General features: G+C 44.5%; 3 protein-coding genes across 3 annotated transcripts in view; 1 reads left to right on the forward strand and 2 right to left on the reverse strand.

Moving 5' to 3' along the window:
- Window positions 1-882: 882 nt before the first annotated feature.
- TTC23L (tetratricopeptide repeat domain 23 like) lies at window positions 883-144,585 on the forward strand. Its single transcript, XM_086962930.1, has 12 exons — window positions 883-1,014; window positions 14,438-14,509; window positions 29,914-30,103; window positions 35,002-35,125; window positions 86,961-87,117; window positions 91,392-91,517; window positions 95,445-95,622; window positions 98,771-98,879; window positions 108,754-108,881; window positions 110,964-111,113; window positions 131,619-131,701; window positions 143,361-144,585. Exons 2-12 carry the CDS (start codon window positions 14,445-14,447, stop codon window positions 143,398-143,400), a joined length of 1,350 nt encoding a protein of 449 aa, XP_086819056.1. The 5' UTR covers window positions 883-1,014; window positions 14,438-14,444; the 3' UTR covers window positions 143,401-144,585.
- Window positions 144,586-155,075: 10,490 nt separating this feature from the next.
- Window positions 155,076-203,582, reverse strand: part of BRIX1 (biogenesis of ribosomes BRX1) — a 75,772-nt gene continuing 27,265 nt past the window's right edge. Inside the window, exons 4-11 of the mRNA XM_086960514.1 lie at window positions 194,043-194,113; window positions 181,346-181,395; window positions 181,126-181,199; window positions 180,931-180,981; window positions 174,658-174,759; window positions 157,516-157,644; window positions 155,358-156,086; window positions 155,076-155,213 (exon numbers count right to left, since the gene is read on the reverse strand). Coding sequence (XP_086816640.1) covers window positions 155,829-156,086; window positions 157,516-157,644; window positions 174,658-174,759; window positions 180,931-180,981; window positions 181,126-181,199; window positions 181,346-181,395; window positions 194,043-194,113 — 735 coding nt within the window. The 3' untranslated portion in view covers window positions 155,076-155,213; window positions 155,358-155,828. The remainder of the gene's footprint in view (window positions 155,214-155,357; window positions 156,087-157,515; window positions 157,645-174,657; window positions 174,760-180,930; window positions 180,982-181,125; window positions 181,200-181,345; window positions 181,396-194,042; window positions 194,114-203,582) is intronic.
- LOC147726387 (uncharacterized) lies at window positions 158,466-162,459 on the reverse strand. The gene is made up of 2 exons (XM_086962931.1): window positions 160,535-162,459; window positions 158,466-159,939 (listed from the first exon to the last, which is right to left on the reverse strand). Exon 1 carries the CDS (start codon window positions 162,324-162,326, stop codon window positions 161,538-161,540), a length of 789 nt encoding a protein of 262 aa, XP_086819057.1. The 5' UTR covers window positions 162,327-162,459; the 3' UTR covers window positions 158,466-159,939; window positions 160,535-161,537.

A 203,582-nucleotide genomic window follows, 5' to 3' on the forward strand; every position in this document is an offset into this window, starting at 1 on the left:
CATAGAAAATGCTCAAAGGAAAAAGAGACTTGAGGGTTGAGGACAACCTTTAAATGAAAGAGGTGGCTGGATCTTTTACCATATAGCTTGCTATATGTTCTCAACCCAAACTTTCAAAGTTAAAAGAGAAATTTCAAGTTCCAGAAGGCAACTTGGTGTTAGTCAATAGGGGATTAAGAGTTGTCAATCGATTTACAGTAACTTGGTAACTTTGTGAGCTTTTTTTAGGCGTTGGGGAATTTAAATTACGCCGGCATAATTTTCATAATTACAGAAATTTAATCATTATGATTGCTAGACCAAATTCCTGAAAATGTCTCCACTTCGTGATATTAGACGCCAACTGTACTGCAAAATACACAATTTGCAGTAAAAATATAATTAATAAAAATGCCCACCATCAATTTAATGCGAGCGGCTGTTGTTTGCAGTGCTTTGTTTAAATGCTTCCTTGAACCAGAAATAGGACGCATTTTCCTCAACAAATATAGCACCTAGTAACTTAGTTGCTTTTCGCGTAGGTACATGCAATCATGCAAAAGCGCCTTCCCGAATTTCGCGCACCCTTACTTAAAATGCACAACTGTTGCCCTTCCTGTGTCATTATTTACTCGCTTCAGCACCCTGCAGTTCACATCCTCTTTATCTCAAGGGAGATACTGCATGTTTCAGCTGATTTACGCAGTCTCAGCTGAGGGGCACCTACAATGTAACTGTTCGATGAAATCCAGCAGCACAGGCAGTTAAGGGGCTGGTGGGCTTTTAACGCGTAAAATATGCTTGGAGATAGAGAAAGCGCTTCTCCCCAGGGACCCACTGGGTTTTTTTAGAAAACACTTGGCACTCACTGGAGGGCGTGGTCTATGGTCGTCATGGCTACGAGGACGCTTGAAAGAGCTTTCCGGAGTCCCGTATGTGATCTGCATTTCTGAGCATGGAGGGAATGAAATAGGAGGTGGCGGAGTTCGCTAAATGCCCCCGGACACGCGCACATATATCACCATCTACCTAAAGGTAAGCGGCGCGAGGATGTTACTGGGACGAGAGACATGTTTAACCGGAGTCTACTTAGTTTGCGATAAATTTGCCCGCGCGCATGCTCAGAAGTCTTTTTCCTCTCCGATATCGTCTTGAAAGCAGTTTATCAGTGAGGTTAGGAGGAAACCGAAGGGCCCACGGCTGAACGTTTGCATTGCGAAGGAAGGGTAGCTTTATAGATGCATCGTGGCTGAGCCGACGGTGTCTTGCTGCTGCTCTTCAGCGATGCCAGGCGCGGGGGATTCACTTTCTTGGCAGTGCCTCGCTGCGCTCATTCACATGCATGCCTCTCAACCCACTGAGCCGCAGTCAGCCATGGGTTGGGGGTCCAAGGGGAGGCAGAGGCTACTGGGCCACAGCCATGGGAGATGGGGTACTTCGCCTCTAGTGTCCCGGGGTCCTTCTTACCATGGCACAGCCGACCAGGCCAGGGCACAAGTCCTAAAAAAGAAGTAGGGGGACTAACCTAGTTCACCAGTATGCAAGTGGCATCGCAGCGTGTGACATCACAGGAAGTGGCATCACAAGAAATGCTATCAGATCTTAAGCCCTCACATATAGGTTTAGCAGGTGTATCATGAGTACATTTGAGCACATTTCGAGTATACTCGAAAACCCTCCTGATTTAGGCAGAAGATTCACACTTTTGTACGCTACATATAAAACAATGTTACCTATTGTCAGCATTAAGCTTTCTATAGCCATAGTGCCTTAAAAGAAATAGTGACATTTAAATTATTACTACGCCTCCTCAAGGGTATTACGTGTATATAAATGCAATTTATTTTGTGCAAATACTGGGAAAGATCAACACATCTGACGTTCTACCTGTATGCAAATCTCCTAAACAGAGCCTGAACAAAGTGAAAAAGCTGCCTCCCCTAAGTATGTGTGAAGTGCTAACAAGGTGCAAGCCTTTGTTTCCCCTCTGCTGCATTTACAGCAGGTGTGAGGCTCCTGGCCGCCGCCAGCCAGGAAACTCCAACAGAAGGAGAATTGATGACCCCTGAGACTGAGCCTCTGATATGGCCGAGTATCCCAGCAGAAGTCAGAAATAAGAGAGCCCCGTCCCCGCCAACAGGTTGTGATCGAAAGCAGACAACGTACAGGCGCTGCTGATGTGTCCCAGTGTTTGGAAATGACACCGGGACGAATTCAGCATCTTTTTTAGTAGGGCCCAACTGCTTGGCAGGGTGGACAACATCCACCCTGTGAAAGAAGTGCTGGGACGCCGTCCACCCGGGTGGACCCCCGTCCACCCGGGTGGACCCCCGACTCGTGCCCTGGTCTGGGCCAAGCACAACCATCTCAGCTCTTGACTCTCAGTGGTAATTATGGCGACCAGTCACTGGCTTCTCAGTGGGGTGACCAACCGTCCCTAAATTTCACAGACCGTCCGTAATTTGGATCTCACGTCCGGTTTCCATGACAATACCTTTTACGGACGCCTTTTGTCTGTAATTTGGGCATTGGGGAACATTACTGTTCCCCTGCTAGAAGCCTCAGCTCCCTGATGGGGCCCCCTCGCACTCGTGCTCTGAGGACAAGAGCAGCCCCATCCCGCCCATTGTCATTCTGTATGGGCCTGATTGCCACATACAGAATGACAATGTGCTCTTACTGCATATGGTGGGCCTCCTGCAGCCCAGGTCTAGGGCAGGGCATCCAGTCAGAAGGCTGCGAAACGAGTTAAAAAAAAGGGGTATGGGTCTTTCGCTGTTTCATCATTTTAAAACGGAGGCAATTTTCAATGTTATATTCAACAAAGCCATGGCTGCTGCTTTTTTATTTTATGCAACTGACAACCATTGACAACGCCAATAGTTCTGGTTTGTAGGTGTAACACTACTTGTTGTGTTATATATCTGGATGCAATGAAAGAAGCAGCATGTTACCAGTCGGGCGGCACACTATGCTAAGCACAGATTTTTAGCTTAGGTATTTAAAGCCATGCCCTTAATTACATTTGAACACCCCCTTTGGTGTGACCCCCAGTTTTTTCATCCCCCTTGAAGCCCTGGAAAAAACACCATGTCACAGTGGCACTGTGCATCATGCATGACTTCCACGTTTTCTGATTTCCTATGCACAGGGTCATAGTGAGCCCTCCCCCACCACATCCCTTGCTTTAGGAACTATAGCATTGGTGGAGTTCTTAATGGGCCTCTTCTGTCCGCAACTCTGCAGACAAAGGCTCAGCTCATAGTTGATGTGAAAAAGTGAGTAAGTGAAGGGATGGCTGGATGGATTAGTGAAAGGGTGAGTGGATGAATGAAAGGGTGAATGGATGGATAATGGGAGAAAGGATGGGCGGATGAGTGAGTTGAAGGATGGAGGAGAGAAAAGGTAAATACATGGATGTATGGGTGGAGGGTAGATGGAAGGGTAGATGGATGGATGAGTGGATGGATGTGTGAAAGGGTGGATGATAGGAGAGTGAATGGGTGGATGGATCAATGAACTGATGGGTGGATTGATGAATTGATAAGTGAAAGGATGAACGGATGATGGATGAGTGAAAGGGTGGATGTAAGGCTGGGCGAGTGAGTGAAAGGGAGGGTAGATGGACAAAAGGGTAGATAGATGAGTGAAGGACTAAAAGGGTGGATTGATGAGAGAAAGGATGGATGAATGAGTGAAGGAGTGAAAGGGTGGATGGATGAGAGAAAGGATGGATGGATGAGTGAAAGGATGGATGCGTGATATGGTCAATGGATGGATTCATGAGTGGATGAGTAGATGGATGGGGGATGGAAGGATGGATGGCTAAGTGGAAGGGGGTCGGAGGGAGAAAGGGAGGATGGATGGATGACTGAATGGGAGAATGGGTAGAAGGATGAGTGACTGGGTTGATGAATGAGTAAGTGAAAGAATGGCTGGATGGGTGAAAGGGTAAATGGCTGGATGGATGAGTGAATGGACGGGTGAGTAGAAGAGTGGATAGATGAGTGCACAGATGGATAGGGTGAAAGGAGGGATGGATGAGTGAAAGGGTGGATGGAAGGACAGATGAGTGGAATGATAGATGGGTGGAAGGATAGATGACGGATAGGTTTGCAAATGGTTGAATAGTGATATGGATGAGCCCTCAGATGGAAGGACAGAATGAATGGTGAAAGACTGAATGATGGCTGAAAGAATGATTACACCTTGTAACCCCCATTAACTTACATACCAATTCCTATACATTGACTTTCACATTTATATAAGTCATTGTCTCTATATAATATGTGTGTGATTTAACACACTCAGACACCCTGTCCTACTTACTTGGGATGAGTAGCACTATCAAAGAATTTAAATACACATGAGAGAGGGTCTATGTGAAGATGAGGGGCACTATTGGAGGGTGGTAGTATGGCAGAACTGGGCTTCGGGGGTTTCCCTGGGAAGCTGGAAAGGTGGGGTGGGGGCGGTTTTGTTACCATAAAAAGCCATGCACATTTGCTCAAAGCTGTGCACATATTGAAAAACCATGAAGTGCACAACTGTCTCAACCTAATATAAACTTATTTTCACTTGTTCTTAAGTGGTTGTCTATTTACTTACATATATACTATTGAACAACCTCCTCTGATGTGTCTGTAAAACTTTCCTTTGTCCTGAATTTTGACCTCTTGTCCTGAATTTTTGTCCTGAATTTTTAACTCACTGTCCTAAATTTGCACCCCAGACCGGTTGGTCACCCTACTTCTCAGGGATGGTAGTGTGGGGAACACAGCTTCAGCACTTAACACAATAACGTGCATACCCAGTGGCGTAACGAAAGTTGAAAGGGCCCCGCTGAAAGGTACACAGAGGTGCCCCCACTCCGGATTGAATCCGGAGCTCTTAGCCCTGAGTACTGTGCTGAGGGGGCCCCCTGCAGCTCAAAGGCCCCCGCACCACAGGGGCTGCGGGGACCTGAGATACGCTCCTGTGCATACCCACTACTCTGGTACGAGTCTCTTGTGCTTCAGGGTGGGCGACTTCTAGGCAGTCAACTCGGACTACCCCTTTCCTCCAGCCACTCTATGGGCTGGGGTTTTGCAGGTGTAGTCTCTAGCTCACGAGCAGTGCTCACTCGCTTTTCTTAGCACATAGTCCTGTTGCAGGCTAAAAAGCCCACATAGTCTCTCACCATTCTTTTCCCTTTAGGCTTTGAGTCGCGATAGGCCTCCTGCAGGCACGTGGAGTGCTGGTGCTGCTCAGTACCAACTTGTGTCAGTCCTGCTTTGAGGAGTTGGTGTAGGCCCCTGGTGAGAATTCAGTGGGTGGTGGGAGGAGTGGTGATTTCTGGTGTTGTCTATTTTCTAGGCTCCAGCGGTCTCTCTGTGCTGAAGGGCTTTGTGGGCCTGCCAGGCTGAATCTTCTGGTGAGTGCATTTTCAGTTGCTCTGGGGAGTCCTGGGGTAGAGGCGGTTTATAAGTCTTCTTCTTCAGATGCGGACTCTAATAACAACCATTTTCCTCTAGGTGCAGTTGAGAGAATAATTGCAGCAGTTCAATCAGGCTCTGGCATCTTCAGCGTCTTGGTTCCCAGGCACTATTTCAGCAGATAGTGCCTTGAGGCTGTGGCCTTGATCTTTAGAGCAGTGTAGTCGATTCAGAGCCAAGCTAGGCACACACTGGGGAGAACCCTGGGTAGGCACCTTAAATTTGCAGTTGTCACTTTTGTTGCAGCTGGAGCCACACAGTGGCAGTGTCGTGACCAAGCCGTTTGGGGTTGCAGGCACACAGAGAGTGCCATCAAGATAGGCAACTTCTGATCCCCGCTTCAGTTGGGCCAACCAGTCAGGCAAACTTCCTCAAGTGCCACAACAACGCTGGAAGGGATGACACAGGAAGGCCGATGGGAACACTTCAGAAGCACTGTGATAATCCAAGGATCTCTAGGACTGGACCTCTGCCAATGAGTCTCTGAATTGATGGGCCCTTGCACCAGGGCCAGCTGCTTCTAGCCCTTTCCAGCTGCACCTAGCCCTTTCCAGCTGCACTGTCTGCTCATTCCTTTCTCTTCCCCCAGGCAAAGTTACTTCAGTTCCGAGGACAAGACAGGCAGTTCTTCCTCCAATTCAGACTCCAGGTGAAGTCCCCTCACCTATGAGAAGCGGCTGTTAGGCAGACTCCAGCCCTGGGTGTCATCTGGATACTTTACAGAGCACCCTCTCCTTGGTCAGAGAGAACTTGGAACTGGAACAACAAGTGGGTCAGCATCTCCTACTTTTATATGGAGTTAGCAGACAACAATGTGGGTTCTCTGTCTTTGCAGAACCGGTTTGAGTCTGTTCCCTTTTCATATGTTCTTCTCAGGCTGCCCCCAAGCCTCCGCCTGTGTCCTGAGTGATTCTGTTCACAGCATTGTTGTCTCCAGGTTACAGCACCCACATGAGGGGCACAAAGAGGTGTAAGTACTCTCCACCTGGCTAGCAACGTCTGATGGTGATTAGAAAGAGAGACAAAGGGATTCTCTCCTGAAACAGAAACTACGGCCTCACCCCTCTCTTCTGTCATCCACCAAATAACAGGTTCAGGAAGACATAAGCAGCAGCCCTCTGTACCAGATGGAATTTCAGAGGGGAAGCCTGTTTCCTCTTTCCCCACATGACTGACTGAGTTCCCTTCTTTTAAGCTAAGGAATGTCAGAAATAGGGTCCCACTTTCTGACAAAGCAAACTCACTTCCTTCTACTAGACCAGGGGCTTCCAAAATTGTACCAAAATGCCTGTGTCACTCTGGTTCACTCAGGCATTCATGCAATGTATACCAAACCACAGTAGCATATATGCAGATGTATGGGATCTTGGCGCAAGTAGTTCAAGTTCATCATTAGCAGCGAAACTGTACCTAAATGGGTTACTACGCTTCAACTTACAAAGCATAGGTAAAAAGGCCTTGTATTGCAACATGGTCTGCTGCCACCTCTGCGCTAAATGTGTGAACCCATGACAAGGCCAGTAGTCCTTTTGACATTACAGAGGGTTTGCTTGGTGTCTCCCTTTAGGTCCAGGACCACTCATAAATCAAGGGCTGCACTAACCCATCGTGTGTATGCTGATTAGCTTCAAGCTAGAACCAAACACCTGAAAGCCATGACACCAGATACTTGCAGTTGGGTATGCAAGGTTGGGGTCACAACTGTACTCCATGCAGGGAACATTCCCGTCCCAATAGATGCCCCTCGTTGATCAAACTGCCAAGAACCTTACTTTATTGTTGGAGAGATTGAGTAGTCAGATCTGTAAAACTGAAGGAAAGTCCATCTTCATTCCAGTTGTTCTTTCTGCCTTTGTGCTTCACTACGAAATCTAGGCCTTACAACCAGATTGACCATTTCACCAGTTTGGGATTCTCACGCTTCAATGCCATCAACCTCTTGAGTGGTTTATGATCTCTTCGGACCACAAACCTAGCAAAAAAACAGATTCAAATGGAACCTTCTCAAAGCCCACACTACGGCAAAGCACTCATTCTCAATCACTGCACAGCTACTATCCCTGGGTAGTAAGGGCCACGGGATACTCTCACCCCTTTTCATCATGTTTAAGCAGTTCAGCTTCAACTTCCTTGTCTGAGACATCTGTACAATGAATGGGTGACTGCACCTAGGGGCATTGCTGAGTGCTCTCTTCAGTTCCTCAAATACCCTTTGACATCCCTCAGTTCAGATCAACTTCTTAGGCTGTTACTTGGATCTCAAGGCTATCAAAGGCGCCACTGCAGTTACATAATTATCTACAAAGTTCCTGTAGTACCTGTAACCAGTTCATCCTCAAAAGGCTCTCTCTTCCATCTGAGTAGTGGGCACCTCCCACTACCTTTGCATACAACATTGCTTACAACAAGCAAATCTTCATAATCCTTATCTTATTCCCAAGGTAGACTACAGTGGACTGCCCCACACTGTACATTATTGCCTTAATAGTCAGTTGTGTCCCCTGTATCCTGACCAACACCTGTTCTAGATGTTTCAGGCGGTCCTCACATGAATTGCTAAACACCACAATATAATTTTGGTCGGATACACATAATTCATTCAGCTAAGCTAGAACATGGTTCACCAGGTGCTGAAAAGCGGCATGAGCAATTTTCAACCCAAAGGGCATTAAACTGGAGTTACCTCTCTAGTGTAGAAAATACAGGCTTCTCGTTGCCATTAGGCGCTAACACTACCGGCCAGTATCCTCTGGTCAGATCAAGGGTGCTAAAGTATCTTGCAGCAGCCAGCCTGTCCACAAGCTTGTCAGCTCTGCGGCTCAAATAAGCATATGTCTTGGTTGAGGCCACAGCGGTCTACATAAAAGTGCAAGTCATTAGAACCTTACTTAGACACCAACACAACTGGGATGGCGCAAGGGCTCCCCGAATGCTCATCACCCCCCAAGTCCAACATCTTGGTCACTTCGGCCTTAATGTATTACTGGACTCTGTGAGACATGCAGGAAGTCTTAATTTTCAAAAAACTATCAGCCTGATTCATCAAGCCGAAATCGGCTCGCAAAGGGCCAGATTCTGAGAATCTGGCCCTTTGCGAGCTCTATTTTTGCATTTGGGATTCATCATCCCAAATGCAAAAATCGGTAATAGCGATGTCACAATTTTGCGAGGAATTACATTTAAGGAATCTCTATTTGAGATTCCTTAAATGCAGTTCATCATCCATTAAAAAATTGCGAATTCGCAATTTCGGCCCGCTATTTACCGCGAGGTCAAACCTCGTGGTAAATAGCGAAAACTTAGAAAAATGCTTTTAAAAGCATTTTTCTAAGTTGCATGTTGCACACACACATGTCCTTTGGACATGTGTGTGCGCAACACCTGTTTCAATTTGCATTTAAAGGGTGCTACAGGGTGTCCTTTGGACACCCCTGGCACCCTTTAAATCGCTATCTTATTTGCGATTAGCAAATTGCTAATCGCAAATAAGGAATACTCCCCATTCATTCCTATGGGCCTTTTGGCCCATAGGAATGAATGGGGAGTTATTCCTTATTTGCGATTAGCAATTTGCTAATCGCAAAAAAGGATTGTGTAGGAATCGCAAATCTTTTTGCGATTCCTACATGAATCCCGTTTTGCGAGTCTGTAATAGCGATTCCTTATGAATCGCCATTATAGACTCGCAAAACGGGTCTATGATGAATCAGGCTGTATATCCTGTGTCAAGCTCATGGACACAGGTTGGTGTCAAGCCAAGAGTTAGTGAGAAATGGTGGGAAAAACGTACCAAAACTGCTCTACATTCTCTCTGTTGTTCATGTGCCAACTCAGGGGCCAGCTGTAGCCCTTCCACAGACCCTTCCCTGAAGTCACTATACAAGAAGTCAGAAAGAAGCTCACAGTATTTTTCAATTTCCTCTGGCACAGCACAGATTTTTGTGAAAGGAAGCATACGCTTGGGAAAGATCATAGAAGTCTAATGTATATTTAATGCAAAAATAGCCAGCAATCAACAAAAATATTCTAAGTGCAGATTCCAATTCCAACTGACCAGTTGGAGCTCATAATGCTTAAATCTATACACTTCCACTCTACATGTATGCACATTTTGTCAATGCAACTAGCTGCAGACAGAACATGTATTCAAATAGAAGTTTCTGATAGACACTAATGAGCAGGTGCTTAGTTCTTCTCGAAGGAAGAATGTGCAAAGACCTTGAACAAAGATACATCAAGCTACTGAAAAGGCTGACTTTACTAACTCTGCAGTTTCTCACTTGGTTACGCCCAATTCAGTGCGAAGGTACGCTTATTTGGAAAGTCAGACAACATGTGTAACATACAACACGGGATAACAAAATGGCAGAACATTAAAAATGTGTGTTAATGTGCAACCGGGCATAAGACTCTGGTGGTACAATAAACAGATATCAAAACAAATTCACAAATGTTATTACAGACAGCTGGGTACTCATCTGTAAAAATATATACTCTCAGTCCCGCCTATTTCACCATAAGGTGAAAACGCACAACAACTGTTTTCCAGCGGGTTTGTATTGAAACCTTTAGTTTTTTGGCCTCCTGTTTTGGACCCTGTTTTTGTTGGTTTTATGACTCTGGGCACTTTACCACTGCTGATCAGTGCTAAAGGGCATATGCTCTCCCTGTAAATTGTATTTATGGATTGGTGACTCTATGATCGGCATATACGATTTACTGGTAAGTCTCTAGAACAGTGCACTGGATGTGCCCAGGACCTGTAAATCAAATGCTGCTAGTGAGCCTTTATGACTGATAGGAGCGATTGAGCCCACCAGTATCCGAAGATGTTTGACTCTGAACAACACGGAAATATTATCCATTAAGAAGTTCGGGACTTCCATATGACGGTTCCCCGCCAAGTTAGAATTACTCCCTCTGTTGGTTATAACTACCACCAACACGCTCTCACCGCTGTGACGATTCCCCACCGAGCCCGTGCTTTCAAATACGCTTACACGTCACTCTACATAGACGCTACACCGATCCTTTCTGAGTGCGGACATCTGCCTCCCTCCGAGAAGAAGCACGGTGCCCATGTACCGCCGAGACCTTCATTCTCCTTCTACACGTTGAACAGCAACGCAGTGCGTTCGTGTGTGACCTCCTACCTTAGCCCAATGGGCTTACAACTCAGGCAATGGTATTTGTAGTCCTGATGATGATCCCTTATTTTGTGTAGGATCGAAACGCCGTCGACTGTTTATGTAGTGACACACTAAGTTTCCACTGTGTTACACAACTGTGTTATCTACATGAGTTTTAGCTAGGATAGTGTATTATTTTTCACTAGCGGCTCTATACTCAATTGCCTGTTAATTCCTTCCCTTACTGTTTGGTCCTTGTCCCTTGTGTCGTATGTACTGTATACAGGATTGTATCCCACTGTATAATTGTTTGTCTTATATTTTTTTGTCATTTCTGCAATCAATTAAATCAGTGTCCGGATGGACACCTCCCTCATTATAGAACAGATTCTTGTCTATAATTTATTAATTGTTTTTGTTTATCTTGCTTAATCAAGGACCCTTGTTACTTGATAAAATTGTTACCCTTGGTCCTTGACTACCTATAGGGTTCACTTGTTCTTTTGAAATCGCTAGTGGGCCTGCAGCACTGATTGTGCCATCCACTTGAGCAGCCTATATTTGTAACTCAGATATGCCACTGTAGTGTTTGTGCGCAGTATGGTACTGCCATGTCGACCTGGTAAGTACACCCACTTGCCCGGCCCTAACCTTCCCTTTTCATACATTTGATTCACCCCTCAGGTAGGCCCAAGTTATCCCTGGAGGCAGGGTGCAGTGTATGTGAAAGGTATGACATGCCCTGATGTGTGTGGCATGTCCTGATAGTGAAGTCCTGGCAATTTAGTTTTTCACTATTGAAAGGCTATGTATCCCATATGATAGAATGGGAGTTTATTTATATATTCTTAAAAAATATAACTTCCCATTGGGACAAGATAGAAAGAGAGAGATTATTATGCCTGAGCTCAGAATATAAAAATGTATCATTTAGTAAAGATGATTTTTATATTGTGTGTTTGAAAATACCCCTTGTAGAAAGTGGGTATTTTCTTGCTTAGCCATCCTGTGTGCCTCTGCTGGTTTGTGGTTTGACTGTCTGGCTCTGGAGTGACAGGGGTTGGGGATGTGCATTCTCTCAGACAGCCACTGTGGGGCGGGGGGTTGATGTGTGTCCTGCCTTTCCGAAATGAGTCAGGGCTGGGCTGAATATACTTGGGCTGCATTTAGAGTAGGGGAGGAGATATTTTTCACACCTGAATGGGCCTGGTCTGCCTTGGACAATGCTGTCTCCACCTCCTGCCAGGAAGCTGCACCGGAGAGGCCAGAACTGGTTTTGGCTGGGAAAAGAGCTTCTCTACAACCAGAGAACAAAGGATTTTGTGCTTTAAAAAGTGGGGCCCAGACTCCAGACTTTTAGATTACTGCTGAACTAAGGAACCTGCCAAGAAGGAGAGCCGGGAAAGCTGAGGAGACTTGGAAAAGTAACGCAACAAAGAGAAGCACGACACATCCGCACCTGTTTCCGATGCATCGCCGAAGAAACCGATGCAGCGCCTGCCTGCGGTGGGAGAAATCGCTGATCTACGAAGTCAGAGATTACCACATCAATCTCGACGCAGGCCCTCGTGTGTGGCTGCAAGAACCAATTTAAACAAACAACAATGGTACCAAGCACAAGAAAGATAGTAACATGCAATGAATATAGACACAATGGACACTATATTGTAAAATGACTTGTCCAGCCGGACAGAGGCCCAATTTTTACTATAAATAATGAATATTCTGAAGGAATACCTTCAACATTTCATAGAGAGGGGCACAAGCCTGTACCCAAACATGTACAATTTGACATAAAAAGGAAGATAGTCAGAGAGTAGGACAGAATTCTTAGGCAAAAGCTGTTATTTTCTGCAAGTATCTCAATGACAGAAATTCCATTAAACACCATTACTTGCCAGACATGGCATTCCATACATTTTTACAGTATATGGTGTTTTTAAAGTCGACGGCGTTTCGATCTCAATTACTAAATCACAGAGATCATCATCAGGACAAGATATTGCCAAATATTTACAAGCCATGATAGCCGGTGGGTGGCCACAAAGGATGTGGGCCAAGTACGTGTGGACAACGATAAGGGTCCAAAGCTGGAACTGAATAGGAGTAGAGTTCCGTTAGTTGAATTGTGCGGGGAAATGTCTCGCGGGGCAGCCAGTAATGATTTAAGCAGCGCGCCAGCTGGATGCTCGGTCGCGTAGGGGAAGGGAGCCTTCTCAATCGACTCAAATTACTTCCCGGGCCGTCTCGGCTCCCTTCCCCTATCTGGAATAGACATGAGATTTGTATCTGGTGCAGTATTACACATAATACATCCGGTTCGCTTACTACATTCAATGATAGTTGTGCAACTTGATATTGATGTACATGCTCTCAAATGGTATGGGCAACCCGAAACTACCAGACCCCTCACGCCTCCTCAGAGAGAAGTGTTGAGGCGTGCTCAACTCCATTTTGGGTTCTCCAGACTGTGGATACTGTTCAGGCTTGGAATCCGCTGGTTCAATATTACCACAATTTGTTAATCTTTTCTTCACAAATGTTGTGGTTTTCAAGTAGCGAGGGCATGGTCCTGAAGAATGTCCATGACACCTCATTTGAGTGCAGTTAGAAGGGCAGAAACATGCTAACCTTCCACATGGTCCGAGCTGTTCACCTGATTTATAACCCTACCCCCTGGGAGGACCATAAATCCTTTGGTCCAGGAGATTTGTTTCCCCCTCTGCCTTTATCCTATCAACCCACAGGATTGTAGGCCACACTGATAGCAAACGGGTTCATGTGAGTACTTTCACATACATACTAGCTGTACCAAACCCCACTCCTCTACATCGTACCACTTTCAGATCTTTCCAGTTACTGGGATCCCTAATCTGGTACACCTCTGGAACCAGGTAAGAGTTGATTCTCCTTTACTGACTTTTACTAGGAGTATAAAGCTCATTTGTAGCTAACTCAATAGCTCTGTCACTTGATGACAGCCTCAAATTTTCACTTATTCTCCAATAACTCATCTCACCACCTGTACTCTTATGCCAGGTGGTGGTCGCCAATCACTGCTCTAAAAATACCTTGTGGAACCATCCACCTGACTACATGACCCTTGTTCTGGTATCCCACTGCCTGAGAGTTGCACAGACGCAGCAAGTGATCTGGCCAACAGGGCCATGGTGATTCTTGCAAAAAGGTCTTTTAAATAAGGAGAGGAAGTCCACTGCCTTCTTAGCAGCCTTCACATACTCAGATTGACTCACTTTGTTGTAATTTACGCCATTTGTTTATTAGGTCTGCAGTGTCATATACATTTGTTTTACTATACCTTCCCTCCGTTGAACTTGGAAATTCTTAAATAATTTCCATTTGGCCAATGGAATCACAGTCAATACTTCTTGGTCTGGAAGCTGCATCTTCCTGTTGGTTGCACCTTTGCTGCTTCTAAGTAGAGTAGACCTCATTGTCTTTTCAGTTACCTGTAAACCTCATAGACTGTAGTTTCACTCATCAATTTTTGGAAGCTCCATGTTCCTGGGGAATGCTCTTCCTCACCTCTAGATGGTCACATAGTCCATAGGTCACCCAGAGGTTGGAGGATTTTTCCTCCAGGAGGCCCTACCAGTTAATTGCTAATACAATGCTGGTAACTACTAACCTACATCACCCCAGCATGCTCCCCGTCCACTGTACACTACCTCTTCCTGGTCTCACTACTGCCACAACTTACCTACTACCTATTTACTATAATCAACAACTCCACCGTCCTTAACTTAACTTCTAATTTGCCCTTTTTTAATCTTTCACTCTTCTTCAATCTCCTTAGCTAGATAATAAGATGTATTTTATTTCTCTTTCTATCAGGGGAAAGATGCAGGCCCATCCAATTTATATCCCCACGGAGGCAATGAACTTGGAAGCAGACTCGCAGACCATGTAAGTTTTCAGCCAGCTATACGTTGTGGGGATGGCTAAATATCAACTGAATGTCTCTGTTTTTTATCTATGTCTTTGCATATTTACACGATGATGATGATGATGAGTGATTTATAAATCACACCAAATACCCTGAGGTGTTTAGGCGCTACCTTTGGTATATGTTACTCGGGGCAGACACCGAGGTACAGTTAATCTGAGAACAACCACGTTTTATAGCCTTTCCTGAATTTGAGAAGACTGGGCTTTTTTTTCAGTGGGTGGAGAGTTCCATAGGCTGGCAGTTGTAGTCGTAAAGCTCTTGCCGCCCCATCTGGCCCTGCTTACTCTAGGAACAAGTAGATTTCCCAGGTTGGGGGATCTGAGGGCTCTAGTAGGTGTATAGGGTTTTAAAAATGTTGCCGGATGGGTTGGCCTCTTGTTATTGAGGGATTTAAATGCAATGCACAAAGATTTAAATTGAATCCTCTGAGCTACAGGTAACCAGTGGAGTCGGGCCAAGGACGAGGAGATTGAATCAAATTTGGAGATGCCCAGCAATAATCTAGCTGCCACATTCTGTACCGTCTGTAGCTTATTAATGCTACGCTTTGGGGCGCTGGATAAAAGGGCATTAAAGTAGTCCAGTCTTGAAGCTATAAGCACTGTTACCACTGTCATTCTCAAGTTTAAGGGTATTACCGGAAGTATTTTCCTCTGCATTATCAAGATGAAAAAGCATGCTGAGGTGGTCGAATTGATTTGTGCCTCAAATACCAGCTTGGTGTCAAAACTTACTCCAAGATTTTTGGCTTTAAGCACTGTTTTGGGCAGTGTGCCAACTTGAACTGGCCACCAGCTATCTGTCGAGAAAGTTCGATTGTTCCCCAGCAACAAGACCTCAGTATTAGCTGAGTTTAAGTTCCGGCCATTATCTGACATCCAGTTGGCGATGTGGCTCATACAATTGTGGAACCTAGTGACTGCTTGACTGGCTGGGCTGCTTACCGAGACGATGATCTGAGTGTCGTCTGCATATGACACATGGGTAAATCAATAGCTTCTTACTACTCTGGCCAAAGGGGTGACATAAAGATTAAAAAGGGTTAGGCTCAGAGAAGAGCCCAGTGGGACTCCGCGGGGCAGTGTAAAGGGAACTGATACAATGTTACCCAGGCCCACCTCCTGGGAACGTTCTGACAGCAAGGAGCCCAACAGGGACAGCGCTTTTCCCTTGATCCCAATGGAAGTGATTCGCTCCCGCAGCCCATGATTAACCATATCAAAGGCTGCTAACAGGTCCAGAAGGATCAGAGCTGCGTTCCCCCCACCATCTAGTATCAGCCTGAGTTCCTCCGTGCAGTTATGAGGGCCAGCTCAGTACTATGCTGGGCACGAAAGCCAAACTGAGAGGAATCAAGAATGCTGTTATCATTGATAAAGACCAAAGGTTCGGTGTTCATCGCCTTTTCAATCACTTTTGTAGGGAACGGGAGTCTAGATATCGACTAGTAATTAAGAGTCTCCTTGGTGTCCAGGTTCGATTTCTTTAAAAGAAGAATAGAGGCTATCTTCCATTCTGCGGGAAATTTACCAGTTAAGAACTTTGAATGAAAAATCGCTGTTAGTGGGATGGCGATGATTTCAGGTGATATGTGCATGATTTTAGGAGGGCATGGGTCTAATGGGGAGCCCGATTTGGTCATCGCGATGTGTTTAGCGGTTTGTTCCACAGTTAACGTAGAGAAGGAGTAAATAGTCAGGGTGACTGATTTAAGGGAGTTTTGTGTTAAGTCCTGATGGACTGCTTGCATTTTTGTTAAGCTGGGCCAATGTCTGGGCTGACTTATTGTCCTGTTGTGCAAACAAGTCGAAGACAAACTTAACTTTATTCTGAAAGGAATCTGCTAGTGAGTTGCAGAATTCTTGACTGATATTGATGTCTGGCGTATTCGGCAACTTTGCAAGTTTTTTTACAGTGCTGAACAGCGCTTTTGGGCAGTTATTAGCCTCTGGGATTTCCTCCGCGAAGTATGCAGCCATTTCCCTGCGAATGAGTTTCTTATAGTTTTGGAGGGAGGTTTTATATTCCATTCTGGTCTTTGTATTATTTTCAAGTCTCCACTTCCTCTCTGAATTGCGACAGAGTTGTTTGTGGGATTTCAATGTGTCATTATTAAACCAGGGTTCTAATGGTAACCTCCTGGATCGGAGACATTGTTTGGGGGGCGCTAGTTGTATCATGGCCGAGTCAAGCCATGTGTGATATTGAACTGTGGCCTGGTCGGGGTCAGAGGACAGGTCAGGTAAGATTTCTGAAAGAGTAGGGTTAAGGGAGTTAGCTACAACTTTCTTCCAAGGGCGATTGACACAGGGTTCTCTAAGAGTTTTGAGGTAATTTTTGAGCGGCAATGAAATGTCAAATAGGACTACTTTATGGTCTGACCAGACAAAGGGCAACACTCCAGTCCAATTTAGAGAAGGATTATCTGAAAAGACATCATCTAAAGAGTACCCAGCTCTGTGAGTTGGTCCTTTAACCAATTGGCGCAATTCTGCACTGTCCATATGGTCTAAGAGTGCTTTTGTCTCAGTGTCGGCAATTTTTTCCAAATAGAAGTTAAAATCCCCTAGCACTGTGAAGTTCTGGTGCTCTGCTTTATGTGCCAGCAAGGTGCCTAAGTTGTCAAGAAAAATGGCTTTGGTTTAGGGCGGTCGATAAAGTCAAATCCCGCTAACAGAGTGTTGGCCATTCAATTCAATTTTAAAATTAAACGATTCACAGTCCTTAATGTCCAAATTTGTTTTAATAGAAGACTTAAAAACTGGACTTAAGAATGAAACACACAGTCACAGAACCACACAGTCACTGGATGATGTCATCAGTGATGTCAAATGAGATGTCATCAGTGATGTCATCAGTGATGTCATTTGAGATGTCATCAGTGATGTCATCAGTGATGTCACTGACCATGTCATGAATGATGTAATATGTGACATCATTAGCAGTGGATTGCGGGTGCGCGAAATATAGTTAGTACAACTAACAATATAGGAGCAATTTCAATGTATTTTTAAATGCTAATTCCTAACTATATAAGGCCTGAAACCTATGGTTTTTTAAGTGAATTTGCAAGGTTTTTTAAATGCTAATTCCTAACTATATAACGCTTGAAACCTATGGTTTTTTAAGTGAATTTGCAAGTTTTTTTAAATGCTAATTCCTAACTATGTCAGGCGTGAAACCTATATTTTTTTTCAATAAATTACAAAGGTTTTGTAAATGCTAATTCTATTAGCGGATAACGTTTATATATGTTATTATCCTTCTGGGACCACCTGAGCAGCCATCTTGTTTCTTAGGAGAAGTGAGGCACAAGAGAGCACAAAACAAGAGTGGAAAACGCGAAAAGGGGGCAGAGTTGAGACCCCTCACCCCCTAGCCCTTCTCAGGGGGTCCCAGAAGGAACACCAAGTGCAAAAAATGTTTTATTTTTATTTTTAATCGTGGGGTACGCGCACGGTACGCGTACCCTACGCGTACGGTGTGCAAACCCCACAATTTTTTTTTTTGCCCTGGGGGTCATTTTGGGACCCCCTGAGAAGGGCTAGAGGGTTGGGGGGTCTCTACCCTGCCCCTTTTTCGGGTTTTCCACTCTTGTTTTGGGCTCTCTTGTGCCTCAGTTCTCCTGAAAAACAAGATGGTGGCCAACACTTCCTGGTTTGGACAGTTTGGAATGTTGACAGTCGACTGCCAGCCAATCAGTAACTCGCTCTCGTATGTAAGGGTACGTGCATGTACGCGTACCGTACGTGTACGGTGCGCGTACAGTGAGCGCATATAGATATATAATTTGATCAAATTCAATTTTCTCAACAACTACTGGAGGGATTTTCACCAAATATAGAAAAGGCATGCTGCATACCTGTCCCTACCATTTTGCCAAGTTTGGTGTAATTCCGTTCAGCCGTTCGGGCTGTAGCCGTGTCTAAAGGTCCCATAGAAAATGCCATTTGAAAAATTTCAAATTCAATTTTCTCAAGAACTACTGGAGGGATTTTTACCAAACATAGCAAAGGCACATCTGCATACCAGGCCCTACCATTTTGCCAAGTTTGATGTAATTCCATTCAGCCGTTCGGGCTGTAGCCGTGCCTAAAGGTCCCTATGGAAATTAACATGGGGAAAACACGTTTTGGGACCCCCCTTTCGGCCCCCGCTTGACGAATCCCCCCGAAACTTTCAGGGAAGGAGCGGAGCGGAGCTGGCCAAAATTCTGGAAAATTACACACAGATTCCTCAATCGGCGCCAAAGTTATTCCCAATAGAATGTTGAGCGCATATAGATATATAATTTCCTCAAATTCATTTTCTCAACAACTACTGGAGGGATTTTCACCAAATATAGAAAAGGCACTACTGTATACCTGTCCCTACCATTTTGTCAAGTTTGGTGTAATTTCGTTCAGCCGTTCGGTCTGTAGCTGTGTCTAAAGGTCCCATAGAAAATGCCATTTGAAAAATTTCAAATTCAATTTTCTCAAGAACTACTGGAGGGATTTACACCAAACATACAAAAGGCACTGCTGCATACCAGTCCCTACCATTTTGCCAAATCTGGTATAATTCCGTTCAGCCGTTCGAGCTGTAGCCTTGTCAGAATGTCCCTATGGAAATTAACATGGGGAAAACATGTTTTGGGACCCCCCTTTTTTCTCAGCCCCCGCTTGACAAATCCCCCCGAAACTTTCAGGGAAGGAGCGGAGCGCAGCGAGGCAAATTTAAGGAAAATTACAGGCAGATCCCTCAATCGGCGCCAAAGTTATTCCCAATAGAATGTTCGAAATTTCCTATGGTAACTAGGTCCTAACTATATATACCTACTGTATATATATATATATATATATATATATATATATATATATATATATAATATATATATATATACACCCACACGCACACACACACACACACCCCACACACCCCTGGCATCCAACTACCAGTGAGAGGTCACCAGTAGTATCATGCAACCTGGAGCAGTATATCTATGCCAATTATTCAACTTCTGACAGTCTCGCAGAAACGCATTCAGCAGCAGTTTATTTACAAATATAGCCTACCTGTTTTCTGTGACATATCACCTGACTTAGCTTCTGCACTCCTCAGTAGATCACCTACCGACATTCGTCAATTCAGGAGCAGGCTTTCAACCTCCCAACAGCTCGCCATTCACTTATTTTGCCTTCCATCCATTTCCTCACAACTCTGAGCCAAGTTATGCAGCCTGGGACTGTATGTACCTCTTCCAACCCATCAATATGTTTCTTTTTGCAAGAACTATGGCCGACTATACAAAGAGGACACACCCCTAAATTACTTTGGGCTTGGCATCAGAACCATTTGGCATATCAATGGGTCCACAGACACTATTTCCCTTATAATATACACAATTTATCAAATGACCTGCGGCAAAAGGTTTAAATATCTGTGCATGTGGTAAAAGTCTGCCTGGAAGTAATGGGCCAATACCTCAGGAAACATTTACATGATGCGCTTTGGTGGCAGGTAACTATGATGTATGTAGTTTATTTGTGTAATTTTGATTTTTAGTGACAGTCTTTGGATAAGCTACACTATTGCCCCATTCAATAACGGCAAGAATATTTTCTAAATAATACAAATATGCCTTTGATAGGTTATCAGCCAGGGTTCATGTCCCTCTGAGACACAGAGTCTGTCATTCAAGAAGATGAGAAATTGCTGTTGGAGCTCTGGTAAAAGGAGGACAGCAGGATTGATTCTTTTGAACCTTTCAGCAAATCTTTTCAAACACATTTCCACAACACTGATCAAGTAACTCAAGAATGATAATGCTTTGCAATCTTGACTATTTCGTATTCTTCTTAAACAAGGATAAATTATATTTATTGGATTGTTTCAAATTGACATTATGTACAATGAAAGAAAATGTGTGATTCATCTGAGTGCTAGGTAATATTATATTGATTCTGGAAATCCAGAATATATTTCCAGGTAGGGGGTGTAGCGTGCCTGGTTTTCCGTACTCGTGCACTCTCTTTCAATTGGTCTGATCGTATCCCTGTTTTCAGACTGTTAAGGTGTAGCGATAGGTGTCTTTTTTTCTGTTGCCTCAGTCACCAATGGTGGATCACATTTCCACAAGTTCATCTAGAATAATTTATTTCGGATCATCAGCCCATAAGATGTGGCATTCTTCAGGATTCAGCCTTATCCCTCCTCTTATCTAATGCCCATGTGATTGCTCAGGCGAGAATTCTGGTGACTCGTAGTCTATCCTTTCAGGTACACGGCGAGTTGCTATCCTCTTCCCAGTGTCTGCCAGTAGTTAAGGTGTTTCAAGTCCACATGTACAATCTCTCTAAGATCGTCCCATTACTGGGCATTTCAACAAACAACAAAGCGATGGAAGGAATGTTTGAATCATTCTCAGCTACTTGCGATTAATCAGGCCACATTCCAGTCCATCATTTTTTACCCACTGGGCTATTCTAGACAGAGATCAGCCATATGCGAATTATTCTTTGTCCTGCTCTAATAGAAGAATCCAGCCTGAACTGCATGGTCAAGCCATGCCACCTCTAGTTGACAGTCCAAGCAACCCCAAACTGCTTTTGGCCTATATGGGCCACATCATTGAGGTGTAGCTGGAGACCTACGGCACAGTGAGCGCTGGGCTCACGTCTGGGACAAGTTGCCTCTCTTACATGATATGTCTGGCTGAGAAATCTCAACAAAGCATGGAAAACGGTGGCTTGCAACGATTTGGCTACAGCTAAACTATGCATCTTACGCCATTGGAAGAAACCAGTGGTGCCCAGTGGAACTGACTGGCTCTTTGAACTGCCTACAATTACGGAATGCAAACGCATTATCTACAAGATGAACCGCCACATGAATGGATATACCCAGGTTCTACGCACGCAGAAAAAAAGGGGACAGCTGGCAGAACCTTGCACGTCCGCTTTACATCAGTGCACATGGTGTGCCTCAGGTGCAGTTGCGGTTCCTCTGTATGGGCGTTGGGGCGTCGCCCCACTGATTATTTTGCACCCCGCCGTCCACCAGGTTCACCAGCAGCAGCACATAATAAAAAAATATCAGCCCGTGGCACGAAGCAGTCAGCTGTATCTGACTCTGCCGCGGGCATGCCACGTGATGTCACTGGGGGGTGGGGTAGGGGCTAGGAGCAGCAGTAGTTGAGGCAGTCCTTCCCTGGGGCCAGTGCAGCAAAATGCTTATGTCAGGTTGGCCAGGTGCCTTTCCCTGGTTCCCTGGCCAGCCCGACATGCGCAGTCTTGAGGGTCTTGCACTCTCGCCTATGCAAAATGAGGAGGAGGGCATGGGTAGAAGCCGCAGCCCCACAGCTTCCTAGGGAGCGGTGAGGTCTCCTGCCCCAGGCCAATAGCGCTACTTTAGCAGTGCCTGGATTGGCTGCTTGTCTCTAGGCAGTCAGAGGGGGCATGTCCAGGAGCATGGGGCATTTTGACCAATCACTGCATGGCTTTATTATAAAGCAGTGCAGTGATTGGTCATGGTCATCATTTGCTGCCTGCCACCTGCCTGCCCTCAAGCTCACTCAGCCCCGCTCTGCTGCTCTCTCTGCTCCGGGTGCTCCCCCCTCCCCTCTGTGCATGCGTGCCAGCCACAAGCAGAACAGGGAGTGGCTGAGTGAGAGAGAGTCAGGACTAGATCACTTCCATTGAGTCAGTCAAGCTCCGCTGCCCTGACCGCTACCCTGGCCTCGTTGCCCCTGGACTCGGAACAAAGCGTCCAGTCCCTCTCGTAGTAGTTTCTCTGAGCTGAGCAGAGCTGCCTGCCAATGCCATGGACATCGAGTCAGTAGTCGTTGGTCTAACTCGTGGAAAAAACAAAAAGGATCGACACGCAGTGAGCTAGTCCTACTACTACTGTCTATATTAGCTGCTTTTATTATTGTTGACTGTGAGTGGGTTGGTGGTGTTGCATTCAGCCTCAGTTATTCACTGCATGTGACTAGATTGACCAGCAGGCAGGCAGTCACTGAAACCTGTTGTGGCCCACGCCCGGCCCCCAGGCCCAGCCATGTCTTTGACGTGACCGACCAGAACTGTACCAAACTGTGTGGCCAGCCAGAGCAGAACACAGCAATCAGGAGCTGTTGGCTTGGCTGCTGTGCTGTGCTCACTTTCTTTAGTTGGGAACTTGGGACTCGGGAGACGCAACGCGAGAGTCAAGACTGCTGCGTCACGTCACTGGAGCTGGTTGAGGCCCTGGTCTGGGCCTGCTGCATAATTCGTCGACGGCGTGGCTGAGACGGTCCACCCCTGTGCCAGACAGTGCCAAATTAGCATCAAATGACCGCGGTCTCATCCGCGCCCTTAACCTTCAACGAATTATGCAGGCCCATGCCAGGGCCTCAACCACTGCCAGTGAGGTGCCGCAGCAGACGGCAGATCATCAGGCATTGCCAGCCAGGACCTGGGTGCCGTGCTACTATCAGTATCATCGTACAGTGTGATGCCTGCCTTGTTCTAATTGTTTGTAGTTTCCATTTTTATTGCGACAGTGTTTTGCGCGTTTTCCTGAGCCGTTATGGATGCGGCCCTGGTTCTCTTCTGCTGCTTCATCAAGCAGAAATAAAAGAAATGCTGTGTGCCTTGGCATCACATGTGTGAAATACATTTTGGATGTGCAAACCCCCTGGCTGCTGCTTGTTGTGGCCCCCGCGTACCCGTGGAGACGCGAGACTCGAGAGTGCTGCATCACGTCACTGTGACTGGTTGAAGTCCTGGCCTGGGCCTGCTTGCCACGGAGCTCACCCACAAAGTTTACGTCTCACCACTTTCAAATATCACCAGCCACCACTGCTCAAGTGAACTGGAATTCACATAGAGGGGGCCCCCAGTCACCCTCTCACGCCATGATGGAGAATGGCGTCACTAACTCTTAATGGGATCAACCCATACTACAGCACACCTCACAGTCGATATCCCACATAATAGGTGACAGCCTTGACTTGCCCTCGCTTAATTGGGATGCCCTACATTGTGTTATTGCATTATTGGATTTGCTTTTGGCTTTTCAGATCCAGTGCATGATGCTTTGCAATATGCGTCTGCTGAATTGTGTGCTCTATTTTTATTGTTCATTGTATAATATACAAGGCACATGGCGCAATTGAAATACCAAATAAAGGGTGATTACATTTTTTTTTTAAACTCGCTTCTGGGCATACCCATCAGTTATGGCTTTCCTCACTGTGCCACATGACTCAAGCTAGACCTCAGTGACAGGGGTAACTAGGCCACAGCCGGTCTGGGGATGCATGGGTCCTTTTTAGAGGGCACCTAACCTGGCTGAGCATGGTAGACTGTTCCCATGGAGCAGGGCTAAGGCTTATTTGCATGTGGTGCTTTGCTTCTCAGGTGGCATGGTGGACAAATTAATGATGGCATAGGACACGGGTACTCAAAGTACGGCCTATGGGCCTCCAGCGGCCCGGCAAGCCTTCCTTGGTGGCCGGCGGACCGTGCAGACACATTGTACCTGTGTTTAAAAAACTAAATTAAATGGTGTCAGCAAACACTGCCTTTTGCAGCAGCACGGACTCTCAGAGACTCTGCTCTGTGGGGGCCGGGGGAGCAGTGATTGTCAGTGTGGAGATGCAGTGACGCTAAGAGGTGAAATATAACAAAGCTTCATTAACACGTAAATGGTCTTTTAAAGAACTGTGAAGTGCTCGGGTGCTGCTATGAGTGCACACAGGGGAAGCTGTCTCAGCTCGGGCCTTAGGGCTGACACACGTGAACACACAGGGCAGTTTCCGGGAGGTTTTCTTCTGTGGCTGTGGGGCGGCCGGGCTTTGCTCTGCCGCAATCCATCGACCTGCACTTCCTGACTGGCCGGGCTTGGCTCCGCCGGTCGGGACAACAAGGGAACTACAGCCCCCAGCAGCCTCGACGCCAGGACGCCTCCCCCCTCATCACACAGCGCCAGGAGGTGCATAAAGCTACGCCCACTTCCTCGTCCCGCGTGGACGCACGCGGGACGCGCCGGGCGAAGCCCGGGCAAAGGGCGGGCCCTCTGAGGCCCTCAGAGACCGAAAGAGACTGGGCTGGGCCACCCCCCTTGGCAGTCCCTTCACACCATCCCTGGGACCTACATCAGGTCAGTGATAAAGTATATTTTATCGACTAAATAACAGTTTAGAATCATGGGGAAAAGGACACCGGCAGTATCCAGGCCAAAAGACGTGCATAAACTGGCTCACCCAACAACTATTACCACCCCGCGGCCAACACTGACCGCCATTGACAAAATGCTCCAGAAGACAATTGATGTTGTTGCCACTGCCAATCAGAATACTGAAAGGCGCTTTTCACTCCCATCCAGCCTGCCCCCCCTTCTTTTGAACCAAGATAATTCAGAGGACTCTTTACTTGTTGCTTCCTACGCAGGACTTCCAGGCATAGACTCTAATGAGAACTGCATAATCGTAGACACGGCCCCATTGGCACAATTCACCCCAGGCAGTAGGTTATCATCAACACCCACCCTGCTCAGGCCTGACATGAATATCAGTCAAGATTCCTGCGCACTATTGGTAAATGACCATCACACTTAGATGGTAACGATTCATATGTGGATCCTGATATATCAAATACTGAGGGGGACAAAAGCGACAGCATTCCTGCGAGAACCCGGGGCCAAAGAGCTAAAAGAAAACTGAAGCACCTAGACACTGAGTCACCACTAAAACACATAGAACTAAGGGAGGGCGCAAGCGAAATCGGAGGGCTCCTGCCCCCGCAGAGCGGGAAAAGGACAAGGGAGAATACGAAGTAATGGCAACCAAAACCCCCCTCATAGAAGCTAGCGTAGCATCGGGGAATGAAGCATTCTGGGGGAGGATGGAGACACTATTGTCCACCCTCTTAGGACCAATTAACCAACAAATCCTAAACCTGGATAAGAGGTTGAGAGCGTTGGATGATCATGTATTAAAATTGGGCACAGGGCAGACTCTAACAAATAAACCTAATGTTGGGACACTAGGTTGCACTAAGGCTAAAAACAGTGGTCCTAACACAAATTCAAAAATAGTTGACCATAATAAATCAACTCCAACCATGTCCGTACCTAGCACAAGTAAAACCCAACCCCTAGCTAAACACGTTCCCAATTTAAATACGACTAAGGCAGCCAGTGTGGCAAGGATGGATCCCAACGCTGATAAAAGTAAAAAGGCCCCAACCCATCAACCTAAGAATGATCCCCAAAATCGCCTTATAGTCCAATCTGAATTTAGTACGGTAACCAATACGAAGAAGATCCCTACCCGAATCAATCTCCCGCCTGAATGCGGGGCATACGTGTTGATTTTGGTCAATGTGCCTAAACTAAAGAACGACCAAGAGGAAAATCACACAACTCTCAATAACAGGATCCTCCACTGGTTATCCACTAATTGCAATTTCCCAATGGAAGGAGCAAGGGAGATCATTCAAACACAAAGAGTCGGGTGGGTGGGCCCACTGAGAAAAAAGTTTGAGGGAGACTGCGTAGTCATAAACTTCAGGTCCCCTCAATGGGCTCGAAAAACCCTTGCTAATGCGCCACTACCCTCACCCTGGGAATTCAATACGGCTTTGCTTCCCCTGGGTTACTTTTATAGACACCTAGCCCCAACTCCTAATCCCATGTCTTACCCGGCCGCGCAACTTCAGGAGCGAAATCTTGGAATCAGGGATTTATATCCATCTCACCAACTGAACCAAGATTTCAACCTCATGAACGGCCAGCCCAGCACTATCAGGCTAAATTCATGGGACACTCTACGCCATACCCACACTTCCCCATCATGCCCCTGCACAATTACAGTGAGAGGCCACACTTCAGTCCCAATGTAAATTCAAATTTTGGTCATAATGAGTTGAGGCCTATATACAACATTCCAACCTTTAATCGGTTCGAATATGCCTTCTCAAATCTAGAAGATCAGGACTGACTGGAGATAAAGGGAAGTAGTGGTGAATGCCGAGATGAAAGCGTTGATATTGAAGGAATATTTACCCTCGGTGTCAACTATTTCAACTCGGGAAATATCGGTACAAAGCCATATTATTACACCTGCAATTACACAAGAGGTTGTACTTCCTACATCAATTAACCCCATGCAGAGTACAGTTAAGAATGTCAGAAGTAAACCAATTAGACATAGCAATCATTGTGATCTATCCATTCTTAGCTGGAATGTGGCAGGGCTAGAGTCAAGATTATCAAACCCAGAATGGTCTCAGTTACTGGATGGTAAAGACATTATTATGTTCCAGGAGACTTGGGCTGTGGAGAACCTACATATTGAAGGGTACCATTGCTTCAGCATGACAGCACCCAAGCCTGACTCAGGACGTGCAGTGGGAGGCTTGTTTATTAGCATTAAGACACTGGCCGGTGGCACAATCACAGACCTTTCAAGAGGAAACTCGAATATACAGATTTTAGAGTTCAAGCGAAAGACCCGGATTTATTTAACTAATTTTTATAACAATGATTTTTGTTCTGTACCTAACAAAAAATTTGAAGCACTCTCTAAGACTTTACGGAACCTTGAAACCAGTGCTGAAATTGGGGAGGAAACAGGAATTCTAATCGGGGGGATTTTAACGCAAAAATTGTTAAGAATCGTAGAACTGAGGATAGAAATCACTCAGATCAGGCTGAACGAAGGGGTATTGAACTAGCTAATATATTAACTGAGCATACTCTCAATAACGCTATGAATATAAGCCACACTCCTAGCGAATTCCACGCTCCTACGTTCAGAGGGCGGGACTGTTCTTCCACAATTGATTTTATTTTTATGTCTCCCCATTTATCAAATTGTGTGACAAAATCTACAGTGGTAGAAACCTCGTTTGGTGATCATAACCCCCTCACTGTAACGTTAAAATTAGGCCCTAACAAGGTATATGCTAACTTAAACGGGGCAAGAGATATTACACCCACAGGCGACGGTTTGCGCCTGAAATGGAGGGGAGTCGACAGCGGGGCTATACTAGAGAGTGTAAACAGGGAACACCCTAACCTATTAATTCTTGCTTAACTACGGATGGGAAATGCCACAGGATAATCGATGATTTCGGTAAACTGTGTTCAGCAATAAAAGCTTCTTCGTCAGTTCCATTACCAAAAGAGCGGAAAGAACCCAGGTGGTTTGACTCTGCCTGCTCACTAGCAAATAGGGAACTGCGCAGGGCATTAACCACTAAACCAAGGTGCCTGGTAGAGGTTCAGGCAGCCAGGAAATGTTAAAAATTTAAGATAGCCGAAAGGAAGGCTGCATTACTAACAGAACAATGGGAGTCGCTGGTTGGGAGCGCTAACCTGAAAAATAGCGGCCTCTTTTGGTCCGCTGTCAGAAAAACGCGCGAAATGGGCAAACAACTAACCCCAATTAGTTGCAATATAACCAGCAACTCTTGGGAGGGCTGGACTGTTCTCATGAGGCACAGGGTCAGACTGATTTGCATATGGCCATGTCTGAACTGGGGTGGCTGAGTGAGCTAAAGAATGGTGATGGATTAAACCCAGATCAGTTGACTGGGGGTGAGTGTTTGATTTGCTCAAACCCTCCATCCATCATCCCCTTTTGTTTCGCTTTGTTCGCCGTAAGTTGGCAGGGTATGCTCAGGCGTGAGTCCCTTGCTCACTTGGCCACTGGATTCAAGATGGCCTGGCTGGTGAGGATTATGAATCCGAAACCGGTCCCAGGATGCTTGTTTCCGGTCCAGGGAAGACATGGCTTGGCAGTTCGGGCTGGACTGTTCCCATGAGGCACAGGGTCAGACTGATTTGCATATGGCCATGTCTGAACTGGGGTGGCAGAGTGAGCTAAAGAATGGTGATGTATTAAACCCAGATCAGTTGACTGGGGGTGAGTGTTTGATTTGCTCAAGCGCTCTATCCATCATCCCCTTTTGTTTCGCTTTCTTAGCTTAGTCCAGCAGCGTGCTCTGCACCGTCAACTCTGCATAGACAAATGCATGCCACAGCCAAGAAGAGACACACGACGTCTGTTATGCTTGATAGAAAACACTCGAATAAAACCAATCAAGTAAACGTGTTTAACCAGGTGGAAAGTGTGATTTGAGGATGGGCGTGGACACTGCAACCCTGGGGACAAACTGTGAACACACTGGTGTGAGTAAGAACAGGCAAGCACTTGAGAGCACCGGTGCATACAACTTCATGTCATCAGCACAGTCACTCTTTTACTGCTGCTCACTTCACGCTAGAGAATCTGCTCACACTGCTGCTGCTTGTTCTGCCCTATTAAAACCAGCAACAGGCAAGGATTGGCTGCCTAATGGCACGCCCTCTGTCCATGTCTATCAGATGGTTTAGTGGGTTTCTTTTGAAACACGCAGAATCATGTAATCCTCTTTCCAGGCACACCTATGCAAAATATGTAAAATACAAAATGCAGTGGGTGCTCTCAAAATGTGACGGACAACTCAGCAAGCCAATCACATAAAGGGGGTGCACCCAAACCATCTAATGGCTAGCAGGGACTGACACAAAGCCCCTTTCAGTGTGTGATGTTGAGTGTTGTGCTGACATTAGCTCTGGCAAAGAGCAGAATAGCAACCCTGACCTAAAAAGATCTACACACCAAGAAAGGATATCATATCTTCAATTCACTTTGGAAAAGTCACACCTCATTGGTTCTCCATTTTTAAATAACATAATGTCTTAGAATTGATCCTCTAATTAAGGAGTGTAGCTTCCTTAAAGAAAAGCAGCTCAGAAGTTGTTATGCAAATGTATCCAACCTCTATATGTTAGCTGTTTAAGAGTAGACACAGGAGTGTGCTACCGCCAGAACATTTTCTCAGTATTTTTGAGGTACTTGAATTAGCCATAGAAGTTTGGCCAGAGGTCTAATGAATTTCCAGGGGACCTATGAAAATGTACAGTTCCTGTCTAACCTTAGAGAGTGCTCACATGATTTTCTGAAATTCTGTGATCTGTTAGCAAGAGAAAGACTTCCATGCTTCAGGAGAGTTCTGTAAAATAATTTTTAGTCATTTGTGAATTATCCTCCTGCATCTAAGCTCTGAATGAAGTATACAAATATTCCACAAACTGTTACATGGTATGACCACTACGGGCAGACCTTCGCGCAATGGGGCTACTTTCTTATTTTCATTATATGGTACCTTTATAATGTATAGTGATCATCTTATGCTCAACAGTGATTTCCATGCCAAGTTTAAGAGTCTGAAAGCTATGTGCCCCTCATGTGTCTGTATTTATTAATAAACACCAGATGCCCTAATCTCTCTATCATCAGACGCGTGTAGGAAAGACCCAGCCAACCAATATGTGTCTGTTTTTTTAGGTTGCAGCGTGTAAATACATTTTCCACTGAAAATCTGAATGAATCTGTGGATGGTAGTACATCAAGAGAAAGTTGGCGCGAGACCAAACAATCAAGCAGAAGAAAACAGTATATCGATGGTGATTCTGGACCAGAAGAAAAATTAGCTCATGCACTTTCAATGGTGGAAGAGTTTGTTAAAGAAAAAGAGGTATATACTGTGTTTGAAGTATATTCCCTACATCTGTTACATTTACTCTCCTTCCTGCCTGCTGGATTTGCAATAGAAGTAAAGTGCATGAAGGCCATTTTTCACATGGCTAGGCACAAGATGTACACCAAATGGCATAATGGTAGCAAAATGTATAGCTCACCGCTCCATTATAGGCCTCCCCACCCCCCAGAAGTGGTTGTTTAACTCACTCTGCAGGGCAGTGTCACTATTCCCACTTGTCTGTAAACCCAGACTGGAGATATTTGTTTTATTGAAATTCTCATGTTATGTTTTTCTTGGCAGCTCATTGGTGTTTAATGATTTAAAGGACCATGGATGATGCAAAGTGTTACAACGCTATCTTCAGCTCTTTGTTGTCCAGTTGACATCTGAAAGCTATGGTCTCTTTATCAAGTCTCCTTATAACGTCCACTACTACCCTGGGCTCTTTGTAGCTCTCTCAGACCTCCTCCAGCCATGCACTTCTGAGATCATGCTTACTCCTACTTTCCATGTTGCAGCACTCTTTCAGGGCTGCAGCCCTTGGATTCAGGGCTGAGTGGGTACCAGAAGCATCTCTGGAAAAACCTTTCATACAAAGATTGCACTGAGCAAGTAAATTAAGCAACTCTGATGCTGTCCTGGCGGATGGCAGAAGGTCCTCCTACCACACCCAATACTATTTTTCATTGACCTATAGCTGTCTCAACAGCCCCCAAAAAATCGTCACAAAAATGCACATATCTTTTGACCACATATTTAGGTATATATATAGATCGCATCACCCCATCCAGATGGGACTCCATTGGCTCCTTTACTAGTCCGCGCCATATTTAATACTAGCTGCATTACTTAGAAAGCCACCATGACCAGCACACACCCGCCCCGTTTTATTCCAGACAAACTCACCACATCTGTGCACACACAGCCAGGACACCATCAGGCTGCAGATTAGGAAGTGTAAAACAAAAACAAGGCATGTGTGTACCTAGGATCTGGAACAATATTGCGATATCCATCAAGACTTTCCCAATTCTGCTTGAATTTAGGAAAGAATTGAAGACTTGACTCTTTAAAACACACTACATCACAATGCATTAACCATCAAAAACTCAGCTTCCTCCCCAAAGTTCTTGCTGTTGAGCATGTACAGAGCTCTGCTGCCTTTTAGATAGGTTTGCGCTATGGAACAGATGGATAGATATATAAATGGATAGATGGATAGATAGATAGATAGATAGATAGATAGATAGATAGATAGATAGATAGATAGATAGATAGATAGATAGATATTAGAGGGCTTCTTGGTGAGCTCTCTTCATCAATTGGCTTGCTGAAGTGTTGTTTCTCTTTTCCTTCAGCCCACCAGAGCATGCAGGCTGGGGTAGTGTATCAGCTGACTTCACCATTGGCTCTCTTCACTGTGAGTGACTACAATTGTAAACATTGGGCAATAAGATGGATGTAAGGACGGTCAGATGAACATTGGGGGACAGTGATGGTTGAGACCGTGTTTCGTTGTCTTGATTGTTCTTCTCTTGAATGTCAAGTTAAGGATGTTCGTAAAATAGGGGCTTAAGTGATGAGTTTCATACATGTTGTGTAAAGTTCTTTTGTCTCCTGAAAATATTTTTCTAGTGCTGTCATCACTTCTCCTGCTCTGGCTGGCTCACTTGTTGTCTAAGAGCTCTTTAGTGTATCGGGACTTAGAGCATGAAAAGGGTGGATCACCTGCAGTCCCAGCATGAATTTAAAGCTGTGTGGTTTCTGTGGATGGTTAGCGGTAGCTGTCATGGTGATCAGATTCTACTAGGTTTCAGTGGGATGGTGAAATGGCCATTCAAATCCCAGTCTAAAGGCAGGTGGCAGGGTTTACATGGTTGAGTAATGGCGGCCTGAGTGTTGCCTTTGAGATAATACCATGTCGTGAGATGTTAGTGTTCTCTTGCTGGTCTAGGTTTTTTCCTTCATGGACCTGGCGGTGATGTTTCCTGAGAATGTGAAGTCAACAGGCAAGATGTTAAGTAGTTGGAGGATGCTGTACTTATTATATGCTTAAAAGAGACATAGTTTGCCCTGGTATGACATCTGGTCGAAGATGCTGTGTGAGATCTGTAATAATAGAATTATGGTTTAAGCCTATTGCAGCTTCTCAATACCTGCCAGCATGACCAGGGAGAGGACATATTAGGACACATTAGGTCCTACCATAGTGACTGCTGATGCTTGTCAGGCTTCTCATGGCTTTATGGCAGAGGTCCTGGTTGTATCTTGGTGAAGTATCCAATGGTGGCAGCCAAGTGATGTCACGGGGCTGGGGCACCTGACCTCCTTCCATAATGGCTGCTAGAAGATTTCTGCATAACAGCCTATTATCAACAATATAATATACCTTCCTAGACCTCTACTGCTCAACTTTATCTTCCTTTCTTCTTGAGGACCCTGTAATCCTCTTCTCCAGTAGGTGCTGTTTCTCAAGTGGAACCTGTTTTGTTTTACAGTTTTCCACTGTTGTGCTGCTAACACATGCCGCAGTCATAATTTCCCCCTTGCTATCTTCCAATAAAAGCACATCTGAGATGGATCTAATATTAGAGTTCATCAATTATAATTATTTCTGATGTTCAATGAAATTCACCCTCCTCGAAATACACCCGCCCAGCAGCAGAGGGAGTTAGGATGTGTCTACCAGATGTGGACATAAAATATGCTTCTCCAATCATCAGCATTCATAGTGCATATTTTATAAGTGTGATAAATGGATGTGGCAGGGGGGTCTTGGGAGGATCAGCATGTTTATTCAGAATTTCCTCAATGTAAAATTGTACATGCCCTTCCCTTTGCTAGAAGAGGCCAACCAAATTTCCAATCCGTTGATTCAAGCATCAACTGATTTATCGAATTTGTTTCTCAGCTTTCAGGGCCATTGTATCTGACCTCATATTATATCTTGTTATAACATTCTTTCCCCTCTTCAACGGAAGATTTGTGACTATTTGAAATATGGACTGATCTACTGCATGACAACAACTGTGATCATGTGTCCCTCTAATCCATTTGGGCGATAGAAGAACATCAACACAAAGTAACTATGAATGGCACTTCTGGACAGCTCACTATGTTTAAAAAAAATGTATGTAGGATTTAGATGATGCTTGAGTGGTTTAAAGATGCCATTAGGCCATGGTTTTCAGGAAGGAAAAGGGGAGCTTCTGATCATCGCATGCAGTGTGGGACTTGGGGAGATGTGGGCAAAGGGGACTAGATAAGGGAATATTGAAGAAGAATTGGTAAAAAGGTACTTTTTCAGTTTCTAGTACAGAGGCATGGAAAATGGCTTTGATGGTCATGTTGTAGCAGGATGTCCTTGGAGTGGTATGTTGGCTTGCAATGTATTCCCCTACCCGCTCTAGTAAACTCTACTTAGACCGTAAGTTTCTTTCTGAGACCTGTTTGTGGAATATTTTTTGAAGTTAGTTGGATATTCTTTATACAAATTTGCAGTTGAAGGGTAGGATATTTAATTAGATATGTTGCTTTGTAATGATCTTCTGGGGAACTTTGGGGCAGGACACATGTAGTAAGATCAGCAACAAAAAAGCATTGTTGCTGAAATGAGATACAGTTATAACTTGTTAAATAGAGTGTGTGAGATCAGTAGTGCCTCCAGGATACCATGCAGAAGTTGGTTACTGACACATTTAGCAGTTGTTAGATTTTTTTCAGTGAGTAGAGCTTGAATGTGCTGGTTGTTGTGTAAACATTGTGTACATGAGGGATGACTGAGACATGTTAGTCCTATATCATTTGAAGATTGTGATTATGAACCAGGGGTTGGATAAGCTCATGGTGACCCTTCAGCTTCTGTCCAGTCCTCAAGCTCCCATCTTAATTGTGCACAGTGGCTCTTTAGTACCACTATGTGGCATATATTACATTGGGTTTAGCCGGAGAGGGGTAAAGTGTTCTGCCTTCATTCATGAGTGCGCCCATGCACAGTGCATAGTGGTGTGAGCGTGGCACATGATCATCTTCTATGTCAATGGAGGTGATCCCCTTATCTTTGGCTGTAGAATTTAAGGAGAGGCTTTGTGAAAGGCCCACTCACATGGCCACTAATCCTCCTGCCAAAACCAAACCTGTTTGAATCAGTAGCTAGGTAAGCTGTTTTAAACCCCAAGCAGAAGAGTGAAACTGCAGCTCAGGAAGCTAGACTGTAAAGTGCAGAGCTATGTAGAATATCTATAGGAGCCAAACACCATGGGCTAGATGTAGGTAATCCAAAAATACCGATTCTAAAATACCGAATTTTACCAAGTCGGTATTTTAGAATCAGTATTTGGGATGTAGGCAAAAATTCTGTAATTTTTACTGATTCGGTAAAATTCGGTATCTGTCATTTGGTATTTACCGATTCAGTACTTACAGATTCGGTATTTCCCATTCAATCCAATGGGCCTTTTGGCCCATAGGAATGAATGGAAAATACAGAATCGGTAAATTCCGATTCGGTAAATTCCGATTCGGTAAATTACCGACTCGTATTTACTGAATCGGTCTTTTTTGGGCCCCTACATCTTAATATCCAAATACCGGTCGGTAACGGCCGAAATTCGGTATTTGTGGGCCGTTACCGACCGGTATTTGGTTACCTACATCTGGCCCCAAGCTACCTTAAAACATGCAGAGCAAGTGTGGGCTCATGAGTTGGCTTGGTGATGTCATTTGCTAAAAGCAGGGATAGGGGAGGGGTCACATTGCCTCTTTCCAGCTCCTGAAAGTATATAAGTTCACATTTACTTGAAGACCACATATTTTTCATCTCAAGCCTTTATATTCCTAGTGAGATTTGTTTCTGAAGATGCCTCATAACTTTCTTCTGACTTTATCTTTAGATCTATGAAGCAAACAAAGAATTGATCCGATGCCTAGCTCTCACTAGAATAATCCACGGAGATGGACACTGGAGGCTCGCCCAGGCCTTTGCCAATCTGGCCTTTGGCTACCTGACTCTCAGAGGTACTTCCAATACAACAATGTAAACCACTTTCAGTGATGACAAGCCTTTTTTATCTGCTGCCAAAATTGTTAACGTGCTTTGGAGTTTTCCTCAATGTTTCCACAGGAGATTCTTTTTTTCATCTTGTCTCTATTACATTTAATGTCGTGAAATTTAAAGAGATTGAGGGTGACAGTGATACCCCGGGCTCAAAAGGTAAATGTGAAGGCGTATGGTGGGACTGTGCACGGCTTTATGTTGAAACACTATTTGATTTGACAAGAATGAAGGGATTACAGTCACGGTGAGACGCGGCCACTGATATATTGATATTTGTAAAACCCAAAAAAATGTTTAATACTATGTACTGAAATTGAGGTTGACGCTTAGCGCATGCATGTAAACAAACTGTTTAGTCTCATTGTCAGGTTCACAGTCTTTCTTCTTCCCTTTCTCGAAATATTTTTCTTTTTTTCATTAAAATGACAGCATTTATATCCAGTTCTGGACTTTTTCTTCTTTTACGCATCCATCCATTTCTGGTTTTTAACTCCTCATCGGATTCTTACTAGATTGCTCTACTTATATCACCACTACTAAGTCATTAGGACGGCTGCTCTTTCAGAGCGGTCTTGAATGGTGACAGAAAGGTTACAGCCCATGTGTCGATGAAAAGAGATGTGCAGTATAAGGGCCCCAGCAACAACACAGACCAAAATCTGCATAAGGCGTTTAATGGTTTAGGGAGGTCGGGCTACGTTTTATGCTATTTAACCATTGATTGGTTAGTATTTTGCATCCGGTTGGGCAAATACAAATACTACAATCTAGTCGAAGTGGAATTCTTTTCTGTGTCCCGTAGAAACAGGTACAAACGTTCTAAGAATTCATCCCGGTGGGAGACTGGCTCGTGTAGGAAGAATGTTGTGAGACACATCTCCTCAAACCAGTCTCCTCATGGCATTTTGCAACTTTGAACACAAGGTATAACATTGTGTTGAGTTTTCACTTGATGTAGCAGTAAGTGTTTTTTCAGAACTGTAACACAATCTTGGGTCATTTTCTTGAAATTATGTGAACAAATAATGATTTTGCACATAGGAGTGTGCAGGTACTTTGGCATGCCTTATAAAACTGGTTGATGTGTATCTCTATTTTGTTGCTATACTTTTGTCAGAGTATACAGAATGCTGTTTTTGCACTTATATGATCTGCCAATGAAGGATGTATGGCCACTGGGGGATGTGCTAGCACTGTGAGGTTACTACATGGAGGATTTACTGTTGAGGTGTGGCATAAAAATAAGCTCTAAACATGGAAATGTTTTTTAGAATTTTATTGGCACAAGTGCAGAGATAGCGGACCACACAACTTTCAACACCATCTCCAGCCCAAAACTGTCCCAACTCCACGTTTCCATGATTGAAGTCACCAATAAACGTAATGCCCTCCCCTCCATAATGTTTATGCTATTGCTGTTCCTTTACCATGGTATAGAGCAGTCGCAGCCGGCATAACTTGATGGGTGGGTGGGCGGGCGTGGGAGTGGGTGAGTCGCACTAGGCAGGGGTTTTACGGAGGGGTAATAAAAAAATGAATACTAAACTTACCTTGAGGCCGGGTACCGCGTCTTCTCGGCTCCTGCTGTGCCTCCGGCTGTAACAGGAAGCAGGCAGCCAGGCTCCCTCCCCTAATTCAATCACAACGCTGCAGCATTGTGATTGGTCAGGACGGTGCCCAGCCAGGGGCTTATGGGGTGGACATGTTCTCCATGCAGGCTGCATTGAAGCCTGCATGGAGAAAGTCAAAGTGCGAATGACTGGTTTGGGCGGCCCGAAAGGGCCGACCAAACAGTCTTTGTGCACCCAGGAGTGAGCACATCACTCCTGCCGTGTTCGGAGAGCAGAGCAGCCCCGCCCACCTGCCCGCCCGCAACGCAAGCATAAAATTGTAATAACTAAAAGTTATTACTATTTTATGTTTTTGCTTCTCGCACTGCGAGAAAGCAGTGGAGTGACACTCCTCCACCATAGGTAGGGAGGATAGGGAGGATCTCAATCCATCAAAACACTCAATGTCACTCCACCAATGACCAAAGCATCTTAGGTATTATCAAACTACCCTCATCAATCAAACAGTCCTCCAACACAGTTAACCCCACTGTACCATCAAGTTCTATGTTTTCGTCCACAGCACTCACATTTACTCCCCTACACACCCTAGCATAATGGTCATTTCCCCACTATTCTTCCAGTAGGCATTTCTGATAAAACACTTGGGACTATTAGAAAGATGTGCAGCACCTGCAGCATTTGAATTATTTGTTCTCTGTACCAGTTTGAGCAGGCTTTGAATTAGACTTAGCCCGGGACCCCTTTACAGTCATCTCACTTTTCTTCCCTACAGCCGAGCTGGCTCCATCAATTGCACTAATGTGCTCATCCACTTGTGTCCCTCGCAATTCCCGAACCCAGGTCGAAGCATTCTCCACAGTCCACACCATGGCTAAAGCCTCCTTGAGATCTGAATCCTTAGCTACCAATTTCTTCTGCACCCTCCGATCATTAGTTCCATCCCACCAACTGGTCTCTTATTAATGAGTCTGTTAATTTCCCAAAGTCACATGTATGAGATTGTGTACTTAAAGAGGCTACATAGTTCCCCACTCTCTCAGTTTTCCCCTGAGCTCTTAAAAAAACATATGTCTTTCAAGAACAACATTAATCCTACTACCAAAATGATTCTCCAGCATCATTATGGGCAATTCAAACTGATCCCTAGTGTAGTGTAGTTCCTAGTTTCCCACTAGGCCCTGCGCATTGGAATAACATAAACAGTAGTATCGACGTGGAACTGCGGATATTCCAGGCCTCCACTGACTATGCTAAACTTAATTGGGTGTGTTACCAACTAGCTCAGAGGTCACTGGAAACTTTCTTCTCTGCATAGGAAGTGATCAGCTTCCTTGGCACAGACAAGAAGGGATTCAGCTTTCCAACAACCGTGCAACATGACAACTTTGCTCCTCAGATCAAGAGTCAATCTCTAGGGTCGTGTGAAACAATAGACAGGTATTTCACTCAGTCAGTTTAGTGCAGATTACTTTCACGAGATGTAGAGAATGGAGAGACGGGCGTTTGTCAATAAAGGGTTAACATTTATTGAACAGTCTTTCTTCTCGTACAAGAGAAATGTATTGCCACAATTGCAAGACTTGTTATTATACAAAGTACGTACAGTAAGATAAGGATTGCGAAATAGAACTGTAAAAGCATTGATATGGTTTCTTAGCCATACAATGGTTTAAAAGTAATAAAACATATATACAGTCATATATACATTAGGCTAAAATACTCAACTGGTGCTTCTAACTAAGCCTACACCAGTGTGCCTGACCTAAGCCTAACACGTGGAAGGGGAGTAAGTAAGTAGCTTTAAGTTAAGTTGGTTTTGCCAAGGTTTGCTTCAGGAATTCTCATCTAAGGGTTTAGTCAACACCATACCTCTGAATAGAATGATGGAAGTCTGGTATTTCCTTCAGGGGGCACTCGATATCCCAGTCACCCGCGAGGGCAGACCAGAAACGCTGGAGCTGGATTTCTCTGCAGGAGAAAGGCAGCGGCTCTCTTCTCAGCGCGTCGAGGAGGAGGAGGCGGGGGACAGCGTCCGCGGGCAGCTGGAATCTGCTGGATGTCTTCGCAGGGGGACGGCTGTTCAGCTCCTAAGCGTACTGCACCATCGTTCGCGCTTTAGCAGCGATAATGGTATCAGTAGCTTCACCACCAAGGGGACAGCAGTCTGCAGCGACAGGGTGCTAGCTTCACCAACACGGGGTCTTGCAGACAGCTAACAACAGGCAACGAGCAACGAGCTATTGCTTAAGGCAACGTTGGTAATATTTATACCTGACAGGTGCCGGGTTTGACGCAAGTTTGCTGGACATAAGACGTCAATTAAAGATGTCACTAGGAAGTGATAGTTATCAGTTGCTCATTAGAGTTCCATTACTAATCAAAACACAGCAAGCGGGGATTTCCAGGTTTGCTGAGTTTTTATCTTGTTGAAGAACTCGGAGTGTTAATCTAGGAATCTCAGATAGTGACTCCTGCCCTGTCATTGCACTAATTGGTCGCAAAGGAAGTGGCAGAGAGCTATGCTGGAATGTGGCTCTGTTCGTGTGAGGCCAGAGATGACTTTTCTGAAAATCGCACTTGAACGGTTATGCCAATATAGGGAATAAATGGATTTATAGCCGAATAGGGGCATAAGGTCACAGTATCGATCAGGAGCCTAGATAAACACGCAACACCCACTCCACGTATTCATGTCCATCAAATTACTAAAACTAGAGCAATAGGATGCATGTGTAACATTGCCCACCCCAAAATACATATATGCATTCGAAATAGGCGTATTTGTCATACGTGAAATTCTAGGTACTGTACGTTTTTGAAGCATAGAAATCATTCAAAAATTATTGCATATGAAATCAATGAACGATTATGCAAAAAGAATTACACATGAAGTATCTCTGACAGAAGAAGGGCGAGATAAATCATCACATATAAATGCATTGCAATAACATGTGCTAGAGGCTGATGTAATGTTGTTATGTCTCTAGATGTGTTTAGAAATAGAAGTTTTGAAGCTTCTGTTCTCTAAGAATAGTTTTTACGTTAAGCAAAGAATTGTTCGTGCCAAAAAAAAGGTCAATATTAAAAATATCCAATTCAAAAAGAATTAATGCTTGAACGGGGAAATAGAGTTCCAACACTTTCTGCAGTTTTTGTTGATCAAAACTGAAGGCAGAATTCAGAGTTCATGGGAACGCTGTGAGTCGGAAAGCTTCTCAAAAGTTATTGTTTCTGTACTGGTGAGAACATCGTATCAGACAGGCTCTCAAAGAATTGGTCTACAAAATCAGGTGACAGTTCAACCAAATTTGATAGTGCTGTAACTTGGCAGGTGTGAGAATGATTGCTGTCATCATAGTCGGGTTCAGCAATGCTCACAGAAGGCCGTACCTGGGTGATATTGCTTTTGTCACTTGCTCCACTGTTACCACCTAGTCCTAGTACAGGAGTCTCAACGAATGCTGTCATCAGGATTGGTAGCCGCTGGGGACAACACAATGCATGAGCCGTTATTGTACTGAGCAAAGTATCGACGTCCGTTGGTACTGCTGATGGAAGTGAAAGACAGATGTCCAACACGCATTCATCTCCGCATAGCATACATCTTAGTACCGGTAAGATACAGTTCTGCCATATAGGTCTGAATGAAAGGAACCAGGTCATGTTTAGATCTCTCAGCCTAGCCAATCCAAGGACGTTAGTTATCCTGTCCCGGTAGCGCATTGCTAGGATTGTCTCTTCCATTCCCATGGGAGCTATGTCTGAGTTTCGGCTTGCCATAACGAAGCAGGAGGGTCAAAAATAAAATCCCTGCGACGAGTCCCAAAAATAATGGTATGCCGCCAAAAACAGAGTGTACAAAATTAGGAACGATTCCCAAAATTGCCTGGAAGGGTGTAAGAAGTCCCGTAAAGACTGTTTTAAATATGCCTGGGATGCTTGTGGCACTAGACATGTTAAGGAGTTGGCTCAACATTTCTACGAAATGCACGGGGCAATTTGTTGATAAAAGGTCATGAACTTCAGTAGCTGTCCTTGCAACTAGAAGATCATACGTCTCTTTTGATGACGTTATAGGCACTGTTGTCTGTAAAAGTACAGATTTCATTTTGCTTAATGTATCAATTCGTATAGAATAGAGATTCAGACGAGGCCAGATGGGAGTCACTGTGTCTGCAGGCCCACTTGGAAACAATGCTTGCATACAGCATTTGACCATGGATGTTACTTTTACTAGATAACTTTTCCCTGGCACGAGGCCACAGCATCTGTGATCCGTTCTAAGAATGTAACTCCCGTTTGCGAGTTGCATAAAGAAGGGCTCTATCTGAGTTGCAGGTGTGACTAGCTGGTGGCATGAAAGGTTGTTAGAATTTCCATCACATGCTCCGTGTAAATTAATACCCTGACACAAAAGTATACCGCTTAGTGAATGTTTACAGTTCTCACCACTAAGAAATACATTTTTGTCGCTGTCACTATAGCAAGAATGTGTGTATGGTAATTTCCATTCAGATTTTACATATCCTTTACCCAATTGTTCATACTGGCCAGCAGGTATGTACTCAAGGCACTTTTTAAATCGGAAAGTTGTTATCGGAATGGTGATAATTCCGTGTATGATCCATTCAATGACAGGACTCTCTGACATTGTCAATGGTAATCTCTCGAGTTTTTCGATGCTCAGGATTGTATAGTCTGCTCCTTTCTGTGCCAAACTGATCTGTTTATCAGTAAGGTTAAAAATGGAAAATAATGACGTTGTGTTGATTAAACGCCAAGGCACATAGCCTGAACGAAGATTTTGCAGCGTCCAGCCTAATTCTATAATAGAGCGCAATTGCGACTGGCCATGTTGTAACATTAGCAAGTCTCTGTCTATCACATCAAAGGCAGATGATACAATATTGTCCAACGAATATATTCTGGAAGACAGAGTCATTAACCCATTGTCTACTACAGAAAGTGATTTCTCCAAATTAATACGATCAATTTCTCGTATTTTTTCAGCAGTTTCAATTTGTTTGACTTTCCAAGCCTCGTTGTAAGCAGCATAGATACTGGTCGCTATGAAACGCTTTTGACGCTGTTTGCGTGGTCCAAGAATGAAATCGCGCAAATCAGCACCATCTTTTAGTAAAGACAAGTGTTGCTTAATTTCAGCCAGTGTGGATGTTGTTAGCCATTCAAGGCAGAGTTTCCCTACACTGTATGTTGTTATAATCCCTGGATGTTGTCTCTGGGAGTATCTCGAGTCTAATCTGGTCATTTTTAACCCCTGTGTTTTATTCAGGAATCTATCTTGACAGCTGTTTGTGTCAGTAGGCCAGATTAACCACTTTTTCCAATCAGGATGTGTTCTGTTCAAATGTAAAATTTGTGATACGTCTAACTCAATATCTGCAGTTGCATTCTCAGGTATTGGCTTTGGTATAGACGGTGTTTTAAGGTCTTTGATCTTAGCTAGGCCAAGACAAGATGTTTGGTGTATTGTGTCATTTAAAAATAACATTTGTTTTGGTATCATGCAGGTTCTAAATAGTGCTTCAATGCCTTGCACCTGCCAATCTTTTGTACCCCAAATTGTTTTCGTTTCAATATTATTTTTCCTATAATCAAAACCAAATGTCATCATTTTGTCATAAAATGCTTCTGAATATATCAATTTAGAATTTGTCAGCATTGTTTTCATTCCTGTTTTATCTAACAGTTTGTAATAAAAAGTTTCTGCATTACTGGTGTTGAACCCTGAGAAGTATTTGAATTTCTCAAAGAATGCTTTAGAACTGCTTTTAGGTGGTGTAGCACAATGTTCCCATTGATTATACATAAAAACATTTCTAGGCTGTGCAGATTTATGCAAGTAGTGATCACCATAGTGTGTGTAACAGAATAACTGCTCATAACTAGATGAACCTTGTAAATAATCATGATCTGTGAATCTAGCTGACATTACTAAATCAGACATCATGTCATTAATACTGTTAAAGTCCCAATCATCAGAGAATGTACTCGGTTTTACAAAGTCACTTAAGGAAACCTTCAGTTGATGAGGATACTTCAGGATTTCGACCGGACCATATATCTCATAGTCTGTTTTCTCCCATACTACCCCACCAGGTATTGGAATTGCTGTGACATTTACTGTTGACAGTTCTCTTTTCTTCACGTGGGATGATCTGTGTGGTTTCAGGACTAGGTTGATGTTCTGACTTGCTGTGTCCATTGTAATATATTTTCCCTCAATGAATTTCCCCAAACACAGTACCATGATGAGCCAAAGCAGGAGGAAAAATACACCTAGACCGAACCAGAACTCTAGCCAAGGGGAAACAAGGTAGATTTTCTTCAATTGATGAAAGAGTTCCGTTGCTTTTTCTTTAAAAGTCTTTTTTGTTTCTGGCATCACTTCGGGGTCGTTTTGATCTTCAGAGAAGTTGTCGAAGTTGATGAAATAACCAGAGGCAGTTCTGTCAATTGATGGGATTGTTCTTTCAATCTGTCTCTCGGTAGCACTTTCTGATGCCACATTAGTGTAGACTGGTGTTGTTTCTTGACGAACTGTTTCAATCTGTGTCTCAAGAGGCATGAGTTCCATGGCATTATTGCATAGTCCTTCATTGTGCACTGCAGGCTGATCGAATGTGATTAGTCTTTCAGTTTGAACCTCTTGGATTGTTGCAAGTTTGGGTATTCTGTTGTTTCTTGGGAGTCCACTGGGCCTACTGTTGATTATAGGCCACATGTTGTGGTTTTACCAGATCGATGGACACGACTCTGTTCTCCTTTTTACCAGCAAGGGGCGGTAGCACAACTGATCTTGTTCCGGTGACTGCCAAGACAGGTACTGCTTTTCTGTAAGAAGGCCCAAATTCCTTCTTAACCGCGATCTTTTCTCTGACTAGATCCCCAATCTTTGGAATCCAGACAGGCCTTGCTGGGGCTGTTGCTGGTGGTGCCTCGTCAGTGGTACTTGGCTGTTGCTTTAACTTTATGTTGCTTAAGGATTTTCTTGTTTCGTTCAGTTCCTGTAAAACAGCCAAACGATCCTTTATATCAAAGTGCGTTGTTTCTTCTTGTACCACTGACATCTGACTATCGAGGTCCTGAATACGCATTCTAATTCCGAACAATAGTTCGTATGGGCTGAAACCTTTTAGAGAATTTCTTGGCATGTTATTAAGACTAGTTTGGACACTTATTAAATGTTTGACCCACCCAGCGCCTGAACCTAATACCTTCGCTGTTATAGATTGCTTTATGTCCCGGTTTTTTCTTTCTACCACACTGTTCCCTTCGGGGTGCGACGGACAAGAATACCGCAACCCAATTCCCATGCTAGCCATGGCCTCCTTATAAGCTCGAGAGCTGAAAGCAGGACCCTGATCAGAATGGAACGTGGTAATTGCGTACGTGCCGATAAAGACTCGCAAATCTTTTATAACCGTTCTAGCGTCAGCCGAGCGCTGGAGGCCTCATTTTTTAAGTGTGTTTAGCCTTAACTGATTAATAGGACGCAGGTTGGGGTGCAGGCAGCGTTACGCTGTTTCTGATCGGTAGCCGGTAGCATTGTTCACTACTGCGATCCCTATTGCAGTTTTCACAGTTGTTTGCATATATTTGGTGTTCTACACTCATTCCCGGCCACCAGTATACTGATTGTAATTCAGTCAGAGAGTCCCTGATTGTTTGGTGTCTCAGACCCAATCCCATGTGTGCGTCTGCTATTAAAAATATTCTCCTGTTCATGTTTGGAATTACTCTGTCCCCCACTCCAGGGATTCAAGCAAAAGGAACGGAGTTTGCATCGATTATGTATGCATAATTGAGTGGATAGTTTACGGGTAGTGCTGCACAGTCGCCTTTTACGGTCGTTTTTACTGCCAGCATGGTTTCCCCGTCTATGTATTTTTCTGTACGCTTTTTTGTGGCTACGGAAGCCGGTTTAGTTGCTTCCGCTGTGGCTGTATTAGCCAATGAATTCCCTGCAACGTGAACGCCATCACGTTGAAGACTGTGCGTGAATCACGTGAGTCTTTCGTAGTTCTTTGTGTAAAAGAGCTACTTGTTTCCAGAGCATTTTATGCTTTATTGTGGCACCTGTGTCATCTTTGTAGTCGTTTTCAATCCAACTCTGCAGTTTGTTATTGTAAGAGTTGACGCAAAAATGAGAATCGCACACGATAAGTGTCGGGAATTCACGTTCTGCATTTTCGAGCGCCATCTTTAAAGATCTGATTTCAGTTCTCTGAACCGAACAGTTTCTTACAGATTCAGTTTTTGTTACTTTCGGTCTGAATTTACCGCACAGCCAACGACCTTTAATGATCGCACATGCTGCATCGTAGGATTTTCTCTCTACGTTGAAATGCTGTATTAAGCTATCTGTATAGATTATACAGGCGTATTGTGGGAGAGGCAGAATTTCGATTGGCAGAGGATATTCTTCTTCATATTCTAAATCATTCAGTTCTTCAAATTGCGGGGCGAAATAGTATTTCACGTCTTCCGCTCCTAGAGAATCTATGCACTGTATCCATTTCGGATCCAGTGACACTGTAGGCAGGTTTACTGGGCTGAATAGCGCTTCGAAGGCGGATTCCGCTGTAAGGATATTAATCCGTTTGCCCTGTGCTAGTTCTCGTTCATTTGCTAATGCGATTTGCACTGCTTTCACAGTTCTTTCTGTGTGACTGAATGTTTTTTCTGCTTGTGTGTACAAGTGTGATTTAATTGAAATTGGTACCTTTTCTCCCTCATTAGAGGTTAGGTATGTGAATCCGCATCTTCCTGGGATGACTCGGATTACAAGATCGATCGTGTTGTCACGTGTATCTAATTTAGTTTTTGCTAACATGTCTGTTTGCAGTGATCTCAAAATTTCTGTGTGTTTTTGAGTCCAATTGATTTGTTTAAAATCGGGTTTAATTAGTTCGTAGAGAGTCCTAACCCTCTCTGCGTAATTTAGGATGTAAGTTCTTCCGAAATTCAGAAAACCTAGAATGGATTGTAAATTCTTCAGCGTTTTTGGAGCTTGGAGTACAGCGCACTTCTCTAAGAAGTTGTCCGCTAGGCTTTTTCCTTCACTTGATAATTCGTACCCTAAAAATAGTACTGTCAGATGGGCAATCCGGGACTTTTTAAAGTTGAATTTGTAACCCTCTGCTGCGAACCCAAGTATAATGGTGTTCACCCTTTTCAAGTGAGTATCCAAGTCATCGTCTGTGAGATAGATATCATCTACGTAAGATAATGCCTCATCATCATAGATTTGTAGTAACTCTGTTACCCTAGCTGAGAATAGTCCTGGGCTGTTCTTGAACCCCTGTGGGAGTCGACAGAATTTTTTCTGCGACCCAAATGCGGAGAAAGCGGTCAAATATCTGCTTTCCGGTGCAATGTTTTGACAAAAGAACCCATTAGATATGTCTAATGTCGTTTTGTATTTTTTCCTAACTATGTTATTCATTAGGGCTGCACTATGCGAGTTTTGTACTGCAAAAGTTTTACAACATGTATTAAGGTGTCTGTAGTCCAAAACTAGACGATATGAATTGTCTGGCTTGGAGACAGGAAACAAAGGATTGTTCATTTGAGAGGTGCATGTTTCAATCACCCCCTGGTATTCAAGTTGATCTAAGATCTCCCTGACCTGTTTTTTAGCTTCTTGCTTTATGGGATACTGCCGTTGGGCAGTTGGTTCACTTTTCAATTGGATTTTGTGAGGAGGTGAATCCTCATCCCATCCTACATGATTTTTATATAATGCAGGTGCCTGGGCTACTGCCCATTTCCTTGCATATGTATATTTTTTATGAATCGGAATGTGATTCGAGAAGGCAGGCATAATCACTTCTTCGCCACGAGGGCACTCCCTGACAAACTCTGGGGGCCAATCTTTTTCAGCTAACAGAATATCATAGCCTTTTGAGAGCTTATCCCAAAATAGACCCTTAATTTTCCTAGTCTTATCACCCTCTATACGCAATGTTATTTCGTATATTTTATGGGGCTCGCTAAGCCTGGTGTCGGCAGTTTCAACCTGAATGTATTCATTCGTGTCCACTGTCTCCAGATGACTCATCAAGATCTTGCGCGCTATACTGATTTCTGCTGCACTGTCCAACATTGTCAATGCCCACTCCCCGTTTTTCAACTGTGTCCTCAGTATTCTCGGCATGGTTGATTACTCTAATACTGGCTACCTTCTTTTTCTGAAATTGAGATTTTTTACTCTGAGCAGGTTCCTTGTCTTTGGACTTGGTGTGCTCTCCTGGGTCTGACCGTCCTCTTCTTTCCGAATTCTGTGGAAAAGATCGAGAGGGACGTGTATCAATACTTTGATATCTATCAGGTTTTTTCAGATTATCCCTATTTCTAAGGTTATATATTTTCTCAGAGGGCTCCCTCTGGGGAGACTGGCGTTCTCGAGTCGGAGTTCTTTCCCTCCGTCGAGGAGACCTTCCTCTGGTCTGGAAAACTTTTTCCTTGGGAGTGGATTGTTTATTTCCCTCCCAGTTCTTTTTAGGAGTGTTTAAATTATTTTTAATAAATAATTTTTCTGGATTTTCGAGCAGTTGGGGCTTTACTGGTTTCCCACCCAAGCTGTCTCTACCTAATTCTTCATAGCATTTTTCTATGATTTTTGCAAGCTCAACAGGATCTTTTATATCTGTTTCCCTCAACTTCTGGCGAATCGCCACAGATGCTGCTTCTCCTTTTATGTTGGCTAATAATATAGCCGAGACCTGCTTGAAGTCCTTCAGTAATTTCATACCTAGATTTAAAGCGGGCTCTGGACCGAATTCATTTTGAATCTGTTTTAGCACTTCTGGTATTACCGCCATAGACGGAACACCGTGTGTTTTCGTGTAAATGGAAGCAAAGACTGTACCCCAAGTGTCGCATTCCTCTATGTGTGGTGCGATTCCCATAGGAAGGCAGATGGTCAAGATTCTGTGTTTCTCTATAGGGGTAGTATCAGGAAATACTGCCTCTATTTGAGTGATTTTCTGTGCTAACCAGAAAGGAATTTGTTCCCGTTTTACGGGTGTTTTACCAAGACATGACTGTATGTTCTGTGGTGTGATTTTATTAGTGTTCCCCTGATGAGGGGTCAGCTGTGGTACATTAACAGCTGGCTGGACTGTTGCAGTCCGCATAACATATTGGACTAATTGCCTATGTATTTTTATTAGTGTTTTTAGCTGTACTAACAGCTCTTCTCTAGACATTTTTACAATGTCAGGATGTGGTGTGTAGCTGGCTAGAACCGGCCACGTTGCTCCTGGTCTACCTAGTGGACCGAGCCTAGTTAGATGATCAGTATGTTTTAGGGCGCCATTAAACCAGAGCAGGTGCTCTTGAAATTTAAGTGGAATTTCAATCTCCTCGAAAGGAGCGTACTCTTCCGGAGGTTTCTCTATTTTGTAATAGTGAAACTCTTTTGTTATAGCGTTTACCGCTGGAAAGTTTATCCATGAATAGAATACCTCTGTCTGCCGATACTCGTGAGCCTCTATCACGAAAATTACTGTACCACCTTGTGGTGTCAGTCCGTTTTCTATAAGTTTTAATGTTATAGATTTTCTTAAGTGTGCCGGGATGATTATTGCACCCCGTACCATATCGTCGGAATCCTGCTGAGTTGCATTTACTGCGGCCCCAGTGGTTCCGTTATTTTCTACCGACATTTGTTAAAATGCAAGGTTTGCAGAGTAGGTCTCCAAGGAGACAAAGATTAGGTGCACAATATTTTGGAACACTGTATCCTTCAACGTTGAATAAACCAGAGCTTTACATAGGAATCTCTTCCTACTAAGGTCGGGCGGATTTTAACCTTTCACCCACTCCAGACGTCTATTGGAGTATTTACGGGAGAAAGGGGTCTGTGTGAAATATGCACGACTGAGTTACTCTAACGTCTTGCGTTAGTTTATCGCCTTACCAAACGTTTGGGCGCCATGTAGTGTAGTTCCTAGTTTCCCACTAGGCCCTGCGCATTGGAATAACATAAACAGTAGTATCGACGTGGAACTGCGGATATTCCAGGCCTCCACTGACTATGCTAAACTTAATTGGGTGTGTTACCAACTAGCTCAGAGGTCACTGGAAACTTTCTTCTCTGCATAGGAAGTGATCAGCTTCCTTGGCACAGACAAGAAGGGATTCAGCTTTCCAACAACCGTGCAACATGACAACTTTGCTCCTCAGATCAAGAGTCAATCTCTAGGGTCGTGTGAAACAATAGACAGGTATTTCACTCAGTCAGTTTAGTGCAGATTACTTTCACGAGATGTAGAGAATGGAGAGACGGGCGTTTGTCAATAAAGGGTTAACATTTATTGAACAGTCTTTCTTCTCGTACAAGAGAAATGTATTGCCACAATTGCAAGACTTGTTATTATAAAAAGTACGTACAGTAAGATAAGGATTGCGAAATAGAACTGTAAAAGCATTGATATGGTTTCTTAGCCATACAATGGTTTAAAAGTAATAAAACATATATACAGCCATATATACATTAGGCTAAAATACTCAACTGGTGCTTCTAACTAAGCCTACCCCAGTGTGCCTGACCTAAGCCTAACACGTGGAAGGGGAGTAAGTAAGTAGCTTTAAGTTAAGTTGGTTTTGCCAAGGTTTGATTCAGGAATTCTCATCTAAGGGTTTAGTCAACACCATACCTCTGAATAGAATGATGGAAGTCTGGTATTTCCTTCAGGATATCCCAGTCACCCGCGAGGGCAGACCAGAAACGCTGGAGCTGGATTTCTCTGCAGGAGAAAGGCAGCGGCTCTCTTCTCAGCGCGTCGAGGAGGAGGAGGCGGGGGACAGCGTCCGCGGGCAGCTGGAATCTGCTGGATGTCTTCGCAGAGGGACGGCTGTTCAGCTCCTAAGCGTACTGCACCATCGTTCGCGCTTTATCAGCGATAATGGTATCAGTCGCTTCACCACCAAGGGGACAGCAGTCTGCAGCGACAGGGTGCTAGCTTCACCAATACGGGGTCTTGCAGACAGCTAACAACAGGCTATTGCTTAAGGCAACGTTGGTAATATTTATACCTGACAGGTGCCGGGTTTGACGCAAGTTTGCTGGACATAAGACGTCAATTAAAGATGTCACTAGGAATTGATAGTTATCAGTTGCTCATTAGAGTTCCATTACTAATCAAAACACAGCAAGCGGGGATTTCCAGGTTTGCTGAGTTTTTATCTTGTTGAAGAACTCGGAGTGTTAATCTAGGAATCTAGGAATCTCAGATAGTGACTCCTGCCCTGTCATTGCACTAATTGGTCGCAAAAGAAGTGGCAGAGAGCTATGCTGGAATGTGGCTCTGTTCGTGTGAGGCCAGAGATGACTTTTCTGAAAATCGCACTTGAACGGTTATGCCAATATAGGGAATAAATGGATTTATAGCCGAATAGGGGCATAAGGTCACAGTATCGATCAGGAGCCTAGATAAACACGCAACACCCACTCCACGTATTCATGTCCATCAAATTACTAAAACTAGAGCAATAGGATGCATGTGTAACATTGCCCACCCCAAAATACATATATGCATTCGAAATAGGCGTATTTGTCATACGTGAAATTTTAGGTACTGTACGTTTTTGAAGCATAGAAATCATTCAAAAATTATTGCATATGAAATCAATGAACGATTATGCAAAAAGAATTACACATGAAGTATCTCTGACAGAAGAAGGGCGAGATAAATCATCACATATAAATGCATTGCAATAACATGTGCTAGAGGCTGATGTAATGTTGTTATGTCTCTAGATAAACACGCAACACTAGGGTCTCCATCTCCACATCCCACTGGTATTTCCTCTAGGTCCTCATAAATGTTTCTTTCTTCTAGAACAATGTTATACAACAATATAGCGTGCTTCCTAGATATGGAGAACCGTTCTTTATCTATAGCAACCAGGTAGGAGTCAAATAACTTCCTCCATTGCTTCCAAGGCTCTCCCTTCTTTGATAGAAATGCTGTTGGCTGGGAGATATTGGAGGTCGTGGCAACAGTGAGGAGACAAAAACAAGAAAAAGAACAACAACTTCTCAAAATGGAAGAACCAACCTGGTCAAAGTCCTGAAACAAATTGACTTTCATTGCGAGCCCAACACATATACTGCGTGCCCAGTCACCACTTCCTGAAAGGCAACGATGAGTATAAATTATTAGGTGTGTGGATCACCAATTCCTCCAACAATTCAAAAACAATGAGAAGATTGTGACATGCGTAAAGAAAAAAAGGTGCGCGTTTCACTGATCCTTCCAATGACTCAATTATGAGGAAATTGTGACACACATTGAAAAACAAGGTGTGTGTGTCACCGATCTTCCAAACCACTCAAGTATGAAGAAGTTGTGAGACTCATGTAAGGAACAATGTGTGATTGCCACCGCAAGCTAAGATCAACAACGTGCATTGCAAAACTCTCCCCTGACAAATAAGCTTGATCAATGTGCGTAACAGCTAGCAAAAGCCCAATCAAAGATGGCCGACCACATGCACATCCACGTACGTGAGCAAGCCTTCAATTGCCGGTACAGAGAATAGGCAGGCGTCACTGACCATGCTCGAGCCACCAGACATCATCAAATTCTGCACGAGACCGCAGTAGGCACAGTTTGAAGACCGCAAAAAAGAGTAACTCTTATTCTCTACCAGTTATCTTTTAAAGTATGCAGCCACAGTTAACAGTGCTAATCCACCCAGAACACCGTAAATGCACTTCAGTGCTTACACACCCACACCGCAGCGCTGAACTCCAGGACAGAGGTTTTGGAAAACTCTGTTGGAGAAATTAAAGAAGACCTAGGAGTCGCTAGGACAGAAATTACACTCCTTAAGAGAGAAGAAATATTGCTTCGAGGCAGGCTCGAGATGTTAGAAAACAACTCATGGAGGAACAACTTGCGCCTCTGAAATGTCCCAGAGGGGAGTGAAGGGGAGGATATTAAGTCCTATATTGCCACTCTCATAAAAGAGTCTATCCAGATTGAGGAATCGGTTGAGTACTTGAAGAAAGACATACAGAGGATCCACAGCGACCCTTACCGGAAACACCCCAATCAGACAAAAGTGAGGAAAATTCTTATAAACTTCCTTACGTTCTCTTTAAAAGAGAAGATCCTCAATTGTGCCCTAAAGCAAAGGTCTTTGAAATCCAGAGATTTTGCTTATGAAATCTGCTCGGATTTGGCGCGAACAACCCTGGATAGACAATGGGAGCCGGTAAAAGGATTGACGACTTCAAGAGATTGAGTGCGGTCGCTCAGCTGAAATTCCCTGCTCTTCTGAAAGTCATGGATAACAACAAGATGTACAATCTTAAGACAGTGCAGGAGACAGAGGAGCTTCTTGAAAGTTTAGGTAGAACCACCACCACTAAATAGCTGAGGGAAGTCCTTTTAAGAGATTCTCACATATATCAGTTTCTCTCACGTTAGTTAGAGTTTGGGGAGGAGGAAAAGGGGAAATCAAAAAAAATGGGGGAGAATAAAATACATGTGTAATGTAATGCTCAATATACTATTCCTCCAAATATATTTTGGTTTAAGACAAGGGAGACATTTCTTCTTTAGCACACTTTTTAGGTGATTAGTAATGGAGTGTTCTCTCTTCAGGGCCTCCACTCTTGTTTCAGTACTCTTTATCTTGTGTAATGAAGGATCAGTGTAGGTTGCCCCAGCAGGCAAAAGCTGGACTAGTAGTCCAGGTAAATGGGGTAGGGTTCTCCAGCAGAGTTCACCTTTTAGGTCAGTTCATGTATTGTCGCTCTGTTTGGCCCGAGATTGGTACTCCGGCATGTTCAAAGCTCCGCTGCTTAAACCGCCATGACCTTGATACAGCTTATAACTTGGAATGTCAATGGGCTGGACTTAAAAGCAGGAGGGCAAATATTTTGCAATATCTGAGATACTCTCTGGCACAAGTTATCATCTTGCAGGAAACACACCTCCTAAAGGTGGAGATGGCTGGAATTTTTTAGCAAATTGAAGTGGGTAGAACATTTTATTGGAAGAAATCAGAGTGCTAACATTAGAGGTGTTGTTATCCTGGTTAAAAAAAAGCCAATGCATGCGTTCTAAAAACAATGGTAAACCCGGGTGGTATGTGGGTTATTGCTAGTTTGACTAGTCAGGGTTTTGTCATAACAGTGGTTGGTTATTACGGTCTGAATCAAGATGACCCTTCTGCCTTGAATTCTATCTTCTCAAACTTGCTCGAATTTCCAAAGCCAATCATCCTGGCTGGGGATTTTAATATAGTGTTAGATCCTTTACTTGACAAATCCCCAAGTAGTAGAGAAAATGTCTAAATCGCGGGTGTATCTGCAAACAATGATGGTACTTCGGGATTGTGCAACGTTTGAAGGGAAAGGTCGGGTGCTCAGTTAAGTGTTTCCTTTTACAATAACAAATACAGGCATAGGTTGAGGATTGATTATTTCTTAGTGAGCCATGACCTAAGGGGTAGTATCAAGGACATCGGATATCTGACTCCTCACTTGTCAGACCATGCGGTTGTTTGGATGGATTTGGTTTTAATGGAGAAAGATCAATCAAGGGTATGGACGTTCGATCGTTCACTACTTCTAGACGACCTTGAGGTAAAGCAACTATTCTCAGAAACAGTATGCTTTTTAACCCCTTCCATGCTCATGACGTGCTCAGCTCGTCATGAGGCACAGTTGAGCTGTGCTGATGACGAGCTGAGCTCGTCATGAACAATGGTAAATCTGGGAATGCAGCGCAGAAGGAAAATATCGCTAGCAGCCAAGGTGTTAAACACTAATATTGGCATGGCTAGAACCTCAGAAGTGTGGGATGCTTGGGATGCTTGCTTAAGAGACTGGGCCACAAGTAGAGTATGTTCTAAGAACATACAAAATGCGGAAGAGGTGGCCCAGAGGGAGTCTAAGATGAAGGAAGTCAAGCTGAGCCTGAACAGAGAGATCCTCCCTGAAAAACAGCAAGAGTATTTTGCAGAATTAAAAACCCTGAAAGATCAGTTAGATACCACCATCCAGCTGAGGATCCCTAAAAAATGGGAGGCTAGCAAAATGGCTCATTTTGAATATGGAGCAAACTCTTAGCTTGGAAAGCCAAGTCCGACAGGATGCGGAATATAATAAAACGTATAGACCATGAGGATAACACTTCATCAGTATCCACAGATGAGGAGATTGGAGAAGCTTTCCTCTCCTTCTACCAGGAATTATATGAAGAAGACAGAGAAGTAGACAGAGTCCGAGCTGTGGATTGGCTTGACGGAAAATTGTCTGCTTCATTAAGTACCCTTCAGCGAGAAAATTTGGAAATGGATATATCCGAGCATGAGGTCAGGAAGGCCATCTCTGCTTGTAAGGGGGTAGAGCCGCAGGGTCCAATGGGCTTCCTGCGGACTTGTATAGATCTTTGGAAGAGGCCATAATTCCGTTTATGACTGTAGTTTTCAATAATATATTATCGGAAGGGGCTAGTCCTCCTGCGTCATGGGGGAAGCTACTATTTCATTAATTTTGAAAGCTGGAAAGAATATGGCTAACTGTGGGTCTTACAGGCCCATTTCCCTCCTAAACACAGACTATAAAGTTTTTACGAGGATTCTCGTGGATAGGTTGGGCACAGTGGTAGGCTGACTCCTGCATTCAGACCAAAAAGGCTTCATAAGAGGTAGAAATCTATTCAACCTCACACACGATTTTATTTGAGCTATAGATGTAGCATCCACTTTTTCTCTACTGTTGGCAGCGATGACATTGGATGCCACCAAGGCTTTCGATAGGGTAAACTGGACATATCTCTCTGCAGTAATGGGAAAGTTTAATCTGGGACCCAAATTTTGCCGTACTATACAACTCATATACCGAGACCCGCAAGCAAGACTGCTAGTAAACAGGAAACTGACCAATGCTTTTAAGATTACCAGAGGTACTAGATAGGGCTGCCCACTCTCTCCCCATCTCTTTGATCTATACATTGAGCCTTTTGCTCAGTCTTTAAGGGATGAGCCGAGTATTACGTCATTCAGGTTTGGAAGGTGGGAGAAGAAGGTATCCCTGTACGCGGATGACGTTCTGATTTTGTCATCTGACCTAGAGACGTCTTTCCCTCAGGTTATCAGACTCGCACAAGATTTTGGTTGGGTTTCTGGTTACAAGATAAATGCAGAAAAGACTGAGATTTTGGTGTAGAATCTGCTGAAGTGCCAACACCAGACGACGAGCGAGATGAGATATTTGGGATTCAGGATAGTACAGAACATAGACAAGCTTGCTGGGACCAATCTTATTAACATCTCTAGAGATTGCCAGAAACCTATGAAGTCCTGGGCCCATCTTCCATTGACCACCCTTGGCCGGATTAACTCAATTAAAATGATTATACTACAGAAAATTACATTTCTCTTTAACACTATTCCCCTACATTTTGAGAAACAAGCGATTGACCAGCTACAACAAGCAAATTTTTTCATTTGCTTTGGCATACAAGGTCATGAGAATAGCATGGAAGAAGCTCCAGCGTAGAAGGGAGAAAGGGGGTCTCACCCTCCCGGATCTTCAGTACTATGCCAGGGCCTTTCAATTATCACATTCTAGGATGCTCTTGAAATGCCCAGATAACACAGATAGGGGAGCTATGTTTTTTTCTATGATTGAGGGGGGGATTGCCACTGGAGGGGTTCCTTTTTTGGTCTCGCCTAGCGATTCAGCGCCATGCATTGCTCGCGTAAGCGAGTTCTATTGTTGCCGCTTTGCTTAGCGATGCGGGACAGGATAGGTGCACGCGCGTGAGACATCAGCTGTGCACACGTACGGCTCGGCTCGCGGCGTTATCCCAACGCCTGCTTACACCATACGCGTGCACAGCTCACGGCATCTCTTTCAGACAGTCGATGTGCACGCTAATGGCGTGTCCTTTAGCGTGCGCCTTACAGACAAGGCATCAACACCAATACCACCAGAATTGGTGGACTGGAATAGGCACCTAAAAACGGAGTACGCAGCAGGGGAAAGAAACGTGTACAGCAGCTGACTGCAAGGCACATATGTAACCCCTATGGAACCTTAACATTTATTCCATTATGCGTATTGTGCATACGACCCAGTTATTGGGTATTGTGCAATACCCAATTAGGGATATAGAACTTAAATGGACCCATTGTTTTTCCTAGCTAGTCCCAAAGAATCTCACAGGCACCAGGTAACACTGTATCCAAGCAGTGATCAAGAATAGTGACTGTGTTCTTATCCGTTTAATCCCTAGCAATTTAGACTTGGTTATTCTTGCAACAGCAAACCATGTGGGAGATTACAGAGATATAGTATGACAGTAAATAGAAGCTAATGAATGTACTATGCTAGTTGTAAGACTTTCCCTGTAATAGGAATGAGTAGCTAACCAAGGATCATCCAATTGTAGAGTATCAACCCAGTATGATAACTGTGATCATTAATTTGGGAAAATGGAAGATTAATTGTATGTATATCTATTGTAGGGGAATTGTACAGACCCTGAAACAAGACAGACATCGAACCTTAGTCTTGATAAAGGTGGAACATATTCGCTTCAGAACCACCGAAACGCGTCAACGCCAAACTCCTGTACAATTCAAGTCCTCTCCTCCCTTGTTGATTTACAAATTTGTGGCCATAAAACTAGGGAGTGATGAAATTGTAGTATTGAATGTACCACTTGTATTTTACAATTTTTTATGTTTTACAACAAATTTTTGTCTGTCTGTTGCATTGTGCAGGTCACAATAGATTGTATTATTAGTTGAAATTTTAATTGTTTCTTCGTAATTGTATGATGTATAAATGTAAACTGTTTTTATTTCTGTTACTTTAATAAATTGATGTGTACCTTATGTTTAGAATTGTATTAGTTCATGATTTTATCGTTGGTTGCTTTAAAGCTAAGTTTTAGCTTATCCTGTATATGTCTCAAGGGAACTAGTCTAATTTCTGGGTCCAACACCCCACTTCCCTTGACTAACTCAAGGGGTTCCTCTCTTTTCTTACAATATTGTGCATACGACCACATGCTCCGGAGCATGTGCAGCACCCATGGGGTGCTAAAAGTAGACGACTCAAAGACCATGTATGAATAGCAAAACTTGGGCACTGGGCAAAATAATGGCGACCCCTACCGTGCCTTCATGCTCTGGCGAGCTGTTGCGCACCACGATGCTGCGACGCTGACACCTTACAGTTTTCCTCACTCATTACCCTTGTGCTTACAAAGGCATTCGTCTCGACACGTGAAGGATACCTTTTGTGTTTAGGTTACAAGGGAGAGGCATATTTAATTATTAATCGCATTGAGCCAGGCTCATAGAATACATTATGCATAGAAGAGGGCAGCACAAGGACGGATTATGCTCCTGCACCCGTTTAATTAAATTCCAGTTCTTCTTCTACTAATTCATACTGTTCTACGTCTTGATCATCACTTACTTTTGTGCCTGATTCAATCATATATTTATTTTAATTTCCGCCTGTGTCCTCTGGTGTTATTGTTCATTAGCGTGCTTTCTTTCTGTTCCAACAGGCAGCCCCCTCAATTCCCTGCCTAGAACCACTGAAAGCCGAAAACTAACCACAGAAAGTTGCGGAGCACATAAAGCAACGGAAACTGAAACAAAAACAATTATAACATCTCAAAATTCGAAGGCAACCAGAACACAAAAATTTAAAGTGATGGAGACGTGTTTTTTTTTTGTTCCAACTCGTCCACGTGCTACATTCAGGAGTGTCAGGCAATGGTGTGAACTTGAGCGAGTGGCATGGGTCCGCTAACACAATGGGCGCCGGCAATGCACCCATCCAACCTCTCACTCACCAGCTCACGCTGCGTGGCTCTCCTCACCACTCAGGAGCCCCTGCAGTCTGCCTCGCATGGCGTCGGACCTGTTCACACTGTGCGGGGCTCTCCTCACCACTCGGGAGCCCCTGCAGTCTGCCTCGCATAGCGTCTGACCGTCTCACGCCACAGGGCTCTTGTCACCAGTCGGGAGCCCTGTCTTGCCTCTGGAGCCATATAGTCTGCATCACTGTTCACCCGGTCCCTCTAATGAGGCCGGGACTTCAGCATAGAGCCTGCAGAGTTCTGGCGTCCTCGCCCAGACAGCCAATGTGCACGTTTAGGGCTCCTGGCGACATTTCTGCAGAACGTGAGCATGGCGTGCTTTCCCTTTCTTTACTCCCTGCTAATGCTTTCTGCGCATGCGCCAAATAGGTAACCCCCCTTATCACCCGCCCCAGACCAGCTAATACGAAGCAGTAATCTAATCAGCTATAGTGATGCCAAAGTAGAATAGAATACGCACTTATATAGTGCATGGCTACCCAAGGGCATCCCAGCGCTTCATGTGACACCATTCTGTCCCCACTAATTACGGAAAGAGGAAAGTCTTCAACTGCTTCCTGAATCTGAAATGATTTGGTTCAAGACGAATGAAATCTGGAAGCTGATTCCAAAACTTAGCTGCATTATAGGAAAACAGACGACCTCCAGACCGGACACGTTTGCTCCTGGGGACTACAAGCAGTCACTTATCATTAGATCTTAATTGTCGCCTGGCGCAATAAGGTTGCACCATAGGCTGAATCAAAAAGGGGCCCTTACCCTAGATGGACTTATGGACAATGCACATGGCTTTGAACCCAATTCTTTCTTGACCAAGGAGCCAGTGCAACAGACCAAGCGCCAACTTTACAGACTTCCGTTTAGGGATGTTCAGCACGAGACGGGCTGCACAGTTCTGGGCAATCTGTAATCTCTTAATGGTTCCCTGTGGTGCTCCCAAGTTAACTGCATTTGCATAATCCAACTGAGACATGACAAAGGCCTGGACCAACATCCACCTCGCATCAAATGGGAGCAGAGGAAGGACCTTACGTATCCATCTAAGAAGACCAAAACATGTCCCTGACACTTCACATGCTTGGGCAGAGAGGTTCAGATTGCAATCTAGCCAAATGCCCAAGATCTTAATTTGTTTCTTTGGGGCAGGCAAAGCACCCAGACAGCTTGGCCACATGAGGTCCAGGTTACTCAGAGATGCATGGCCCAAGATCATAATTTCTGCCTTTGCGCCATTCAGCTTAAGAAAGGATAGGTCCATCCATTCAGATACCTTAGTCAGGCAGGCAGCGAAACCCGGCACAACTTTATCTTGCTGACTGAGGTACACAACTAATTGGGTGTCATCAGCATAAGTCACAGCATGGATTCCCCAGGGAAGTACCACCCGGCCAAAGGTCTCATGTAAATATTAAACATGGTAGGGCTAAGTGATGAACCCTGGGGAACACCATACTGCAAAGGTCTTTCCTTAGAAAGGGCTCCTTCCTCAAAGACGGTAAAAAATCTGTCTGTCAGAAAGGACTGTAGCCATTCCAAGCCAATACACCTCCCTGAGTCTTTGAATCAAGATTTGATGGTTCACGGTATCGAAGGCCGCGCTAAGATCTAATAAAATAATAGCAGCATAGCCTCCCTCGTCCAAAATCTTTCTAGATTCTTCGACCACAGCAAGAAGGGCCGTCTCCGTGCCCTGGTAGCGCCTAAATCCCGTCTGAGTTGTGTGAAGATAGTCATTCTCCTCAAGATGAGCTGCCAAAGCAGAGTTCATATGTTTTTCTGTTAATTTACTAATTGCAGGAAGTAACGAAATGGGGCGATAATTGGCCCAATCCTCCGGATCCAAATTGCTCTTTTTTAAGAGGGCCCTGACTCTCGCTTGCTTCCAAAGACCGGGCACTTGACCCGTCAAAAGAGAGGCATGTATTACATCCAGCATAACTGGGCAAATCATCTCAGAAACCAAATTTAAAATGGCCGGAGGGGCAGGGTCGGCAGGAGATCCAGATTTCAGCCGCTTCAGAAGATCCTGCAATCCACGCAAGGATAGCAAAGGAAACTCTTCCAGCATAACCTGCTTTGAAACCAGCGACATAACAGTCAGACATAGCCGCAAACGAGGAGGTGATTTTGCTGTATTTCATACCATTAATTCATTGACTTTCTTTTAAAAGTAATCTTTGAACATGCAGTTTAGATAACATTCATAGGATGGTGTTATAAATGGAAAAACCTACAGTGGGTCTAAGGGCTTGTTACCAATAAGTGGCGCTCTTACACCAGCTGTAATTCATCTGCACGGGGCTGTCTACCAATGTTCCCTGAGTCAGATTACACTTTATGTAACACGGGACGGCGGAGCTTCCCTACCGGCACGCGCATATATCTACTCACATTGCAAAATCTCCCACCACGTGTTGCGATTGTGTTTAACATAAGCTTAGTGCCTACAAAGGGAGTTTACCAGAGCATCGTGGTGAATTTTAGGTATAGGTAATTGATTAATCTGACGCGGACAAGCCGTCCTTTTTTAGGTTTTGCCCTAGCCAATGCGTACGAAGTACGCATGTGCTAGGAAAAAACCTAATGAGATATAGTATAAGGGGCTTGGAATCCGCCCCGTCTTCCATTGGCTAGCTCCATAAATGGAGGCTAGCCATTGGAAGACTGGCCTGTCCGTCAATGCCGGACCAGATTCGGGGGCGTTCCCGAGAATTTTTGGCTTTTGGCGACGTCAGCCGAAAGCCAGTTCTCGGGAACGCCCCGAGTCTGTTCCTGCATTGATGGCACCCGCCTTCCTGCTCTCGTGGGCGTGCTCACCTTTCCCGCCCCCTCTCCCGCCCCTCTTCCATGCCGATCCGATCCGTAGCAGCCCACTCCTCCAGGGTATGCGACCTGGCATTTTTTGGTTGTAAATTGCTCTCCTCGCCAGCCTTACTGCCCGTGACGAGCAAAGCAATAGTTCGGGAGAGCAAGAGCTGTCCCGGTGTGTCAGCCATAACAACACCAGAAAGAACCTCGGGAGGCGGCGAAAGCTGCACCTCTCCCTCCACTTCCCTCGGGTCTGGAAAGACCCGAGGGCTTCAGTGCACACAGGAGGCTGGCCCTATGTGTGACGTCACAGTCATTTCCGTCCAGCACAGCACCCCGCGGGAGTCAGCGCACAGGGGACGCAGGCTATGTGTGCCGTCACAGCACTTTCGTCCTGCACAGGGGATGAAGGCCCTATGTGTGACGTCACAGTCACTTCCGCCCTGCACAGCCCGCGGGAGTCAACAGATAGTGCTGTCCCGAGCAGAGACAGGTTTGCTGAAGGCTGCCACACTGCCAAAGCGCTACAGATGTAAGAGGCGCTTTCAGAGGCTTGACAAGATAACGATGCTGCCGAGAGGCAGGAGGCAGTGAAGTGACAGGCGCTTCAATCAGAGAGGAAAGGCTGCAGGCCAGGGGCTAACCAGGGATGATGTGGGGTAGCGGGGTGGAGGGAGGAAGTGCCTTAGTTCGGCCCTCTGCATTAACCATCGAGCTCCCACCGGGGGCTCGCTGCTCGCTGCTCCACAAAGCACTGCGTGACTTGGCGGGACCAATTAAAGGTGTCAGACAAGACAATATTTACCCGTTTTTAATGCAAAGATGAGGCTGGCCAGAGCGTCCCAGGATCAGCGTCAGCCACTTCAACTAAGCGCCTATTAGCGGGCCTCGTGGAACCTTCTCTCGTGCAGGCCAAGGGCTGCTGGGGGCGCAGGCAGGGGCTGGAGACAAGGCGTAGGTAGTATGCTACAGCAAACAGACTGGGAGCGATCTTAAGAGCACGCGCGAGACTAGCGCTTAGAAACAGTCAGGTCAGGACGCTGTGCACAGAACGCAGTAAGTACAACAGAGTGGCTCTTGGGTATGGACGAGGGCGTGTTGCCCACCCAAGATGATCGCCTGTGAAGCGTCCTCTGTGAGTCTCCTTATTTCGGTCTGAACTCTAGAGGGGCTTCAGGGAGCTACATGAGCCCTCTACCCTTGCAGGCCTTGCTCGTCTCGGCGTGTTGCCCACCCAAGATGATCGCCGGTGAAGCGTCCTCTGTGAGTCTCCTTATTTCGGTCTGAACTCTAGATGGGCTTCAGGGAGCTACATGAGCCCTCTACCCTTGCAGGCCTTGCTCGTCTCTTCGTGTACCGAGCGTTTCGTACAGGAAAGGATTTAAGTGATTGCTCTACAGAGCATCGAGAGGCGGACTCCTCAGAGTGACGCATAAGTCGAGACTTGCAAAAACTCGACTGAAGTGTTCTTTAAGATAGTTAAACAACTTGCAAATGTCCTTGAAAATAAGAATGCACATTTAAATCAATCCTTTTGTAATATATGCAGTCTCGTATTTTCAATTCGGGGGCGTTCCCGAATGCAATTAACATTGCAACACGTGCCTGTGTGTGCCGACCGCCGCCGCCGGAGGAAGTCCAGGTGATTGTTCCCACCCTCCCTCCCGCTGTCTGTGTGTCCGTTCCCGCCCCCGCACCCCTCCCGCTCTTCGTAATACTGGTAGCTTGTTTCTCGTGCGCCTAGAGGCCATCCATTGTTTGTTATTGCTTGGCTTATTGTCACGCCCATTTGCTTGTTATTGGTCAGCGGTTTAGGCTTTCTTCTGCTTCGTGTCTCCATCCCTCCCCTGGAGTATGGCTGCATTACGTGTCAGGCCTCTTTACTTTGCCAATGCTTTTTATATTAATAAACGCAGGCCTTTCCTGTTCACTGGTGGATTTATTGACTTAAGCTCGTGAAGTAAATAATTGTTGATATGCACACGATGTAGGCGACTGTGGGCATGATGAATGACCATGGGTAGGAGGATCGCTCGGTTCGGTCATAGTTGAGGCATGTCTGTTTGAACAAAGGGCTCCAGCTGTGCTTTATTTAAATGCCTAAGATGGATGCACCGTGGCTCCTGCCGCCGCCTGTACCGTGCTGCACCTCTGTCCGGTTCAAACATAGCACGCTTGATTAGAAATGTCTGGCGGAATATATGGAACACGGATATTTAAGCACTCAGTTTCTATAGCTCCCCCCCCTAATTGATCATAAGCAGTCCTCATTCTAGGAAAGGCTGGAGGGCTAGACACCTGTTTTACTGCGGTGTTGAAGTAGTGTAAACAGCACGACCGCCTAGTCTAGAGTACTCGTGTTCAATGGATAGATGCGCCTAGAAGCAGCTTACGTTTCAAATGACTGAGCTTATCCATAGCTACGGTTTGGCCTTCAGTGCAGTATCTTGTTTTCCAGAGGGAAGAGAGACACATTCAGGTCTGGGGAAACCACTGCAGTGCAGAAGGGGCCTGCCTGATGTTTGTGTGTCTTTACCAAACTGAGTAAGGGCAGCTTTGGGGCGTCTTATAGATTCTGTACATGACGTGCAGAGCGCTCTCTTTGCCGCTTCGTGGTATAGACGCGTTTTAGGTCTGGCTTGAGAGCCACAGCTGCTGCTGGACATCGTGTTCTCAACAATGAGTTTTCGGAATTACTGTTAGCGAGAGGATTTGCTTTTGCCCACATGTTGCTTCCTTCGAGGACAGCCGTGATTGGGCCGGATTTGGTTGCTTCCACGGAAAGTGCTTGTATTCTAGTTTTTGCCTGATGGGAATACTTGTTCTTAATTCAAGTGGATGTGGTGGCAAGGCAGAGATTAATTCTTTAGATGCCTGGTCTATTTATTGTATAAAGTTACAATAAAGGCAGAAGGCCTGCCATATTTATTCTGAACATCGTACATTAAAGAGGGAAGGCATCAGATGTTGGATTGTTTTAACTGTATTGCCTTTCAAAAGTAGTATATTACTTTGAAGTTCAGCGTACCCAATAGACCAGAGCTCCGGGACCTGTTGGCATATCTGAACAATTTATAATCTTTTTTGTAATTTTATATACATTTGGAATTTTATAACTGAATGCCAGTAGTTGCCTTGTGGGAAACATTAGGCAGAGCAGCAGTACTGTAGGCCTGAGTTGGTTATTGAGACATTCAGTAAGAAAGGCTATAAGACTGATTGTTGTGCTGGGAAAGTTATGGCCGATGCCATAGGTCTGATCTGTTTATTATGAAAAGTTAAGACCAAGGCAGTAGGCCTGGCTGCTTCATTGTAGACAAAATTAAGTATAGCCAACAGGCATTTCATGGTTGATGTTTATTACAGTTTGTAGACCTGTTCCGTTACATTAAATTACATCTATTTGTAGGAGGCAAGTTGGTTGGTGTTGGGCTGCCCCTTTCGCAAACCATGGGGGCACAACATTTTATTTGTGATGATCCTTGGTATGCCTTTTTGAGAGAGGCAATGTATTGTTTTTGTTTGCAAACTGCAGTACTTTAGATATTTGGAATTTCCAACTGTATGCCGAATGGCTGCAAGTTTATGTAACATTCTGAAAGCATACGTTGATGATAAGCCATGGTAAAGGCTTAATGGTTCATGGGGGAACTTAAGTCTGATTCTACATTGTGTATGGGTGGATGCATGGATGGGTTGTTGGTTGGATGGGTTGGTGGATTCCATAAATTGTTGAGGGATTGGCTGTATATATGCATCTATCCATCCACCCATCCATGCATCTATCCATACACCCATCCATACACCCATCCATGCATGCACCCATCCATGCATCCACCAACTCATCCATGCAAGCATTACAACAAGAGCCCGCAGCTCTCCTTCGTCTCGCCTCGCCCCCCCTTCCCTGTGCCCTGCCCTGCTATTGTAAATGACAATGCCATTTATTTATGTTTAAAAAAAAACATAAATAAAAATAATGTCAAGAGCAATGCCAATAGCTCTAACTTTAACAAAGGCAAAACCATTGCATTGTAAATGCTTGTTTGACATTCAGGCCGTAGACGCCGCGTGGCTCCTGCCTGGTCTTGTATATTCCTCGATTACTCAGTCCAACCCTTCAGAGCGGCATAAAACGAGGAGTGAGATATGATTAGATTAAATGTACATTAGGCCTATTCTCAACGCCAGTTATTACAGTTGGTACAGAACATTAAAAACAGGATTACGGCTGTCTCTCTCGACGGAGGGTGGCGGGCCGAATATCCTGTATATGACCTGGGCTCGCGCTGAAAAATTCGCTTATCATCGGTCTTACCACAGGTGTTGTACAAAATAACATCTCTTCACGCCGCATAAATGCAGTGATTAAGGGAATGCGAGCTGCAGAGGGAGGATCAGTAGGCGAGTGAGTGCACCTGCAGGTACGGGGGCAGCATACAGCTTTCCGGGCAGCGGGGTGGAAGCTGGTCCGGCGTTACTGCGGTGTCCGCGGGTCTGCGGTGATATAAGCGTATGGAAGCAGCAACACGACCTACAGTGATGTCATTGTCTTCAGAGACACGGATGCCTGCAGTGTTTGTGGCAGTATCAATGTCTGCTGTGACAGCGTTCATATGACAGCTTGTCCTGTAGAGACATCACTGCCTTAAGTGACATAACTCTACATTTTGTTTAGTATCTGTGGTGACATAAGGGTATGCCGAGACACTATTACCTACAGTTTTGGCACCGCTTTCTGCAGTACCTTCAGTATGAACAGAGATATAAGTGTATGTAGCGTCATTACAGTCTATAGTGGCGTCACTTTCGGGGTCATCGTCGCCTGCAGTGTCTGTAGCAGTATCATGAGCGTTTATTAGGACACTTTACCTGTAGCCATCACTTTACGTCTTCAGTGACTTCCTAGTACGCAGCGACGATCTTGCCTGTAGTGGCATCACTTCCTGTAGTAGCATAACTCTCTTCAGTGACGTAATCGCCTACAGTAATGTTATTACCTGTAGGGTGCTATCACTGACCGCAATGGTACAGATGTCTCTCACAGAGTTAATATGTTCAGAGGCACCCTTTGGTCGCGACATTATCGTCAACAATGGCATCACTGTCTGCTCTGACATCTCTGATGACCATGAAATCACTGTATTGCACGAGGGCACCTGTTCGTTGTAACATGGCAGTGGTATCACAAGCTATAGTGACATCATGGCCGCCAGTGTCCTCACAGCCTTCGAATGTGGGCCAGAATAAAGCAATGCATGGGCTTGAACTGCTTTTCAAGTTTAGCCCCTTTATGGGACTCCACAGGGGCTCCAGAATGTCTGAAAGATAAGTTAGCCACATCACTCAGAACAGGTGGGCTCACTGTGTGGGGACATTTGACTTCTGAAGGGTCACTTTTACCATGGGTATCTTTACATAATAAGCTGGAGGAGGGCACTGTCTAGGTTTAAATACCTTCAGCTGCAGAGTTGGGCACAGAATCTTAAAAAGCCGATAGGCATAGGGAACACCCTTGAGGAACAATTGGTGTTAGACCTGGGAAAAGAAAGGAGGTTTCCTTCTTCTACTGGTCCATAGAGGAAGCCATAGATGGAGATTTTAATTTGCCAGAAGATCTGTAGAAAACTCATATGCCAGACGAAATCTGGGAAGACGTGTGGCAGACTTCCTTCCAAACTCTGTTTGTCATTGTAAAACCTGCCTGGCTTAGGAGGAACCACTATTTCAACACTCACAGAGCCTATTTATCTCCAGCAAGACTTGCCAAAATAACTAACGGTCCCCCATTAATCCGTAAGAAATGCGGTCTAGCAAACGCTTCCGATATACATATGTTCAAAGACTGAATTTTGGGAGAGGGAAGGGGCAACTTTGGCTGATATTATGGGTACTCCAGTCCAGATCTCCCTCGTTTTGATCATTTTTGGAATAAGCACCGAAGTTACAGGTCCCATAAGGGGTTTTCTATTCTATGCAATTTTGTTGGCAAGGAGAGAAATCTGCAGGAGATGGGTAGAGGCCTCACCTCCCATGCACTCAGAACGGCTGTCCTCTTTACATAAGACTTATAGGATAGATTTGGGCCTAAGACCTCTAAGATAGATTTGGGCAGATTTCAGAATAGAAAGGATAAAGCAAAATGGGACTGCTTGCTCAACAGGGCTCTGCGTTAGTCTGATTTGGGGTGGGTGAACTATAGGGTCTTAAAACTGTTTAAAATTGTGTTTTATATAATCAACCTATTCTCTGGGTCCCATGATTATGCTTCTTTGGAAACTCTCAGGCTTGATCGGGGTTCGCTTGTTTTGTCCGGTTTCCATCATCTGCAAGCCCGTACCAACAGCCTTCGGTACAATCCACCTGAAGAGAGTGAGATCTTCTCCCCCTCTACAAAGGGGGCCAGCGGCATTTGGGGAGTTACGACATACCAGAAGGCGGGCAGCGCCCAAGTTTCCAACGCGAATGCCTACGTCTCCTTGAAACCGAGAAATGGTATGGACAACCCACCTACGGTCGACTGTGATCTGAGGCGATTCAGGACAAAAATAATAATTACAAAAAACAGTGGATTTCGTAGACTATCCCAATAATATAGTGACTATTCGCTTTATTATTTTAAGTAATATTTGAAGGATGATATGTTGGTTTTCACATGGGCATCTATCTACATTCTCTTGGGAATTATAACTTCAAAAGTTTTAACTTTTTTAGGCTGGATCTTTACAGACCCTACTGTAAAGCGAGAGCAATTTAATTTTGTCTCTTATTATGATTGCTCAATCCAAAATATGAGCCTCATTGAGGCTGAGTCAGTGCCTATTCCTATTTGAGTCTGTGTAGATATTTCTTCAACATTGTTTAATTCTTTATTGACTACCTTAGACAACCAGATAACTACCCTTGGTGTCATCTGCATAATTATGGAACAACACCTCGTGGATGTGAACAGATCTTGGATGGTGTGGATTACCTTCAAAAAGTGGAGTCGTCAGGAAACTGCATTAGGAGGCACACAAGGAAGAGCCAATGAAACACCCAACAGAGACCTTATGATTGCAAGCTCAGGGTTTACATCCTGTTTCTATTAGTGGTGCCACTAAATTCTGTAATATCTCGAGTCAAAATCCGCTATCTTCGCTTCCTCGACTACATCTTTTCCCTAACACTACAAAACTAATTCTAAATGAATAAGTGAAATCAGAAAGTCATCTGCCCTTTTTACATTTTTCATGTTTACTCTCAGCAAACGAGCTTTTTCATGTCCTATGAGGTTTCCAGTATAGAGCTGTTATGTCTAGCCCAGGGGTGGTCTTCTCAGTGAGTGGGCTGCATCCTGGGTGGGTGCTAGTAGAATGGCAATGTTTATCATTTGTTGTGGTACGACCTGGGCACAACATGCTGGTCCCTCCTCAGTTTCCTTTGACTGAGCTGCCGTGCTTTTGTTTTGCTTGTCTATTTATTATTCTTCCCATGTGTGACAGCACTCACTGTTAGTTTTACGTGATCAGGGTGGAGGTACTGCTATGATAGTTGCTCTGCCTGGGTTCTGGGTCCTATTCTTTCTCATCATCAGAGTTCTGCATCTCTCAGTCCTGGTTCAGATCACTTGCTCATCCTCCCTCTGAAGTGCTTGCCTCCAAGGGTGGTTCACCCTCAAGTAAAAGAACTGTGGCGAGAAGGAGAGACAATTTGATAATGCCTTGATTACTTGCTGTATTTCCTCATAGTCCAGCATCCCTCCTGCCCACCCTATTGGAGTGGATAACCTGATCATCTCTATTTCCTAACTTCATGGCATACCACTGGTTTGTTGGAAAGTGCTCCGTCTTTATTCCCTTCCCCCTCCCCATGGCCTAGAGAAAACTTTTGTAATTTTAAGCAAAGTGCCTGTATATAGTTATGGATCAGGCTAAAGTATAAAGATTGTCAAGAAGAAGGAGGCCTCGATAGTGCGTTGCACTGTAAATTTACAGGCATATCAACAATGCCATTGTTGTTGTGTGAGTTTTAAATGGCATGTTCGATGGGTACAGCGGTGTGGGATTGCTTTTGCAAAAGCTAGTTAAGTTTGTTCAGGCTTTCAGAACTTGCAATAAAACGCAATGGTGGTGACACAGCCTTTTGTTGCTAGTGAAAGGAAGTTTGGCTGACAATGTGTAAAATTGGATAACGAAGATGGATTTGCTTTGAAAATCCTACGCATGAAGATGGCCTCCGGTGAGTCAAAAGCCCAACAGCAGTGCAAACCCCGAAGGGGATACTACCACTCCATGCTTCGATTTGCTCAATGTTTCTGCTCTAGGTATTACTGGGTGTGAGGACACTGGGCCTGGTTTTATCGAGTATGTCTCTACATGTGGTAAAACGAAGGCAGCTCATGGCATGTGCTGAGGCAGCCCGCCCCCCCCCCCCCCTCACCCGACCACCTGCAGCACCACTGCAGAGGGAGAACACAACACTTCATCCAACATTACACGAGCCCGCCCTGTCCCCTGATGCCTTTCCCGCTCCACACACCGTGGCCCTCATTGTTCCAGTAAAAGGAATGGAAAGAGCCTATTATTGGGCCCCATAATTGGGATCGGCATACATAAAAGGGCCCAGTAACACCAGGTCTGCATGTCATTCCCCATTCAGGTCTAAACAAAAGTGTAAAACTCAGAGTTTTGATGGGAGAAAGTGTCTGAAAATTATAATTCCATTCCTGTTATATCCACTTTCAATCTTGGGCATCTCTTAATGAGGCCCTTCGAGTCTGTATTTCTGCATAGGGACAGGAATGGGGTGTTAAGCAGCCACACACATTCTTACCAATACCAACCAGGTTCATTCTCATCTCACTAATGTTTTACATTATAAAAAGACAAATCTATTTCTCATATGTATTTGGTGAGGAGTCTTTAATCTCCCAACTAGAACAATGAGGCGATGAGACTTCCAAGACGGTCTGAAAAAATAGATGCATGTATTTCATTTGAAAACAAGCAACCATTAGCAGCATGGAACACAAAAAAATTTGTCAGTGTCCAAATAAAAATGTAAACCCTTTTATTCCAGCTCAATAGGTAAAGTTAAGTGGGGATGCAGACGGCACTAGTGGTTAAATTAGATACATCACATACACTTTGGACAGATAACTCATAATACATTAGAAAATAACTAGTCAAAATTAGTAGGGAAGAATGCATCCGGTTTTATTTTGTTGTAATGTATGCAGTACTATTTCTAGATGAAGTAGTTCTAGTCTGCTGGAGTGGCAGCTGTAGGGTGCCCCCAGCCCGGGGGCTCACCAATGACTACGCGACACACATAGCTTAGTACAACATGTCTTTATTCTCTGCATGGAACTGCGAACTCAACATTCTAAATTAGCCCTGATTGCATTCTGCTCTAACACTTACGTCACAGCTCTACGGAGTCCATCAGGAGACAAAAGTGTTCCTTTATTTCTAACTCGCACGACATTACATCTCCCCCTCTGTTAAATGAAAAACTAAAAGTGTTACAATATATATATATATATTTATATTTACATATATATGTACACTCAAATCTCTTCAATCAATCTACTTGGCACTTTAATCATTGGACCTGATCTTGTCTTTGGATACTGAGAAATTTCACCATCAATGTCCAGGATCGGAGAGGCAACAGCAGTCACTGGTGCCTCAGAACCAGTCTCTCCTTCAACATGTAGATCTGATGAACGAGGAATTAAATGCTAAAAGTGAAAAGAGTCTCTGGTAATAGACTTCCCAGGGCGTTGGCTGTCACCACGTGTCCCTTGGTAGACACCACTTGAAAAGGTTCTCCATCAAATGGAGCATCACATTTTCTTTTCGCATCTAGCGTGCAAGCACCCGAACTTACATTGTTTGATGAGTGTGTTGAGCCTTTCCACAAATTCATTGATGGTTTCCCCAACTTTCTGTCGTTCTTGACTGAAATGTATCTTTCATAATCTACATTGAGGTTTGGATTTAACTTGAAATTCAAAGTCTCTTTAATCTGACAATAAGTGATTTCTTTATCAGTTCGCATCATCTTCTTTATGACTTCCTTTACCCCATCACCAGCAAGATTTTTGAGGTATTTTATAATCTTTTTGCTATCAGTCTCCTCAGTCTCCTCAGGTGCATCAATGAAATCTTCAAATGTCTCTATCCAACAATCAGCAATATTTTGCAGTTTCGAAAGGTGATGGTGGTTTCAGGAATGCAGTGGCATTGTAGATCAGTGTGTAACTTAATGACCCTGCTTGTGGATCATTGTGACATGGTTTATGCAACTCATCTGTGAGGCCTTGCAATGTGCTGGCCTCTAGATCATGTTTAATGATAGGTGAAAATGTGACTTTGAAGACCTGTGTAATCGTTCTGAGCCCCACCCGGCAATTTTGGTGGCTGGCTACTTCGGGTATGGACGGCTCGGGAAGCACAACCTTGGGCACAGCTCCTTGAGCCACTTCACCAAGTGCAGCAGTACATTGTCTTTCTTCAATGGTTTTGGTAAGCTAATTATTTCTTCTTTTCTTAATATCACGTTGCACTTTCTAACACCAGATTTATTTTCGTTTAGCCACGTTTCTGTTTGCAGCGTTATTTTGTCATTTTCGATTATCAATGACTGTCCTTTGAAAACCTAGTTGTATCTGCCTTCAGCGATAACACTCCATATAATGTATAACTTTATCTTGCATGGCAGCGGGGTACCTTTATGTATGACGTGGCCAGCAAGTTCTCACCCAACGATGTGTAGAATCTCTGCAATACTTTCATTATCTTCAACTGCTTCACAGCAGCTGGAGCTGCATTTTTACTCCACATACATTAAGTGTCCGTTCCATACTTCGACGATGGCACACGTGGCAATTATGAGCAGTTTAATTGGACCACGACAAACTCTCTGGGAGAGCACTGTCCATCTTCGAGGTGCTCATGCCCAATTGTAGCGTCCTCCTTGCCCGGGTACTCGCCAATGACTAAGTCACATACATAACTTAGTATAACACGTCTTTATTCTTCTGCAAGTAACTGCAAACTCCATGTTCTAAATCAGATCTCACTCCATTCCCCTTTAACACTTGCATCATAATCCAAAATATAAATGGCAGCCCTCCTATTGAGACACAGATAGAGGCACGATTATGTTGTTCAGCATAATATGCTTTTTTTTAGATTAAATCATATTAATGAAGCCAGAGCACTTTCAAAAGGCTGTGAAAGAAAGAGATGTGACTGAAGTGAACAAGAAACGTGCTTAGTAAAAAACACATAATAAATAAATTATTAACTGCCTGACACCTACTGCGTCCGATACTCAACTTTACAGTCCATTTTTGAGTTCTCAGCTGACAGACTGGTTTAGTTGCTGTTGGCCTTTTGAGGAATATTTATGAAGGTTGTGCATCGTCCGTGCACCACGCAATGGGGTGCACGGGCGTCGCAGCCCCTAAGTCCGTTTTATCAAGCCATGCAAGGCCAGCTTGCCTGGCCCTGCATGACTTGATAAATCCAGAAGAATGCACTGCACTGATCAGAGGAAGTCCGGTCCAGGTCTTCGACCACATTCGACCAGCAACCAGCAGCAAGCAGCAGGAGCAGAGCAGATCAGGAAGAGGCACGCACCGAGGCCGAAAATCATGGCCGAAATCACAGCCAAAAGTCTCCAAAAACACCAGCTTGGGAGCTCGGGAATCAAAGCTGCGTGGAAGGAGGGGGGTTGCGGAGCCCGGGTGAGTGCGCATGGACATCGTGTGTGGCGGTAACAGCAGCAGGCAAAATTTGACACCCGTAGCCATCACGGCAAAACGCAAGTAGCCTGCAAATTGCCCGCCGCTCACCACTATCACCGCCGTCCCCTCGCCCTCCTCCTCCCCCCCCCCCTTCCCGGCTCCCCCACCGGCTCTGCCCGCTAGCTCGCTCCACCTCACTCGCTCTACCTCATTCAAAAAAAATTGCTAAAACTGTCAGTCAAGATAGCACCGCCGGTCTTGGAGAGGCAAAAAACTGGGAAAACCGTGGGCTTTGTGCACTTGACCCTTGGACCTTGGGCTTTGGACTTTGGGAAAAAATCTCCTGCTGGAAAGGGAACTGGAAAATTGTAAAAATTGGGGAAAGACCAGTCGGCGACTGTGTCTATTGGAGGCAAGCGCGGCTGCCCTTTTAGCAGGCGGCCGCAGCAAGGGGTCCACAGAGCATATTGCCAGACACGTTTAGATCCTTTAAAGCCATTCTTCCCCCAGCATAGCAGCAACTCCATTTGTACCTACTAGGGAGCGTTCTCTCAGCCCGGCAAGATCTGTAAGTGAGCAGATACACAGCAGGAGGAGCTATTCCAGTGCTCCACCTAGACATGGGACCCAAAAGAAAATGACGAGTGCACATGACTCCAGAGGAATCTCTCAATACTTACTTCCAAAAAAAGGGGTCTACGAGGACCACAAGGAGTAAATCACTTACAGACGGCCGAAAGGAATCACCGCAAGATGCTGCACAAAAGGGCTCGAGAAGGCACTTTCTGAGGAAAAAGGATACCTCCAACACTAACCATGACCAGGGGGAAACCCCTGGCGCTCTACCCCATGGCCTAAGTATGGCACAAGACAGCAGTCTCAAAGAGTTCCGTAGATCACCCCCCTGAGCATACTAGCGGAGAGGGACTTTTCCTGTGCAATGAACCCAGTGGACAGAAGGAAAGGGTGGGTGCGGCCTGAGGCCTCCCCAACCTAACACAGCCCAAAGGTCTGACCATGTGCCCAACTTCTCCCCAAACCTCAGCCAGGGGGGGAGACGTTACACCCACCATACCACATGAATCAGTTCCACTTAAGGACGTACCAACTTTAACAACGAAAGCGCAAATTCATCGGGCCACAGCCTACGGTCCACACTCCCAGAGCATGGAACCTGAAGCAAACCGTACAAGCACATGGCCACACTCAGTCATCGAGGAACCAGACTCCCCTGTGGGAGGGGATCTAACAGCCTCATTTCTCCACAATCTGGGCCAGAAGATTGATAGAACCCGTGAACTAACCCCAAACCTGCTGATGCCTTTGACACCCCCAGGAGGCGTCAATGTAAAAACTGGCAACAAATCCTGCAAAGTAAATATGGAAGCGGACTGGGAGAAATCTCCCCCGACAGAGATGAGCTATACCACTAACAAAGCCCTGCTATGGCATCCAAAATGGAAGTTCAAAAAGACCTCCTTCAAGCCATAGCAGCCCGGCTAGTCAACATGATTTCCAGAGTGGATGAACTAGATAACAAGCTCCACCAGTACATGACTTCTAGTCGGGGCGACTGCACCTGCTGTTGCTCAACCCACATGGAGAAATGGCCTCCCTCCCTGAGATCCTAACGAATACAGTAGAAACAGTCAAATTATGCCGGGAGACATTTAGTACCTCCACCACAGATGGTATGGTGCTAACAAACTGCAACCATCTGGAGGCAAGACAACAAGTAGGATGGCCACCGGTCCCGGATTCAAAGACTCCAGATGATCAGGGCAGCTCCAAATGGGCCAAAGGGACATCCAGTGTAATCAAGGGGCACAGCGGAGGGGACGAGGCTCCGGCACTAGACTTGCAGGAACACATCCCCAGTTCAGTGGAAGCACAAGATACCACTCTATCGAGGCGAGCAAAAAAGAAGCTGAGGAAACAATGCAAAAAACGTAGACAAGATGGAGACAACAACAGTTGATTAAGAGCACAACCCAGACCCCGCAAGGGAATATCAATCCACCTCAGCCTTACCCTATTTTCATTGCCAAGAACTGGAGCAAAAAGGAGTCCCAGGCCTGTCATCTTCTGGTGAAAGAGCAAATACAACCGACTGCCCCAACCTCCCGAACTGAGACGGCCCAAAAACCCTTAACAAGGCCTGACCAGCCCAGCGGCTACGATTCAGCAGTCAGACTAAGCTCTGCAGTACGTGGGGCAAGCCCCAAAGCAGAGACGCCCACAATAGCGCTAGAACAGATGGATACATCCCCACTTCAAGCAGAATCTGGACAAGAATCTGACACCGGGGTCAACCAAGGCCATAACAAGTCGTCCCAAGCAAGACAGCCTAGGATCAAATTAGGAAGGCAAAGCACAGGTTCAAGGCCGGCAGAGCCCCTACCTCACATGGGCAAAGCGGCCCCAATCCGCGGGCCACCAAACAGTGGTCCATGAGGTACTCCTCATCCCAAGGTATCACAGCACTGGACAGCATGACATCTTGAACAGGAGCAATTTACTCCGCCTCCTTAAACACCTGGCCACCCTAGAAATACAAACAGGCGACATAGAATGGGTGAACACACATGGCGACTCATCAGTGGTGGGATTAAACCACATAAAAATACAACAAACCATCGTGAATAACTCCACACAACTTGCAGAGTGGGACATTGATGTTCAGATGGTGCCATATCCAAAATACCCGTACGTCCTGGCACCAGACAACAGGAAAAAGGCCCCTTGGTCGATCCTGCATGGGACAAATAGTTCGGGTTGCTCGGGCATTACTCACACTGCCCGAAGGATCCAAATGGATATCAGGATTTCATGCCAAAACAGTTATGGGGTCATTAGTGCAGGACCCTTTTCTCCAATTCCTTCAGGAATTCCAAATGGGGGGCACCAGCATCCCTAATGGCAGAGAATTCCAGTTAGCCAGGAGAGCGACAAAGCGAAGAGTAGCCCACAAACAGCAACTAACCATAATATCCTGGAACATAGCAGGGATAAGTAAAGTCACTGCAATGAAACTTTGAAGCAGTTTCTGGAATCAGGCGATATACTCTGCTTTCAAGAGACGTGGGTCTCGTCCAGCACTCAATTCAATTCAATTCAAGAATTCTTTATTCGATGATTAAAAATCACCATAAAAGCACATACATATATACATGAGTAAAAAATCATTAAATCATTTTCAGAATCTCGATTGTAACAATTAATATTAACATGATACAAAAAAAGGGGGAGAAGGGAATATGACACATTAAAAAGATTAATAACAGTTTTTAAACATCATTCTTCTCCCCTGGTTACCCTTAAACGGACCGCCACTTTAATAAAGTTCATTATACAGCACAATGTTAAGGGGTCAGACGCCTTTTGTAGGTAGATTAGTGCCTCTTTAGCATGTTCCAAATTGGCATGTTTTAAAATTTCCACTAAGAATTTGCACCTAGGCATAGTAAAAAGAGGGCAGAGCAGTACAAAGTGAAGGGAATCCTGCGGAGACCTATTGTCGCAGCCGCAGGATCCCTTCTGCTCGATTGTTGTTGAGAACCCTACTGGTGATGCCAGTAAATATGGGAGTAAATTAAGCCTAAAGCGGCACATCAAAAATCTATCCTGGGCGTTGTGCATGAGGTACAAATATGGCTCCATACCCTCCACGCTCTTGACCAGGTTATGAGCCCTCACTGTCTTTTTAAGCCCTTCAGCCTCAGCTCTCTGTTGAGCTTTTTGCTCTAAAAAGGCTTTCTTTACTAACATCTTGTGCCGGGCTTCAATTGTTACAGGGTTAGTGAAAAGGTTCCTATAACCTAGTTCCTCTAAAGTGCTCTTTACATAATTGAGCCATGGTATTCTCATGCATTTGTCCCTTTCTACGCAATCGCTTAAAATTTCTCTGCTTAGAGACGCATCAGGGTTTGCCCATAATTTTAACCAGGCCACAATTGGCCTTAGTTTTACCAGATCTTCTAGGTAGGGCCTCCCTAGTTCCCTGTGTACTATAAAACTCGCAGTACTTTGGGGTACCCTCAGGACGGTTCTTAGATATTTATTTTCCTCCCGTTGGATTTTTGCGATATTAACAAAGCCCCATACCTCTGCCCCATAGATCACTTTGGAGCAGCATATGGAGCTATACAGGTTCATCACCTGTTCAGGGCTCCATCTACCTAACCTCCTACCATAGCTTGCTATTGCCCCATTAGTGGCGATCATTTTACTGCAGCGCTCCTCAACCAGGGGGTTGAATTGTAAACCACCGTCAAAAGTTACACCTAGATAGGAGAATGTTTTAACCTCTTCTATTATGTGGTTTCCTATCGTATACGTAAATTTAGTACAGGGTTTTTTACCAGCCAGAAGCACATAAGATTTGCCCAAATTAACAAAAAGGTCTAGGGAGCCCATAAATTTAACAAATCCGTCAATCAGAGTCTGTAAGCTCCTAGGTGTGCATGCAAGCAGGACCGCGTCATCTGCGTAAAGCAGAACAGGGATATGACGCGACCCCACCTTTGGGCAATCTGTCTTAAGATTTTGCAAAGACTGCTCCAAATTATTTATATATAGAGAAAACAAGAAAGGGGCAAGAATACAACCTTGCCGAACTCCACTATTACAGGAAAATGAGTCGTTCAGCCCCCCCTCCCTGTTAAAACGGACCTTAGCCGAAGTGTCGCTGTGAAGTTCCCTTAGGATGTTAATTAGGCCCCCCTCTATCCCCATGAGAGACATCATACCCCAAAGTTTATCCCTATTAACATGGTCGAATGCCGCTGCCAAATCCATGAACCCCATATAGATGGATGCGTCACTGGCCATGGTGTATTTGGCTGTCAGCATATAGAGGTTCAGGCATTGATCACTGGTGGACCTCCCCGTCCTGAATCCGTATTGAGTGTCCGAGAAGATGTTATTTTCTTCGGTCCACTCGGACAGTCTATTAAGGATCGCCCGTACCAGGAGTTTGGCAGATACATTGATCAGGGAGATAGGACGATAACACTTAGGGTCGTCCCTGTTGCCCTTCTTGAAAATAGGGACGATTATGGCCTTAGACCAGGACGGGGGCAGGCCACAAGAGATGGCAGTATTTATGACCCTGGTCATTATGGGGGCCCAGAGTTCTACACAGCTCAAGAACAGGTCAGGGGGGATTCCGTCAGGGCCGGGGGCTTTATTTTTTGTCAATCCCTCTATTCCAGCCGTGATCTCCTTGATGGTAAATACTACTGTAGAGGCCTGATGTGAAATCTCAGGGTACTCTTCAGTAATTCCGGGCTCATAGTTGTACAGACCCCTGTAATGAGAGACCCACTGTTCTGGGAGGATGTTAGACCCTATCTCCGGGGTGTTGTTTTCCTGGAAAGTAGGTTGATTAATGATTCTCCAGAAGCCGGACATATCCCTTTTTTCCCCTGCTTCTCTTAGATCTGCCCACGCTTCTCCCTGTAGAGCAAATTTCCTCCTCTTGATCTCCCTCTTATAATTCTTCCTACACTCCGTGATTTGTTGGATATCCCTGGGTTTGTTTTTAAGGCTGCTTTTGAGCTCCCTCAAAGCCTTTGAACAGTCTCTATCAAACCATCGTGGGTTGGAGTGGTTCCTTGTGGTCGTGCTGGTTTTTAATAAGCCTTCTATAAGGCCCGCAATCTGACCAAATGCTTCAAGTAACCTCAGGCCTTGAACATCCATATTTAAGCAGTCATGGATGGCGGGTTTGCCAGAGTCCATCAGGGACTTATAAAAGGTTTCCCCATTTATTTTGGACCACCTTAATCTCCTACCCTGGTATGTTACCTTCTCCGTGTTTATACCTTGGTGTCTGCTATTTAAGCCCACCCGATACATCAGCCCCAAAACGAGGGGGTTGTGATCGCTAAAACTACTCCATTCAATCCCTACACTAATAATTCTATTTAATAGTAGTCTAGAAACCAAGATGTAATCTATAATAGATGAGCAACCTCTGCCCTTAAATGTAGGTGGGAGGGTACCATCCCTCTGCACACCCATCATGTTGATAGTGTGCTCTAAGTCGTAATTAAGCCGGAGCTTACTAAGAGCTGACCCTTCCGGCGTATGGGAGAAATGCGGCCCCTTCTCTACAGGACAATGAGACCATTCTGCATCTATTGGGGCCAGTGCCGGACATAGATGGCAGTTAAAGTCTCCCATGACCAGCAGGGCATGTACCTGCCCCTTATTGTGAGCTGTAATTTCCTGACCCAATCTGTCTTCCAACTCTCCTACAAATGAGGTGTAGTCTCCCCCAGCCCCTTTGTTGTAAATATTAAAAACAGTGAGTCTTAGCCCTTTCCCGATGAGACGTGCTGCTTGTATGGCATGGGAGTTCCAGTCTGGGATAGACCCACTGCCCGGGAGATCTAGATCTACATAAATGGAAAGTCCTCCCATGGCTCTCCCTGATCTAGTTTTTTGCGCCGGGACAAAAAAGCATTTATACCCCTGCATATGGAAGTTGCTGTTGTCAAGGGCCCATGTCTCCTGTAGACTGATTACATGGAATTTACTAATGTAATCACGCCACTCTTTATTATTAAATTTGGCTGCCAAACCTGCTATATTCCAGGAGATAATTCTCAGTGCCTCATTGGCCTGCACTAATCCCCCGTGTCGCTCAGTATGCACCACAGTCTCCACCCTTCCCATTTCCAGCCCGTTTCTTCCCCCTGTGGGTTCATTGGCTGTGATCGTGGGCTTGTCTGCCACGGACTTCCTAACCCTGCTAGGTGAGGTTTGTTGTACATAGGGGCTTTGCTGCTCCACCTCCCGTATAGAGTCCCCTATTTTTCCATCTCCTAGAGATGCAGTTCCCATTGAGTTAGTAAATCTGCCCGTGTGTCAATCAACCCCCTCAAGTCCGTTCAGGCAATTAAATCGATTAAAGCTGTGAAAGGGTAACTCCGGTCTATTAAATAGTGGCCGGGTGTTAAAATCGTGATGTCTTCCCTTCCGAACGACCCTCGTCCAGTTGTCATGGGTTTGATTAGGGTGCATTGGGATAGGGGGGAAAAAGAAAGACACATGGAGGGTTTGAATTGTTGATTCCAGTGATCTATTCTTCCCTCGACATATATGCATAACAGTCCCCACATCTCTAAAACTCACCAGTATGCAATCCCCTATTATAGATTTATTTGTTTTACCCACCCAGGGAACCCTTCTCACCATTATGATTTCGTTATTGAGATGTACCGGGAGGGGTCTGTTCACATTCAACCACTTGATTACCTTACTTTTCAATGAGCAAAAGTTCTCAACTTCGCCAGCTTCAAGTGGGGGAGCACCAGCCATGACTACCATATAATCGTTTGCCTCTGGGGGAAGATTGGGCCTACGTGGCCTAGGGGGAGGCTTCATTAGAGGTGGGGGAGCAGTACTATCACTGGTTTGTAACGAGGGAGCTGGACCCACAGGAGGAGGTGACCTGATAGAATAAGTTGGGTGGGCCGGGACAGAGTTAGTCTTGGGAGGTTGTGGGGGGGCAGCATCAGTGGCGGGCTGGGAGGGGCTAAACTAGCTTCCCTGTTGGAGGGCATCTGAGGCGCCGAAGAAGTGGGAATAGTCACTGAGGGTCTGCCCTGGAGGCCAGCCGAGGTTTTCATGCTATTTAGTGTAGCTTCCAAAATGGTGAGTCTGATCTCAACCTTTTTGATACTCTCGCTAATTGGCAATAGTAGGGACCTGAGCAAAAATTCAAAATTTCCTAGCGGGGCAACAGTAAGGGGGACGTTGGTGACATTGTTTTCCGTGTCATTTGTCAAGACGGAGGCAGAGGTAGCCTGTTCAGTAGGTGTTGAGTGTACCTCTTCCACTAGCCTCTTAGTAGGTGGAATGGGTTTTGTCGTCCTCCCGAACTCTGAGTGGGGAATTTTTATTTTACTTTTGCCCTGACCACCCCTCGACTTCCTCCTACGTTTGTTCGGTGGAGGCCCATATACTCCTTGTACAGAGGTCGGCTTGGGTTTGGCTTTCCTGGCTTTAGTAGCCGGTGGGGGCTGGGAGATTAGATCAATGGGCACACTGCTTGGGCTATTAGCGGGGGTTAAACTGATAGGTTGGTCCGATAGGTTATTAATACAGTCCCTCAGCAGAAGGGGAACATCATCCATTGAAGTTGGCTCCTCACTGAGTGAAGTCGAGTTTCCACCGAGGGGCCTATGTTTTAAATTTTCTATCGAGCGTCTACGCTCCGCCCTGATCTTAATGAGGGTGCTTTCCTTATCCCCTTCTCCCGCAGCCCGAGGGAAGTAATTATCTAAGGTCCTATTTTTTGGCCCCACCTGCTTCATAGGAGTACCCTCCCGTGCCGGTGAAGGCATTACTAACCCTGATGGGTACAGGACTAAAGATAACTATAACAGGGATGTAAACCAGAGATAAAATGTCTAACAAAAGAGGGTAGGCCCAGCCCAGCCTAGTCCGGCCTATGACGGCCTTAGACGGTCCCACCCTTGTCCCAGGCTTCTCCCGGCGCGCTCCCGCGGAGCGGTAGCACTGGTCACTTTTAAACACTGAAGCAGCGGGCTCATAGGCTGATAGGCGGGTGGGCGTGGCCAGCGGGAAGAGCAGCCCAGGTGTCTGCAATTGGGCGCGCTGGGACTCCTGGACACTGGAGTCCCGGCCTTTAAGCTCGCAGCCCCGCTGACGCTGTCACCTGCCCCGCGCTCTTTTCCACTGGTTCCAATCCAGTCAGCAGTTCCACAGGCAAGACGCTGCGGGACCCGCGAAGCGGGTCCTGCGAGGCGCTGTGAAGATCCCCAGATACAGAGCCCGCGGGGTCACAGGAGAGCGATCCCAGTCCAGGTAGGGCGTGCACACAGCTTCCAGCTTCCACGAGGGTCCAGCACTCCACTGGTAGGGTAATACAAACACTAATTCCAGCCATAAAAAAGAATCTATTTTGCCAACCAGCTGGCGGTCTATCAGTTTTGATAAAGCACGAAAGCACCCTGGAAGCTACGACAATTGACTTAAACACACCTGGACTGCAAGCCTTACACATCAGAGGCCTGTACCTCATATCCAATGCCTCTGTTACATCAACTATGCACAGCCTACCATGAAAGAGAAGCTGGAGGGACTGCTGGGGAAACTTGAAGACATCCTGTGCAAATACAAAACACACCAGGTTATCCTAGCTGGGGATTCCAACCTGAGAGATCTGGACACAAACAAACCCCCTACCCTGAGATCCGGTAAGGCAGACACCCTGTCCAATTTTATCAGCAACCATAAACTGACCTCAACTCACGCACTGAAAAAGGCCCACGTGAACACATGGGATCCTCTCCCCACCTTCAGATACATCTCCAGAATTGACTACATCATGGTCAGTGAGGCACTGGCGGCCAGACTAGATGACTTTGAAGTAGAAGATAGGTCGGAAAGCGACCACAGGCCATTGAGACGGTGTTCCAGATGACAGTTCCATCTGCTCTCTATCATCAAACCATTGGAGCATCAAGAGGGGATGAAAAATACAGCGCTCTTAGGAGGATCAAATGGTCGGGCAATACAGGCAACACGCTACAAACTTGGCTCTGGCGCTTTCACCCATAAAGGCCTGGGAAGATATCATGGAGGACCTACAAGCTAAGCTTGGGAATTCCCAGTTTCATCCCCCCAGGCTTAATGGGCAACCAAGAAGGGGCAGCATAGGGCTAAACAAAGACATACAGGACAGCAAACGGCTCCTGCGCAAGGCCCTCGCAAATAAGAAAAGAGGGGGCGGCTTACGGGAGGTTGCCTCATTGAGGGCAGCACGAAGGAAGAAAATATGGGAACATAAAAACGCCACCAGGAAAGGGGAATGGCTCAAAGTTTTCTCCCTGCGAAAACAGAAGAATCCAGCGCATCTGTGGAAACACATAAACCAACTGAGCAGCAGAGGAATCTCAAGAGAAAACGGAGTAGCAGAAAAGTACTGGCTGATCTATGTCAAACAGCTTTACACAACTACCCCTACATACGTTCCTGGTCTTTCCCATTCACGCAGCACTGCAAGGTGGGATGCTGTGCTGTGTTGCGTGAAAGCTCCTTTGTCTCCAATTTACTTGGAGTGGACTTTGGGTCAACCTGTTGCTCATGATTGGATGGCTTTGTTGTCTCCTCTTGATTCAATTAGTATCCTTTATCCTCTTTATTCAATTACTATGTACTATATTCTTGTATTTGCTCTGCCCAGGAGCAATTTTGGTATCATTTTTCTGATTTGGCTGACTTGTATCCTTCTACTGCTGATGTTGCTTGCATTCAGAGAACTACGGGGCATATTATCAAGCCTGTGCGCTAAAATTATCGCCGCTTTATCGGCCGAAAACGGCCGATAAAGCGGCGATAATGGACTTGATAATATGCTCTGTGGAATTCCAATCGAAGCCCATGTTAGATGTCTTCACATCTAACATGTGCTTCGATTGGAATTCCATAGAGCATATTATCAAGCCCATTATCGCCGCTTTATCGGCCGTTTTCGGACGATAAAGCGGCGATAATTTTAGCGCACAGGCTTGATAATATGCCCCTACTTTTTTATTTCCTTCTGAGCACTGCATGGAAGGAGTCCACATTTACTTTCTTCCCCATTACTTTACCCTGACCACTCGCACTCTGTGTTGCTTCCGTCCATCTCCAGGTCTTCCGATGCTTCCTCACCTCCCTCACCTCCCCCCTGCCCATCCCGATTATTTTTTTAACCATCCCCATCAACCCAGTTCCTCAGTGCCTCTCTCTCACTTCACTTGTCTTTTTTTTAAATTTGTATCCGCTGCACAATCTGCAGGTTTCCATCCCATTTCAAGATTGCCGCCAATGAGTGCATATTCAGCAAAAATAGGTTTTATATTTTTTTAACAAACGTGTTCTCTTATGGCTGTTGTGTATTCTCATGCATCCACTGCGGCCATATTTGATGGGTATGTTAAATAAGACAAATTCATTGGAACATCGCTGACATGGATGCACACATAAAAAGAGTATTGCAAAGCCATTAGTTGTTACTGCTGAGACCTGCTGGCTGTACCAATGCTTGTTTAATGCTCGATGTTGCAATTGAAATAGATTTGTCAGGAAGGGTGCTAAATCAACACATGTCTCAAAACTAGGAAGTTGATTTATGCTGCTATGGAGTGGATATTTCTAATTGTTTTGCGAACACAAGCATATATTTGGATACATTGGCTCTAATAACAGATAGGGGTTATTGTTCAAATTCCAAATTTTGTAATAAACTCCGCACTGCTGCAATTTCCCCCTGATGGATTTTGTCAGGTCAAACGTTCCAAAATTTACTGGGAGAAAAATGATATTGGATTCAGATATATGCAAAATTCCTTGGAGAAAACACAAATTTTGCTGGTAGTTCCTCATTCTCCAGAGGAAAACTCGGAATAGACGCCATTTACCACACCAGTGGTATCAATATGTCCTGAATGTGGTAAATACCTCACCAGTTAATCAGTCAAAAAGATTGTTTATTTAGACCTTAGGTCCTTAAACATGTACAAACATAGCGATCTTTGATTTAAAAACCAACTTGAGATAAAAACTATATTATCCCCGTATAAATCTAAGAATCCATAAAAAATCTTATAAAAGTAGAATATTCTATAACAAATATTTAGATTCCAAGAATCATTAATAAAGACTGGAGTACAGTTAATCAAATAAATGCTGATAATAAAACATCCGTCTACACATTTGTAAACACTTTTTAACTTCAAGCATAAATTTCCCTGTTGCACATGCTACATCTAATTAGTGCATATCAGTTAATAAGTCTACTGGCTGTGCACGATTCCTAACCTCATATTTTAGGAAGATTGGTCGTAGCTACTGTTTTTGTGCATCAAGAACCTTTAGATAATCTAATAAAATCTGCAAAGTATTGTATTTGTTCCTGGATTACAGGTACACTTCCCTAGTTGTCAATCTTGGCCCTCATAATATTATCATTCTCATAACATGGATTAATCCCAATCCTTATTTTTAATAATTCCCTCCTTAACCAACGAATGGGAAGAATATCCGCATATGGGAACTTTTGACCGTTTTGGCAAGATTTCATCATAAAACATACAGATCTTTTTCCTTCCAAGTATTGCCTATCCTGGACCCAAAATATTTCTTTCCCTACTGTCCTAAATTCCTTATTACATATAAGGATGAAAATTCTGCTGTTATACGTCAAATCTCAATTCCCTACACATCATAAAAATTGTTTCTCTGACCCCTTTGCCCACTTCATTTCACTCTGTAGGATCTCACATTTGCACCAAAAGGAAACCTTTTGCTCCTCTTCACAGCCCAGGCGTTGCCAGAATCTTATGAGTGCCATTCTTGCCATTTTCTTCCATGAAACAATTCCGGTTTCTAATCCTATTGCCTAGATCATGGAGAATCTGGGTAAGGTCAGTAATTTTTTACACATTTCCCTTCTTCAACATCCCACTTCCTCTTACCACTTAAGAAGAGCAACTCTGCACCATATAAGAACTGAGGAGGTACCATAGCTATGTAAGCTTCAGAACTGGTCTATCCGTCTTTTCACCATAGATGTTATTATATTTCATTAGGCCACTAACTGAGGAGAGGGCCCAAATTCTTAATGCATCCAGGTGTAATTTCCACTTCATAGATTTCTCAAACCAGATTCCTAGGGGCATATTATCAAGGGGGTTTATCTCTGCTTTTTTGGCTTTAAAAGCCATGAAAGCGGAGATAAAATTATCTCCCTATTACCTAGCTGTCGCTAACACCAGTTAGTGACAGCTAGTAGAAGATAGCGACCATCTTAGGCCCCGCTTTGCATGTCAGTGAAATTTATCACTAATGATATGCAAAGTGGGCGTGCCAAAATGTTAGCGACTGGAAACAGTCGCTAACATCGCTATCTCCTATTACCAACTTTTGGAGATATTCGCGCTAAACGCGAATATCTCCAAAAGCTAACACCTGCCCCTGAGCAGTTCTTAGCCACGTTATCCAATGGGAGGTGGATAACATGGCTAAGAGCATTAGCTCGGCAATGCATGAATATCGCTGACTTTTCAGCGATATTCATGCATTTCGGCCGATTTTTATCGCTTAGGAGATAAACCTTGATAATAGCAAGGTTCCTAAGCGATAAAAATCGCCGCAGCTCGGCGATAAAAATATTGCCGCTAAGCCAACATAGCGATATTTATCGCTAGTTGTTGGAAATATGCCCCCTAGGTATTTGTATTCCTTAACTATCTCCAAATTTGTGGTGCCTAGGACCCAGTTCAAGATCTTCTTTTTGTTAAGGCATAGAATCTTTGTTTTTTTCAAGTTTATTGTTAATTTCTTATGACACAATCACCAAGTCGTCTGCATATAGTAAGCATGCAATATGTTTCCAATAGATTTGTGGGCTGGCACCCCGTACGGTTCTCAAAATGGTGGGCAGATTTGCTATAAATAAGCAGAAGAGCAACGGGGCCAAGACACATTCCTGTCTTAACCCAATTTCAATTAAAATCTTCTGTGACAGTGTACTCTCTGTTTCCTGAATAACCTGGGCTTAATTCTGAGTATGTAATGTTTGTATTATAGACAGAAGGCCCTTGGGGTATCCAAATCACCTAGCATTTCACATAGCCATTCTCGGTCTACCAGGTCAAATACGGCCCGAAAGTCTATGAAACAGCAGAACAGACTTACCCCCCTGTTCTATCAACTTCTGAGCCATTGCCCATAATGCAAAACGGTGATCAATTGTGAAGTGGTCCTCCCTGAAGCTATCCTGTTCTGGAGGCGCCATTTAGTTGTCCTCAGCCCACTCCTTAAGTTTTTCCAAAATTAATTAAGAAAATAACTTTTCACTGATATCGAAGCGATTGATTAACCTGTATTTTTTGGGCATCGATATATCTCCTCGTTTGTGGATAGGTCTAATAATTGCCCCTCTCTAGTTTACTGCCATTTTCCCAGGATCAAGGATGCTATTTTGTTGAAAGAAATCTGCCCACCAGTCTGGTCTAGTTCGAATGATTACAGCCGGAAGATTATCTGGACCCCCAGCAAGGGTTAGTGTTAACTTAGATATAATTTGTCTTACATTGGGTACTGTGAAGAGAGACCTAATATCTTGTTCCACCTCTATCCTTGATCTATCTTTCTGTCTTTCTTGACCAACCCCTTTCCCATACAATTCTCCCAGGTAATTCTCCCAGGCGTCTTCATTCACCACACAGTTCATAGCTCCCTGTTTCTTACCAGAGTCTTCTTGGACTAATTTCCAGAACATTTTAACATTTCTTGTTTCTATAGCTTCCAGTAGTCTTCCCCAGCACTTCTCTTTATATGTTCTTTTGTGTTTTCTAATAGAGTTTTTATATTTTTTATATTGTTTCCTTAGATTCTGTATGCTATTGAACGTGTATAGATCATACTTCGATCTTAGATGTCTTTCCTTTTATTCATATTCAATTTTAGCGTCCTACATTCCTCATTGAACCAGTTCTTATTTTTGCACTGAGTTCCCCCCATTTTATCGTCCCTACGGCTATTTCTTTTTAGACGATATTTACCACACCAGTGGTATCAATATGTCCTGAATGTAGTAAATACCTCACCATTTATCAACCATCTCATGAGAAGGTCCATTGAAAGACAGCACCTTCTTTACAAATGTTCATGTTTTTGCAAAACGGACAATACACATGTGCACGTATCCTTTATCAATTTTACACCCAGATTTGATTTTGTTACCTTATTTTCATTGCAGCACTTCCCGTTCAGGCTTTGCAGCATGCGGAATCTGCTAAAGAAATTCTGCTGAATGGGCTTGACATGTCGAAATCGGAGGAAGAAAAGAGAGAGATATTGGGAACCCTTGTGACTATCTACTACACTTTAGGAGCAGCCCACCTGATGCAAAACAAATATCCTTTCATATTTCATATATTTACATACACTTTACAAGTGCAAATGTCTCAAGTTAGTGCGTGTGTCTGTGTGCGTGTCTCTCTGGGCAACCGCTGGCACAAGCAAGCACAACGCTGCTTATAAATCATGCCACACAACTATTATAATTAAAGAAACAGTGGTCCCTAAGCAGTAGATTAGAGTATTTTCTGGAAAAATATTAATTCCCAATAAATATTTCAATGACTATACAATTCCAATTTATTTTCAAAGTTAAAACCAATAAAGCAAATTTAAGGAATGTGCCACCACCGGGGTAAATCCAAAGCAGGTGTTAAAAACAGTAAAATTAGACCACATACAGGCAAAAGGCAAGGTGTGACCAAAAATCATATACAAAAATTGGGTCACTTTTTTAGAAAACAGTTTACTTCTCCACCCAAAAAGGAAGTTTATACATGATCTAGCCGGTCAGAGTGTGTGTCAACGGCGTTTCGAACCCATATCAATATAGGATCATCATTCGTCAGAGTGTGTGTCAACGGTGTTTCGAATGCATATCAATATGGGATCATCATTAGGACACCTAATCATACGCCTGAGACAGAACTAAACAGTACAATGATACATTGAAAACCTGAAATGAAAAGAAGAAAGGAAAAGAAAAGGGACATTTATTTACTGAAGATTCTCCGTCCAGGAGAATTATCAATTAGGGCAGTATGCGGTACATGCATGGACTAGAAGATCATGGAGAGGGTTTATGTGAACGTTTTAATATCGATTTTAAGTGAGAGGCGTGAGCTGAATCTGTCAAGTGGCAGGTCAGTGAGACGTGGGGGCCAGATATATTAACGTGAGCTACGCATGGTGATTTTACGTGTACCAACCTAGTGAGTATTTGTGAAACATGATCTTCTAGCATGTGTTAATATAAGGTTGGCATTAATGGACAGACCAGGAAAATATTAATTGACACACACACGCACACACACACTACTTTGCCATTTCTACAGTACAGCCTTCAAGCATAGAATTAGCTCAGTGCCATCCACTGAGCTAAAAATGCCAAAAACCTTCACCACTCTAGGCACAGTGTTATAGCTTTGGATTGGTAAAATACCATCCCAGCCATCCTGGAATGAATAAAAGCAACATCTGACACAAGTTACACTATCATTATAGCTCTTTAGAGAGGTTCGGCTTTGTCCAGACCTAAGGGAGTATAAGTCAAAACAATACCCTTTCAGGCTTAGAGTGCTTCATAAATTATGCAAAAAAGAAGCAAAGAACTCTGGATAGTTCCCAGGTTTAGGTGGAGAGAAGCTTCTCTATAGAGCACCCTACAAAACCAGCAACCCTGAATCTGCTCACATGAAATGTTTGTTTTTTCTAGCAAAGTTTTTAAGCATAGGATTAGCGCAGTGCCATTCACACCGAGCTGGAAAGGGACAAAGTATTTTGCCATTTCTACAGCAAAGTCTTTAAGCATAGAATTAGCACAGTGCCATGCATGCAAGCTGTAAAATTACAAAAGCCTTGCATCACTCTAGGCACAGTATTACAGCTTTGGATTGGTGAAATACTATCCAAGCCAAACTGGAATGGATAGAAGCAACCCCTGGCATGTGTTTTGCTATCATTATAACTATTCAGAGAGGTTTAGCTTTGTTCAGACACAAGGGAGAACCCAGTATAAGTCAAAATAATAACCTTTCAGGCTTAGAGTACTGCATGCATTTTCAAAAAAGAAGCAGACAACTCTAAGTAGTTACTGAGTTTAGGTGGAGAGCAGCTCCTCTATAGAGCAACCTACAACACAAGCGATATTCTGAATCTGCTCACCTCAAAAGTCTTTTTTCCTACCAAAGTTTTTAAACATAGTATTAGCACAGTGCCATCTATGTCGAGCTAGAAAGGAACAAAGAATTTTGCCAATTCTACACCAAAGTCTTTAAACATATGATTAGCACAGTGCCACCCACACTGAGCTGCAAAATGATAAAAGTATTTTACCAGTCCAGGCACAGTATTACAGCTTTGAATTGGTAACATACCATCCAAGCCAACCTGAAATTAATAAAAGCAATCCCTGACACATTTTTGCTATCATTTTAGCTCTTTGAAGGTGTTTAGCTTTGTACAGTCCCAAGGTAGCACCCAGTATACCTCAAACCAATACCCTTTTGATATATATATTGGAGATGTAGTTGGGGTCTGGTGGCTAAAGTAGCCTGTTACTGTATCATAATGTAGTGCTCTTTGAAGAAATGCATATTCAGCTCTTTTCTAAATTGGAGCAAAGATGGGATGCCCCTGGAATATTTAGGGACGTTGTTTCAGATCCTATGTGCATAGATGGCAAAGGCATCTTACCTTGTATTTTTGTTGTTCCCAGTCTGATGGTATCCTACCTGCGGGTAAGTTGAGACACATATGAGATGGTGAGCTTGACATCCAGAAAACTGTGTGCTGGCTGCGACACTTCTGAAGGCACTTTCTGGGAGTAAGAATTTCACTTTCATCAGAAGAGAGAGTTGGTCCAGGCTGTCTTTCTTTTCTTGCCAGTGTATTCCTTTAAGGTGAAGTTGTTATCCAGGGTGAATCCATGTGACTAATATAGCACATGGTCAAGAAAGTGGTAATGTGCTAATAACTGAAACAGCAGTGCTAGAGAAAGGCTTGTAATACCATATCTGCCACCTAGCATGGGCATTAAGCAGAGATAGCAAATTGTAGTAACTGATACCATAGGCTTGCCCTGAAAGTGCGCTTGCTACCCCTGTTCTCGTAGGGCACGTAGGAAAACAAAAGAGGAAAAAGTAAACAGTATAGTAAGAGCCATTCCCGTTCTGTTGTCTCTTCTCTGTGGAATACCCTAAACCGACATAAAAAAATAGGAGTCTCTTTGTCAAACGGTGTTTGCTGTCACTTCCACTGCCCCTAGCATTTGGTGAATCAACATCCAAGCCACTTAGACAAGTACAGCAATGCTAATCAATGTGACATGCTGATATGGAAAAAGCATTGATGAACACAGGAACACAAATATTGCCACGAGCAGTCTGGCAATGCCAGTGAATCTGAAGTGCAGATACTAATATGGGTACCAATAACGAGACCAGGAAAACACCATTGAATTCTCAGAACAATATAGCAAGGCCACGGAATGTGGTATATGCTGATATTGTTACAGCATTGACATAGAGACCAGGAAAACTCTGATTGCCGATACTAGTATATGAAAGCCAACTGGTCAGATTGGTGCTAACGCTAAATATATCAGAAAAACATAATCGATTGTTAAAGCCAGTATGTTAAGATGTCAAGGAATCTGGTATTTTTTAACACTGATATTAGCAATGGTGGAAAGAGACCAGGAAACACATTAGATTGCACACAGGGGTATAGAAAAGCCAAAAAGTGTGCAGAAAATGAGAATAGACTGTAATAGAACATACAGCTAGATTCATCATAGTCCCGTTTTGCGAGTCCTTAATAGCGATTATTAAGGAATCGCTATTAAGGACTTGCAAAACGGGATTCATGTAGGAATCGCTAAATAAATTGCGATTCCTACACATTCCTTATTTGCGATTAGCAAATTGCTAATCGCAAATAAGGAATAACTCCCCATTCATTCCTATGGGCCTTAGGCCCATAGGAATGAATGGGGAGTTATTCCTTATTTGCGATTAGCAATTTGCTAATCGCAAATAAGGATGCGATTTCAAGGGTGCCAGGGGTGTCCAAAGGACACCCTGTAGCACCCCTGAAATGTAATGTACAATGGTGTTGCGCACACACATGTCCAAAGGACATGTCTGTGTGTGTAACATGCAACTTAGAAAAATGCATTTAAATGCATTTTTCTAAGTTTTCGCTATTTACCACGAGGTTTGACCTCGAGGTAAATAGCGGCCCAAAATTGCGATTTCGCAATTTTTAAATGGTTCATGAATTGCATTTAAGGAATCTCAAATAGAGATTCCTTAAATGCAATTCCTTGCAAATATGCGATTTCGCAATTACCGATTTTTGCATTTGGGATGATGAATCTCAAATGCAAAAATTGCGCTTGCAAAGGGCCAGATTCGCAGAATCTGGCCCTTTGCGAGACGATTTTTCTTTGATAAATCTACCTGTAAATTACCATTCCATCATCCTTATTTATAGTGATAACATACTAAACATTTGAAGATTCAAATGAGTGATGTTTCTCATTTTCAAAAGAGACATTATCTATTTTATGTTTTCTGTCTACAACCTGTCTTTTCTTTGACTGCCAAACTGGAAGGGAATCGCTTTACAACCTGCAGAAGGTGGAGAAAATCCTGGAGGAGCTGCAGGCATTGGAGGGACAAAAAGCCAAAGGATTGAAAGTCACAGAGATAGATCTTGCTCTTTCACTTGGGAGGTAAGGCTGGTTTGTGATATTTCATTACTGTTCTGATTGCACCAATACATGTAGGAGGTGACACCCTACTTCATTATGTTGAAGGTAGTGTGTCCACCATCTCAAATCTTTGTAAAGGGGAGCTTGGAGTAAATAAAAATGAATGCCAAACGGAGTAGTTGAATTGTTATAGTCCAAAGGATGATCCATTTTTCTGAGCCTGTGTCAGCTGATCTTATTGAGTTGAATAATTGCCCATTTATACTTGTTGGTAGATTCAGTGAAATTATGAATCCTCTATTAAGAAGTGTTGCTGTGTTTCCATCTGACCAGCATAAGAGTCAGGAGGTCTTATGTAATCTAGAAAGTATATTTTGGCCCTTGGATATTTTTGTTATCTTTTGCCCCAAAGAACTAACTAGTTTCATAAATCTTATTCTCCAATTGAACAACAACTGGCTTCCAGTTATTTGCTTTTCCTCTATTCATTATTTTGTGACATCATTTAGGTTTCCATGTTTGGTCTCTTTCTGCTTTTATCAGTACAGATTTCTAACCATGTTATGATTTGTTGCTACTTATTTATTTCTGACCTAAAGTTCCCTTACTCACAAAGTTAGATGGATACAGTGATCGCTCTGTTCCTGGATAAAAGGAATTTATTTCAGTTTTTTTTACCTTAGAATCTATAAACGTGGATGCAATTCGTGCCAAAGAAGAGTGGTCAATTCTACTATGCATTAATAATGAAATTATGCAGTTTGGGAATGCCACCTCATAACCTAGCACAATATATATCTCATTCATGAACAAATCTTATATAATGATACTAACATGTAACTTTATCCTTTAGTTGTAGTGCTGAATATATTCCTGTTATTAAGAAATCAGTTAGGCTTGTGGAAATGATTAATTCTGGGAGAGTGCTTGGTTCAGAAAATGCCTTGTGCAGGGTCCAGTGCAGGTTCACATGAGCCTGGGCACCTTGTCATTCAGGAAAAGGTGTTTTTACAACTCACTGACCCATGGAGTTCACTTCTTTGTCCTGGGTATAGGAGGGTGCAAATCCAATCCTTCAGAGCTCCTCTCAGGTTACAGAACGCAGGGTAAATCCTCTTCTGATTTCCTGCAGGTCCAGAAAGGTTTTTCAAGAGGGTGCCTTGGGTGCCACATTTAAGGGATTGCTCTAGCTAGGGGTTGGGTGGTGAATACTGACTCCTCCATAACCAATGGGGTAAAAATTCCTAAGGGCATCCCTCCCCACTTATGCAGCAGTTCTTGTTTATTCTACTGCAGAGAATCCAACTGTGCCTTTTAATCCTTCAACCTAGGATGGAGAATCCCTTTCTCCTTTGGGCCCATTCTGAAGTGTGCTTGTGGAAATGAGTAGCTTCCTCCTTCGTGGTCACTCAGAACTGGTTCTGGGGTAGTATCCCTCCCACTGGCATTAGAGTCTGCTGGTTGGGGAACAAAGATTTGCCTTCCCCAGGTCTCACTTTACATTTAGTTTTGAAAGAGCAGTCCATTTATAAATCAATAACGTTTCTTGGTCCACCCTAAGTGGGCTTCCTCCAAGGGGAAGAAAAACACCTCCTCACAAAGCAGTCTGTAAATCATTACTTCTTTGGTGTGTTTATCAGTGGTTGTACAGCCTCTAAAACTCACACAGGCTTATAGATGAGAAATATATTGAATAATGTGGAATAAAATGTATTCAGTCCTTGGGATGAAAATCAAAAGAAGTATCGCAAACTCATATATCTCATAAACATAAAACTTTATGCCTATACAATAAAATGTACTGTGCAAGACTACTAGATAGATAAATGTTGGAAATTAAATTCATGTGAGAAGCCCATTGTCTCTTATTTGTTTATGAAAAATGTGAGTGAGTTCTGGAATAGTGACTTGAAGAAATGTGTAATATTTTTCCAGTTAAGAATTTGAATTAGAAAATTCTGGATTTTTTCAGGCCAGAAAAAGACAAACACATCCACAAGGTAATGGAACCATTAATGTGAAAACTTACAGTGCATTGTGTAAACCTAAATTCTAGATGTGAAACCTAAGAAGTATGCTTAAAATGTCTGATGTCAGTTTCTCCCCTGAATCCTTCCAGTGACGCGGGTTGGCTCGTTGAGTCTGTATTTTTTCTGGCTTAGAGTAAAAGGGGTACCTTCCTGCACAAAAACAATTCTACGAGCCGTTTTCCTCTTTCTAGGTTTGTTGCAAAATGCAGTACGCATAGAAAGAGGAAAAATGTGGCGTACGGATTTGACACCTCCCGAGGTTTACATCGCTTTGTAAATCTAGAGTAGCTGTAATTTCCATGGGTGTTGCATGGGAAAACCCACTGTGATGCCCATAGAGCGCCTCCTGGGCGCAAAGTTTCTTATTTTATTTATTTTTACTTTAAAAGTTTTATATAGCGCTGGCTAGACCCAGTGGAATCAGAGCGCTTTACATGAGTAAGATGATAAAAAGCAAACATGGCATACAAGTAGATAAAAGATAATGAAACAACATGCGAAATATACCAATTAAAAATAGATAAACAGGTGCAAGAGCTATACACTTCAAGTAATTAGGCAGGTGATGTTAAGTAAATGGACAAATAATTGGACAAATATAACATGGTAATGTGGGATCAAGTGCAGGTCACAGGTTAGGACCCCCAATAATAATTGGGCCAACATGGCATACAAGTACATAAGTATTAATGAAGACAACATGCGGTATAGACAGATCAAATAGGTAAACAGGGACAGAAGCTAAACATTTCAGGTAATTAGGTAAATAATGTTCAGAAAATGGACAGGTTTCACTGGCCAAATATAACATGATGATTGGAGATCAAGTGCAAGTCACAGGTTAGGATCCCCAATAATAATTGAGGAGGTGGATTTTGAGGTCTTTTTTGAAACGGGAATAGGAGGGGATACAGCGCAGTGTAAGGCAAAGCAGCAAGTTGCGCTGCCTCACCTTTCTCATGATTTATGAGGCCACTCAAAGCCATGCAGGGTGGGTTTGTGTGGCTTCATAAATCTTTATGCGAGTCCTGCGTCACGCATGTACCACTTTACATGATGCGAAAGTGACGCTGGGGTCTCATAAATAAGTCCCTAATTATCCAATGATATCTAATAACAGCAAATTGTGTCAAATATTGAAGCATGACTTTTTATGACTCACTTTTAAAAAAAGCCTGGCTCTCTGAGAGCATTTATGTAAAGATTTAGGCCCTCGTTTACTAAATGTTTTTCCTTAGGCAGCTCAGCAAGCCTTCCTGCTGCTCTGACCTACGTCAACAGAAAAGGCCAGGAATGTGCCTTATCTATGAGACACGGCGCACCCCGCTCATCTTTTACTACGCTGGTACTCCATTGTTGTAGGGATGATTGTTTATGTGCAAAAAGGGACATTTTCCTGCACAAAAACAATAAATGGATGCAAATTCCTCTTTTTTGTGTGCTGCTGAATGCAGCACACACAGAAAGAGGAAAAAATAAAGAGAAATTACATCATTTCACCTCGTTGCACCTCCCCTACGCCTCCCCTGGGGAGGCAGAGGCTGCTGACACATTCTCAGGTGTACAGCATGTTGTAAATCAGGGAATGTGCTAAAAGCCATGGGTGTTGCGTGGGAACACCTACCACAACGCCCATTGCATGCTTCCCCGAAGCAGTGTGAGGCAATCCAGCGGCTTGCGCTGTGTTGCCTTACACTGAAGCTAGGGGGCCATGAAAAACCACATAGGGGGCTTTCCATGTCTTTGTAGAAATGTCTAATCCCTGTGCACCACTGGAACTTCCAAAAAAGTGACGTTCCAGCGGCACACATGGCTTGTAAATACGCCTCTTGATATCCTCTGTTGGATGAGGACTAGCAGGGGCCTTGGCATAGCGGTACACTTCTTTGCTACAAACAGGCTTGTCTTTTTCTATTAGGGCCTGTGTGCTGCAGAACAAACTGAGCTTGGCTGCTGGCTATTTTGAGAATGCTGTTGATTGTGTGAACATGACTGAAGGAGATCGAGTGCCTCAGCTAATAAGCATTTATCAGGAGATGGCTAAAGCGGAACAGCTGCGGGGCAAGCATGACCGTGCCATTGAGCACCTGCTGCAGGTAAGCTTAATGGGACTGCATATCTCTATTGATGGTTGCTTTGGTGATACAGTCACTGAAATCTTTGCAAATGAATTAGTATTACAAATTTCTTCTGTTTATGAGCATCTGGCTAATATACATGTAATTCAATTAAATTGCATTTACGTTATGTAAATAATATTAGATATATACATATTTCCATTTAATTTATAATTCCTTTTAATTCTCCTAAGGGGTAGTAGACTCTTAACAGGGGCTAGCTAAATTGTGGCCAAACCAATAAAATGTTTATGAAAGCAGAAAAACATGCATCCTGATGAGCAAAGTTTAAAATATACCATTCAGGTCAAATGTATTTAAGCGCTTTGTTCTTAGACTCGAAGAATGCATAAGCCCATGGCTAGAAATGTAAAAGTAGAAGTGGAAATGTATACTCCCACTTGAATTACTTTAATTCTTTTCCAATTCACAAGCAATTTAGTATTAGGCCTGTAAAGCTGCTCGAATCACAGGATTCCAGGCAAATCTATGTGACTTTTTTAGTCTTTGCCATTTGCCCGATATGGAATTTTACAAACAATACAATTCATCATTGATGTTATAGTGCAAATGCAATTTCACAAGCTCACAGGCTAAATAGTCCTTTCAAGGGGAATAGGTGAGCTACCTTTTGTTAAGGTCCTTTAAGATAAGGTCCTTTCTGTAATAACATTCAAGTGGATCCTGTGTGGTGGTTTGGTTGTCTTGGGTAGCTCTGGACCTAAACGCCAATCTTATGAGTGAACTATTTCCAGAAAAACTTTCAGTTGAGACGTTATAGCAACCTGCTAAAATTTAAAACCCTCAGATTCCCCCAACAGTGCCCATACACTGTCCTTAAGCTAACACAACATCACAAATGGCCTCAGTATTAACATTGTACGAGAAAGTCATCCTTTCTGTCCTGATCACCCCCATTATTTTGACTAATACTTGTGGTACCTGACTCTGACTGCGCCCTAGGCCCTGCTAACCAGGCCCAAGGCCAGCCGCTAACCAGGCCCAGGGTCAGTGCTCTGATTTTAAAGGTATATGGTAATTAGGTGTAATTACAACCTACCTGTAAGTCCCTAGAATATGGTAGGGTTTTGGGTGTTGAGGCACAGGTGCCTAGAGGCACCTAAGTGTGCACTACTGTGTTGCCTGCTGACATTTTAAAAGTTAGCACTGCTTTGCAAGCTGCTTTCAAATTGAAATGACATGCACATTAGACTTTGCATTTAAAGGTACTTCCAAAGTATTAAACTACCTTAGTTTTATATATAAGTCATCCCTAAAGTCTACGCTAAGTGCCCCCAGGGTAGGGTGCGATTTAAAAATAAGCAGGGCCATTTTAAAAGTTGTTTTATACGCCCTGGTGAGGGGAAAAACTACCAATCTCGTTTTTCCCCATTGTATCGATTTAGCTCCATAGGCTAACATGGAGATACTGTAATGCAGTGTAACTGTTGATAGGAATGAGCTAAAATAATATTTCAAGAACCTCAAAGATTGGTAATTATAAATCCAACAACTCGTTACCGTTGAATTTATCATAAATAATACAGAAGAGAAGTTATAGAACTTTCATTTCTGTGAGCCAAAATCTAGGCTTCTGGCAGCTTCTCCTGATTGGCCTACCTTAACAGACTTAGCCCAACTGTTTCGATAAGGTGATAAGTGGCCTGCATAGAGGCAGAGGTTATCTGATGGGGGGAGCTTTGCAACTGCAGAGAACAGGCCAGGATGCAGGCCTGGTAAAACAAATTGGGCTTCCAAGAGAGCAGAACAGCAAGGAATGCCAACCATGCTTACCCCTCTTCATTTAACCCCCAGCCAGATGGAAGCCCTAGTAATTGAATTTTCAGGTGGTGTGGAAAGGGAGTGCTAAGAGAAATGAGCCACACCAGTGGGTTGGTTAAACCAGCTCTTACTCCCAAGGAGTGAAAATCTCCATCTTGAATTTTGAAGTGCAGTGCTTTGTGGGACAAGAGTATGTTACACTTTGGAGAAATCGGTCATGCTTTTGGGTGGCACTCTGTACCACATTGTCCAGGGTTGACAGCCTGCATGTCGCGCCTGAACATTGGATATATATGTAAGAGCTGCATAGCAACTCAGATCTGCTGCCTGAAACTATAAGTAGAAGAAGATCTGCCAGGGTGGAACCCTGGCCTGCATCAAGAGGACTGTGCTCTAAATGACGCCTGTTGCACACTAAGGAACGACAGCCCCAAGGACTTCAGCTTGCTTCAAAAAGAGGAGTAGACTCCCTGAAAGCAATAGGTTAAAAGAGCTCCACCTGCATCATCATTAGCAAAAAGAACTGACCACCTTTAGCTGGACTTTAAAGGATTTGGCCTGGTGCACTGTGGGAACTGTAGTCCCAATTTCCGAGGCGCAACTCAGAGACTCTGGAACTTTAGAATTGTGTTTGGGATACTTTGAATCCTGAAGAGGAACTTTGGGAAGAATTTTCAGAAGTTTGGAACAACTTTTGGAAAAAGCTCCATAAGGTTACCGACCTACATCGAGAGTTAAGCCGACTACCTCACAGCACGACCCAGCCTAGATTTCCGGTTCATCGCGCTGAAAGCTGCGGAGCTCAAGACTTTCAGGAGTTGACAGGGGATTCCCCCTGAACTAATCAGAAGAAGCGGCTGCGAGTTCTGCCTGTTGTAGAGGCCCGCTCGACGTCAAGAGAAAACATGCACATGATGCCCAAAAATGGAGCAGATTGATTTCTTCTACTAGTACAAACTTGTTTTGATAGTCCCGCTCCCACAGCTTTCAACCTTTTCATCCTCACTTCTCCTTTACCAGCAGCCATGTATTTATAGAGCACAATCCAGATTGTGCAGTGATTTCTTATTCGAGATAAGCAGTCTGTCAGTTAAACTAGACTGGTTCCTATTTTGTTTTGGAGCTATCTATATTAACTATTCAATGTTAACGTCATATGTGCTTGGATTATATTACTATTGCATATTCTTTCAGTGATGGTACCAAAAATGTTTGCAAAACATATTTTACGGTAATTATTTTACAGTGAAATTAAGACTACGGTCTGTGAACGACATTTTAGGAGTGTGTCTATAACCAAACACTGTTTTTTGTGATTGTAAATTGTCACTTTCTGTTACTCCAGGCACATTCAATTTCCAAAGCACTTTATAATAAAGGCAGCATTGAAGCAGCTGAGACAGCGTTACTACTAGCAAAAGCATACGCCAGTTCTGGAAACTTCCAATCTGCAGGTAGGTAAGGATGATGAACTAGGACTCTTGCTCACATACAAAAGTATTTGGAAATATCAAGATAGTGTTTGCATTTTTAGCAATGGACTTTATATGAGAATTTAAGATGTTGTGTAGCTTTAAATCCTTGTCTCAGACACACAAGTCTACCTCGAAGGCACCTGTTGAACCTCTGCACTCCTCAAGCACTGCAATCTCTGTGAATCATCATAGACTTTCACCATGCCACTTATACCTATTTTACAAAGACAGTGTTGTATTCGATGAATCGTGCCAGTTCCCTGTTGACTGTTTTCTCAGCAACTTTGGCCGTGAAGGGGAGGAGCAAGATGGGCCGGTAGATCTTGAGGTTGGTGGGGTCAGCTGTGGGCTTTTTGAGCAGGGGCCTGACTTCTGCGTGCTTCCAGTCGTCTGGGAAGGTTCCTGTTTTGAAGGTGGTGTTGATGGTGCGTTGTAGTTCTTGCCAGGGGGGAGGGCCGCAGGGGCAAACATGACCAGGTTCGGGGCAGCCATCAGGTAGTTAGACATCTCGACTTGCCAGTATCCACTACATACCTTATAGTGGCTGTCCTGCGGTTTGTAGGAGTACCTCTGCTCATGAAGGGGTACCCACACACTTAGCACCCTGCCCATGAACTGAAGGGCCTCCCTTAGGAGTAACTTATAGGTTTTAAGTGCAGTGACCGGGATATAAGGGAATCCTTATGTCTGAAGTGAGGGTGCATGCATCCTGTCACGCAGACTGCACTGGCAGCTCTGCAGACACAGTTTGCATGGGCTCCCAGGGGTAGCATAATACATGCTTCAATCCATAGGGGACCAATGCCATGGGTACCCCAGTACCATATACTAGGGGCTTACAATGGTACCCAAGTAAGCAAATTGTGAGGTGCACAACGTACTTATCAGCAAGTTTAGAGGAAAGAAGACAGTCACTGGGTCCTGATTAGCAGCATCCCAGTGAACTACAGTCAAAAACACTGACACCAGGCAAAAAGTGGGGGTATCCATGCCAGAAATATCCTACAAAATTAAAGAAGATAACACTAAACTTGCCCAGTTGAGTCTTCATCTTATAAGTGAAAATATCTGTAAAGTCCACCTGCGTTGGCATGGTTACTCCCAAATCCATGGCGCACTGAAAAGTCCATATATTTGTAGGGAAATGGACCACCTCAAAAGTTTGGGCTTTTTACCCTTCATCTGTTTTAGCCATACGAGGGGCTTATGGTCTGTCTGAACAATTAAGTGAGTTCCAAACAGGTATGGCTTCAGCTACTTCAAGGCCCAGACCACAGCAAAGTCCTCCCTCTCAAAAGCTGACCAACGTTTCCCTCTGGGGGTCAACGTATCGCTAATAAAAGCTACAGGTTGATCCGGGCCCTCTTCATTAAGTTTTGATAACACTGCTCCTATTCCTATCTCAGAGGTATCTGTTGGTACAATACATTGTTTGGAATAGTCAGGACTTTGCAGAATGGGAGCCAAGCACATGGCCTTCTTCAGGATAGCAAAGGCCTCTTGACAGCTAGCTGTCCAATTCACCTTCTTCGGTATCTTCTTAGAGGTGAGGTTATTAAGGGGAGTCAACAAATATTCAGTCAGGCCGAGAAAAGCTCTTACTTGAGCCTGGGTAGTGGGAGCAACCCAATCCACAATGGTTTGGATTTTACTCTCCAATGGCCGATCTTGGCCTCCACCTACTAGGTGGCCTAAGTACACAACCTTTGTCTACCCTATCTGGCATTTACTAGCCTTGATAGTGAGGCATGCCTTCTGCAGGGCCTAAAGTACATTTCTAAGGTGGACCAGGTGATCCCCGCAGGTAGAGCTAAATACAGCTAAATCATCAAGATGGGCTGCACTAAAATCTTCCAGACCTGAGAGAACTGTATTCACTAGCCTCTGAAATGTGGCTGGTGCATTCGTCAAACCCCAAAGGGCATTATAGTAAACTGAAAATGCCCTTCAGGGTCTGAGAATGCTGTCTTTGCACTCAGGTCAAAGGTGCTGATATACTTAGCCTAAGTCAAAGTATCTATCAGTTCATCTGCCCTGGGAATGGGATGAACATCAATCTTCGTGACTGCATTGAGGCCTCTGCAGTCACCACAAAACCTCATCTTTCTCTTTCCACCCTGGGAATGAGGGATTAGCACAAGGACTACTGGATTATCCCAAGGGCTGTCTGAAGGCTCAATTACCCCCAACTCCAGCATCTTCTGGACCTCTGTCCTGATGCAATCCCTGACATGGGCAAGCTGCCTGTTGATGTTATTCTTGACAGGCAGGCTGTCACCTGTGTTCACCTCTTGTGCACAACAGGTAGTCTGACTGGGTGTCAAGTAGAAGAGTTCAGACAATTGACTGAGAACCTGTCTGCAGCCAATTTGTTGTTGTTCAGAGAGTATGTCTGCCAAGACTACTCCTTCAACTGAACTATCAGCAGAATTTAGTGAGAGGAGATCAGGGAGAGGGTCACTTTCTTTCTCCTGTCCCTCATCAGTAGCCATGACCAAGTTCATGTCAGCCCTGTCAATGTAAGGCTTTAGGCGGTTCACATGAAGCACCCCGTGGGGGCTTCTAGGAGTACCCCGGTCCACCACGTAGGTGACCTTACCTTTTTTTCCAAGGATGGTATGGGGGCCACTCCACCTCTCTTGGAGGGTTCTTTGGCAACAGACTCCAAGACCTACACTTTCTTTCCTGGCTGGTAAACATTCAGAGCAGCCTTTTGGTCATGCTATAACCTCTAAAGTTCTTTGCTGGCCTCCACGTTTTTGCTGGCCTTCTTCAAATATTCACCCATGCTTGAACGCAGGCCAAGCACATAATCCACAATGTCTTGCTTAGGAGGTTTGATAGGCTGCTCCCAGTCCTCATTCACTAGAGTAATGGGGACCCCTAACTGGATGTCCAAACAAAAGTTCAAAGGGACTGTACTCAACTCCCATTTGTGGAACTTCCCGGTAGGCAAATAGAGAGCAAGGTAATAAAGCATCCCATCTTCTCCTAAGCTTGTCAGATAGTCCTATTCATGCTTTTTAGGGCTTTGTTGAACCTTCCAACTAACCCATTGCATTGTGGATGGTAAGGTGTGGTACATTTGTAATTTACTCCACACTCTTTCCACATAGCTGTCAGATATCCAGACATGAAGTTTGCACCTCTGTCTGACACCCTCTCCCTGGGAAAGCCCACTCTCGTAATTATTCCCAGGAGGGCCATGGCCACTGCAGGAGTTGTAGTGGACCGAAGGGGAATAGCTTCTGGGTATCTGGTGGCATGGTCCACCACCACCAGGATATAACTGTTCCCAGATGCTGCTAGAGGGTCTAAGGGACCATCAATACCCCTTTCAAAGGGAACCCCAGCCACTAGTAGTGGGATTAAGGGGGCCTTTGTAGTGGCACCTCTTTTACCACTGGCTTGACAGGTGACACAGGAGCGACAAAATTCCTTTGCGTCTTCAGACACATGGGGCCAGTGAAAGTGTGAGACAAGCCTGTCTTAAGTCTTACTTTGCCTAAAATGCCCTTCAAAGGATATGTCATGTGCAAGGGTCAAGAGGACCTACCTCCTGGTGGTACCAGGCTTGGGGTCCTTAGCCTCATAATAGAGGAACCCATCCTCCCAATAGACCTTGTGGGTACCATTGATATCCAATGCCTCTGCAGAAGCTTGCTACCTAAGGCTCTCAAGACAGAACCAGGATTTCTGCTTCCGAATTCCTCCCAGGAGAGTCCCCCTCATCCCAGTATCTCTGCCAGGTGAGGCCCTAGCTCCTCTGGGGCAGTTTCCTAACAAGGGGCAAGATCATCTTCCTTAGAAGACTGATCCTCGCATGAAACCTGGCGGAAGGATAAAGTCTTACCCTTCTTCCCTCTATTGTTGGTAGCAGTCTGGGCCATTATTCCAGGCTCCACTACTCCTTGAATTCCTTGCTTCTTGGCCTGTGCTCGGGGCATCATAAACATTGCCTCAGAGATCCCAAGTATGGCTGCCTGAGTCCTCAATTCAACTTCAGCCTATGCTGATGTTTCCATTACATTCCAACAAACTCTATTTCGGTCGATGTGGACCATAAAAAGTAGATCATTAAAACCGTTGCAATAAAAACAGATAACAACAAGCATTGGAAATGCAATAGGTCTCGCATTAGAAAAGTTGGAGCTATTGGTCTTGTAAATGACAAATATTTTATTTATTTGTTGGTTTTTAAAATAGCTAAATTGATAGCTTTGTCATTTACAACGCCAATAGTTATAACTTTCGCGAATGTGACACCTATAGCATTTGGAATGCAACATGTTTTGTATTTACGTGACATAGATGGCAGCTCTGGTCGTTAGGCCACATCTCTAGAGAGCAGGAGAGTGCAGCAGGGGAGAGAAGCACAGCAATGCAATAGGTCTCGCATTAGGAAAGTTTGAGCTATTGGTATTGTAAAGGACACATTTTTCATTTATGTGCTTGTTTTGAAAATTGCGAAATTAATAGCTTTGTTATTTACAATGCCAATAGTTTTATCTTTCGCAAATGTGACACCTATTGCAACACAATATGTGTTGTAGCACTGAGTGGTGTGAGGGTGAGTGGGTGTGTGAGGGTGTGAGGGTGAGTGAGGGTGAGGGTGTGTGAGGGTGAGGGTGTGGGTGTGTGAGGGTGAGTGAGGGTGTTTGAGGGTGTGTGAGGGTGAGTGAGGGTGTGTGAGGTGGTGAGGGTGAGGGTTAGGGGGTGTGAGGGTGAGGGTGAGAGGGTGACAGAGTGTGTGTAAGGGTGAGGGGATGAGGGTAAGGGTGTGTGAGGGAGAGGGGGTGATGGTGAGAGGGTGCGAGGGTGAGGGTGGGTGAGGGTGTGTGAGGGTGTGTAAGGGTGAGGGGGTGTGAGGCTGAGTGAGGGTGAGAGGGTTGTGAGGGGTGTGAGGGTGAGTGAGGGTGTGTGAGGATGAGGGGGTGAGGATGTGAAGGCGCATTTGGCAGTGTATGTTTTAACGCTCGGAATATCATAATTAAACGTACGTAGCGTCACCAGAACTCATTTTGTTTAAAACAAAAAAAAAAGTAATAAAAAATTCGCAGTCTGTTGCTGTCCTTGCAAATCAGAGAAACACTGCACGGTAACAATTATTCACCTTCCTTTAAGTAGAGTACCTCGTCGGCCATCTTGGATCGGTTATTGATACCGAGGTCCAAACCATGTAGTTGGGGAATCTTACTAAGCCCTCTTTTTTATATCTACGGGGCACGGTAAGCAGCCAGTTCTAAGATGGCAGCTCCTGCGCGTGGGCCGTGTGTGGGCTTGGACTCTGACAGCAGCGAGGACCTGCAACGTTTTCGAGAAGCGACGTGGGTGGTGGCACCGGTGCGAGGTATCGTGGGGAGAAAAGGGGTGCATAGAAAATGTGGATGTGTTTGTACGGCGCTCAAGCGTTGACTGAGAAAGGACCAGAGTTGCAGGCAGAGATACAGAGGGTTAATCTATGTCAACCGACTGCGACTGGTTGCGTCTTATTGTGGGAAATAATGGAAGCGACCAGGCTGGAATGGACTGCTTATCAGACGACCGTTTTGGAGTTTCATGAATTACGTCAAGGGGGTGTGACCGTGATGTGTTAATGAGCGTAATAAGCGGTGCAAAATATTGCTTACGGCCGCAGAACAGTGGTGGTCGTAATTCAAAAAGTTGAATGTTAACAGGTGTTTACGTGCTTGGAGTGGAGAAGAATGGTAATTAACTACATGCATACCTTGTAGTTCGTTTTACTATACTTTTTAAAATGTCCACGTCCTGCTAATACAAGATGGACAGCTCTGTCAACAAGAGAATGCTGTGCTTATAGCTGGTGTAGTTGATGTAAGAGAGCAATCTGTTCTGGGTTACCTAGCGGCCATCTTGGAGTGATGCAAAGTCACAGATAATGTTTAGGAAGGTGTGGACTTTGTGATCGTTGAATGAGTTACGTGATGAACGATCAGATTTTTTGGGGACAAAACATGTTGCAAAAGAAACGTGTAGGAACTTTGAATGAACCCTTACCTTTGTTTGCACAAAGGTTTATGTTCTCTACAGGATGCGAGTACAAGTAGGGAAGGCAGAGAAGGGGAGGGGGGAGGAGAAATGCGACACAAACAAGACGGAGGGAAGGCAGATAAGGGGAGGGGGGAGGAGAAATGCGACACGGCGGGCAGGGGAGGGGGTGAGGGGGGAGGAGAAATGCGACACAAACAAGACGGAGGGAAGGCAGATAAGGGGAGGGGGGAGGAGAAATGCGACACGGCGGGCAGGGGAGGGGGCAAGGGGGGAGGAGAAATGCGACGTGCGGATGAGGGAACTGATGTGCACGCGCTTTTAAGCTCAATGCGCATGCGCATTGAGCTTAAAAGTCACGGGCACTGCAAGGAATCGCCACGATTCCTTGCAAGTTAGTTAAAGAGTGGTTAAGCCCCCATAGTCTCGCAAGCTCGATGCGCATGCGCATCGACAGGCGAGACCTAAAAACCAAGACATTACAGATAAGGTAAAAACACAAGTTGCATATTTAACAGCATTAAAGTACATCACAGGGTGGGAGGTCCGTGGGATTCGAAGCACTTTCTCGACCAACTACCAAGTCAAATACCCTGTATAAAGCCACAACAATCATAAAAAATGTACACATATCATTTTGATGTAATCAAATTTCAGTTCATCATTAATGTTGATTGTTAAAATATGGAAGAGGTAAAAATAAGTTAAAAGGGTTCAAATGTATCAATGTATGCACTATGGGAGTTTTTTAATTGCGATGGCGGGTTTAACAGCACCCTATTACTATGCAACATGGATTTTAAAAATCGGGATACGGCAAAAACAATGGGTGGGTAAGTATCAGATTCCACGATTCTAAATGCTTCCATAAAGTGCATACACCCCAAATTACTGTAAAGTGGGACCTGCCAGCGCTGTCTGCCTATTTTATAACCGGTACAAAAGAAGAAAACATGAAGCTCTAATTCATCCTCACAATTGCAAGTGGGGCACCCAAGGGGAGTGGCTTTTAGCCATTTGTTGGTGAAGGCACGGAGCGGCAAGGTCCCTATTCTGAACTGGAAATATAATTTCCTTGCCATGGTGGGTTGGATGTCATCCAGAACTGGCTCAATCAAATACTCTGCTTTGATACTTAAAAAACCTGCCGTTGGGTGACCAAGTCCAGATTTCCCCTGGATGTCTGCTGGTTTGAGCGACCTTTAGGCTCTTACTAGTTCTGAGCGTGAGGTTGCCGAGCACGCTTCGTCAGGGTTGCTCCATAACCTTGGATTGCCCAACCTACAGCATACATGCCTTATATATGAAAGCCATGGTAATTTACCCAGACCCGGGAGACCCAGTAACTCCTTTAGCTCTGACTGGTAGACTGCTAGTTTCGGGGTCACCCACAGTCTGCGCTAAAAGGTTAGTGCTCTAAGCCCAATCTCCTCCGCAATAAGTCTGATTCCCAAGCCCAGGCATAGAGGGATGAGGTGGTACTTGGCAGAAGACCTAGGGGCAGATTTATGTTAACTGGCGCATCCCCAGGGATGCGCCAGTTAACGTGCGCCACAGTGCGCCACAGCTCCGCCACCCATGGTGCGCTGCATTTATAATGCGGCGCACCATGGTGCAAAAAATGGCACAGATGCGTGACGCATCTGTGCCGGAAATGTTGCGCATTGCTGGAGTTGCGTCGCAAGCGCGACGCAGCTCCAGCAAGGCTCGGGGGTACACCATCTGCACAATGCTGTGTCAAGACCTACGCCTGCTTCAAGCAGGCGCAGGGTTTTGACGCAGCATTGCCCTGAAAGTGACTGAGTGAAATCTCATAGATTTCACTCAGCCACTTTCAGGAGGCGTTCCTGCACAGGAACGCCCCCCCGCGCAGGAACGCCTCCTTATGGCGCAGTGCTTTACAACGTGACGCATCTCCTAGATGCGTCACGTTGTAAATAGGGTGCATTGTTTGCGCCACAGTTGCATCAAATAAAGTGACGCAATTGCGGCGCAAAGAGGCGCAACGGCCTCATAAATCTGCCCCCTAATATCTGTCTCATAAAATTATTCTCTGTTTTAGTCAATCTGCTAGAGGGATGATGGCCCCATAGTTCGGCCCCATACATTGCGGCTCCCCTAGCTTGCACTTTGTAGATCTCAGCTACCGGGCCGGCCGGTTTGTGGGCGGAGTTCCTGTATATTTTTTGCAATTCCCCCCACAGTTTGTGCTAGCTTGAGACTTGCTTTGGCTAGTTGCGGGTCCCACTGGAACGTTTCGGACAGCGTAACGACTGAATAGTCAAAGACAGTCACCCTCTTGAGCAAGGTACCATTAAGGGAGGGATTTGGGCTGGATGTGTTGGCTGGATTAAAGACCATGAATTTGGTCTTGAATGAGTTGATCTTCAGCCCCCTGTTTTCACAGAATGTAGCAAAGCTATCAAGAACCCTCTGGATGCCCATGGGCGATGTAGATGGTAGAAAAGTGTCGCCCACGAACATCATTGCTGGCACCTTGCTACGCACCAGCTTTGGGGTGTCGGTTTCCTTTACCTCGTTTAGGTGGGCAACCAGAGCGTTGTTGAAAAGGAAAAACAGGGTAGGGGCACAAGTGTTTCCTTGTTGGAATCTAGCTGGTTTCTTAAGAGAGGAGAAAAGAACATGTGTGAAATGTGCAAAGATTAGGGGGCTTATTTATGAGCCCCTTGCAACACTTTTGCGCCACCGTTGAGTCACCTTCTTGACGCAGCGCGGCGTAAATAATGCCCCACTTTGCGCCATATTTGCAAAGTGCTGCATCTAAGCAGATACGTCACTTTGTAAACCCCGGTGCCACATTATACCTGCGCCAGTTATAATGCATGCAGGGTGGGCGTTCCCCCTCAAGAAAGCCTCGTAGAAGTGGCGCATTGAAATCTATTACATTTCACTGCGCTACTTCTAGGACACCACTGCATCAAATCCTTATGCCTGCCTCAGAGCAGGCGTAAGTGTAATAGTTATAGGCCTACCCATGCATTGCTGGAGTTGCATCATGCTTACCACACAACTCATGCAATGTGTGAGTTTTGTGCTGACTAATGTGTCAGGATTCCTGACGTATCTGTAAATCTTTAGTAAATACGGCGCATCCATGGTGTCGTAAGGAGGACGCAGTGAAAAGTGTTGCATCTTTGTTTTATCGCAAAACTTAAGTTCTTACTGAGAAAGTGAAGGACCAGCAGATGGCTTGTAAGACTTGGTGGCAGACAAGTTTAAAAGCTTTTATGTGTGCTGCACAGTGCAGCACGCATGCAAAGTGAGAAAAGAAAGTAGAAATAAAAACATTTTCCTGTTAGCGCCTCCTTTTAAGCGGTGTTAACTTTTGGCGCTAAACCCTGTCTACAATTCTTTGCAGATAGGGTTTTGCGTCAAAAGGCATTGGGAGTTGCATAGTAACACCCATGTAATGCCCTCTTGGTGCTTAGTATCGCAAAGCAGTGCTTTGTGCTACTTTTAGGTTACTTTCCAACGCAAAACAAGTTTTGCGCTGGAAAGTCATTTTCCCAAAAACATTTTGTGCTGATTAGCATCACTTTTGAGATGCTAACCCAGAGCAAAATGTTTGAAAATCTACCCATTTTTATGGTAGTTTCCGTGGTATCATAGATACTGCTTTGGGACACATCGTCAGGGTCACATTGCCAGAAGGGACAAGGAATGTTTGGACCAAAAGAAGTTACTGTGCAACTGAAAAACCTATTAAGCTGTTGGTGTGGTGGATAGTGGAAGGAAGAACAAAGATTTAGATGTAATTTTGCATATTAAAGTAAACAAATTGTATTAGACTACTGAAAAACATTGTTTCCGTTTCTTATTTTAGATGTTGCGGAAAAGTACTTTGCGGAAAGTCTGAATGCATACCAGACAGCTCTGGGTCCTGATGATTCTCAGACTCTCAGGATTTTAGTAGAATACAGCAAGTGGCTTGTGAAAATTGGAAGAAATCAGGTAAGATGCTGCTAACACTAACTGACCTGTCTTTATTGAGGTTTTGTTGCTGTGAGTAAATGTTCCTTTTCCTTGCCTGGTTCATTTAGGCTTCCCTTTTGCCTTCTGTGAAGGGCATATTAAAAAAACAATCTTCAAAGGCAGCAAAATGCTAGTATATGCCTCATGAATGCAGCCATGAACAGAGAGACCAGGCATCTAAATGCTAAGCCTGGTGCATGGACTCCAGAAGAGACACCATGCATCTACGTCACCATGCTCCCTCCACTAGCTGCCTGTTAAAGCCATAATATATTCATGTGCTTCAATCTGATTTTACTCTAACTATCGAAAGTCACAAAATGTGTCACCCCTTCTTACCTGGCTTGTTTTTCAATGCCAAGTGAACGTTAGGAAAAGCTGATGAGAGGAAATAAACTACTTTTTGGGGTGGATGCTTATATATATTTAGTGCATTATCTGAACCAGACAATGGTGAAGCTGGCAAGGTCACAAAGCTCTGAGGCAGCTCAAGGGTTCGTTGCATCGAAGAAATCTAAATTAGCTTCCAGAGTTCAGGGTGCCTAGCAGCATACTGGTAATTGCCACTCTTTTGAGGGGTCTAATGTTTTCCTGTGCATGTTTGCAGACGTTCGTCATGAACATTTGTGAGGCCAGTTAATATTGCACAGTTTGAATTGCCAGATACGGGAGAATGTATGACATGCGAGAAATCCTACACTGTTTAGGTGCTGGATGTAGCCAAAAGGACAATTTGGTTATTGGTGGATGTAAAGTGGCTGTAGTGGTGAGAAATTTACAAGTAGTAGATCACAAGAGAAAGTCATGCAGGGGAAGAATTAAAACAAACCCATGACTTTGTGGCATTGTTGACTGAGAAAGGGACATTTTCCCTGCCTTTGCAGAAATTCCAGTAAACCAAGGGGCTTATTTACGAGAGGCTTGCGCCGCTGAAGCGTCACTTTTTCTGATGCTCGAGTGGCGCAAACCTCTCAACCATAGCTATGAGGCCACACAAAGCCGCGTTGCCTGGCTTTGCATGGCCTCAGAGATATGGAGTAAGGCAGGGCAGCGCAATGAGCTGGGTTGCCTCACTCTACGCCAGGCGTTCCCTGGGTGTTGCGGTGGGTTGTCCCACGGATCACCCATGGATTTTGACGCTGTCCTAGATTTAGTTAATCATGTAAACCTGGGGCAGCTGCAAAATGTTTTACTGCCCCAGAGCAGACGTAACAAAGAGGAATAATTGTATTTCTCCTCGTTTTTTCCTAACGCCTCTCAGGATTGTTTCTGTGCAGGAAGGGTCCCCTTCCTGCACAGAACACTCCTCCATACAGCAGACACAGGGTGCCTGCATTGGGGCTAAGTAGCAAATTGTGCACAAGCGCAGGGGGAAAGTACAGGAATGCACCGTATTTCATAAATACAGTGCATTCCTGCCATTTCACATTGGTGTAGGGCAGTGCAGCAACAAGACTTGAGGTGCTGACCTACCCCAGTTCCCCATAAACGAGGCCCGCAATATGAGTGTGTGGAGCACAGTGAATGAGATAATGATGGCATTAGTGCTGCCGTGCAAGTCCTTATTGATGTGGCGAGGAAAGGATCACAGAATATCATGGTAAAGTTTTGGATCCTGAGTATGGGGTGCTAATAGACTGGATTTGGGAGACATTATAAGAGGATTCTGGGCAATCTTACACTAAACCTCCTATCAAAGAAGCATAAGTTGAAGAATTTGTTTGTATCCAATGCACTTACATGTGTATTTTGAAGTACGCCCACGGCCTTAGTAGAGTATTATTTGTCTAGTATCTGTGATTTATGTCTAAAAAATGAATTCCATTTCCAGTAATCAGCTCATGTTAGCATATTTAAATTTCACTATCTTTAAATATAATATTATTTGCATGTCTCTACCAGCTAAAACTGGTTTTCCATACATCTATTGTTTGTGGTTTTGCTGCTGAAGCATGTTGGAGACATGTCTTGTTGAATTTCCTCATATGCACCAAATAGGTACCATTTAAAAGAATTTTCAACATGTAAATATTTATAATTTTTGCTTGTCGTTTTCCCTAGGAAGCTTACAAGCTGCTGAATAGCACATGCGGATCTCAGCTGAAGACCTCTGGAGATTTTAGTGAGACAGTGGCTGAAGTGCTGAATCTTATGGGAGCAATCTGTGTGGCAGAGGGCAAAATGCAAAAAGCCCTTAAGATTCTGAGCAGGGTAAGTGTGTTGAATCTGCTTTCAACCCATTTCATAAAAATTGCACATCGACCGGTTTTGGTCTTAGTCATTAAATATTCATCATGTGCTTTCCTTGTGCAGCGTGATTTTATAGTTTCAGAAGAAAAAGTATAATGATCTAAATCAGATTCCCTTGTTAGTGCCCTGCAGTGGCTCCTCCGCACTGGCGAAGGAGCATCCCCCCCCCTCCTTGCTGGTCAGCTAAGGGAAATGAAAAATAATGATAATAAAACAGTATTATTATCCTTTTATTTTTTCCTTTGGGCGGAGCCGAGTCTTTGGGGGCGGCGCCATAATATGACAGGCACAGAAGGAGAGTGGTGGAGAGCACTGCTGTCACTGCGCATTACGGTTTTGCTCTCCGTCTTCGGCCGGCCAAACCGTCATGCGTATTGACATCTCCTCAACCCGAGCTGCATTGCTGACGCGAGAGAACCGCAGGTGTAGGCTCCCAGTCCCCTTGGAGCGGAAAGCAAGCCTGCTCAGTCCAATTCCAGCACTTCTCCCATACTGGCCAGCATAAGAGAAGCGCTGGGATTGGCCTTGGGGAGTCTAAGAGCCTCCGGGTGTACACAGCAGAAAGGAGAAGAGCGGCAATTGGCGATGCGCAAGCAAGTTATTTTCTTTTTTTTTGTATATTTTGTCATCCCTCCGCCGCCACTCTGCCAGAGACCAGTTGCTACTGTTTGTGTCATACATGGGCCACTGCTTTGTGGACACAGATTAAAGAATGTGCAGCACTACTCTTAGTTCTTGGCTTGGTTTTCAATTTAGGGCAACTCTGACTCCTAATGGCGGGCCTGGAAACCTCCTTCTGGCAGGCCTGAAAACTGCTTCAATGGACAGCGTGTTGGTTTGCCCATGTAGCATATGCATGTGGCAACAGTGTGTTGGTATTCCCATGTGGCATATGCATGTGTAAGTCGGACACATTATAGCTCTATCCATTCATGACAGTTCACAATCGCAAGATCCCTTCTTTCTGCTTCTTTTGCATCATCTCATTCGTCCTTCGGATATGATAGCGATGAAGAAAGGCTCTGGGTTTATACCACGCGCATTGCACCATTGGCTCTGTGCCATAGCTTACTTGCATAAACTCTGTGTTTTGTACTTGGGAAGCAGTCACCTGGTGATCACCTGTTCTGCGTGAGCTTCCATTGGTATGAGGTCTTTTTGTAGCTGCCTGACATGAATGCAGGACAGTGAGACACTGATCCCAAAATAGACATTGGTTATAATCACCAAAGTCAAGCGGTACGTACAGGATCTCACCCATCAGGCATCCCCCCTCTCTGCAGTTGAAGCCCTGAACAAACCATAATGGACAGGCAAAAACCTGTATTCCATCTAGGAGCTGAGTCTCATGCATATATAGAAAGACATGGCTCTCAATGGAGGCACTTGTTTATTGTGGCCGTTACTGAGATAGTGAGGCACACTCCCAGGGACGCTTCCCCTCCAACTGGAGGTCAACCTTGCTGGCCGTAATCCACTAATTCATGGGATGGTGGAAGTACCAGGTCACAAAATCGATACCTGACAACTTGTTTCTGCTGGACTCTCTTGTCACAGTCCTGTTGTACGTCAACTGCTCCGGTGACTACAGTCTCTGTTTTTCGGTTCAGTGCTGCAAACCAGTTGCATTGAGAGGCAGAGGCCATCTCCAGACCTTGGCATGAGTCCTGGGCCGAAGACGCCTGCTGCTCCAGTTACTCCAGAGGTTTGCACCAGAGAGCCGCGTCCATCTCTTCTGCTTGCAATCTGTAGCAGTCTTAGTGGATAGTCCTTTTCTGATTCTCAGTGGTTGATTCTGCTTCTGTGCTGGTCATGTGATTGTTGAGAGCCATCACCAGTCAGACACCTTGTGGTGAGCCTAAGTAGGAGAATACGACCCCTAAGCCCCTGTGCTTAGTTGCACCAACAGTCCACACAAGGCCCAGGAGGGCACAACAGGAAGTGGATGCATTGCCCCTTGCTAAGGTTTGTCCACTGGCAGTCCCTCTCCCACGATTGTGGGAGTCACCTTGGCTATCGAGCCTCTGTGTGCACAGGTGCATGTGACTCTGCCACCCACTTTGCCATTTTGCGACTTTGAGGAGCATTACTTGCCACTAGGTTCTCTGGTGAAGCTGCTGTGTTGTAAGGGGTCTGTCTTACTATCAGTGGCCAATCTCTTCGTGACAAAGCCCCCAGTAGCAGTTCCTGTTTCAGAAGCAGTTGACACAATTGTGGATGATGAGCCTGATTACATGAGGTAAAAGAGGCACAGAAACACATTTTTTGTTGCAGAGCCATCTTCCATATCTAACAAGTGGATCTTTTGACATGAAGAATTGTATGAAATCTAGAATATCATCTCCTTAGGTTAAGTATCCACTAAAGCTGGGTCAATGGTTAAACTTGTATATGATTCTCCAGATTAGTGTGCCGCCATGCTGTGCTGCTGTAGCAGATGAAATAATTGTGTTTTTGTTTATAGTCTTCTTTGTCACTCAGGCGTCACCTGGGCTAGGTACAAAGGTACCCTGGGTAATCGATTCTATGTTCATCCTTACCAATGAACCAGACATACCAATTTTGACTGAAACATGGCTAAATGAATCGTCTACACCCATTCTAGACCTACTGGTACCCCCAAACTATGGCATCACTAGACTAGACAGAAAGGACAGGCCAGGTGGTGGTATTGATGGTATACATCGAAGCAATCTAACAGTGAACCGATCCCACTCCCCGTCATTATTATCTTCCTGCGAATACCTATACCTAGGTATCACTAGTAATACCAAGCCAATATGCTAACTACATACATTCTACCACCCTCCAGGAGATAACCTCACTTTCAGCGAACACCTAATGGATATCCTAGGTACAAATGTTGAACTTCATAATACTCAAAAATTCCTGGGAGACTTCACTCTCCATTGGGATGATCTGAATGACCCAGGGCTCAATAGCCTCCAAGCTTTCCTGACAGACCTTAACCTCACCCAAATCTGCACCAGTCCCACACACAATAAAGGTAAAATCCTCGATCTGGTAATTTCCAAAGATGACTCCACTGTGCTAGAATCGATCCTCCTGTGCGACTGGTATGACCACCTCATCATTACATTCAAATCAATGAACCAACTAAAGTACCCACTACACAACCCACAAGAACGAAAATTTGGAAGCAGGATATGAAAAACATCAGTTCCAACGTACTCTCAAGCTCATCCCTAACAGCTTGCTCCCCCCTGAAGGATCATCCGATGTTCATAGTCTTACCAATCACTACTTCCACTCCATGAACAGGTTACTAGACAAATTAGCTTCGCTTCAACTGAAAAGAGGCCCCAATAAAGACTCAAACCCTGGTATGATAGCAGGTTAAATGAAGACAGAAGATCCCTCAGATTAATCGAACAACGTTGGAGATCTATCCCATCCTCTGACCACCTCAAAACTCTAAGAACCACGAGAAATGCCTATTTCAGAAAGGTCATACGATCTACAACTGACTTCTTCAGCACTCAATGAAACCTAGCCAAGACCTGGCCCAAAAAACTATTTGAATTAATCAAGGTGCAAACTAAGGGTGCCAACCCCCCCCCCCCCCCCCTCCCCCCCCCCCCAGGATAATCCAGACATTAGACTCAATTGCGAGGATTTTGCTGCATTCTTTACTAGGAAGACGGAAAGCATAAAGACGGACCTGCTCAGCGACTTAATAACCCTCACGGACACTCTCTCCAATTACCGCACTACTAGCCCCACCCCTCAGCTCTTCAAAATTGGACCTCAAAAACAACACATCATGGTCCTCCTTCAACTTTTACAGTGAAGAATCTATACAAAATATTCTGATGGCCTTGAATCCATCCAACCACTTCACAGACCTCTCCCCGCAAACTACCTAAAAGACTTAATATCACTTGTACTACCTCTGTGGACCAAGATCATAAACACATCCCTCAGTCAGGGAACCTTCCCAGATATCCTCAAAGCAGGACAGGTATCCCCTATCTTAAAGAAGCCATTGGCAGACCCATCGGACTTAAACAAGTATCGCCAAATATCCAACATTCCCACTCTGGCCAAACTCCTAGAAAAATGGGTTCATACACAGTTGGGCAACCACATAGTCTATTTCAACCTGCTCAACCAATACCAATCTGGCTTTCGGGCAGGTCACAGCACAGAATCAGCCATGACACTCATAATAGACGGCACACTAAAAATCCTTGACCAAAATTAAACCTGTTTACTAATCTTGCTTGACCTATCTTCGGCCAGGACACAGTCAAACATGACAACTTGCTAGACCTCCTGAAGCACAGAATGGGTTTATCCGGCTCTGCACTTACTTGATTCATCTCCTTCCTTTAAAACAGATCACAAAGATTCAAGGTCAACAATTCCTTATCCAATCCTGTCCCAGTCACTCTAGGAGTACCGCAAGGATCATGCCTCTGACCCACGCTTTTCAACCTCTATATGGAACCACTCACCAATCTTCTCGGCGCTTCTAAGGTCCACTATCACATGTACGCTGATGATACGTAACTCTACATAAAGATCCATTCACTTGAGGACATCAAATCTCTCAACTCAATGCTGCAAAAACTCAATCGTGGCTGGCCGAAAACCATCTGAAACTAAACACCCTCAAAACTGAATTCCTCCTAATCGCTCCCCCAAAACCATTCTCTCATCATTCACGAATGGTTGAAACACTTAACAGAACTCAAAGGTCAACCACTCATTGTCGATTCAGCAAAACCACTGGGAATAATGGTGGACAGAAACCTAAACATGCAGAAACATATCAGTGCCCCTACAAAGAGAGCAAATTTTCAAATAAACACCATGAGAAAACATACACTTTTTGCCCGCAAATGACTTCAAATAGGCAGTGCAAACCTTAGTAATCGCAAGAGTAGAATAATGGTGTGTCGCCCTTTGCGGTCTTCCCAGATCAACGACGGCCCCGCTAAGAGCCACATTCAACACAGCGGCTAGACTAATCACAGGCTCCAAAAAAAACTGTCATATCTCCCCGGACCTTAGAGCTCTCAACTGGCTACCCTTCGAGGTGGGAATTCATCTGAAAATCGCTTGTATGACGCTGAAATAACATACGAAGTGCCAGCCGAATAAGGTATGGTTTGGTGTTTATTTTACGAGCAGCAAGAGGATAAGTCTCCATCTGAAGCTTGGGTCATAACTGTCATGACTGGAATCCAGAACACGGTGATGTTCTCAATTACAGACATGACAAGACCACACCATACATTTCCCTTCGTAAAAACAATAACACAATTATGAAAGCCCAGATCCTGGGGGTGACAGGCACCTGCTTCGGCCTTTTAAAAATGTTGCAGAGGTTTCTGCCCCTCCTGTCTGAGGAGCACAGGAGGCTGACTGTGCAGGCTCTGATAGGCTCCAGGTTGGATTATGCCAACATTCTTTACCTGGGCCTGCCAGAGTACCTGCTGCAGAGACTTCAAGTTGCGCAGAACGCGGCGGCCAGGGCCATCTTTGGCCTAAGTAGACGCGCCAGCGTCTCTGGGTTGTTGGTGACGTTACACTGGCTACCCATCCGCAAACGGATCGCCTTTAAGGCTCTGACTTTGGCCTACAAGGCGCTCCATGCCGTGGGAGCAAAACATCTCCAAAAGAGACTGACCTTTTACCATCCGGCGCGCTCGCTGAGGTCAGAAACTCTACTTTTGGCGGTTGTTCCGCGTGTGAAGAGGGCTCGCCTTGGGGGCCGCTCTTTCAGTCTGTTGGCCCCACAGATGTGGAATTCATTACCGCTCCCACTGCGGGGGGCGACTACGCTCCTTGATTTTAGAAGAGGTCTCAAAACTTGGCTGTTCTCCCAATAGGTTTGCTAGTAGTTCCTCTTTTTTGTTCTGTTTGCCTTTTAACCTCTTTTAACTGTGTTGTGTTATCTTGAAATCTGTTCTCCTTACCTAAAGCGCCGGGACACTCTTGTTGAGTAACCGTTGCGCTATACAAAAAAAATAAATAACAAAAAAAAAATAAAAAAAAAAAAAAATAACATAACAATTAACAAAGAAAAACAATGCACTTATCATAAAAATAAAAAGGTTACATGTTATAAAATATCAAGGGATTTCACGTGAGATATATAAACAATATAAACAGGAGCAACTAAAAAGGCTTACAATTTGACATCTACATGAATTACAGAAATCACATTCGGACTTGTATAAAGCAATTTATTAACTAAATTGGTAGTCCTTGTACCATACAGGATCCTGACGTTTCCTTTGAACACGATGGTTAATTGAAGAATCAAAACTGTTATCAAAGGAATTCATGAGCTTCCTCTTGTCTAAATTGTCATCAGAAGAATCGGTAAATTTCCTTCAATTACCCGCACTATTGGCAGATTTAAAGCGTGACAAAACACCTAACTCATGTGTTTCTCCTTTTTGCCCAACACCTGAGTTATGTGATTCTCCCTTTGGCCACAACCACCTGGGAATCATAATTACTTTGGACATACTCCACACATTCCCATCAGAAAGCTCAACAACCTGTCTACCCACACGTTTAACCTTTAATGGACAAGAATAACGAGATTCGCCAGATTTGACAAATCTACCTTTTTTGACCCGGACCCAATCATTGACACACAGTTGGGTAGTGTTAATCCTCTGACCATTCTTACCAAAATCCTTATGAGATCCAACCGTTCTCATCCATGTTTGACTCATATTTGAAACACACTTCCTTCCTCTCATCTTTTCAAAAGGAGACAGATCACCCACGCTCCTAGGAGTGTTCCTATAGCACCACAAAACCTCAGTAATAGTTTGCTTACAATCCTTGCCATTCAGTAAAGCTAGCCAAAGACCCTCTTTAAACACCTTAATCCATCTCTCAACAATATCATTACTTTGGGGGTAGTAAACAGATACACGTTTATGTCTTATACCATGACGCTCCATAAACTCTTTCATCTCAACGGACACAAATTGTACTCCATTATCTGTTGTTATTGATTCTGGAAAACTTTCCTCTTCAAAAATTTCATTCAAGAACTTTATTACCCCACCTGAAGTTACACTCAATACGATTTTCACCTCGGGCCATTGAGACAGTTGATCTATCAAAATAATGGCAAACACCCCATTCTTATTGTAAGACAAAGGCCTAGCAATATCTAACGAAACACTCTTCCAAACACGTGTGGGTCTAGAAATGGGCAATCGATCATAAGAAATATGTTTTTGAGACTTATCGCTCAAACAACATTCCATGCAGTCTCTGACTTTTCGCTCAATGGCCTTATCCATCCCTGGCCACCAAAACTCACTTCTAACTCTCCTCTTCATGGATGTCATACCGGGATGTCCCTCATGAGCCATTTCTAAAACACATTCTTGTAACTCACATGGTACAACCAATTGCAAACCTCTGAACAACACACCATCATTCACAGATAACTCTTTGGTAATCTGGAAATAAGGAAGAACCTTTTCAGACAATAAAACTTTGCGAGGCCACCAAGACTTAATAAATGCAGAAACTTCACACAAAACTGTATCTTTTTCACAAGCTGTTCTCCAATCATCCTCTTGAATACAACCCTTTGATATTTCACGTATGGAGACAACTTTTTCCAAATCATTATCTTACTCTACTAAATTGTCATCAGGTGCAGGCAACCTTGACAAGCAATCAGCTAACACATTTCTTACACCTGGGATATACTCCACTTTAAAATGAAAATCTTGCAACTTGTATTGCCACCTTGCAATTCTTGAAGTTGCTTTGCCGCACCCTTTTGTAGTAAACAAATCAATTAAAGGTCGATGGTCTGACCTGACTTTAAAAACAGTTCCATAGACATATTTACGAAAATATTCGATTCCCCACCAACAAGCGAGGGTTTCCTTCTCCAAAGTGGAATATTTACTTTCAGCACCCCTCAAAGGTCTGGATGCAAAACCTATGGTAACCATCTGACCCCTCTGACATTGCATTAAAACTGCTCCTCTACCCACATCAGTGACTATAATGGATCTATAAGCTGTGTCAAAAGTTGACAAAGCAGGAGCAGACGCAATGCTTTTCTTCAACAATTTAAATTCTCTTGCACAATTTTCATCCCACAAAAACGATACATTTTTTTTCATTAACAATCTCATGTTTACAGTTTTATCAGAGAACATAGGAATAAATTTGGCATAATATTCGGCAAGCCCCAAGAAGGATCTGAGCTGATCCTTATTCTCAGGATCAGGAGCTAACTCAATGGCCCTGACCAAATTTAGTTTTGGAGAAATGCCCTCCTTACTTATTGAATGACCCAAGTAATCGACTGATGAGACACCAAATTTACATTTTTCTTTAGTGAGTGTGAGCCCACTATCTTGCAAAACACACAACACCTTATGTAGTATGTCTGTATGTTCCGACGGATTGGATGCAAAAAATCAAAATGTCGTCCTGAAAATACAGAACCTTATCAAAATCTTTAAATAGATTATGCATCACCCTCTGAAAGACAGAGGATGCAGATATAAGCCCAAAAGGCATTCTTTTGTATCTGAATGCGCCCTCAGAAGTGATGAAGGACATGTAATGTCTACTATCCTCGTGCAGAACTATCTAGTGGTATGCATTAGACAAATCTAATGTAGAAAATATGGATGCCCCCTTCAACTTTGTAAACATCTCATTGATATTAGGCAATGGATGCCTATCCACCCACATGCTGCCGTTGAGATCTCTTAAATCGACACAAAGTCTCACCTTGCCATTGGGCTTGTGTGCGACAACAAAAGGGGACAACCACACCGAGGATTCTATTTCCTCAATTACCCAACTTTGACGCAGAAAAAACTCAAGGAAATGTATTTTCCCATTCGGTACCAGGATCAGGTTCAATATTCAGAACTAAATCTGAATAGCCAAGAACTTGCTCCGGGTGATTAGGATCTAAAATTATCATTAAATCCCTCTGTTGAGCCTAACCCAAAAGACAAGACCCATCTTTCGCTACATAAACCTTAGATGTAATAGTTTTACCTTTAAAACTTATGGTCGTGGTGTAAAAACCAAGAACATCAATGGGTTTCCTCCCATACCTGTGAGAAAGTGGTTCTTCAGCAATTGGAGAGTTTTGTTGAAACCTCCAATGCCCTTCATCCAGCCCAATCGGGTTTCAGGGCGACCTATAGCACCGAGACTGCGCTGGTGGAGATGACGGAGTCTATCCAGGAATGTCTGGACGGAGGCGGCAGAGCAGTCCTGATTTTATTGGACCTCTCTGCTGCGTTCGATACCGTCCCTTACGAGCTCCTCCTCGCCAGGCTGTCTGCTATTGGTATTGGTGGGGTTGTTCTGGCCTGGTTGCCCTCTTTTCTATCGGATAGGACACAGCAGGTCTGGATGCCGCCCCACGCCTCAGAGCCTAAACCACTCCTCACGGGGGTCCCTCAGGGATCCACTCTTAGTCCCCTACTGTTCAACATTTACATCACCCCCTTGGTTTATTTAGCGGAACAGTATGGGGCTAAGATTATAGGGTATGCAGATGATACTCAGCTGCTGTTCACCTGGCCAGACGACAATCTGGATACTTCTGCAGTCCTTTTGTGTCTGTCCTCAGTATTTCGCTGGTTAACCTTGGCCCAGCTGAAATGCAATGAGGACAAATCCGAGGTGCTCTTTTACAGTTCCTTCCCCCCCTCGTTCAGGAATACGCTGTGGCCCCCGAACATACCCAGCCCCAAATAGATGGGGGGCCCCGCGAAAAACCTTGGCATCTGGTTTGGGGAGGACCTTAGATTCGAGGACCATATAAAGAAGCTCACGGGAACCTGTTTGCCACGTTGAGAATGCTTCGCAAATTCTTCCCTTTGCTCCCTATGGATGCCAAGGAGACTGTTGCTCGGGCTCTCATACTGGCAAGGTTGGACTACGCGAATGCACTGTTCAGTGGCATTCCGGTCTACCTGGTTAAACGCCTGCAAATTATCCAGAATGCTGCTGTCCGTCTCCTATTCAACGTCCCAAGATGGAAGAGTGTGCGTTCTGATTTGCGCACTCTTCATTGGCTCCCCGTATCACAGCGCATCCTGTTTAAATCCTTGGTGCTCGCGTTTAGAGCAATCCACGATCAAGGCCCTGCATATTTGAGAAAGAGATTTGCCTTCTATGCCCCCGTCCGTACCCTCAGATCATCTACTCCAGGGGTCTCCAACCTTTTCTGTAGTGAGAGCTACTTCTGATCAGTGAAAATCGTCGTGAGCTACTAAAGGCCAAGCAACTCGCGCATTTTTCGGATACCCCTCCCACGCCCTACTTCATTGTCTTTAAGTCTAATTTCTTTGTGGCCCATACTGTGGTTTGAACAAAATACAACTATAGAGCTGTTCAAAGCTGTCAGCAGACTGAAAATCATAATATAGTAAACTGTATATCTGTCTCACACCTCATTCACCACACTGCTATGCAATGCGTCCAATAACATGATAACTGCAACTTGGTGTTACCAGGCAAGACAAGGAAGCACATCCAAAATAGGATCAAAAACCAAAGAAAACACTTTTAACCACCTACCCTACACATGCCATAGCCTGCTAACCATGTAGGTAAGTGCAGCACATTAGTAAGCGCTTTTAAAATGCTTCAATAGAAGGCACCCCCTTTCTTATCAAAAAAAGTAAAACACAGCAAGAACCATGCTAAATAAAGACAGAACATCAATGGGATCAGAGTGCATGGGTAAAATCACTGCCTTAAGGACTTATGAGCCTTGCTTAGAAAATTGCATCATCTCGGCCACTAAAATTGTAAACTGCCTCTATTAAAGTCAAACCAGTAGAAGTACTTACAAAACAATGTGTTTTGCGCATCTGTTGTGCAGCAAAACACAGCTCATTGTCACACGAGCTGCCATGGCACAAAGGAAGAGTGTGGGAGACAGAGACTGGGAGCGACAGGACAGAGGTGAAGGGCCTGTTTTGGGAGTATTGGGTCAGTACATGTAAAGCGCTTTGATTTAAACATCGCTGCCACAGCACTTTAAATTTGAAAGAAGATATAATAAAGCACTTTGTCAGCTGATGTTAAAATCAAAGAGCCTTGCATGCACTGAGCCGCTTTAATTGACTACCACGCAAAGGCAAATTTATAGCGTGCTGTAGTAGTAAGTGAAAGTGGCTCTTGCAGACAAGAATCTTTGATTTTAACATTGTCTGCCACCGCAGTTGCTGCCCAGTGCCTGCAAGGACCTTGGACTTTAACCTCGGCTGCCACCGTGCTTTGTTACTGAAGTCAGATATAAAGCACGGTTGCAGCCGATGTTAAAAAAGCTCCTTGCATGCACTAATCATGAGTCACTGATGGCTACGGGTATGTATAGGTCAGGAAATATATCATATTAATTAAAAATGCAGACTGCGCAGCTTCTGAGCGGTGGTCTTTTGATAAGGTTCTTCAGGGGGTGTGACCCAGGAAGGTTGAATGTCACAGGGAAGGAATTCTGTCAACGGTAAGGACAGTCAATAAAGGAGACTCTCACAACTCGAGTACTGAGCAGCCAGCTGGATTGCAATAGCTGTCGCCAACTGACGCTGAAATCCAACACTTTTAGTAGATTAAGGACCAGCTTCCAAGTCCAAAATATGTCCCCTCTCATCCAAGGCTTCCATGTTTGAAGAGCACAACATCTTCAGACTACCCTTGTGAGACGAGACGCCATTTAACATAAGAGGAACGGCAGCTGGCCTGCTCACATTCATCTGCCCGGAGACATCACTAGCACCGAACTGTAAAGCTGCTTTCACTGACTTCCACACGAAGGCAAATTTAAAGCGTGCTGTAGTCAGTGAAAGCTGCTCAGTGAATGCAAAGATCCTGCAGGCACTGAGCTGCTACAATAGCGGAAGCCTATGTTAAAAATCAAAAGTCCTTGCCTGCCTTGAACGGCTTTCACTGACTTGGAGAAGTGTGGCTCAGGGGTTAGAGGCGGCAGACCTGGAGCTTGAGTTCGGCCCTGGACCAGGGTTCAATTCCCCACCTCGGCGGGTCTTGGGCTCAATAATTCCACGGACTCGATAATTCTCGCTCCGGTGCCTTCTCGACTCACGGGTTCACACTCTGCGACTCTGGGCAATAGCTTGCTTAATCTCCACATCGGCCCCTCGCGGTGGGAGGCCTGGCTTTCACCTTGTGGATACCCTGCCAGGGCTATCTCACAGGGGAATACCAGGACGGGTTCCCTAAGCAAGCGCGGAGATGCCCCAGGGTAAGTCATGCGCTATATAAGCTTCATACATTACATTTACATTTACTTCAACACGCTTTAAATTTGCCTTTGCGTAGTAGTCAGTGAAAGTAGTTGGTGCAGGCAAGGACTTTGGATTTTTAAATCAGCTGTGAGCGCGGTAGCTGCTCACTGCCTGCAGAATCTTGATTTTAATATCGGCTGCCACCGCGCTTTGTTACTGAAGGCAGATGTAAAGCACGGTGGCAGCCGATATTAAAATCAAAGGCCTAACAATGCACGTAGACAGTTTTACCAACAATACTTCTAATAATCAGGGGGGAACACTTACCAGTCCTGCGCAGCTTCCCAGCGCAGCTTCCCAGAAGGATGAGATTGGCCAGATTGCAATTGTAAACTGCGCCACGGAGCGCGACTTTAGGAAGAACGTCACGTTCTTTGGCCCGCCCCGCCCCAGCTAAGCTCATTCAGCTAATCAGAGCAGCTGGTTTGTGAGAGGGCGGGCAAGGTCTTAAAGCTAGAAAAGACAATGAAAGGATAAAAAATAGAATATTTAAATGACCTCTCTATAATTAGAAAGTAGCGCGAGCTACTCCCAGAGGGTCGGCGAGCTACCGGTAGCTCGCGATCGACCGGTTGGAGACCCGTGATCTACTCTGTTTAAATTGTCTCTTCCCCGCTTTAAGCGAGCCAGACTTGGCGGTCAGTCGATTGCCGTGGTCGCGGCTCGGGCCTGGAACGCTCTCCCTCTCCATTTACGCTCCATGCAATCTGTGGCTCAATTCAAGAAAAACCTGAAAACCCATCTGTTCAGGAGTGTAACCTAAGTTGTCTTCTTGCTGCTCTTTTCTCCGCCTCTCCCAATTCGCACCAGGATACTCCCAAGTAACGGAGCGCGTTACAAAACGGTTTATACATACATACATACATATACATACCCTACTAGCCTTATATCAGGAGGAGACAACTTCAAATTCTGAAACTCTTTTACCCATTCTTCACCAATAAGAGTATGCCTTGCGCCAGAGTCTGCCATTATACTTACATCTTTACCCCCAATCACAACTGTACAATATGGTGAATCTTTAACACATAGAAAAACCAAAGGTGATGATGGACGGGCTTGCTTGACTCCAGTGGCAAAGTGAGCAAGGGACTCACGTCTGAGCATACCCTGCCAACTTAGGGCGAACAAAGAAAAACCAAAGGTGATGATGGACGGGGCGTTGACAATACAAACACTCCCCCCCAGTCAACTGATCTGGGTTTATCCATCACCGTTCTTTAGCTCACTCCGCCACCCCAGTTCAGACATGGCATATGCAAACCAGTCTGACCCTGTGCCTCATGGGAACAGTCCAGCCCAAACTGCCAAGCCATGTCTTCCCTGGACCGGAATCAAGCTTCCCAGGACCGGTTTCTGGCATTACAGCCGTCTTCAGCCGGGCTTGCTTGACTCCAGTGGCAAAGTGCGCAAGGGACTCACGTTTGAGCATACCCTGCCAACTTAGGGCGAACAAAGAAAAACCAAAGGTGATGATGGACGGAGCGTTGACAATACAAACACTCACCCCCAGTCAACTGATCTGGGTTTAATCCATCACCGTTCTTTAGCTCACTCCGCCACCCCAGTTCAGACATGGCCATATGCAAATCAGTCTGACCCTGTGCCTCATGGGAACAGTCCAGCCCAAACTGCCAAGCCATGTCTTCCCTGGACCGGAATCAAGCTTCCCAGGACCGGTTTCTGGCAATACAGCCGTCTTCAGCCGGGCTTGCTTGACTCCAGTGGCAAAGTGAGCAAGGGACTCACGTCTGAGCATACCCTGCCAACTTAGGGCGAACAAAGAAAAACCAAAGGTGATGATGGACGGAGCGTTGATAATACAAACACTCACCCCCAGTCAACTGATCTGGGTTTAATCCATCACTGTTCTTTAGCTCACTCCGCCGCCCCAGTTCAGACATGGCCACATGCAAATCAGTCTGACCCTGTGCCTCATGGGAACAGTCCAGCCCAAACTGCCAAGCCATGTCTTCCCTGGACCGGAATCAAGCTTCCCAGGACCGGTTTCTGGCATTACAGCTGTCTTCAGCCGGGCTTGCTTGACTCCAGTGGCAAAGTGAGCAAGGGACTCACGTCTGAGCATACCCTGCCAACTTAGGGCGAACAAAGAAAAACCATAGGTGATGATGGACGGAGCGTTGACAATACAAACACTCACCCCCATCTTTAGCACATGACATAGACAGCAAAAAGAAATTCTTCATCATTACTGTCATCGTTAACCTCATTAACACGTTCATCAGAATCTTTTTTCCGATCAAAACCTTTGCTCTTTTATATTTGTTCCTATTTTTACACATTTTTGTAAAGTGACCTTTCAATTTACAATATCTACATACTTGCTCTATAGCAGGACACTTTCTATCATTTGCCAAATGACCTGGAATACCCCATTTGAAACATATGTATTCTTTCTTATCTTGAAACAATTGATTCCTGTTTTTAACCTTGTTGGAACTAAATTTCTTCAAAATTATTCTTTTTGATGGCATTGACCTCAGAGACTTTTTGCTCAGAAAGTTCCTTTATACCAAGCTTCATGTCTTCAAAACTATGAGCAATATCTAGGGCTTTATCCAAGGTAAGATCCTCTGTGTCCAACAACTTTCCTTGCAGCATGACGTCAGCAACCTTGTGTACCATTTGATCACGCAACATCTGATCCTGAAAAGTTGAATAATTGCATTTGGATGCTAAAAATCTCAAGTCATTCATAAAAGAGTCAATAGATTCGTTGGACAATTGACCTCTACTGAGAAATTTGTGATGAGAAACCACTTCATTGATCTTCTTTATATACTGCTTATCTAATTGTTTGACAGCTTCGTCAAAAACATCTACTCCCTCTTCAGATGATGACACAGTATTTGTACTGGGAGGCAGATGACTCAACACATGCCTACCCTCTGCGCCCAAAAAGTGCTTCAAAATAGCCAATTTCCGTTTATCAGTATAGTCTTCACCACCAATTGCCTCAATGTAGGCTTGAAAACCTTCTTTCCACCTTTTCCATTCAAGAATGGGTTCCCCAGGCGAAGGCAGAAATGGTGCAGGAGCAGAAAAACTTTCCTTTTTTTTTTTTTAAATTAAATAAAGTAAAACAAGAGTAAAACAACAATTGACGTGGTATGTATAACCACTCAGTATGTAAAATGAGTTTATTATTCGTGCACCGCTTGTAATTAACTTTCTATGCATGTATTCCACGTTACAGTCAATTGCTGTCAGCATATACCAATGGAGATAAACCAACTTGTCGATTTGTATCCACAGTGCATGTGAACACTTTCCCCTTATATTTATGGAAGAGCAAATAAAAGAAATCTTCAATCTTCAATTAACGAGGCCACTTAAGATAAATAAAGGCACTAATAAAGAAGCGTGCGCATCACTGTTTGTGCTGTGTGCTTTTAAAATTGATCAATGCAATGAGCCACGCGTTGCTGGGCAACCGTACAACAATGCCCCAGTGCTTCTTTACACGCACAGGAATTGTGTGATGACGTAGAGAACAGTCTCGAGCCAAATCTCAGGCCGCTGTCACGAGCGCCTCGCAGCGTTAGCTTGCTCAATTTTAAAAATGTAAAAAGCTTCAAAATTGTCGAAAACACTCACTGAGTGTCACAGGAGCCCGCGGTTTTCAGAAAACACCGCCAGGACCAATATTCTCACACCAGATGAACTGCTCAAGGCATCAGCAGTAACCTCTCCCGGACAGCAACGTAATCTGCAATAGAGCAGGACTCCAGGCTTCCTTTGTTCGCCTGATCGTCGCCAGTGAAATAACATACGAAGTGCCAGCCGAATAAGGTATGGTTTGGTGTTTATTTTACGAGCAGCAAGAGGATAAGTCTACATCTGAAGCCTGGGTCATAACTGTCATGACTGGAATCCAGAACACGGTGATATTCTCAATTCCATACATGACAAGACAACACCACAGACGCACTAGGCCCCACACCACAATACCCCAAGTTATCTAACACAAAATCTTTCACTCTCATGTGGTAACAGATCCACCAGGAGCTCCAAGAATCTTCTTTTGAAACTGCAAAGATTCGCCATATAACCAATCCTTCTCAGGAATGGCCCCCAGGATCTGGAATGCCCTACTCCCAGAAACGAGACCAAACCCCTATACTGCTTTTTTTTTAAAAGAAGTGAAATCAATTCTCATGTCTAAGTTTACGTGAAATATTTTATATCCAAATTTTTTGTGACTACCTTGTATTGGACCTCTCGCAACAATATTTGAACTATATTCTCAGGGATGGTATGTTTCTAAAAAGTATATATATAACCTTGTAATGTATATGTTTTCTATTGTTAACTACTTCTGTGTACTAGACTCAATCATATATTTTTCTACTATATTTGTATCTGCTCCTTACATCTTGCTTGTAAAGCGCTCTGATACCTGCAAGGTTCTGTTCTCGCTATATAAAACCCCTAAAATAAAAAATAAAAAAATTAAAATTTGTTTCTTATTTCAAAGTTTCATTCTTTAAATGGGAATCAGACTCTCTGGGTTTTTACCTACATTGTCGAAGTGGACATTTTTGGATTTACATTCACAATGATCAATGAAATCCTCATGTGTTATTGACTGCAGGTGATTTATCTGTCACTATGGACAGTGGTTATGTATTTTCAGACCCTTTTCACTCATTTTAAAAGCCGGGTGCAATGGCAAGGATAAAGGTAGTGATAGAGCCATCTAAAGCCTATATAACCTATGAACTATAGCAGCAATGGTTTATGTCTTAATTTCAGGCATAAAGTGTAGTGCCTCTTTGTGAACAGGGTGAATTGCCTTATGACACATCTACAATTCCAACATATAACCGTCTCTAATGTCCCTATTGCAGGCAACTTGTGATGCATCTGGTCTCCTATTATAAAGAAGTACTTATCTGCTCAAATGTAATAAGTTATTACTGTTGAGGTCTGATATCACAAAGCCTGCTGCCAGCAGGTCACGGAGGATAATTACACGAAGGTCATGGCGGATAATTGCAGCTGCGTTTTAACAAAGAAACAGTAACATGCCTGTTCCTTCTTATATGTTTTTCTAAACTTAAAAGCTATCAGAAGGAAGGAGGTTTTTGAGTCAACATGACCTGAAAAAGGACCTTAAAAGGCCTTCTGCCTCTTGAGTATAGATATATGATCCTGAAACTCCATGGTGACGTTGAATATCCTTATAATATCCGATATGGCTACCTAATTCCATACAATAGGTAAACAGGATTCCCAAAAATACGGATTGTTCATAATCTTAGCTGAAGGAAATTGCCACACTGAATACCACTGTCCACTGAGTGTGATGAATAAGGAAAGGAAGAACCATACGTTTGCGCTTCTAATGATAAAAGTGATTGAAAGATGCAGGATCATTATGGTATAATAAATAAAAGATAAATAAATATTCCTAATGAAATGCCCCCCCACACTAGTATTTCTACCAATCTGCTTGGGTCAACTGAGACAAGGAACCTCCAAGATAGAAGTACACACATTCCACGCTTGAAGCTTATAATACATAGTTTATGATAAATAAAATAAATAGCTATTAACTATGCACAGCCACCAACATACTCCTACTCCATTCAGATATTGTGGACAGCTTCCAACACCTGAGCATGGATGACAAATTTCTCCTGATCTAAGACATACCTGGTTGCCCTGAATAAGTCATTGGAGGTGTCCTGATAACATGCGTAATATCACTGTTGGCTCACTTGAGGCTGCCCTTCACCTTTTTCTCCACCATAACGTCCAAATAAGGCCACCAATAATAAGTTGAGGTAGACCTAAGTCTTGGTCAGGATTTGCTCCGAAAGGACAGATTCATCATCTACTGTAAAGGTCTAGGGAGAGATGGGCTGCTCAGCCTTTGCCAGAAAGTAATTCTTGAATTGTAACTTGTTTTTTATAACTAAGTATGATCTAGCCTTATTTCCTTCAGCGAACTCGCTCTAAGATATGTAATATCTTCATTATAGTCTCTACTTTAAGCACCTCACCCACTCTTCTGTCACACCTCCTTCCATAGAAAACATCTGTTTCAATTTCTCTTCTGCTCCTTAGTTCACTGCCCTAATAGATAAAAAGTGGGAAATCAGTGCTTTATAATTTGTCATGTTTGGTGAATAGTCAGTCCTCGACCTATGCTCCTGCAGATGTGCCATCTATCTGAAAATGCAACTGAAATGGCTGTCCCACCCCTTCAAAAAACTGTAATGGCTCCTTGTGAATGAGGCGAAAGAGCAGAATGCCGTCACTCGCAGCAAAATTAGCCAATGGCTGAAGTGGGCTGAGCCACTGCCTCCCTCCTCCATACGCCCACCCCTATGCTGTAGTGAGCAGAAGACCAACGGATGAAGAGGACTGGCTGAAAGCCTTTATATGAAAGTATATTATAGGTAATTTTAATAAGATTAAACTGTCTTGGCCTAAAAATGGAAGGCTTCTTTAGGCGTCAGGTAGCAACTTATCATCTTTCAATGAGAGAAAAGTGAATACAGGTTCCTGGATCCTCAGTTCTCTTCTTGAAGACTCTCAAGATCTATAACTTCACATGTGTACTGTTGCTTAGTGCACATGTGAATAAGGTCATTTATCTAAATTGCTGCAATGGCTGCTGAGGGACCTACAGATTCTCTGGGAAGTGATAACATTCCATGAGAGATCCTCGTGCACCAGGAGATCAGGATGCTGCATAGGTAGATGGTAAACAAAGCTATTGTATCAGCTAGAAGTTCAGTCACAAGTTGGCAACTTTAAACATTATTCAAGGAAACAACTCTTCTAACTACATGAACATCATCGTATACCATGTCTTAAAAGGCTCCAAGGCACACAAAGAACCTGAACATTACTCAAACCCTATGGAAGGAATGGATCCCAGTGCAGGCACTTACCATATAATCCCCCAGAACATAGAGTAAGCACGACTCTGAGATTCCCAGTGGAAAGGTCTTGATGGAAATGCATTTCTTGCTGTATTGCTCAGTGTTAAGCCTGACTTTGGAAAACAAAATCTCATGAGAGTAAAATTACAACTCATTAATGTTCAGAAAGGCAGAACAGTCCACAACCATGAATCAATTAAAGCACCTGTATGACCCACATTGGCATCACCAGCATCAGATTTGTTCACTGACATCCTGCATTGTGGGTATCCTCTGGAAAAATATGGCTAGTAGAAACACATAATTGAGCTTACCTTCCAGTACAGCAGAGGTGATTCAGTAATGCCGCCTCTGGTTGTGGCCCCAGGCGAATAATGTTGGAAAATGCATATTCAGTCTTCAAGCAAAGAAACTAGGAAATTACCCACTGAAGCAAAACTCGCCCCCCGGGTGCATTCATTAGTGATGAAATGTCTACATCCACGTATAATTTAGGATTACATTCTGCATCATGATTTACACATCCATGACTGATGAAAATGTTATTTCGTAATTGAGTTTATGAATATGGAAAGCCTGGCACTGTTGTTTTTTTCCCAGTATTTGTAAATGCAATAGCATGAATGCTGGGATTGTGGGTGTCAAGGTGACATTCAAAATTGCACATAACAGATACTTACGTGTACATTCATTGATATTCATGGTCAATGTGAAAGTAGCTCTTTAGCCTGGAAATGCATGCAGAAAAACTATTTAAAGATGGGAGTTAGTACTTCTTCATAGCAATAAAGAAACAAGATCATGCCCTTATTTGATACAGGTGTAGGTGGAAGGATTCCTCCATAGAGGAAAAATAAATTATGCAAATGTTTCCGTTATTTATTTCTACACAATCTTCAACCTGGTGGAAATCCCACATTGAGTCTGTTTTCAACTCACATAGATTTTAAAGCGTTCTTGTGAGTCTCATAAAAGTCAGATTAATCTTCGCAGTAAGGCTTACTCAGTGTGGGATTATCTATCTGTAGCAAACATACCTTTGCTTACTGCCAAATGTACAAGTAAAAGCAAGAATGCTTGTTAAAAAGAAGCAAAAACATGAAGTCTTCATAAATAAGCTGTTGTGTTCATTAATTGCAGGTCCGATCATCTAGGCGCCCCTATCAGACTTACATATTTAACATTTTTCTGCACTGAGCTACATAACCAGATTAATTTTCCTCTTTTGTTTGCTACCACTCTAGTGTTTGGAAATCCAGACTGCAGTCTATGGCTCTCAGCACAAGAAGCCCAAGCAGACACAAGAGCTGTTGAACATGTTACAGAAGTAAGTTATGTTTGAAGTATGTCTTCATGGTGCTGCCATATTGCTCTTTCAGAGCCTCAGTTATGGAAATCACCACAATCTGCTGCAATTCAAATGTAACTTCCACTAGTCTCTCAACTGATACCCTTCCGCACCATACAATTGCATTGATGATACATGCAGCCCCTTGTATTTTCCTCCACTACTAACTCATCTCACCACATCCCTCAATCACTGCACCCTTCAACTCCGGACCCAGCCATCCATCCTCCCGATATCTTTTTTGCTGACCTCAAACGTCCAGTGAAGGAAGAACCAGTTATTTAATGGACAGGCATTGAGTGGATGTATGGGTCTGTGAGTGGGTGCATGAGTCTGTGAGAGAGTGCATGAGTGTCTCAATGGGTTTGTGAATGGCTGTATGGGTCTGTGATTGTGTGCATGAGTGTTTGAGTGAGTGTGGGAGCAGCGGAGTGTGTGAGAGAGTGTCTGTATGAGTAACTCGGCTTCAAAGGATCCGCACCTGCCCTTGTATCCAACAAGAGTCCTCTTGTGTACATATTTGTGCAAAACTGTGAAGTCCTTTCTACCGGTAATAACTAAGTGCTACCTCCTTGGGTAAATGTCCAGTACGTATTCTACACTACAGCTTCATAATGGAGCAGGAGTAAGTGTCACCAGTGACCTTATGTGCGTTTTGGCAATGTGTTTGTTCCTGGTGCATCTTTATCCAGAAATATGTGATAATATAAAACAATCCTCCTATAGAGAAGACAACAAGAGTACAAAAAGGTAAATCTCCACAAAACAAGGGGCCTTCCTCTTAACTGTATGAGGCAAGTGCTTTTTTGCTTGGTGAAGATGTCCTCATACTCCTCAGCATCAAGAACTCCTCACCAAAATCAGCAGGAAACGCACTGGGGGTAGTTGTTAAGCTGCCCATCATTCTCGCAAAAGGCAGGAAGACCTTTGGATACTACTCTCCCACGAGCTGAGTGGTCGCTCCCAGTGTCCCTGCAGACAGCTGGTATCGTAGCGCTGAATTGTTGAGTTAATTGCCTTCTATTTTCACGTGCTGTATGCTGGCTTAGCGCTTTGCTGAAGTAGCGCTTTGTGTATTCAATCTGTGCTGTTTTAAATTGTTTCAGCGCGTTTGCCGCTAGCGCTCCGCTGTGCTCCCCCCTCCGCCTCCATTTTGTTTGTTGTGGTAGTCCTCGTGTGCCCGCCCCGCCTCCCAGCTGAGCCGCCCTCCCACTGTCCTGAAATAGCGCTCCTCTCCCTGCAGGCGCCGTGACTCGCTCCTCTCCCACGAGCTGAGTGGTCGCTCCCAGTGTCCCTGCAGACAGCTGGTATCGTAGCGCTGAATTGTTGAGTTAATTGCCTTCTATTTTCACGTGCTGTATGCTGGCTTAGCGCTTTGCTGAAGTAGCGCTTTGTGTATTCAATCTGTGCTGTTTTAAATTGTTTCAGCGCGTTTGCCGCTAGCGCTCCGCTAGCGCTCCGCTGTGCTCCCCCCTCCGCCTCCATTTTGTTTGTTGTGGTAGTCCTCGTGTGCCCGCCCCGCCTCCCAGCTGAGCCGCCCTCGCCCCTCCCCCTCCACTATCCATATATGACAGGAGCTCCCGCGTGCAGCGTTTACGCGCAGCGTTCGCGCCGAAGGTGCGCCAAAGTTAAGCCCGTCTACGCCCGTCCGCGCCTGGACCGCGCCCAGCGCCAGACCCCCTGCCCCTCGCGCTTCCCAGCCCTCTCGCATTGCCTACGATGCCGCCTCCCTCCTAGCCCTTAACCCCGGTCGCGCCCCCAACTGCGTCCAAGCCGCTCCTGGACACACCCATGGACCTTTCTCCTGCTACTCCTGCAAATTCAGCGGCACCGACAACATCTCCGCTACGACCACACCACAGACTCTCGACCCCAACCACCTACAATGCATCCTTCTCAACACCCGATCAGTCCACAGACATGCCATTGACCTATGGAATCTACTAGACACCATCTCTCCAGACGTCGCCTTCCTAACAGAAACATGGATGAACGCTTCTTCCGCCCCAGACATCACCATTGCCATCCCTGAAGATTATAAGATCACACGCAAGGACCGTACCGGCCACACAGGAGGAGGAATCGCTATCGTCCATAAAAAATCAATCCACATCTCAACCAGCTCTGACGTCAACCTCGCCAACTCTGAACACCTTCACTTCCAGATCCACATCGACCCCAAGACCACACTCAGAGGCACCCTCCTCTACAGGCCACCAGGACCCCGCGCAAAATTCAGTGAAGACATCACGGACTTCATCACTCCACACGCGCTCCCCTCCAAAGATTACATCCTTCTGGGAGACCTCAACTTTCACCTTGAAAAGAACAACGATCGCAACACCACCAACCTCTTGGACAACCTCGCCAACCTCGGACTTAAACAACTGGTCACCTCCCCCACCCACATCGCAGGCCACACACTCGACCCCATCTTCACCTCCAGCAACCATGTTTCATTCAGCCACACTACGGATCTCCTCTGGACTGACCACAGCTGCGTTCACTTCACCTACAACAAGCCGAAACCCACCAATCACCTCCAACCAACTCTGCAAAGAAACTGGAACAAAATCACCATCGACCAGATCTCCTCATCGCTTCTTCTAAACACCCCAGCCCACTCTTCTAACCCAGACCAAGCCGCCGCCAACTTCACCCTATGGTTATCCAACACCGCCGACATCCTAGCACCACTGAAAAAACGTCAAAGCAAACCTGGCAGCAAGAAGGCCTCATGGTTCAACGATGATCTTAAGAAGTCCAAGAAACTCTGCCGCTCCCTTGAGAAGGCCTGGAAAAAAGACCCAACCACTAGCACCAAGGACGCCTTCAAAAAACGCCACCCGCACACACCACCAACTAATCCGAAAAGCCAAGAAAACAGCTTTCAAGGATCGACTAGACAACAACGCCCACAACAGCAAGGAACTTTTCAACATCGTCAAGGAATTTACCAACCCCCTCGGCCAACTCCAACTACATCACCCCCTCTCAAGCCCTCTGCGACTCCCTGGCTTTATTCTTCCACAACAAAATTGCAGACATCCACAACAGCTTCGACAACGAACCCAGAGACCAACCCACCCAACCATATACTGGACATTCTCCCCCCTTGAACACTCTCAACGACTGGAACCCTATCTCCACTGAGGACACAATCCGCCTGATGAACTCCATCCACTCAGGATCCCCCACAGACCCATGTCCTCACCACATCTTCAACAAAGCAGACTCCGTCATAGCACCGCACCTCCGAGACGTCATCAACTGCTCCTTCAACTCCGCCACCTTCCCGGAGAGCTGGAAACACGCTGAACTCACCGCCCTTCTGAAAAAACCCACAGCGGACCCCACCGAACTCAAAAATTACCGCCCCATATCGCTCCTTCCTTTCCCGGCCAAAGTCATCGAGAAAGCTGTCAACAACCAACTCGCCGCTTTCCTCGAAGCCAACAAATCCCTCGACTCCTCACAATCTGGCTTCCGAGCAAAACACAGCACTGAGACCGCCCTCATCGCAGCAACAGACGACATTCGAACTCTACTGGACAATGGAGACACAGTCGCCCTCATCCTCCTCGACCTCTCTGCAGCCTTCGACACAGTCTGCCACAGCACCCTTTTACAACGCCTCAGAAACATCGGAATACAAGGAAAAGAACTTGAATGGATCACCTCGTTCCTCACCGGAAGAACCCAGAGAGTCCGCCTTCCACCATTCAAGTCCGAGGCCACCGAAGTCATCTGTGGCGTACCACAAGGATCCTCACTCAGTCCCACCCTCTTCAACGTATACATGAGCCCCCTTGCGGCCATCGCTCGCCAACACAATCTCAACATCATCTCCTACGCGGATGACACTCAACTGATCCTTTCTCTCACCAATGACCCCAGCACCGCCAAAACCAACCTACACGAAGGAATGAAAGAAGTTGCCGAATGGATGAAACACAGCCGTCTTAAGCTGAACTCAGAAAAAACAGAAGTCCTCATCTTAGGTACATCCCCCTCTGCATGGGACGACTCTTGGTGGCCAGAAGCCCTTGGAAAAGCACCCATACCGACAGACCACGCACGGAACCTAGGCGTTATCCTGGATTCTTCACTCTCAATGAACAGACAAGTCAGTGCCGTATCTTCATCCTGCTTCAACATTCTTCGCATGCTCAAAAAAACATTTCCCTGGATCCCCACCGAAACCAGAAAAACAGTCACCCATGCTCTGGTCACGAGCCGACTGGACTACGGAAACACCCTCTACGCAGGTACTACCGCTAAAATCCAGAAGAAACTCCAACGAATCCAAAACGCCTCAGCCAGGATCATACTAGACATCCCGCGTAACGAACACATCTCTGGCCACCTGAAAGACCTCCACTGGCTGCCCGTCGATAAGAGGATCACTTTCCGACTGCTGACCCACACACACAAATCACTCTACGACATCGGACCAGAATGCCTCAACTCTCGACTGTCCTTCTACACCCCCTCCCGCCAACTACGCTCTTCCAGCCAAGCCCTCGCCACTGTACCCCGCATCAACAAGACCACTATGGGAGGAAGATCCTTCTCATACCTGGCAGCTAAAACATGGAACTCACTCCCCACTTACCTTCGCCTTACCCAGAACCACCTAGCATTCAGAAAGCAACTTAAAACGTGGATATTTGACAAGTAATCCTCCTCCCTTCCCTAAGCGCCTTGAGACCCTCTGGGTATGTAGTGCGCTATATAAATTCTTTGACTTGACTTGACTTGACTTGACTACTAAGGTGGGCAGGGCCAAACTGGGAAGCATCCAAGTGAATTCCACATTAGCGAACTTGTAGCAATTTAAAGGGAGAACCATGGACTTTGCTGTCACCAGGAGAGGACAAGAAAGAACCCACTCATCACAGTCACTCGCTATGCTTATATGTGTAAGTACTTATAGCTGAGGTTTAATTTTTATACAATGAGCATCAGGGCCAGAATGGCCCAGGGAACCCCATCCCTGTGGGCCTGCCACCACTTAATAGGGCAGCAGGGCTGCACTGCCCCACTCCCTGGGCCAATTTAGGATCCTATCCCCCAGGGTTCAGCCTTAATTGAATGGGGAAGGTGGGATTTCAGCCACTGGGACCCAATTCCCCAGGGCCTAACCTTCAATGACTGTGTGCCCTGAAGCTCAACGAGGGCCCGCAGTGGAGGGATCCTGAATGCCTCTGCTGACTCTCCGCCCCCTGTGGGAGCCAGCATTGCTTTTAAACACAGAGAGCTGCTAAACATGCATCTCCCTGTGTGTGAGGCAATCCTTTCATCTGTTTTCCTGTCCGCTTGACAGCGGGCAGGTAAACAGAAGAACGCTCTACTCTCAGCAAGTGGGAGTGGTTTCCCAGCTCTCGCATGCTGGGAGCGGGGTTCATGTTTACTCTGACTTGACGTGAGCTGTCAAATTTCTCACTAAGTTAAAGCAAACAGCTATGTTCTGGGGCTGGGCACCTTGGTACATAGCAAGAGCTGGCCCAGAGGGGGTCCATAGGACATATATGGCTCCTGGAGGGGGGGGCGCGTGGCCTGCCTCCTCCTCTGTTGATGGGCTGGCCCGTGAAGGTGATAGTCCCTGAGGTCATATAAGGCCTGGGAGGAGGGCTGTGTGGCCCCTCTTTTTTGGCCCTGGCGAGGTGGTGGTCCCCAGGGCCGAGGGGGGGGGGGCGGGTCTGTGTGGTCCCCCACAACTTAATTGATTGCTCCAGGAAGGTGATGGTCCCCAGGGCTTCTAGTAAGCCTAGGAGGAGGATCCACGCTGCCACCTTCATAATTAATAGGATAGACCCAAGGAGGATTTGGTCCATAGGCTACTAGAAAGCCCAGGAGGACATGTTTAATTATTTTCCCCGCAAATGTGGCAAGAGTTTAAAAAAAATACTTTTTTTGACCTGGCCCCACGAACAAGGCTAAGTTCTTCCTACCCTGACCCTTTTTCTTTTTATCACATTTTTTGGGGGACAGGGCTGCAGCTTTGATATTCTTCACATCTCTCCAAAAATGCATTAATCTTCACTGTTATCTTGTCTTGATTACTGCAGTAGAACCTGTAGGGCCACTCCTACTCAATTTCTAAATTACAAAGAGACCAAAAACATGCTGTTCGCTTCTTTTTAGGCCTGAAACTACAAGACCATATAACACCTTCTATGAAATCCCTCCAGTGACTCCCAGTAATTAAAAGAGCAAAAATAAAATCCCAATTTTTCATCTACTAAGGTTTATATAGCAGTGCACTGGATTACCTGACCAAATTGTGCATACCACATCTTCCACCAAGATGATTAAGGTTTTTCAATCGTAAGTTATTGTCCAGTCAGCTAAGGAGCTCTAAGAACATTTGAGGAAAGCCATGTCATGTGCACGGGTCCTCTCTTTGAAATTCCACTTGAAACTGACTCTCTTAAATTAGTAAGTAAGTATAGTAAGTAATAGCTTATAAAGCACACAATTGCCAAGGCGTCTTGGCGCTGATGGAGGCACGAAAGTCAGGAAGAGCTAGATCACTGTTTGTGAGGGAAGAGCCAGGTTTTAATCTGACTCCTAAACTGAGACCTGGATGATATGTGCCTAATATTTACTGGAAGTTCGTTCCAGAGCTTAGAAGCCAAAAAAGAGAAACATCTGCCTCCCCATCTGGCCTTCCTGACTCTGGGCACGCAAAGCAGAGCTTTATTATCAGATCTCAACTTCCAGCGCGGCATGCCATTGAAATCATTTGCGGAAGTCGTTAGTTGCCCCTCCATACACAGCTTTATGAGCAAGGCATAGTGCCTTGAACTCAATATGCTGCTCAACTGGAAGCCAATGCAGATTTCTAATGGCATCCTAGATGTGACTATATTTTGGAATATTAGGCAGGGTACCTGCCGCCGCATTCTGCAAGGATTGGAGTTGGACATCTGACGTTTGTTGACACCTAGATACTGAGCGTTGCAGTAGTCTAGGCGAGAAAGAATGAGGGCTACCACCACTGTTTTCCTCAACGGCATAGATAGGAAGGGTAGGATTTTTCGAAGTATTTGTAAGAGGAAGTAGCAGGCATACGTCAGTTGGTTGATGTGCCCTGAGAAATTGAGCTGGGCATAAAAAAAATCCCAAGGTTCCTGACTATGGTGGCTGGAACAGGACAGGCTCCTGCCTCTGCAGGCCACCATGACAGGGTTCAAATAGGAGGCCCATTTCCAAATTGTAGTTTTTGTGCATCCAGTTCATAATGTGGTCAAGACAGCTATGGAATCTGTCTGCGATTGGATCTGCCATTGATGAGTTGGAAAATTTGATTTGAGTATCATCTGCATACGATACAAGTGAAAATCCATGGTCCCTGATCAGTTTGGCTAGTGGGGAGACATAAATGTTAAACAACGTTGGGGAGAGTGCTGACCCTTGTGGCACTGCCCCTGGAAGGTAAAAATTGCCAGATTCCAAGTTGTCCCAGCGCACCCTTTGTTCTCTGGCAGAGAGGAAAGAGGTGAGAGGGAGGTTGCTGAAAACCCACCTCTCTAAGTAGATATATGGTAAGCACACTCCATTGTGCATGCATCCTAGTCCCCTTCTTTCAAAGAGACCTTGCCAGTTAGACGTCTAAACCTAGCTACTGCTCATGTTCTTGGGTCACCTTTGTCTCTGAGACTTTGACACTTTGAGGGGCCCAGGCTCCACACCTACCTGGACTGGTCCTCCGACCAGTCCAGGTGCAATCAGTGTGTACACTTTGTCTTTTGTTCTGTTCTTGTTTGCCTTTTTGCTTTCGTTTCCGTCGCTCTCCCTTTTGCCTTCTGTTTGCCTTTTGCTGTCGATTTTCAGTTAGTTTTCCTTATGTTGCCTTTCGCTCTAGTATTTCTCTCATTCTTGCTCTACCTTTGGTTGCCTTTTGCTCTAGTATTTCTCTCATTCTTGCTCTACCTTTAGTTGCCTTTTGCTCTAGTATTTCTCTCATTCTTGCTCTACCTTTGGTTGCCTTTTGCTCTTGTATTTCTCTCACTCTCACTTTGACTCTGGTTTGCCTTTTGCGCTCGTATGTCTCACTTTTCCTTTGGTTTGACATTTGCTGCCTTCTGTTTCTCTCACTCGATCTGCCTCAATTGCCTGTATTTTCACCTGGCCGCCCCCAGCACGCTTCCCACTTTTCTCCCTTCCACCTACCCCCACTCATTACCTGCTCTCTTGTGTGCTTCTCTGGCCTCTTCTTCCTACCTCTCCTAACCCCATCCACCTCACCCACACACCCCTCCCACCTCCCAAGACCTACTTAGTGGCAGCCTCAGCACAGACACGCAGTGGGAGTGCCACTGGCAAGCCCATCTGTGCCTGTCTGTATCTGGACCACGCCCAGCACAGGAAACCCTGGTTCTACTCCACTCCACACCGACTCTGCCACTGATCTCCGAGCATTAAACACAGGACACACTAACAAACGTTGCTGACCTGCCTCCGCCCGCTCCACAGTAGGCCCTTTCTCCTCCAACAACTCCCCACACATCTTGAGCAAAACCATCTTCTTGGCTCCTCGCAGTTGAATTCCGCAGCAACCACAGCACCAAGACTGCTCTCATCACACCTGTAGGCGATGGCCCACATTCTGAACACTGTCATGCAATGTAGGGCATCCTCTTAAGAGGCTGTGCTGTGTTGTGTGACAGGGAGAGAGCAAAGAGAGCACCATGTTCACAAAGAAATGGCACTCTCCTCCCCTCTTCCTAGTGCCGGTGCTGATATCAGCTGCTGGGCGCTAGGATGCGTGCCTGAGTCTAGCATAGGTTTCCCTTCCTTTACAAAATACTTTGCTTACACATGTCCAGAAGAATTTCCTACTTTGTATGTGTACTGCACAGTGCAGCACGTATGCAAATTCAGAAAGGCACAGAGAAATGTAAACATGTCTCAGTTTAAAACCTGTTTTTCAGTTGTGCTACTTTTTGGCGCTAAACCTTTTCCGCTAATGTTCGTGAATTGGGTTTAACCTCAAAAAGCATTGGTGGCTGCATGGAAACACGCGTGTAACCCTGTCTTAACGGAAAGTAATGCAAAGCAGCATTTTGTGCTGCTTTGGGTTACTTTTCCATACAAACCAAAGCAAATATTTCTTTGAGTTGGTTTGTGAATCCCAAAATGGGTAAAAAAGTAACACTAACCCACGCTAAACTTTTCAGAATTTGGCCCGACTTCCGAGCCCTCCTGAACCTCTCAGCAGCGTGCGACACAGTATCCCACCATACTCTGATCACCAGGCTACAAAACATCGGGAACGCCCTCAGATGGATTGCGTCATTTCTCACCGGAAGAACCCAAAATGTCAGCCTACCTCCATTCTCCTCCGAACCCAAGGAAATCATCCGTGGGGTCCCTCAGTGCTTGTCCCTCAGCTCCAACCTCTTTAACATCTACATAACACCCTTGGCCAGCATCATCAGATTCGATAGGCTTAACATAATCTCATGTGTCGACAACACTCAATTTATTCTCTCCCTCGCTAAGGACTCACCACCACCATAGCGGGATTCTACAGGTGCATGACGTGCGCAGCCAACAGGATGAGAGAGAACTGCCTTAAGCCTGCTTTCTTCACTGTGCGCATGCTCCAAAAGATCTTCAAGTGGCTTCTCACAAACACTAGATGCACCATCACACAAGCCCTTATCATGAGCAGACTGGACTACAGCCATACTACTGGATCTCTAAACACCTTCAGAGGCTACAAGCCATCCAGAACGCTGCAGCCAGACTCATCCATTACCTCCCCGGATGAACCGACACCACCCTCACTTCGAGGAACTTTAGTGGCTCCCAGTACAGAAGAGATGCCAATTCAAGCTACTGACCCATGCTTACAAAGTCCTTCACAACATAGGACCACCATACATCAATCACTGCCTGAACTTCCACCAACATGCCAGACAACTATGCTTCACCTCCCTAGCTCTTGCCCACACTCACCACATCAACAGAGGCTCGAGCGGAGGACGCTCCTTCCCCTACCTCGCAGCGAAAGTCTGACACAACCTCCATCTGCAGCTACGTACCTCCCAATCTCTACCAGAATTCCGAAAATCCCTCAAGAAGTGGCTATTCGACTGATTCCATCATATCCTGGATACCCTCTCAGGTGATTTGCCGCGCAGTACAAATTGAGCTAGTAATTGATTAATTGTTCTCTAAGGCTGTACTGTCCACGGCTCAGTTACCTTGTTACACCACACAATAATGCAAAAGCTAGGAAATATCAATGGCTCCCTCCTGGCCATTCCCAGAATTAAAGGAGGCGGAGGCAGATCATATTGTTATCTAGTGTCTAAGCACTGAAAGTCTCTGCCTAGTCACCTCAGAGCCACCAGCAATATGTTTAGTTTCAGAACGCAACTGAAGACACACCTTTTCCCCTAAAGCAATGCACTTCATAATCATGATTCCTGTTAGCACTGAGAAGCCCGTCTCTGGGCAGCTATGAGCTCTACAAGACTCTGTAACAGAACATCTTTTTAATCAGTATGCATGGACATGTACCTAGTATTAGCATACTATCCACTCTGTTGACTGACTGCTTGTAATCAATCTAACTCCAAGATTTTGCCTATTGGCTAGAGCTCTGTACTTTGGAACTTACAGACCAATGTTCCTCGGCGCTTGGCTCTACATCATGTGATTCTGGGCAAAGCACTTAATCTCCCTGTGCCTAAAAATGTGAAATATATTTGTGTAGTCCCAGCTTGGTGCACACTATCTTATAGATCATCTCCAACCTTCCTTGTAATGTACAGCACTCCATTGTTGCCTAGCTAGGCTGGTGCTATAGAAATACCAATACAAAAATGCATTCTCCCACGTCCATGTATCTGATCCCAAAAGTGTTCTGAGTCTACAGTAATGTGGATCGGAGGACTTTACTACAGCTGCAAATGAATAAAGATTAGTTCTTTGGGTGGAGAGAGAAATGTTCTTTTGTTCTTCCATATCTTGATTTCACTTGTGCATGATTCAGTATTTTAGTCTGTTTAATGTCCAATTATTTTGATCAGTCATTTTGCAAAACCACACAGATTACTAACAGACTCTAAAAAGTGTGAATGATTAAATTCCATCTTTAAATCAGTTTTAAGGAGTTTCGGGATCAGAAAACTGATCATTGGGTCCTTCTGCTGTATAGAATGATCCAATGATTGAAATAGAAGTTGCCCCCTCAAGGAGGTGTATAGCCTTGCATACTCAGTCACCAAGACTGTGCCTTCAGTACTACCATCCATCACATTTCATGATTCAGTATTGTGACTGTGCCTTGGGATTTCTTACTTTACCCACTTTTATGTCCTCATATATTCTTCTACTAGGCAGACGTGGCTGTTCCCAATATATATATAGGTCATGTCAAGCAACTCACTGCAGTTGGTGTTGTATTAGCAACATGAGATTCCCACTGAACACTAACACACACTGGCAGGCTTGACTTCGCCTTCATATTGGATCATCTCAGGGACGCGAGATCTCTGTACCTCACCAAGCATTCTGCCTGCATTTCATATATTGTTTGTCGAGAGTCGATCATAACTGAAGTAAAGCCACGTGTGTACTGTAAAGATTCAAGCCAGAGGTTGTGATTTGTTTCTTGTAGGTCTGCAGGCACCGGCGGCGAAGGCAACAAAACCAGGTAGAAGAGGCAAGAGGAGCATCATCACAAAGGAGCATCATCACAAGGGACCATGACCAGGGCGCAAAATACCCAATGATTTGTGCTGGTGCTAGGGCAATGCAAATTGGCAGCAGTGATGTACCTTCCAGTGCAACATGTTTTGCGTTGGAAAGGAGCCAAAAACACTTTGCACTGCTTTGTATCAAGGGGCAGTACTCAGCGCAAGCATCTATACATTTTGACACGAATCCCAATCTACCTACTCATACTAACCTGAATGGCCTTTGCATCAAAAATTAACACCTAATGGAATCATGCTGAAACAAGGGTAAATGCAATCAATTACCACAGTAACCGACACATTGCATGGCTGCAGCAGTGCGCAGCACACGTTCAACGCGCCCGACCCTTCTGTAGAGGTCTCTGCTTAGGAATCCATATTGGATGAGTATGCCTCCAGTACCAGTCCTACCCTGGACGATGCACCTTCGCTGATGGGCCCTGGTACAAGTCTGTGGAAGCTAGCCTGTTTGGGTGACGTCAGTAGCAGGCTACTCCTTGCAGATTGGTCTATGTTCAGCATCTTCCCCTTGGCGCAATGCTGCGCAAGAAATTTAGGTGCTGCGCTTCCTGAACAAATTATAAATTTGGGCCAAGAACTTGAACAACAACGAGCAGAACCCGCTTTTTTTCAAGAGCACCAATTTTTTTTTTTGGGGACTGTATTTATATTAATGATGGGTTTTGAACTTTTAAAAACGAGCCAATGATTGTTGAATATAAATGACGGGATCTCATTTACAATGCAGAACTTGCAGATGTAAAATTATTTTCTTTCAGTTTTATCTTGAGTATGAAGTGCGATATATACCAGAATGGAAAACAGACGGTAAGGTTTCAATAGTCATTGCGTTATTTATTATAATGGAATTAAGTAGGCAGCATTCAATTCTTGTATTTGTGAAGCTCTGTAAACAAATCTTTTAGGAGTATACACCATTGGAGGATATTTTCGATGTACCATTCTTGTTTATCTGGGAATGTGGGTAAAGGGTTGAAACCTTAGTTAAGCAGATTTACTTAAACTAAAACACAAATACCATTGCTGGCCCAGAGACTTCAAATTTCCGAGAAACTGCATTAAAACTTTTTACACAGACTTCAGTTACAATGTACTGTATAGTAACAACGTCTCTGGTGAGACCAAACCACAGGGCGGCATAGCAAGGCTAAAGCTTTGGAGGGGGGAAGGGGGCGCGGGGGGACGGGGAGGGAAATTCGTGGATGTTGTGAAGCACCATCCAGTAATGTAAGGAGAAGTGTTCCTCACTCTTCTGTTGTAGGACCTAAAGTAAGTATATTCTATCTGGAAGCACGTAAGGCTATTTATCTTGTCATGCAGTTGTGAAAAGTCACAGAAGTCAGAAGGAAGTAAGGCCAACACCGTGGGACTTGGGAATGACCTGGTCAAGCTCATACCTGCAATAAAGAAAGTGAACAAGTCACTTTCCAAAGTTAGCATGTGGACTCACCCCAAAAACCAACCATAATGCAGCATAACAAAAAAAGGCATTATATAGAGCGTACATTCACAGTTGAAGGGTCTCATTGTGTTAATGACAAATGTACATGTTCTCACGTTTCTCATTTTATTGCTTAAAGACGAATGAAAGCCTGAGTGGACTTGCTGAGATTTGAACCTTTGACTCAGAGGAAACATACCATACAAAAGGTGCATTGGTCCACGAAGCAACTAGGCTTGGCTTGACTGGCTATAGACAAAAGGCCTCTCCAATTTGTACACTGACACTTGGCACCATGTTAAAGGTGCATGCTCATTGGGGCTCAAGTCGGTGGGAATGATCTACAATCTGAAGGACTTCCTGTTTGTAGGCAAACGTGCCACTCCATGGTTGGCTCCTTGCACCCAACAGGGCTGGACTGGACAGCCCTGGCAATTTTATCAGAGCAGGCCCCTGCCTGGCCCCAGGAGGATGGAAACATTTGCTTACTTCTTTTATCACTGGGGGCTCATATTGCAGCAGCCGTGCAAAACCAGAGCTCACCTTTCCAGTCTCTCAGGGAAACACCTGATGTCAGTTATGGGCGTCCGGCTCGGCAGCTATCTTCACCAACAGAGCTTAGCGGTCCCCTAATCCACACTCAATCAAAGATACATTCACATGGTTCACATCAAAGGGTGGTCTTTACTCATCAAAAGGGAAGGTCTTTACTATTTTGGAGACCTAAATTGCTTCTTGACCAAAGATAAATTTACACTTAAGGGCAACCATAAACAAATTAACATAACTTTCCGACCTGTATTATGGCCTCTTTAAGGGTGACTGAAGGAGACTGGCTTTCTTGTCAACAGGGCTGGTGTGAGTGTAAAAGAGGAGTTGCGAATGTGGCCAGGACTGTTGTAGGCAAATTGGCCACCAAACCAGCAGCCACACAGTTTTACTGGGGCAGCCAATAGGAAGGGGTTCAGAGCCCTTCTTGTTGTGCTTAGTGGTACCTCATGTTGATGCAAGCTCCAGAGCATTGAACATCTGGATCCTGAAGGTTTTCCCATTAGAGTGCTTCTTTCTCTTTAACTCGACCAGTTTAACCTGAAAGTGGTGATTTGGTCAGAAAATATGGCATCTTGGATTATGTACTGGTAATCTTCATTACTACGTGTCATAGCCTTCCTCATTACACTCCTTGAACTTCAGTCTTTTCTATGTACAGAATTTACCCATATACAGGTTTTTTTTTTTTGCCCCTACCAATATGGCAGTACTCAGAAAATCCTTTAATGTGATCTATAAAGGCAGGGCTAACCATACACATATCCAGCTACCCAAACAAACTAAAACAAATTGAAGTTTATTCTTAATAATATCCAAAGTGTATATACATAGTACGTTAACGCCTTAACCCGGTGCAAGCGTTCTTAAGGGTGGGCGGGCTGCGTCGGCCGTTGGCCGACGGCAGCACTAGGGAGGTAGTGGATGCCGTCGGCCACGGAACAGGTTAAAAGTATGGAGGGAAATCAGGACTCTAATGAGGAAGACTTACTCAGATTATTTAAGATTGCTGGTACATTATACGATCATTACCATCCTCATCCGTCTTTCTCATTCTAGTCCTCATTGTAGGAGTGTACATCAAAACAAGTAAAAACAGCAGTTACAAAAAACATAGCTCCAATATAGATCGTAACACAATGTGTCAGTTTATTTACCAACAGTAGTGTCGCTCCACCACTATGGTACTGCATATCAACAGATGAAGAAATTACCTCTTGTCCATCTACTTAAAGTGGAAGCACAAGGCTGGTGACCTTTGTTTGCTATCCCAAATGTAACAAACAATGACTCCATCTGCCGCCAAAAGAAAGGTTAGTGTGCCACATAACTCCCTGATCAGTCACAAGAAGGGATAACAAAGGGCCTGGTGTACTGTTTTGCCATCTGCAAAAGTGGTTGCAAACTGTGCTCTGAATTCTTTTTGAATGGAATAGTATTTTGTACACTCACTCATATACTACTGGGTTGATTCACAAAATACCAAATCGCAGGAACTCACAGAATAACCTGCCTGATTAGGCCATTAGGTAGGTCGCTATTCGCAACCTTGTTTGGCTGCAATCACAAGGATGGTAGCCTACAAAGAGAACAGACCAATTCTCAGATGATGATCGCAATCCTAAAGGAAACATTATTGAATAAAAAGAAAGTAGCTTATATTTCTTGAAGGAACCAAAGCGTTCCACTTTGCAAAACTTCAGGGGGCACAGGCTGCGGTCCCAAGAGCTACTGGCTTCTCCTTCGGGGGCTTCCAACATAATTCCCAAAGGGAAAGCAGCAACAAAAATACTTTTTCCCCTTTGCGAATCAATTAGCACAACTCTGGGCCATAACTTATCACTGGTTTACAATAGTAATTGCTGTCCTAAACCTTTGATAAATTCCTTTCTGAATCAGAAATAGAAGGTGGACGCCCCTCCTATTTGCAGTTTGGTACGGATCGTAACAGGGCTTTTGTACATAAATCAAAGCCTTTCTTGGTTGTAAAGTTTGTGATTGTGTTACCTACAATTGCAAAAGGGCTTCGTACTTGAGGGCCTAAGTCCTGTGTAAAGACAAGACCACTTTAAACACAAAATACGGGTAAGGTCTGAACACCACCTTTTCAAACAATCTAAAGAAATGTTAATGAGAAAGTAGTCCCTATTTCCCTCCAATCTATGACCGAAGAATTGGCCACTAGAAGGATGTAATAAATAACAAGGGCCCTGAAATCTGAAGTTAAAAAGGATGCTCTTGTGACACATTAAGCACTAGAGCCAATTCCAATGAAGGGACCGGAGTACATACATTAAGGCTTGTTATACTAGATCCTCTGAGGCAGCCCATTGGCTACACAACATAGACAGTGCAAGCTGAATAACCCTGGACTTTTATTTATTTATTATTAGATTTGTACAGCGCAACAGCTACCCGTAGGTTTCCCAGCGCTAGGGATCGCAAAAGAACTAGGAAACAGAGAACTGGAGAACATAGATAAAACCGAATAAAAGTTTCTGGTTGAACAACCATGTTTTTACATCTTTACGGAATTTGAGGTAGTGTTGTTCGATGCGCAAGTGATAGGGAAGCACGTTCCAGAGCGAGGGGGCTAAACAGGAAAAGGAGTTTCCACCCATTCTGACTAGTCTGATCCTGGGGAATTTGAATTGATGCTGATTGGAGGATCGAAGTGTGCGGGAAGGACAATATTGATGGACCAAGGACTTAAGGTACTGAGGGGCGTTGCCGGACTTGATCTTGTGCATATAGCACAGAGCCTTGAATTTAGCACGATTTTTAATCCGAAGCCAGTGAAGATCGCGCAGTGGGGCTGAGATCAGGGCTCTGACTTTATGTAAGGGCTTTGAGAAAGCTCACCACACGTTCGTGCGTGTGCTTTTGGTTTTGTCTCAGCCTATTGGCCTTTGCGTGAGTTTTTTTTACAAAGACAGCATGCAATTGGCCAAAGGCTCTTTTTGTCCCACCCATGTTCACATCCATGGCCTAATGCTTGCGGTTACACGAAGCAGCAACTTCCGCTATAGCTGCCCTGTCCCGATTCGCTTTCCCGATGTCATTTACACACCCATGCGGTCGCTAGCTTCTACTTCACCATCCTCACCCGTGTCCACCACTCCTCCCCTTCTTAGTCATTTCTTGTTTGGTTGAGGTGAGTGAACGAGTCTGCCATGTGATGTGTTATGCACTCTCGAGGGCGTGGAGCAGGGTTTGAGGGTCCCTTTCCAATGAGGAGTTTTTCAGCCAAGGGAGGCTGGCAAGCACAGGCAGGTGTCCCCACAAGGCAGCCATTGATTTGCCTGTCATGGGGATGGGTACCTTTTTTATTTGTGGTATAAATTGCACTGCTGTGCTCGATTGGCTGCAGCAGCAGTTCTGCTTGTGTGTATCTAACAGCCAGGTCCCCAGGGGTGCACGCATACTGTGCAGCCTCCATGCCTGTTGCAACCCAGCACTGTGTTTACACTTCTTGTTATCCTAGAGCATGACTTTAAAGCTCCTCACACGTTACAATCCCATTGATCCATAGTGCCGGGCACCTCGATCTAACAGTTCCACTAAAATGAAAGGACGCCGAATGTGTTACAACTACTATAAAAATGAATTTATTGCTTTTCACATTTATTTACATCAATAACAATTAACAAATGCCTAACTTCGGTGTCAGTATAGAAACATCTGGTCTAGCGTGTATATCTATAAACGTGGATTATTTAATACACACATTATTCTGTACATGATATACATAGAAGCATATAAAGCTGCAGAGAAACCCTGCTGTTCCTGTTCATGCTGGGATGTGTCAGGTAGGCATATTAGAACAGTAGACTGTTATTTTCAGATCTCTAGATCTTTTGAAGCTTTTCATACATCCTTGTCCTTTTCATTCAGATTTCTTCCTCTGGCGTTCATGCACTGACATCTGTAATCCACTCTTCCAATTTGGGAACGTTAGGGCTTAACCAATTTCTCACTGTGCACCTCCTAACTAGCAAAAGTGTAAATTGCACAAACTTTTTCTTAATTAACTTTTGCAACGGATAACCCCTATGCCTAAAAAGGACTTCCCTGCGAATGCATGCCTGTGTATGTATGTGTGCAGTGCATATGTATTCAGTGTCATCTTGAGGGTTTTGGGAGCTCTAGATGTATTGGGGGGTGTGCGGGCCTGTACGGAACAACTTTTAAGTGTATGACCCATCTCTAGAAGTAGGCGAGCCCCTAAAGGCCCGTGCCTAGCTGGCTCTGGCTCAACCCTAGGACGCTTAGGCCAAAAACTGAGCCGCGCTTTGCTGTGATTACCTCGGCTTTTCACCCCATCCCCCGCATGTTTTTGTGTTGGGCTGCAAGCTCCTTAGGTTTAGCAAAAGAGAGGCAGGCTACTTGCATCTTGGTTACCAATTATCAAAATGTGAAAATCAGTTGAGCTGTGATAGCTTCCTCTACTACTGCACCCAAGGGGGACGCAGAGTTGGCGGGCTTTTTTTACACATTGATAGTGGAGATCATCAACATAAAAACAAGCATTGGCATAGCCAATAGGTCTCGCCTTTGGGACCTTATAAGTGATTAGTTATCCAGCACAATACCCTTGGTGCAACAACATCAACTATTGCATGGCTAAACACTTAGAAGGTCCCAACTGCGATACCTATTGGCTATGCCAATGCTTGTTAATACAGCTGGTAACTGCTACGTTTTGTAGGTTTCACCAACAGACAATTTTCGCTTTGCGTAGCAACAGACCAATTATATCCAATATAGACTTGAAGTAGGTTTTGTATGTGCTCCATGCTCATAATTTTAATAGTTTTCCTCCCTATTCTTGTATTTGTCCCACCCAAGGTGCATTTCAGTCTGAATGCGTTGTCTGGATGAATTATATTCTACCACGGCCCTTAGGCCTTATGCTGCAGTGCTTCCACAACTTCTTTTCCACAAAATTAGGCACTTCCCCATAAATATCCAGTTGCCTCCCTAGTCCACTCATTCTTAGACTTTCACACTTTATCGACAGACAGCCATCTTTAAATGGTTTTATCCCCTTCCAAATTGGCCACCCAGGACATAGTAGCTATCCTGGAATGTATTTTTTTTATGATTTAAGAAAAGATTATTACAAAAGGAGCAGCACGTGCATGTATGCAAACTGGCCATCTTGGAATGAGATTCCTAAAACAACAAGCACTGGCGTTGCCAATAGGTTTCGCATTTGGAAAGTTGGAGCTATTGGTTTTGTAAATTACATTTTATATTTATATATCGTTATTGGCATTGTCAATAACAATATATAAATATAAAATGTCATTTACAAAACCAATAGCTCCAACTTTCCAAATGCGAAACCTATTGGCAACGTCAGTGCTTGTTATTGCAACTATTACTTTTGTGAGGGAGGAGGAACTGACATGGTGACATTTGCTTTTGCAAGAGCGGCGGTGTCAAATTCCCTCTTACAGGCTGCATCAATCCATTCTGGCTGCCTTCCGCAGACTCTAGCTACAGGGCTCGTATTCAAAGGCGCCTCCCCTCCTCCGCTTCCTGTCACGCTCATTCACTCGTGTGCACACACATGAGTACATCGTTCTTATCTGATTCTTAGAGATAGAAGGATACTGAAGAGGTCATGGGAACCCAGCACTGCACAAAAACGATATATGTCTTAACGGTTAGATTGGATGGATATCATACACAACTAGGCTAGGGCCAAGAAGCAGCAGAACGCTTTCAAAGAGAATAATGTTTATGGGAGCCGAAGCCTCTCTAGCTCACTTAAAGGCGGATAATGGGGGCATCTGGTTGATGTTAAGCATCAAACTAATTTAGGTAAATGGCGTGCATTGCGCCCTTCTTTGTCAAATACACGTTAGATGTGTGTACTCGTGAGTCTCGCGCTCCCCTGAAAGAGACATTCCATTGTCTGCCTAAACTGTAACGGCGGGGAGGGGGTGACTGAAGACTGGCTATTTGTTACATCTCTGTGACGGGAACGTACACAGAATAGATATATTAAGGGAATCACCCCGTGCTGGTCGAAATTAGAGAATTCCTTTTACACAAAAAATCTTGACAATTCAGCTTTCTTGGTGCAGGGTGAGGGGAGGAGGTAAAATGTTTGTCTTATTGTTTATTGGTTTGCTCTATCTGTATGACTTTTATGTGCTTTTGGGAGCAGTTACTCACCGAAGGCTCCTGCAATGAAAGAAAGACACCGAGGCGTTTTTCTTCACTTACCACATTTTGGATATTCATAAAATGGAGATGAATTGGTCTTGGAGGCTGCTGTGTTTTGATATGAACCGGAAGAATCTAGTTGAAACAAGCATGGCTGACGTGTAAGCAATGGCACATATTGATTGTGCGAAGATGTTTAGAAAAGAGCCTGGTGGTGGCGGGGGGGGGGGGCGGGAATGCGAGCGAGGGGAGGAGAAGTGTGGCAGGCTGAGTAGGGAGATGCGCGTGCTTGTGTGGTCACGTGACCCGCTTTTGTCGTCACGTGACTCACATGCACTGTGAGAAAACCGCAGTGGTTTGACCAGTCGATCGAGCACTTGAATTTTCGCCTACTACATTCGCAAGCGAATGATAATAGTCGAAACCTAAAAACTGTTCCAAGATGTTTGCAACACGTGCACTTGGAATGATTTTTATTTTGCTTTAAGAAAAAAATATTCCAAGATGGCTGCTGCAAATGCATCTGCATGCATGGAGGCCATCCAGAAAAACAACAAAACCAGCAATGGTAAAGCCAACGGGTCTGCAACACTAGGTCACAGAAAAGAACTATGGCTTTGCCAGTAACAAGAACTTGCACAATAATACTTGAGAGATTCTGATATGCAACTGCAAAAAGCTAAGAGACTGCCATGAAGTGCAAGGGGTCTTAGCAGTTTCAGATTATGCCAGAGTTGTTCATAACATGGCAGATTAGGAATATGTAATTTTGAAGTGCTTATGATCACCCACAATCGTGATGGTCACTGCAATGTTATCACGATTTTGGCAATCTTTCATGCAGATTACGGAAAACAGAGCACAAAAGAAACCTGTACGTGTTACTGTATATTTTGTTTGTGTTTAGTTGTATCTGAATGGTACAGTTTTATATATTTTGAGTTTGAAAATGGATTGTGTGAGTTACAGTTGAAATAAAGTTAGTTTGATCTCTGTGGGAGGTTGATTTTGCATTGCTCAAGTCCAACATGCATTTTTTTATACATAAATCACAATCCAGGTCAGTGTCTTGTCAGACTTAGCACAAAAGCACGAAGTATACCACGATCAGTGAATTTAAAAATAGTACTGAGACCTGGTGTTGTTTTGAGAATGGAGAGATGTCAAGTTTCAGATGGGTTTTCTCAGGTATGACAGGTACATGTCATTATGTCTGTCTACAGTGCATTGTACTCTAACTCTCCGCAGCCCTCCACGCAGTTGATCATAAGCATTAATACACAATATACATCAGTTTCTCAGAAAGGTATTGATGCAGTTCATTTCCCATCACATGAACCAACTCCCCTTTGATTGAAACACAGGGTCCCAAAAACAACTGGCCTCCTGTGGATTAACTCTAAGGGGTGTCTATTACCACGTCCCAAACCTAAACAGGTAACTACTTGCTTCATGGATCTCGTCCTACTTCTAGCAAAAAGAGTGCTGGCAATGAAATGTAAATTGCAGCAGACTCCCTCACTGCTGCGCAGAGGTAACCAGGTGGACGTTAGCGTAGAGTAATGCTCCTGGCCATGAGGAGAGACGTGGTTTATGCAAAATATCTCATAGCTTCACACTGTAATATGATCCTCCCTGAAAAGGACACTGGGCCATCCTAGATGTCCCTGGTCAATGACCCCATCTGTTCTCTTCCGACATAGGCAGACAAACAATACACACTTTGCCACCCCGCCCCATCAACCCAATGGTATTCAGTCCACACAACCCTATCGCATGACGAATTGTGCTGACTTAGTAGCGATGAGTCTCTGGGGTGAGGGGGGAATGCCTACGTTTTGTTCTTTATAGGTTTTGTTTACTTTGGTTATACCCTCAGAAAAGACAATCCTAGAAAATAGCCTGAATTTGAGACTGTTACACCAGGACTCACGATTGGTAAGGCCTGTTAGTAACGTCCTCATAAACGTTACTGCCGAACAGGGTTGTATATGTAGCAACCTGATGTCTATTTCTTGATTTATCATACAGATATGCAAGACTGTCAATATTGATTTTTCTTTACAAAAAGGGGTATGCACTGGACCAATCACCCTCAACCTCTTCATGAAATCCCTAGAAACACCTTTACAAACAAAAACATTATAATCCATCAATACACCATACACACAATTTTCCCTAAAATGTTCTCCTATTCAGGACATTCGCCAACTTAGGACATTCGTCAGACTCATTCAGAATTGGATGTCCAGCTATGACCTAAACCACAACTCAAGGCAGTATTTTCTCCAGTTTAATAGCACAACCACAAATTCAAACCTGGCTCTTCAAAATTAACTTGGAAAGCTGCAGGCCCCCAGCAGACAGCACATGCAAAATCAGTGGAATGAATTCCCCAAACCAACCTCAACCTTCAATGAGTAAACACCATGCTGTGCAAAGCACTGAACATGCTGCAGTACCTCTGTAAGGCCTAAAGAGCTGAACATTTCATTCTGACCTTAATTAAACTATCCTGTCTCCACCTACAAGGCCCCATCATATTCAAGATCACCTCCATCACTTACAATGCACTAACCATTACAAGGAGACATTCACCACCTCAAGCCAGGACATTGCCAGATTGGAAACAAGACACTCACTACACACAAGGAGAAAATAAAAAACTAGACCTTCTCTGTCATTGCTTTTAAATTGGTGCTGAAGCCTCACTGTGCCAAACATTAAAAAAAAGACCTAATGAGGTGTCACACCTGGCCAACAGAAGGTGCAGGATATTTATGCAGTGTATGTATGTACAGTACCACTCACACTAACTTTGCCTTTAATGAGAGATGCAGTTTCCACTCCTGCAACAGAGTAACACTGGTTGGAAATCGGCAACAGAGACAGGAAATGTAGACAAAAGTAAAAGCCTGAGTTTTTGGCAGTATGATAGCATAAATAGTTTAACTATCCTTGGTATTAACTTCACGCTGAACCAGTCATGTTAGATGTGTTTGTAAATCAGAAAAAAACCAATAATTCTTTGTTATGTCGAACTTGGGAGCGTGAGAGCCCATTAACTAATGTGAAAACTGTGGTATATACACTCTGCTATGAAGATCCCAGATTCCTATTTACTCAATTTGCTCATACCTGAAGGAGCGATTGTTACGAATTTACTTTCTCGCCGTCTCTTTGTTCTTTTCTCTCCATGTATTTCATTTCCAAAACCCCTTTTTCTTTACTTAATGGCCAAAAGTGGTTATTCCTATGCAAGTAAGCTAGATACCCTGAGATCACCTTGGTGGCATCACACTAAACCACCAGTCGAACATAATAAATGTAAACAGGTACTTTCAAAGTGTAACATACTCCTGGGTGCATTATTTGCATAAGTAACATTCTTAATAAAACCTGTAATATCGTGAATGTTTCTAGTACATAATTTAGAGGACGAACGGGATTGTCAGCAATGAGCAGGAGCTTTGCAAAACCTTATTTATTATTTTCTGCTTATATTGGTATTGCTCTAATATGGAAAACAGTAGTATTACTCAGCTTTTCTTGAATTACAAACTTGAACAGTTTTTAGGATGTAACCCTTTCCATGCAGCCGCGATTCCCCTGGTGTGCTGTAAACAGCACGAACAGGGGCGTGCCGTGACGAACCCCAGCCGTCATCAGCACACGAGCGCCGTAGTGCATGACGGCTGGGGTTCGTCATCAGCATGGAAGGGGTTAATACTGACCATATTTAAACAGATGGACAGGAATAACACTCCATTGTGAAACGAATATTGAAACTAGTAGCCTCTGGAAGTGGGCGGGACTAGGAGTCAGCTGCACACAAGCCCACAGTGTGGTTGAATGCCTTGGGGCGAAGTGTGAGTAAATGGGAGAAAACAATATCAACTGACTGAGAAAGTGCAAACCTTCAAGATGCCCTAGGGACATTGTATGCACAATGTGCTTAAGCATAGAATATTTACAGATTGGCTTCTTCAAAGTTAGTTATAGATTGCAATTTAACTGTTAAAAACCATGAAGGAATCAAGATCCATCTAGGCTTGATCCCAACTTTGCACTCTATACCATCTCAGTGCATAAAAACATCCATACTCGTACAAAAAAAGCTTCGGCTGACATTCTAGATTTAAAGACCCAACTGTAAGAATCCATCTAATTTCCCAAGTGTTCTTCCAATAGTCTTTTGGGATCAAGCATTGTTCTTTTTTTTCATCACCATCCTCTGTCGCTTGAATTCTTTGCCTTTTTTCTTTGGTTTGAGCGGCTTCTCTGGGGGACTGGTCTCTATCTGCACTGGCTTCTCCTCAGCAAAGGTTTTGAAGACGTCCTCTGTGGGATCTGCTGGAATAATTGCTTTTCCTTCACTCTGTCTCAATTTTTGCAAGTCCTTCATTTGCTGTTTCTCTTTGAATTTAGCTGCTGTGGCCAAGCGTATCAACCGGCGATGCTAAGGAAAGCAAACAACAAATATGTTAGAGACATACTTTAACTTATGTATTTAAAAGAAAAACACTCTAAAAATAAAAAAATACATGCATAAAATTATATTTTGAACATATAAATTTAATTTAAGATCATTTTCAGAAAAAGACATTTCAACACTGGTCATAAAAAGCTGTTTCCTACACAATTTTATGGAATTATGGCACTATCACCTTTTGTGCGGAGAGAGAGCAATTTTTCAATAAGCTCCATGATAACATCTTACGTTGAAGGAAAAGAGAATTGGGGAAGGCACCTATCTACAGTGACTATCAATGACAGCCCAGAAAGGTGACAGATGGAATGCCTATATTGATCTCAGTCTTTGGGAAGTACTCTGGGTCACTTTCAGCATATTGTTTTGTTACACACAGACATTCCAATGTCATATGCAACTTGGCTGATAAATCAACGTAAGGGTTAATATTTATCTTGTTGGAGTTATTCTCAAGCTCCCATATCGAGCAGTAACCAGCAACAATAAATAAACATTGAGGAATCCACCAATCAGCACTTTGTAATGCAAGAGATCTCAGTAAAACGTAAGTACAAATATAGTCAAAAACCACATGGGAAATTAAACTAACACTTCTTTGTTACCATAAAGCTCAAAGCAGCATGTGGGACAAGAGACCAGCATTACCTGATACAGAGACCGACGTAAGATTTTTTATAAAACCAGCATGTCCGATAGAGGCATGGTTTTGTCAACGAGCACCTTATGTAGTTGTTAATTATGCTGCTCATGCTCTCACATCTAATTTGTGAACTAACTTTGTACTGCTCCTGCCGGATGACAATCTTTTAATGAGTCAAATTGTTAAAAAAAACAAAAAAAAAACGCAGTGGATTATGATGGTGAATAAAAACGCCATTTTTTTTTTACTCACTGTACGGAAAGCTGCCCAGGTCGTCCTCACACCTGACCCATTACCAAGCTTCTCCCAAGCGTCCTCATGCATTCAATGTCCACATTTCCTACGCTTTCACAAGACAACTAGACGAGCAATAACGCACTTCGAATGCACACACAGCTCGCGACATCACAGCTTTCATCCATGTGATGCACATATCAATTCTGCATTATAGGACATTATTTATAACTGTGTTATAAAGAGATGTTCAAAGGGAACGTACAAACTATTTTAGAAGGGAAAGTGGCTACATTTTATAATTGCCCATCACGTACAGTAGCCTTCACATTTGAGCTAATATGGAACAATATCAATTTACTCCATTTGGCTCAAAGTGTTAACAATGCTGTCCATTTACATATGCATTTCAACCTAACATTTCTATAGGTGCTTTCTACTTAAATGTGCTCATTTCATCAGCCTCTAAAGGCTGAGATGCAGGGGTTCAAGTCAGGATTCACATGGCTAAAAGGGGTTTACCATGTTTGGAGACTGATAATGTGGGTTTTCATACAAAGTTGGCCCCCCAAAGCTGCCTTGGAAAATCTTTATCAGATTCAAAACGAAGCGAGGACCAATTTCAACAAGAGCCGCATCTTCTTCAATAATCTGGAAGACAAAATGCCAATCCTTAAATTACAATCAGGCAAACAACGCTTAATAAAGATTGTGTACAGGACCTATAAGAGACAAGTCTACCACCTCCAGCTGTAAATCACTGCCAGACTTAGTCCAGCACAAACAAACATTCCATGAATCATCACCAGTCAGGTCAGAATGGTTTTAAGTAAAACATCTTCTAAAAGAAATATTATGGATATAGATAACAAAAATATTGTATATTTTGATGTCGATTTTCTATCATTAAATAGAATGAGGCGGGATACTTTGGTAAACAATATTTAGGACACAATATTCCTGTCGGACAATGTTTTGGTGAACATATTCTGGTACCCTGCGATCATCAAATTTTCGTAGTATCATCCACACTAAACATTACACAGTAGAGAAAGCCATGCCAACACAAATGCCAAGTCACTATAGAATTCTTACTTCCTAGCACTGCAGATACCATGAGAACAAGGGGTTTGTTTTTCTAGAAATGAATACATGGGCTCATCTTTTCAGTTAGTGATGAAATTTATAGATTCGAGAGTCCTCTGGAGATGGGGTGAAAAGTGAGTAGAATAAGGTTATAGATGACAACAAATAGTTTCTTACCTGTCAGTGTAGTTTTGCAGCTTGAAGATCTTTCTGTATTCACTATGCTGTGCATTATTACACTGTCTAGTGGTTGGGTCCAGAATCGTAGTATTTTTTTTCTTTGCGTAGCCCAGGTGGGCGTCGAGGTGCCACCTTTTGGTGTCCTTCCTGTGACATCAGCACGCTTCCTGCAGAAGCTCCCACCTTTGGGCGTCATCTTCTAATTCTTTTTTTCTTGTTTTTGTGTCATGTTTGTTCCTCCTTTTCCAATCTTTTCAAGTTCTTCCTTATTGTAAAGGAAATCCAGATTTGTCTCTTTAAAGTGTCTGATTGTATATTGTCTTTGTATTTCCTCCTCCTCCTGCCTCATCTTTCTGGCGGAGGTGAGTGGGTTCGCTAGTGAAGCCAGAAAGATCTTCAAGCTGCAAAACTACACCGACAGGTAAGAAACTATATTCGTTTTACAGCGTGAATCTATCTGGCTTCACTATGCTGTGCATAGACTTTGTAGTGGTTTGTTATATTTGTGGCGGTTGGGTGGAAGAGGAGCGTTGGTTGTTGAATATATGTTGAAACACCTTCTGTCCTACTTGTGCTTCCTTGTTCATTTGTATGTCCACACAATAGTGCTTAGTGAACGTGTGCACTGAAGCCCATGTTGCCGCCAGGCATATGTCTTGATGGGTGTGTTAGCCAGGAAGGCTATTGTTGCTCCCTTTTTCCTGGTAGAGTGGGCTTGTGCCCCTCCTAGTAGTTCTTGACCTGCCTGCTTGTGGCAGAATTGTATAGTTTGTGCGATCCATCATGCGATTGGTGCCCTTTGTTACTGGTCTTCCCAGGAAACTGCTTGTGAAGGACACAAAGAACTGCTTTGTTTTCATGTGCTCTTTAGTTTTCCATGTATTGCATTACTGCCCTTCTAGCGTCCAGAATGTGCAGTGCTCTCTCCGCGCTTGTGGAAGGTTTCTGAAAGAAACTTGGTATCTGTATTGTTTGGTTCATATGAAACCTTGACACCACCTTTGGCATAAAGTGTGGGCCCGTTCTCATTACCCCCCCCCCCCCCCCCCCTGTCATTGTGTATTTGAATGTAGGGTTCCTGTAACGTCAGCGCTTGTAGCTCGCTTACCCTTCGTAGTGAGGTGATTGCTACTAGAAAGGCTGTCTTCATTGTGAGAATTTTTAGTGAGGCCTTATGGATGGGTTCAAAAGGCGCTTCTATAAGCTCTGTTGGAGCTAAATTAAGGTTCCATGCCGGTGGCAGCATCCTTTTTGGTGAGGCAATCCTTTTAACCCCTTCCAGGAATCGCTTTACTACTTGGGATGTAAAGAAGTTCTTTCCCGTCTTCCATCTTGTGTAGGCTACGATCGCTGCTAGGTGTACTCTCAGCGAGGTAGAGGTTAGGTTTGTTTTTAGCAGGTGTGTTAATATTTTATCACAGTTGATTCCTTGGTCATTTTCTTGTGTAGTTTTTCCCTGATGCACCATTGTGTGAATCTTTTCCATTTCGCCACATAGTACCTCCGTGAGGTAGGTCTCCTTGACTCCTGTAGCTCCACCATTGTGCTCTCTGGGAGTTTTAGGTGTGCAAACTCTACGTCTTTAGGAGCCATGCAGCGGCTCTCTGGCTCTGGGTGAAGTACCTCCCCATTTTGCATGGAGAGCTAATCTTTTCTTTTTGCGAACTTGTGGGGTGGTCCCTGCGCCATCTCCACTATTTGAGAGAACCAGGACTGCCTGGCCCACTGTGGTGCCACCAGAATCAGTGCTATGTTGCTGGTTCTGCATTTGCTGAGTACCCTGTGTATCAGTGGTATCGGGGGGAAAAGCGTAGGCAGATGTTTTCCATAGGGCATAGGTCTATTTTTGGTGTCTCCCACTTCTTGAATAGCTTTGCGTTTCCTGTGCATTGAGCTCCCACTCATGGGATGCTGTCTGTCTGTCTGCTGAGCCGGTCTGCCTCCACGTTGTCCTTTCCTGGTAGGTGTATAGCCAGGAGGTCTATTTCTAGAGGATGACCCATCTCCATATCTCCTGCGCTAGATTGGATAGTGCAACCGATTGTGTTCCTCCCAGTTTGTTGATGTAGAACATTGTTGTTGTGTTGTCGGTTTGTATCAACACTATCTGCTTGTACAGTTGTTTCTGGAAGGCTTTTAGGGCAAGGAACACGGTCTTTAGTTCCAGGTAGTTGACATGCTTGATCGCATCTGTTAGAGTCCACAAACCCCACACCTTGAGTTGGTTCATGTGTGCTTCCCATCCCCTCTGGGATGCATCTGTGGTGATGGTCACGGTTGGGTTTGGTGGTGTTAAAGGCTTCCCCCTTGTTATGTTCTCCTCGTTCCACCACGCTATTTCCTCTTGCACTGCGTGCGTTTAACCCACTAGATCTTTCCAACTCCCTGTAGCTTGTGACCATTGTTGTTGGAGCTATTCCTGGAATGGTCTCATGTGGAGTCGTATATTGGGGACTAGGTGTATGCAGGACGCCATCATCCCCATGATCTTGCTAGCTGTCCTCATTGTCAGAGCTCGCTTCTTCTGTTATTGACGTGTCTACTTCAGCAGGGCAAGTGTTCTCTTGTCGCTGGGGAACACCTTGCTCTGTATGGTGTTTCTTCCACTCCTGGAAGTAGTCTTTTAGGCTGCCTCCTACTGGTGTTACATGTTAGTTGATCCCCGATTTGAGTGTGTGTAAAACTTTTTTTGCTTATTTTGTTGTGCCCTTCCCCTAGAGGTGTTGTGTGGGTGGGCAGGTTTGGTGGAGCGGAGTCACTTGGAGGTGGTCTGCTGGCCCCCCCCCCACTTCTTGTTTGTCCTCATCCATTCGCCCTCCAGCGAAAGGACTGGCCCCTAGGCTGGTATTGCCAGGATTGCTGTTGCTGGCCCTGCTGCGCTTGGTTGTTGCTCTGGTAGTTCTGCTGGAATGTCTGATGTGACTTTTCCGGCTGGTTTCCTCCTTCCGTTTGGTCTCCGTGTCGGGGTGCTCCTTCTCATTCCTCTTAATTGCAACGCTCCCATGGACCTTGCAGTTTCATTTTCCTTCTTAAGTTGCGTCAGTTTCTCATTTACTGGCGCTCTGAACATTGTTTCTCCATTGAAGGGTGTGTTCAGAATATTATTCTGGACTTTCGGCTTGAAACCTGAGATCCTCAGCCAGGCATGCCTTCTTTCTGTAACCCCAATCATCTTGAGCTTGCTGAATGGGTCTGCCGCATCCAGGGCTGATTTTAGGCATGAGTTAGCCATGTTCTTGCCTTCCTCCACCAGGTGTGTTGCTCTCTGTTGATATTGTTCATGGAAGGTGTTTGAGTAGCTGTCCGACCTCCTCCCAATGCTGGTACGTATGCCTGTTGAATAGGGCATTAGAGTTGGCAATGAGCCAGTGGATTGCTGCATTCCTCTCTATTTTCCTTCCAGTGAGGTCTAACCTTTTACTTTCCTTGTCAAGAGGTGGGCGTGAGTTTGTGGGAATGTTGGCCCTCTTTCTGGCTGTTGCTGCAATGATGGAGTCAGCTGTGACGGATCCATGGATGTATGGTGGATCCTTAGAGGAATGTTTGTACTTCTTCTCTGTCCTAGGTGTGACAGACCTGCAGCTTGATGGTTCCTTGAAAGCTTCCTTTCCCTGGGTCAGGACACTTGGGAGAATGGGGAGGAATTGACTCCTAGTTTGAGTGGGGAGCAGAGTATGTAAGCGGAAGCAGGCTTTTGGTTTCTCTTCCTCCAGTTTCACCTCATATGCTGCTGCCGCATTCCTAATGACCATATTGTAGATGTCAATGTCATCTGGCGGCGAAGGCCTCGAAGGATACGTTTCTACAGCCTCTTCCGGGCTTTCGGCGTAGAGGTCCTGCGCCACAGAGGATGCCAAGCCCAAACTTTTTTGCTGGTCTTCCTCGCCTTCTCCCTCGTAATAGTATAGGCCCTCTTCCTCTTGGTGTTCCTGGGGCTCCGGAGTTTTCGGCGGCTCTTCGGTGTCAAACTCCTCTTCGTCCTCAAATATCATGGTCTGCTTCGACGGGATGGTGAACCTTTTCATCCGTTCGTAGAATTCCTTTTTCCTTTGCAGGATGCGGTCCATTTGGGCGTCGAGCCTTCTCTTTTATCTCTCCATCTTGGCGGCCTGTTCGGTGTCGAGGGTTTCAGACAATCTCTTCGATGTCGAAGCTGCCTTCGGGTCCTTTTCCTTCAGCGTTGAGCGTGCCTTTTCGGGGACGTGCTTAGACGACCTAGGCTTGTATTGTGTTTTCGCCGACAGAGTCCTTTCGAAGGATCCGCTGGGCTGTTTGTCCCTGGATGCAGCTATGTCCGTCAAATGTTTCGGCGCCAGTGCTCCTTTCGAGGACTTACTCAGTTTTTCGAGAGTCTGACTGATTTTCGAGAGTCTGTCGGGGTCTTAGGGGTCGACATCTCTTACCTCCTTTGTGGTTTTCGTATTGGTCTCTACGACCGTGTAGTTATCTGGTCCCTCGGTGATGTTGTCCTCTTCCCCACTGGAGAGGCCCAAGCCCCGGAGCGACGGAGGTTGACCTCGCCTTGCATGTTGTAGTTGGCTCTCCTCTGTCTTTCTCTTACCCTGAACGTCTTCAGGGTAAAAACCGAGCAGGCGTATCCTTGCTCTCGTGGTCGACCGGCAGGTAGAGGTTGCAAACCGGGTGCTGGTCCTTCTGCGCGTATTTGTGGTGGCAATTTCAGCAGAATTTAAAAGGTTTTGTTCATGCCTGCGCTCAGGGGGCCCCCTGTGTGCACATTCTCTGCCGAAGTATTCGCTGTTCTCCTTCTTAGTCATCCCGGTTCAGTGGTCTTGATTGCGAGATGTATTCTCCAATTTTTTTGGGTGGTTTTCTGTCTTTATCTTCTGCTTTTCTCCAAAAACTCTGGAACCTCTCGGTGACGATCCAGACCCAACGGCGGAAAAAAGAATCTCAAGATGGCGCCCAAAGGTGAGAAATTCCGTAGGAAGCGTACCGACGTCCTAGAAAGGACACCAAAAGCTGGGACGTCGGCACCCACCTGGGCTACGAAAAAAAAAAATACTGAAAAAAAATACTACGATTCTGGACCCAACCACTAGACCGACCACGAAATTATGCACAGCATAGTGAATCCAGAAAGATTCATGCTGCAAAACAAGGTTTCAACCATAGAATAATGTACAAAGATACAAGGAAGTAAATAACTATAGTGTGTAGAGGCAGGGAATAAAGGTCTTATTTTCTAGTATGATTCAACTGCAAAGACTGGGAAGATATCCAGGAATTTCACTGAAGAGAAACGGATTAAAATAATCTAATAAGAAAGGAGAAGAAATTGTAGATTTTACCATCTTCTCCATAGAATGTAACAACACATTTAAGGAAGAGGTAGTGGAGAAGGGCGGATGCAGAAAATTATGTGTCACAGAATGGGGCCCTGGTAAACTCCAAGCAAAATAGGGAAGGGAGAGAAAATGTTCCACAAGTTAAATAATACAACCAATTAGACATTTTATTTATTTTGAAGGTTTTATATAGCGCTAGCTTAACCCAAGGGTATCGGAGCGCTTTACATCATCAATGGTTGCACATACCAAAAACAGTCTTGGCAGTTGAGCAAAAAACGGGCTGTAGGCGAGGAAACAGGAATAGAAATACATGGAGTATTTAAGGAAACAAGAGGAAGAAAACAAGTTACTTACCTGTAACTTTGGTTCCCCAGTATTGGTAACTTTCATAGATTCCCATGCTTTGTATCATTCCCCGTCGTCGGAATGGGAGCCTCGGTAAATAGTAAAAAACTATAGTAGTAAGCACAAAGTGAAAAAATAGGCCTAGGCCTCATCTCATTTTGTAGCTTATCCACCTCTTTTTGTAAAAGAGACCAAATTTCTGCAGCAGCCAATCAGAGCAGCCTCACCCCATAGACCCTTCCTGAGAGAAGCTCAGAGCCTCAGATTTTCGTAGCCGTTGTATACAGCTATCCACCAAGATCAGAAGAGTGAGCTTTCCCAGGGGAGGTGGGTGGGCGCATGGGAATCTATGAAAGTTACCAATACTGGGGAACCAAAGTTACAGGTAAGTAACTTGTTTTCTTGCCCCAGTATTGGAACTTTCATAGATTCCCATGCTTTGTATCAGAGTAACTAGCAGTAAAGAAAACATATTTTGTCATACCTGAACCTGAAAATGTGACACATATCTGTAAAAAACAGCAGAACACATAGGATCATGAAATATGACAATAATGCAGTATACAAAATATGCAACGGAAGGCGGGATAGAAAGGAAAGCTCACCGACTTATTGGAAAAGATTCCTCAGGACTGCTTGGCCCACTGCTGCATCCTCCTTCACAGAAGAATCCAGGCAATAGTGGCGGGTGAAGGTGTGGACACTGCTCCACGTTGCCGCCCTGCAAATGTCCTTGATAGGGACTCCTGCGAATAACGCCGCAGAGGAAGCCATGGATCTGGTAGAGTGAGCACGAACTGCTCGCTGCAGAGGTTTCCCAGCCGCCTGGTGACAAAATTGTATAGCACTGGAAATCCAACGGGAAATACAAGCCTTAGAAACTGCACAACCCTTGCGTGGAGCACTGAAGGAAACAAAGAGCTGTGAAGATTTCCTGAACTGCTTCGTTCGCTCCAGGTAGAATTTCAGGCATCTGTGAATATCCAGAGAGTGCAGAGTTCTTTCCGCAGGTGAAGAAGGTTTTGGAAAAAATGGTTTCAAGACCACGGGTTCATTAAGGTGGAATTCCGAAGGAACTTTCGGGATAAATTTAGGATTCGTCCTTAGAATCAGCACATTATTTTTAAACTGGAGGAATGGTTCCTCAATCGTGAAAGCCTGGATCTCGCTTACTCTGCGAGCCGATGTCAGGGCCAAGAGAAGAGCCACTTTCCAGGAAAGAAACTTAAGGTCAGACTTATGCACAGGTTCAAAAGGGGCTTTCATGAGGGATGACAAAACTAGATTCAAGTGCCAGGTCGGAGGAGGTGGCCGGACTGGAGGAAAAACCCTGAATAAACCTTTCAGGAATTGCTTGACAATCCTGGCCGACCATAGGGAAGGCCCTGAAGATGAACGTCTGAATCTAGATATGGCTGCCAGATGGACCTTTATCGACGATGGAGCCAATCCCGATTTTGCCAGTGAAAGAATGTAAGGCAAGAGCTTGTGTGGAGAAGAAGTATACGGGTGTAAACCTTCCTTCTGGCACCAAACACAGAATCTCTTCCATTTGGCTCGATAGGTCTTGTTGGTACTAGGGGCTCGAGCCTGAGCTAGAATGTCTCTACACTCATTTGAGAGATCTAAACCCTGGAACTCTCTGAACTCAGGAGCCACGCTGTCAATCGCAGGGACTTCAAGTCCGGATGTAGAACCTGACCGTGAGACATTGTTAGCAAAGTTGGAACAGGCTGCAGGAGAACTGGCTGGTCCTGAGAGAGGAGAAGAAGCTCCGAGTACCAAACTTGTCTGGGCCATGCTGGAGCGATCAAAATCATCCTGCACGGTTCCACCTTGAGTTTGCTGACCAACCTCGGAATCAGTGGAATGGGAGGAAAGGCGTAAACAAAGGCGCCTGACCAGGCAATCAAAAGCGCATTCCCCAAGGATTCCCGATGGTGAACCCTGCTTGCGAAGGACAGGCATTTGGCGTTCTGGGGAGTCGCAAACAGGTCGATTGATGGTGTCCCCCATCGAGCAAAGAGTTCCTCCAGAACGGTCTGATCCAGTTCCCACTCGTGAGAGACTGTCCTCTGACGACTCAAAGCGTCCGCCCTGACATTGAGTGTCCCCGCTAGATGTTCCGCTGAGAGGGAGACGTTGTTCTGTATTAACCAATTCCATATCGTTTGGGCTTCCTTGGAGAGGGTGGAGGATCTTGTGCCACCCTGTTTGTTTATGTAGTGCATGGCTGTAGTGTTGTCCGTACGAACCAGCACTGCCCTGTTTTGGATCCTCGGAAGAAAAGCTTGAAGAGCCAAGCGGATCGCGAGAAGTTCCAGGAGGTTGATATGGAACTTGCGTTGCACTGGACTCCAGTGACCGCTGACCTTCAGCTCCTGGAGGACCGCTCCCCATCCTTCCATGGAAGCGTCCGTTGTTACAACCAGGGGAGATGGAGGAATGAGGAACGATAAGCCCTTGGAAAGATTGTCTTTTTCCAGCCACCAGCCGCCTGCTTTTCTCATTTCCTTGGTAATGACAACCTTGTCGTCGAAGGATCCTGTGACCTGCCGCCACTGTCTGTCCAGTTGCTCTTGTAGTGGACGCATCCTGAGCCTGCAGTGCGGAACTAAAGGAATGCAAGATGAAATCGATCCGAGAAGTGATTTGTACTTGCGAACTGTCAGTGTCTTTCGAGATTGGAGAAGACGAGCTGAACACATTAGTTTGGTCTGGCGCTCCTCCGATGGAAGGGCTAAGCAACTGTCCGTGTTCAGGATGGCTCCTAGGAACCTTGCTGACCTGGATGGGTATAAAACCGATTTCTCCCTGTTGAGTCGAAGACCTAGTCGCTCGAACAGATCCCTGCACGTCCGGACTGCACTGGACGCTTCTTGAACAGATGGAGCTTTCAGCAGCCAATCGTCCAGGTATGGAAACACCTGAATAGCTTGTTTTCTGAGAAAAGCTGCCACCGGAGCTAGAACCTTTGTGAAGATCCGTGGGGCGGACCGGAGACCAAATGGTAGTACCTTGAATTGAAAGTGACTCTTGCCCACTGTAAAGCGCAGATATTGCCTGTGAGCTGGATGGATAGGAACGTGGAAGTAGGCGTCCTCCAAATCGAGGGTCGCCATACAATCCCCCGGATTGAGCAGACGAAGGATGTCCTGAAGAGTGACCATCCTGAAGGACAACTTCACGAGATAAGTGTTGAGCTGCCGTAGATCTAAAATTGGACGCCACTTGTTCCTTGTCTTCCGAACCAGGAAGAACCTGGAATAGAACCCTTTCCCCTTCTGCGAAAGGGGTACAGGCTCTACCGCCCCCTTGGTGAAAAGCTGGTGGGCTTCGAGATGAAGGAGCCTGAGATGTTTTGGAGGGAAGGCATCCGGCGCTCTTGTTGGAGGAAGGTCTTGAAACTCCAATGTGTGTCCTTCTCTGACAATCTGGAGGACCCACTGATCCGATGTAATAATCATCCAGTTGTGTAGGCAATGGGAAATCCTGCCCCCCACAGATGTGAATGAGGGAACAGGAACAGTGGAAAGAGCCACCTGGCCGCTATTGTTTCCTGGTGTTGTCTCTCCTTTGCTGCCCCTGACGTCCTTTAGGCTGCTGGCGAGAGAAAGAACCCCTTTGAGAGTATTGAGGCTTATACGACTGGCTGGACTGAGATCCAGAAGAGTAGCGATTTTGATTACCTCCACGATAAGAAGAAAAACCTCTTCCTCTAGCTCCTCTGAAGGGCACCTTACGATACTGCAATGTACCCAAGGACTTAGCTGTATCCGTGTCCTTTTTGATTCCTTGCAGGGCCTCATCAACATGCTTGCCAAATAGCATCTCACCGTCATATGGTAGATCCAAGATCTTATTCTGCACCTCCTGCCTGAACCATGTGGCCTTTAGCCACCCTTGGCGTCGCAGAACCGCCGAGCCGGCTAGTGCTCGGAATGCGGTGGTTGCAATATCCATTGCCACATCAATGACTTCCGAAGAGGCCCGCTCCCCTTCGAGCAAAATCTTCTTCACATCCTCCTTAGACGAATCCTGCAGTTCGTCTACAAATGGGGCAAGATCGCACCACATTTGTCGATCATAGCGTCCCAGAATCGCTAACGCATTGGCTGCCCTAACCAGGAGACTGGCCATAGCTGAAAACCTCTTGCCCACATTGTCTAGGCGCCTGCCCTCCTTATCCGGCGGCGTAGTCATCGGCGTAGAAGGATTCTTAGACTTGCTCTGGGCAGCCTGCGAAATGACCGAATCCGGTTTCGGTTGGCCAAGTAAACATGCTGGACTGCCATCCGGTGCCTTATACTTCTTTTCTAGTCTCGGAAGTACCGGGAGGACGGTGGCCGGATTATGCATAGCCTTCAAGCCCTCAGACCAGACATGCTCAATGATTGGAATGGACCTCACTGACTTTCTGAATGGTTCTTTAAAGTCATACAAAAAGCAATCCGATTGCACTGTGGTCCCTGGGAGACCAAATCTTTTGGATGCCCTGTCAATTAAGTTGTGAAACCCTCCAACGTCCGCTGGAGGCGAAGTAATATTATCCGGGTCGGTGTTGTCCGGATCTATAGGGTCAGCAGTATTCCATGGCGCCTGTTGATCTTGATCAGGATCCGCCTGCTGGTCTGCATCAGAAGACGCAGCGTCATCATCATCAGTATCGTGCACCTGTACTACCTCTTGAGAGCGCACTTCCCTTGGGGGTAAAGAATGGTCTGCCACCGGACGTAATGTCTGAGGCGGAGGAGTCGTGGGGCGCACATGTTGGGTTTCCGGAGGCGCCGGGAAACGTTGCTTGTAATCCCGCAACATAAGTTGTAAATCCGTCACTAAAGTGGATGGTATTGCCACCATACCCTCAGGCAACTGACGCCTCGGTTGTTGTGGAGGCACGCGCCTGGTAGCAGTACGTTCCTCCTCATAATAATGCTCTGGAGCATAGTGCTGTCGTTCCATCTGCTCCTCCTCAGAGCTAAACTCCTGCACCTTAACCTGGAGGTCAGAAGGGCTATAGGCCTGCCCAAATTCACTGAAAGTCTCTTCCTCAGAGTCATCCTCCAATAGTAGTGTTGGTGGTAGCTTTTGAACCTGGCGAGGAGACGTCATCTCTGGCGTGATCTGATTCCTTTTCCGTGAAAAAACATGTTTTCCCGCCATTTCCATCGTCGACGAGGTCGTCGTCGACGAGGCCGTCGTCGACGAGGCCGTCGTCGACGGGAAGGTCTTCTGTGTCTGTGTCGACAGTGGAAGTGTAGACATAGAAAGTGTCTTCGTCGACGAGGATAGCGTCGTCGACGAGGTGAAGCTCATCGTCGACGATGGTGGAATCGTCGACGGGACCGTCGACGAGCTCGTCGTCATCAACATGGCAACCGGCGTCGTCGACATCGTCGTCGTCGAAGTCGTTCTCGTCGACGACACCGCCGTCGACGGCAGCTTTGCAGCCATTGTCGTCGACATGGAGGTGGTCACCCTCGTCGACGACGAGCAGGATTCCGGAGCCTTGAAAACAGTCGACGGTGTAGGCGTCGACGCAGCCGTCGTCGACGAGCCCGTCGACGAGGCAACCTTGGTAGAGCTGTCCTTTTTAACACTCGTAGACGACGTACCTGGGAGTTTAGTCGTCGACGGTTTCTGCTTCTTGTCTGAAGCGACCTCCTGAGTCGGGGTTGAAGGCTTGTTGACCCCACAATCTTTCTCTGAGGAAGGCGAAGAGACTGTAGAAGCCTCTCACCTTTTTTGAGGCCGGAAGTTCCTCAGGCTTACCCTGCCTCTCCTTTTCACCTCGGTGAGGAGATTTTTGGGCAGCCGGCCTGTCGGACCTGTCAGAGGTCCCTGGTAAGGCCTTGTGACGGGACTCGTCTGAAGCAGAAAGGGGGGACCTACCCCTCTTTTGAGACCTTCTGGAAGACACCATAGACGAGGAGCCCTCACTGTCCGAAGAGATGTCGTCTTTCCGGTCTTTCATCTTCTGAAGCCATGTGAGGAGACGTCCTTCCCTGTCCCTCTGGGTCTTGGCTGAGAAGGATCTGCAAATCGGACAGCCTGTTGGTTTATGGTCCGGATATAAACAGTAGATACAATCCTCATGTTTGTCTTCGACAAACAACCTCTTCTTAGAGCAGGTGGCACAGGCTCTAAAAAGGGCTTTCCTCTCCGACATGCTGAGAAAAAATCCAAGTAGTTGAAGAAAAAACTGAAGAAAACTGAGCAGAGCTCAATGGAGACTCCCTTGCACAACGTGCGGTAGAAAATCTGAGGCTCTGAGCTTCTCTCAGGAAGGTTCTATGGGGTGAGGCTGCTCTGATTGGCTGCTGCAGAAATTTGGTCTCTTTTACAAAAAGAGGTGGATAAGCTACAAAATGAGATGAGGCCTAGGCCTATTTTTTCACTTTGTGCTTACTACTATAGTTTTTTACTATTTACCGAGGCTCCCATTCCGACGACGGGGAATGATACAAAGCATGGGAATCTATGAAAGTTCCAATACTGGGGCAAGTACATTTAGGATGGGATAGAGAAGCAAGTTGCAGTAACTAGAATGATTATAGTAAAATAGTATATTTAACAGTATGCCTGGGGGAACTCAAAGGACAGAATAGGTAGCAGGTGGTACAGTGATGGGAGGCGACAGGAGAAAGAGGGGAAGTGGGGAGGGGGAGTGAGTAAGTGGGGACGGGGAGGCATAAGCACGGGGAGGGGAACTAGACAGAAAGGAGATCCGGGTTTTAGTTTCGCCAACATTTTGTGAGAAGGTGAATTTTAAGGTCGTTTTTGAAATTGGAATAGGAAGGGTTGCACCAAAGTTGTTTGGGGAGGGCGTTCCAAATGGTTGGGGCTTGCCATAGAAGGAGCGAGACTTTGAGGCTGTTTTTTTAAGTATGGGGGTATGAGAAGAAGAGTGTTGGTGCTTCTCAGTGTTCGAGTACAGCCTGCTTTTTTGAGTTCAGCTGTGAGGTAGGATGGGGTCTTCTGGTAAAGGGCTTTGTGTGTAATACAATTCAGAAAAGGGGGTGGTGATGAACAGAGTGTCTGAATTAAGCAGACCACTCTTACCCAGTCCAATTATCAGGGCTTGATCCATCACCGTTATTTATCTCACTGCCCCATCCCAGCTCAGAACCTGGCTATATGCAAATTAGTCTGTCCCTGGCCCAGTGCATCATAGGAACAGGGCAGACCAAACTACCAAGCCAATTCTTCACCAGAAAGGAGACAAGCTACCGGGGACCGGTTTCTGGCATTTCAGCCTCTTCGGCCCGGCTTGCTTGAATCCTGATGGAGCAGTGAGAAAGGGACTCATGTCTGAGTATACCCTGCCACACCTATAGTGGCCAAAAACGATTCAGAAAAGGGGGTGGTGATGAACAGAGTGTCTGAATTAAGCAGACCACTCTTACCCAGTCCAATGATCAGGGCTTGATCCATCACCGTTATTTATCTCACTGCCCCATCCCAGCTCAGAACCTGGCTATATGCAAATTAGTCTGTCCCTGGCCCAGTGCATCATGGGAACAGGGCAGACCAAACTACCAAGCCAATTCTTCACCAGAAAGGAGACAAGCTACCGGGGACCGGTTTCTGGCATTTCAGCCTCTTCGGCCCGGCTTGCTTGAATCCTGATGGAGCAGTGAGAAAGTGACTCATGTCTGAGTATACCCTGCCACACCTATAGTGGCCAAAAACGATTCAGAAAAGGGGGTGGTGATGAACAGAGTGTCTGAATTAAGCAGACCACTCTTACCCAGTCCAATGATCAGGGCTTGATCCATCAAGCCGGGCCGAAGACGGCTGAAATGCCAGAAACCGGTCCCCGGTAGCTTGTTTCCTTCCCAGTGTAAGAATTGGCTTTTGTAGTTTGGTTTGCCCTGTTCCCATCATGCACTGGGACAGGAACAGACTAATTTGCATACAGCCAGGTTCTGAAACTGGGATGGTGCAGTGAGCTAAAAAACGGTGTTGGATCTAGCCCTGATCTCTTGACTGGGTGAGAGTATTCTGCTTAATTCAGAGACTCTGTCCCTCACCACCACTTGTTGTAAATATTTTTGTGTGTAATACAGGCAATTTTACAGGAGGATCTGACTTCATAGAGGAGCCACTTGAGGGCAGGGGAGATGTGGTCAAAACGTTTACAGTTTGTTGTTAGTCTGGCGGTGAGGTTGAGAACGGATTTGATGGGGGCAAGGTGGATACTGGGGGTGCCATAGTCTATTTTGGTTAGAACTAGAGACTGAATAATTAATTTTAAGTCTTCAGCTGGGATAAAAGGTTTGATTTTTTGGAGGTGCTGGAGAGTAAGAGTGCACTTTTTCCTGATTTTTTAACATGGGAATTTAGTGTGAGAATATTGTTGATGCCGAGTGATTTAACAATTCGGCTAGGGAGAGAGAGCAGCTTAGTGCGTTAGGGTCAGCGATCCAAGATTGAATGGGGAGAGTGTTGTTTTTTGGGGGAGAAGAGGATCTCTGTTCTGATTGGGGTTGAGTTTCAGATGATTGTTGTGGAACCACGTTTGAATTTTTGTTAAGGCCGAGTTCAGGTGCATTAATTCAGTCTGGGATTTAAATTTGTAGTACAATTGGGTTTCGTCAGCGTAAAGGTGGTAGTTGATTTTTTCTTGTTTGAGTATCAGGGTAAGGGGTTCCATAAATAGGTTGAAGAGCGCGGGAGAGAGGATGGAGCCTTGATGGACACCGATTGAGACAGAGGTTAGGCTAGAGAGGCAGTTTGAGATTTTAATTTGTTGGGTTCTATGTTGGAAGTAGAAGGTGAACCAGTTAAGGACAGTGCCATGGAGGCCGAAGCGAATTTTGAGTGTGTTGAGTAGGGTTGGGTAGTAGACTGTCAAAAGCCGCGGAAAGGTCAAGGAGGATGAGAAGGTAGGTGTCGCCCTTGTCCAGGGACCGGTGAATATCATTGACTATGTTGAGAAGTGCAGTTTCTGTGCTGCAACCTTTGCGGAAGCCAGATTGAAGGGGGTCAAGCAGGTTTGTCAATGTGTTTGTCGAGTTGGAGAAGGGCGCATTTTTTCAAGGCCTTGGAGAGTAGGGGGAGGTTGGAGATTATTCGGGTCATAGGGATCAGCTTTGGGATTTTTGGGGATGGGAGTGATTTGCCAGAGTTGAAGGGAGATGGGCATACTCCCTGTTGAGAGCTAGGCGTTGAAGATGTTGGTCCAATAGGGGATGATGACATGTTTGAGATCTTTGATGATTGTGGAGGGGAGAGGGACTTTGGCGTGGGAGGAAGGCTTGATTTTGGCTAAAATGTTGAAGACATCCTGTTCAGAGACAGGGTGGAAGTTATGCCATGAGGCGTTATTTTTTAGCGGGAGGGTAATGGGTTCCGGAGGGGTAGGAGAGGAAAGGGGGCCTGGGGGAGGCAGGGATATGGTCCAGGGGAGAGGTGGGAGAGGAGGGGTCGAGAGGTGGGTGGGGGAAGAGTATTGAGGAAAGCGCAAACAATTTTTTCACAGAAGTTGGCAATTTCTTCGCATTCGTTAATGGAAGCCACCAGGTTAGGGGGTGCAGGGGCGGTTTGATTTCTGTTTTTTGCGCGAGAGAGTTGTAGACGAAAGAATGACGCTTTCTCTGAAAAGATGCGTTTCTTGTAGGAGCATCTCGCAGTTCTAAGGAGGGCAAGATGAGATGGGGAGGGATGTTGTCTCCACATTCTTTCCGCTAGTCTCAGCGAGCGGCCAGTTGGTTTAGCACCTCCGAAACAGTATTGTTGAAATGTTCCATGAGTTCATTTGCATTGGGTGGGGAGGTGGGGAGAGGAAGGAGACTAAGTTGGGGTAGGAAGTCAAGTTCCAGTGCACCAGGAGGGATTGTTTAACATTTCTGGTAACAATTGTAGTTTTGTTGGTTTTTGAGGGGGCAGGAGGAGCTGGGGGCAATATTGTGAACAGAATAAGATGGTGGTCAGACCAGTCGATGGGGATGATGTAAGGGATGTAAGATCTGGGTTGAGTTGATTGCGTCTAGGATAGCTCCTTTGATGTGGGGGTAGGGGAGAAAAAATTTGTTTCATCAATAATCTCTTTGAGATTATTGATGAGGTTGATTGCCGGGTCATCAGGTTCATTCCAGTGGAGGTTAAGATCTCCTAGGAAGAGGTTTTTGGAGCTGAAGAGTAGTGATTTAGTAAAGAGGTCTGAGAATTCTTCTGTAAAGGGAAGGGGTTCACCAGGGGGAAGATAGATGTTATGCAGTCATTTTGAGTTTGTCGCCTAAGTATTCAAAGGTAGTGAAATCAGTGTTATTAATGTATTCATAATCTCTCGGGGGACACTGGGATAAGAAAGGATAGCCAGATAAAGTGAGGATGTTCAAGCCACAGCAAAAACACAGAAATAAGGTTTGCATAATGGAAGGGCATTGCCTAATTAGAGGGAACACAGTTTTTGTATAACGAGTGATGAAAGATTTAAGAGGGCACAGAAGAGATTCACTTAGCAGCAAGCCAGTGGCTTGTAAAGCACCCGTGTTCACGTAAATTGAGGGAGTAAAGAAACTGGATGAAGGGTGGCATTCACAGCATGCTTTAATGCATTGTAAAAATCCACAGGGGAGAGGTGAACAATTGCAGTAAAGTAAATAGAGCAGTTTTGTCTCTTAATGAAGGACATCAGCGTATTAGCTGGTTTAAGTGCCTTGCAGAAAGGTGGAGAGTTCGGTTTTAGAGAATGGTAAAAGGGAAGAAAGTGAGAGCCCTAGGACATCAACATACTAACCTGAAAATTTCGGAACCAGATCCTGTTATCTGCTACAGTGAAGCTGAAAACGTGATCTACGAACGGCTGACTTTTTGGGTGATAGCGGGGAGTGGAAAATATCTACAGAAAAGGGAAGGAAAAATTCAAACAGAATGTGTTTAAATTAACATCAGGATCTGCAATGTATTAAAACATAACAGCCTCATATTCTGTCCACAACACTGCTCATTAAATGTTGTAAAAAAAAATCCAAATACTAACACGGGAGCAGAGGGTACACAAAAGAGCACTGAAAATGCATTGCAAATCAATTATCTACTGTTAAGCTGCGACAAAGTTTGAAGAAAGAAGCACTTAAAACACCATATCCTTGTACGTTTGGCCGTGACCATTACCTCAGCTCGGCAGATTTGCTATTCTAATTGACGCCTTAAACATTCTGGGGCTCGCTCCAAGTTGTATTAATGGCCAAGTGTCAAAGTCTGCATTTGACATGTTTTTTCCAAACTATTTTGTGAAGTAGTTGAACACGAAGACTGTAGACTTTCATATAAATACCTCTATATTGTTAAGGTATATTATGAAGCATAGAGTATACAAGTACAGACCCCAAGAGAAGACATTCAGATCCAACAACTCTCTAGTGTCATCTTCCTAGCATTCCAGCCAGGAGTCTAGAACCCACACGTCATACCTACTGTCAAATACACAAGGCCACAGACCATACCACACATTTCCCCTTGACAGACATTTACCCAACACCAAGTAAAACTTGCAATACATAGAAAAACAAGCAGCGCGCGCACACACACACACACACATTAAACCAATAAAACATTCCATCACTAAATCTCTTGGGTAACCTCTTAACATGAGAACTCCTACGAATCTCAACCAGATTTCCACTGAGTTGGAGCACTTTTGGATTGCACATTTTCCACCAATTCTGTGTTTTAATCAACATCCTTCTCAGCACTCCCACTCACCTTAGCCACACAGGATAAATTCCACCACTGACCGTTAGCAATCTGCACATAATTCCCATACACTCTTTCCGCCTGAATAGGATCTTTAAATTTAGAGATCCCTTTTCTCAAAAGCAAAGTATCCTTGATATGAACCCAATCACCAACTTGCACCACCACATCAGTCTTGTGTTTGTTCCCTCTTACCTCCCAGAACATCCTCCACCTGAAGCATACTGGCCTCATCACCTGCCACTCTGGCTGTCTCAGCCAGTACTACCTGCACATCAATCACACTGGACATTCAATCTGGACACAGACAAGACCTCCCTCTCATTAGCTTAAAGGGTATATGTTCACCAACACTCTGTAAATCTTTCAACTTCACCGTTGAATTTTGGGCAATACAGAGGAGGACGTACATGCTTAATTCCATGTTTTAGAAAAAATACTGCATTGGCGCTGAAATGAATTGCACCCCATAGGCAGATAAAACCTGAGCAGGAATACCTTCTTTGTAAAACACTTTTTTGAAAAATTTCAAAAGACTCGGAAGCATTGGGCTTAGCTACTCCTTTTACCTCCACCCATCTAGATCACTGGTCGATCATCACAGTAAAATATCAGATCTGTATGGGAAAAACATTAAATGACCCCCCCCCCCCCCCCCCAAAAAAAAAAATCAATAGATACTTTTTTGCCAAACAGTCCCTGGACTCAAAGCAATCCTAGATTCTGGAAACAAAGTGACAAGAAGCTTATGACTAATGCAACACTGACCGCACTCCTGAATACTATTTTGTCTACTTCCTTGTCCATGGATGGCCACCAATATCTCAATCTTATTAGTCTCTTGGTGGCAGTCATACCAAAAAGCATTTTATGGAGGGTGTTCCCTCTTCTCCCTCTGAATGTGCGTAAAACACTACTCCAAGCATTAGTAATTAGCCACCTAGACTAAGAAATCCCGCACAAGTGGGAAACCCTTTTATTACCTAGTCCCCTCCTACTGGAATCAACTTCCCAGCCACACTCGGAAATGCCCAGTCTATTTACTATTCCGAAAACTGAGCACTTCTGAAATCTCTTCTCATTCATAACTGTTGAATTCTGTAGCGCGGAGATACCCCTCCGGGGGTGATTCGGGGCCTTTAGAAGTTATAAACTAAATTAAACCAGCATGTGCAGTTTCAATAACCCTTTCCATGGAACTCACAGGTGGAATCAACTTCTCTCCTCTGACCAAAATAACACTTTCTATAGGCTATTCATCTGCAGTCTTCCAATAAAGTTGCAAAGAGGGCTTCCAGCTCTTTTCTATGGGCCAACCCTCCAACACAAATTTCAACACTTCTTTTAGATCAGTATCCTGCTCATAGCACCACACCATTCACGTACACTATCACTCAACCAATGCATTCTTCAATTTCTTACTCCTCCCTGGAATTCCCTCGATTAACAATAGGCCGCCTTGACAAACAGTCCGCTTTACAATTCTTGACCCCGGGAATATACATAACTTCAAAATTTACAGACCACGTGGCAAGTCTGGCCGTAGACTTCTTTATCTTGCATCCTTTGAGAATGTTCACAAAAGGCAGATGGCTTGTTTCGAGACAAAACGCTCTAGCTTACAAATAAGGCTTTAAGTTTTCAACCCCACAGGTGCATGCCAGCATCTTTTATCGATCACAGAATACGGTGCTTCTACCTCAGTCTTTGAGATGCAAATCCAATAGTTGTCTCCTTGACAACATCATTCTGTGGAAGCACTGCTCCCATCCCAGAAGTACTTGCATCAACCGTAATAAATGTTTTGCAGCGCAGGGGAAGATACCATATGTTCCTTGATGAGATCAAAACTCTGGTGACATCAGGGTGACCAAGTGAAATCTGTATTTTCTTTGTGTTGTAAATTTCTGGAGCGTTCTGTCAAATCAGAGCAATTTTGTAGAAATGTGGAGTAAAACTGCCACATCCCCAATAAAGATTTAAGTTGATCTTTATCCTAGAGAAGTAAGGCCTTTACAATCGACTCCACCAAGCCTGGCTTGGGTTTGACACCATCAGATGAAAGAATGTGACCAAGGTACTCCACCGCCTTGACTGCAAAAACACATTTGTCTTTTCTCAAAGTAACACCCCTCTCACTATGAATTTAACACTAGTCTTAAAGTAGAATTGTGCTCCTCCAAAGTGTTAGCACATAACAAAACAGTCTTGGAATGGCACAACAGATTCAACCCCTGCAAAATGTTTGTCATAAGCTTCTGAAAAACCGATGCAGCAGAGATGAGGCCAAATGGCATCTTGCAAAACTGGAAAGCACCATCAGGTGTAACAAAAGCAGTCAAATGACGCGACTCTGCTCCCAACACCTAGTGATATGCCGCTTCAAATCCAGTTTCGTATACCATCTGGCGTGACCTACTACAGTGATCATATCTTCCATGCTTGGAAGAAGAAAACTTTCCACCCAAATTGCATTGTTTACACTCCTTAAATTGATACAAAGTCCTAACTCCCCAGAACTCTTCTTCACTAGAACCTCTGGAAATAACCATAAAGTGGAATCTACTGATTCAAAGATGCCATCATGCTGCATTTTTGACTAAATGTTTGTCAAATCATCTCACACTGAGGAACATTGCATAGTTTATGTTTAATAGGCTTGCATCCATCATAACCATGAAGACCTGCTTAAAAATATTAATCTCACCCACCTCATCAGTGAAAACTTTACGATACTCAGAAATTCAATGGGCATTCTCACTGGAAACCACACCCCCAATGTCAATACTTCCCTCGAGGGTAACAGGTGGCTCTCGATCAGGTTTTATAACAATGCCAAAACCAGCCTCGGGCCACCAACCAAGTATATTTAAACCTATTTTTTAGTTACAGAACCCTTTCCCTTGATTGTCTTATTAGAAATTTGCATGGTTGCCCAAAAATAGCCATGCAAATGGAATCCGCTTCCTTCAGAAGCGGTCGTGATCACATCCGGAGGTAGCAAAACTTGATCGGACCATTTTTCATTACATTTTGTAATATCAATAATGGTTATTCTGGCCGCTGAATCAACTAGCAAGGGAAAAATTACCCCATTAATGGTGAACTCCACCAAGGGATCACTGTAACAGTGTCCAATGCCCCTTTTGCTTCCACCACATTCACGGTCAACACCAATTCCGCCAACTATTCTCTACATGTTGAGAATCATCATCCTACTCCCGACTTTGCACAGGACTAATGTGCATCCCTCTCAAGCTACCTCTACCAGTGCCACGCCTACCAGCCTACTACACCTTTTCAAAATGCCCAAGTCTGTAGCACTTAGAGCACTCTTGTAAAACAGCAGGACAATACTTAAAGGAAGACACAGGGTACAATGAACCACATCTAAAACAGAGTTTTGGAACTTCCTTCCCCTTTCCTTGAAGACGTGGTCCCAGATTGCCCCCTACCCGACTGCGGACCTTTATTAGGCTAACTTTTGCTGTCAGCCTGGTTAATACTAGCAACCTGTTGAGCACTAGATTAACAAATTTTGAATCTTCTCTAGAAGACTCCGTGCTCTTCGCACTATCCACCGCTTCGTCAAAGGGGGGATTCTTACATGATAACAGTCTTTCGTGGATTTTTTTGGGAGCTGCACCTCACTACCAACAGATCCCTAATAAAATGCGAGGTAAAGTAGTCAAAATCACAATAGGAGGCTAAAAGTTTTAAATACGTTGTGTATGTGTCAAAGGACTTAGATGGAGCTTGTAAACTGGTGAAAAATTGATGCCTACGCACAGGAAGTTTATCTCTGCCCTCAAAATGAACTTCCAATTGTTTAACAGCAGTTTGATACTCCTCTAACTCATCAGCTTTGCAAGATCTGTATCAGGTAAATGATCAAATATATTGTGACCTTCTACCCACCCAAATAATAATACAGTAAATTTATTTTCCTATCGGGGCGAAATTGTTGACCATCAATGACCCCTTAAATGGGCGTTAAATAATCTGCCCCACATTCTCCATTTCACTTGTGGCTCCTGGAGAAAAGGTGCAGTTAGAGTTACAGTTTGCATCCTGTTAACCAACAATAATTAGAATTATCAATAAATGTTTAACAGCACAACCTAGAACAACAATCAAATGAAAAAAAGAACTTGAAGCATGTTAATCCCTGAAATATCACAGAGTACACTGAAATTAGCACAAGAGTAAGTGTGCCAAACGCTGAAAAACTGGAGACTGTTGACATGTAAAATCAGCATTAAGCGTGCTAATCGCAGTTAGCACTTGAAGACTCCACTATATGGCGCCACTGCAAAACACACAAGTTTGCCAATCGCTGTTAGAACTTGAAACCTCCAGGAGGCAGCGTTACACTATAAAGCCCGGAAACAGTCTAGACCAACGAGAACAGCTACCATGCATGCACATATGAACAAAGCAAGGTAACGTCTCGTTTAACAGCAAACTAGCCTCCCAGCTGATTGAATGTAAAACAGACACAAGTACTTTGATGTTCCTATTTGTTTTTTTACTTGAGATGGTCTCTTAAAGCAGCCGCACAAGAACACCTGTGTGTCAGACCCTCGATGAGATAACAATGTAGCCGGCTAACACCCAAGTACTGCAGCACGCCATAAGCAAAGCCCCATACGCCTCAAGCGCATGGCTACACGCGCAGACACAGGCAAATCAACTGCAGAAAGCTTCCTTGAGCCAACGGCTTCACGCACCAAGACAGGCGAGTCAAATTTAATAAATGCACTGCAGTGTGCCAACAGCCACAACAAGCAGAGCACAGCACAGTAAATATACCCTTACCAGCTGCTGGGAGATTTTTGACACCCACTGTGCCGGCTACAACCAAATTCAGTAAGCCACAAAGAAATGGTCTCCTGTGCTCACATCAATCCAATAAAACGAGTTTAGCATGCTGTAACACTCCCTGATGAGGTGCTCACGATCCTGGGGTTCTTCTCGTTGTTAAATGTGAAGAAGTTGAACTCAGAGACTGTAGACTTTTATATAAATACCTCTTTTGTTAAGGTAAAATCTGAAGCATGGAGTATACATGTACAAAGCCCAGGAGAAGGCATTCACATCCAACGGCTCTTTAGTGTCATCTCCCCAGCATTCCAGGAAGCTTCGGCCTGGAATCCAGAACCCACACGCATACTTACTTGTCACATTCACTGGACCACAGACCATAATAAAAATTAATTCTAAATGCTTTTTAAACTAAATGTTTTGAACATATCACTTACTAACTCAAAACATGCTTTGAACTATTAATAAAGATATGAGTAATCAAACCAACCTGAATAAAGAGCTCTTTCAAAAGAGCATAATGAGGCTCCTTATCAAAGATCTGTAAAAAGAGAAAAACATTTAATATAATAGAAACGCAAAACCTTCCTCTTCAATGCCTGAGCTGATATAACAACTCATTAACGTACCGTAACAAAATCATTTTACTGCTTAAAAGGTAACTTTGGCTGACCATAAAACTTACCGGGTCGAAAGACAAGAGTGGCCGAGATCCTTTCAGGCAGTTTCCAGTCATCTTCAGCTCTGCCAGGGTGTGAACTTGAGAAAACCATAAACTGAGCATAAGTCACTACTTTATGCAAGAAGGTTTATAAAATAATAAAAAATATATATAAATATACATACACACCCCATACATAGCACAACATCAGTTGAAAGCTGTAAAAACAGAAGTTTGTACTTACTATTTTGAACTAAGAATTTAGCTGATGGCCCTTGTGGGGAATTTGAAAACCTGGAAGAACAGAAACAAAGAATTATGGGTACATAGTATCTTAACCAATAATGAAGGTTTCAGAAAGAATACAAAAAAAGTCAAGCAGAATGATAATCCTGAAAAAGTTCTGTTAGTTTGTGAAAGAAAGGGGAAACATTTTATAGCAGAATTTCTTGGTTTTTGAAAAAATCTTAAGATTCAACGAATTCTCCTATGAACTCTTCTCTCAGCAGAATTCAAATCAATGCTTTAAGAATATGAAATATTTCACACTTCGAAACATTTCTGTAGCTACGTTAGTCTGCTCATTCCCCAAAGTTACCAAAACAGTAAACAAGCATTGACAAAGCTTATAGGGCTTGTATAGGGCTCAATTGATCCTTTCTCTCACCAATGACCCCAGCACCGCCAAAACCAACCTACACGAAGGAATGAAAGAAGTCGCCGAATGGATGAAACAAAGCCGTCTGAAACTGAACTCAGACAAAACAGAAGTCCTCATCTTAGGCACATCCCCCTCTGCTTGGGACGACTCCTGGTGGCCGGAAGCCCTCGGAAAAGCACCCATCCCGACAGACCACGCACGGAACCTAGGTGTCATCCTGGATTCTCCACTCTCAATGAACAGACAAGCCAGCGCCGTATCCTCTTCCTGCTTCAACATTCTTCGCATGCTCAGAAAAACATTTCGCTGGATCCCCTCCGAAACAAGGAAAACAGTCACCCATGCTCTGGTCACGAGCCGACTGGACTACGGAAACACCCTCTACGCAGGTACCACCGCTAAACTCCAGAAGAAACTCCAACGAATCCAAAACGCCTCAGCCAGACTCATATTAGACATCCCACGCAACGAACACATCACTGGTCACCTTAAAGACCTCCACTGGCTACCCGTCAACAAAAGAATCACTTTCCGACTGCTCACCCACGCACACAAATCACTCTACGACATCGGACCAGATTGCCTCAACTCTCGACTGTCCTTCTACACCCCCTCCCGCCAACTACGTTCTTCCAGCCAAGCCCTCGCCACTATACCTCGTATCAACAAGACCACCATGGGAGGCAGATCCTTTTCATACCTGCCTGCTAAAACATGGAACTCACTCCCCGCTTACCTTCGCCTCACCCAGAACCACCTAGAGTTCAGAAAGCAGCTTAAAACGTGGATATTTGACAAATAATCCTCCTCCCCTTCCTAAGCGCCTTGAAACCCTCTGGGTATGTAGTGCGCTATACAAATCTTTTTGACTTGACTTGACTGTATTTTGACTTTCCCAATGCTTTTTGTCGGTCATGTTTAAACATGCATTAATCTCGATTCTACTGCAGGCCCAGTGGGAGGTTGTGCATAATTCACTATGCATGTGAGGTCGCAGGACACCTTTTTAGGTCTCGCATGCGCTGCTCTGGCGAGACTTTTAGTAAGTGGGCTTCAAAAATCAGACCACATGTTTTTTGTGTGACCTACAGCGTGCTGTTAAGCGCACAGGCGCCATCTGGCTTTCCTCTCTCTTCCTAATTTAGCGCATCGCTCGTGGACACCCTTACAGCACGCACACACATCGCAAATCAGCATTAGTTATTGACTCCTGTACGGCTTATGGCTTTCCTCTCTTCCTCATTAAGCGCACCGCTCTGGTTTTTTTTCTTTCAGAGCGAGGCGCGCGCTTGTTCCCTTTTGTTTTTGACCTCTCTTGCACTGTACTCGATGTATGCAGATATTTCACGACGCGGCAGTTCAAGTCGACTACTGGTTTCCCCCACGCACCGCTAGACTGCCCGGTTTCTTTGCCAGGGTGCTCAAGGGTGTCTAGTCTCTAGTGCGGCCCCAGTCTCTGGGTCTTTTCTCTGGCGTTTCACATTCGACCTCTGCCGCGATGCAGGAGAACTTTCTTGCGGCCTTGCGCTGGCCGCTAACCTAGGCCCAGAGCGCTTTTACCTTGTGTGTCGCTTCAGCTTCCCAGCTTTGCTCAGAAAACAGATCTCTTCCCAGGCAATGTCTCCCTCAGAGTCTGCAACTGCACCATAGGGTTCTTTTGTAGTTTCACCCAGCTCCGGGGTGTTCGGTCCTGGTGGTTGTATCTCGCTTGGCCTATCCTATCCACTGAGGCCTCTGACTTCCGTGACATTGCCTCTCGCGGTCTGGGGTGGCGTCAGGAGTAACTGGGCCAGCCTCGCGGTGCCGATTCAGCAATTTAGCCCGCATTCTCCGCATTTCAATCTTCAGTATGGCAAGCCTGGAACATCATGTATTAGTTTCTGCCGTTGTTTTTCATCATTTTGTGCTCTTCGGGCAGTATTTTATAGAGTATTTCTCCCGAGCTGCTGGAGCCTTCATGAAGTGTGGCCATCACGCTTGTGCGCCACATAGTGCCCTCACTTATTTAGTTACATTTCATTGAGATCCCACATCATGATGAGACCCGCCAAAAATGTTGACATTTCTTTCTTCAGTGCCACAAGGAGTGCAACTAAATACAGAAAATTACTAAAATGTAGTGAGGTATTCGATTGCAATCGTCTTGCTATATCATTTTTAACAAGACAGTTAGGACAAGACTAATTAAAGATCTCTAGCATGATAAAAAATTGCTAACTCACTGGGTGAAAGACAAATAAAACATTTATGTTCTATGCTTATAGACAACTATCATTCGCTGTGGTCTCATTCGAGATAAAGACTGAAATTCTCCTGACGACCAACAGAGGGCCGCCCTAGACAATAGGTTGTCATCACTGCTGTTAGGACGGTTTTAGCATTGTCTAAGCTGTGATGTCTCCCCTGGAGTCCTGCCCACTCTAAGGGAGGTAACCCTCCACAACCCTGGTTTGTCTTGGGCAGACAGAAGCAGCAGAGCCCCCACATAATTAAACTCCAACCTACATTTCACACAAGAAATTGCACTCTGTAGGAAGTCCTTATGTTTGTTATCATAAAGAAATCAAATTGGTGTTACACCATGTTAACATATGTCTTTATTTGGATATAAAATAACATCCTTAAAAAGAGCACTAGCAACAATACACATTGTGAAAGCTAAAAACTGACATCAAATAATCAACGGTGGGTAGGTACAAGTTTTCCACATGGCATTCTGCAACTCTCTATTATAAACAGTCCACATGGCATTAAACTAACTTTAAAAGGTAAGGAGGTCGTTATACCGATGATTAGCAGTATTGGACTTGTAAACTAACCAACCGTTGACGAATAATTACAAGTTTTAAAAGTGGGTTCAGATAAAAATAGCAGCAACAGTTCAATATGTGTATTTCATTGTGTGATCGTGAGGGATTTCATAGTTAAAAGTCCAGTCCTGGTAATCAGCTGATTTTTTTCCATCTAATATGAGCACTGTATAAATCTGGTCAACAGTTACTGAATGTTCTATTATCTAAAGCTGTACAATATTTACATTTCGTTGTTTGCTTTTACATGCTCACATTTATTTGCTTCTAACGGTTGTCAACGTTTTTGTTACATAGCCTTTTGGTCCAAGACTTGGGCAATGTGAGGTTTTCAACAGCTGTGTGTAATAATTGTTTATTTTCCCTGAAACATTTTTCTCTATAAGCTTTTTCTGCAATCTTCCTTTTCTGGGCATTTTCGTTTTGGTGGGTGATGCTGTTCCGCTCATTTTGATGGTGACTTTGGGTGTCTTTTTCTTTGTCATATTTTATTCGTAGTAGTGTCATCCTCCGGTGGCAAGCCTCTACACCATAGAACTCAAGAAGCTCTTCAGTCATGAGGTCCAGCAAAGCAAATGGCGCCTGGGCTTGCGTTTGTTCATGTACAGAGTGTAGGAGGCCCAGCACTTCGTACTGAACACTTCCTGTGAAAAGGGGCAAAGGCTGATTTTCATAAAGTTATCCCCCCTTTTTCAGTGAGACAATGAGCGAAACAAGCATTTGCAATGCAATAGGTCTCGAATTTAAGCTATTGGCATTGTAAATAACAATGCCTTTTATTTAGGTTTTAGAAAACAGAACACAAATAAAAGGCATTGTCATTTACAATGCCAATAGCTCAAACTCGCGTAAATGCAAGAACTATTGCATTGCAAATGCTTGTTTCTTTTGAATTTACTGTTCCAAGATGATGGATGCGGATCTTGGGGCAGTAAAGAACAAAAAGTATATGAGATAAGCATTGGCAGATCCAATAGGCCTCGCCTTCTGGCTTTTCCAATGATTTTCCCAATGTTCATCAGCATTGGCAAAACGAAAAATACAATGGTAACCGCTGATGCCAAACAAAATTAGTAAAAAAAAAAAAAAAGAAAACTGCGCAATGAAGTACACATGCACAGGTGTTGTCACTCATGTGAATGTATGCAGTCTAATGCTTTAGTTGCAACCAGCATGATGACATATGCACATTTGTCACCACGCATAGGAACATACGAGTCATTAGGTTGAGATGGGCATTTTCTTCTTTCTGATTTACCGTTCCAAGATGGCACATGTCCATCTTTGACCGGCACATAAAAATAAAAATAAAAATATATGAACAGGTGCAAAAGCTCTTTCCTTAGAAATTTGAATTTAAAAACATTTATACAGCGCTCGCATACCCAGCGGTTTCATGGCGCTAAATGGGTGACCCAGCACTAATTGTAGATGTTGGACCCTTCAGAAAAACGAATTTAAAAAGAAAGTGGAAGGTGAGGGAGGAATGGTAGAGCAGGTACACCCGCCAAGCAGTTGGGAATATAAAAACATTGGCATAGCCATTGGGACCTTATACTGGTTTAGCCAGAGCTTGTGGCTTTGCCAATTTCTTTAAGGTATGTTGTAGAGCAGTGGTTCCCAAACTTTTGACTCCTGATGACCCCCATTAAGTCACCACTGGAAGCCGGGGACCCCCAAGCAATTTGTATGAGTTAAATTTCAAAATTAAAACAGTAATTCGAAAAATATACACACGTGTGCACACAAAACAAATACTCAAGGTACTAAAGATTTTGGGACCAGATGTACGACCATTTCATTTAGCGCCTCGCAATTGGCGAAACATTGCGAGTGGCAAATTGCGAGTCGCTAAATGAAATGTACAACAGTGTGTTAAACACGGTTTGGGATTCCCAATGGAAATTGCGAAGTTCATTAATATTAATGAGCCTCTCGCAATTTGCGAGCCCATTGGGAATGCCAGCCCTCCCACGGATGGTGGCCTGCTGGGCTCTGCAGGCCACCATGTCTCGGACTGCTTTTAAATAAAGCAGTTTAAAAAAAAATGCAGCCTGTTTACCATGACTTTAAAATAAAAAATAAAATGAAACGTTTTAGTTTCATTTTCTAAGGGCAGGCAGAGGTCCCTGGGACCACTGCATGCCCTTAAAAAATAATTTTGCATGCATTTGCAAAGGGGGAGGGGTCCCCTGTGGCCCCTTTCCCATTTGCGAATGCATTACCATCTACTTGAAGTAGGTGGTAATTGCGACTGTTTTGCGACCGCAAAACATTTGTACATGGTTTTGAGACTCCCTATTTGGAAGGGAATGCCCCTTCCAAACAGCAAGTTGCAAAACCTATTTAGCGAGTCGCAAACAAATTGCGACTCGCGAAATAGGCTATGTACATGGCTCAATAGGTTTTTGCATGCATAAAAGGGTTCGCGAACCCGTTCGCGCATAGAAAAACAGATTGTACTTAGTATTTTGTATTAAAGTAATAGCCCCTCTGTCACATGTATTTCAATTGTTTTATAGCATCTCTCATACCATTATAGGATGTCAGTGCACTTTACATCACACACATATAGAGACATTGAATCATACATGTAAATCAGTGTGTATATAAAATGTTTAAAGAGTGCTTAGTCTGGAAAAGCACAAACTCAGGATTCAGAACATAACACAGTGGCTAGCACTGACTTTAACATTAAAAATGCATTTCCACCCAAATAAATATTTTAGCAGCATCAGGATAATGAATAACTGGGAAAAAATATAAGTTAATTACTGGTACCATGCAGTTTGCAAGCAGCTCTGATGACAGTTTATAGGTCCCTATGCTAGATTAGGATTGTCACTTATGAAGTGCACAGAAACAAAAGAATTTCTGTGACAAAAGCAGTAACCACGTACCTATGCACATAAAATACTGCTTTTTAAGATGCATGATACACGTTCTTTGCAGTAGGCACATTAACCCTCTGTGCTACATTAGTTCAATCAAAGCTGCCACTGAACATAACTCTCCTCAGCTCCAGCAGGTACATTAATCACTGGAATTCTCTTGACACTTTTATTGTTGCTGGAAGGCTGCTAATTATACAAGAAACGTTTCTGTGCTTTTAAAACTGTTGCCTACGGACCCCCACCCCTGGGGGTCCGCGGACCACAGTTTGGGAAACACGGTTGTAGAGCATTGTGGCTAATGTGCATCATGTTGCAAAGTTATAATAAAACAACACACATCCATGCTCTTGGCTGTTAGATCCAAAAGTGCCAACTATAAATGGGCTATGCCATGCTGTCTGAAGATCATTTTCACAGGATGTGGCCGAGTTTGGACTGCCTACTTACATATACAATAACAGAAGCTGGAGGCAGAGGATGAACCGCAGTCTGAAAACTATTTAATGGTAAAATAAAACTTAATTGTGCTCATCTCCAAAAGCATGTTCAGAGTCAGGCAACAATGATTTTGCAACTGCAGATAAACAAGGAAGAGGACCACTGCAGAATGATATAACACTTTAGAAGCGATGCAATGCCAGACCGAATAGAGGTGCACCCAGAACATGGCATCATTTGCATTCGCGCCCCAAAGACCCTTTCTTCAAAGTGATGGGAAGCGCTTTAAAACCAGGTGAGGAGGGGGCTGGTCTGAGTGTGAATGCACAACAGATGGCTGGGACCGAACTTGCCAGGTTGGCGACCGGAAATAAGTGACTTGGGAGGAGGGTGGGTCTCTACTGAGACAGCAGCCTGTCTGTGTATAGCATGTGCACCAGAGCAAGGAAAGCTCGCTGCCGAATTTACGCCCCACTCCCAGCTTCAAAACAAGATGAAAACAGATAGAAAGGTACACAAAGCAGCTTCTGATTAGGAAAGCAAACCACATGAATACCTTCTCAGCAGAGCAATACTAGTCACAGACACCGATATATTTTCAAGTAACTGTTTTCCTCAAAAACCCAATTTTCAATGTTTTATTTGTTCTGGGAAACAATAAACCAGAAAAAGAAGCCGTAAATCAACTGTTTGTTTAGCGTCCGAAGAAGTTTGGCAAGCGCAGTAGTTTATCGTTGGGTAGCTTTGTGTGCGTGTTTAAAATGTCCAGGAAGCATTCAAAACAAGGAGGCATGTCTGGCGAGAGATGTGCGCGCGATGCAAGGGTGCCCACGAGTGATGCGCTTAATGAGCCATGACGAGAGAAGAAAGCCATATGGCGCCTGTGCGCGTAACCGCACGCTTTAGGCCACACAAAAAGCATGCAGTCAGCTATTTGAAGCCCCCTTACGAAGTCTCGCCAGAGCAGCGCATGCGCACTGCCTCAGGCGAGTCCTAATCACCCAAAAAGCTGAGTGGTGGGAATGTGAATAGAGAAGCAGCACAAAAGGAAGAAAACACATGCACTCTTATGTAGTGATGAAAGAAAACAAAAAACAAGTTTCTAGACGTGGAGCAAATGAAGTATGCTCCACGGAGGGACAAACGCATTAAGAGTAAAGAAATCCATTGAATTAAAAACAAGCACGAGACTGACAAATAAGTCAACCATTTGTAAGCAACTGGCCGACCTAAAGCTCACTTCAAGTATTGAAATTATACAGAATAGTTTTTCAACAACAGACAAGTAAAGGCAGCCTTTAGGTGAGACCGAACAAGACCACAGTATCTGCATAACCCAGATTGAAACTCCTGCCCTACACAGACGGTACTTTAAGCCTGTGTCATTTAGTGATAGCCAGTCTATAAAGTCTTGCAACAAAAATAACACTTTGTAATAAATACAATTAGGGTCCAATACCAAATGCAACGAGAAACAGGCAAACTACAAAGAGATCCGTCAACCAAGATAATACTGTTTTTTTTGGGGTTGACTTATAACCAGGTCCAACAACCGCAATATGGACTGTAGCAGGCAAAGAGCGATTGCTGGGTTTGTGCCTTGCTGGTTAAGGAAGGCATGCAAGTGGTATGCTTCATGAATGTATTGGACTCTGCTGTTTTCAATAGTTTGTCGCTTGTCCAAAGTAAGTTCAGTCTTGATAGCATATTGATGTACTTGTCCGATCATGGTATCAAATCAGTCATCTAAAAGTACTCTTCCCTCCATCCTAGACGAGGCCATCCTAGACGAGGCCATCGTCAACGCCGTAAACAGCCGTCGTAGACTAGCAGTCATAGACGAGCCCATCGTAGACGACGAGGCAGTCTTCGACGAGGCAGTCTTCGACGAGGCAGTCTTCGACGAGGCAGTCTTCGACAAGCTATCGTAGACAAGCCATAGGGTACGAGGCTATCGTCGATGCCGTAAACAGGCCGTCGTCGACGCTGCCGCTGTCCTCGTCGATGCTGTCCTCGTCGACGCTGCCGTCGTAGAGGACCCAATGTAGACGAGCCATTGTAGACGAGGCCATCGTAGACGAGGCCATCGTAGACGAGGCCATCGTAGACGAGGCCATCGTAGACGAGGCCATCGTAGACGAGGCCATCGTAGACGAGGCCATCGTAGACGAGGCCATCGTAGACGAGGCCATCATAGACGAGGCCATCGTAGACGAGGCCATCGTAGACTAGGCCATCGTAGACTAGGCCATCGTAGACTAGGCCATCGTAGACTAGGCCATCGTAGACTAGGCCATCGTCGACGCCATAAACAGGCCGCCGTAGACGAGCAGTCAGACTAGGCCGTCGACGCCGTTGTAGACGAGCCGTCATAGACGAGACCATCATAGACGAGGCCATCGTAGACTAAGAGGTTTTTTCGTCGATGATCCTGTTGACGATGTTGGCTTCTTAGTCTTTACCTCAGGAGGTATAGAAGACGCCTTTCTGAAGGGTCCTATGACCAGAGGAGGTAACTTTGACGGCTCAGAAGTCTTTTTTTTTTTTTACATGATTTTTCTCCAAAAGCAAGTCCTTTACTCTCCTTTTCCACAGAGTGAGGAGATTTTGAAGGCCCAGAAGACCCATGAGTGGTCTTTTTGAGGGCCTTCTCAGGAAGTTCACCTGAGGAATAAGTCTGAGGAGATTCTCTTCTCTTTTGAGGTCTCCTAGACGTTGAGGACAACGCCTCATGGTCACTGGAGAAAATAAAACCTCCTTTCTGGTCTTCGTGTTTGACACCATATTAAAAGTCGCCCTTCACGACCTCTCAAAACTTACTTGAGAAAGTGCGATATATCTTGCAGTCTTTGGCCTGCGTGTGAGGATCAGAGCAACCTCTTGAAACAAGTTGCACAGGCTCTTAAAAAACTCTTTTCTTCTCCTTACCAGACCTTCTTTCAAGAATGTATTTGAAGATAATCCATAGTAGAAAAGAATCCTTGACAACCAAGTTATTTAATGAAGTGAAAAAACACAGAATCTGAGCAGAGCTCAGAGGAGACTCCCTTAGCACAACGTGCGGTAGAAAATCTGAGGGACTGAGGCTCCTGCCAGGAAAGTTCTAGTGGGAGGTGATAGCTGATTGGCTCTTCTCTAGAGTTTGGTCCTTTTTACAAAAGGACATGGATATGTTACTAAGGTGAGGCCTTTAGGCCTACTATTCTCTATGTATGTCTATAAGACATTACTTTTCTATGTACCGGAGACTCCCGTCTCGACGGCGGGGAATGATTCAGGCATGTGAATCTATGAAAGACACCCATAATACTGGATAACACTCGTTTGCTTCGTAGACCGGTAAAGGCTGTAGCTTTATCACTCCAGAAAAGCAAAGTTGATTGGAAAGAAAATTAAATATACATCAGCATACTTACACTTTAACACACTACAAAGAGTCAGTTTTGATTTTAATGCCATCACAAACAGAATTTTCTCTCAACATTTAAATCAGTGGTATGCAATCCTACGTGTCTTGGTCACAGATATTGGTCTCTCGAATGTGATCAACAAGCAGTGGTAAGGAAACTTGAGAGGTCCTGCATACAAGATGCATGGGGGAGGGTGGCTCCCAGCTCAGCACCCAGTCAGGAGCGCTCAGGCCAGGCGGCCCGCTGCAGTCCGTGTACAGTGTTGGTAGGGGCCCCCTTGAGTTTGCACCCCCAACTGCGGGGTGGGGTGTATTTCTAAGTCACCGGTCGCATGCACCCCAACATTCACAGAGGCGCACACGAACATTGGCACAAATTATACTAATGAAAACAGCATTATTCATTCACACGTGCTCATACAACCGGACATTCAAAGGCTTGTGCGCTGTCACTCACAGAAATGCACTCACTCACTTCTCACACACGTACAAGCACAAGCATATGCACTAACTCACACATACACTTCACAGTCCCGCCCTGACCAAGCCCAAGTCACCCCTGCTCCCTGCAGAAGGGGAGCTAAGCCGTACATTGAGTAGAGAGCTCGAGACACCCCTCTGAACACCTCCACGCACCCGGGCGCCCTCCCTCCCGCAAAATCCATCCTCACTCGGCAGAGCTGAACAAAGATACAGCTGTGTCTTGAGGGGAGGGAGGGAATCCCCGGTCCTCTCCGTGAACCCCTGCGCCTGAACGCCTAGCTGAGACCTAAAAAAAAGCACACGAAGCAGGACACACATGATCGATTTGTCTGAATTCGGTGAAATGCTCTTTGCACCGTAATGTTTGCACTAGTGCAAAAATAAACACAAAGCTTTTTGACAATGTTTCGCTTTCCATGTAATATTAAATAGCACAAACAGAAGCACTATATATTACTGAAAGAATTTGCATGAGCGCAAAAATTAGGCAAACATTTTCAGTAATTGTGATGTATTTGTATAAGGAATAACCCTGACACATTATCTTCACTTATAAAATACGAAAGCTGAAACTGTAATGAAGAGAACACATTGCACCATTCGCATTTATAATAAAGATTTTCAATAAAGCAAATATGTTCGGTAATTCGGTAATTAATGTTACTGCGCACATAGCCTTATTTTTTAGCTTAACTGCCTCATTTATTCTGTAATGGCTTCAGTGTCAGGCTGGCATCGGAGCAGAAACCTTTTGACGAAATATGAACTGGGCATAAATCTGCTTCGCCAACCCTAGTACACGTGCGTCAAAAACTGTGCAAAAAAGCATGTGGTGCGTTTTTCACACGCCCACTTTGTGTAACCCGGTCTCGTGCTCTCAGCAGCATTCCCCAAGCACAAATGTCACAGCGGTCCAGCACCCACCCCGGTTCTTTTCACACTGCGGACCACACAATTCCCCTACCCACCCCACAGCCCCAGTTCACATTAAGCTCTCTTGCCAGGGGCATCTTGTAGGCAGTGGCTCCCTGAGATAGTGTCTTGTGACAGCTACGTCATCCATTGAACATTTAAATGTTGTTAACTAAGTGAGTTATGTCCTTTAAAATATGTTTGGCACTATACACAAGGCAATCAGAATTATGAGTCAATGCAGTGCCAGGTTGATGTGGCATGGTTAACTACATTATTATGCAGGCATCAATTGCAGGCATGCCGTAAATGACGGCCCCTCTTTGCCGAGCCCATTAGAGCCCGCTCTGATATCAAAGCTGGAGCCTCATGTGTGAGGCCTCAACAACCTCTGCAGCAAACACCAGGAAGAGGCTGAAGGTGGGAGGGCGGGGAGATACTCTCCCCTGCAACAGTGTCTGCCGGCAGACGCTAGAAGCGAGAGCTCGGCCGGGGTGGGTGGGGGGCACCCAAATACACTCCTTTCCATTGGGAAGCCAGCATTTATCATCTGCGAGACCTAAAAAGTGAACCAGCTTACTGACACCTTAGATTTCTAAACATGGTTCATTTAAAGGACATGAAAAATAAGGCATTTCATGAACTACACAATTTTGATTAGACACAGAAGAGGATAGACACCATTTTAACTAATGAAAATTATTATTTTTTTAATCTATAGCATTCTTTCGTAGGTATGTAAATAAATGCGCTTATTCCTCTGGTCAGAAGGACAACTAAGTCATAGTCCAAATGATAGGTAGGCATAACTTAATGTCCCATTTGCCATCTTTTGCATTGTATAACAGAGAAAATCAAAGCATCCATAAACAGAAAACTTCTGAGATTCAGCAAGACTGGTTTGGAGAAGGACGAATATTCCATGTAATTAACTGCAAATTAGACTTCAAAGGGAAAAATACTCATTCATATTTGCTAACGGAATATCTCTAAAATCTGACTGACTGACTATCTCTAAAATCAAATGGAAATCCAGTATCAACATTAAAATTCACAGATTTCTTCATAGACAGTACACTTCTGTTAATAAATAAAAAGTATTAATTCGGCACGATCACAGCATGCAAGTACAGGCACTTAAGAGCACAACACATCAGAAGCCTTGGGAAAGTCACTGTAAACAAAGGGGACACGTTTACAAGGAGAATGCAACAAACCACATCATGCGCTAATGAGCATTGTGCTCTGAGCTATACTGAGACAACACCTGGACTGGATTTATAAGATGCACCATTCATGGATGCATTTACTAAATTTACATACAAACTACCTACCATGCATAGAGGTCCTGTTTTTTCTTGGCTTCAAAATAAATGCATTTGTTACAGTTTTTCATTTCACAGACCTACGAAGTAATGTAGAAAAAAAAGACTATAATTAAAAACGATTGGAACTCTGTGTATAGATTGCAACAGACTAGCCAAAAGGGTAGCTTAACACTATTACAATATTACATTGAAAATTAAACAGAAATCTCAAAAATGTTCTAAAGACCAGCATTTAATCATTTCAGAAAAACTAGAACAATAGCATTTACGGAACTGGCAGGAGCCTACAGGCATATAGCTCCAGAAAGTGACCTCTCAGATCATTTAACTTTTGTAAATCTGAGTAGCTAAGAGCTTCTAGACAGCACCTCTCCCAGAGACAAACGAGTATCACAGACAGAAAGTTCCAACTTAAAGACAGAAGCCTTAATCACAAATTTGCAGAAATCTGATGGGTGATCATACAGCGCCTGCCATTGCTGCAAAATAGACCAACGCCTCGAGAAGAACCTAGTATTAAATGGCATTTTACAGCATGAAATATACTATTCAAATAATGTTTCACTTCAGTTTTCAGTTGCTATAAGTATTGTAATTCATTAAGGATTTGGAAAGAGTTTGTAACAAGAAGTGCGAAAAGAAAGGGGAAGAGAGTGTACATTACTTCATGAGGTCAACATTTCACCCATCACCCCTACTTATGACCGCTTAATCTGTTATGCTTTTCCAAATGAAACCTTTTTGTCTGCATAATGCTGGGAGTATTTTTACTTTAAAACAATTTCATTTTTAGAAAGAATAGTTCTGCCAACTCGAGTACAAGAATAACTTCTGCCTCCAATTTCTAAAGTGCTTTGCTTGCTAAAATGCGTGAACCTTTTAACAGGACAACATTTATATTTCTCAATATCATCTTTTATCCTTCTTGAGAAAATTACCAAACTTAGCTCTTTCGCTACTAGGCCTTTTCCACCTAGAATGTCAAACCTTTCTTTGGCTATTTGGCAGACAGCTATTGTTAAGGGCCGAGATGGGAGTCGCCCTGCCACCTTGGGGAAGTAGAACAAGCATTTGACTTAGGAGCAGGGCGGGCAGAGAGCGTTCATGAAACTACCACCTGAGGGCAGCAGAGGGAAACAAACCTCTCAATGAATGTCTAATACCTTCCATAAGTGGGAAGCATGTCTGTGTGTATTTATTTTAGGTTCCCTGCTGTCTGGTAGCAGACTTGGCCTAGTGGCACTAGAGCGCTTCACAAGAGAGCACGATGTGTGTTCCGGACAACAAATAGAAGCAAAGTAGATGGCAGCTTATGTCCGCATAGGAACAGTGACAGAAATAATTACTTTAGAAGATAATGAAGGGGTCATCAAGCAGCAAAACAAAACAAGCCCGGGAGTGGGGCGTGCCTGCACAGTCTGCTCATTTTCAAGACTGCACTTATGCTTGTGGCGCGCCTCTGCTCACTCCCACAAGGTGGGTGCCACAAGCACAAGTGTATGCCTGAAAATAAGCGGAGCGATAGCTAAAGTCCCTCCTATGCAACACATGCGCGCTGCGTAGGCGAGACCTAAAAAGTGTGAGAAGGAACACCGAGCAGCGAGCAATAAATTGTGCTTGCTGCTCAGTGACCCAGCAGTGTGAATCAGAGGTCTTTTTATGGAGGGGGTGGGGTATGATGGCCCTTGGTCTTGCACATGCGTTAGCTGGGCAAATATTTCTTGGACCTGGGGGCATAAATCAGGAAAGTGACGACACACTGGTGGGTGTTACTGCAGAGAAGAGTTTTACTTTGGCCTTTATTCACATGGCCCACGGAGAAGTCGGAACAGAACCACTTAGCTCAAGAGCTGGGGGAATGGCAGGCCATCTGAGACAATGTAGAAGTGGGTGCGTCAGTGGTCTCTGCCTCTACCACCAAGACACGGCAACTCATGTTTATTTTCCCATGATAGGTGGGGTGGAAATTCAGGAGGAGTCCATCAGCTTCTAGGATTAGTTTGTGCCACTACAATCCAGTCAGGAGGCCCAGGGAGAACTTTATGTAGGTGAGTTTTTGTCTGAAGTTGTTTTGGCCTGTTCACCCTGCCTTCCCTTGGGTCCTACAGTAGCCTCATTGCACACATGGCATGTTCTAGCAGAGCAGCTCCCAAACTTCTTTGACTAGCGGCTCCCTTGACCTATTGCCCATTGTCCGCCATTTTGTTCCTTTTTTAGCATGGGGGAGGATGGGATGGGGGTGTGTGTGGGGGGGAGAAAATGTAAGCGCGGCCTTGGGAGTACTCCCATTTACTCCCATAAAATATTAGCAATGAATACGATGGAGGTATTCTAACCAGATGACAAGAGCATTGCTCTTTATTTTTTCAGAACCAAACAGTGAAAAGTAGCAGCACTCCGTCTGCTTTCATACCTAATTTATTCATAATTTACAAGGAGGCTGTTTAATAATCTTTACTACAGGGCTGGGATTGTCTCTCCAATAGACGAGCTTTTCCTTATGGTAATGTGACACAAAGGTGTTGACAATATCTCATTTGTCTGATTCTGCCTTTTCTGTTAACTCTTCAAACCTTGGTAAAAATTCCTGCTTTACCAAACAGATGCCCAGTGCGAATACGCAGTATTGGCTGCTCTGCGATAAAAAAAAATTAGGCCTAGACAGTTCCTTATTTATCGGTTAATTTGCAAGGATTATTCTGTAACTGGTCTCAACTCTTTTGCATGTGTCTTAAATAGGCCAGTTTGTATGGCTGCAGTTTCTGTTTGGACCCTTCTAAAGTCTTAATCTGAAATGACTATTATTAATCGATTTCGAAGCTGCTAAAATACTGTCTAGTGTCTTTTGCATTAGTACCATCGTTTTAAGTATGGTTCCTAAGGAAGCATCTTCCCCATTTGTAGCTTTCAACATTTCAGGGTCAGTTTGTGTGTAGTCACCCACCACTAAATATTTAATTGCAGTCTTGAAGGTCATTAGTTCTCCGAAACACATGAGTAGACTATATAATGCCAGCTCTCTATTTAGGGAAAAGGTATCTGATAAGAGTGATAACCGTGAGTTTTTACTGAAAGACTCCCACATATTCTACCCCAGAGGAGTTAGAAACCTCCAAGGCTGACTTTCCAGGATTATTTGCAGTTTCTGAAAAAGTTTTTGTTTGGTGCTGGTTTTAAAATGTTTATTAACACATAACTTTAAGTCAGCTAATACAGAGCAAGAACAAGCTGCTTTTCCATTACTACCAGTGGAAGCTATATAGTAATTGAGCGATGGGCTTGTAATGAGCACGTTTGAGATTGCTTTGCTGGTCATAAAGCCTTGTAGGCTAAACATGCAATTGTAAGTAATGGGAGAAAGGTTGCCACCTAGTGGCCACAGGATGGAATGCAATAAACATTTACATTTATAGTGATTGGAATGAAAGAGGATCGCACAAACACGGTCCTCTGAGGAGAAGCACGACTTTTACAATTCAGTGCTTGGTGGGCGCACTTTGACGGCGTACAGGGATGTCGAGGTTCATAAATTCAGAACCACTGATCTAGCAGTATATAAGCTTAAGTTGAGCTCCCTTTATAAGGATATCCTCTGCATTTCTTCCTGCCGGGCCATCCCATCAACTCTCTGACCCTCAACCCTTGCCGCCATTGGTCACGGAGTCACCGCAATTGAAGGTGCAGGCATCGCTCAGACTCTTGCAGGGGGTGGACGTTGGCGGCCACCAGCCAACGATTTCTGCGCAGCCGCACCTTTTTCTGACACGCACGTGTGTATTTGAGTGCATATTAATTTTGATCCGGTAAGAATAGCAATTACACAAAACGAAAGGATCGAAAACGCACTCAAATACAAATATGAAATTGTGCTGTCTCTCTTGACTTTAAAGGGCCGGAGCTCGTGCGCCTTACCCTGCTGTCCACTCCAAGGTCCACTCTTCAATTAATGTTCTAAAAAAAGATTTTTTTAAACACGTCACTGAGTAATAAAAGAATCATTGGCATAGCATCTCGCCTTTAGGACCTTATAAGTGTTTAGCCATGCAACAGTTGATGTTGTTGCACCAAGGATATTGTGCTGGATAACTAAACACTTATTAGGTTCCAAAGGCGAAACCTTTAGGCTATGCCAATCCTTGTTTCGGATAAGCTCTTGAGGTAGGATGGTATCTGTGAGCGATGCCTTAGTTAGCATCCTCTGAACCTTCCATGAGTGCACGTGGTCACTGTGGGTGGATTGTGGGTGTCCCCAACAATGCAGCGCTGGTGACACAGCAACAGGGATGGGGGTGGGTAGGCAATGAAATACAGATAAAAGCTGAGAGAGCAAGTTCTCTCATATGTGACGATCAACTGTTCTGGAGATTTTGAAAAACAAACCAAATGGTAGCATGGGTTTTCTCTACACGTCCTATTAATAGCGACTGCTTGCCTTTACTCGCCTAGCAATGCATAAGGTCACCTAAGTTCCAGCTTTTCACCAGCTTCACGATGATTGCCAGGAAGTGGGATAGGGCCAGAGAGCTGCACAAACAGCATCGGCGCTGACAGCTACAGTACATTATGCATTGGAAGGATTCTCTCAGAAGGTGAATGAAACCTCTGAAGATGACAGATCCATCCATTCCAATTATAGCAGCACCCTGTGGAGCTCTGGAGAGTGCTGCGCACGTGGACTCAGCGAATCCTTCCTCTACGTGACCCTTCGCTCACGCATTTCCTTCCCAGCATCCCACTTTAACGAAGCCAGATGCGACACTGGTGGATCCGTGCAAACACAATTCAAATCTAACCGTCTCCTGTTCCATGTTTTAAAACAGCCTACGGCGAGAAACGCATATTTAAAATTTGAATAAAAACATTCTTAATAAAACATGACTTTGCAGTTCATTCTTTTAAAATCTCAAGCTAGTCAGGGTGGACGCACAGCGTTGAAGGAGACCGTGCTAGCAGAAATATTGTTTCTCGACACATGATTCCGGGAAAGCGCAGAGAATCCGAAAGAAACATGATTTTAATTGCTTGTCCTAAAGTTAATACAAACACCTCAAGACAATCGGATACGGGGGGGAAGAGTGGCCCAATTAAATGTGCGCGCTCCTCTGCAAAACCTGCATAGCTAACTCTGAAATACTGCCGGTGTGAACACGCATCTGGTGTGTGCAGTAAAACAAGCAGAGATTCCATACACTTCTTAGAAAAGTATAAACTGAACATAATCTTTTGATGTGTTTTTGCTGGATACATTAAACATGTCATTGAGAGATTAGATGGCATCTTTGCAACGTAGGGTGTTCCTGCGATAGGTGAAAGCCCTGCAACCTTGGAGACCCACGACGACCAAGTTACCTCAATGGACCAACAGAAGATCAAGTACTGAGGAATAAACCTGTATAAAAGACTTTGATTGTGAACGGAAAATGAAGGCCTATGCAGACAAGCGCCAACATGCAAAATATATTATTACTTTCACTAGAGGAGATCGAGTGCTTGTTCATCAATCTAGAAAATAACAACATGATGATGTCTTCAATGCTGAGCCCTTTCATATTGTGAGCAGCAAAGGACACCTAGTGACTGCCCAATGTCCTGGGATGTCCATCATGCAAGATTCTTTGCATTTCTGACATGTGGCTTATCACTCACCAATGTCAATGTAGAGACTGGGTCTAAAAGGACAAGTGAAAAAACCCAGACTGCAGTTGTTCCTATATTGCAAACACAGATCACAGACACTTCTACTGCCAGTCCCCAGTTTCCGAAACACAAATCGGGCAATGTGATCAGAGCGCCACAGACTCATTGAAGAGCTATGAATTAATGTATGTATAATATATATATATACATACATACACACACACACACATATACATATATACACACACATATATACATACACAATTTTTTCTATTTAACAGAGGGGAAGATGTAGAGTCGCGTGAGTTAGCAATGACGGAACTCTTTTGTATCCTGATGGACTCTGTAGAAATGAAACGTAAGTGTTAGAGCGGTTTAGAATGTTGAGCTTGTGGTTACACACAGATGAATAAAAACGTGTAATACTAACCCCTTCGCTGCTCATGACGAGCTCAGCTTGTCATGCAGTACACTGGTCTTGTGCTTATGACGAGCTGAGCTCGTCATGAACAATGGGGATCATGCATATGCAGCACAGGAAAGGAAAACCTCTAGCAGCCAAGGTGCTAAGCTCCGTGTTTGGCGAGGTCATTGGCTTGTACCCAAGCTAGGGAGGACGCTACAAGATGGTTGCACCTCTGCATCATTTTGAGCCCATTTGTGAGAAACAAGCGCATTGCTTAGCCAATCCTTGGCCTTGGGAGGTGGGCCTTGCATCCAGTAGAGGGCTAGTCATTTTCTAGGTTCAAAAGAAAACCCAAAGTGTTGGGTATAGAGACCTAGTCCACAGGCTAAAGGCTCTTGACTCGTTCAAGTAAGAGAAGCGCCTTAGAGAAAGAAAAAAAAATGTCTTTCTTGAGTCCCCTCACTCACCAGGGTTTCCCCACGGTGACATGCTTCATCATTGGGGCCATCCCAGTCCTCTACGAACTGAGGTGTGCTGCGACCTGCAGAGTTACGTAGGAGCACTTGTAGGTAGACAATGTGTATTGCAATTTTTTGGGGGAGTGGATGAAAGTGATTAAAAATACCTTGCTAGTGGGCATCAACAAATTTTATTCCTGCTCCTAGGTTGGTATGTCTAAAAAGGAGGATTCCCTGTGGAACCTAACTATAAAGAGTTGGGCCGCAGTGTGAGATCAACATGTTTCAAGTTTCCCCTAGCTCTTCCTCAGGACCACAGAGGGACCCAGCCCTGTGTATGCCAGAAGCTTTGTGCTGGGAGCAGCCAAGGCCTGGAATGCCTTGTCCCTGGCTCTTAGAAGGGTGACGGATTTCTTGGCCTTTAGGAGAGGCCTTAAGACCTGGCGGTTTACTCTCCAATCTCTACATGGCCTTAGCTTTGGAGCATTACTTAGCGCCAGGACACCTACAGGTAACAGTGCGCTGTATAAATTTCAAAAATACATAAAATAAATTAATTCAATAGAAGATTCAACAATCTTTTCCATGGTGTGAAAAACATCACCCCAGTAAGTCCTAACAGCATGGCACTCACAGGCCAAATGGAAGAAACTAGCGGGGTCACATGGACATCTAGTGCATTTTGCAGGTTTTCTTGAATCTAGTCTCTGTACGTATACAGGGAGCAGTATAATCTATAAAGGAATTTGAAGCGAAGGAGCTTGTGCAATAATTGATGGATATCAGTTTAGTTTGGACACAGCAATATTTGCCGGTTTCTAGGGAACTCTCGCAGTCAATATCTAGCCACCATTTTTCCCAGGCACTATGATCTTTGTATGTATGTATCTCTGTATACAGGTTGTATAGTATAGAGACGGAGTCTTGCAGTTCTGTTTTTTGTATCAATTTGGTAAGAGAGTGAAGTCTGGAGATTCGTTTAGGAAGTTAGGCCAAGTCGATATTGTCGCGTGGCGCAGGCACATGCAATCAAATGTAGCTAGAGGTGCACAAGTCTGATTCCCCCTAAAGGGATCAAGAGTGAAGAACGTAACGCCCACAAACCGCTGCCCTACATGCAACAGTCCAGCATTCTGTAGTCTGATATTCACACTCTTTTCTAAAGTTTGGGGAAAATATGGGTTATTCAGGAGAGAGAGATTGGAGAGCATGGTTGTGCAAGTCCAGCTTGGGTAGCCAAGTGCAAAAGAGACCGGAGTGAGATGCAGACCACTTGTACGAAATGTATTGGTTTCAGCAGAGGTTATAGCAGTGCGGTGTTCCCAGTCAGCACCTTGTCTTTTTCTATAGGAACATGGAAGCATCACCCGTGGGGGCATAGTAAAATGCAATACAGCATGATTGTGCAGCAGGGAAGTAGTATTCTACATCTAGGACCGCAAAGCCTCTCCCAATCATAGGGTAATGTCAATGGCTCCTATTTTAGACTTGGGTTGCGTCCTGACCAGAGTCTGGTTAGCAAGTATCTTAACTGGTGAAAAAAGGCTTGGTTTAGTGGAATTGGGAAGTTATGAAATTGATACACCAATTTTGGTAGGACTAACATTTTAATAAGGGCTATTTTGCCTGCCTTTGAAAGAGGAAGCCATATCCATCTCTCAACTGGTAACCTAGCAACGTCCAGGCCATAGTTGCCTAGAGTTATTTGGGATCTGTCTGTTCAGCATGATCCCCAGGTAGCAGACCGAGCCATCACACCAAGGTAGTAAAAAGGCTATAGTTGGTTTATGAGATGCATAGGTCATAGTTAACATTTCAGATTAGGACCAGTTGCCTAGTACTCCAACATATCTCTGTACTCTTATTTCAGCCATGAATGGAGTAAGGTATGCTTCTAGGTTTTTGATATAATATCAGTACAGAGCGACAGCAACACAGGCTTTTTTGGAAATATAAGTCCACTGCGTGAATGTTTGAGGAGAAAGGTCACAAGAGGCTCCATGGCCAAAGCAAACAGGGGGAGGAGACAAGGGGCAGCCCTGTTGAGTTCCCCTACAAATCAGGAATGGATCAGATAGACAACTGTTGATGCAGATGCTAATTGAATGGCACTTATACAGCAATATGATGCAGCATAACCGCAAAGAAGGTGCACACGTTGTTAGATGTAGTCCTATCCGGGATAAATCCTGACTGTTCAGGTACGATCAGACTAGTTATCGAAAGGAGCCATCAAATTTGCTTTGACACGTGCCAATATCTTATTATCTAAATTGAGAGGGGACTGCCAATGCTACCCTTCCTTAACCTGGCTTCAAAAAAAGCAGTACCAATTGCCTTCCTAGGCAGAGGGGACTTCACTGACCTCCAGAGTCAATTGTAGTGACAGTAACAGTTTGAACGCTTTTTAAAATTTAGCTGTGGGGTCATCAATGCCAGAGGGCCCCCCTCTCCCCCAGCCAGTCCATCAATGTCTTGGTTTCTTGTTCAGTTATGGGCTCAAGAAGGAACTCCCTGGAGCCAACCTCTATCCAAGCAAAGGCAATATCTTTCATGTAATGGTGCATTTCAGAGGCCGTATTGAGGGTCCTGCTGGCATACAGGCTTGAATAGTAGAATCTCGACAAGTGGAGGACTTTGACCTAACCCCCCCCCAATTGTTTGCCAAGTGTCGAACGTCTGAGAGTGGATAGTTTCATTATTGTGTGCTCTTTTCATCAACCACGCTGGATTTCTACTTAGTACAGTGGTTCCCAAACTTTTTTGACCTGTGGCTCCCTTGACAGGGTTGGCAGTTGGGCGTGGCTCCCCACCATTTTTTTGCCGGCGGGTCAGGCAGCGCACGGAGCCGCAGCACCCCTGGCTTCTCATCACGGCGCACCGGGGTGCCGCGGCGCACACTTTGGGAACCGCTGTATATAGTCCACGTCAGCTATTGGCTCATTCCACTGTGAGTGACAGCATTCTGTTCTTTCACAAGGAACACACCCGCACACAAAGTAGTCTTTCATTGTCAGGGTGTCAATGTCTCCTATTTGAGGCCAG

This window comes from Lissotriton vulgaris, chromosome 3_1 (genome assembly GCF_964263255.1).
Source record: "Lissotriton vulgaris chromosome 3_1, aLisVul1.2, whole genome shotgun sequence".
Classification (NCBI taxonomy): Eukaryota; Metazoa; Chordata; class Amphibia; order Caudata; family Salamandridae; genus Lissotriton; species Lissotriton vulgaris.

Bases quoted from the DNA above. Each gene is read 5' to 3' on its own strand.
- TTC23L (XM_086962930.1), top strand. From the start codon at position 14,445: ATGCAGGCCCATCCAATTTATATCCCCACGGAGGCAATGAACTTGGAA. The intron at 98,880-108,753 runs GTAGGTAAGGAT...TTCTTATTTTAG, and splicing joins TGGAAACTTCCAATCTGCAG to ATGTTGCGGAAAAGTACTTT. The intron at 131,702-143,360 runs GTAAGTTATGTT...TGTTTCTTGTAG, and splicing joins CTGTTGAACATGTTACAGAA to GTCTGCAGGCACCGGCGGCG.
- LOC147726387 (XM_086962931.1), bottom strand. From the start codon at position 162,326: ATGGACCGCATCCTGCAAAGGAAAAAGGAATTCTACGAACGGATGAAA.